This window comes from Amorphotheca resinae, assembly GCF_003019875.1.
Source record: "Amorphotheca resinae ATCC 22711 unplaced genomic scaffold M430scaffold_1, whole genome shotgun sequence".
Classification (NCBI taxonomy): Eukaryota; Fungi; Ascomycota; class Leotiomycetes; order Helotiales; family Amorphothecaceae; genus Amorphotheca; species Amorphotheca resinae.
Genome location: NW_020194471.1, coordinates 3,379,310 through 3,589,676, shown reverse-complemented (window position 1 = coordinate 3,589,676; position 210,367 = coordinate 3,379,310). Strand labels below are relative to the sequence as shown.

The following is a 210,367-nucleotide window of genomic DNA, read 5'->3' as shown; positions in this document are numbered from 1 at the left end:
AATACTAATACTATAGTATTTATGTTTACTTCTTAGAGTATTTAAAGACAATTAAAATTTCTTATATAATTATAATAGTTCTTTTAGTATAGTTTATAAAACTACTCTTTAAACTCTAATTACTAATCCTTTACTTTAAAATTAAGCTAATAATAGTTAGGATTAAAAGTCTTTAATTTTAACCTTAGGTTTAAGATTATACTTATTATATAAATACTACTAAGATCTATATATATCTTATTATAGTATTAGTTAAGTTTAGCCTTAGTAGCGTTAATACCTTAGATAAGAATACAAACCTATAGTTTTTAATTAACTTTTGCCTTTAGTTAATAGTAAGATTTAGTTAGGCGTTTAAACAACTTGTTATAGATCTATAGAGTATATAGTAAGGTAATGCTCTTTATCTTACTAATAGTAGTCGTAAAAAAATTAAATAAGTAAAAAAGATTAATTAAATATCTAATTTAATCTTACTTAATGCTTAAGATCTAAAACAAGTATACTACTATATAATCTTTATAAAATTTGTTAATAGCGTTTTAAAGTCTTATTACCTAAATTAATATTAAAATAGTAGAGTCTTATTAAGTAGCTACGTCTATAATTAATTAAAGAAGACGTGTTAGATTATTATAAGCTAGCCTATTTTAAATCTATTTAAAATATTCTTATCTTTACTTACTTAAGTTAACTAGTACTATAAGCTTTTAAATCTATATCTAATTAGTATAAAGATTAGTATAAAAATTATAACTAATCTATACCTTTACTAGTATATATAGTATGCCTTAGTTACTTACTTGTCGTATCCTTTTAAGCTCGTCTATCTCTTACTTATTCCTTTAATCCTAAATAAATATTTTATTTGTTAGTTATAGTCGAATTATGTCTAAAAGTACTTTTATAGTAAGCTAAAGAACATATAATAGATAAGGAATATATTAGATTTACTTATTAAGAAAACGACTGTTCTTTAGTACGTCTTTAAGATATAAATTAATTTTATCTACTATTATATAGTTATTACTAGTATTATTAGTTATAATTAATATTACTTAACTAGTTAGGTTAAGATTTGTTAGTAAATTATTAATAACTATTACTAGGGCCTGTCCTAAATAAACATTACGTAGGTTTTTAAACCTAATTAACTCTTCTTAAAGTACCTAGTCTTTATTAATGTAATATACTATAACGCCTATAAACAAAAGGCGCGTAAGACTTAACTAATAATTAAGAGATAAGGCTACCTTACTACCTAGTACTAAGTTTATAAGTATGTTCTCTTTAACTTAAGTAACGCGCTATGTTAGGTAGGTCTATATAGTTATTACTAATAGTAATTAAAAACAAGGATTTAATAGCTTTAATAGCTATTAGAGATTAGTGTTTTCTATAGCCTAGAAAGAGAGTTATAAAGAAACGATCGTTTTAAGGACCTAGTCCTAAAAAGCCTTAGTTATAAGAGTAGTAGACTATATATACTAGTTAGTTTATACTAATCTTTATACTAACTAGTTGTACTTATAGTTATAGATAATAAAACAGCCTTATAAAAGGAGAGTTGTCTTTATAAGCCTTAACTTTAACTTATAGATACGTTAACACATTATTTAGACGTTAGGTATTTTATAAGAGTAGTAGTACTAGTTGTAGGTACTCTTAAATTAAGATAAGTAAGTATTATAAAACACTTCTAGTATATAACTACTAGTTTACTAGTATACTAATTCGTAGCCTAGTAGAATTATTACTAGTATACTAATCTTTTAGTTATATCTTAACCTAGCTATTTTATTACGTTAACATTATTTAAACTTACTATTATAGCTACCTAATCTATCTATAGCTACTAGGTAAGGAATTAGTAATATTAGTCTTTAGTCTACTAGAAACATTAATTTCTTTAGCTAACAGTATTTAGTAAAGGTCTATTAGTAATAGTGTTATTACTAAATAAGTTTGTAGCTAAAGAGGAATTAGAAATAAACATAGTAGTAGATAATAAAGACATTATATAATATTATAATCGTAAAGAGTAGTTTTTAATAATATAAATGTTTAGAAGAGTAAGTTATGTTTAAAAAAAGAGGTAAGTTATATTTAAAAAAAGAGGAATTAAAGGGATTAGTATAAAGATTAGTATAAATATATAATGTAATACATTAAGTTATACTAAGTACGTCCTTATAGTAATAACGAATTCTTAAAGATCCTTTAAAGGCTTTAATTCTACTACTATATACTATTAGTAACTTAGCTATCTTTCTGTTTATTTATTTTAGGAATCGTAATCTCTACTATATATAGTACGCCTTTAATAATCCTTAATTTTAGATATCTTAATTTTTACTATATAAATTATAAGCTATACTATTATAGATAAGAGTATTATAACTAAATATAAGTTATACGTAAAAGAAAGAATAATTATTTTATATTTCTTTTTTATAAAAAATTAAATATAAAAAAACGCCTTTAGTATCTCTCTAGTCTTAATTAAATCCTTTATTATAAAGAGGTCTATACTAGACAAGAAGACGTAATTATACGTCTTATTAGAGGGCTCTTTATTAGTATAGATTAGTCTATACGCCTAGTAATACTTAAAGTACTAGTTAGAAAACGTAAACCTTATATTATTAATCTCTAGATCTTCTAGCTACTAATCTATAGGCCCTAGTAAATCTACTTATCTATTATTATCTTTATACTATATAGCTATATTCTTTTATATAGCTTTCTTACCTAATATAAAAAATTACTTAAGTAGTAAGAAGTCTTATAAGTCTTTATTATTTATAGTAGATTAGTATAAAGATTAGTATAACAATTACTAAGATACGTACTTATCTACTATTAGATAATATAGCTTATCCTTCTTTAGCTATTCTATTCTTCTTTTCTTAAGCTTTATTACTTTATAATAAAAGCTTCTCTTACTCTAGTACTATTTCTACTACTAGAGGCAAAACTCTTAGGCTATATTATCTTAGGCGTAGTTAGCGTTATACTAATCTTTATACTAATCTAATATAAAACTAGTATACCTAGATATAGCTCTACTATACCTTAACTCTCTTTTTATTAATATTATTACTAATTTTATTAACGCTTTTATTATTTAATTTTTTATCTTCTTATTATATCTCTTTATATTACGTAGTATTTTCTTCTTTAAAGTCGATATCTTCTTAAGTAAGATTTTTATTATCTTTAATAGTAAATTGTCTACTAATCTTACTATAGCCTAGCTCTTAAGCTAAGGTCTTCTAGTCCTTTCTTGTTTATAATCTAATATTAATTAGTATAAAGATTAGTATAAAATACCTTAGTATATAAAAGTTAAACATACCTTTATAGTAGAACTTAGTCTCTTATATCGTTAAGTATCTATTGTTTTTATACATTAGATATACTAATAAATTTAGATATCTCTTTTACTTTTTTTCTAACGTATATTACGGCCTTTTAGTTAGTAGCTTTTACTTTATTAATCTTTTTAACGACTTTATTATCTATATCTTAGCGCTTTTATACCTTAATTGTATTTAGGTTTATTAAGAGCTCTTTTATAGCCTTACGCTTTAAGTTTCTACTATTACTATTATCTATTATTACTATTATAGTTGTTAAAATTTAACTATGTTATTAATTAGTATAATAATTAGTATAGATTAATACGTAAACTTATACCTACTATATGCCTTTTTATATCTATATTAAAAGAAATCTTTAAAAGAAGGAAAGCTATAGATTAATTAAAAGAAATCTTTAAAAGGAGAAAAGCTATAGATTAATTAAAGGAATTCTTAGAAAAGAAGAAAGCTATAGATTAATTAAAAGAATTCTTTAAAAGGTAAGCTATAGATTAATTAAAAGAATTCTTTAAAAGAAGGAAGCTATAGATTAATTAAAAGAATTCTTTAAAAAGAGAGAGCTATAGATTAATTAAAAGAATTCTTTAAAAGGTAAGCCGTAGATTAGGTCGTTATTATTATTAATTAACTATATTAATAATTAGTATAATAATTAGTATAGATTAATACGTAAACTATACCTGTTATTATTGTTATTATTATTGTTATTATAGAGGTAAAGTAGTAGTAAAAGAGGTAGGGTAGTAAAAGTAAAAAATGTTTAGTAAAATTAATTTACTTTTAAACTCTTTATTTAATATTTAGGCTATAACTTTACTTTTAGACTCTTTGTTTAATATTTAGGCTAATTTAATAGACTCTTAGTTCTTTAGACTCTTTGTTCTATATTTAGACTATTAAATAGTATAGGTATAAAATAAAGATAAAAAAAGAAAGGAGAGAAGAAGGGTTTAAAAGTAAATTAGTAATAAGTTTAAATAATACTTTAAAATTTTTTATATAATGTTTTATAATACTCTTTTACGTAATTAGTAGAAATATTAGTATAATAATTAAAATAAACAATAGATAGACGTGTTTAACGCGTCTTACTATCCTTATTCTTATTATATTATATAGTACTATTGTTATAGTACTATAAGTAAAGTAGTTAGTTATAAAGTAAATTAATTTTACTAAAAATTTACTAAGCCTTTATTTTTATAATATATAAATAAACAACTCTTTACTACTTACCTACCTTTCTTTTATTAAGCTAACCTTAATTTAGTATATAGGCCCCTCTCTTACCTCCTTACCCTTTATACCTCTTACTATACTAACTTTATTAGTCTTCTTATCTACTATTCGTTAATTACGATTATAAAATAGCGTAAAGCCTAAAGCTAAAAGCTACTACTTATATAACTAAGTTATCTAACTATACTACTAAAAAGAGCTATAGTACGCTGTCCTTAATCTAGTAAAAGGCTCTTTAGATAGCCTAACTAACCTAACTAGCCTAACTAGCTAAATAGTTTAAACCCTTAGGCTAGAAGACAAAGATTTAAACTAAGTAGTAAGTTAATTAGTATAAAGATTAGTATAAAAACTTTACTAACAAATTTAATAGCTATAGCGCTAAGAGAAATAAGAAAGTACTAAAAGACTACTAAACTATTAATACTATAAGTACCTTTTATAAGGCTAGTAAAAGAGATTATACTTTAGCTACGCCTTAAATTCCGAGTCTAGAAAAGCGTAATAAAAGCCTTATAAGAATCTATAGAGGCTATATTAACTACTAAGTTTTCTTATAAGTATTTAATCTATTATACTAATCTTTATACTAATTAAATAATATATAGTAATAAATCTTACTATTATCTATACTAAACAAGTTATAATTTAGTAAAAGGATATAAAGCTCGTATAGTCTATACGTAATAGAATTCTTAGGTATACTATACTAAGAGGTAAAAGGCTATAAGGCTAAATTAAAAATAGAGTAGTAATAAGATTATAAGTTATAAGGTACGATTCTATTATATATTTTTTATAAATTCTTAAATGTAATCTATTAAATAACGCCTTATAAAGTAATTAGTATAAAGATTAGTATAAACTATAATTATTATACTATTACGTAATATTATTAAGGCTTAAATTACGTGTTAGGGTCTTAGTAACCTATAGGTTAGGTTATAGGTTAGGGCCTACCTACTAGTCTAAACCTACCCTATAGGTTAGATCCTTATAGGTTAGGTCTTACCTATAGAAACCTAACCTATAGGGACCTATTGCGTAGCCTATGCCTACCACCTGCCGTGACGGCATGGTGGGATCAGCCACAACAAACGCCGGCTCGGACAGTCACGAGTCTCGGGCCTTTGGCCTGTCCCGAATTATATACGACCGCAACTAGCACAATTATCAATTCCTTGAGTACCTTAATTGCTTGCTGCCCTTCGTAAGTCTCCACCTAGCGATTTGGTATTAAGAGTTCCACTAATAGCCTCGACAGCAACTATGCTTTCGAACACATAACGTCACCACTTGGACAGTGTTATTCACCTTTATCTTCTGGGCAACCTTTTACATACGCCAGCTACAATGCATCGCTCGCCACCTGGATGCCTGCTACAACGACAATCTCCGTATCGAGGACAAATGTTTAGGGTATTCCTGTCAACGGTTACATCTTTTCAACTGCGTCCGATAATGTTACTTCAAGCCCAACATCACTAATTACCTCAGGAATAGCAACGGCTACATCTTCTTCAACGACAACTCCAGCAGCTGCAGGTGTACAGAGTAGTGGTGGATTGACAGTTGGTGCAAAGCCCGGCATAGGGATTGGAGTTGTACTTGCTGTGGTCGGGGTGTGCTGTCTCATAGGTTCTATCTGCCTTCTTCGCCGTCGACACGCAAAGTCCAGAAGCATTGCAATGCAAATTCCAGATTCTAATTTCGGCAATACAATTTGTACTCCGCCCAAGGAGGTGCTAGAACCAGCATATTTTCATGAGCTTGGACCTGGAAAATAGCATAGTTACGAAATGAGTTCAGCGCCGGAGTAAAGGTATTTGTTTATTAATGCCGCAAATGTGCACTTCTGTCAGTCATGAGATGGGCTTGTCTCTGTATGCATAGCAGCATATGTCATATAGTATTGAGCGGAAAATAGTGATAAAGGAGGGGGGCGGGGGGTAAAGATTTCAAATGTATTAAACTTAAGTCTCGGGACTCGTCTCCTCCCAGTATCTGAAGGATCTCACTCTCATCTTTATCAAGTAACCACAATATTATAGCACTCTCTAAAAGTCTACCGCGAGTTTCCTTACTCTCCTAACATAGGCTTTTATTAAGGATTAGTAGTTCACAAACCTCGTCTCTACTTACGATCTACAAGCAGTAACTACTAAATATATCACTTGTAACTAATATACGTATAGGATCTAAAGATAAGTTGCTGGAGGGCGGCCAAGTCGTTAACACTCTCAAATACCCTTATCTCTAGGAGAGTGGTCTAAAGACCCACGGTTATATATTAACATCTTTACAATATTCTTTTCTCTACTGGTATTATAGAACTTTTTTAACCTCAGGAACATCTTTGTAGTAATAATATTTAGATATACATTGAATTAGCTATAGTCTGGAAGAAGCTAGTCAGAGGCATTGTGCATAGAGGCAAGGCTTAGGGTTTGGTTTAATTCTCTGGGGACAGTTTCAATTATTACTTATCTGTAGAATAGAGTTCTAAAACTTGACTTGATAATAATATCCCTCTCTAATTCCACTCTTCTAGGCCTAGTACTCAACCCCAGACTAAACATAGATACACAACCCAAATTTCCACCACATCCACCCCAGAAAACAGCACCTCGATCTCACCAATCTCCAAACCTCATCCTTCAGGCATCCACAGGCAGCCCCCCACATTAGCGAATCTACTAGCGCGAATTCCCCAAAGCCTCACCTAACCCCTATACTCTAGTATAAATAAAAACATTATATTCAAAGAGTCCTATCTGAGAGCATCAAAATGCACTCTTTAAAATTTTGGTAAGAGGCCGTGGGGTGGAGATATAGGTGGGTGGAAAGTTTTGTTGCACGTCGCACTTTTGGGAACTTTGATTTGGGGAGGGGGGAATTTTGGCGGTTGAGAAGGCTACAGCCTTGGGGCGAGGCTGGGGCCTTGGGGTGAGGAGGTCGTGAACCATAAGTCTTAATGTGGGATTTGAATAGGTGGGAATAGGATCCAGATTATGTTATGTCAGTTGTGTTTTATAATAACGGGAAGTTCTATCCTATGATAACAGTTTCAAAACCATATATATGTTTTTCCTTTCTAGCATATACCATATCGTTTACATCAATACCACTCTTTCAAAGTAAGTAGCTTGATGAACTTTCCCAACTTGATTATACGTAAGACCTTAATCTTAATGCAAATAAAGCTCTGCACGAAGCGAACTTCTGCATACAACGCAGCTCTATATCGAAGAGAGGCTTGCTTACACCACGTCTAACTTTTTGCTCACAAAACAGTCACAATCCCAGGAACTTATAGACATTGACAGCTATCTTCTCTACAGGAATGCCCTCGACCACTGCTTTTGATTGAACAATATATTGAAACGCGGAAGTTCTACAATTGCACCAGCCTCAGGTTGCCGTCAGGATTAACAACTTCTCTGCATCTAGCTCACTGAGATCCGAACAACATTTTCAACATTCGCGCCAACTTCACGGATTCATCATGGAAGCTGTGCCCATTCAGGATCAGCAAGGATTTCAATCTTATCCTTCGCTCCCGCTACGAGCTCTCTACGGAACCTGCGAAGAATGGGAATATAGAGGCTGGAGCTGCGACTCATAGGAGGTCGGACCAATTCAAGCTCATGTCATTCGTTTCCAAGGGGTAAAGGAGTCGAGGCGTTAGGTCCACTTGACAGTTGAGCAAAAACTCTTAAAAGAGAACCTCTGCAAGTCGTCGTTTCGCCTCCTCTGGATCCCAATCAACCAGAGTGTCCGCCTTGCCCTCCTCCATCTTCCACTCCACAAACGGTTCCATAGCATTCCTCTCTGCATCAGTAAGGAGACCTACCCTCGTCCTCCAAAGCCTACAGTCGTCCTCGTCTACCCCCCTATCACCAAAGAACCTCTTGTCAAGAAACCTCCAGTAAATAGCATCGAAGGCCCAGCTTCGCCTCGCTGCATAATTAAGCCAGAACCGCCCCGTTTCCCAGCTCTCACGCATATGTGTAGACAGTTTGATCGGCTTGTTTTTACTTCCACATGCACCTTGGTTCCCTTGACACTGTTCTTCCCTACCTAAATCCATATCCCCAGTGTTTTTGCTTATCTCTCCGACATCGACCGGTCGATCAGCCTTCTGCTCGCCGTCCTCCATTACCCGCAGCCAAGTCTGCAGGCGCTGATCGTAGACCTTCCTTCAGTCTTCCAGCCCCTTAGGCCAGTACTCAGGCGGAGACAGCAGCAGCCACCAGGGCGGATCGAGGGCGAACTGCGGCGGACCGACATATGCGAACTCCCAGTCGATAATTGCTGCTACTCGTAACTCCCTGTCGAGCAGGATATTGCCGCCGCGTAGATCATCACACCACAAGCGGAAGGGCCCCGCAGCATCTGGGGCTGGGGAAAGGGTTGGACGGGTGATTCGTGGCGTCGATATACCAGAGACAGGTGAGGAGCGCCAAGTAGCAGATTGGGCAGACCAGCTATCATCAGCGAAGCCAAAACTCGTGAGTCTTCCCTCTTTGGCCAGCCGTCTAAAGAGCTGGCGTGCAACATATTTATTACGGCAGTCGTCAGGTGAACGGGTGAGGTCATTACGTTGGAAGACGAGGTGTGCCATATGCATGTCCGCGAGAGCAAGATACCACTCATCGGCTGTCTGGTAGGTTTTATCCTTCGGAGGAAGGACAGCAGGTGGGATATTAGCGAGGAGTATTAGAGCATTCATATTCATTGTCAGAGGGCGTCCACCTACTACATAGGTATCTCGCCCATTGGACACTAGAGATCCAATCCGGGGAAACTCCAGCTTGGCAAGTTGTAAGACGTACTTAGCCATTTGGCCATATAGGCATTCCAGTTTTTCTTCAGTAACATCCGGGTCTAAGACGGGCTGTTCCGCCTTCTCTCGGAGTTCTGGATCTTTGAGAGTGCTGGAGAAGACTTCTTCATTCTCGACATAGTCCATAATGATGAATGGGCCGAGACCAGTAGGATTCTCGTCGGCCATACCGCAGTAATACACATGCGGGATTGGAATAGTGGTCTTCTGGGCAACGTAACGCATGACGGCTACTTCGTTCCGGACCTTCTCGTCTGGAAACTGAACAATGCCAGGGCGGGGAATCCTCAAGATAGCATGTTTGCCGCCTTCTTGGAAGCGCATCCGATACACAATATTAAAGGAACCTTTGGACAGATGGCCCCATTTTATAACGTGACCACCTCGGTATCTCTCAATCAGGAGTTTGAAGGCATGATACGTGTTCAGATCGTGAAAAGGTTCCTCCGCTGCTTTTTCGGACGTCTCGATCCTTTCGAGAGCAACATCGTCGTACAGCTGGCGATCCCACTGCATATAGAATGAGCGTTAGATCAGGACCGCTGGAATTATAGACAGGAGAGGAAATGGAAGAACCCTTAAGAAGAGGATTAAGAAGTCTTCTGCAATGAGGCGCGGTTGATTGCTTTGCAAGGACTTGAGCTTTATCGATAGGCAGGGGTCGAGCCCAGCCTGTATGTCACGGACAGGTCCACCCCCGCATTTCCACTATGCTGAGGTACATGCCATGATTAGCCAATTGCACAGCGGGCTAAGTACTTCGACATACCCACTCACCTAAGCAGCTTGCCGCAAACGACGAATGGCGGAACGACCTCACATCCTCTGCTTCGAATTTTCGTAGTAATTTTATTCGGGACGGAACAGTGGCCTTGATTAAATAGTTAAATGTAATAGGAGTGTAATCAATGCAAATCATATTATCTGGTTCTCTAACCGATCATACGCCTCCACTCAGGTATCTTCAGTCCCAGGGGTATTTAAACGAACGTGGGTATATCAAAAGCACAGACCATTACACATTATATAGATCATATCTCATCAGCATCACAAAGGCTCACCCCCAACACACCTCCACCGTGCTGCGTGCATATCATTCCAACCTAGACGGTCGCAGGTTCAACCACAGCAGCTGCTGGTGCTGCTGCTGGTTCTGCTGGCGCGACCTTCTCACGCTCTGGGAATGTCCCACCTTGAGAGACACGGCCGTACTGGGTGAAGTAGAGGTTCAGAGCGCCATAGTCCCACCGGGAGGCCAGGATCAAGATGACGAACGAGAGGACAGGAACAGTCAGAAGATCCAAGATACCGAAGAAGATGAAGCCCGCGGTGACCTTGATCTTGTTTCCTCCGTCATCCACACCGTACGCGATGGGGTAGAGCAGCCAGATGAAGACGAGCCAGCCGGCAATGAAGAAGTAGTGGTTGTTGATCCCGGTGCGCGAGGCGGTGATGCTTCCAGTATGTAGCAGGCTGGCCGACAGGAGGAAGTATGCCAACAGGCCAAAGGCGAAGAAACCCCACTTGTAATGTGTCGCCACCAGAGCGCCAGACAGCCATGTAGCCACCCATGCCCAGGAGAGGGCAACGTTGTAGACAATCGTAGACCAGCTCACACCGGAGATCAATCCAATGGCAGTTAAAAGGGGAGTCCATCCCACGAACCTATACTTGTAAGCCTTGGTTCTTAGACATCGATTGTGGGAACCTACCAGTTGATGTATCTAGCATAAAAGATCTCCCGAGTCCCACGGCGATTGCTAGATGTCTCAACTGGAGTCGATCCGAGGTCAGAGGCCATGGTGAAGTAGGATACAGCGCCTACGAAGAGAGAGATGGTGAAGAGGTAGTGGAAGATCTTCTCTCCGCTCTTGGCAAAGTAGGCAAGACCAATGACGATGAGGAGGGAGAGGGTGTAGATAGCCGTCACGGCCCACAGCCAGTCAGAGCCATGGACTGAGAGGGCAAAGTCATCACCGGTGGGTGGGTTGATCTTGAGCGCATCATTGGTTCGGGGGAGGAGAGTAGCCATTGTGAGTTTTATGTTTTGAAGAGCGAGACAAGAGGCGCGAGACACGAGATATTGGAGATGGGGTGGCAGTACATTGGAGGGGGGGACGGGGACTTGCGCTTTATATCCTCAAACTACGAGACGTGGGTGGCATGGGAACCGGCATCTTACAGATAGACAAGAGGCAGACCATTCTCAAAAGGATGACTCGCATGGAAGATCTTGCAACGCTTTGTGATTGATGACTGGAGCGTTGCCAGGGAGGACACTGGTTCGGCGGACATGAGCATGAGAGACAGCGAGGGAGCGGGATAGAGAGAGGACCAAGGGCGGATCTCCAAGGGGGAAAAAGTGTGACGGGCATGTGACGAGAGACTGTTACTCAGGAGAGGATAATGCCTGTTGTACGGCATCAATCGCAGAAAATCGCAGGAGACCATAGGCCGGCACCAGCGGCGACGTGGTGGTGTTGTGACCAGATGCCACCACTTTGCTGGCGATCGCAAGAAGTGAAAGTGACGGACGGAAAGACCGGAGAGCCACAGAGGAGAGACGCCCGACTCAAGAGCATGGCGCCATTGGATACCGCCCACGATGGCCAGCGGGGAAGCATGGACACTTCCAAGCATCACCCCTCGCGCAGTGCCGAGCTTACCGTGCGCGCCCCTTCTGCAACTCTGCATCTGGACGTCGCGCGGGGGATCGCGAGATCGATCGAGTGATTATTGAGGCCGTTGAACGTTGATGATTATTGAGGATGGACGTTCCTCATGCCACCGGCACCGCAGATTATTCAGCCGATGAAATCATAGCCGAGGCTGCTACTCAGCAGCAAACATGGGCTCCAGCCACTCATGTGCGCCACTGCGCGCCACGACTCTTATGCGCGCCGATCAATTGCCTGTTGGGCACACACCCCCAGGCGATCGCCAATATCACCTCGAGTATCAATTAGCTACTGGAATCTTCTCCGTCATTCACAACGCCCGGGGGGGCAGCAATAACAGCTGATTCTGGATGTGATTTGACTCATTCAAGGCTCTTCCTAGCAACGGAGCAATTTACTCTACAGGATGTGCAATGTGAAATGTGAAATGCCGTGACCACGCCCGACGATCCCCAAGACTGAGTGAGATCGAGACCAGCGATGAGAAATCCAGGCGGTGTGTGTCAATAATAGAAGAAAGGGACTGGCCATGGAGGAACATCGCCGATGACCACAATTCCGCTCCCCTTCCTCCTGCGAAGAACGAGAAGAACAACAAAGAAACCTTGCTTATGCAAGACGCAAGAAAAACAGACTCGCCATCCCATGCTATCTCATGACCCGCACCCAGTCCGCATGAGATATCAGTCACCAGCTACCAGATCAAAGTCAGTACTTGAGGCTCTAAAATATACGACGAAAGTTCACGTACCTCCTAGGTCAGGACAACCAAAGCGAGGAAACCAGCAAAGAATGCAAAGTTGACGTTCGTAGTGCCAGCACCGGATCCGTGTGGTGTGGTGGAGGCGGGGAACGGCGCGTGGGTGGTGCTGATATTGACACCTGAGGTATTGATACTTGCCGCGATAGCTGTGGCTGAAGTAACGGGTGTCTCCACAGTAGAGGTGGAAGCGAGGACAGTGCCGACCCGGCCAGTAGTTTCAAGCGCAGCCGAGCAAGAGCCTCCTTCTGTGACACCGACATCGATCTCATATCCAACTGGAACTGTGACGCCGATAAAGCCATACGAATGTCTCTGCAAACATGAAGTAGCGATGGAGACACTCGAAATAGCAGAGACACTCGAAGTAGAAGAGACGCTCGAAGCAGAGGAGACGCTCGAAGCAGAGGAGACATTCGAAGTAGAGGAGACATTCGAAGTAGAGTTGACATTCGAAGAAGAGGAGACACTCGAAGCAGAGGAGACACTGACGAGACTGCTCTCGATGGTTGTTGACTGGTAAACCGTGGCGGTCACGGTCACGGTCACGGTCACGGTACTCGCCCCGCTTACGCAGCCAGCGGCATAGTTATTGGGAGCCACTGATACCTTTGTATAGTCGGGATTCAGCGAAATCTGCTGCGTGGTGGTGCTCGTGGTGGATTTTGTGAAAGTGCTGCCGGGCAAAGTAATCGTCTCTGTAGGAAGGCCCTGAGTAGGGATGCTGACAGTGCTTGATGCGTCGGCAGGGATGGTTCCATCTGAAGCATCATGGAGTTGGGAGTGAATCGCTAGGGAGGATGCCTCGGGCTGAGATCCAGTAGTTCCTACATCAATCAACTTGAGAGTAGCCGGGGGGCTTGGGATAGTAATCTTTGAGGTCGATGCGCCCGAGATAGAGAGATTTCCCTTTACTGTAGTTCTGAGAGTTGTAGTATAAGAGAAGGTCGTATGGAACGTGCTTATAATCGCGACCGAACTCTGCGTACTGGCACTCAAGCTCGAACTGGACGGCTGAGACAGTGCAGAAGCACTACAGTGACTGTCAGCATTCTGCACGTTTATGCAGTCGTATACTTACCTAGATGTAGGCGTGGTCGACTGGAAGCTAGAAATAGCAGCCGAGGTATTAAGACCAAAGGAGAGGGCGGTAGAAGGGGGAATGTCAGAAGCAGCAGGACGAACACTACTAACCAATCAAGTTACTCAATGAACTAATCCACAAGCTAAAGGGGCAGGTCTAGACTTACGAGGTAGACAAAGAAGGCGCCGAGTCCATGATAGTGGTTGCGAAAGTCGATGTGACAGGAGTCAAGCTTACAGTTGACACGAAGACCATCGTGGAGCTGGATACCTCGTCCGTAGTGACTAAAGTGTTGACATCAATCGAGGTGCTTGGAACAGCGCTCATGGCCTCAAGAGAGACGATAGTGCTGTTGACATTGATGCTGCGGTAGGAAAGAGTGATGCCAGTTGTGACAGGTGAGGGGCCATCAAGTGCGACAGCGTCCCCAAGGACCGTAAACAGGACGAACAGGACGGAGAAGAACGAGAGAACCTGCGAGAGCTTCATCTCGGACTGTCTAGGATGCTGATGTCAAACTACTAACTAAAACGATCAGAGAGATCAAGATGATTAGAAAGACTCAGACAAACAGGAAGACTGAGACGATCAGAAGGCGTTAATGTCGGATAGTGATCTCAGATGAGGAGATGGGAGGATTCGAATGAATCAACGAACGAGATGTGAATAGGATGATGGATATCAAAAGAAAGTCGAAGGAGAAGTGGTGTCGAAAAGAAGGGTTGTTAGATGTTGTTGTACCGCGATATCGAAGTTCGCGTGTTTTGTTTACTACCAGGACGAGTCGAAACCACCAGTGAATTTTCGCTACAGCCCGCCCAGAAAATTAGACAGAGAGGTGTTTGATTCACTTGTAGCACTCATCTAAACTACTAGCCCATTGAATCATTTGATACTTAGTGATCAGAGATCCGTGATCAGACCGGCTGGACATATCATTATGGAGACAGACAAAAGGATGCCTTACCCAATCCTTTCATCTGATTCACATCCAAAATGCCACATCCACGTTGCTAACTTACCTTTATAAGCTGCACCGCATCACATTTCTGGAGCAGGGTGAGGATATATCAATCACGTGATCACATTTCTGGTTCATCTCTCCGATTTCTTCTTATTGCTTCTAAACATGAGCTTAAGTTGCAGAAATCCAAATAGCTGGAAATCTGCAGCATACAGAAAGCTGTAGAAGCTGTACATACGGCAGCCTATGCTTACGCCATGGCGTATTGGACCTACGCTGGAGCCACATAGACTGAGGTGATAACGCTCAAGAAAGACTGCCAAGAGAAGGAAGAGATAAACCCTTTTCGTAATTGTATATGACGGCCAGCTTGACCAGTCAAAGAGCATTGCTAAGGTAGTGGAGAGCTGGCATTATCATAAGACGCGCTTCACTACAATCAAGAACGATGACCAAAGGATAAGTCCTGCAGCAGAAAACACAATTGATGGATCCAAATCATACTTGTGACTTGCATCCGGGTTCACTTATACATATCAACTTCCACTATACAGAGGTTGAATTCTGATGGTGGCGATGAACCTCTTGAATGTGATGGAGTGAAGTTCAAGGTGCTCTCTCGTGTAGCGCGAAACGCGTCTTTCCCTGTACGACACGCGATTGGCGCTTACTCCTCTCCCAACTCCCTCGGCCTATTCCCAAGTATCCACGACGAACCCTCCACGGATCCTGATTAGGAAAATCTCGACTCGAAGACAAGTTCCTCTCGATATCTACACGTCTGCGACTGCGGCGGTCAGCTAAAGATGGCCCCGCGCCGTAGTGCGGAAGTCGTTCAGGAGCCCCAGCTGGGAGGACTGGCTTTCAACGAGCCATTGTCATGGCGTGCAGGAAAGCCCATTCCCACCGGGGAACTCCTGAGGAGGCTCGGCGCCCTTAGCAGCGAGCTGAGTGATATGGAACAGGAGGACACGGATAAGGATTCGCTGACGGATGTCGCAAAGCAACTCGCGGGGCAGAATCTGCTAGGACATAAGGACAAAGGGGTACGCGCATTTACAGCTTGCTGCTTGGTAGATGTGTTGAGGATTTGCGCTCCAGATGCCCCATTTACGGCGACAATGCTCAAGGTATGCGACAGACAGTGTATATCGGGAGGTTTGGAGCTGATTTGGTCATAGGATATCTTCACACTGTTTATTACATCGATCCTCCCAGCCCTATCCGACCCCTCCCATGCCTACAATACACAACACAAATACGTTCTAGTTTCTCTTGCAGAGGTCAAGAGTATCGTCCTTCTTACAGATATCCCCAACTCCGAAGCTCTTATGCATCATCTCTTCGTTTCTTTCTTCGACATAATATCTGGTTCCTCAAAGGCTTCGACTGGCGAACAGATAGCAAAGGATGTCGAGTATCATATGACCCAGATGATGGTGACGCTGGTAGATGAGTCGGCGAGCCTCCCTCCTGCGATTGTAGACGTTATCATTGCCCAATTCCTGCGCGCAGCTGCTCCAGGGGCAGGCAAGACACAGCTTGACGACAAGCAATCGACCCTCTTGATGAAAGAGCTTCCAGCAGCATACAATATGGCAAGAACGATATGTAACTCTTGCCCGGAGAAGATGGCCCGGTACGTCAGTATGTACTTCAACGAGGTGATCATGGAGGTTTCGGCCTCCAGTGGACCCTCCAAGCCGAACGGCCATCGGAGGACGAGTGACGCTGTCGAATCCGATGAAGAGGGGCCTACTGGACCAACAGAAGCAGATTTGAAAGAGCTTAACAAAGCACACCGGCTACTTCGAGAGTTGTGGCGGGCATCACCTCCGGTATTACAAAATGTCATTCCTCAGCTGGAGGCAGAGCTGTCTGCGGAGAATGTACAGCTGCGGTTGCTAGCTACGGAGACTCTGGGGGATATTATATCTGGGATTGGAGCAGCTGGGCCACCTCCACCTCCCGTCATGGACCCGGCTGCGTACCCACCTGCAAAACTAGACGACTATCAAGCCCCCGTCTCGGATAACATCCTCCTCACACCCGTCTCACCACAGTCCTTTTCGCAGACCTACCCATCTGTGTACCACAGTTTCTTAGGGAGGAAAAACGACAAGTCACTCACCATCCGTTCAGGATGGACAACAGCAATTGGTCGAATCCTCGTGACTTCAGCTGGGGGGATTGGGCTCAGCCGAGAAGATCAGAATTCGTTAGTTAAAGGACTTGCAGAAAAGTTGAACGACGCAGACGAGAGAGTAAGGTTGGCTGCGGTCAAAGCTGTAGCGGGCTTCACGTTTCAAGATGTCATGGCCAAGCTTGCTCTAAATGGAGGTGTTAATAAAGATGGTTCTGTTTTGTGTAGTCTGGCGGACCGGGCACGAGATCGCAAACACTCTGTTCGAGTAGAAGCCATGACCACCCTCTGTAGGATATGGGGCGTAGCTTCTGGCGAGATTGCGGAAGGGAATGAGGCTGTCATTTCGGCACTGGGAACTATTCCGTCCAAGGTCTTTAACGCGTACTACACCAATGATCTGGAGCTTAACGTTCTTCTAGACCACGTCATGTTTGAGCAGCTCATCCCACTCAACTACCCCCCGACTAAAACCAAGGGTTCGAAAGCTGCCAATGGTGATTCTCAAGCAAGCCAGACAAATGGAGCCGTGCCGTTTGACGCCGACAAGATCCGCACAGAGCGGATCCTGCTCGTCGTAAAGTCTCTTGATTCCAAGTCGAAGAAGGCTTTCTTTGCGTTGCAAGCTCGCCAATCGACGTATTCCAATGTCTTGTCAGCTTTCATCAAATGCTGCGAGGAATACAATGGAGGTGTCATGGATGAAGGTGCGAAGGAGATCAAGGCAAAGCTTGACGCTATAATCAAATGGCTCGCTGACCTTTTACCTGACCCTCTGAGGACGACTCATGAGCTGCACAAGTACGCAAAGCTTCACGATCGGAGGAGTTATCAACTTCTCAGATTTGCAATCGCTTCTGAGAGTGACTTCAAGACAGTCCATAATGGAATCAAAGAATTCACGAAGCGCATTAAGGATTCAAAGGAAGCGCCAGCTGGTCTTCTACAAACTCTCATGCCAATCATATACCGCTCTGCATCATTGGTCTACAATCGCAGCCATCTCCCCGCTATCCTACAGTATTCGAGAAGTGATGAGAACGGATTAGGCACGACGGCACACGAGGTCAACCGGGAGATCTCAGAGAAGATGCCACAAGTCTTCCGATCCAACGTCAAAGAACTATGCAAGTCTCTGGAGCAAGATGCTCCTTCCTCGACTAGATCGAATGACCTAGGGAGTGTGGAAACACTAAGGGCGTGTGCAGAGTTTGCAAAGAGTCGACCGGGAGACCTTCCTCGCGAACGCAAATTTATCCAAGCTCTGATCAGTTATGCGCTGTACGGAACCCCGGCAAAGGCTGCCAAATATGCCGTGAGAATCTTGATGGCTGCCACAGACCGGAAAGAGATGCACACGAAAGATCTGCTGGAGAAGACTGTGAACAACTGGGTCTATGGGGAAAAGCATTTCTTGACCAAGCTGGCGACCATCAGCCAATTGTCCCTGGAGGATCCGAAGATCACGGATGAATTCAATGACGAGATCCTCGATATCACTATCCAGAAAACTCTTCTCCAGGTTCAGACAGCCGCACAAGACACGGATCGAAGCTGGCAGCCTGATTCGGAGCTCGACGATGAGTGCCAAGCCAAATGTTGGGCCCTTAAGATTCTCGTGAACCGTTTGAAGACGGTCGAAGATCCAGAAACCGCCAAGACCCTCGCTGGCCCAGTATACAAGCTGCTGAACGCGCTGATTGCCAAGGAGGGAGAGCTGTCAAAGGAGGGCAATACGCCAAAACACCATAAGACTCGATTGCGCCTCCGTGCATCACAGTTGATGCTGAAGCTATGCAGGAGCAAGCTTTTCGACGATCTCTTGAAACCGACCGATTTTAACCGGCTCGCCCTCGTCGCACAGGATAAACACCCGAACGTTCGCCGCGGCTTTATCGAAAAACTCCAGAAGTATTTAGTAAAGGGCCAACTTCCCAACCGGTTCTACACGATTATATTCCTCACGGCTTTTGAGCCAGAGATTGATTTCAAGAATTCCATCATTACATGGGTCCGTTCCCGCGTGAAGGGGTTCCACGGGAAGAAGCTGTATGTCATGGAATCTACCTTGCCACGTCTTTTATCGCTTCTTGCCCATCATCCCGATTACAGTACAGTCCCTGAGGAGCTACTCGACCATGCACGTTATATCCTTTATTACCTGACCACGGTCGCTTCAGAAGAGTACCTGGCACTGATCTACAAATACGCCGAGCGGGTCAAGCAGGCTCGCGATGGCATCGAAGATAAGAATTCCGAGAATCTATACGTTCTCAGTGACCTTGCGCAGACCGTCATCAGGAAATGGGAGCAGAAGAAGGGGTGGAATATGCAGACTTGGCCTGCCAAGGTGGGATTGCCAGTCGGTATCTTCGCTGCACTGCCTAGCCACGAGGTGGCTCAGGAGATCGCCGAGAAGCAGTACTTACCAGATGACATGGATGACAGTCTTGATAAGTTAGTCAGACAAGTTGACAAGAAGAAGGTTTGTTCTACTACTTCATTCCGTTGCCTATGCTGACAGATCATCTTCACCAGAAACGGAGGACCGAAGACGAAGGCGACGATTCTCACCCTACCGCCAAGAAGCAGAAATCGGAATCCAAACCAAAAGCCGCAAGACCTTCGACAGCCAAGAAAGAGAGGCCCGCAGGGAAAACGCCTGCCAAGACTAGGAAGCGAAAAGAGAGTGATATCTTGAGCACACCTGCCCCGAGTTCTACGGATAGGAGGCGGAGTGGAAGAGCGGCGAGTGCGAGGAAGAATTATGCAGATCGTGATGATAGCGAAGATGATGAGGAGATGTGGGATGGGGTTGCAGAATGGGAGTACATCCAAGACGACGGAGGAGACGGAGATGCGGGGGAGGAGGAGGATGGGAACGAAGGATCTGACATTGCATCCGAAGACGAGAAAGCGGAACCTGAACCCACCGTCGAAGAAGTTGCATCCAAGCCAACTTCTCCTGAGCCAGAACCCGCTGTGGAAGAAGCTTCATCCAGGTTAACTACTCCCGGATCGACGTCAGAAGAGCAAGAAGAGCAAGAAGTTGAGCCGACACCATCACGATCAACCCGGAAGAAGGCGCCAAAACCAAAACCCAAACCAGGTAAAAAGGCTACGAGTGCAGCCAAACCCGAAGCAACAGCCAAAGTCACGAAGCAGAAAGCCAAGTCTCCAGTCGTATCAAAGGGCAAAGCAAAGGCCCCGGCGAAGCCAGCCACCAGAAGTAGTAGAAGGGCGGCGAGTCAGGCAAAGGATGTTTTCGACATGGATGATGGGTCGGAGTGAATAACTGATTTGAATGATGCATGCATGATTGATATTCCATTGTTGCTCCGGTCCCGTTCTTCAGCATAGCGTCGTCTCATTGTTGCTTGCTTTCACGTCTTGAGTAAAAGTGCATTATAATACCCGATTATTTTAAAGACGGTTCGTTCCAGGATAGGATGTATGGATATTTGAGGATACCGATTAGCATTCCGATGAGTGGCCATGTGGAAGTGTGTAAGAGTTTCCAGCGACAATGAGTATGAGATGGGTGTACTTAGCTGAATGATAACCACGAGCTTTACTGGCGCATTGAAATTTGTGCTTGCATGCGAAGGGATTGATTCATCGGCAGTAGTCATCAGTAGATACCGGACCTCCTCCCCCTACCACTGAGTTTAAAGTACACATTCACATCAAGCAGCAGCACCAAGGATCTCCCATCATCTGGGTTCATCTTATATCCCTATATCCCTAATTTACTACCTATGCAATCTCCCCTTCTATCCCCAATCTTCCTCGATCTCCTGAACCTCTCGATGAATCGGCAGAATACTATAGTATCCTAGTCACGTATGCGCCCTTTGTTTCAACGCCATAATATGCAGTTTTGTACGGCGCCCTGAATGCATGCTGGAGAGAAATAAAAAAAAATCAAAGCGCATGCTTATGCGGGTATTGCAAACAAGCACCTGTAGTCGGCAGGCTTAGTTTCAAGTCTGATTGGGATGACGGTATCATCTGGCCTCCATCTGGTGCATTTGCGAAGGGCAGTCATGTGCTCCAATGGAGTCACGTGTGTGAGCTGGCCGATTCCAGCGAATTGCAATTCGCGATTTGGTCGAAGGGAACATGCTCATCCGCATCTTTTCAACCGGACATCTCCACATCCTCACCGCCCGCATCCTGAGCCTTCACGCTCCCGTCCACCTCTGTCGTGCGCTCTTCAACGGCTGCCTCTGTTTTGGCAGGCTCTGTTGGCGCCTCATCGGAAATGGCAGCAAGCTTGATATCGATAAACGCTCTCAGCGCAAGCAGCGAATTTCGATCCTTCATCGACGAGACCTTGTCCTGTGCGATGTTGGTAGCATCACCCTGGGCAATCAGGGCGAGGACCGCCGGGGGCGCTTCGGCCTGCCAATCATAGTGTTAGCATCGTTCGTTTATCTCCGGAACGCCAGACTGCATCATAACACATGAACTCACCAATAGAGCATCAATCAAAATCTTCGGGTCACCGAGCTCCGGATTTGGAATGGTGAGTGATGCAAGGTTAAGCGCTGCTTGCTGCTCCAACAGCGTACGCTGGTCCCAGCCCACAGTAGCCGGTGCTGGTTTGACGTGCGAGATGCCAGCCGGAGCAAATCCTCCTCGGCCACCAGTCTTGCGGCGAACCCTATTTGCGCTGTTAGTAAATCTCGGGGGTCTTGAGATAGTATGGAGTCCGTACTGTGTAATAAAATCCAGCTTGATGCCCATCTCCGGAAGCTTGTAGACGTGGCCATACTCTCTCTGTTCGTAGAAACCAAGCTCTTCCTCATCATCCGTTGCATCGTTCTCGATCTCGATGTGACCGTTATTCTTGATGCCACGCCTGACTGCTGGCTTGATGGGGGAGGCGCCTTTGATCTTGCGAAAGCGGTGCGCTGGGGCCAGAGCAGCGGGGATCGTGGCCAGGAGGTCATCAATATGGGCTGGACATCTGAAAGGCCTTCCGGGTCCTGGTTCTTTGGCCAGGGGAGTGTCGAGACAGTCAAGATGCCAATAGAGCCCGCAGTAGGTACAGGGAATGATCGCACGATCAGGCGCTGATGCGGCAGCATGGCACTGATGGCAGATGATGGGTTTGCCTTTGCTATCCTTCAAGCGAAAGTAGTCTGGGGCCTCGTCGTATCCTCCACGGTTCCTAGAAGACAGTGAGCACATCCGTCTATATGTAGTATCAGTAGGGGATCTTACTTGGGTTTTGGGGGAACGCCCTCTTCATACTCCCCATCAGGACCGGTTTTGACGTCGACAAAGTATTCACGGATATCTTTTGGCAAATGGAAAGCACTAGGATTCTTCCTCTGGAGGAGGGCGAGAAGGCTGCCGAAGGGCCCCGTCTCTTCGTCCAGTCGTCGCGGGAGACGCGAGGTAAGACAGACGTTGCAAAACCATTCATCAGGGAGAGCATTTTCGTCCATAGGCGGATCCACGCACTTGAAGTGGAAGGAGCGAGTACAGCCGTCACAGCAGACTAAGTCTCCATTCCCGCCACACGACGAACAGTAGTCATCGTTATCCTCCTAGAGATGCCGAGTCAGCATGCAGATTCGAGCGGCAAAGGGAGAGAAATAGCGGGTGCCACGGTGCGTCGGTGGTCATGGCCAAGATTTCTCGGCAAAGAGTGAATGCAGAGCTTTTGACCGGGCGTTTGCACGCGAGGGAGGATAAGCTCAAACCCCTCAATAAGCCAAACCCAAAGCCCGCGGAGGAGGAACCGGGACGGCATTTACCACGATTGTATCATGGGAAGAGTGTGTCATGGGAAGACGAGGGTGAGTGAGAGGATAGTAAATGAGAAAATAGCATACCTGATTATGAGAGAACGCCCCGTTGCTGGTCGGGCTATTTCGTTCACCACTTGCTCTTGGGATTCCAGCAAGAGTACCGCCTTTCTTCTTCATTGGTCTGTAGAGGGGAATCATGTTAGTATGTCGCGAGAGCCAGGCAGTTCAAGAAGCGTCTCGATCAAGATCGCCGAAGGGATGGTTTCGGTCGCACTGTGCGACAAAACCCCACCGTGGGATCCTCCTAGGCAGCAAAACACAGGGTTCTGACGAAGCAAAATGCAAAGTCGTGTTCCCTCGACTAGAGGCACCCTCATGTAGATGAAATAATGAGTCTATACAAAGAAAATAGATAGATAACTTACGATGTCTTGACTCGTAGACCAGTGCCCGTCTTTGCCTTCCTGCTCGGTCGGCTGAGAGCACTCGGAGTTCCAGCACGAGAGACGGAGACTGAACCTGGTGCGAGATCTGGTTGGAATGAGAGTAGGGTTGGGGAGCTGAGGGTGTCGGAATCATAGTTGGCAGCCTGAGACTGCCGGGTTTTCTTATTGAGGAGTCGAATGTTTGTACGTCTCGGTGGAAGAGCAACGACATCGCCCCCATCTGATACAGACTCGACTTCGGGAGGAAGCACTTGATTCCGCTCGAAACTCTCGGGAACAGAGGCAATCTTATTGGTGTTCTCTCTGGCCTTCCTCTTCATGCGAAGAGTCCGCTCTGTCTGTTCACTGTCTTCACTCGGACGACTCGTGACCTTGTTAGACTCCTTCTTTCCCTTGGGCAGTTGCTGACCAGATGCTGATGAAGGAAGAAGGACAGCCGGAGCCATCGCATCGCCCTTGGATGCGGATGGCTGGCGGCGATGCGAGCTGGATTGGCGGGTGTTGATGATGTTATTAGTAGGAGAGGGAAGCGCGGCGGAAGCTGACGAAGGGGAGGTGGACACAGTTGAAAAGGTGTAGGTTTTGGGGCCAGGCTTGTGTGGTACGCTGATTGGTTGTGGCGGGTTTCGCACGCCAGGATGCGTCTCGGCGTTGGCGGAGCGAGACTGGGTATGCGCAGAGGCAGCACCAGAACCAGGCTCGCCGGCCGCCGCCTGAGACACTGCACTCGTGCCATAATCAGTGCTCAACATCTGCTCATCGATAGACGATAAGGCTGATGAGCTTGTGCTCGAGCCAGACCGTGCTCGGCCCACCGAATCTGAAATTCCGTTTTCTTGGGGCGCGGGGGGCTGCTCCGCCTTTACCTTTCCATCCGCACTTGCGTTCCCATTCACCTCCAAAGTCTGAGCCGGCTGGAAATTATTAGACTTGTGCCTCTTACTGAGATGCTCAGCATCTTTCTGAGGCGATGTTGACGCTGACACCGATGAGAGGTTCACTGATGGTCGCCTCCCTTGAGCTTCACTTAGAGATCTCGCGCCCGTAGCAGATCTCGCGGGGGGAGTACTGAATGGCGTTTGATAATTGACAGGTTGGAACTGGGTCGGCCTCGGTGGGGGATCGCTTCCGTCACCGTTGAAATAGTACTCCCCCGTCCTGTCTTTCTTGCCCTCCTTCTTCTTATGCCTCATCACCCCCTGAAACTCTTTCCGCTGCTGCTCATCCGCGCGACCATTATATATTGTATCGATAAGTCGGACCATGCGGGGATTCATCCGGTGGTCATCGTAGAGCGTCCGTAGAGCATACGCCGTAGGCCACCTCCGATTATCCAAAGCTTCCTGAACCGCACTCTCGACCACCCTGTCTGTAATGTCCAAGTCGATCTTGTATTCGCCATTAGGGCCGAACTGCGTCGGTGGCGGAAGGAATGAAGGTATGAACGGCCGCGGCGCGTTGGTAGGTAGAGGTGATTGCTGCAGAGCGAAGACTCCCTGACCCTGGTGTTGCGCAGCTGTACTTGGTCGTGGGACACTCTTGCGCGCACTCGCCGGCGGCAGCTGCGGTGTCTGTTGCTGTGGCGTCTGAGGAGTCGACTCCGCGTTTTCAGCTTTTGCCGATAAAGACCGTCGCCGTACTATGTTCACAGCGGGTTCTGGCGTTGTAATTGCCTCGCTAGGGGTAGAGGCAGAAGAAGCTGCGGATCTCCTCGTGGTGGCGCCACGCGCCGAGTCCATGAACTCACTCTTCGTCGAAGCCTTCAACACCCTCGCGCTCGGTCGCGTACCCAACGGTGCCATGTTCGCGACGACTCCGTGCCTCTCAATACCAGCCTCTGCGAACGAGGGTCGGGGGGGAGCAAGCTGCGGCTCGATCCTTTGCAAGGTCAGCATCTCGCCCGCCCAAAGGTTGCGGGAGACACCTACCACTTATCCAGCATCGTCTTTGGTCTCGCAGCAGAATCTGCCGCTACCTTGGAGGAGTTGGGGGTCCCATTGTGTGGCGCTGCAAAGGGGCTCGAGTACCGGGAACGTGAGGCTCGCTGGGTAGGTTCGCTCATCGTGTCGCCGAGCCGGTGACCGACCTCCTTTTTCTCGATCTGCGACCACGATCCAGCAAATCTGACGACGCGTTAGCTCAGGGGTCCAGTGTGCGGGAGGAGGATCGAGTACTTCTCTGCGGATCAGTCGCATACAATCGATCTACGCTCGTGGTTCTTTGTTCGGAAACGCGTCGGGGACTGGAGGAATGCGAAGGAGAGAGGAAGGTTCAAGGAGAAAGTCTCGCTTGGAGGTCGCTAGTCTCCCCCTTGCGAAGAGCCCACGAGGCTTCCGGTTACCAAGGTATTCGGGCTTGCGGCAACAAGGCAAAAGAAATCTCTGCTGTGGCCCGCACCGGGGCGGTGCTCTATCATGAGAGGAACAATAATAGTAATTAATATCCTGCGATGGTCGTGACGGCGATGGCTCTCCGCAGTCTTGCTCTGATGCCTCCGGGGGGTCAGGGAGGATATCAGGTGCGAGGCGAAGAAAGGGGGCGACGGATTACACGTTACGGGGGCTAGGGGTGTGCGAGTAATGCTTCCGTCACAGATTATTTAAGCTGGGAGACGTTCAACTCGCCCATATGAACATATCAATCGTTCATCAGAATAATGTCACTGGCACTTGGCTTCTCTTTTCATCTCTCTTACCTGGCGATGGCTTTCTTCTGGCGGGGGTCACGAGGTCACAAGAGAATGCTTCTCCTTTTGCATTGCGCGAGCCCCTTGAGGTACTCCATTCACAGGCACACGCCGCAACGGGACGCGACAAGTAGGAACATCACGGTTTTGCTGCAGATCTCTATATTTTGAGATGTTCTAATGCTCGATAATTCCATGCCATGTGCCCCTTCGACGTGTGGTGTCAGTGGAGAAAAGGCCCACGGCCGTTCTGCATTTTTCCCGCTTAACGAGAAGCATCAAATACAGCTCAAGCATCGAACGCACCCGCCCACAGCGGTGTTGCAGCACGAAATCAGTAATCAAATGAGAAGACAAGCATCACCTGCATCAGGCAATACCTTCTCGTCCATCCCAGAGGCCTTCTCGGCCCGCACATCACGTGCTTTACTCGTCGTCACTGCTGTCATCGTCGTCATCAGTCTTCGCCGCAGCCTTCTTGGCCGGCTTCTTCTTCTTCTTGTTCTTAGCCTTCGTCTCCTTAGCCAATGGCCGAGCCAAGATCTCGAGAACTTCCTCGTCCGTAATCTTCTTGTCCGTCTTGAATTTGGACAGATCTGGGCTGGGAGGCGCGGCCAGTCTCTGGAGACCGTTCTTCGTGATGGCTGTAATCACCGTTAGTCCCGAGTGCAAGAGATATAGCCAAGGACCTTACCAATTGTGGTCAGTAATCTCGCAACAGGCTCATGGTCCTTGTCCCCGACCACTTCATACTGCCTGAAAACATTGCCTCGGACGCACTCAACAACCCCAACCTTTGCATCTCTCTCGTCCTCCAGCTGCCGTAAACTAAAGGGGAAAGTACCAAACTTCTTGACCACCTCGTTCAGGATCTTCTTTGAGCTTGGTCTCTTGAGAGCATACGTAAGGGCGGTCCGGCGGTGTAGAGTTGCCCTGTTCTCGTAGTTCTTGATCTTTCCGGAACCAAGACTAACTCCCATCTCCACGCCCCAGACATCGCCAACCTCAGGGACACCCTCACCCTTGGTGCCATCACCCGGAGCAAGGATGATCTTCTTCTTGCCCTCGATCTCGTTGCGCTCAAACAGCCAGCTCGTGGTGTGCTCAACCAAGTTACAATCGTAGCTCTTGACGACCTTCTCTAGCAGACTGGTGATCTTGCTCTGCGACGGCGGCTTCACCTGGGCGGCCTTGGCTTTCTCTTCGTCTGTGCCGGTTGCGAGTAACCCGGGGGGAACCATCAACCGCAGTAAGAGTTCGTTTGCGTAATGAGTTGCCAGGAGAAGGTCAGCATCTCGGCCAGTGATCTCTCCGTTTGCGTTTTTGGCGGATGGGATAATGATCGTATCGCAGACTATCGTTCCAAGACCGTCAATCTGGGCACCCAACTGAATCTTGATTGCCTCTCCTTCCTTCAGCGTGACAGAGGCTTCAGCCTCGTCCGAGGTAAGCGGGGTGTATGGGGTGACGAAGGAGGATGGGGAGACGGTCGTGGGGTGGGCGATTCCTGGGCAGGTTGTCAGTGAAGCACAAGCGCCAACCATACACATGCAGACGCACCCTTTAAGATATTCTTTCCACGGTAGATCTTCGAAAGCTCCTCATCCAAAAGCTTGTCGCCCTTCTCGCAGATGGTCACGATTTTCTCGCCAGCAACGCACAAGTCGGTTACGGCCGCCAAGACCTTTTGGGAAATGGCAGCGGCATTCTTGTACTTGGTGAGGGTATCGGGGTTGTTCAAGGTGTAGTCTAACAGAAGACCTCGTCAGCGCGCGCTCTGGAGCATTGTCGAGCATGTTGTGGTGCTGGATTTGCTCCCTTCGCACAGAATAGCGGGGTCAAAACATCCCACCACGAGTTGAGGGGGGGCTCTCTTACCGATCTCCTCATTTTCCTTCTTGTCTGCCATGTCTGCGGTAGGGGCAAAGGAGTGTAGGAGAAGGTGACGAGTTCGTGAGAAGAAGAGGGGAAGTTTCTGGGGAATTTGTCCGTCGTTGACGTGTATTGTATTCGAGCAGCGTTCTCCAAGTCGATGATGTGTGCGGGCTTCTTCCCTCTTCGCTTGCACGATCCCTGCACGCGGCCCTCGGTGGTCGCTGTCGCTCGCCGTATTCGTCAACTCCACTCTGAGTGCCTGGTATGTCAGGCTTTCAGTTTTACTCTCTCCATGCCTGGTATGTCAGGCTGCCTCTTTTACTTGACCTACCTTAGTAGGTAGCCACTGGGGCCCTCAGTCAGGATCGCGTTGCGCAGATTCGCGACTCCACGACTCCCAACTCCACAGTCCAGAGGCATAGGATCAGATCAGTCCTTCACCCACGACCCCATCACCCTCGATCGACCAGCACCGTGCCTCTCGCCGCATTCTCCTCTTCCACAGCCGTCGCGAATGTGTCCGCGATGGCTCCCGACCAGCCGGCCTCTTCTGAAGCCGACGCCTCAGCCGCGACACCCTCTGTATTGACGCATCGCGAACGAACCAAATCCGACTTCAACAAGATCCTCCTCGAGCACTATGTCACTCGAGATCTGCTACACACATCTGCTATCCTGGATGACCAGGCCCGGAGGGAAGCAACGTATAACCGGATGAGAAGTGAGGCCGAGGATTACAGGAGGGTCCGGACTGAGTATCGCCAGTTCTTCCCTCCCAGTCGTTTATACGGGCAAGGTTACAGTGGCTATGGTAATGGGCACACGGACGGGCCGACGAAACTTGTATATCCTGGCGCGAAACCACGACTCGGGCACAGGAAGACGGCTCGCCTCCGCATCAAGCGCAAAGAGATGCTGCAACAGGCTGAGCAGATCGAAGAATTGGTCCCAGTACGGTTAGATGTCGACTGGGATAAGATCAAGCTTCGAGATACCTTCACCTGGAACCTTCATGACCGCACCGTCCCCCCGGATCTCTTTGCTGCGCAACTCGTGGAGGATCTAGGTTTGCCGCTCCCCATGGCAAATCCTGTACTCGAGCAGGTGCAGCAACAACTCCACGAACAGCTTAACGATTTTTACCCTCCAGTGTATATCGAGGAGACCGCATTAGACCCCGAGCTGCCCTACTCGGCGTACAAAAATGACGAGATGCGCATCATGATCAAACTTAATATCACAATCGGGCCACACACTTTAGAGGATAAGTTCGAATGGGAGATTAACAACCCCCTAAATTCACCAGAGGAGTTTGCCCAGAGCATGACGCGGGAGTTGTCATTATCAGGAGAGTTCACAACGGCTATTGCACATTGCATACGAGAGCAGAGTCAGCTCTTCATCAGGAGTTTGTATGTGGTTGGGCATCCATTCGATGGGAGACCTCTGGAGGATGCGGACTTGGTTTCTGCTTTCTTGCCGTCACCTTTACCATCCGTTTTCCGGCCGCAGCAGCAAGCCAGGGAATTTGCCCCATATTTGTACGAGATGAGCGAAGCCGACTTGGAGAGGAGCGAGGTCATATACTCGCGAGAGCAGCGCAGACAGAAACGCTCTGTAAATAGGAGAGGAGGGCCAACATTACCTGATCTTAAGGACCGGCAGCGAACGGTGCGAACCCTCATCGTGTCCTCTGTTCTCCCAGGAGCTGCGGAGACCATCGAAGAGAGTCGAATATACAAGCGTGTTGGGGGTGCATCTGGGAGAGGGAAGCGTGCCGGCCTTCGCGATGGAGACCTCTCCGAGTCTTCAGAGAGCGAAGACTCTTCCCCAGAATCTCCCGCCATGTCCAATATGGTATCTGGCACGGCAAGGACGAGGGGCATGCGTGGAGCAGCAACTGCGGCACAACAACGGATGGCCAACCTCGGAAGGTCAGAGACGCCGGAATCAACCATTATGCATCACCACGAGACGAGAACATCTGCGAGAAGGCTCGGCCGGGATGCCCGGGAAGAGAGCTTGGATAACCCAACCATGATCGTCAAGTTGAAGATTGGAAAGGAGAAGTTAAGGAAATTCCTTCGGGATCTCAAGTCCGGAAATCACCTACCTAGTTCACAGCAGACTCCATCATATAACCGCTCCCAGTCCGGTTTAGGAACGCCTGCGCCAGGATCTATGGGACCGCCTTCGACACCTAGCCTGCAGAATCAACCAGCTCCCTCGACGACGCCTGCTCCGCAAGGACAGATTGGTGGAATTGAGGCCCCAGCTCCCATTACTCCTGGGCAGCAAACGAATCCACCTGTAAGCTTCCCCAGCAACATTTTTTAACACGATGAATTCAGAAGTTCTTGGAAAGACCGGGATATCTCGCTGTAGTCTTCTAGAGCAGTGATATTGTCCGAGTTACCGAGAATTTTCAGGGCCGCTCCCACTCTGAGCGACGTCTGTGTCATTATATATGATCAAGTGAGACACAGTCAACTTTCCACTATGATCTTGTATTTTCATGCTTACTTCTAGACGTGACAAATTCCTCCTAAGCTAATTATGCCTCCAGCCACCACCACCGGCCTGGCTAACGGCCGGGCTTAACAAACTTCTAAACCATTACCCCAACGATCGCTTCGAAGGCATGATGAAATACTCTGCCGTGAATGCTGCAACAAACGCACCTTGTCAAGCCCCTCCCCCGGGCCAACCCACCCCAGAAGGCGTGAAGTGGATGTATCTGCCCCGGATACGGTGCCATGATTGTCCAGGGAAATTATATACGCCGGGACCTGAGACCACAGTTGGGAATTTTGAGGTGCATTTGAAGAATCGGCAGCATAGGGAGAGGGTTGATAATAGAGTAGCTGCAGCAAATCAGGCAGCGGCAAAGACGTATTGATAATTCTAAGGAGAAGAGGAGGAATCGGCGAAAAGGGGTGTGTATCCTAGATCATGGGCTGAACCAATCGCGATGATGGAGTTCGGATGCGGGAGTATAGGGTAGGGTGCCTGGCTGAATATATTATTTCAATCTGCCGCATGCCGTTGACATTTATCTTGGATTGCTTGATAGGCAGGTGGTGGAGTTGTCTCCTAATAAGTCGATAACGAGAGATCCTCGTAGAGTCATCAGGCTCCGCTACGAGGTAAAAACACTACGAGAACTCGCGACAGTTGCCTACCTGAGAATCCTTCCAAATAGGCATGAATAGCTCCATTCAGAGGCCGCCTTTTTCACATGTGCTAATGGATACGAGCTTGGAGCCAAGATCTTGTCTGAGGCTTTTAATCTCGCCTATGCCGATTTTATGTCAAGTCACATGATGCTGCCTAGGATTTTGCGGGGACTTGCAGAAAGCAGATCTTGGGATTCAAGGTATAAGTAGAGATGCTGAAGACCTCTGAGATCTACTCATTTCTCATCTAATCGAAGTTTTTATATCCTAAAGAAACCTAATCGACATCATACCTGGTTCATTCCCAAGGTATATGTGTCAAGTTCCCTCATTTATTTCACTCATTTATTTCACAATGCCTTTACTCAGACTCGCTCCCCTATTCTCTCTCGTCGTCTCTGCTCTCGCGGTCCCAAACGTGACCGTCGTCCCCCTTACAGGCGGCTGCTCCGACTACCCCAGCTACGACGCCTCGACCGGCCTCTCCACACAGTTCCTCCTTACCCTCAACAGCTGTGACAACAGCACTATTGAAGGCTATGGCGATACTTGTCAAGTCATCCGCCGCTCAGGGGACACTGGGATCCATGAAGGACGAGTATTTGCTCCCCCACCTCCCCACCCCCGCCTTCACACAACCCTATCCATGTAGCATCTCCTAACACAAGTCAGATCTCAATCGCCACCAACAACCAGATTGCAAAGACAGCATTCCGGTGCAACAGCGCCCTGGGCCCTGGGGTTCTTGAAGCATTGACCCCCACCGGAGTCTCAGGCTACGCGTACAACCAGGTGAACCTGACCTACTACCCGTATGATGCCGAGCTTGGGTGGGGGTTCGGGCAGTACAGCAATCCCGTCTCCGCGTTTGCTCACTTTGATGAGGATGGGAACCGGATCGACGGGGTGTTCTTAGGGCGGGATAATTATACGACCTGGGGCGTCAAGTGGTATCCGGCGGATAGTGGGAGTGTGGATGGAAACCCGTACTGGGGACTGCGGTTGTTGGGCGCGGATAGTGCAGTCCCGGGGACGAATGGGAGTGCATTGTATGAGGGAGAGTACCGGACGTTCTTGAAGGTTTCGGTTTAGATGGGTGCGGCGGGATGAGTGTCGAGGCAATGGATGGATGCGGGAGAGTGGCTGGTGTCTGACAGCTTGTTCATTCTATGATCAAAAGATGAAGTTTAAGTCCCTGCAAGCAATGGGTATATTTCGGGGTCCTTTGTGTCTCTAGAGAGGAATACATTCGACTCCAGACACCTGAACAACCAGAAGCTCGCCAGAGACCGGCAATTATGATAGTCGCACCAGAGATGAGGCGAGGATTTGTGAACCGGAGTAATGCAATAACAACAAGGACAAGCAAAAGTGGTTATACCGCCAACCCCATACTCCTAAGACGTGCGCTCAATATCGAACTGCTTATGGAGCAGTTCACGGAAGGAAACATCTATAGTGTAGAACTCGTCTGCTGGATCGCCTAGGTTCTCCAAGAAGGCCCAGTCATCGGCTGAAATCAGACTTTTCCCAGAGGCCTCGGCTTGATATGCCGCTTCTGTCTGAGACTGCCAGGAGGCTCCCGGCTCGCCATAGTTATAAGAGCGCGAATTTCGACTGTCGGCTTGGTGGTTTCCATTTCCTAGTGGCTGTCTGAGATCTGTGGAGGGGTCAGCAGAGGCATTTTTTAGGTCAGGCACGTGCTTACCCTTTGAGAGAGTCTCTTGGAAGATACCGGCATTTTTCCAGCTCTTCCCTAGTATCGCGAGCCATCGCACACAAAGCTGGATAAGTCTCCGTGCCTCGGGGTCTTCCCCGCCAGCATGCTCGACCGAGTACGACAGAGTACTTGCAGAAGTGAAGATCGGGAATATCATATCACACGACAACATGGGAAGGTTGTTCGAGTACCTTTCCAGGATTGAGCAAATGTTTTTAGCTGCCATAACACAGAGCTGGAGAGGACAGCTAGAAGCACCACTTTTCACCCAGTGCGGAATAAAGGGCCTGTGAAGCAAAATAGTAATGCACCACATCCACTGTGATGGTTAGCAAGATGTCATGCGGTCGATTTGACGTGGGGTACATACCACCATATTTGTAATAGTTACTGGTGGGGCTGGCGCGGTACTATTCATGTCCAGTTTCAACGGAGACGAATCCAGCATCAGATGATAATCTTTCAATTCCTGCCACAACCTCATCCTGGCTTCTTCTCCAGCTTTCAAGTTCTCACGAACTATAGCTCGACCAGCCACAGAGTATATCTCCCGTAAGACCTTCTCCATGATCTTCGTCAGTTGGACAGTGGTGTGGAATCCAGAGATTGTATGCGTCTTGACCGACACCGGTCCGCTTTGGCTAGATGTTGTCAGAGATAATAACTGATACTCATCAGATTCGGAAGCAGAAGGATACGACGTGTCCGTTTCCTCCGCCCTGAGGAGTACCGGACGGGCTAATTCACATGCCATCATCTTCTCTAGGACAAAGATATTCCACCACAGGCGGGAACGGACTTGGTTATCAATGGAAGCCGAGTCGGATTTTACTTCTCTGTGCAGACGCAATTCAATTGCCATCCCAGCTGCCAGGCTGCACAGGAGAGCTGCTGATTCGGACTCGGCTACCCCATGCTGCTGAAGCGCGAGTATGGTTAGCGCCTGACAGGCCTCGATCGATGGTTTGAGGAATTTCAGAGGGTGGAACCCATTCCCGGTATGATCATTGCCAAGGGCTAACAGTGCCGCCTGGAACAACAGCGACGGTGGGGGCAGGAGTCGATCAGGAACTCGTTTGTTGCTGAGATCATCCACGGGCTGGACGCAGGCAGCTATCGAATATATCGCATACAGCAGCTGTTGGGGTATCGTATCCAGTAGGCGTTGATGATCTAGCATATCATACACAGGTTTGTAAAGTAGAGGCCAGATGGGATGGATGGTATCGAAGTAGGCTTTGAAAAGCCGAGCCGAGATATCACGAGGGATCTCGGGAAGGGCAGTTGGTGCCGTTCTATTTGGTACAGTCCGGATTCCAATTGGAGCTGGGCTATAGTTGCCAAGATTATTACTATAAGTCTCGTGATTTTGTGATCTCGAGCTCATGGCTGCATTGTGGTTTTCCAAATCATGGTTGGGAGGTGTTGATCTTATACTCGGAGAACCCCGTTGTACAGGCCCAGATACGGTGTCCTGCAAGCTTGAAGTCGTTCTCCTTTCTCTGTCTGCGGATCAGCTCAATGAACTGGCCGATGGCTCTGACCCGGGAAGTCAGAACACTCACCTCTTGTTCCGCTTGGAAACTGAATATGTGCAGTCCTGGACGCCTCTCTGGCGGCACTGTCCACATGCCGGGAGACCTCCGTCACACTAAGAAACAATCAGTATACAGCGAGACGCAGGGATACGGAATAGTACCTTGGTCTTCCTCCGACTGCATGGCACGCAGGCCTGGGATACACGTTTACGCGGGCGAATGCTGGACATGTCGGAATCGTCCATCGCAGATCAGTGGGGGGTACGGTCAGGACTGGATATGAGATGGATATATCCGACCGGCTGATTCTCACGATTCGAAGAGGGTACGTCCAGCTTTCGGGGACGAGGGCGGGAGAGGTATATTTGCAGGTCAGCGGGCGTGGGCGGTTAAGTGTCACGCACATGCTGATAGCCGGGATAGCCGACAAATAGACGCTCGCCGCTTTACCGACCCGGCCCGAGGAAACAATATCGATTCCGGGAATCTGATTGGATACCCCGCTGCTCTCGTGTGTCGCCCAACGCCGGCAGCCTTTGTAACCCCGGTCTTTACTTAAGATAGATCCAATAGCCGGAAGCGACTCCGATCTCTACGGAGGGAGACGGTAGACCACTGCTTGCATTCCCGTATCAGACTATTTCGACTGCAAAACAATCACACTCTACCTACAAAGCTCCTATTATTTGGCCGATGTCTATAGTTGATGAAGTGAAAGATAGGATAGTTGTCCGCATAACCCAGAAGCAAACACCTAGAACCCGCGTTCTTCCAACCAGTCATGGACAGCCGAAAATCCCGTCCAAACATTCAAATGAAGCTGCCAGCAATGGCCTGCCTCTGGCACCGCCCACCATTTATAGTTTCCCGGGCAGGAAGTATTCGCTCTTTTGTCGCCCGGGGGGGGGGGGGGGGGCTGGAATTGCTTGGGCTAGAGCCTGGGGGATTGTGGGAGTGAGCAGGAGGGGCTCCTGGCACTGACAGGAGCACTTTATCCTGTCGTCGTCACCACTATTCCTAGTCTCTTGTACTCACTTGCTACTGAAGCCAGACTGAGAGTTATGAGGCCCGTTACTCCTTTCCGAATACTAGTGGTCCCACGGCGAGAATAATCATATGCTATGAACGCCGGCTCAGGATTCCCGAGGTATCAAAGGGCCTAAAGGCATAGCTAGTCCCAGACGGCGAGGACTCTTTCAGATACCCAAGTGGTAATCCTCCGAACTTATTTGGCTTTTTCAAATCAGCCCGTGGGGCGCCGAGGGAAGCCTTCGAACGTATGAGTCGGAGGAGCTCGTGGATTATAGCGACGTGCGCTGGGATCTGAACGAGGAGGATCCGGATGTGAAAAGGCACCAGATCCGAGATGGTCAATTGAGAAGGTCGGGTCACCAAGGGAAGAAGCATAAAAATCCAGCTATATCTGGAGCGTTGTAGTCTGTACCTGGTGACCGATCACCGAACCCTATCCCTATCAGCTAGGGGAACAGAGTAGGGAGTGAATTGAATCTGGGCGACATTATGAAGAAAGGAAAGGGTAGTTTTAGGCCCATACAATAAGTGCGGCCATAGGTGGCTCCGTGAGACAGAAACTGTAGAGTCTTCTTATGAGACGGGAATCGGGATAGAAACTTCGAGTTCACAGTATGTGCCCGCGATATTGTAAGTTCCACTGATAGGATGCGAAATCCAAGAGGGGTCCCTAGGATTGACTCGACGTTGAGCGATAATTCAGCCTTCAGGAGGGAGTAAAGCATTGTTGCCGGTTATTGTAACAAGGATGACTATATCAGTGCAATTTGGTCCACGAGGTCTAGACAAGCTGGTTGCAGGAAGATAGGTGGAAAGGACTAAGAAACCCAGGCTAATAATGCCGAACCTGTTGTCTCAGAAGATGTCTCGGGGTGCGGAAGAGGGTTCTCTTGGTGTTAGATACCTATCTGACTCTGTGCTAGTTCGTGATAGTTGTAAACCCAAGCTACAGTAGGCGCTATAAAGGAGCCTTCGAGTAACAAAAGACCACATGTCAAAGTTAGTGAGACCCCTGATTCTCATACAATGTAAACTGACAAGCTTCAAACCTCGAATCCAAAGGGTGTCAAAATGCTCCTTTAGTTCAAGGCCCTAAGGTCGGTGATGCATAAAGATCAGGGCTTTTGCATAGTCTCAATTCTGTACGTACCTGATTCGTAGCAGGACCTTGTTGCGCTTGTACTCAGATACCACAACCGGTGTCTAGAGTCTCCTTGCTTGTTCTTTGGACATATCGATAGTGGAAATTTTAGAGCCGTATTTATAAATGCGTATACTACCTAGGAAACGAGGGTTTAGTGCTCTAAGGCATCTGCTGTTGTGAGATAATTAAAGGTCAGGTATCGCGGGGCCATGCATGCCGCACTTGAAGGCGGTCGAGGTAAGGTCGCACCTGGGCGCTGTGCTTCGTACCACAAATATTCTCCCTTGCTTTTCTCATTTACAATTCGAAATTGCAAAATGCAAATGTGCGGTATACGATTCAAAAACGGATGAAGAGGGGTGGATCCTAGCGTCTTTCCCTTGATTTGGAGACGAACTGAAGTCAAAGAGAATATAGTAATTCAACAGAAAAGATTCGATGGGAGCACGTGTCACGGCTTTGGTCAAATAATAGATCGATAAAGGCGTTTGAAGATACGTAAAGATTTGATCGAAATTGAAAAGATAGCAGAATATGGTCTCTTTCACATCATTATTCGCAAGGATAAAGCCCTTTTGCGGGTTTCGTCTCAAAGAACGTGTCTGGTAACTCCCACTCGGGATTCTCTCGTAGCATTGCTTGTTTAGAATCCGTCACAACATCATATCCAAAATTATACTTGAAAAACTCCTCGGGAGTTTCTATCCCCGCACTATCAGTGACGTACATTTAGAATATATGGGCGGGGTAACTTACTCGGAATACTGTCTGCGGGTATGAACTTTCTTACTTCTGCGTACATCTTTTCTGGCTCGTCTTGCCCAGCATTGCTAAATATGGTTATGACGCTTGCTCTGTTCATTCTTATTTTTTCATAGAGCTGAATCCTTTGGTCGAAAACCTCAGGGGTGCAGTCCATCAAACTAATGCCCAAGGCCAGTGCGTCTTCGATTGCCTGGCAACCACCTTGGCCTTGGTCTTTTGGGATTAATATTCTGACAGTTGGGTTTGAAGAGGAAACCTTACGTGGAAGCATAGGGTGTGCAGCATCTCCAACTAGAACTAGCTTGCCTTTGCGCCATGAAGGAAGGGGTGCGCGGTAGAGGAGGGGCCATTGTTTGACATCTGTTGCTTTCCTGTTGTGGAAGTATCAGAATTTTTATCTTGTTTGTGAAACAGAGATCAAATTTACTTGAGTACTGCCAGAACGGAAGTATGAAAATCCGAGTAGCGCTCAAGGAGGGCGGATGGATCTACAGCAGTTTGCCAATCTACCGATAGAGTCAGCCATGTGCTTGCTCAAATTCGAAAAGGACTTGCCTTCATGATCCACCTGCTCGTCACTGTGGAAGATCCCCACAAAGTTATATATTTCATTGCTGACTTGGCTCAGCTCTTGTCTTTTCAATGCCTTGCATACTTACTTCCGACATGGATACCACACCAATCGTTTTCCGTCTCCCACAGCCATGGTTATTCGGCCGTCACCATCTTGAATAAATTGAGCAGTCTCCGGGTCATCCGCAATGTCTTTTGAGGGAATCAAGAAGCGATATGCGAAGTTATAATTCGTGGTTGGTAGAGCGGGGTTCGGAGCTCCAAGTATGGCTTCCACCGCACGGGAATGGACGCCATCTGCTGCAATAACCAAGTCTCCTGTAATAGACTTGCCATCTTTGAAGTAGATAGTACCGGTTTCGGGGTCCTTTCAGATGCATAAGTTCCTATATCAAGACCAAGCCTTGAACTGAAGCTGCTAAATTGCACATACATATTTCGTCACTTCAGACTTGAGATGAACCTCTGCAGGTCTTCCTTCTCCCCCCTTCTGAGTTGCTAGGCGCTTTAACTCTTCGTGCAAATCAACACGATGTGCCAGGTACCAAGGTGCTCCAAACTTGGAGGTTATGTACGACTCATCGGTCTCATGAAACTTTTCCAGAGTTGAGCCGTGGGCCCGGAATGTGCTGTTACATGTCACAAAGCGTGCCTTTACAGGATCCAGACCCCACGCCAGAAGTCCACGGGAAGCGTTGGGACATACGTGGATGGCGGCGCCGAGCTCGTTATTCAGCGATGATCGCTCGTAGATCTGGACAATGTGGCCAGCACGACGGCAGGAAATGGCAGCACTGAAACCAGCGATACCTGCTCCTACAATCAATACATTAAGAGGCGAGGGGCTGGCGGAAGGCATGCTTGAAGATTGGAGGAGAGAGGATCAAAGTCAGAAACTTCCGACTGCTTGCTCAGTGTAGCCGAACTTGGTGCTACTTGGTACTGCATCTGAGCGAGGTACACCGTCCCATGGTCTTTATATCAGCGTCTAGACCGCAGTGAGATTGATACACCGTTTCCCAGCCCCAGAGGCTTATGCGGGATCTAGTCCGTAGAGAGTGTCGGGACTCGGAAGACCCAGGGTCACTCCGCGAGTCGCGAGAAAGCAGATTCCCGATCACCGCGGTCTAGATCTCGGGCGGCTCGTTCAAGCGCGGGTATTAATAAGCGACCCCTATCCATCCACGAAATGTGTCTCGCGCTTCACTCGTGTCTCTTCTTGTGTCAGTATGTCAAGTATGAGAAGACCCTTTTTCTTCGCATGACTTACAACGATGCCCTTGACACCGTATAACCTCATCCTCGAAGACTGGCCTGCCAAGCACCGTTTCTGCCGGACGTCGGACGCCCCCACGTCTGTGTCCGCTGCAATGACCGGTAATCTTTCCTATATCGAGGACCCTTCATTGACATTGATTCAGTATGTCTGGGTCAATAAGCCATCCTCTCGAGCATGTGCATCGTCACGATTCTTGCAAAACTCAACCAATAATAACCCAACTATGTTTACGTCTCGAGCGCAGTGTTCGATGGAAGTTGGAACATGACTTCGTAGCACGTTGCTTCCGGGTCTTCCTCTGAGAAACCCCCTATTGTCCTACTCTTTCTTATATTCCTCTTTTATTCCCATGTTGTGCACCTATCTTTCACGCCGAGCTCGAGATAAACCCTGCTCGTCTCTTCTCCCTCGCACAGCTCTTTAGTCCACATCATGCAGAAAAGTCAAGCGACGGAGGTGATTGAGGAACAGAAGCCCGAAGTGGTAAGATCGGAGAAGGAGTTAGGGTCCCCGAACGCAGATAAAGTGTCCATCCGGGAAGACGAGGCGGAACCCGTCCCTCATCTACACGCGAAGACCTTCCTGACCCTCTTCGCTATCTGCCTAATCTGCTTTGCTGAAGTTATCAATGTCGTCGGTGCAGGTTCTGTGAGTAACACCTGGGTGTATGGATCGAGATACCTTCTAACTTGAACGATATAGCGCGCCCGAGACATCGCAATCGTTGTGGGCGGCTCATCTAACACTGTGTGGCTCACGTCTTCAGTCACTATCCTTACCGTTGTGCTCAGCCCACCTGTGTCACAAGCTTCGGATTATTGGGGCCGAAGATGGTTTCTGATTGTCTTGACTCTCTGTGGCTCTGTCGGCTCGGTAATCGTTGCTCGCGCAAAATCTATGAGAATGGCTATTGCGGGCGAGGTAGTGACAGGGTTGTCATACGGCGCGCAGCCACTGCTACACGCTATAAGCTCAGAAGTCCTACCACGAAAGTATAGACCATATGGACAAGCTCTTGATAACCTGGCTGGGGCGCTGAGTGGGTTGACAGCAATCTTGGTCGGAGGAGCCATGACACGGCATGGGAATCACGCAGGCTTTCGCAATTATTGGTACATGTCGACCGCTTTCTACACCATCGCAGCAGTCATCTGTTTCTTGCTCTACAACCCTCCTGTTAGGGAGTCGCAGATGGGGCTCACCAATTGGGAAAAGATACGCAAGCTCGATTGGATTGGTTATGCACTCCTTGCCACAGGCCTCGTCCTGTTCTGTATGGGACTAGTTTGGTCACAGAATCCGTACCCATGGACCAATGCCCATGTTTTGGCGCCCTTCCTGATCGGAGTTGTCCTGATTGCCTGCCTTGTACTATATGAGACGAGGTTCAAGAAGGATGGTATGTTCCACCACGGCCTATTCTCTCGGGGGTGGAACTTTGTCATCGCGCTCATATGTCTGTTTGCTGAAGGTTTAGCCTTCTTCGCCGCGAACAACTACTTCTCTTACGAACTGATTGTCCTTTACAACACGGATCCGCTGACGACCGGCGTCCGATATGGCATCAGTTCCATGGTGTACGCAGTAGTGACCTGTCTAGCAGGCGCCTTCTGCTCCATTACGAAGAGAATTCGTTACCCCACAGCCCTTGCCTTCAGCTTTACGACCACCTTCTTCATATGCATGGCTACAGCAACCCCCGGATCATCGACGGCAGTGTGGGCGTATCCAGTCTTCCTCGGTATGGGGCTTGGCATCTGTCTCTGCGCTCTTGTGACCGTCGCTCAGCTCAGCACCACCCCGGAACTCATTGCCATCGCAAGCGGTTTGACGATTTCCGTCCGATCATTTGGTGGCTCTGTGGGCCTAGCAGTCTGTAAGTGACGTCCCGTCTCTCTAGGAAGACAAGCTAATTCCTTTTCACAGTTAACGCAATCTACACATCCAAGTACGGCGGCAGCATAAGCCCCAAGATCGCCGCAGCTGCTCTGCCTCTTGGGCTGCCTTCCACTTCCCTACCGGCGTTGATAGAGGGCCTCACCTCTGCCAACTCCACTGCTATTGCAGCGGTTCCTGGAATCACACCTGAGATTATAAGCGCGGCTACCGGAGGTCTACTAGAAGCTCACGCTATAGGATTCAGATATGTTTGGGTCACGGCCGGATGTTTCTCAGCCACTGCAGCAATTTGTAGGGTCCCCCCCAATTAAACCTCTTTTTCCTAGCGTCGAAAGAAGGATCACAGGTGCTGTTTACATTTTCTCAAAAGCTTCAACTGACAAGTTTACCTCCCAGGCGCCCTCTTCTTAGTTGACCCAACCAAAGAGTTCAACATGCACATCGACGCTCCAGCAGAGAACGAGAAGGAATTATTCTCCTGAGCTGTGGATTCCATCCGCTTCCCTCCCGCCAGGGACATATATATATACACACCTGTCCTAGATCGTATCAGCATGCAGGACCATCAGCCATCTCTACACACCTGCTTTGAGCAACCACTTCTTCTGAATCCGGCAACAGCTCACGAATCAATCATGCACATTTAGAAGCAGTCTGTGAAGTCCAACGATGCATTCCAATATATACAAAGCAACGATCAACAGTGTCCCCTCCATCTTCTATTTACACTCCTGAGTAGCCCTCATCTAACATGCAACGCCGCCCGCCAAAGGACCAACCCCGATGAAACAAGTATGGGACTTGAAAATTTGAAGGATAGAAAAGTCCGGCGAGATTCAAGACTATTTGGCTTTTGCTTCTTTATGTGGGGAAAGTTGGGAGGGGCGGGATAGCTATGGGTTTGCTTTGCTTGATGTTAAGAAAAAAGGGGGAGATGCAGATGGAGATCGAGGTCGACATGGAAATGGAAATGTCGGGGAGGCGCAGAGTTCCACGGGCTGCTTACATCACGTACCTACCTAGCTTTCTAGCAGTACCAGCCAGGCAAATGTGAATTATGAAGTCGTTGAACCTAGGACGCGAGAACTGCATTGGTTCTGCGAATCGTGGTTTAAACGCTCGTCTCATGAAGGCACAACCGGTTTAAACTATTCGAATTTCGAAGATTCCGGGGTACCTACACTACAGCCTCACATCATAACCCCCTCCCCCTCCCCCCCTTCTTATACCCCAGATATCACATCACATCAACCAAACTATATCAAAAAGGCGCAATAGGGATCTGGAAATATAAATATGGTAAAAAAATAAAACAGGATCTGCCGTCTTTCGACGCGGTGTATCTGTCTATCTGAATCTATCCATCTATTCATACATCTCTTTCTTTTTTTCTTTCTCTTTCTTCTTTCTTTCTCTGTCCAAAAAAATCAATCAAATAAACAAACAAGCAAGCAAGCAACTCGCCTCTACCAATACGACGAGATCCCTCAACGCCTCCCCTGATGAATCCTCGCACGTGCACGTGCAGTACATCCGCATACGGTCTCCCACTCAAAAACGGGATTCCTTGACCGCGATACAACGCAAGTAAGGAAGCGGCTACGCCTCTGCCAGCAGAGGCAGGTTCGCGCGCAGCTGCGCAGATTGCGACAACCGCCTTGCGCCTGAGGACATGGCCGTAGCCCTGACACTCGGCGCCTTCTCCTCCGACTTCTCCTCCGCCTTCTCAGGAATCTTATCCACGAGGTTTCTCGGCTTCGCTTCGCCCTTGCGAGCGTACAGGTTGCGGAACATGAAGACGCCGCTGCCCTCGGCGCCCTCGGTCTCCTCGACGAACATGCAGGTGCGCTGGTTGCGCCAGAAGGCGGTCCAGAAGGGGGTCTTCGTGTCGGCCCTGTAGTGCGAGCCCATGACCTTCTTGATGTGAACGGAGGCTTCGGCAGCGTGGTAGAAGGGGATGGTGGAGACGAGGTGGTGGCAGACGTGCGTGCCGATGATGTCGTGGAAGAAGTGGGTGTCGAGGAAACCTAGGTCTCGGTCAATGGTTGCGGTTGCGCCGCGGGCGAACGTCCAGGTCTTGTTGTTGTAGTGCGGCATAGTAGCATCGGTGTGCTGGAGGAAGGTTATTGCAACTTTGCCATATCTGTCAGTACGTCTCCAAGCTGGCCGAGGTTAGGAACTCACCAATCCAGTTGTTAACCCACAACCACGGAATACCCCAGAGCACAATCACATTCAGACTTCCAAAGACCTGTCCTGCCCACACGAGTGCGGCGATCATAACCGCAACGCCGAGATCGCTCAGAGCGATTAACGGAAGCTCTCTCTTTTTATAGAACACACTGTCCTCGCCGAAGTAGAAATGAGTGATTCTCAACCCCTTCGCACCGTCATAATCCTGGCCCGTCAAGTTGAAGAGCAGGTATCCCGGCCAGCCAAAGAACTGATGTATGAAACAGAACCACAGCGTCGCAATCGGGGAATCCTCCGCCAGCTCAGCGAACTCGATCATGTTCTCACGGGCCTTCTCCCCGAAGTTGCGCTGAAGCCAGCTGTGTCTCGTATGGGGGACGAAAGCGGTATCCTTCTCAAGATTGCCTGTCCCTTTATGGTGCTGGGAGTGCGAGAGGCGCCACGAGTGGAAGGGGACGAGAAGGAAGGAGTGCATGATCAGGCCCATGGTCCAGTTCAGCTTCTTGGACTTGGAGAAGGCACCGTGGCCACACTCGTGCGCCAGGATCCAGATGCCGGTGAAAACAAAGCCTTGCACCGTTGTGTAGGCCACCCACGCAGCCGCGCGAAGGTATATGTTTGGTAGGAGAGGGATGTATGTGACTGCGAGGTAGATCAGGGTCGAGGCATAGAAGAAATCGCGGAAGACGTATGCCATGGACCTGAGGGTGGAGGGCTGGTAGCAGTGCTTCGGAATGGCAGCGTGGATGTCCTTCATGGTGTAGGTGGGCAATTCGAAGACATTTCCGTTCAAGTCGATGTGTTTGTACTGGGACTCGTGCTTCTCGCCATCAGCAGAGGCTGCCATCTTTGCAGTGGACTCTTCGATCGGGCTTCTGTTGGTACCGGATCTCATGTTGCTGATGGTAGTCCCAAGAGAGGGAAAAATAAACTGATCAAAAAAGAGCAAAGAGAAAAGAGGAAAGAGAAAAGAGAAAAGATGGAGAGAGAGAGAAAAAGAGGGAGAAAGGGGCCCCGGGGAGCTATAATCTATCTAGTTTTCTTCGCGTCCCGACCCATGCTCCATATTTTAAAATCCTCAACCAATCTGCCTGAGAAGGGCCGTGCGATCTGCCGCTTTCTGCGCGGCTTTGATCTCCTCCGCATTTTGTTTGTCTTTTGACATGTGCGGTGTCTTCTGTTGGAACTGCGAGGAGAGAGTGGAACGTTGTGCTGGGCGATGTCTGATTTGATGTCTGCGCGAGGGCGTGGTGATTAGTGCGCGTATGGCAAGTCGCGAATGGATCAATCAGCCTCTTCACGGTCGTCCTCAGTTCCGCATGGCAAAGGCGTGCTCTTGTCTGTGCCTGTTTCTTTTCTTTCTGTCAGCTTATTCCTGTGTTCATTGTGCTTATTATTGTCCAGGAGAGCAGGGTGCTGACAGCTGCACATGCAAAATCCTTCCACACGGCCGAGCAGTAATAAATTGGTAGGTCGATCGCAGCGTTCGCAGCTCACATAGCCTCATAGTCCAGACCAACTATGCATGAAGGGTCTTGGACCACCTTTTACCTGGATTGCTGAGCGATGGGATTGGTTCAGGGAGTTGTCGTTCGTTCGTTCGTTGGAACTTGAACTCCAACGACCACACCGCCGGACCCTGGACCAACGTTAGCGACGTACAGGGCTCCCCGGCCTAGAAGTTCTGGAACTGTGGCACAGTGGTAACAAGTCGTGTCGCGACTCAGGACGCGCGATTCAGGAGACGGGTGAAGGTTTAAGGGTGTGAAGGGTGAAGGGAAGAGGGAAAAGGGAAGAGAACAAGACTGGAAGAAGAGAAGAAAATAATGGGAAAGGAGGTTAATATTGGTAAATATTGTACACAATATGATTCAAGTCTATTTAAAATATTCTCAGGTAGCCATCCATAAGCCATCATCTATCGTCAAACACTGATTCAACAGTTCCTGTCCAAACTCGTTGAATCGCTCCAGATCGATTATGGGCTGGCCTCTCTCTGTAAACCCACTTTTTAACTTAAAACATGAGGAGGACCTCCCCAGATCTCGCAGCTGACTTCCCGGGTCTTCAGCTCTCAGCCAAAACCCGAGACCATACACATCCAAGAGCACCATAATAGACACCCCATCCATGCCCCGGAAACATATACATGAACGTTTGGATTCCCGCAGAGATCTGGAGATGGTGCCAGCCGTAAGAAACCCACCCCACAGATCATTCCATCGTGTCCCACGCCAAGATCGGCCCATAAATTTGTCCCGGCCTCAGAACTCCTTTTATTTGTGAATTTTTATTTAGTTTATCTCTGATTCAACGGCCAACAACCCACATTCATACACCTAACCGACCAAGGTAAATGCCGTCTGCAAAGTATGCGTCGACATGAACTTGGTTAGATCCAGCGGCCTCGGGGATTATCATCTCTGCAGATCGTTAGTGTCATATGATGCTACCGATCTTGATCAACGTACTCGTCCCCGGCGGCCATTTACCTGCTGCTCTTGTTGCATATAGCCATTGCCGAGGCTGATGCCCGGTATTTGCCCGGCACCCATTCCATTAATGCCGTACCCATAGCCAATGCCCATTCCGAGGTTTCCAAATCCCGGTGGGGCACCGAAGCCTTGTCCAAGAAGGGTTGCAGAACTCATCTGTTGCGGTGGCTGGATCGGACTCGAGTTCATGCCTTGGTTTCGGAAATGGTCCGCAGAAGGCGTAGCAAACCCGGATTGCATACTTGGGTAAAAGTTGTTCATAGGAGGCGCAGCGCGCGAGAGGAGCGACTGCTGATACTGCAACTGTTGGAGATTAATGGGTTGGATGGTACCCGGAGTAAACATAGGGTTTGCCAGCCCGTAAGCAGCATTCTGGGTGTAAGTTCCGAGATTAGAGTCGATACTATCGGTGCGTTGCATACCCAAACCCATATCAAAGCCCGGTTGCATCTGGCCATAGAACTGGTTCCCATATTGAGCAGGGATCTGAGCGTTGACCTGGCTGTGATTCGAGCCAGGCCGTGGACGCTCTTTGGAGTGTGAGTTCTCACGGTTTGGTCCAGTGCTGCCTTGGCGGGTCGAGAGTCCAACCTCATCCATGAGGCGCTTGTATCCTTGCGAGGGTTGCGCCTTGATTTGTTGAAGAACGAGGCGGACGTTTTCGACAACTGAGGGCCTGATACTCTCATCGAAGAAGGGGGTGGTAAGAACCTTAAAGATCAGCGTTGCACCACAAGCATGGTCGGACAGGATGGCTTCAAGGGTAGCGTGGTTAGGGGAGAAGAAGAGAGCTTGGAGGATGGTGTCGCGGGCCTCGGGCTCAAGCCTCTGGTTGATGACCTTAAGAACGGTAAGGTATGCCACCTTGTGCGTGCATAGGTGGACGAGGTGCGGAACAAGCTGAGGAGCAAGTACTGTACGACGTTGAGGGAAGGTGCAGGTATCAAGGAACCAGGTGAGGAGTAGAGCTCCATTTGCGTTGGTAGCCAGCTGGACACTGTGCAGAGCGATGGCTGCAGCAAGCATGCGTTGCTGGTCCTTTGTGGCGTGGTGGCTCTCGAGACAGGCTCGCATCGCTCTGGCTCCGTAGCGGCCTTGGGCAATCTCCCACATCTGGCTTAACATGGCCTCGAAGATAAAGTCGTTGAATGGTGAGCCAAACTTCAAGCAGCACTGCAAAACGTAGTTGCCGTACTGGTCAAGGAATAACGGGACCGTGTACGGCTGGAGATTCGCAACGATCATGCCCATCTGCTTCGGGGTCTTGCAGACGTCGATGATCTTCTGAGCGGCCCAGGTACCATTCTTGTGGACACCAATCTCCGCCATATGAGGGGCAATCTCGGTCAGCATGTTATCCCTCATATCGTCTGAGCAGTGTTCGAACAACTTCTGCACGACAGTGTTTCCGAGATAATCGGAAGAGAGTTCGGCAACCTCGCTCAACATATCAGCGGCGATGCCCTCAATCTCGGCAGCTGACCAGCTCTGGTTGTCGATTCGCTTCCTGATATCCCGGAGCTTGGGGGCGTCATGAATTCTGTTGTGGGCCGGCTCTGGAATTGGTGGGATCTCCGACTCGAATTGGTCGTAGGTGATGGCCTGTTGTAGACTGTGCGAGATCTTGATTTTGTCGTCCTTAGTAGCACCGAATTCTCCAACGATGTCGAGAATATCCGATTTCATGTCTGCAAGCGACGGGATCTTCAGCGCCGCAGTACCTGGTCGTGAGATAACTCCCGGGGAATTTCCATTTAGCCCCAGTCCATTCATCCCACTCTCCTGGCCCTTGGCGAATGGATCCGGACTTGGGGAAGGGAACGCCCCGTTGTCAGGACCCGGGGTGCCTGACGGGGAAGGAGGCTTGGCAAAGTTAATCCGGACGGGTCCGGCACCAGGGAAGATCTCCTTCCCGTTCATCATGGCTTTGGCAGAAATGGCGCTCTCCAACCGCTCAAAGTTCACAAAGCCGCAGTTCTTGTGGGTGAGAACACGAGCAGAGATGATAGGCCCATGGGACTTGAACATCTCTGTCAAAGTCGAGACAGTGGTAGACGATGGGATGCTGCCGAGCCACAGTGCTCGGGTGGGGCCCTCCAGATTATCATCTGGATTCAGCATACCATCGTTCCTGCTGTTGGATCGACCCAGGTTCATAGCGGCAACGGATTCTGGCAGGCCCTCGTACTCTGGTGACTCGCACAGATTCAAATCTGCAGCGGTGAGGCTATTGTCCAGTCGGGATGCAGTAGGGTAGTAATTACGAAGCAATCTAGTGCCAGGCGATTCCAGAACCCCAGCAGTTCTAGCTCTCGGTCTATTCGCCGACGCCTGGCTTGCGTACGCCTGAACTGCGAGATTATGCTGCTGGATTGCTGCATTTGTAGCTGCAAGCTGGATCTGGAGTTGTGCCTGCTGCGTCTCGTACGGCGTCATGTGGCCAGTTCCGTAATCATCCTCTTCCTCTTCCGCGTATTTCTCCTTTGCATTAACTGAGTATGATCGGAATCGGTTGGCTTGCCTCGTGAGGTCTGCGAGGTTAAGATTTGCCAAAAACGGGTTTGACACGGATGCTCGGGGAGTCGTGGGAGTATCGGCCAGACCAAGATAATCCAGTGTCCGCATCTGCATGTCGTTCTCTCCATTCTCCCTGGAGAAAGACGACTGGGCCGGGGAATCCGGGCCATTTGATCCTTGGCTTTGAATGCTCGCAAGGGTGGATGTGCGATCCCGTCCTGTAGCCCAGCTTGTTGCAAACACAGATTGTCCGAACGGCCCGCTAGTATTGGCATACTGGCTGCGTTGCGGCATCGAGCCAGCACGTAGCCGGGATAAGAGAGCAGCATTGCTCACTACGGTATGATCTCCAATCTCGCTCAGGTTTGGAGATGGGCTCTTGAAAGGACTCGGCGAGGGGGTGGGACGGGAAGACTTAGTGACGAGTGACGGGAGGGGTGCGAGTCCATCATTCAACCCTCCAGGAGAGAAACGAGAAGGGACGGTGCCTGCTCGTGCCCGTCGTGTCTGTGGCAGATTATCTGGAGCTGCCAGATGTGCAAAGTCCGGGAAGCCATCTGTTGGTGATTCAGGTATATTTTCGCGGAGGGGTGTGGAACCGCCGCTGGTTGGGGGACCCCAAACGTTGGGTAGTAGTCCCTCCTGTGCCTGGATCTCTCGAGCTCTGTCGTGTATATTTGTTAGCCAATGCTTTTGATTCGGATGCCGGATGGAGTGTACCTCTTGGAGAATAATCTGCTGGCACCGCCGAGCTCATGTGACGGAGAACCAGCCCCCGATCGTGTGTTTCCGGCCATCTTACCAGAATTCAGAGCTCCAAGAAAAGGGGATCTTAAGGCACTTCCGTTTGAACCTTCTGTGGGGGATGTATTAGCGGTCGAAGACCCTGAGCGTGGCATCCCCGCCGATGGCTGGGGTAGGTAGCCCAAAGTTGGGTGATCAGATCTCGAAGACGACATTATAGATTATCGTGCACCAAAATATCTCGGATGCTGGATGAGAGATGGCAGAGGCCGTTTTTAGACGGTCGTTACGTCAGCTTCTAGCCCGACGCCAACTGTCGAATGACAAAGATGTGTGCGGTGGGCCGGCTCACGGAGACGAATTCGTATCAATCGAGACCCGACAATGGAAATATCGAGGGTTACGATGCCGATATCGAGGTCCCTCCGAGGGCTTATGTGTAGAAGGATTGTGGTGGCCGGGGGTTTTCGAGAGAACTCGTTGCCGGTGACGAAATTCTAGTGGATTAAAAAAAAAGGCCGGAACTCTTCAACGGTCGAATGGATGACGACGCGCGAGCGCTCAATAAGCTGGTCCAAGTGTAGAAAGAGGGACGATAGACCGATTGGGATCGGGAGTCCGTGAAGCACGCTCGCGGCAGAGGTGATGCTCGAGGGGGGAGTGCGTTGAATTAGGGTCTTCGAGTCGCAGGAGGATAGTCGAAGAGAGAAGGCTGGATGTGCGGTTCCAATCCCCGAGCCGTCATTAATACAGTGCGAGGGGCAATGTGCGAGGGGATGAAGGAGAGGAGAGAGGAGAGGGTGATAGATGAAGAATAAATGGGAAGGGGGGGGAAGATAGAGGATGGAGGATGGGGAGGTGGGAGGAGGTTGAGGAGGGATGGGGAGTGTGGATGAGGACAGGAGTCGTGAGAAGTACTTTGGGTGTACGGGACAGCTTTAGACGTGTGGTGGCCTGGTTCTGGGTGTGCACTGGAGTCTGGCGGTGCCTCGTTAGCGCAGTGTTTCAAATGCGAGGCGATATCCCTGCCGGGCACAGCTCTCGTGGAATCATGGAATCATCATCATCCGCACCCCACCGCAGCAGATCTCCCCGAGCAGATTGGATTGGATTGGATTGGATTGGATTGGATTACTCGATTGCCCCAAAAGAGACGTCGCTGGTCTGTGGTCGCCCAGTTCGTCCTGCTTCATGTTGAGGCTCAACCACGAGATCCCATGCGTCGCTCCAATCGATCAATTGAGGATCCAAGCAATGCAATGCGACCAAGAACCCTCTCGATCCGGGGATGATCTGTCATCTGTGCGCCAAAACAAAAGGAGACGCGTTGAAGATCTCAAAGAAACTATTAATACCGTATCCTCTTCTACTCTGTATCGAGCAGACCCCCCCAATGCTGTCATGCTGTGATAATCCAAGTCTCTTGCTCAGGCGCCCGTTCTGGGCATTCTATTCTTGACTTCCCATGCCACTCCGCTCGGCACAGCGGGGTTCGACTCCTTCGACAAAGCCCCCAGGGCACAGTCAAGCCTTCAGGGGTTGTAGGAGGTGATAGGCGTGGTGAGAACATGGTGGACTATCTTACTTGGGACGACGCGGGGCAGACGTTGTGGATTGGCGTTCCAGCTAACGGTGCGGGAGACTCACGTACAGTATCAGACACAACATAGCCACTGCCGTTGATATCACCCAGGCGGTGCTGGCCTTCTTACCACACACATAGCATGCCAAAGGATTCGGGTTTATGGAGAGCGAGGGCTAGAACTACGGCGCAAGAGGGTTCACTGCCTCAGCATCATCGCGGCCTCTACATCACGCATTACCTTACAGAATCATCACGCATGGTTATTATACACGGTGTATACTACACACAGCGTCCTTGATACAGTGCTTTCCTCTTATTCTTCTCGCAATCTCTCGATGTGGTTCCAGGGAGTGCGACCTGCGCGGCATGACTCGTGTCTCTCTTGCGCATCTGCAACCCAAACAAGAGCGCTGGAGCAGAGGGGAGGCAAGACAAGACGCCCGATGCAGATGTCAATGTTGCTGTGAGAGCGGTAGAGGGTGAGATGCGGAAGAAGACGCCGTTTATTGGTGCGCCCGGCGAAAGCACAGGGCGATAGCACCAACAAACCCTCGCATCCTGAAACATTGGCCCATGTCTGCGCGTGCGGAACTTGGCAAGGCTTGCTTGTCTCGATGTGGCATCTTCCTTGACGGGACGGTACAGTAGAAAGCCAGAAGCCTCAAGCCTCACACTTTCAAGGAGAAATCTCCGTGTATCTTCAACCTTGTATATTCATTGCCCCGTATCATTCATAGAGACACACTGTACACAAGTATATGCTATTGTTGTTGATCATTGAGCACTTTTCTGCAGAGTAGGAAAGGTACGGGGCAACAGAACCACGGTTACGAGAATCTGGGTGAACCAAAGAACTCCGGGGCTGATATAATCCTTTTAGTCACGTGATGGGATCTGCTACGGAGCCCCGTACAGTCGCCTTTCCCGTTCGCCTATCGCGCCGCATCCCCAGTCGCCATCCACAACCTCGAATCTGCCGACTACAGTGTAGAATCCCCAGTTGTCGCCGCACAAGTGCTCTGCCCACCTCGAGGCTTAACTTCCACGCACTGCGCGTTCAAGGCGATTGTCTCAAACTGCCAGGATCAATATGGCCGACGACAAGGATGAGGACACCCCCATGCGGACAGAGGAGGGGTCCTCCGATTCAGATTCAGGGAGTGGCAGTGAGAGCGAGGAAGAGCAGATAGAATGGCTAGTCACCACCCGAGAGAAGCGTTCCACCGCCGGGAACCGACTCGCATCGATCCTCCAGCAAGAAGAACCAGATGATGAGCTGGAGCTGCTGTTCGCAGAAGCCGACGATGATGCCGGGTTCGAAGATGTCGACGAGGACTCCGATGTCCAGATGGACTCATCCGACGACGATGAAGACCAGGGACCGACTGCGGGCGCGGATGATCTCGAGGGCGAGAAGGAGCTGCGCAGAGCGGAGCGGCAGGCGAAGAAGCGGAAAGTGAATGATGGCATACCCAAAATATTCAAGAAGAAAGTCAAGATAGACCCGACTGCCTCGCAAGGACCTGCGCCCCGACCGAAGAAGAAATCTGAGCGCGCATCATGGATCCCCACGGCGGAGGATGCGCCAACGCGTGCATCGGCGCGGGGGACAACAAGGCAGAGCAAGGAACAACTACACGCACAGATGATAGACCGAGAGGTGAAGAGGCTGAAGCAGCTGGCAAATATGGAGAAGGCTGCCGCGGCAAAGGCCGCTGCTAAGAAACCGGCTATGACACAGGCAGACAGATTGGCAGAGGCAGCGCGGGTGGAGAAGAGTAATTCCAAGAGCTTGAGCAGGTGGGAGGAGGCGGAACAACAAAGAGAGGAGGAGCAGAGGGCCAAGTTGGCGGCTTTGAGTAATCGCCAACTAGAGGGACCGGTCATTACATGGTGGAGTGGTATGGGTGAGTGGGTCGGAGGGGTACTGAAACGAGTTGGCAAGACCCTTGAGTTGGAAGAACCAAAGGAGAAGCCGACAAAGAAAAGGAAAGCTGCCGAGATGGAGACCGAATCTGCGCCAACTCCTCTCGCCGCAGACCAGACCTTGAAAGACCCCTCAGCAGCTGCTACTGGTGACCCCCAGATCGTCAAAGATCCTCCAGCTGCTGCTCCTGGTGATCCACAGGTTGTCAAAGATCCTCCAGCAGCTGTGCCTGGAGATCCTGCCAACGCCCCGAACGAAAGCACGACCACGAGCTCTCCAGCGGTGGCACCTCCTGCTCAAACTACCAACATTCCAGAAACCAACCAACCTCCAAATAGCGCTTCACCACAACCACCACCTGAACCAACGGCCGTCGCCCCTCCACCAAACCCTCCCTCTCATCCGCCATTTATTCTGGCACCGCCATTAGGCCTCCAGTCACCACCCCTGCCGCCGCCAGTCTTGGACGGCTCAGCGCCTCTTCCCGGATTCGGCTATACCCCAAATAGCTTCCCACACTTCATGCCCCCACAAGGAGTTCCCTTATCATTCACACCACCAAACCAACAATCACCACCGCCTCCTCCTCCTCCAGCAGCTCCACCCGGACCACCTCCCATCGAGCACGCCGCACTGGACTATATCATCCTTTCAAACTTCGACGAAAACGCCATCAAGCACAAGGATGTCCAGACACAGGTCCTGTTCGGGAGGAAGTTCCCCAAAGCTACGAGTACGTCCTTTTCCTCTCCTCTGTGTTTCCTCTTCCCAAACAGCCACTGACTAATCTTCTCAAACAGAGCCCAAGAAAGAACCCACCCTCTGCGCCATAACCTCCTACCCCGCCAAATTCCGCGACCCCTCGACCGGCCTCCCTTACTGCAATTCCTACGCCTACCGGGAGATCCAGCGGCTGAAGCGGGGGGAATTCAAATGGAGCAAGCTCGTCGGCGCGTACGTCGGCCAGGGCACGTACGCAGCGCGCGGGGTGCCGAGCCGGTTTGTGAATCCGGGAGCGGGAGTGGAGGCAGGAAAGGGATGAGAGGTTTCTGATCGTCGTGTATGAGTAGGAGCTGTACGAGTAGGGATCCTGGCGTACGGAGAGATTGATACCTGGGAGCGCTTTGCTCTCCTGCCTATTGCTGTGTATAGATGATGGGATGAAGGAATGAAATCAATGAAATATAGTTAATCACATGAAACCTTCAGACACCAAGATGGACGAGGTAGGACGAGATGCCTTTGAAAGTATTATGTGTGTGCAGAGTAACACGAGCTGCGGGCCGGAGATTACCCGCCCGATCGATACCGATAAGCTCCGATAAGGTAGATGTCTCGATAAGCATAAATAGATGAGACTTCAAGACTTCAATTTAAGGCTTTGAATAAGGACATGTTTTGACTTTCAAGAAGTAGAACTTTGAGGATTGCTTTAATCCAAAAATACCTATCTACGGTTCGTCCCGCCACGCCAGCGCTACACCATCGGCGTCATACACAACCCGACGAGCCCTTCCATCGACGAAGGACAGACAGACAGATCTCTAGAGATGCGGGATCACATAGGAATCCCCAGTCCTCTCCGCTCTCCCCTCTAATCTCCCCTTCGACCACACATCATCATGAGCACCTCACACGATAGCAGTTCACCTTCACCAAAACCGCCCACGGGCATCCGCTGGCGCTCCAGCACGCTCTTCATCCTGTCCACCGTGGGGATGGGTCTCTTCACCGACCTTTTCCTCTACGGGCTCATCGTGCCCATCATGCCCTTCATCCTACGAGACCGCATCGGGGTGCCACACTCTCAGATCCAAAGCCATACATCGATCCTGCTTGCTTGTTACGCGGGGGCATCGATGCTCAGCTGTGTGCCGGCCGGTATCATCGCAGACCGGCTGGCTACGCGGCAGCTACCGTTCTTGGGCGGTCTTGTCGCGCTGCTTGCGTCGACTGTCCTGCTCTTCGCGGGTCGGTCTATCGGTCTCCTGATCCTGGCGCGGGTCTTTCAAGGGATTAGCGGGGCTGTCGTGTGGACGGTTGGGCTGGCTCTGGTTATGGATACGGTGGGTAGTGAGAGGTTGGGCGTCGCTATGGGGTCGATATTTAGCATTATCAGCGTTGGTCAGGTTGTCTCGCCTGTGCTGGGTGGCGTCGTGTATAAGAAGGCTGGATCGGGCGCTGTGTTCGCTATGGCATTCGGACTCCTCGTCGTGGATTTCCTCATGCGTCTCGCCGTCGTGGAGAAGAGCGCCTCGGCGGAATATGGGATCGTCGTCGACCCCTCCGCCCCCGCCGACGAGGCTGAGAACCAGAACAATGGCGAGGCGAACGAGGAATCACCACTGCTCAGAAAAAGCTCCGACGATGATAATGATATCGAACAGTGGAAGATCCCCCCCAACCAACCAACCTGGGTCCGCAGATTTCCCGTCATCTCCTGCCTTAAGCATCCACGACTCCTGACCGCCCAGGGGGTAGCCATAATGCAAGCCTTATTGCTCTCCATCTTCGACGCGAGTCTCCCCACCGAAGCACACGATCTTTTCGGTTTCGACTCCCTTCAAGCCGGAATCCTATTCGCGCCTCTCTTGCTCCCACTCTTGCTCCTCGGGCCACTCGCCGGAAAAGCAGTCGATATATACGGCGTCAAGCCCGCCTCTTTACTCGGATTCACCACCCTCTCTATCCCTCTCCTTCTCCTCCGCACACCTCATGCCTCCTCCGACAGCTTTTCCGAGATCCTAAAGCTCAGCGCACTCCTCTTGCTCTGCGGCTGCTCTCTCTCCCTCCTTTCCAGCCCCAGCATCGTCGAGTCCGGTCACGTCGTCGAATTATACTACCGCTATAACCGCGCGCATTTCGGATCCCGCAGCCCCTATGCCCAGCTCTATGCGGTCAATTCGGTAGCTTCGTATTTGGGACTTACGATTGGTCCGCTGATGGCTGCGGCGTTGAGGGAGAGCGTGGGGTATGGGAATATGAATGCGGTTGTTGCGGGCTTGTGTTTGGGGATGGGGGCCTTGTCGTGGGTGTATTTGGGGGGTAAGCCGAGGATGTTGTTGTGGAAGAGGGGCCGTGTGTAGAAAGCAAAAGTAAATATTCTAGATATTAACATATATATCACTCTAGCTATAGACTAGGTAGAATATCCTAAACCACAGTATATAGATAAATAAATGTGAGATCCTCTACCTTACCTTACCTATCTTACCTACCTCTTACATACCTAGAAAATAGAAAATAAAAAAAGATATTTAAGAGTTGGACACTTTCTTTTTATGTTGTTTTTCGTTTTGTACTAGGTAGGGTAAGATAAAGACAGGTTGGTGGAGCTCAAGAGGGGTGATGAATAAAATAGGAAAAGGGAGAAAAGGGGGATGATACCTTACTAAGCGAGAGATAAATACCTATCAAAAAAACCCAGCAGCATCAAGGCGAGATCATATCAGCCCAGAAAGTATGTATTTATATTTTTATTTATATTTTTAATTTTTCGAATCTAGAATCTTTTCCTTTTCCTCTTCTATATTTTATATTTCGGGAAAAGCGAATAATTACAACAAAAAGAACGAGAAAACAACAAAAAAACAACAATAAAAGCAGGGGATAGGTATCTTTCCCAAAAAAAAAAAGGATATGCTGGCCGAGGAGCTTTGGTTTATGGTCTATGTCTAAACGATGTATATGTATTATAATGTCTACCCTCTCCCCATCCGTTCTATTTGTTCGTTCTAAAGATTTCCAACAACGCCGATGCCAAGGTGAGTGAGAGAAAACGAGAGTTGTATAACCGTACATGGCGGACAATATGGAATGCGGGTTGGCGTTACGCGTCATGGGAGAGAAGGGGTGCGCTCCCACTTGAGAGAACACCTTGCGCTTCTTCCGCTAATTTTTGCATTCTAATTTTTCTTCTTTTCCTCTTCTCATCATCGTGATGATTCTTTGGACCACCTTACTCGGCAGCCTTACTCTTCTTCGTCCGCAGCTTCATCAGGATGTACACGAGAGAGTAACCACTGAAGACGAAGATCACGACGATCGCCGCGTCTCGCCAGCCGTAGTAGTAGTTCTTCAGGTTCAGCGTGTACAGGTAGTCGCTACCAACGCGGTACTCGCAGACCCGGCAGCCGCTGGTGGCCGAGGGGTTGATGAGGTTTGTACGCGCGCCCATACCCTGTTGGTAGTCACGGAGGTACTCGCCGCACGTGCTGTTGGCGGGCGGGTCGAAGATGGCAAACTCCTCCTCGGCGCAGCGGATCTCAGCGTCGAAGCTGGTGAAGGTCAAGAGCGCACCCATCAGGTAGTTGTACGGGTTGAGGTAGTAGATCCAGTACCGCCAGAAGACATTGATCTGTGCGTAGGGCACGAGGACACCACAGAAGGAGACGAGCGTTCCGATGACGACGGGGTTGGCGAGCGTAGCGAACACGGCATTGGGCGCATAGGCGGCGATGAACTGACCCATGCTCGTGTACACGAACTCGTACATGAGCATGACGAAGAAGGTAGCGCCCGACTTGTTGGAGTTGTGGGGGAAACCGACGGTGTAGTACCAGCAGGCGAAGTAGAGCACGGCGCAGACGCAGAGGTAGGGAATCTCCGAGATGATCAGACCAGTGACGAACGCAATCCAGGAGTACATCTTCGACTTCTTCTCCCGCGCTTCGTAGATATCACGACGCTCGATGAAGAGGGGTTGCAGTTGGGCAATGACACCGGGGGCGACGAAGATGAAGTTGAAGACCGTGAAGAGACGCAGTTGGAGATCGCGGATGGTGTGACCAATCTTCCAGAACGAGAACCCGTTGAACAGAGCCGAGCTGATGTGCAGGGCGAGCTTGTTGTTGACGTAGTCGGTGTTGCGGTAGATGGATACGTTCATGCGGTGCGTAACCAGCTTGATCTGATCCCAGAGGGGCATGGCGAACTCGAAGCCGTCGTCTGAAGTTCCCGGGGGCTTGGCGGCGGCGTCGGCGATGATGCGGTCCAGCTCTTCGACGGTGTGCTTGTGCTCCGGGGATTCGAGCCAGACCTGGTGCCAATCTTTACCTTGCGACAGAACGCCGGACACGACATCGATCATGTGCTCAGCGGGGTTGGATTCAGGTGGGCAGGGTGCATCGTAGCGGGCGAAGTATTCCTTGATGGTGCGGGCATCCTCTCCGATGTCACCAAAGTAGACCGTCTTCCCTCCACGGGCCAACAACAGGAGAGTATCGAACTGGGCAAACAACTGGGCAGAGGGCTGATGGATGGTGACCAGGACGGCCTGACCAACATCTGCTAGCTTTCTCAAGAACCGAACGATATTGTAAGCAGCCTGGCCATCGAGACCGGAAGTCGGCTCGTCCAAGAAGATCAGGATACTGGGTTTCGAAACAAGCTCAACTCCGATGGTCAACCGCTTCCTCTGCTCAACCGACAAACCCGCACCGGTGGTACCAATCAGGGTGTTCTCGATGTCGTGCATCTCCAGCAGATCAATGATGGTATCGACATACTTGAGCTTCTGTTCCCGCGGGATGGTTCGCGATTGACGGAGGAGCGCCGAGAATTCCAGCGCTTCCCGGACGGTGGAGAGCGGTTCGTGGATATCCAGTTGTTCACAGTAACCGGCAGATCGTTGGAAACTGACGGACAGGGGCCGGCCGTCGACGAGGATGGATCCATTGATAGTACCATCCGTCTTGCGCTGAGCGAGAACATCAAGCAGGGTCGTCTTACCAGCTCCTGAAGACCCCATGAGGGCGCCGAGCATGCCGGGTTTGACCCAGCCCTGGACATTGTCGAGCAGAACGCGGTCGCCCGATGGGGTCTTGACAGTGTACGTGAGGTTCTTCCAGGTAAAGACCGAGGTGTTGCGGACGAGTTGATCATCAACCTTGGTCTCGTTAGATGAGGATGCGCTGGATTCAAGACCCTTCTTCTCCGAGACCGCGACGGCGGGGTGCGATTGCGATTCTTCATCCTTGGTAGCGCGAGCAACCTTCTTCTGATTCTCGCGGGGGACGAGCAAGAAGCCACTCTTACCACCGTTTGATTTCCAGTTGCTCGTTGCGACGATGGTGACAAAAACAAAGAGGGCCCACCAGGCCCAGACGATACCAAAATTTCTCCAGATGTTTCCGGCCGAGTATGATAGTGATGCAAGGTACTCCTCACCCGTGACGCTCGTCGCGCCGGGCCGAGCTCCGCCAACGCCGGTACACGCTTGATGGGCCAAGTCGGTATAGCCAGGTCCATTGGGAATCAGATTCGCCCCAACACACGGGATGACGGCGCCCTTGAACTCGTTCGCCAGGATAGCGGAGAAACCATACGCCAGGGGATCAATCCAGTAGATCCTGTTGTCATTGTTAGCATCGTGTGTAGCTTGATGGATGACAATACATACCAGACAAACCAGGGGTGCATTTTGGGCTTCTGGATCATATAACCGGTGTACATGATCAGGCAAGAAATCATGAAACCAGACACCTTACTAGCCCCATCGAAAGTAGAGAAACTAGCACCGATGGCTCGGAAGAAGGCCGTCATGCACATGGTCGTGGCGAAAATCAAAACCCAGTAGGTGAAGAAGGCACCGGCATCCACCCTGAGCCCGACCATGAAGTACATGACGATGGAGAAGTGGGAGATCTGGACCAGGATGACGGGTATATCGGCGGCGATCTGTGCTATACAGAAGGCGGCCGGGTGATACAGGGCGAACGATTTGTGTTTGGCAAGGACGGGCCGACCCGAGAAGGAGTCGGTGACTTCGGACATGGCCAACAGACTGTTAAACAGCAAGGAGAAGAAGAGTGCACCAGACTTGATGAAGAGACCGGCGGACGTGCTGGGAGCGTTGTAGAAGAGGGAACCAGTGATCAAGGCCTGGGCCAGGGTGGAGAACTGCTTGATGATGAAAGTGGCCTTGTCACCCCAGATGATCTGGTACTGACGGGTCACGGCCGCCTTGACCTGGGTGTAGAAGCTGACGGTCAAGGGAGATTTCTTGGGGAGGGACTTGTCCTTCTCGTATTGGACACTCTCGCGGAAATCTTCTGTGCGCTCCTTGGCCAAGGCACTATTCGGATAGTCATACTCGGCGCTCATGGCGGCTTTGATCGGTGACTTGTCGTACGCCGCGCGGATGTCAGCCACTGTTCGGGGGTACCGGTCCTCAAAGCCCTCCCGAATCTTGCGCTCCGTCGGGACGGTGACACCGGTCAGGTAATCAGCGACGTTGGCTCCGTCGGGGCAGAAGAAACCCAGGCTCTCCATGAAGGGTCGAGCCTGCTTCATGGGACCGTAGTAGAGCTCCTGTCCCTCATCGAGGACCAAGACCTTGTCAAAGAGGTTGTAAATACCATTTCCGGCCTGGTACAGGGTGACGATGGACGCGAGGCCGAAGATGTCGGTCATGGCGCGGATGGCCTTGGTATACTCGAGCGCGGTACTGGCGTCCAGACCACGGGTACTGTTGTCCCAGCAGAACACGCTTCCCCGCGTGGCTAGGGTCTCGATGATACTGACACGCTTCCGCTCTCCACCGGACACACCTCGCACGAACTCGTTACCGACCTTGGTCTCGTGGGTGTGCGAGATGCCCATAGACTTCAACAGGAAGTCTCTCGTCTCTCGCTGGAACTCCTTGGGGTTGGTTTTATCGGATGGGAGGTGGTAGGGGATCTTCATGCGGGTCGCGAAGTCCATGGTCTGGCCGACGGTCAGGGTGGGGAAGAAGAGCTCCTCCTCGGTGTTCATGACAATTTGGCCCCGGTACTGCTTGGCCTCCTTGTGGTCGAGGGACCCGAACTTGACGTCGCCCTCGATGGATGCATACCCGTCTCGCATGTTGGCGAGGACCTTGAGGAGGGAAGTACAACCGGATCCGGGCCGGCCCAGCACCAGCAGCATCTCACCGGGCTTGACACAGCCGTGGGTGTTGTCGAGGATGGTCTTCAAGGGGGCGCCGCGTCGCATCTCGTTGATGATCTTGGGAAGGTTGGCCTGACTGATGACATTCTCGTTGATGGCAGCGTCGGCGCCAATGCCCTTGACGGTGAGGTTCTGCCAGGTGACACCGAGACGGCGGCCCTTGACAGCGTCCTTGTCGCCCTGGGCCTTGATGGCCTTGACCTCGGGCATCATCTTCCAGTCCTCAGCCAGACTAATGGGGCCGTCGCCCTTCTCATTGTCGGAGTCGTAGTTGCGGGAGCGGACGCGTTCAGCGAAGGCGGACGACTGCGACAGGGTGTGCACCAGAGCGCTCCCCATGCCCTGGTGGGCAGCGGGGGCGATGCCATCGGGTTCGGTGGTGGCCATTGGTTATGGGTAGTGTTCTGCCCGGAGGCAGAGCGGGAGGGAGATGTGGGGATTGAGCAAGTCCCAGGATACTGAAGCAAACCTCTGATGAAACCCAAGAGAAGAGGAGAGAGGAAGAAAGGGGGGAGAGGGGGAGGGGGGAGGGGGAAAGAGGAACGAAAGGAGGGCTGAAGGGAAAAGGAAGAAGAATGACGAAGATGAAGACGAAAGACGAAGATGAAGTTCAAAAGGAAGATCGCCCACCAGAGATTTGGGACGACGGAGGTAGATAAAGGAGCTGTCTCCCTCAGCGCGCCCCCGAAGCAGCCTTAGCCCGTATCCGCCGCCCTTGATCGTTGTCCGCAGACCGCAGACCCGTTCGACAGCGACCTGGGTATGGGACTATGGACTATGGGTAAACCTAACAGAGTCCTAGACCATCGCGTGTGTGAGGTTATCGCAAATGCTTGGCCTGTGCAGCCCTTACCTTACGCTGCTACAGTAGTAGTAGGTCGTTGACGGACGGCTTAACCTTAACACCGCTTAGCTCCCTTCGGAGCCTCTCTGATGCCGAGCAGCGACGAGCAGCCAGGGCCGTGGTAACAGAGCGCCACCCATGCAATTGATGCGATCCATGATGATGATGGCATGAACCCAGGGGCCCAGGGGGGGAGGGGGGAAGGGGGGAACAGCGAATCCTTGGAAAATCAGATAATAGAGAGATAGAACTCAGTTCGCCCCTCCGGCTCGATTCGCGCTCAAGAGTAATCCGTTCGCCGTCCCACTGGGGGCAATAGTGGTCGGTCCCAGCTTGGTCCACGCGCGCCGGTCTTTAGTACTCGACCCGTACCCCGAAGTGTCTGGCCCCGATGAGACGAGTCGACGACCCTCTGTTTCGCTGCCAGAAGGAGGAATATTCTCTGTAGAGTTGTAAACTTGTCCATTCTTATTTGCCGAGGATTAATTCTGCCCGTTCTACCACACGCGATCGGACATTCTTGGGACCCCGGAGTCCGACCCTCCCGCCCTCCTCATTGGCCCCGCTCCCCCCCACCGCCTTCGCTTGCCCCCAGCTGACGTAAGCCCGCTTCCGCCGCACCGACACCCCGGGCCGGCAGAAGTACGGCAGAAGTGCGGCAGAAGCTCGTCTCGCCCATATTGGTCATCTTGGTCAGCAGCGTAATAATCGCGATGTCTTCAAAAGGCACGTCCTCTGGCCCCGAATCGCCCCTCTCGCCCCCTCTCGGCCTCTCACAGTTGTTCGCGCGTCAAATTCTGTTGAGCCTTCTTCGTATCGTATATTCTCACTACGGTGTATCCTCATCTGAGGCCACGCCATCTGTATACACTGTTTCCATCCGCCCCCCCGGAATATGGAAATACCCACTCACACACTCAGGCACTACTCTCAAACTCAGTCAGACACGCAGAATTTGACAGAAAACTCAGAACTCCTGACAACTCTCTTAACCCCGGCCCGCTGTGTCCTGACAACAGTGTACTCAAGCCTCAACTTCTCCCAACTCCAGTGCCATCCCGTCATGTCACATTGTGTATGCACCGCCACACATTTTAGCTGTCGCAACGCCATATGCCGATTGCTCGCCCGTGACGGGCCCAAAAGTACTCCGTGCTCCCAATTCATTCAGACCCCCTTCCCTCTCTTCCGACGTGAATTCCCCGAAGGCACCATCCCCCTTCTAAGAAAGGCATCCTTCGAAAAGCCGATCCAGACTACTACCGGCAAAGAAAACCTATCTAGGTACGTCTCAGCCGTGGTGGCGGGTGGCTTGACGCCCATGTGATTTCTCTCCCTTCTTCCCTTTCGCCTCGCCCCGCGTCGGCCGCTCCTCCTCCACAGCCGGGGTCGCGGCCGCCGCCTTCTTCGCCGGCTTCCTCGTGCGCGGCTGCTCAGAATGTAAGTGGCCTAACTCTTCCACGGCCATGCTGTTGTGCCAGGCCAGGCATCGATGTGCCGTGTGATCGGCGTGCTGCTCCTTCCGGCGCGTCGACATCCGCTTTCCAGAATCGACCGACTTCTCCTCCGTCGGGTTCAGGTATTCCTTGCGCTTCTCCATATGCCGGGCGATCTTGTCGCGGAAGAGCTGCAGTTCCTTCTTCAGCTTCACCTCGTTGACTCCGCGAGTATCGAGCCATGCAATCAAGGCATCCAGCGATTCCGGGTCCTCGATGTAGCCCCACTGATGGGCGTTGAAGAGGCTCGTGGAACCTTCCTCGAGCTTCTTCCGCTCCGGGACCGTCATATTGAATTTCGCACGGTACTCATCCTGCCATTCGGGCTTCATGTCGATATACCCCTCGCGCTCCATATCGTCGGGGCCCTGCACCCAGATGCAACCATTGGCATAACCAGCCTCGGCAGTTGAGCTGTCGGGGAGACCTCCGTAAGGCATACCGTTCCGTTCAAACCAGTAGTAGCGATTCCAGAATCGGTCCTTTCCGAGAACACGCGTGCGAGGGCAATCCGCTTCGCGGAGATCGTTGTCCAGGACGGCGATCTCATCCTCGCATTCCTTGATCTGGTCTTGCTTCTTCTGAATTTCCTTCATGAGCTTCGTGAGTTGCTTCGATTGTTTAGGGGGTTTCGCTTCAGCCTTCTCTTTCTTCTCTTGTTCCGCATCGCGTTTCCGCTTCCTCTCGACGGCGCGATCGAGACCACGACGGAGGGACCGGCCTTGATGTGCGTCATCGTCGGTATCAATGGTTTCGTCAATAGAATCCTGAATCTCTTCTTCAACTACATCGGGCATTGGCACATCGCCGTTAGGTGCTTTATTGTCTGCAGCCGCGGATGCTGGTTCGGTGGGGGGAAGCAAGGCCTTCCGCTCTTCATTCAGTAGACGCAGTTCCTCGAGACTATTGTTATTAGCATCCCTAGTTTCGTAGAGGAAATCTGAACAACTCACTAATTTTTACGATCACGCTGGTACTGGATCTTCTCCTTCCTGAAATCCGTCATCTGATTACTGCATTCCTCCATGTAACCACGGATCGCCTTCGTCTCTGCCGTAAGCATGCAAACGATCTGCAGGGCCTGAATGCGAAGGTTGACATCCAGTCTGGCGTATTGTCGGCGTGCCGTCTCCTGCGTTGGTTCCATGTTCATCGGCGCTAGTTCTCTCAGCACAGCTTCGCACGATTCGAACTGTCGCGGGTTCTTGGAGAGTTGATTTAACAATCCGACCATGATGACCTGCCACCCTCCATTCTTAAAGTCGCGTTTCCTCAATTTCTCGATCCAGTCCATGCCCGCCTGCATCTCAGCTGCCCGGTGAGTGACCTTTGGTTCTGGCGTTGGCTCACGAACTGGTTCCGATTCGGCTTTCAGTGCCTCAGCCTCCGCCTTGGCTATACTGCTTCGCGTTGCTCGTCCTTGTGGCTTCGGCTCGGGTTCTGGAGTTGGTGTGGGAGCCGCACTCGCCTCTTCATCCGACTCCTCATCACTATCCTCCTCCATTTCCGGTAATCGAACCTGAATTTCACCACCATCTGCTTCTGATTGGACTAGGAGCTTCAGAGCTGCGCAATGAATTTCCACAAATAACTCGCACTCAACATCTTCTGAGGAAAATTGCATTGCCTCAACGAAGTCGTCAAAGGTAAAAGAATCGAGCTTGAATACCTCGCAGTAGACGTTGAGGGTGTCCCACGCCTCGAGTAGCGGGCCAACCGACTTCATGAGAATGCCATTTCCTTGTGTGGAGCCCTCACCATCTTGAGGTGTATCCTGCGAAAAGTACTTGAGCGCCGGTCGCTTCGGCCCATCCTGTCGGGGAGCCACTTGCAAATCCTCAATCGGGTATTTTATAGGAGGCGGTGGTGGAGGTGCTGGAGGCAGGGAAGCAAGTGGTGCGAAGGCGAATGTAGAATTATGGAAGTTTGCGTAGTGAGGGCCCACTTGTGGGGGCGGGCCATTGGTTTGAAAGGTGTGGGAGACAAAGGGTGCTGGAGGGTAGAATGTGGATTGACCTGGGTTCGTAGGAGCAGGATTCAAGAACGGCTGCTGTTTAGTCTTGCCCTGTTGGCCCTGCTGCTGCTTGCTCTTGTGGCTCTTGGGTGCGGGCTTCAATTCCGGAAGTCGCGCTGGGTTATTTCCTTGGAAGCTTCCTACCATCCCCTCATAATCTGGACCGGCCTTCTTCTGCTGCTGATTCTGTTTCCGCTCCGCTGCTTTGTTCTCGTACTGCAGATGTGGGGGCACGCGCGTGTCGATGTGGTAGATACGTGCCACATCGTGGTTCACCAACCAAGGTGCGCCTGTCCAAGCCTCGCGCGTTACAGTCTTCTTGATGAATGATCGTAGAACCTGTTTTGTAAAGATCTTGCGGTCCCGGGTAATGTGCGAGTCGTCCACCACTGCTTCTTCGTTGGGTCGGTTGTCTAGGCTGACGAAGTATCGCGAGAAAGGCGGGCTGAGGGTGCCGTCTGGTAAGAGCTTGCTTCCGAAGCGTGTCTTGTCGCGGACGACGCCCGTAAGTCGCTCACCCGTAACTACATTCACTGTCACAGCCTCTCCGGGGTAATAGTCTGATCGGTATTCGTCGTAGATAAGATCGACGAGTGTGTCGATTCGCGAAATGGTTTGAAATTGGACGCGTCTCAGGATTGGACCTTTAAGTGCTTCTGGGAAAGCTTGCTCAACTTCTTCTGCGCCTGCTAGCTTGAGGGGGGTCAGCGTCTGCTTGGAGAAGGCCTGTCCCATCCTTGGTTCGACTACGCGCATACCTCGCTCTTTAATGCATCAAAGAATGTTAATCCAGAATGACCAGTGATCTGACAGATAAATCGCCGCTATCAAGCATTAGTAAACTGCTATATAAGTCGCAGTGAAGTGTGCACTGACTTGCTTATAGAAATCCATTCTTGCGCTTGGTGTTAGCATTGACCCGGAAAGCAAGTGAAGGGTGCCCTACCGATTAAGATATTGTTCATAGTCTACAAAGACTTCGCCAGTTTGCGGGATGACCCAAACCTAGGTAGGCCACAAATCAGCCATCGGCCGTAGGTAAATGTAGCATCGCGTTGCTCCTACCTCAGTCTCGTCATTTTCAATCTCGGGCTGGGAGACGTATTGGACGGGTTTCCGCTTGAAGAGGACCTGGAAGGGTCAGCTCAGACCGGGTTCCACAGCTGGACTGCTAGAAGGACTGACCATCTTGCCGTTCGCGTTGTTGGAGAAAACCGTGGGCGGTGCCGGCGAACCTGGGGTAGAGAGTTGTTAGGCTCGGTGTGCCCCTCAATAGAAGAGAGCTCTCATGCGATGCAGATGTGTCGCATGGAATTTGAAGAGCGTTGGAGGTGAATTCCGGGATGTTGTGCGGCGGGCGGAGGACCAGCGAGGGTATCCGCGCGGGATTGGGTGGTCCCACCGGAGGAGGGAGGAGGAATTGGAGACTCACGGATAGGGTTCGCGAACGCGTCTAAATCATCCGAGAGGGGGGGAAGGCTGGCATGGAGGGGATGATCAAGATGGAACGGGGATGATGAGAAGGGATGTGGGTGGAGGGTTGAAGGGATGGTGGCGAGAAGGGGGGGGTGTGGGATAAAGATGGAGGAGGAAGAGTTTGAGGGAGGGAGAAGAAATGTGAAGGGAAGGGCTTCAAGTGCTGCGATGGTGGACTAGCGGGAGGTGCAAGGATGTGGCTAGTGTCGTCCCTCTTCACGCTTCGCCAGGGAACGAACGGAGGCTGCTTTCGCTGCGTCTCTCTCGTCTGCTCGTCTCTGCTCGCTCGCCCTCCCCCGACCCACCACCACCTCTCGCCCATCCGGATCACCCACCACCAGGCCAACGCTCCCGGCTTTCTTGGGCTCGATTTAAAGCGCTGCGCGCGCTGGCGAATTCGAGTACTCAATTGCCTGTCTTTTGCCGACCGCTGCGCCAGGGAAGGCCCGTTGACCGCATGCCGTCACAGCCCTGCGAAGACGTAGCCGCGTCTCCCAGGAACCGCCTCGATCATCGTCATCAGGGGGGGGGGGGAAACGGTGTTGGCCGTCCACGCGCGAGTCTCTTCTCTGCTCCCCAGGGTGATCTACCTCATCTACATGTCCCTCCCGTGCATCTGAGGTCTCACCAGCGAGCGCGACGAGACCTCTTCCCGTGCTGCACATGGCCCGTCGCGGCGGGCAGCCTCGTGGGCTGTGACGTCGGCGGGTCCCTTGATATTCAGGGGTTCGCAACGAAGAAAGACGTTGAACCAGAGACAGCAGTGCAAAGAGCGCGCATAGCTCTGGGTCGGTGGTCATCTCGGGGGCCGGAAAGGGGAATGTAAAAGCGTTGTCCCGTTTCCGGCATTTCTGTGCCCTCTCCGCAACGCTCTACTCTTCCCCCCCCCCTTCTGGCCCGGCCGCTGCCACTTCAACCGGCTCGCCCATCACCGACCCAGCTAGAAGGTCGCCCCCCCGCCCCGCTTCGGGCTTAGCGCTCCCGCAAGGCTGCTCACGTGATGCGCTAAAGGCAACTTCACCTCCCTGCCACCCTGTGTTTTCCGGCCCGCCTTTGCCCATCCGTGAAGTCCTGCTCCGTGGCTGTTGCTTCGTGCTTTCCTCCAACGCGCTCTCCATCTAGGGTCGAGGTAATGGTAGGCTAATCTTACAATGCGGCTAATCCGGCGAATTATTCAGGGGAAATCCTCCTGAGTGACTAAGCTTAAGCTCCTGGAAACCACTGCAGGTGTTCCTCGCGAAGAGTTGGCAAGTGACGAGAATTTTCCACGAGGCTCTATCTATAAAATTCAACAGATTTGGTCTCATAGTACCTGCGATCTATAAGCAGTTTCTCGTCCAATCTCTGTTAGACAAGAGATCCAGTATTACGATTGATTCCTCTCAACCAGAATAGAAACAAACGCAGCCTCCTACCCATCTTCTATGCCACGGCAAATATTGTACCTACCTAGATAATCACATCGTGCCACTTGTTTCATTCATTCATTCATTCATTTCATTCCATTTCACAAAACTACGACAATTCCTCCGACAGGATGGAAGCATTCTGGAAAGGGGTCACGAGCGAGGGATGCATAAGGCTATTTTATAATAAGGTAATGAATCACTAGCCTTCAGAGTATAACCTGCTATATTGCTACGCCCCCGTATACGAACGAGCGATAGGAAACGTTATTTTTGAGTGCTTTCATGCATGATTTTCTTGTTATTTTTGTCGGCTTTTTTGAGATGGAAACGAAAGAGGGGGGGGGGGGGGGGGGGGGGGGAAGGGGAAGAAAAAAGAGGGGGGTTCACGTGATACAGATCCAAATAAGAAGTCTTCGAGGCTTTAAAGCTGCACTGGATCTCGATACACAGAATACTAACTTTCAACTTAGGCAACAATCTAATCTAATCTCGGGGTATCAATTGACCATCTAACTCGTAAAATACACCACCAAGAAGCCGACCCAGCTGCCCACGACCCCGACCGCCGAGTAGGAGCTCATAAACATCAGGGGCAGGAACTCGAGCTTGTCGCCAAACACCACGCCATGCACCAACGAGCAATACAGGATGAGCGGGATGCTCACGGCGATATACAGGAGGCTGAACCTATCGAGTAAGAAGATCCGGGGACGCTTGCTGGCCGGCGCGAGCCGGTCGAAGGCCATGAGGAAGAACACGAGCCAGAATATCGTGTAGACGGTCTTGATGGGGAATTCGGCCGCCGTGAAGAGGAGGGGGAAGAGGGAAACATGGCCTGCGACGGCGAGGGGCCGGAAAGCGCCTAGGTAGCGGCGGTCTTTGAGCGCGAGGAGAGAGAAGGGGATGATCACCAGGAGAATGGCCTTTTCGTGGACGTGCCAGCCGAACAGGAAGGAGGCGTAGCCGCAGAGTGTTACAGCTCCAACGAAGGTGTCCCAGGTGGGGTCGAAGAAGAGCTTTATCAGGGGGAGGATCTGGAAGAAGAGAGTTAGGATGAACGTCGTCCTTGGTGTAATCTCGGGCAAGACAGCAAAGGACGTGTCTCCGACGAGTCCTCGAGTCACGCTGTTGATGGCGTTTTGATTGACTGCTAGACCAAGCCGCGGGGCAACTGAACTCGTTAGTTTGACACTCCCTAACCTGGGGGTTACGAACCATAGATCAAAATACGATCAGTGAAAGAGTACATTGCCCAAATATTGGGAGCCCAATAAGCGTGGCATAAACCCCGTGAAAAGGGGAACAATCTACTCAGCAACTGAGGTATCTGTTCCCAATACACGAATGGCCCAAACGCAGCTCCGAATACAGCAATAATCCCTGTGCCTAGCTTCAAACAATTGCCGAATTTGATATGGAAGATTGACTTTGGACCAAGGCAATACGCTCGAAGCAGGTATACGAAGTACGCTGGCGCTAGATAGAGGTATATATGCTTGCAGCAGAGGAGAGCCGCGAAAAGGAGGCCGCTTGCTAGAGTCGTTGACTTCTTCCTCGCCAACACCAGCGACAAAATCAAGATGCCATACAGGAAGCCATTATACTGAAAATGGATATGGTCAATGATCAAAAGACCCGGCGAGAGAAGGATTGAGAGAGCCGCGGCATGGGACGGACGTTTGAGTGCAGGTGGGGCGCTTTGAACGAAGCTTCAAAATGTCAGCCTCTTCCTCAACCTCCGCGTAAGTAACTCACAGGTGAAGCGCGTATAACAGTACAAGCTCCGTGATAATAACCGTCGCACGCTGAAAGTACACCGTCTGCCAACTATCATATTGTAGGTTGTACACCCTCAACATCTCCGGATCCACCAGCTTGGCGAATTGGGAGAGGATCCATTCGAAGTATGCGAAGAACGGAGGATAATCGAGAGTCCATTCCGAAGTCTTCTCGTAGTACCAATCTCGCACTGGCAAGCTGTTCGTGATCGCCAACCAATTCCTATGGACCTCGAAATCCGTCGACTTGCTGCGCGATGGTGAGCTTCGACGCATGCGCGTGAGTGGAAAAACTTACTATGCAGGGAAGAGTAGCACTTTGAAGGCGGTAGCTACCACCGCACATTGGGCTAACGAAGGATGCAGGTCGTCTGCCATCTCCCCATTGCCAACAGGGCTGAGTGGTTGCGAAGAGATTCCTCAGGAATTGTGGAGGAGGCAATTGGCCGTTGGAGGTTGCCGTTGTGAACGAAGGTTAAGGTAAATAACCGGCGCGGACGCCACAGTACCGTGTAGAATGTACAATGTAAAAGGAAATAAGAAATCAAAAGAACCGGAGTAAAAATTAACCAAACTCACTTCAGCCCAGTTCAATCGTAGATATGTACCTGGAAATAAGTTATACTTTACTACATCTACACAATTAAATGAAAATCCGAAGAAATCAAGATCTAAAGGATACTTCGTATAGAAGAAAAGGCAACAGAAAAGTCACGACTATAAATAAATGCAGGGGTAAATCTCCCGCAGCACCGACGTCGAACCTTCATATATCTCAGATATAAAGGAATGGACGCAGCATTCATGCCCACCGAGCTTGCAGTGGCCCATACCCATAAGATCACACTTGAACTCGGCCCCTCGATTACAGCCCTCGGAAAGCCAATTCGAAACTTGCTGATCGGTGCTGCGGTGATATACTGCATGACAGGTCTGGTTCGCAGCACCTTGCAAACTGTCCTCAAGAGCCGCGACACACAATAGGTACTCCGTTCTTACTTAAATCCTCTCAACTTTCTTGCCCACCCCTGGGTTAGCGGTCCGAGACGGAACGGCAGCGGGAAGAGGTACAAGAGCTGGATAAAGCTATTTGAAGCTTGCAAGAGTGACAATGGTCTCCCTCAGAGCACCTCTGTCCGCCTTTGCCTCGGCAGCCCTATGGGCGTATGCGCAAGCTGCCTATCTCAACGGTGAATTGAGCTTTGGCTTGAATGATAAGTAAGGAGCCTCTGCTCTGTCATGCAAGTTCAATTTACTGACCTGCAAAGGATTTCACCAAACCTGCGAGACGTACCAAACTTCCATCTTATTGGAAACCCAGATCCACCAGAGATTTTATCGAACAAAATTGTCCTTACTACACCAGTTTTTGGGAACCAGAGAGGGGCGGTATGGGCCGACAAGCCATTACTACATTCTTGGTGGACAGCAGATATCGATTTTCGGGCAACCGGTCCTGAGAGGGGAGGGGGAAATCTGCAAATATGGTACGCGGCACGAGGGAGAGAAGAGGTTGGGTCATCAAGCATATACACAGTAGGAAAGTTCGACGGACTGGCACTGGTGATTGATCAACATTCAGGATCCGTATGTCCCTCCCTTTCTAGTTCCGTGTCTTATAGCTGATTGTCCATGAAGGCCGGATTCATAAGAGGCTTTCTCAACGATGGATCCACCGACTACAAGTCCCACCACAATATCGACAGCCTGGCATTTGGCCACTGCGAATATGCATACCGCAACCTAGGCCGGCCCTCTCGAATCTCTATTCAACAATCAAATGAGAAGTTCCGCGTGGAAGTCGACGGCCAGCTCTGCTTCGAGAGCCCCAAGATCCGCCTCCCCACGGGATACAATTTCGGTATCACGGCTGCCTCCGCAGAGAACCCGGACTCGTTCGAAGTCTTCAAGTTCATCGTCACCACCGAATCCCCCACTCCCGACGCGGAGGATCCAAACCCGAGCAACCAGCAGGAATCTGCTGCAGCGAGGGCCCAGAGACAAGCACCCATATCTCCCAACGCCAACCAAGGCTTCTCTTCTGACCCAGCGTCCTCGTCCGAAGCCCAGTTTGCCCATCTGCACAACAGGCTACAAGCGATGATGCAGCAAGTGTCGGCGCTGAACCGCGACATAACCCAATCGCAGAGCACTGCGGCCGCGCGCGCCAGCACTCTCGAAGCGCAGATGAGCCGCCTCGAGAGGTCCGCCGAGAAACTCGATTCTCTTGCCGCCATCGATAGGAAGCTGAATGAGATCCAGGCGGATGTGCGGCAGACGAAGGCGGAGCTGCACAGGGCCTTCGAGCAGCAGGTGTCGGGCCTGAAGACCGTGGTCAGGGATACGCATCATTCCATGGTTGGCAGTCTGGCCGAGAGCGCACCGGGAATCATGGGGTATTTCTTGGTGGCGATTGGGAGTCAGGCGTTGACGGTCGTTGCGTTTTTGCTATACAAGAGGAGAAAGGCGAATGGGCCGAAGAAATACCTGTGAAAAAGGGGCTGGAAATTGTATTATAGAGTGCTACAGGATTTGCGCTTCACGAGTTCGGACTGATGAATACGTAAATGAAATGAGTATTTCCATGTCATTGTCACATGCCCTCCTCTTTTTGAGTAATGACTTTCAGGTCAAAATGATGCCTCCCTGGGCAGACCCGATAATTATATATACAGTATCACAATGCTAGATGTAACTAACCTTGACGCCCATGCCCGCCGTTTGAAGAACCTTTGTCCAACCCTGATTCGCAGCCCTTCTGATACGTTCTCTCACATCTCTCCTCCCAAACAGCACCAGGAACGCCACCATAAAACAAAGCGTCCGTAGCAACAGCATCGGGTTTGTGCTGAGCGCCCCTGCCATACTCTCCAGCACCTTCTTTAGATTCGCAAGAATGTTTGCAGCCCTTGTTCCTAACGTCGGTTCGACTTTCCCTTTCCGGACCGGCTTTTGCGGTTTCGATGATCTTGTGGTAGGTGGTGGCGATTGCGGTCTATTTCTTGAGCCCTTTGCAGACCCCCCTTTAACACTCCTAGCTTTGGCAGACCCGGAACTAGGATACGAATCCTCAACGCCGTAATCAACCTCTGAGCCCTTCCTACTATCCCTTTTCTCTTCCTGTAACTTTCTTTCCCTCTCTTCTTGCTCTCGTTTCCTTCTCTGCTCTTCGATCTCGCGCTTCAGCATCTCTTCCTGATACCTTCGTTCTTCCCTTTGCCTTCTCTCAGCATCAAGCTGCTCATCCTGCAGACTCTGGAGTGCCTGTAAGAATGCCTCCCTGCGCTCTTCATCTAGAACCTCGCTCATAGTGATAAACTCCCGCGAGTAGTCCCATTCGTTGTTTCGGAGAAGAACATGCAGTGTGTAGAGTTCTAAGATCTTGACCCGTGCGTTGAGGTCCCGGGGTGTGTCGGTCCCAGATTTCATGGGGCTACGGCGGCCTTTTGGAACAGCTTGAAGGCGTTCAGCAATATTAAGATTCGGGGAGGTCGAGGCTGCTAGGTAGTTTTCCAGTCGCGTTTGGTTCGTCTTTTGCGTGTTCGCGTGAGCTAATAACAATGTTGCTCTGCGTTACTCAACGGTCAGTAGCTGATACGATGGTAAGACGAATAGGAACGGAAGGGCATACAAGTTTATCACAACGTCAGCGTCAACATCCCCTTCTACACCGCCATATCCATTCCTCACAACATCTTCCCATACCTCGCCCTCCCGCACCTTGTTAACCAGTGCCCTGAATTCGGAGGTCCCAAACGCGGCCTTGCCCTCGTCGGGAGCGAGTTCTAATACTGCATTTAAAATCGTAAGGTATAAACTCCAGACCTTGATCCGCGTTGTGCGTGACGCTTTCGCTATAGGTGCTCCTTCCCCGCTCCCCTCGGCATTATCTTCTGCGGGGGGTGGGGTGATGACTGGTAGGATTGTTGAAAGAGATTCGGGTAATCGACGCGTTAAAAAGAGAGTAGAGGCCTGTCGGTATATCTTGGAGATCTGCGACGAGGCTTGTCGGGAGCTGGTTGAACTTGAAAGAGAGGACATGGATGAGGACAGCAATTGAGACGAAGAAAGAGTTTCTGGAGTTGGAGAGAGCGTCATGGCGACAGAGCCTTCTAGAGGCATGGATAGTCTTCAACTTCTTGTCGCACAATAGAGTTGGGGGAGTCGAGGAGTTGAGGGTTCAACAGTTAAGAAAGGGGGCGAAGGAGGAGGAGGAGGAGGAGCGTGTCTGGTATACAGCTACGTGACGTTCGGTCATTGCATCTGAAAATTGATGGGGCCGGCCGAAGCCTCGGTCCAGCACAGAAGACGCTGATTGGTGGGCATGACTAGTGTAAGCACTTTTGTGCAGGGGACATTACTTTTATGCAGATGTCACAAATAACTCCATGCGGGGAAACACGAGGCTGAGCCGGAGCGTTTGTTTACATGAGCTTTGATTGAGGGGCTTTGTTAATCGTGTGCTTGCTTACCTATGATTGTGAGTTGAAAACACACCAAAGAAAGCAGATACCGACAGATGCCATCTCTGCTTGGACAATTATAAAAGCCTCTACAGTATTTTATTCTCTCATCCCCAACCCCCTACTAAGTAAGTGCCCAAAACCTGAACGTTATATATAAAATCCACTTGTTATGAATTGCAAAAACGATACTTTACTTGCTCACTCTCACGGAACTGAATAGTACTTTACATATCTATTGTTCCTACCTACGAATCAATGAATTACCAAAACCTACCTACGCAGTAATTAGGTAATTTGGCCTTTTTGTACGCCTCCACAAACTCCCCCCCTTTGGCATTCAAAATCCCACTCGCTAATTCTCGCTACCCCCTAAGGCAAGACCGAGGTTTACTTCCCTACTACACATGATTGACGAAAAAGACAACACCGTAAAGGACACAACGACCACAAATGCGAAAGCCCTCGACACAACTTCAATTCCAATCTACCACCAGACATCGAAGCATCATCCATCGTCCGCAGCATTCTCGCCATCCAGCCCTCCTTCGAGGCTCCACTCAGTGGCACTCACCCTCCTCTCCCACCACTTCGAAGCCTGCAAATATAAGGCTGAGGCCGATCTGCCTCTTACACCTAGAGCCACTGCTCATTTTCGTCGTCCTACCTAGTTAACGAATAACCATCCGACCTTCACAAACCTTGACCCCACAACGCAACCAAGCGCAAGCCACATCCAGCCAAAGACACAAGCTACCGCGATTCATGATATCTGCCCGGGTTCTAAAGAGGAAATTTGTGGCAAACACCTCGTCCCAGGACGCTGATCTCCGTATGTCTCCAGAAATTGTTTCAAGTTTCTCAAGAGTCTTGGATTTCTTTAACTAATATGTCTCCAGATACCGGTGCTTGTAGCATCGAATATTAGTGGTAGGATATGCTGTTTTAACATACCCTGCACTGGCATCTGATAGTTTAACGTACCCTACGCACCGCTGTTGTAATTCAACTAATAAGAGCGTCAGGATTTAGGGGCTTTAGCCAGTGCCTATAGGTACTGTCTATAGCGCACACTCTCACTATTAATGTCGCTGTCGCTGTCCAGGAGCGATCCAGGGTCTTGGAAGTTATTGTCCGCCTTCTGGTCCCCTCAGCAAATTCAACTTTGGCAGTCGAAAATTTTCTGCGATCCCCATGATCCCTCTAAACCAACAGATGCCTGTTTCAATCTTTTATGCCTCTCCGTGCTGGGCCAACTACAAGTAAGGTGCATTGGACTCCAGAAAGCTGTAACGAAGTTATTAATCTGTTGTACTTTTATAGTTGGCCCAGGTTGCCCCCAGCCCCCGACGCAGACTCTGCATCTTCATCTTCGTCCCTCGCTATTGCACACGGTTTAGCCAAGCATCCTGTCGGTACTCATCTCCCAAGATTTGAGCTTTACCATGTTAACCATGGCTGATGCCTCTTTCATCTTGATCTGAGCGAAATGGGTCAAGGAAACCATGAAGGAGTACAACGAAGTCAAGGCTACTCTAATGGCGAGCGACGACAAAGTTATCAGAGCGTATGGCTGGCACTTACACCAGCAGACGCAGGATCCAGACCTTACGGAAGCAATAGGCGCGTTCATAAAACGGTCCCCGAGCCGTTTTCGCGTCTCAGATCACATTCCGGCTCGCCCTCAGCAGTCCAGTTTCAACGTTCCCCAACAGTCCGACTTCAGCGTCCCTCAGCAGTCCGGCTTCAACGTTCCTCAGCAGTCCGGTTTCAGCGTCCCTCAGCAGTTCGGAGGACTCGGCGGCCCCCCCGGCGGTCTAGATGAACAGTATCAAGAGCCTACTGTGCAACAATCGATGTACAGCATTGCGAACCTTGTCCGTGAATAGCTCCAAATCACGCAAGCAATCGGATGAAATGATTTGGATCAGAGAACAACAACCCTGCCCTCCAGCAATTGTATGAGGGACAAAAAACCGCAGCCAATAAGTACCAAATCCTCCAGTTTGGTAGGCCAGCAATGCAGCTGGCTTAACTGGGGCCATTGCGGCCTGTATGTTTACAGTATCATTTATCGTCCCACATCTGGACGATAAGTTTGAAACAGTCCCAGAGACCGTGAGAGCCCTCCTTGGGCTCTCCGTCACCCTCTCTGCTCTCTCCGTTATCCTTCCAGCTAGCCGCAAGAGCTCTTAAATCATAAACATTCGAAGGTATGTCGGCTTCCCTCAGCATCCCTCAGCATCCCTCGCTCAGACAGACAACACGATGCTGAATCTCGCAGTTCCCATCACACCACCCAAACCAGGCTCTCAAGCCGCGCAGATGTCGCCCGCACAGTTTCTTGTCTCTTCCCCTACTCGAGCCTCGGTAAAGAGGAAGGCGTCGCTCCCAAAGGTCACAGAGATGCAGGCGAAGCGATTCTGTCTCGAACCACCACCAAACTCCGACGATACTACAATGCCAGTTCTTGAAGAAGGTCCGGAAGGTAAGTCATTCCTTGTGCTGTCTCCTGTCTGAAAGACTGCTTTCAGATATATCTGACCTTGACTTCATTTAAAGGCTCACATGAAAATCAGGGTGCTGGACTCATTCCTGATCTACTTTAGGTACCTATGCTTTAGTTAATGATTTTAGCAATGTTTAATCACTAATTTGTATCGTGTATAACAGAGAGGTAGCTGGAACTACCCTGAGGTTCTCGGGGATGGTGAAATAGGACCTGAAAACTCGGACCTGTTTCTTTTACGATACAAGGAGCTCGGGTTTTATGGCGGTTTATACCGGCCAAGGAACCACAGGGGAGAATGAGGTGAAGTTGATCAAATTGGTTGAATCTTGCAGTAAGAAATATACCTTGTCTTGCCCGGCACTACAACTGCAACATCGATCCCTTACCTCAGCGAGTAGGGAATACCGTTGAGCATCCACAGAGTACAGTATCGGACCAGCAGCTTGAAAATAATTTTAAGACCGAACTTTCTTTAATCTACGGGACCATACAGTGCTCGTTACTAGATTTCCGCCCCAGATATTCGAGATAGAGTCCATAGACTCCGACAACCCGGTTATTCCAGGTAGAAAGGCGTTATATTTCCCAGAATCCCAGGTCCTCATCTTCACAATGCCAGGACCTCCTCACGAAATTGTCAGTCGAGAAATAGAATTTCTCTTGGGTTCCGATTTTTATATTTGTACAAAGGGCAAGGAAACAAGGAAGCAATAAAGAAACTTTTGGTCCTTTGGATTCTGGCCACCTCACAACCATCATCTTTTAGCATTCAGGTATTATTTGTTGCCTTAACGCAGCCTGATCCAAATTTCGACCAGGCTGACATCAATTGGTGACTACAGTGCTTCCTCCTCTGCCATGGAATTCACCGCGGAGTTTGACGAAAGGAAGTTCGGCGATGTTGTTAGTGGAAGCTGGGATGAAGACACTGCTGCCTTTGTCGACGGCTTAAGGCAAAGATCCCAAGACATGTACAGAGAGCTGCTTAGTGCTATTAGCATGGTCCCTTTTATTTTGTCCACAAAGAACAACTTTGCAATCCCATCGTCTATGCCAGCTGAGGTGCTTGCTACTATCCAAGAAGTCGATCACTAGGGCACCTAGCACCGCGACGACATCATAGAAATCCTTAAGGCACATGCACCACTCTTTCGTAAAGGGCTAGGGTCTTTCAACGATGGAATCCAGATGCCTATTCCGTTTAAAGTCAATGCGGACCTAAGCACCCTGAAGCAGCAACCATACTCCCTCTCTGAACGGGACCTTGCCACCATTGACGATATACTGAACCCTCTTCGCGTAGCGGGAGTCGTCGAGGAGGTCCCCCTAGGCCAGCCGTCCATCGTAGCGTCGCCCGCCTTCGTAGTGTGAAAGGACAACAAGCCGCGACTGGTAGTGGATCTGCGGCGGGTCAACTCGAAAATGAATCCAGACGCATACCCCCTACCTAAGCAGGACGACATACTCGGTGCTATGGGAGGAGCTCAGGTCTTCTCGATCCTAGACATGGCCAAGTCCTTTTATCAGCAGAAAATTGTGCCGGAGGACCGTAATTGGATTGTCTACAGTAATTCTGATTTTGTGGGTAATACATCAAGGTTAGCCATCCCATGCTAATTAAACAAAAGCGTGATCAAAACCGTCGAACTCCAAATTCTCCAAATTTACCCCAATCATGCTAAATCCCACAATTAAAACATGGCCAATAACCCGAGGATCACCGCTCCGGCACTGAACAAGTTCCCAGACAGGTCAGTTGCAACACCAGCACTAGATTGTGTTGCAGAGCTGCTGGAGGCGGTACTCGAACCGCTGCTAGATCCACCAGTAGGGGCAGCTACAACAGAGCTCTCAGTGGTGAATATGGTGGTGGATGCGACAGTCGTAGTAAAGGTGGAGCTGGCGCTAGTGTATGTAGAAACAGAATAGGAGGTGGACTCTGCAGAGGTAGTGACAAATGTAGATATAGAAGTTATAGTCGAGTTGCTGTTTGTCTTGAGAATGCCGCCTACCGGGCCAGTGGGTGGGGAGGTACTAGTGCTCGCGTTCTTGGCAAGAAGAACGAAGGCATCGAAGGTATTACCCGTGGTGGGAGCATTGATGGCACCGACCATACCTGCTTGGCAATGGTTCCCGACCGTTTGCCCGCAGTAGAACCAGATGGGCTTTGTGTCGTTGACAGTGATAGTGAAGGTAGTATCGGAAGGAGAGTCTTTAGTTGGAACGAAGCTGGAGAAGAACCCGCCAGAAGAGAGAGGATGGCACGGGTTGCCAAAACTTGACTGAGTGACGGTATGATTCTGCACGTATAGTCAGTCATCATGCACTTCTAATTATTCGTCGAATGGCATGCCTTTGGGAAGAAGCTAAACTCTATCTGAGTACCGACAGGAGCGACAATGTTATTTGGGCTGTATGCAAGCTTTCCATCGGCACCGACGGTGACTTGAATAGTCTGTCCGGTCTGAGCGTTGACAGTAGCAGCGGAAATCGCAAGGAGGCCGAGAAAGGCGTTTGAGCAATGCATTATGACTTGGATTGGCAATTAGAACCAACAATCTTGGGGTAATGGTTTTGGGTACTAGGATGAAATGGATTGAAATGGCTGATTAGAAGGCTAGAGCGATGCGGAAAGAGAGAATTTGAGAGTTCCTCGACTTCCTTTATACTACTTCATATGCGGTTACCAACGAGGAACACAATGCGAAAGTACAAAGTATCTGCTAAGCCCTACAAAACAAAATGGGTGCTGCATGTTTGCACTGGCGGGGAAAGCCACTGCCTTCCAACTAGGCTGAGAGCCTCTGCGGAGTAATAAATATCACACGGCATGGGCAGTAAGCTGACTCCATAGGCCAACACCTCTCTGCAGTCTGTACGGCCGCGTGGCATCTTCAAACCACGAAGTATCTGAACTGTAGCAAAATCTAAAAATATGGGGTTTGTCAGCTACGAGGCGCACTTTGGCGACTCCACTAAGCCTCCGGACGGACAGACAATTCGGGCCAAGCAGATGGAAACAAATAAAATAAACCATCCATAAAGGCTGTGAGGTCATAAATAGAATTAAACCATTTTTCTGTTTTGAAACGGGGACGTGTCGCGCGCTTACGGGACAGAAGTTTGCAAAGGTCGTACAAACGATCAGCTGATATATTGAGTTGATTTGGGATGAAAGTACCAAGGGTTTGCGTAGCGATTAAACACTTCCTTGAATTATAATTGACGACATCCAAATCAAATGGAAATCTGTACTGTAGCGAAGACTGCCTTGAATAACGGCTTTATATCAGCAAGACCAACATCCCTAGCAGCACGTAGATCAAAGCTGCCCCTATTCTCTTCTATTCCCGGCAAAGAACAGCCACCCTCACTGTCTCTTGCCCCGAGGCATCGTCGTCAAACCCCCTTCCGCTAAGACTGAGTGTCAGGCGTAGTGAAACAACTCAGTTGGACAAAATTTCAGCTTCGACTCGTGGAAGAACTCGTAAGCCTAGACCAGGATGGCCTTTCAGCCCCGGATCGGAATTTTCCAATAATGCAGGACGTCCAGGATGGATTCCGATACCACGTAAGCCCAGACTCAATGCTGACGGTAAGAAATTCGAGATGTTATACAAGGATGCTCGGAACGCCGAGAAAACAAGCTTTGGATTTGCCCGCCCTTGGCATGGCATGCAAGCCCCAGGAGACTTCAGGAAGTGACATGCAACAAAGTATCTCAAGTAACTCTGCTATGGTTGGATCACGGCGTGAACCGATTTCCTGGAGAGTATGGAATGTCCAAACCCACACATACCCAAATCACCTATTCAAGAGTTCAACAACCGTGACAAGTACTCCGACTTCCGAATGACCGTGAATTCAGGACTCTAAACTTAGAGCCATCATTCGCTCTTTGCAGAATCGGGATTGTTGTCGACGACTTGCCCAGGGGGGTCCAAGCCGGTCCTCGACGGCGGTCTGCCCAAGGGTCTGAACCGTCTGATACTTGGCGGAATATCCACATCAATCCTTTCCAGCCAGACTTCTTGCTTAAATCCAGATCAAGGGATGCAGATATAGGTAAATACCTAGGGAAAGATCCTTCGACGAGAGGGCAGATCGTCGTGTTTTTAGGCTTTTTCTGATCGGCGAACAATGCTGCAATCTGGGACAAGCGAGCCGACGATTAGTGGGGAAAATCAGGGGCAGACACCGTTTACACACATCTTTCTCGAGGAAATCTTGAGTAATTTTCCTCAGGGAGTCAAGCACCAGCGACATATGGAAATGTAGAATTATGTTTCGTGAATTGAAACTGTATACAAAGAGATGCTTAGACTGAAAATCTTCTAAGACTCAAATACACACACAGCATTACCAACGACTGTATGGATCTGGATAACTAATTATTTGGTCCACCACCTCATATCCTACTCAGAATCCGACACTTGACAACCAGATATGAGTCTGATTGAATCCATCCTGCGCAGCATAGTGGAGCTGCCAGCAATGACCCGAGTCCGGAATACCAGACCAGCCATAAACACTAGCAGCTGGATATATGGTCTTGGTTTTTGCCAAAATGCTGCTCGATCCGTAGCCGCAATCAGCAGAGGTGAGGGGGGGAAGGACATTGCAGAAAATCTCGTCGTACTGTCCATTAATTACGTAGACTGGATGGTTGTATTCCGAAGCCGTGCCAATAGAAATGACACCCGTAACAGCCTCTCCGCATGACAAAGTCCCTCTCACCGTCCAGTCGTAGTCTGTAAGTGCGATATCGTAGCCTCCTGGGTAAAAGAAGACTTTGGTGACATCTGCCTTTATAACGGTTTGCAAATAGCATGGATTGAGGTCCCCATATTTTGCTGGGTTTGCAATCGAGGCAGGCAGTATACCGACGCCTGCGAAGGTGGAAGCGAATGATGTGATGAGGTTTTCACTAAACCCGGTGAGAACGGTTGCATCGACATCATTTGGATACTTGACATTCAGACCATTACCGATCATGGATCCAAAGCTGTGGCCGACATAAATCACCTTGCTGAAGGCACGAGGGAACGGTGCGGTGCCAGTTCTAGCCAATTGTACGATCGCATGGGAGACCTCGACTTGCGCCGGCACCTGTGCGACAAGAAGTGGATCCGGATGATCAGAAAGACCATTCCCAAGACGGTCAATAGCGAGTGTCGGGTAGCCTTGTTTGGAGGCATAAGCAACCCAGCTGTATTTGTCCCCATCGTAGCCAAATCCAGGAGCACCATCACCGGACCACTGGATAATAATCAGCTCAAGCTTCTAAGTATGCCACTTTGGAACTTCTGAATAGCAATGGCAGATATAGAAAGGGAACACTTACATAGTTGCGTGTATAAGTCGCCCCATGCACAAGAAGTTGCAATGTGTCGACCCGGGATGGAATATGCACTTCGGGCTCACAGTAAGAAGCCGAGATGTGGAAGGTACCCTGGACTGGAATATCAAACACCAAAGTAGAAACCAAGCTGAGGAGACTCTCGATGGTCTCGGCGTTGAGAGTAAAGTCTGAGGGCAAAGAGACGACGTCGGCCGCGATGGTAACAGGTATAGTCATATTCTGGCAGCTTGGTCCCCGCGAGACCAAGGGAGAGCTGGCAACCAAATTAACAATGGAGAATACGTTCAAGACCAGAGCCCCTGGAAGATTGGTTGGAGTCCGCATTTCGGGACACTAGGGCTTGCCTCTTGAGGGGCTGCTCCTAGGCGTGTCAAAGGTGCTTTGTGAAAGGCAAGAATTGAGGCCAGAGGTAGCATGGAAGATTTAACATCGGTAGAGCTGTTTCCGCACTGCCTTATACTGGAGTGCAGACCCGTCTCTACGAAGGGTTATCCATTGCCCGAAGGTCATTCACCACCTCTTTTGGGAGACATTTGAAAACCTGCGTTTCCTGTTGGCAATAATAGGAAGGAATGTGGGAATCGGAAAAGGACGCTGGGGAATATTCATAGGAGGAGGATTATGATACTAGGATGACTAGTTGCTGTTTTCCTTTTGAGAAAATCAGTATAGTGGTTGGAATACAACAATCCCTGGCGGCTATTGCGATACTCGTATAATTCGATATCCACAAACACACCAAGTACCCCTCTGGGGCCATATGACAATATTATGCGCGAGAAGCTAAGAAGTTGCCGGGGGACACACCGCAAGACGTACGTGCTGCACAAGGACGATATGCAAAACCCCTTACATCGTGGTTTGCTAGACTGCAATTCGGTCCTAACCTCCCGTAGCGAGGCTGAATGCACATCGCGACCCAGGAATCCGGTTCAGTCGCCCGTATTCGAGATTTTCCATACTTCGCCGTGCATTATCGACAAATTCACACCGCCCTTGACACAGATCCTGCACGCTGCGGCCCATCCCCGCCGTTCAACCGTCTGCTTGGGAGATTTTCGTCCTAATAAGGACCTTTACTCAGGTCATTCTCAGCTGATCTACCCACATGTTACAACATAAGAAAACGAAATCTGATGCATGCGCAACACGCTTACTACATCTAGACTTGTCCTAGGAAGATCAAGGTTGATTTCGAGCGCGTAGAGGGGTTGCACACAAACGGCCATACTTAGCACAACATATTCCTCAACTCTGTGAAAGGGAACTAAGTCACTCTCCAAGCCGCAAAAGAAATAATGACGGGAATATTTAGTATTTGGCAGAGAAAGAAAGACTATAAAATGTTCCCCTACCACGGGAAGATAAAATATCTTATACTTAAATATGGGATGTCTATTTGGCGATTTCAAGAACAGGAAGAAGAAGCTTGGAGATATTCTGCTGTCTCTAGATCACCCCAAAATCTATTGTGTATATTTTGATATAGCAGAGTACTACTGAGAAGGACATGCAAGGTGCATAGTCAGCATGCTTCACATACGCAGGACTTGACTCTTGGGTCACCTCACTACTTCCGAGTCATTGACTATGATCAGAGTGGCGACTCCTGGTCAATACACAATTAAATTTTAAATAAGGAAGACGTGGAGAAAGAGGAGACGGAAGGATATTGTAATCCTCATATTTGATAGGAGATAACCCAGAATTTCATAGTAAATAGGATAATTATGATCAAGCATGTGGCCCATAACTTCTTGGGAAACTTTGGTCAATTAAAGGTGACGAGAGATTGAGAGAGGAGTAGGTATACAATGAGAGAGGATATCCGCAAAGGCTGGGAAAATCCAATGAGTCTCAAATAATGTTAAAATACTGTTGCGAAGACGTAGACAATCCAAACTCCTATGAAGCCAAACTATAGAAACAAAATAAAATCTGCAGCTTGCAGCAACGGAGGAAGATGGTAAATGAGACCATTTGGGATAGAATTTCAAGATATACGTGGTTGCAACGAATGTGCGCCACAGATTCTTCAATGCTAAACCTGGTCCTTAATCAGACATTCTTATAAGCACCGGGTACATCGGCGCTAATCTTCATAAAATTTCCTCTCGAGCTTGAAACCAGCCGTCTCAAGGCGATCAATGAACTTCTGCCCGAGACACGCAGGTGTGTAGATGCCACCAGAGAGCTTATGATCATCGCGAAGAACCGTCATCGCGGCCGCGGCCACGGAGATTCCGCTGACTGCTTTCCATTAGCTTCGTCTGTGGTCATGATCGAGATGACTTACAAGCATACAAAGATCCATCAAAAAAGGCACGACAAAATGCTCTACCAGGATTTGGTGTCTGAACATCAGGTCTCGCGATGCCTCGATATTCAAGCCTATCATTTTTCACCTGGTCTTTGGTTGGTCCCTCGCCTGGCTGATAGACGTATTTCCGCGCAATCGTTCGGACTAGGGGAATAGCGAGAAGTAACGATCCTATCAAGAGACCCCAGTGCACGGCTATACCTATGAGGTAGTTTCTGACTTTCATGTATTCTGCAAAGTGAAAGTTGGGACCATACCCCAGTATTCCCCAGCTTCGTTGCACAATGGGTGTGTCCACGATGCCTCCCAAGGAAGTTGAGAGGATCCCAAGGTCTGGGACTGAGCGGATTCCAAAAAGCTTGGTAACTAAAGACGTGCCACTGCTAGTCTTCGGACCTGGGATAGGAGAAATTGCATATGGTAAGTTGGCCGCTGCAATTTCCTTGAGACTGTAGACATCCATGATTGTGAAAACTGAGGCCAAGGTTCCACCGGAGGGCATAGCGCTAGAAATTCATGAGGATGGTTCTAAAAGTAATTCCAAGGGACAAAGGGAGTTAGCCTCACCTTATGTCATGGAGTGATACTACAACTTCAGCAGTAGGTGCTGAGAACCTCTCTCGAATCATGTCGACCAGAGACCACGTGACCAAGTCTGCTGGTGCTGAGTCGACGGCAATCTGAGGGATCATGATGCTGCCACTAGCTTTGGCTACTTTCTCATACTTCTTGATCATGTCGGCTACGAAGGCAACCTCTCCCGTAATATCAAGATAGTGGGTGCCATTCTCAGCGCAAGCTTTGAAGGCAGGTTCTCCGTACAGTGCATAAGGACCGATTGTGGCGATGAGAACAGTGGTCTTTTTGGCTAGAGCAGTTAAATCCTCATCGCTCAGACTGCAGACTTCAATAGCTGTACCATGTCAGCTCAGAGGTTCTTTGCTGCTGCGAAAACGAGCCGATGGAGTGCTATCAGACGGATCGCTTGATCTTAGATGATGAATCTTGAACGTCTTTGAGAAAGTTCCATGTGCACGTGTCACCCCATCGATTAAAGCAAGCTCAATGATAGATCGCATAGGCTCAGGGATAAATCCTCATTCGCGGACCAAGGTTCACGTGACTCAAGGACTGAAGAAGAAGGTAAGGTAGCTGCTTTCTTACCCGGTTGGATTCTATCGGGATTCAAGGATTTGCATTCTGCTGCAACTCTCTCCAGCTTTTGTCGCGAGCGTCCGGCCAGAGCCCATCGAAGATCAGTTGGAAGGCTTGTGGCTATATGCTCGGCCGTGAACTTTCCCGTGTAGCCCGTAGCACCGAGGACTACAACATCGTATTGGCGTGCCGACATTTATCGTATCTTAAAGATTCAAGCTCTGGATAAATTGGGTTTGAATGGACAAGTAATGAAGTTTACCCTTTGAATGATGCGATATCAATTCCTCATGAGAAGAACAAGGTACCCAGGTACCTAGGTAGGCTCTTCGCGCCCATCACATGCCGTCACGACTCGTGGAGACGGCCCGGGGAATTTCAGGTCCTGCGCATTCGGCAATAAAATCACGTGAAGTAAAGTGCCTCAGGCATTAATACCTCGCACGTTCTCTTAGGGCACAGTCTTAGCGAGCCACAAAAGAATTTGGACATGTAAAATCAACCTCGACAAGCCTCTCCAACTTTCAACACCGTTCATCACAGCAACATCCGCCAAGATGACGAAGAGAACCAAGAAGGTCGGCGTGACCGGTAAATACGGTACCAGGTACGTGAGAAAACCATTTATGGAATACAACTGCTTTGGCGAAAGCCTTCCGAATTCCCAAACCAGAAATCATTATCCTTAACCGCACAACAATTTCACAACGATGAGCTCTCAATTCCTGGTTCTACTCCCAGCCCGAGATCAGAGTGCTGATTTATAAATGATTCTAGATACGGTGCCTCCCTCCGAAAGCAGGTCAAGAAGATGGAAATCACCCAACACGCCAGATACGTCTGCACCTTCTGCGGAAAGACCACCGTCAAGAGACACTCTGTTGGTATCTGGGACTGCAAGTCGTGCCACAAGACCGTCGCTGGAGGAGCCTACACCGTGTCGTACGTTTATACCAAGTCTCCCGAGGTCATCATGACGGAGGGCAATGAAACAATTGACAGAGTGGAGACTGACATTGCCTGGATAGAACACCCGCAGCTGCTGCCATGCGATCAACGCTTCGACGATTGAGGGAAATTGCTGAGGTTTAAATGGGACACGGATGGTGATGAGGTTTCTACTGGCTGGAGCATAGGGTCGGTCGCTCTCATAGAGCACGAGCTTCGACGTCGCTTCGATACGGCTCAATAAAGCACTTCAAACCCACGTCGCGTCCCCTTCCTTTCGTGTCTAATTTGCGATCGCTCGATACCTGGAAACAATTCGTGAAACATGCTATATGGTATTGGTGAATGGACATTGAGAATCCTGATTGAAACTTGTAGGCAACGGCGGTTATCATTCTACGAGTGATGTGCTTCGAATTCCTCCCCCCCTTTGTGCGCTTGAAAAACGATAATGCTTGGTAAGGTAGGAAGATGGGTGTGAGACAGCAGCCGGTTTCAATCGGAAAATGAGTTTATGTGCTTGCATGATGAACCGCTGGGACAAAGGGCGACAACAAAATCGTGAAGCTATCGAAAGCGATACCGAGACTGGGAATCATTAACCAAGTCCGTTCTTTGCTCGCCGTTACATGGGACGGGTATATCTATGGCTGCCTTGCTTCATGGGACGGCTTAAGGGAGTTTGATTCTCTGTTTCATCCTTAGTTTCTCTTTTCTCGTGACGCACTGTTGTCTTGGTCAGGTACCTACCTACCTCCTACGTTATCTGATTGCTCCAAGCTGGGATGCTCGAGAAAATCACATGATCGAGTCATCACCCGTTAGCTGCGCATACAAAGCAGTGAATGCCTGAATGCCCCTGATGTATGAAATTTTTGCAATTTCCGCAATGCAGTTTGTGTCCGCTACAGAATGGAGTAAGCTCCCATGACTCCGTCATTCATCTGACCTATTGGATGCAGGCAACTCGGCCTATTGTTCTTTTTCATCACATCATCAGCCGAAGGCCACGGCGCACAGATCACGGGCACACATCATTCGACCTCGAGCGAATCCGGGTCACGGGACTACCACATTATTCCACGGGCTTTGGCGACAGACGTTCCGGGAGGGGGCTACAATAAGACAAAGCTCATTACCAACGATACAGACGCCAGCTCCGCAGCGATAGGAGGAGACCAGATTGTATCATACTTCGTCCTGACCGCTTTCTCGTTGATATCCGGCACAATAGGTAGCAAATCCACCGGCGGCCTATCGATTGGCTCGCTTAGCTGATGCGCTACAATCATTAGCGTGCCGACGTCCCTTTCTCGAGCCAGCCTGCTCTCCATCTTCGCTTTCTATCAACCTCGCCGCTTATTTCACGATTCTACGACTCCTCAGCTTTCCAACTTGCACCCTGTTGCAATACAAAACATAAAACAAAACCCCCCTCAAGAATCACGGACCGTCTTTCATGACTTCTTTCCCCCCTACTCACAAACAAATTCACCAATCATTCTGTCGGCATGGCTGACCAGTGCATCATCTGTCTTGAGGAGTTGGAGGAGACGGTTCCTGCCGCTAGTATTCACGATGATCTTCAACATGCGAGAGAAGTGACGGAGCCGCTTTCAGACCTTACCCTCGCAACACCACATCCCGAACCCCCCAGTGTTCAACAACATATCGCCGTTATCAAGCCATGCAATCATATCTTACATGATGCATGTTTGAGGGAATGGTCTCAGAAGGCTAATAGCTGCCCGATTTGTCGCCATGCCTTTAACTCTGTGTACGTACTGGACAAAGTCGGAGGTGAGTTCCCGCTCTTTTTCTTATGTCTTGTTCTATTCCTACTGGGAGATCTGGCATCCGAGTCAGTGGAGTTCCTCTGCGACTAAACAGGCCCATTTCTTCAACTGAAACTTTTGGTTACCTCGCAACTCATAGTTGTTCAATTGCTGATTATTGTTTTTCGCCAGGCAACCAAATTTCAGAATACGAAGTCAAGGATAAGAAGCAAGTCGCCGAGTTCGACCCCAGTGTGTGGGCTGCGGAGAACTCTGAGGATATTCTAGAGGATACTTCAGAGGAAGATAGTACTCCATGTCCGCTGTGCGGACAGTCTGACCAAGAAGATGTCTTACTCCTCTGCGACATATGCGATGCTCCATACCACACATACTGCATCGGCCTTGATCGGGTCCCAAGCGGCAACTGGTACTGTATGGAATGCGCGGATCACGCACCAGTCGCGGAACCGTGGCAGGCGCCCGCACGAGGAGGCTCATTGTCTCAACGACCTTTCCCGAGAACCCAAGCCAGTGTTCGCCGTCATCGTCGCCGCGTGAGAGCCGGTCAGTGGTTTGGAGCTTGGAGTAGTATCAGCAACACTGTCCATGCCGCTGTGGGTCTGGATCTCGACTTCTCAGATGACGACCAGTCCATGGCCAGCTATAGACAACATCAGCGTCGTACCTCCAACGAAAGAAGAGAATTTGAACGATGGCAACGGCGCCTGGATATTGCAGGTCGTCAAGGCGCTCGAGAAGTATTTCGAAATGCAGCTCCTGTGCTTCGCGCTCGAACGCCCCAGGCATCCCCTGAGGAGGCCAGAGCTTGGGGTGATCTCGAAAGGGCGAAGGAGATGGACACTACTAGCCCTAGGAGTAGAAAAAGAAAATCGAAGTCAGCGAGCGCCTCGCCTGAGCCATCTGAGCCCCCCAAGGAACCGGAACGGAAGTTGAAGCGACCACGGACCCGAAGAGTTCTAGATAGTGCGAGCTCATCGTCCGCATTGCCGTCGCACTCAGGCCGAGAAGCCAGCAATCATGGAAGTCCCTCCCGCCCACTCATCGACACAAATAGCGAACCTTCATTCTTGACATCACTCCTGAGAGAAGTTGAAAACGCTACGTCGGACGACGGATCCGCTTGGAGCTCGTCGACAGCTTTTCCAGCCCGAGTTACCAGCCCACCCATTGATTACTCCTCGCCTGCCGCATCGCCCTCACCATCCTCATCGACATATCACACCCCACGGGCCATGTCTATCACCCCACCACCACACATTTCGAAACAATCTGGCTCTCCCCTTCCTCTTACCTCCCGGATCGAGCCAATATTTCCTCCTGCGGACTATTCCCCGAATCGCTCTGCTCCTTCTGACACCACGCAAAGACACAATCATGAGTCGGCTTCTTCTACAACCGAAATCAGACACCCAAGACCTAGAAGACAGGAACCCGTCAGACTCCCTCGTTCCAATGGAACATCACCTGCAAGAGCAGCTATGTCGATGGAAGCCAAAGAGAGCATCAACAAGATTGTCAAATCGGCACTTGCACCACACTGGAAATCCGCTGGGATCACCAAAGAACAATACGCCGATATCAATCGCGACGTATCGAGAAAGCTGTATGAGATCGTTGCAGAGAACTACTCTAATGATGAGAAGGACCGCTGTGCGTGGCAGGAGATAGCTACTCATGAAGTGGCGAGTGCTGTAAGATCATTAACGGCGTGATGACATACTGAAACGATAACGCACTTACGACATTGGGCGGGGAACTGGTCTGGAGAACATAGGCGCAATACTTTGAGATACCCGGTACGGATTGGCACATTGGGCGGTCACATGGTATTTTGCATTTAAAAGGTCCTTGTACTTGGGGTATCATCAGTCTTTAGACCGGGCGTCTAACGATGGACCCCGTGGCGTTTCATAACACTGCTTGCTTTGAATGACTTGCGGAGTACGTTGCAGATACTGCAATGTTCTGTACATAAATAAATTCAGAAGAGCCTACTACCTACATTCTGACTATGCCTAAAGACTAATACATCGTGAGACATTCAAGTTTCTGAATTGAGTATGTAAGGAACCAGAACGAGACACAGATCGCATAACACAAATGCGAGGCCGAAGCCATTTGGGAAATGGGTTACTCGGCGCAGAGCTGTCCATTGTAGAGCTGTCTTGCCTAGAATCCAGCTCCGCCTGGACAACAGCGGTGCAACGAGGTGGAGAGCCTTCTATCTCAAGTCTTTTTTCTTGTTATGCCACACTTCCTCTCTGCAGCCGGATAACCCTCTGGCCTCTATTGATCCTCGATTTGAAATGTCAACAGTCGCTATCTAACAGTTCCCGTGGGTAAGACGTAGGTACCGCTAGCGAAAAAAGCCTGTGATAACTTCACTCTCGACACCAGTAAATGATCAGGACGTTCTAGGAGGAAACAGGTCTTGATGATAAGGATTCGGTGTCTTGTTTTGTGGAAGGCCAAAACTTTGCGTGCGGGTTTTTAAGGTCGTTTTCCGAGGGCGCGCTAAGGAGCGGATTATGTAAGCGAGAAAAGTTAGGAGCTGGAAAGTTGAACGAGACTGGAAACAGAGGACTATTCAGGGAGCAGGGAAGGGAATTGATTGCGAGCAAACATGACCGCGAGCAGTAGAGGAAGCCAGGCTGCGGCCTCTTTGATACGTATGTCTCGCATTTCCCTTCCAGGAATTGAGCTGATCAAACGGATGTAGGATCCTCGAGACACCCCCGGGTCTGCTCCGACTGCATCAACCACATCTCTCGACCAACCCAAAGATCCTATGCTACTGAGGCGGCGTCCCTCAAACCTCTTGATGGACCTCAAGTTACCCGCCCAAGCAACCTCCCGCCCGTAACTTCGCACCCCGGACCCGCCGAATACATAACCAAGTCCGGAATTCTCCTTTCGCGCCCTCCCCTCCTTACCAGGCCCCCTACCTCTTTCGAGAAGGCCTTCTTCTTCTACCAGAAGCGTCTCAATGAGCGACTTGTCATGCCTTTCTCCCGTTATTTTTACTTCAAGAAAGACACGCCTGCGGACACAGACTGGAAGATCAAGGCCCGGGAACGCAACTGGCAACCTGCACGCGAGCTTGGGGGGTATAGTCCTTACGGCCCCGAGGCTTGGAATGATGAGTTGCTGGTCGGGGATAAACTCAGTGAGACGAGCACCATCATGGAAGCTCTGGTGAAGGATGGGCAGGTACGGGCAGTCGAAGGAAAAGATGGGAAAGCGCAGGAGGCTAGGGAGGAGGAGAAGGGGAAGGTAGAGAAGCCGTTGGGTAGAATCACAGAGGCGGATAAGACGAACGACCAAAAGAGACTGGATCGGAAGTTGAACAGGACATTGTACTTGTGTGTCAAAAGAGAGAATGGGGGTTGGGGTCTCCCATCTGGTGCGCTTGAGGGGAGGGAGAACTTGCATCAGGTTTGTCCTTACTCCCATAAAATTCCTTTCTTCCTATGTCTTGGGACGCCAAGAATGCTAATGGCTAGAAAATAGGCAGCAGAGCGTGTCCTCGTTCAAACAGCTGGCGTCAACATGAACACCTGGATCGTCGGACACGTACCTGTGGGACACCATATTCTACAACCCTACTATGTGGATGGTAAGCTGGAGAGGCCAGGCGAGAGGACATTCTTCATGAAAGGGAGGATTATGGCTGGTCAAGCGAATCTGAAGGGGAACCTGTTCGGTTTGAGCGATTTCAAGTGGTTGACGAAACAGGAGCTTGAAGACCATGTCAGGCCTAAATACTTTAGCGCCATCAGGAATATGTTGGCTGAGCGATGAGAGGAATATGATACCTTGAAAGGTAGGAGGGAGTCGTGTAGCATAGACTGCAAGCCTGTATGATAGAATTGTATTCTTAATATCGGAACGGTTACAATAGCCGGCTGGGATCCACGGCCGATGTCGCGTATCTATATCTGTCGACGGCGGGTTGATATAATCACGCCCTTGGGATCTGGAACGCCGACGACTTTTTGACAAGCAGGTATCTGGCAAATAGGTATATCTCCATCTTGTGATGGCTTGCCAGGATCCCAGAACAATAGGTCACCCGCTTCCGAACCTCTCAGCTCTCTCAGCTCTCTACGCACCTTGGCTGTGCAACCATCCCGGCACAGCCTTGTATATAAAGTTTCCACTCCTCACTCCTCCAGCTCTCATCGCTCCTTCAACTCTCATATCACTCACTCAGCACTCATCAAACCTCCTAAGATACCATTGAGACTCAACATGGAAGCCAAACCCAAGCAAATCATCATCCTTGGAGCCGGCGTCACTGGCCTCCAAACCGCCCTCTCACTCCTCACCTCCCCCCACCAGACCTCAGCCTCGCCCTACAAAATAACTCTTATCGCCAGCCATGTGCCCGGCGACGTCTCAATTCAATACACTTCTCCCTGGGCTGGCGGGCACTGGCGTTCTCACGCCACTCTGTCCGCTTCTGACTCCGAGTCTCGAGAGTGGGATGGTAGGACCTATTCGTACTGGATGCAGTTGCTGAAAAATGGAGACGGGAAAGAAGGGGAAAGCTATGAGGAGAGAGTGCAGAGAATTGGATTGGCCATCAAGGAGAGTAGGAATTACTGGGGTAAGGCAAGTGAGGAGACGGCCGCTGGGGGGGTCGGGCTGTGGTGGCGCGATGTTGTAGAGGGATTTGAGGTGCTTGATCTACAAGGTGGGCATTGGGAGCAAAAAGGAGAAAAACCTCCCAATGGCTCGGTGTTCGCCATTAACTACCAGTCCATAGCCATCAACGTCCCGCAATACCTCTCCTACTTAGAAGAAAGGGCTACGCAGCTCGGAGCTCGCATCATCAAGTCCTCTGTCGACGTCTCAAATGGACTTGAGGGTGTAGTGCGGGACGCCAAACGTATCCTCCTCTCCTCGGATCCATCCCTCAGTGAAAACTCCATCTTCGCATTGGTCAACGCCACGGGATTGTCAGCCCGCCACTTCGTCGGTCCTGAAGAAGCGGCAAAGCTCTATCCGGCTCGAGGACAAACCATCCTCGTCAAGGGAGAAGCCCAGATGTGTCGCACATACGTCGATGATCCCTCGGCCAAAGACGATGAGATCACGTATGTGATCCCACGCCCCGGCTCCGGGACTACGATCCTCGGGGGCTGTAAACAGGCTGGCTCTTGGGAGGAAAATGTAGATGAGGACCTCCATGCGAGGATCTTAGAGAGGGTGGAAAAGCATGGCATGGCGGAGGAGCTTAGGACTGGGCAAGGGCGCAGCTTCGAGGTTCTGGCACGTCAGGTGGGGTTCAGACCGGGGCGGAAGGGAGGGCCGAGAGTCGAGCTTGAGGAACGAGGAGGAGGGAATATAGATGGGATTTGGGTCGTGCATTCGTATGGCCATGCGGGTGCGGGGTATCAGAACAGTATTGGTAGCGCGGAGAAGGTCGTTGGCCTGATTGAGGCATTGTGATCCCGCTTTGGCAGTTTCTACACTCTGGGGAGAAACCAACGCCTTGGGGCGTTTAATGATTCTCGTTGATTGGATTTTGATTTGAGAGCCCCAGTAGTCTGAGAGCCTGATTATCTGTTTATAAGCTTTGTCACAGAACTCCATTTGATGATTATAGAGATCACAAATTGTGTGAAAAAGCCATCCGTCCAAAGCCATTGCAAACCCGTACGCGCGAAAAGCAATTCAGCACATATATCAGCTGACCAAACCAGACCTCCCCACCATTCGTCACGAAATAGCCAGACAATTCTAGGATGTCGTTAGAAAAGGAATTAAATATTCGTGAAAGATCACTCACTTACTACTGTAAGACCAAAGGCGAAGATTCCTCATATTGAGATTCGATGGCAGCCTCACGTGTCTTGACAGGGGAGGGACCGGTCGATGTCGTGCTGAAAGAAATGTCATGCTCGCTTCCGGACCCATCTGTAGGAGACGATGGGGCAGAAGGTGAGCCTGGAGGAGGCGCGGAAGCTGGGTGGGGTGCGAAACTCGGCTGAGGAACGGAGGACTCAATCCATCTTTTGAGATCACCGTCATCATCATCCTCGCTAAATTCTTCCTCGTCGTCTTTTTCTCCGGCAGCCGCCATGGCCACAATTCGATTCAAATTCCACTGGAGATCTAGCAATTCCTTGCTGGGTAGAGGAAGGCGTTCGGGATCCTCTGTCCTCAAGACAAACTTCTGGCCCGATTTATAACTGGCGCCGTCTCGGGGGGTGTGTTCGTAACGGATGCCATCGGCGACAACGAAGTCGAGATCACGTGAAGACAGAGGAATTTTGGTGAGGGGCACGAGGTCGGCGGGCTTATGATCCTGGTGGGGCTGCCAATAGAATTCCACTTCAAGTTCGGTCATGTCTGCGTTATAATCCAGGGGACGAAGAGCAAATAATCCTTTTCCCCACATTTTATGCAATGTCGACAAGAGGGTTATGAGATTGAAACAGGCATCTAGTGGTTTGGAGGGATCAACGGGATCGCGGAAAATCTTCGACTGCCAAGCTTCAATTTTCTCAGGGGGCCAGAATGCGGACAACAACCTCCAAAACCCTGGATCGCTCCTGGACGTCACGGAGGGATGTATCAAACAGTTCGGGTAAATGTGCGCGACCTCGCTCGGCCCAAGTCCGGTAAGAACACACGACCCATGATCGCGTTCACGAGCGAGGTTCTTCGGAGCGCTTTCACGAACACGGCGTCGCTTGGAAGGAGTTCCTTGGTCGTCGGAGGCTCTGGAGGGAGATGACGTAGTAGTAGAAGCAGCCTCCCGCCGGTCCCACTCAGGGCGCTGCACCCATGCCCGTATCATCGAATGGCAAGTGTAGCTGAAGCAAGAAACGAACAAAGGTGAATCTTTGGCATTGCGAACGATGTATTCGAGCCTCTCGATGTCACATACTTGCAGACAGGCCCAGAAAGAGAGCGGGACCTCGTTCGTGCCCAGAGCTCGCCCGAGTTCAACCAGAAGGTCTCGGCGCCTCTGGGAAGGGATGTTCAGGTGTTCCTCGTCTGGCGCGACGGGGGGTTCTGCCAGGGGGATCAGAGTTCCAGTACGGCCTCGGCGACTACCACTAGAAGCTTCATGGTCTGCCATGATCTGTATCGCGACGGGACACGAGGGCCAATGATAAGAGAGCAGACGCGTCCTTGTGGTAGCGTTAGAGATGTCGCTGTTGATGCTGTAGCCTGTGGCGGTAGTGGAGTGGATGGTGCGTGTAGCGGGTAGAGTAGCGGAGAGGTGGTTGATCAGATCGGGATGGGATGGGCTGGATGCGCCGTGTGGGGGTGGGTTGGTGTGGGCGGGTAGAAACAAAGTTGAAAAGTAATTGGGTAAGAAGAGTCGTGTGGAGAGGTTTAAAGTGAAATCGCGGTCGGTGCGACGCTAGCTCGTTAGTCTAAAATGGTAAGCGAGTATTACTATCCAAGACAGGATTAGTACCCTAGTAGCCCCGAGGGCCTGAGCCCTTCATTCAATAGAATCAATAGGTACATGTGAAGGCTAAGGTATGAACTGGAATATCTTTGCTTTATCTGTATTAAAAAGGGTCCTTATACGTTGTATTCTGCCTTCTGTAGGCGCTTTTATTCTAAAATGAGTGAAAACAGTGTACGTACGACCACAGACTGAGGAGAATTGGGCATCCCGTCCGCCAAGCCTTAGATCGGCAGATTAGTAGTTGGCTGGGTGACCACCAGCGAATACCTGCTGTTGTATGTTTTTTTTTTCCTTTTTTTGTTTCCATATTTTTTCTTTGGAGTTTCGCTCGGCGCAGTCTGATAGATTCACCTGCACTATCCGAGTCACGTGGTTTATTTCCTTAGCGTAGCCCGTCATCGTCGGCCTCGCTTAAGTGCTCCGAAGGTGGACTAACGAAAACCTGGGCTGACATTATCAAGAAAAAAAAGAGATCGAGAACCTCAGAAAACGAGCCCCCCCATCCTTTTACTTCTCTATCATCAATAAATCAATTTGTGCGAGCGTCTGATATTAATATTTCAAAATGCATTCCCCCCCCATAGTTGGCCTCCTCGGGGGTGGGCAGCTGGGTAGGATGCTCATGGAATCTGCAAACCGACTCAATATCCGAATGAACGTGCTCGATACCGAGAATGCCCCGGCGAAGCAAATCAGCGCACATGATGGTCACGTTACTGGATCTTTCAAGGACCGGGCATCTTTACGAAAACTTGCAGAGACGTGTGATATTCTCACAGCTGAAATTGAGCATGTCGATACCTATGGCCTCGAGGAGGTCTCGTCGAAGGTCAAGGTCGAGCCGAGCTGGAAGGCCATCCGGATCATCCAAGACAAGTTCCACCAGAAGGAGTACTTGTCAAAATTCAATATCCCAATGGCTGAGTATCGTGAGCTCCATAAGAACAGTGCGGAAGAACTCAAGGCGATCGGAGAGGAGCTTGGTTTCCCCCTGATGCTCAAATCCAAGACCCAGGCATATGACGGTCGAGGTAAGTGAGAAATCTTACTCCCATATATATCCTCCTGCCAGTGAGTTCATGGCTAAGATCTACTATAGGAAATTACAGTGTCAAGTCCCAGGCAGACATACCAGCAGCGCTGGAAGCCCTGAATGGGAGACCACTGTATGCAGAAAAATGGGCACATTTCAAGATGGTAAGTTGAGAATTGCTTCAGGAAGTCAGGAAACTTCTTCTCACGCCAGTGTCTAGGAACTGGCTGTTATGGTTGTGAAAACCAAGGATGGGGTTCTGTCCTATCCCACTGTTGAGACCGTCCAAGAAAATTCCATATGCAAACTGGTCTACGCGCCAGCACGGAATATCTCGGATACAATCAACAGGAAGGCCCAGGAGCTTGCAAGAAATGCGGTAGCGGCCTTTGAAGGAAAGGGTGTCTTTGGGGTCGAGATGTTTCTTTTGGAAGATGACAGCCTCCTCTTATGTGAGCTGGCAAGCCGAATTCACAATTCGGGACATTACACCATCGAAGCCTGCGCTCTCTCCCAATTCGATACTCACTTGCGAGCAATTCTCGACCTCCCCATCCCTCCCCAGAGCCTTGAAATCCGGGAACCAGCAATCATGCTCAACATCTTAGGCGGCTCCGCACCCGATTCCCATCTCAAAATAGCAGAACGTGCTCTCTCGATACCAAACGCTAGTATCCACCTCTACAGCAAAGGCGACGCGCGACCCGGCCGGAAAATGGGACACGTCACCGTTACCGCGTCCACAATCCAGGAAGCCGAAGCCATCATCCAGCCGCTCATCGACTTCGTAGACGGGACGCAACGTGCTAACACCCAGACATCCAAACCTCGGCCTAATATCGGGGTTGTGATGGGCTCCGACAGTGACCTCAAGACCCTGGTTCCCGGACTCAAGCTTCTCAAAGATTACTTCGGCATCGACCCTGAGGTTGAGATCACCTCCGCCCACCGCACACCTACCTACATGGCTGAGTATGCGTCCAGCGCTGCGTCCCGCGGCATCAAAGTCATCATCGCCGCGGCTGGCGGCGCCGCACATCTGCCCGGAATGGCGGCCGCTCACACCTCACTTCCCGTCATCGGGGTCCCAGTTAAGGGGAGCTCGCTGGATGGCGTCGATAGTTTATACAGCATTGTTCAGATGCCACGAGGTTTGCACCCAAACCCGATATCTCTGAATGAACGACTCGCTGACACTCAAACAGGCGTACCAGTCGCAACAGTAGGCATCAACAACAGTATCAACGCGGCATTACTCGCAGCGAGGATCCTGGGTGCTTTTGACGCACGCGTGCAACGAAAGGTAGAGGAATACGCGCAGAGCGCTAAAGAAGAGAACCTAGACATCAAGGGCGTCAAGCTGAGAGAGATTGGGTGGGAAGCGTACCATGAGGAGATGCAGAAGCGGTGATTTGATGGGAATTCCTAAAAGCGTATCCGGCTGATGTATTCGGGTCTAGATAGAGCGTGGGTTCTAGGGGACGCAGCGCGTGCCCTTTGCTTTGTCTATTTATTTACTCACGCAGGATAGTGGAAAATGGGATATTGCAAGAGAGGCATTTCTCACCATCACATACTACTGCTTGGCTGAATGTTCTTCTTTCTATCCGTGCTCCTCCTCTTTTCTTCTTTTTCTCCAAGTAAAGCTAGCGCAGGCAGGTCATATCCCAACGTAGTTCCTGCCCCGCATGTCTTGCTGAATTATGAAATACCGATTCCTCCCATTCTGACAAGCCTCAAGGTACAGACAGGGTCGTAGTAATAGTTGGAGATGTTGAAATATTCATGATCCATAGAATTTGACTGCCAGGTGCAATGTGTATATCTATCTAGACGGGGAGCGGAATAAAAAAGGGAAATGGGGTTTGACGTAAAGAATCAGGGGAATACAATAAGTTTCGTCCATGACTTAGAAATCCAGCAACTGTGCCGTGGGATTTCTTTATATAGGGAGGAAAGTATATATAGATATTTCAGTTAATTTCAATCTTTGCTTTCTAAAATGGGATTCTCTATAGAGCGATTGACGAAAGAATGCATACATCCCGTTGTTCAAAGAATCGTAAACACCATTTTACTTCGTTAATCATGGCCGAGCCTCTCATCAACACTTGTAACTGCTCAATAACTCAAAGCCTCGTCATCATCATCGTCATCATCATCATCACACTCACAGCTCATCCTTCACCCCCTTCCCATCCCTCCCCGGCACCTCTGCGACCTTGCCCATATCCACTAACCCCCTCTTGACCATACTCGTCAAGATCTCATACACGACCTGCGCGCCCGCCAACGCCGTCTGCTCACCAACCCCATCATACGCCGGCGCGACCTCGACAATATCCGCACCCACGACATTCAGACCCTCGATCCCCCTCAGGATGCGGATCAGCTCGCGGGAGGTCCAGCCACCGGGTTCCGGGGTGCCGGTGCCGGGCGCCAAGCCCGGGTCCAGCACGTCGATGTCGATGGAGAGGTAGACGGGAGTCTCGGTGCCGATGCGGTCGAGGATCTTGTTGATGACGCCCTTGGGCCCGCCGATGTCATCGATGTCGTCGGCGCTGATGCGGAGGAAGCCTTGGCGCTCGTCGTCCTCGTAGTCTTCCCATGCGTCGCCGCTGAGGCGGGTGCGCAGGCCTGCGTGCACGGAGGAGCCGTTCAGGATCAGGCCCTCGTTGCTGGCGATCCAGAACATGCTGCCGTGGTTGAAGTGCGATTGCTCGCTGGCCCATGGGTCGGGGTACTTGGAAGGGTGCCAGGTGTCGAGGTGGGCGTCGAAATGGAGGACAGCGACGGGGCCGTGGACCTTGTGCAGGCCGCGGAGGGCGGCGAGGGCGATGGAGTGATCGCCGCCGAGAGAGATGATCTTGGGATGCTTAAGAGTGGAGGAGGACGGTGAGCGATGTCCTAGTTCGAGATAGGCGCCGGTCATTTGCGTCAATGCCATGGCGTTGTCCATAGGGGTGACAGGGATGTCGCCGCAGTCAATTATGGTGGCCCAGGAGGTGTAGGGGTTTATGCCGGCGCGGGGGTTGAAGCCACGGAAGGAGGTTTGACGCGCAGAGGCAGCGCGGATGGCGCGTGGGCCAAAACGAGCGCCTGCAGTTTGTTAGAGCTGTAGTCAAGAAGAAGCAGAGATCTGGTTGATAGATTTGCTGGGGAGTTCGTATTTTGAGGAAATGACATGTTGTACTCGGGGAGACGACTCACCGGGTCTATAACTGACAGCCGTATCGAACGGAACACCAAGGATTCCAATATCAAACAAGGCATCAGGTGTTGTCAAGCACTTGACATGCTTTTGGTGCCCGTATGTTGAGACGCCTGAGAATCCCCACTATGAAATGAAGCAAGTCAGCCTTGTGCGAAAAAGGAAGCAAATTCAAAGCCTCCACAGCTCTATCCCCCATCAATTGATACATAGACCCTCATGGAGACTTCAAAAATTGCACTGATATGTAACAGAAAGTACAAAGACCATAGGTAGATGATAGACCAACAGAACCATGCATCTTCAGGGGATAAATCACGTGATATCATCCACTTCGAGGCCGTGCTCCCTTCCTGGAGGAGGACTTTTATAGAACGAACAACTGACCTCAAACCCCCATTTCTTCTCCAATTCCTCAGGAGTATCCTGCACAAATTCCTGTTCATGCAAAGGGACTTCCCCTACAGGCTCTTGTCCATGACTTCCATGGCCAACCACCGCCCCGCAAAACAGCGCCAGCAACGACAGCTGCGAAACTCGCATATCTTGATTCTTGCTCCTGAGCGCTTTTTTAGAATATGGCAAGAAAGAGAGTCTATTATTGCATGCTTGGAGATGAGGCTTATATCTTGGGGGAAGATAAAAGAGCTCGACCGTCCTACAACTATGTGGAGCGGCGATAACGTAATAAAGGCCGTGAAGCTTATCGAGATCTAACCCATTTCGACCATTTGGAACGTATTCAGCCCGGAGCAGGCGAAATCAAAGTAATAACGACATCAGATAATTATCAAGCCCGAATCCTAATCTGAATGAAATCTGCTTATGTTCAGAAAGAGCAGAGCTGGTTTCCAACCTTTTTGGACCCCTTAGTTGCAGTACAAATGCTATCAGACTAAATTTAGAAAACGTTCAAAGTTTATCCCCAGAGCCCATTCTGACAGCGGAAAGTCTGATTGATATACCCTGCAGTACGACGTAGTATCATATACCTCAGGTAGTTTAACGTACCTCCGAATCCACGCGCTCCTATTGGCCGAATTACACAGCGTACGTAAAACTATATAGATACCACAGCATGTGTCGAGAGATTGGAGAGAGATAGAAAAGATAGAAAAGATAACATAATATCTTCCAAGGCGGGAGATAATAGAGTGTTGAGGTATATTGAAACAAAGGCACGATAACCTGGATCTTTTGCTCTTGTAAGGGAAGCTCAGAGAAGGCACGACACGACAGGACTTCGGACGATTTGTACTTTGGTACGCAACGCTCTTTGTGAAGTCTAATGCAAGCTCGGTTTGGGACACCAGAATATCGAGGTTTTTGAACCGCGTCACTACCATAAATCCCTGATGCTCCGTGTTGATATCCATCTTAAGAACAAGCCAATCCAGCTATCTTGGCCTTGATTCCTTCACTCTTTACCTTTGAAATATCTCTCTGCCGCTTGTTCGTCCATACCAAAGGCAATTCGATCCTGCTTCGTTAGTAGCTATTTACCTCACGGGTTCTCTAGCTCACGGGAACTACCATTAAGTTATGTAGACATAGATCCTGATCCACAAGTGTCCAGGCTAACTGGCACGTATCCAGAGTATCACGGGTCTAAATGCGAGAACAGAGATGTGTGAATTATAGAGGTAGGCGTAGTGAGTGTCCAATGAATGATCTATTTTCTCAACCCAAGCACCCCTAAAAAAGAACATCCTAAATCTGTGATCATAGTCGAGAGACAAACTATTTCCATCAATGAGTTAACCTTTAGCATGTATCGAGACACTTGCGAATCGCGAGCTTTCATGCAGGCCGGGTTCGAGCTGATATCCACCTATATCTCTATGGCGCAGGAATACTTGCCTACACCATATACTAGGTCAACCTCTATACCTTCCGTAGCAATCAAATGATTCTGATATAGTTGGGAGAGAAGCTATTTAGATTATTCAGGACCTCTTGATCCTTCTTGTCAGAGCTGGATGCTTTTGATAATGACAGCGATAGCCCAATATCCTAGTATTATAAGGATGAGAGAGGTGGTGGTAGAGGTGAGTACCTAAGGGGCGAAGAATCACGTGCGTTGTGACTTGATGCACACAGCAAAGGTGGTGAGAATTCGGGGCTCATAACAGGTAAAGAAGAGTGTGATCTGAGGTAGGACTCATAGCGGGTAGCTATGAAATGATAATAAGAATAGTGAAATATCGATGCTAAAGAGAGGTCCTAAGATCTTAATGCTGTCAGTATTATTACCACAGTAACGTAATTCTGGATGGTGGTTTACAGGTATAGGTACTCTGTAAACAAGACAGGTAGTAAGACAGGTAATAAGACATGAATGACATCTCGGCATCGAAAATCTCCGAGTCTTCTTCTAGAAGCCCTGCTCAGTGTGCATGCATATGTAGGAAGAAAATGTATAGTTAGTGGAAGAGGGCAGAAGTTAAATGTCTTTGTATTGCATTTACACCCCAATCGCCGTGAAAAGTAACCAATCGCCGGGAGTTAAAGTCAATCCCGTCCGCATTAAAGGAAGAAGTAACTTCAGAAGTATGATGATGAACCCGCTTAGCGCCAGAACTTGATTGAGAGAACTCGATGATCGAATATGAGAAGGCCCTTGTGATTCTCACGGTGGATCAATTCCTTCCCTTCCCTCCCTCTGCGCACCGCTCACCACTCACTGCGTTCACACGCTGTGGAACCAGTCCTTCTTTCCTTCCTGCCTGTCTCCTTTGCTGTCTCCCGAGTAGTAGGGGCGGTGCGGATGTGTAAGACGAGGTCGGCGCTCTAAATAAGGAAAGGGGAGCGATGTGTACGCTAAAGAATTAAACAGTGTCGTTTTGGCTTTTTGGTCGCCGGGGGTTCGAGAGCTGCTACGATTGCCTGTTCCCGCTATCAGTTCCTGCTGCTACTATTTCGTATTGTCTTGAATAGAACTCACCTCATCAAAGACATCCTTCAACTTGTATTGCGTCAACGCACTACACTCAACGTACTTGACGGCGCCCAACTCCCTCGCCATCTTCTCGCCGTCCTCCTTCCTGACCGGACTCATCTTCTGCTTTCCCAGCTTTTCCCTTACACTCGGGTCATCTCTTAAATCGGTCTGGGTGCCGACGATCAGGCAGGGCACGCCAGGGCAGTGGTGGTGTACTTCAGGAAACCACTTCTCCCGGACGTTCTCAAAGGAGGCGGGTGACGTGACGGAGAAGCAAACGAGGAAGACGTCAGTTTGTGGGTAGGAGAGTGGGCGGAGTCGGTCATAATCTTCTTGTCCAGCGGTATCGAAGAGACCGAGTGTATACGGCTCATCACCGATCCTGTTGAGTCTGGCATTAATATTGTCGGGCCTTGGGTCGTAATAAGGAGATTATGAATAGGGTCCATGAACTGTAACGTGTCATAGACTTATGCCTCATTTCCCATTGTCCGCCTGGGAACACGATAGTAGTTATGCTAGGAAGTAGAGAGGACTCACATGACAGTAACGGCATAATTATCGAAGACAGTGGGAACATATTCGGAAGGGAACTTGTTTGTGGTGTAGCTGATGAGCAGACATGTCTTGCCGACAGCACCGTCACCGACGACCACACATCTATTGATTGAGTCTGGTCAGCCATTGTCACCGCAGACCGTATATCGAGCCTCCTCTATCTAAAGCCGCGGAGAGATCGGGGGAGAGGCACTGACTTGATTGTTGCGACGACCATCTTGACCGATCTTCACCCTCTGACGACCGAGCTGCGGCAACCTGCACGCGACCAAGGAATCAACCGGAGATCTCTCTCTCGGCTACCTTCAATGTCGGAGTCGGCGCGGACTCTCGACACAGGACTCGAAGTCGTGATGACGGGATGGAGTTGCGAATTGGGTGTTCTGGCGGTGTCGACTCGCGCTTCGTGTTCTTGATACGACGCTTGATCGATAAAGCTGGGGGGGGGGACCGGGATCTTTTTTCTCGCTTCGAGGGGCGACAACCAACAATCTTAACCGCAGATTCCTGGGAACGTATAATGGGAGATGTCGATTCTGATGAGGCAGGATAGGAGTATGGGGGGATGGGGGGATGGTGTTGTTGAGGAGAGGGAGAGGGAGAGGGAGGAAGAGGGAGAGAAGAGTGGAAGAGCGCGGGAGACAGACGAAGGGTCGTGATGTCGCAAGGGTAAGGTAGGTTTGGTCTGGGGGAATTGTCCGAATAATTGCCAATTGCTGGCTGTCTGAGCCGTTCGCTTGCTGATCAGACACTGGACGGGCCGTTGATGAAACAACTCCTCCAGGAGCGCGTTCTGTTCTTCCTGTCAAAGGGCCTTGATATGGTCTGACGCTGTGCCCTGTCGTCGATCTGAATATGCGCAGGACTCGGCAGCTGCACGTGAAGCGGACGGTGGCCTGCACAGTTGGGCAATTTGGTAGCAAAGCCAGCGGGAGAAAAGAAGAAGAAACTCATTACAGGACACAACAAGACTCTACTATATGACCATTACTCCTCCATCATGATGCTCTGTCCCTAGTGGAGAATTGAAAATCGGGCACTACGCTGTGCGCCCACTATTCACCAGACAAGGATGTCTGAAGACCCACGCATTCCAGCCCAAGTTCTACGAGTCCAACCAGCATTAGAGAACGACGCGTCGCGTGGAATTGATATTGACATCGCAAGGAGATAGGCCACAGGTTCACAATAGCCTTTGGTGGCTGCTTCTGCTCCTTTCTGCTTCCCTTGCCCTGCTTGTCTTGGCCGCAATTCTGGACTTGGCAAAGCAGCTAGCTATCACGATCAATACTCAATCTCGACCCTCAACCATCAACCATCAACCACTCTACCAGAATCTGCCTATCTTTCTTTCCACCATACAACATGGCCACCCAGAAACTCTCCTCAGACATCGACCGGATGTTAGAGCAGTATCTACAGCTCCTGGATACCTACACCTCCCTCCGATCCCAGCTCTCCGTTCTGCAATCCTCAGTACGTCTTCCCTTCCCTCCAACCTCCCAATCCCCCACTGCCCAGAAAAAGTTCACCTGCTAATTCTTCCTCCAAACAGATTCACCAGAACATAGCACGCGCCAACTTCTCCGCCGACCGCGGCATCCGCTACGGCGAACAGCTGTACGATGCGCGAATGCAAGCCTTGCGCATATGCCGTATCGCCGTTGACACTGCAGGCGTCCCTGAAGATGCAGAGCCTGCGCCTACAGCTGGAGGTGAAAGGATGAGCATCACGATCCTTCCTCGATCCGACTCATCCCCGGACTCCTCTCCCACCACTTCCCCAACCCAAACCACAAACGAGAACACCACCGACACTCAAAAAAGCCCCAGCAAAGAAAAACAAGCCTCGCCTACCTCAGAAACAGAATCAGAAAAACCCAGGCCCAGAGACCCGCTCCGCATGTTCGGGATCCTGGTCCCGCAGGCGCTGCGCACAGCGCAGACGGAAGCTGTCAAGATGGTGGGGGATGTGGTGCCGAAGCTGGTGCAGCTGGATCTACAGATGCGGGAGCTGGAGATAGAGATTAGGAGGGGGAGGAAGAGGAAGGCTAAGGCTGAGGCGCTGGAGGTGAGGATGAGGGATGAGGGATCGGTGAGGGGTGGGGCGGCGGGAGAGGAGCCGGGTGGGATGGTGGAGGGTTTGAAGGTTTAGGGGGTTGGGGATGCTTGACCGAAGGAACGGATGCGAGGTATGTCTGGAGATACTGGATGATAAGCTAGTGCCGGTGGCTTTCAGAAGACGATGAGCTGGATGTTTACCTATCTAGGAATTAACTCGTATATGCGCATGGCTGCTACGATCCATATCATCAAGTATCAAGTTGTGTTTTATGTCGTAACCTGATAAGTTCAAGCACAATCTTACATTTTTACATCCCGGCAAGAGTACAACTACCCGCAGACCATATGCACCGTCCCACAAAGCCTCAGAACGCCTTCCTTGCTAAACCCTAAGCAGTATCCCTATAGGTAGGTACCCCCTAATGCTTTATGGAACCCCAATTCAGTACTCGAAATCATCATCCACCGCGGGGCCTTTACTCTTTGCCACGCTCTCCTGCTTCCTATACATCTCCGCCACCTGCCTTGAGCTCGTCGCCATATCGGGTTTCTTGTCATCCCTCACCTTGATAAATCTTGGAAACCGCAGACTTATCCCCTTCTCGCCACTCGGATCAACTCCCTCGTGGCAGCCAGCCTTGTATCTGGGACTCAGGGTCAGGTCCGCCGTCTTCACTTCCCAGACGTATTTCGGCTCGAACCACACATCGGGCTGATGTTGGTTACCGGAGGAGTGGGAATAGAAGGGTTTGGGGCGGTCGATGACAATTTCTTTGAGCTGGGAATGGAGTTCCTCGAGTACAGCTTCGGAGAACCCGGTCCCGATGTTGCAGACGGTTTCGTAGGTGTCGGTGTTGCTGTTGTAGCAGGCCAACAGGAACGCACCGTATACCGATGTACGCTTGCCTCTGCCATAGTATGCACCTAGGACCACAAGATCGAGAGAATCGCCAATGCCGGAGAGGTAGTCTTTCTTGATCTTTGGAAGATTGTCAGCAATGCATGTTGAGGAATCTGGCGATAGAACGTACCTTGAGCCAATTTCGACTTCGTTTACTGGGCTCATAACCGCTCTCCTGCCCATCCAACATCTTGACCATGAGACCTTCGCAAGAGGCCTTGACACTCTCATCGAGGAATTGTTGGATTTCGTCGATTTCTTGGCCGTTCATACTCGTAGCAAACTGGAACTCACCCTCAACGGGGGTAAATGCACTATGGAGGAGCTCGCGACGTTCCCGGAGAGACTTCTCTACCACTGCTTCGCCATTCAGGAATAGAAGGTCAAATGCGAAGACGCAAACTTTGATCTTTACATCTTCAATCTTGACATCCTTCTTCTTTCGAGTCATAAGTTGTTGGAAAGGTAAAACTTTCTTCTCCACCAGATCCCAAGCTACAGTCTCGCAATCAAGGACGAAGCTTTTAGTGTCGGTGTTGACCCAAGTATTCAGTTTAGACAAGATATCAGGGTATTTCTTTGACAGATCTTCCGAGTTGCGGGAGAATATTGCCGCAATTCCGCCGGTAGGAGTCTTCGCAGCGGCTGGTTCAGCACCACGATACTGTTGAGGAGAGTCCTTGGCCACGTAGTGGATCTGTGCCCTCTCTCCATCATATTTATATTCGCAGGTAAATGTCTGACCCTCAAATCGATCGAGTACTTCCGTAATGGCCTTCGTCGGCTTGGCTAACATGGGCTTGAGTGGAACGCCAGGCTGGAGTTTACATTTATCGCGTAGATTGAAGATGCCATGTTCTAACATTGCCGGAATGATGACTTCGTAGCTGGGAAGTGAACTATAGAATGTGAGCACTGGATCAGCTTCAATACTGTGCCATCTTACCTGTATACTGCCTTGAGGATTGATTCGCCTTCGGCCAATTTCTCAGTGCTCGGTACCTTTCCAGATCCCTTTGACTCAATCTCGTGGCAGACCATTGCTTGTGCGAGTGATACCAACACAGTCTTCTCAGCTAATCCAAGACGAAGCTTGCCCTCAAGAAATCGTACAATGTACTTCGCCTCACTAGGACCGCCCTTGTCCTTCGTAATATCGACCTTTCCAGAGCTGTGCCCATCAGCTGCTGAGAGTAGCTTTTTGATACCATCGACCTTGCGTTGCTGGGCCCCGTTGCCTGTGATAGTAGCAATATCTATCAGACCCTTATGAACGCCCCTGATAGTCAATGGTTTCGGCTTGAACATTGTAGGTTGGTTTGCCCTGCTCTTAACAGCTACAAGGCCAAGATCACCAATTTCTTTCTGATCTTGCTTGATGACTCCCAAGCTTCGACCAGTTGTCTCACCAATTGCTTTCATGATTAAAGATTCACCAATACCAAGCTCAATGCCAGCGTAGTCCGCAGCAAGCTTGTTTATCATGAGGAGGACGGTGGGAAGAAGATCATTAGGTGTTAAGCGAAGAACCTGCCGGAGAAATAGGGAGCAATGAGACGTCATAATGAGTCTCTTCGAGGTCATCTCGATCAAGGAGAATGTTGTGCAGAGAGCTGCGTACGGGACGGGCTCTCCGGGTTTCCAATCCGGGTATGGATCTTTGTCCTTCGACTTCAGTGTTGTCTGCATCTTCTCACGAGCCTTGGCAGCAACTTCTGGTTTTTCCTCCTCGTCTTCCTCTTCATCAATGTCTTCTTCTGCTTCTGACACAGAGGAGGACGCATTGGAGTCCCTTCTCTTTAGAGGCGCTTTTGACGAACTGATCTCTTCAATTTCCTGTTCATTATCCTTCGCAGGTTTCGTGGGTGAAGGCATGCGCCTGGATTCCTTAGATTCCGGTCGAGCTTTAATATTGGGCTCGGTCTTTAAAAGCTTGGTGTCTTCTTTATCTGCTTTGCCATTACGGCGAACTCGCTTGACCACAGGTTCATCATCATCGTCCTCCTCTTCCGACTTGACTTTCTGGTCCGCATTTGGCATCTCTGATTTTAGAAGAGCTTTTGGTGAAGGAGATCTTGTTCGCTTCCTCGTCTCTATTCAAGAAGTATCAGTATCAGTATTAAGCGCAACAATGTATACCCACTGTGGGAATTTAACATACCCTTCCCAGGCTTCACATTCTCCTTCATATCGACGTCCTCCTCCTTCTCAGCTTTGGGTTTGATCTCTGTATCGGAGCCGCCTTCATCGTGCATCTCTATATCTTCGTTCTGTTTGGTTGAACTTGAGCTAGGGGGCTCATCCTTTGCGCTGGGTTTGGACGAGAACGAAAGTTTTGACTGTTTAGTCGGGGCTTTTGTGCTACTAGGTCGACCAAAGAATTTCCTGCCGGACAATATGCATATTAGCCTCTTATTTTACAATCCGCACTTGAGGCCAAGGGACCGCACCCTAAGGTGGTTTGAGGATCTTTAACATACCCCAGCGTTGCCTGTTTCGGAGGCATCTTGCAGAACGATGTAACAGGTGAGGCCTTGTAGGAGAATACCAGGAGCGAGGTCCGTGTTAAACCAGCTACGGCGCTGATAAGTCTGCGAGAAGCCACGGTTGAGGTCAAGGAGCAGTGATAGGCGCGGTCGAGTGAGCTGTGGAAGAGGCGGGGAGGGAATCGTCACCCTTCCTAGCTGGAAAGGAAGGATGGGCAAATATCAAAACCAAGCAAATCCAATTGTACACCCAGAGAAAAAGGTTAGACCGCGCAGGAAGGAAAAAGTCGAATCCTGCAGTATCAGATCCAAATCTTCGAGAAAGTCGCGTCTTCTAGATGATGTCGCGTTGCGCGTATATGGATAGCTAAAGGCACTCCCATAACTCGATATTCGGCACCCAAAGACTCACCGCTTTGAGTCAGAGAAAACCCCCACCAAGGAGCGATATTTCGAAAAACGTACGAATCTCAATTGAGTCGAATATCACGCGAACACATGGCGGCAGTACAGGACCTCGCAGAACGAGTCAAGATGGCAACGATTTACATCGACACAGATACTGGCATCGACGACGAGTCCGCCACGGGCTCTGAAAGCAAGCCCTACAAGTCTCTAGCATATGCCTACATTCAACACGGTGGGGCTGAGGGCAAAACATATCTCTCGCGTTCTTCAACAACTGGACCTGTCAGCGCAGATGGAGACCCATCAGAGAGACTCATCTGGAAAGAGCCTGCGAAGAGTGCAATCAAGAAGGCACAAGGTGCATTGGACGCCCACAAGAAGAAGCTCCTGAAGCAGCAACAAGTGGCCGCACAGGAAGAGGAGAAGGAGAAGGCTCGTCTGAAGCACCTTGAGGAAGCAAAGAAGATCGTTCTCAAGGAAGATCCCTCCCTTCCAAAGGCTGTCAAGATTAGAATCTGCGACAAGGACTTGGAATTGGGAGAGGGTGATGTTAAGGGCACAAGAGTCAAGATTTCGGGACGCATCCACCGACTACGACAACAGAAGCAAGCTACCTTTATTACGTTGATCGATGGATACGGGCATTTGCAATGTGTTCTCACTGGCGACCTTACGAAAACCTATGATGCTCTGACCTTTGCGCAGGGTACCTCTCTCACTCTTTATGGTGAGATGCGCAAGGTCCCTGCAGGTCAATCCGCACCAGACAACCGTGAACTACACGTCGATTATTACAAAGTCATCGGTCGATCCCCCGCTGATGCGGATGCAATTACCAACAGGGTCTCCGCTCAGCAGGACCAGTGGGAGGCTTCGATGTTGGACAACCGTCACCTTGTTTTGCGAGGAGATACTGCATCTTCAGTCATGAAGGTCCGCTCTGCAGTTGAATGGGCATTTGCAAAGGCATATAAGGACATGAAGTTCACCAAGATCAGCCCTCCTGCTTTTGTTCAGACTCAAGTTGAAGGTGGTTCTACACTGTTTGAACTTGATTACTATGGCGAGAAGACCTACCTGACCCAGTCTTCCCAACTCTACCTCGAAACCGGCATTCCCAGCCTTGGCAATGTCTATTGTATCGAAAAGTCCTTCCGTGCTGAGAAGTCTCTGACACGTCGCCACCTCTCTGAATATACCCATGTTGAGGCCGAATTGGATTTCATTGATTTCGATGACCTGTTGGACCACCTGGAAGAGATCATCAGCAGGGTCATTAACACAATTATGGAGGACAAGGAGATTGCTGGGTACATCAAGGAGCTCAACCCCGACTTCAAGCCACCCACAAGACCCTTCAAGCGCATGCGATACTCGGATGCGATTGATTGGCTCAACGCCCAGGATCCCCCAATTCTCAACGAAGAGGGCAAGCCTCACGTGTTCGGTGACGATATTGCTGAGGCTGCCGAGCGAAGAATGACCGATATTATCAACTTGCCAATCCTGCTGACTCACTTCCCAGTTGAGATCAAGGCTTTCTACATGAAGAAGGATGAATCGGATCGCCGTGTTACGGAGAGTGTCGATGTCCTGATGCCTGGCGTTGGTGAGATTGTCGGGGGTTCGATGAGAATGGATGATTATGACGAGTTAATGGAGGCATATAAGCGTGAGGGCATATCACCAAAGGAGTACTACTGGTACACCGAGCAGCGGAAGTAAGTTCGCCCCTTTTCTCCTCTCAAACCAAATACTAACCCACCACCAGGTATGGCACATCACCCCATGGCGGATATGGATTGGGACTTGAGCGATTCATCGCATGGATCTGCAAGCAACACTCTGTTCGCACATGTTGCCTGTACCCCCGATTCATGGGACGCTGCAAGCCTTGATCGGGCTTTTACTTTCTCTGATTTGGTGGAAATTACTTGCGCGCGATACACCAGAGTTGTGTGAAGCGTTATGATATCACGTTGCGAACCCCCCCTGGGATGACGAAACGTTATAGAAGCTAGACCTGCTGCTTCATGAAGACTTTTGCTAGGATGATGACAAGAATTGATGGGATTTCGATCGTAGGTAGAAGACTCGGTCAATTCAATTTTAGAACAGCTCTTGTGACAAGTACCGAAAACGTTGAAGCTGGTTGATCAGTGGCACATGATATCAATTGAATAATACGGACACGTTATTCCCTCCTTCGCCTCTCTCCTCCTCTGGACCTCCTTTTATTTTGCCTCCTTTTATTTTGTGGGTTACCCCCTGGCTGCTTAATAATATGATTATGATTTCCGGGGTATAGAAGTAGAAGGGATCCTCCTTCAAAGCGGGTCGAGACAGTTCTCTATATACATGTATGTAGAAGACAGATGGAGATTGGAATCCTAAGAGTATGTGATCTGAGTGGATCTGGCCTGGTCTGATCTTACACTGCATAATGGTGGTGATGGGATTTGTTTTATGAGAAAGCAAGGGGCTGACGTGACCGCGACACTGTCTCAAATCACTACGGATGCTGCCGAGAAGAGCGGACAAGCTAAGGCGACAGAGATGTTATTTACCCAGGGGGACCAGAAGTCTGTACATGTCAACCAAGACCTTTTACTTTCCCTGAGTAATCCCTCTGGGTCTGGAGTCTGGACACTGGACAGTAAGATATGAGCCTCTTCATTGGTGTTGTCCTATTTTAACCCGCGCAAGTCCCTGGGGCCCTCCCTAGGCCACATCGCGTTAGGCCGCTGCAGTGAAATTACGGCCACCGTTTTGGGACTCTCCTGCCCGCGACTAATCCGTCCTGTCCTCTCCTCCTCCTCGACCTCCATCCATCTTTTCTATTTTATCATCTCTTCATATCTTCATCCCTCTTTCTTGGTTCTTCCCTCCTCTCTCCCCCCCCCGAAAACCATCCTGCCGCTCATTATTCATACCCTTGCTTTCTTTCTCTCTTTCTTCTCCTTTATTCTGGACACCCACGCTCGTTCACCCAATCTTGTCCACCACTTTTTTCCCCCCCTACCTATTCTTTGTTCCAGCTATCGTTTCCACCTCCCTTGACAACCAAGCCAAAAATACCATTGTGCACCGAGCAGACCCTTCGAAACAATCGGGACATACATTCATTGCTCTCAAATCCATCCGAATCTGTCGGTCCCTCGCAGATAATATTGCCCGGCTTCGATTTTGCCTCGGATACTTGTTTGCATACGCTTAGCTTAATTTATACGAGAACTTTGTCCATATCAAACATTTATTCTCACTTTCGAAACACTCGAGGTCTACTCGCTGCGAGCTAGTATTCACTACGTCGCTCAATTGCTTGCCTTCGACCCGACTGTCGCGCGCCCTGCCTTTCGATCTCTCCCTGCAACTTTTGTGCCTCCTTTGGCACTTTTAATCCTTCACCACGGCTGTATTATCATCTCTTGTGCGGGACAGCTTTGTCCTGCCACCTCATCTTCTCGGGATGCAGGAGAATCAAGCAAATACTCAGAATGGGCCGGGTGCGGCGACAGCGAGCAGATTCCCTGGTCACGCGTCAAAGCCTTCCAACAGCGAAACTGGCTTCTCTCACGGCGCCTACAGCTCAAACCACCACCCCATGGGCGGATATGGAGATAGACACCCGCGTCGAGCGAACGTTCCTTCAATAAACACACAGGGGATGTCTCAGCCACAGCAAGGCCAGAATGAGCTGCAGACTCCCGGCACTGGCTTTGACATGCAATTCACTCCACTGCTGCCATCCCAGTTGCTTCTGGGCAGTCCTTTTCAGCCTGGAACGCCCGCCAACTTTGCTAATACGCAATATCAGAACTACGGATACCAACAGCCACAACAGCAGCAGCATGGTAATCAGCAGCAACAACAAAACGTAGGCAGTCCCGTTCAGCCATTGTCCCCGCAGCTCTACCAGACACTCGTTTCTCCTTCAGCTTACGGCGCTCCTCAATTTTTCAACCCACAATCGCCCACGGGCCAGTTTGCCGGCCTAGCAAACCAAATGCAGCAGCTGCAGATCCAACCGTCGTCTCCTGTCCACATGTCTCCAGGCTTAGTATCAGGTACGAGCAGGACAGTGTATCTAGGGAACATCCCCCCGGAGACGTCCGCTGAGGAAATCTTGGGCCACGTGCGCAGTGGTCAGATCGAATCCGTCAGACTTTTGCCAGACAAGAACTGTGCCTTCATTTCTTTCTTGGATGGCAGCTCTGCTACACACTTTCATTCTGATGCCATCTTGAAGAAACTATCGATCCGCGGTCAGGACATCAAGGTCGGCTGGGGAAAACCATCTCAAGTACCAACGTCTGTTGCTCTGGCCGTCCAACAGTCAGGTGCTTCTAGGAACGTATACTTGGGAAATCTTCCCGAGGATGTTACAGAGGACGAGCTTCGCGAGGATCTCAGCAAGTTCGGCCCGATTGACACCGTGAAGATTGTCCGCGAAAAAGCAATTGGTTTCGTTCATTTCTTGTCAATTGGCAACGCGATCAAGGCGGTTTCCCAACTCCCCCAAGAACCAAAGTGGCAGTCTCCCCGACGGGTCTACTATGGGAAAGATCGATGTGCATACGTCTCGAAGACGCAGCAACAGAATGCGGCGCAGTACCTTGGTATTGCACCTGGCTATTCACACGTGCTCAACGGAGCGGATCGCGACCTTATCTCGAATGCCCTTGCGCAACAGTCTGTGGCCGCTGCTGCCGTGGCTACAACGGCTGGAGGGATTAACAACCTTGGCAACCGAACTGTTTACTTGGGAAACATTCATCCAGAAACTACTATTGAAGAAATTTGTAATGTTGTCAGAGGTGGACTTTTACACCACATTCGATATATACCCGACAAGCATATCTGCTTTGTCACCTTTATTGATCCTACTTCGGCAGCTTCTTTCTACGCTTTGAGCAATATTCAAGGCCTAATGATTCACAACCGGAGATTGAAGATTGGGTGGGGCAAGCATTCCGGTGCACTGCCAGCTGCGATTGCCCTAGCTGTTAGCGGTGGAGCTTCCCGAAACGTCTACATTGGAAACTTGGACGAGTCCTGGAGCGAGGAGAGGCTGAGACAGGACTTCTCCGAATATGGTGAGATTGAGCTTGTCAATACTCTCCGAGAGAAGAGCTGCGCATTCGTCAATTTCACCAACATCGCAAACGCTATCAAGGCCATCGAAGCTGTTCGGGGTAAGGAGGATTACCGCCGATTCAAGGTCAACTTTGGCAAGGATCGTTGCGGCAACCCTCCTCGTCAAGTCGCGCAATCCCAACAATCCCCCAGGAACGATGGTGTTAATTCCCCTCCTCCAAACAGCGGCGGTCTCCAATCGAGCCAGAACGGTTCCTCCCCAACTGGATCCGTAGCTCATGGGCCGACCAGCGGCAATAACCAGAACTTCCAACCTGCTCCTACGCCATCGACCATCTTGAATGCCGGCAGCAACAACCCCCTAACCATGTACCTGAACCAAGTTTCCCAGCAGGCTCAGGCTGCTCAGCAACAGCTAGACCCTTACTCTGTCGCTCAACTGCAGCAGCAGCAACAGCAGGTTCTCGCCGCGCAACAAGCCGCTCTCTACGGAAACGGTTCCGGCGATGGTCTCGACATTCCTCGACAGTCCCCTGGACTGGGCCACCAGCAGTCAGCTTCTACCTCTGGTATGAACGGCTTCCAGAACGGCACCTCCGGTGCACAGACCATTGGGGGTCTCCTTGCTCCTTCGAGAAGCCATAACCGTGCAGCTTCGCTCCCAGCATTCGGACCGCAGGTGAACGTATTCCCAGACCAGAATGGGGGCAGTGCAAATGGTAATGAGCAACGGGGAAGGGGCCATCGGTACCAGGCGAGCTTCTCAGGAGGCCTGAACATGGGGAATGGCAACCAGTACGTGAATGGTGGAGCGAATGGGTACGGACTGGGACAGGATGGAGGGATGTTGAATGGTTGGACAGAGGAAGAGGTCAGAAACTGATCTCGCAGGGAAGAAGTGGAAGGAGAGTAGAGGAAGGAAATTTGGTGCTCGGATAGCTAGCATGGATAATGTGTTGTAATACTCTCGCCCTCTCCCAAGGGAGGGTTCCTTTTTAATTTTCCGCTTTCGGGGGGCCTTTCCTTTGCGTAATCTAATGAAGATCGTTGAACAAGTCACGCACTGCATTGATCGAGTCTGGCGCGAAACGAAAATTGAAAATAGCCTGCCTCCATACATATCCACCCTACGCCAGATATCATTATGTCATACTCTTATCCCATATCCATACTCCGATCCAGTTCCCATCCTCCTACCATGAAACCGCCTTCCCAGCATCTTTGTCTAATCTAGCCCAGCTCAGCTCACCACCCCTCCACAGGCCTAATCCTCAACCTCATGCCATTCCCCGGCTTACTCGTAACGGCGCCCGCGGGCAGCGGCACCTCGGACTTATCGGCCATCTCGAACTCGAACCTCGCGACCCAGAGGGCAATCAGGCACTTCAGCTCGGCGCGAGCGAACTTCTCGCCGATGCAGCTCCTAGGGCCGTGGAGGAAGGTCATGGACGCGTAATTGCTGTCGACGCCGCCGCTGGTGGGTTTCTGGGTGACGGGATCGAGAAAGCGGTCCGGGAGGAAGAGGTGGGCGGTGGGGCCCCAGAAGGCCGGGGAGCGGTTGATGGCCCAGGGGGAGATGTAGAGCGGGGTTTGGGCGGGGATGGGGGTGTTGAGGATGGTGGTGGGGCGGATGGAGACGCGGACGGTGACGGGGACCGTGGGGTAGAGGCGGAGGATCTCGGAGACGGTGGCGTGGAGGTAGGGGAGGCTGTCGAGGGTTGTGGCGAGGTCGGGGGGAGGGGCGGAGGGGGAGGGGATGGCGGCGCGGATTTCGGCGCGGAGACGGGATTGCGCGGCGGGGTGGAGGGAGAGGAGGTACGTACCCCAGGTGAAGGCTGAGGAGGTGGTTTCGTGTCTGAGGATGAGGGTTAGTATGGGGAGTTAGGGAGTGATTGGGGAGAGGGCGGAAAGGGGGAAAGGATGTACCCTGCGGCGAGGAAGGTCAGGAGTTGTTCAGCAATCATGTCGTCTGCGAAATTGTTGGATTTGATCAAGACGGACATGATATCGACGTGCTCGTCGCCTTGCACTTTGATGAGCTCTTTCTTTTCTCGCACCAACTGCTGCGACATGGACTTCAAGGCGCTGGTCATGTCCTTCAGCTTCTGGTTGAGTTTCCACGGCAGCTTGGCGATCACCCAACGCGTGAGGAACATATGCGCGGCGAAGAACATGGCCTTCTCGGTCGTCGGCTCGAGGATCTCCTCATAGGTCTTGATCAGCTGGTCGTCTGAATTGTGCAGCGTGTTGAAGTTACGCCCCAGGCCCGCCAGGCCGATGATGTCCATGGTGACCTTGTTGGCCCAGTGATTTACCTCGACGACACTGTCGTGCTGCAGCTCCGCGGCCACGCAGTCTATCAGTTCGATGGCCTTGGACCAGAAGATTGGGTAAAGGTCGCGGATGTGGCGGAAGCTGAAGGCGGGCGAGACGTGCTTGCGCTGGAACTTGTGCTCGTCGCCCTCGACGACGACGAGGCCGTCACCGAGAACGGCGCGGAGGATCTGACGGACTCCCGCCACCTTCTCGAAGTCATAACACTTGTGCACCAGCACGTCTGCGAGCGCTTTGGGATCGGTCAAGAGAAGCCAGTCCGAGTTAAAGAAAGAGGGAACGCGGATGATGCCTTCATTGGGGACCTCATTCATGAATTTGAGAAACGTAGCACCGGCCGGTCTCTGGAAGGCCACAAGGCCGTGGTTGATGAGAGGGAAGCCACTCTAATTACTTCAGATGCTAATATGACCAGCTTTACATGGCGTATCTTACCTTGGGTTTCGGGAGATGTCTAAATGGGCTAAACCAGGCGGGGTATATGAAGACTTTCCAAACTGCCCAGAGGCCAGAAGTGATGCTCATATAAATAAGGAAGAGTCTCGTGAACGGGATCTCTGGGAAGGCCTGTGGAAATAGCGGCCGTTGAAGCATACAAAAAGCTGTAGAGACCAGGACCAACAAAATCGGGGTCGGAATTTCAAAAGCCATGTTGAAGAGCAAGGGGTTTTGAATGAATGCAATGGGCTCATGAAACAGCGATTATGTGTTTGAAAAGGAAAGTTCAAAGCCAGAGGCAGCAAGCCTGTCTTGAAGATATATAGGATTATACCTCGGTCTCACGTTCACGACACCTGGTCCTTGAAGAACATGGATCGTAGAGGTAGGCAACCCCGCATGCACGGGATAGACTGACGAATATAGAAATGATCGTAGAATAGCGGCAGAACATGAGCAAAGCATTACGAAAACAAGAAGGAGTGATCAGAACTAGACAAATGCCTTGGAGAAACAGCAGCAAGATTCAAAAGGTACACGAAAGACAGACTTGATGGGGAAAATTCAAGGTTTCATCATTAGAACACGGCACTAACCGACAGGGGGCTGTATGGGCTAAGCGAGATCTATGGCAGTTCGACGTACGTCTTGCCCAAGGTAGTCGAGTTCAACAACAGACAACCATTCAAAATGTAACATTCATCGCCTCTGCGCTCTCACACTCTCACACCCAGGTTCCAATCTCCCTCACTATGGGCACATACGCAGATTCCAATATCCCTCACTATGGGCAAGTCAATCTCACCAACCTCCGCCGCCTCCTCAACCCCATATATAGCCTGGACCAACGGCTACAACGACACCCACCTTAATCGCTGGAAAACCCTTTTTCAAATCGCCATTTCTAGACATATGCCTTCCCGCAGACACCCCAACTCCTAATCATATATCTCTCCACAACTACGCTTGTGAAATACGGCCGCACAGCGCACCTCTCCGAAGCCTCAGCTCTGCTCTTCCTAGCTTCCTTCGCGCCCAACATTCCCGTCCCGAAAGTGCATTGCGCGTTCCGAGATGACAAAAATGGGTTGACTTATATCATTATGGAAAGGATTGACGGGCAACCTTTGAGTGATTCCTGGAGCGAGAGATCGGGAAAAGAGAAGGATGCGTTGTTGACACAGTTGAAGGGCATTTTTGGGGAGTTGAGGGCGCTCAAGAAACCTCCTGGAAAGGGGATCGCGGATGGGGCTGTGTGTGCCGCTGATGGGGGGAAATTGCATGATCATCGGATATGGAACGCCGCTGGGGAGAAAGGACTGGGTCCTTTCTCGAATGAGGCGGAATTCGACCTTTTCCTTCGTAACGGGATCTCGAATACGGACTCTATCACAGACCTGGAGAAGAAGACAGAGATCCAATGAGATCCAAAAATTGATAGAGATCCACAGAGAATCTGAGGGAAGGAACTCGCATACCGTATTTACGCATGGGGATGTTAGCCCGAGTAATATTCTGGTGACGGCGGGGAGGGTAGTGGGAATTGTGGATTGGGAGATGGCTGGCTGGTATTAACAGTATTGGGAGTACACGACAGCGATCAATACGCATTATATCAAAGGGTGGAGGGAGGAGATTGGGAAGTTTCTGGATGAGTGGCCGCGAGAGAAGGAGATGGATGATTTGTGGAGAAGGCTTTATTGTAATGGGCCTTGAGGATGTGTAACTGGGTGCAAGCAGAGAGATTCAGAGTACGGTAAAGGTGCCTTCAAGACTGAATTGATCATGAGGAAATGGTATAGCTGAGCTAGTGCCTCAGAAGGTTCTCCAAAACAAGCACCCGCGCTTCTGTCGTCTCTTATTATACACTCTGTCTCCTCGCAATACCCTACACATCTTTCTCTCCAACACTTCACCGCTCTCTGTCCCAGGCCTATACTCCTGACTAGTCCCCTTCTACGCAGGTATAAGATTCTGTATCGGTTCTAGGTAGATTTTACTTAGAATTTAATACAGAGATTTTACCTTACTACTTTGCTACCTTACTTGATTAACCCTCTTATTGCCGTAGGTAGATAATAAGTAGGGATCTATTACTGTAGATCTGTCACACTAATTTGCTACTTTGCCTGTATATAATAAGCCTCCTTTTTACTCTATTTTAAGGAGTTAGTTCAAGTTGATCTAATTCACTTTGACCTACTTGAATTCGCCCCTATATTCGTCCTAACTCGCTCTATTAAGGGGCCTCGGTCGCCAAAAGCTTAGGATTCGGAGAATGTGTACGGGCTCAGGATTCGGCATATTGCGAACATCCGCCATTCGGCTTATTAGTAGTAGCCTGGCCCGCATGCGCCGGTACCGGGGCTATGGAAGTACCTAAGTGCGTGGCTAAGGTAGGTAAATGGAGGAACCGCTGTGGGCTTTTACACGCTGCTGGAAACGTGTCGGAGAAGCACTTTTTCATCATGTCATCAAGTATGCAGGCGAGCCTTGTCTTTGAATGTGCTTATCGATTGATAAAGCCAACGTGAGGTACTAACTTGATGAATTGACTATAGAACCCAAGTTATCGTACCGCGTGCAAGAGTTAATAGGTAAGGTAAGGTACCTTAGTAGGTCCTTGCAACAGTCAGTCATATATAAGTTGAGATCGAAATCTCTCCAAGTGAAGAGGGATCAAAGGTGGTCTGTTTGCAGATGAGAATAAGAGAAGTGGTCGCTTTCCGTTTCAAGTCTTGATTGTCACGTGGTTGGAGAGAAACATTGCATTCCATTTTGTTTCTCTCAAGAGGGGGGAGCGCTGGTATATACGACGGGGACTTTGGGCGACTTGACGGCGGGGCGAATTAAAAGGTTTCATCAGTAGAACACGGCACTAGGTACCCGTCACCAGGGGCTGCATGGGGCTAAGCGAGATCTACTGCAGTTCAACGAACGTCTTACTCTTACCTATGGAGACCGACTCAAAAACCTCGTGTATAGGCGGATGTGACTGTGAATACAACGAGATGTCGCTTTCAACAACAGCGAGGTGCGAAGCTTATCTCCGAGACCGATTCGATATGGAAGTATATAATGATGATGATTGCCCCAAGGCAAATACATCTTCAACTCTCATATCAGATTTCATTTCCCGAAGGAAACTGCATCTTCAACTTCCTATCAAAATCTCGTTTTACCCATAAATCGGGAAGTCAACAAAAGCTATACTCGCCATGCCCGCAATGGAGAATCAACTTTACGACGTTATCATTGTCGGTCGAGGACCCGTTGGGCTATTCTTGGCTTGCGAACTCCTCCTTCAAGATGTCTCTGTTCTAGTAGTTGAGCGCCGTTTGGCGATGGGACTAGGAGACCTTCCGGAGACTCGAGCTTGTATCGTTCACGCTCGCACGCAGGAGATACTGGCCGCTCGTGGACTTCTTCCGACTTTCAACAAAGTCAGCAGCAAGACAAACTGGTGGCATTACGGAATTCTGGAGACTCGTCTTCAGTTTGGAGCACTTGACGACGAAACATTGGAAAACCATGTAATGTTCACCCCACAGTCGCAAACGGAGGAGATCTTGCTTCGCCGCGCTCTTGAACTCGGAGTTGTTGTTCAGTTGGGGGCAAAAGTAAAGTCTTTGGACCAGTCGGCTGATGAGGTTACTCTTCGTGGAAGTTTGATCAAGGACACGAATGGTGACTCCATTGAAGAGGACTTCACCGTAAGAGGAAAATATGTCGTTGGATGTGACGGATGGCGAAGTTCTGTAAGAGAATTGGCAAAGTTCAACTGGGAACAGAGAGATGCAACTCATGTTATGTGGTCGGCGGAAGCTACGCCAGGTGTCGATATGGGGCCTTTCAACATCACCAAAAATGATGCAGGAATTCTGATTATGTGCAAGATGGATGTCCCTAGTGGTCGGTCCCGTATTGCTTGTTGGACTCCTTCTAGAAACGATCTGGATGCGACCGAACCATTCACGCTTGAAGAGTTTAATCAAGCACTCACGGAGATCACTGGCAGAGACAACAGACTCGGTAACCCTAAAGGCCTCGCCCGTTTCACTAACATGTCTGGCTATGTTACTGAATATCGCAAGGGCCGAGTTTTCCTTGGAGGCGATGCAGCACATAGACATTTACCAGCTGGCGGGCAAGGAATGAATCTCGGCATTCAAGAAGTCAACAATCTTGCGTGGAAGCTTGGGGCGGTGATCCGTGGCGAAGCCCCAGACACACTATTGGACACTTACGGATCCGAAAGGCTCAGCATCGCTCAAGGGGTCGTTACCAATACCACTGCACAGTCCCTTCTCTTCTTCGCGCATACCCGACCCGAGACAGCTATTCGAGAGTCGCTGAACAAGATCCTGGAAGTTCCGGAAGCGAATCGCAAGCTTGCTCTAGAGATTTCCGGTCTTTCGCATGCATATCCAGCGCCACTTGAGATGATCCGTCCAGAAGGATGGGATGCACTCCCGAAGGAACTGTCTGGTAAGCGAGCTCCCGATGTCAAGGTGCGGACTACGGACGGTGATGAGAAATATTTGCATGATTTCTTGAAGGGAGGAAAGTGGGTGCAGTTTGTCTTTAGCGATAGACACTCGACAGGAAATGTTGGTGTACCAGCATTCGTGGGACGCACGGAGGTTGTGTCTGTTGCAGAGATTTTGGGCAACTGGGGGGGCATGTACAAGGGACCTCACAGCCAGATTCTTATTCGGCCGGATGGCCATTTTGGCTTTGGAAAACTTTGATCTGGTTCAGAAACTGGGTTGGGCTCACGGTGGAACTAAATCCCCCCCCCTCCCCCCGGTTTTTGCTTTCAGTATACGGGGCTGCTGCCACCTACACACAGAACATCTTGTTAGAATCTGAACCAGTTACTATATCTTATAGTATTTGTAGTTTAGGTTATCTACTCCTTAGTTTAAACAAGTTAGAATTTTTAACATATGTTCCCTAAACAACTCCAAGATCTCTACCACGTAATCACGTAAGGTATTCCTCGCCGAGTAGTCACGTATTTACCTAGGTATATACCTATTGAAGTTGAGATCCTGACAGTATATCTTTGCTAGAGGCTCTGTAAGCCAAAGGCTCTTCTTATTTCCTCTTCGCTTTTTCTCCTGTATAATACCTTTTTCAACTTAGTCTCAACCCGAATACAATCTGTTGGCGTGGTTATCTGAGTTCGAGTCGTGGCGTTAGAAAAAGCTAACCTCAGTCATGATCTAGAGAAAGGAAAGGAAAGAAAAGGAAAGTCAAGGATCACCTGCTTATACTTAAACCTCTGCTCTGGTCGTACTCTAGAGGAAATTAAGCAGTCAAGAAACATCATCTATCCATGGAATTCTCGTTACAGATCCTTCAGAAGATCTTTCGGTTTTTATTAAAATTCTATAACGGATAACAATAATATCTAAGATGCCAACGCCTTGAATATGATAATGCTTTGTGAGACGAAAAACTCCTTTCTCTTGACCCTAGGTACATATTCTAAGTACCATCTATTCCCTTTCTCAAAACAGACCCTCATGCACTAACTCAGCTGCTCCCTTACTCCACGCTTGCTTGCTTGCTTGTTTGCTATACACCAATGAGACACAGACCAGACCAAAACCCACACCCACACCCAATTTCTAGATAAGTATATAAGCCACGAAAAGAGAGATCGATCTAGAACGCCAGTTTTGTGCCCTTTTTTGTGCCCTTTTTATCGTGCGAAACGAGGTCTTGATCCTTACCACGTAGGCGTTCAGAAATCAACTCTGAAGCGGAGACGTGATGCCTGTAACAAAATCGAGATCTATGTTCTTTTTCTGTCCTTTTTCTGTCCTTTTCCTTTTTGTTTTTCGTCGATTCTCATGATGAGTCGAGAGGGGGGATCACGTCTAGGGTGTCCCAGTTGCCGCCGCCGTCCTCGCCCCACTTGCCTTCCTTGAGAACGAGGAGGCGCCGGATACCGCAGAAGCCGCCGCGCCCAGCCGTCCGCGAGTAGTTTACATAGTGGCCTTTGCTCGCCCAGTATTCGGGTCCCTTGAGCATCCCGATTGTTGCTCGTCTGCCTAGCAGGCCTCTGTTCTCCAAGAGGCTTGAACCCGCTTGCTCGGTGTCGTTCTCTCCCGGCTTCTTGATACTCGACGGGACCCATAGCCGGTCCTGGACTATCTGGCCCGCAACCTCAGTCCTCCGTGGGTCAAACCACGGCATGTGTACGAAGTGGTTGATGAGGCCTTGAGGGAGGACGAGGAGGCGCTCGACACGTTTCATCATCCAGAGCAGCGAGTAGGTGTTGGCGTCGTAGGCGACGCGGACGTAGGGGTTCATGTAGATTCCGGCACCCCATTGCTCCTTGTTGGCTGGGGCGTGTTGCATGAAACCGGAGTGAGGAGGAAGGGTGGCTGGGGTAGTGGGAGAGGGAGCAGCCATGAGATCTGCGTGGATAAGACAGCATTCGCTGGCGTCCCAGAACGGCTCGGGACTTGCCCTGAACCGTAAGGGGAGCGTTGGCTGGAGGACGTTCTCATCTGCCCTCTTCTCTTGGCCAGCGTCAACATGCCGTGGAGGATCCAAATTCGTGTGCTCTTCTGGCGGCGTGGTGCCAATCTTTCCGACCTCTGGATCACGCTGGAAGTACCGCGCGTCAAAAGCCACTATTCCGCCCCAACAGCTCTTCACCCTAACCGCACTCTTCCCATGCAGAACATCCCTCCTACTCTCTGCCTCTCCCGCGTTGGCAAACCAGGGAAATATGGGTACGCCCATACTATACCCCTCATTATCTCTAGTGGCGAAGGTATCGTAGAACTTCCAGAACTTGATGAAATCCGCCCCACACGCCGCTTTGTACTCCGTCTTCCCCGTCTCCTCATTTACATTGGTTCCCCACAGTAGCCTCGTGGCGTCCTGGGGCTTGAAGATAACATCATTGATGAAGAGCAGCTTGTCGTATCTCTGCGACAGTGTATCGAGTGGTTTCAACGCCCGGTTCCGCACCTCAGCCAGGTATGCAATGCGCTTGATCCTACTCTCACCCGTCGGCAACTTGGTGCGTGTGAAGCCATCCAAATCAATCGGGTCCTCTTCCTCTGACACGATGCTCTTCCCGCACTCCAACTTCGCCTCCAACTCCTTCAGGGCAACGGTTGGCCCGCCGTATATCGACACGTATACTCGATCCTTCCCAATCAGGTCCACCAAATCCAATATTGACTTGCCCCATACACCATTTATGAGAGGACCGTCGATGATGTTGGCCGCTATGAACACGGTTTCATTGGGCTGGATATCAAACGCTGGCGGGGAGGCGTAGGAGGCGTTGAATGCGATCTGGAGGAGGAAGAGGAGGACGATGAAGATGGAGATGTGGAGAGGTCTGCAGTAACGGCGCCCTGTGCGGACGACAGTGGTGAAGGAATTGAGAGAGTTGAAGGTGGTAAAGGAGTTGAAGGAGGCGAGATAGGGGAAGGATCGCACATGAGGGCGCCGGTCCTTGAGCTCATCGTCAAGGTCTAACGATGAACGAGGAATAGCGCGATAGTCGGCAGCCATGATCGTGAAGAACAAGCTGTGCTATCGAGGTGAAGTGATTGAGAGGAAAAGCACAAGTTCGCAGAATTGGGCGGCCATCTTGTTCTGATGTTGTCCATTGCCGCGCCCCTGGGCGAGCAGGGAGGGATGTAAGCAGCCGTGCGCAGAAGGCTGTGTCCTCGGTTGTCGCCCGTTTAGCCCTGCAAGGTACGTAAAGGGACTCGTACGTCTCTCTGCACGTATTGGATTGGATTGGACTGGACTGGACGACTGGACTGGACCCCTTTCCCATGGACTCATTCTCCGTAATATTCCCCACGCGGGGCGACCGTTGGCTCGACAGCTGCCACGTTAGCTACATTTTAGATCAGCGCTATCCTGCGCCGTCAACAGTTAGAGTCCTTGGGGGTCCTTGAGAAGTTGAGAAAGCGTTTAGTCTAAGACCAGTCAGCGAGCGGCCCCATAGCGATCCATATATATATAAGGTATGGCTTAGAGAACGGCTCCATCCAAAGCACTTCCGGGGAGGCGAGGCTTGCGTACTCCGTATAAATATAATAAACCAATCAAATTATTCAAATTACCCCCCCACTGCGCATCACGTTTCAACCACTCTCAGTACGCAATTGGATTTACTAGACGGGCTACATAAGAGCTCATATCATACATTGTCTGCTATTCCACCTGATGTTCCTCCGGAGGGTATGTATTCCCATTCTGTGCTATCTTGTTTTCGCCGCATGGGGAATGTGGTATTGGGGAGCCAGGTTTGAGTTGATCAGGTAGTAGAGATACACAGCAGGGGGAACAGTGACGAGGACGAGTGCTGTCATGGCCAGCAGCCTGTACGTGAAGACGCTTATCAGCAGTGCTCAAGTGGGGGTTGGGCTCTTGAAAGTCCCCAGATCGAAAGGGAGAGGGGAAGAAGAGGGAGAAAGCAAAGGGGTCGCAGTAAGTAGCTGCGTTGCCTTACGCATGACGGTCACCACCACATATTCTTGTGATCAGGCCTCCAATCCAGTCTATAAAGATGAGGCTCAGGAAGCTCCTCAGAAAGCCCTTGGGTTTCGCATCCTGGCCGGTCGGGCGCATCGATGATGGAGTCGCTGGTCGTTCCGCCGCGGGCGACGGTGCTTTGCGCTTCGTAAGCTGCGTCTGGTCGCCCCCCTCTTCGCTTCTGCTTGCTGCCGCTGTATTCTCGACCGACTGTTCAAAAGGCTTATCACTGGATTGAGCCTTCAAGCTCGCGCCCGGGGTGGCTGATTCGACGGTATCAGTGGGACCCTCCATGGGAGATACGATCTCCCTGGGGCTAACCTCATGGCCATCAATACTTGGACCCGGCCCTTCATTGTCCAACTCATCACTAGTAGCAGCTTCTTCTCGATTGCTGTCTTCCGGAATAGAGTCAAGAGAGCCTCCGCTAGTTTCCAGGTGCGGCGATGGAGAAGGGGCTCCAAGACGCTCAACATAGGGTTCAGGCCCAATAACCGGGGATGAAGAGGTTTCGATTGCTGTCTCATCCTCGTTCAGACGGCTAGCTGATGTTCTGACGCTCTCCAGGATCAAACGACGCTCACTTGGAAAGGCTTCAATCGTGGGGTCATTGGGATCGATGTTAGTTTCTACCTGTCCAAGGGCCGCTCCTGGTGTCTCAGGTGCACCTGGCTCTTTATCCTCGGTTTCTGGACGCTGGACACACTCATGTGCAAAGAGAGGAGCTCGGTCTTCCCATGGAGTCACTGTACCTGATTCGGTCATCTCGTCGCCAGGAACCATGGCATATATCGGAGGCATTTGAAGCTCCCAGGTGTCAGCAAAACAGGAAGAAGCTAGAATTTTGCGACTGAGAAACTTACTCTTTGCTCATCCTCATCTGGCTCATCTTCATCATCTATAATCGCCGCACTCTCGGCGACCTCTGCTGCTGTGGCCGCGACATCGGGAATAGGAGTCAGAGACATACGTCTAAAGCCAATCCGACCAGCTTCTTCGTCGGGAATAGGGGGCGTGGGTGGTTCTTTATCGAGAATCGTAGCTGCATCCGCAACCTCTGCTGCAACATTCGCCAGCTCGGGGGTACTTGTTTGGTCTCTTGTCAGGGCATTGTCTGGCTCGACGTGATTTTGCCTAGCTACAACGCTTGCGTAAGTGGGTTTCTTGTCGTCTTTCATTGACGCCTTTGCTCCAGTGTCGCCCTTGGTTTCAAGTTCAGGATCCATCTTGTCGAGTGTCGCTGATGGAGCAGAAACCTTTGATGATTGCTGCGACTGCCCGGTTTCGGTAGATTCCTGGTGGATGGAGACGGCAAGTATGTTGTTTCGATTACCTGCATCATCCGTTGCTGTAGAAGAAATGCATCAGCTATCAAGATGCTCCTACCAAGTGATAGAGGCAGGTGAACTGCTTGTCGATCTGCAAAGACGTGATCAGCAATGGAACTTACCAGTCGGCGAATCCTCATCCAACATCCACCAGTCCCCATTCCCAATGCGAAACTTGTACTGATACTCCTTTCCTTCCTCTACTTCAACCTCTTTGTGATACCGGTGCTGGTTCTGGTCGTCGACCGTAAAGCGCATTTCTTGGGGCTGCCAGGCTGGATCCGAGAAAGAACCCGCGAGATAGACAGGCGGCTGAACCCCAGGCTTAGAGAATTCAATCGGAACGACTGTTCTTCGGGATGTCATGATGGGCTGGATTGTCTGAGAGCTGTGGCATCCGTCGCCGAGGGCTTGATTGTGGTTGCTGGTTGGATTCTCAAGATAGAGGGAGGGAGAGTTGGGGAGATTGACTCGTGGTGTTACGTATACCCGGTGAGGCAGGAGCAAATCTTTAATCGAAGTCAGCCAACGCGCAGAGACTTCCTCGACACATAGTGAATGGTGAATTGACGACTAAGTGAGCCTTGCGAAGGCCTCGCAGTGCAAAGAGACGATGAAGTGAAATCATACGATATTGTTGGGCTTCGTGCAAACTTTCGTGCAGAAAGCCGGAAACCCTACCTGCTATCTTCTCAAGACGGCCAGTTTCAATACGGGGAAAGTATCTTCACCACCGACAAGTCTGAACGTGTATCTAGGTCATCATATGACGACGGCATTGAGATACTGTTGTGGGACAGCGACAGCGACGTCAAAGAAGCCGCGCAGGCGTCTGTTCTTGGTCATATGCTGAATTGGTAGAACACGGCTGATGACAAGGCTGCCAGTGCTGAGGTCATTAAAACAAGACAGCAGCAGGAAACGTGCGTCAACGCCAACACATTTGCCCCTCGCGATTCACAAAGACGGAGACAGCTGTGTGATGAATTCCGACAGTCTTTGATAATGATACAAAATTCATGAACAAGAGCAGAGGAAGAGGGGTAGAGAGGGGAAGAAGCAGCTGGATTAACGGATGTTCAATTCAGCCTCTGTGTTCATCGTACCATGCCATCCATACCTCTACTGCCCAGCTTCCCCGCCACAAGTTCCCCGCCTCGGATTCCGGATGGCGTCAGAACATTGTTCAGTACACCGCACATGTTGCCGACTTCCACTCCAATCATCGCTTTGCAAGAACCTGTGCCACAACAGGCCCGTCGAGCCTTTGAGCCGTTGTTGTGTCCAGAGTAACCCGCCACAGTTGCCACGGTAGGGTCCTTGGTTGTGGCTTTGAAGGGTATAGGCGGAGATAATAGCTAGTTTAACTTTAAATAGATAGTTGCATCACAGTGACGGGTATATGTCGATGACCTAAGGACGAGAGACCCTGAAGAAAGTTCTCCTTGAAGCAAAGGATGCTTGAAGAACAGATGCCTTGGCTCTTATAGTTTCAACTTTACATGTTTCCGGGTTAAGGCTTTTGACAAGTATTTTGTTGTTTCAAGCCTTGAGTTTTTTATTGCCGATCCTCCCCTCCCTACAATGTAGATCTCAAAGGGCCCATGCAAAGATTGCAACAACGGGATGGGGCTATCAAGATTCCGATTTCAAATACGACAAAGAGAAGAGAGGAGCCAAATTGTCAAGAAGCATAGGTAGGTAGGTATCTACCTGATTATTCAAGATAAATAATCGATACTGGAGTGAGGTACCTGGTACCTGAGGTTTGAACTCGCTACCTAGTCCCAAGTGCATGTGAATTTTAACCTCAGGCCAACATCTGTCCAAGACAACATGTAGACTCCACCACATGTGTCGCCTTCTCAGTCTTTGGACACCTTAGCATCTACAGAATCATAGCATAGTGGACAATAGAGCTTGATGCTCGTCTCACCAAGCCACACTCTATCTTGAGCTCCATCTTCTCGCACGGCCCACGCTCTCTTCTCAAAATGTCTCTCCCGCCATCGACTATCCACATCAAGAGGAAGGCCACGGACGACCCAGTTGAATTTCTCCGTAAGGACGAATCTTCCCGCGGTAGAGATCCCAGCTGATCACATACAGGTGTGCATGAACTTAGTGGGAAACGACAGCGCCGCGCTACAGAATTCGTATTTACACGACAGCAGCCTACCGGTGATGACTCGGCACCTACCTACGATGCGTCTAACACAACACAAAAAGCTCTTCAAGGCCGGCAGATCAAGCCATTACCCGGTGCTTCCAGCTCTGCATCTCTGAGTGCTCAGCAGAAATCACAAGCAAGCCAACTGGGGAGCGGACTAGAACATGGAGCTGGCGAGGTTGGGCCAGATGCTCCTCCCTCTACAAACAGCCAGAGCGCTCAGCAACCCCCCAACGACGATGGCACCCCCACGGCTCTTGAAATCGCCCGGCACCGCCGCTTCCACATATCACGAAGCTCGATCAGTTCCAGGACCCAGAGCCCAGTCCTAGGCGGGAAGATCCAGAAGCGTACCCCCACCGTCTTCGTCGAACGACGAGCCCGCCGACGACCCTCTCGAGATGGAACAACAACACCTCCCACGCAGCAACCCACGACGCCCACAACCCCCTTGCCCGAGCCCGCCCGACCGCAAAAGAAACCTGGCCTCGCCGCACGCGTACCAGCCAAGAAGAACTCTCAGAGCAGTCTAGCTCCGGCAGCCACTCCCAGCACGCCCGCTCGAAACGTCAGCTTGCCTTCGGGTCTCGTGATGCCATGGGACGTAACCTCGGAGCAACTGGCCAAGGAGATGCAAGCCTACACGCTGCAAGAGATTGGGCGCAGCATCGCGGCCTCCGAAGCACCAACGCACCCTCCACCACCCCCATCTCGGGCCACCCCGCGAAAGAGCACACCCTCTCGATTCAAGCCCCGCAAGCCCGCCCTCCGCTATCAAGAACGGCACCCTGATGAAGTCGTCCCTACGACCCATTCCGGTATGGATATGGACACCGACGTCTCAGAAGCAGAAGAAGAGGAAGATGAAGAAGAAGAAGAAGAAGAAGGCGAGTACGTAATCGACACGTACATCCGGATCCCCACGACCTCCCTCCCACCCTCCATCACAGCCAACGACCCAGAATCATCATTCGGGCTTCTCGTTCTCGACTCCCAGCCCGACATCGACGCCTTCTACCACTCCTCCTCGGACACCAACTCAGACCTCGACGACGAGGAGGAGGAGGACGAGAATGCCGAGAATCACTACTCGGCCGACTATCCCGACGACGAGGTCGATTCCGATGATGAGTTTGATAGGAATGTGTATCGCTACCATCATATGCAGGAGCCGGAGGACGAGGAGGGCTTTGATGATGCTACGTTTAGTGATGATGAGGATCTGCATAAGGGGGATGATGCGACGAGGTTTCCGTGGGGGAGGGGGAGGGGCTGGATGGTAGGACGTGCGGATCGAGATGTGGAGGAGTTTTGAGATTTGAGGGGTTTGAGCGGGAGCGGGAGCGGGAGCGGGAGTGGAGAGTAGGTGTGGGGTGCGATATGGAGATGATGTGGGGGTGGCATTCCGAGGTCAGTGCACGCACGATGATCAGCTGGAGATCTACCTAATACCTCACCTCACCTCCTGTACGATACGCACCACGATGTAGAGTCAAATATATGCCCGACGTTTCGTACATACATACATGCATACATACATGCCTTTTGTGCATGGATGAATGCACACACACCTATCTCTCCCCATCTCATCTCATCCCACTCCCTCATTTAACGTATTCCATTCCCAATTTCCAATTTCCTCTCCCTCCCTCCCTTCTTGATTGACTTATTGACATGAACAGAACAGAAACAGAAACAGAAACAGTGCAGAACAGACCAGATTACCACCCCCCCGCCTCGACGCCCAACAAAACAAAAAAAACAAAAAAAAAACACGACTGCCTGCCACCACCGGATTCCGGATACATTACATAATACGCGATTGGGATGGGATATTTATTAACCTTCCAGATAGATAGAGCCTGAAGATGGAAAAGAAAGAGGGAAAAAAAGGGGGGGAAGAGGATTTAGGGATAGGTCCCTAGGTAGGTAGGTAGCAGAGGGAGGTAAGGTAGGTAGGTTTATGGCTCGCGGTGTTCTTCGACCATGCGGAGGACTTTGCGCCACATTGCTTTTGCTATCGCCCATGATGGTTAGCGGGAGGGTGAAGAAAAGGGGGGGGATTGGGAGTACTCACTTCCTGCTGGGTCCGTCGGGTCATTACCCTGCAAGATCCTCCGCGCGAGCTCCTTATGCTCCTCACTAACCCAGGGATACTCCACGGCCCGCCACGGATACTTGTCGACGAGGGTAAACGGGACGCCCTTGACACGGCCCTCGATGGTCGCCCGGCCCCTCACCTTGGCGTCGTCCAGCAGCAGCTTCCCATTCTCGTCGAACATTGGCCGCCGCTGTGCGTCGAGCCGCGGGATCTTATTGTCACGATACAGCCGCGCCGAGAAGCACTGCGCCGTCTTCCGCTCCGCCGGCCACAGCTTGTCGAATTCCGCACACATGGCGTTGTAGCAGACGTGGCAGTCTTCTTTCATGTACCGGATCCAGTCGACCTGTTCGCGGAGGTACGCTTTGTTGCAGTAGGGCCCTTTGGGTGCGCCCGGCGAGGATGGGGAGGCAGAGTAGAGGGTGAGTGCTGTAGGGGAGCGCGAGTCGGCAGCAGACTTGTGATTCGGACTGCGGCGCATCGACGAGTGTGGTGCGGAGCCGCGCCGCTGCTGTTTATTCCTGCGCTGGTGCCGGATGTCGCACAGCTGGATGCTCCCCCGGCGCAGGTCGCGATCCGGCTCGGAGGTCGAATACGCCTCGGGCGGATCGAGATCCATCTCTTCGGCAGTCTCTTGAGTAGGCCGCCGTCTCGCGCCCCAGTACTCGACGTCTGCGCCAGCGCAGTGCTCGCGAGGACCACCCACCCGAGGGAGGTTGTGGGGGGTGCGGTTTGCCGCCTCGCCGCCCGTGCCCTCCCTTCGAGGCGACGGCGCGTATCCCCATCTCTCGACGGGACTCAGGGGGGCGCCATACCTATGCTGTTGCTGTGAGCGCGCCTCGGGATCCCGCATCATCTCGATGCTGCCCACGCCCTGGCAGATGTCGTAGTACGACAGCGGCGGCGTGAGCGGTCCGGCGCGCATGGGCGGCAGTTTGTGAGGGGGCGCGGGCTGCCACGACGCCGTCAGCGTCGTCGGCTCCATGATCATGAGTGCATCCCCAGCGTCTGGGGCGGGAGACGGGTTCAGGATCATGGAGAGGTTCATCTTGCCCGCGGGGTTCATGGACTGGGCGGGCAAAGAGCTGGGATGCATGGATGGCGAGTGGCCGGGCGTGGGCAGGAGCATTCTCTCTCCTGCCGGAGAGGAGAGGAAGGGATCAGGTAGGATGGGGGTGTCAGCTCGCGTCTGATGATATATATGCAGCTATGGCGGTGATATCATCAACGGTCTGCTCGTCGGTGCTTGGTTCGCGGTGATCGATATGCGATGGTCCCGGAAGAAGAAGGTGTATCGATAAGAAGGGATATAGATATATGAATCTCGAAGGGGTCACGAAGGGATCAATGAAGAGATCTAGATGCGAGGTAAGAGAGAAAGGGAGGAATGAAGAATATGCAGCAGCATCGTTTATCCAACGGGCGAACGGCCTCCCTATATATAAATGCAGAAACGGGCAGTTCAGCCACCACCCCCTTCGCTCCTCCAACAACGGCTCCGTGTCACCAGCACCGGCATCGCGTTGGAGAAAAAAAGACGGACGGAGAGGGAAAAAAAGGGAAAGAAAGAGCGGAGCGAGGGGAACGCGGCCCAGACCTTGGGGTCGGTCCTGCATAGCCGTTCATCAACCACGAAATATACAACACAGACAGACAGACAAGACAAGACACTTAGCTACCTGCCTACCTGGCCTTACCATCGACCAACGCCGAATGCAAAGAAATAAAAATAAATAATCAGAAATAAAAGAGATAACTAGACCAAAAAAAAGAAACTAAGGTACCTTACCCATATCATCCATCGGGCAATCAATCAATCCTCCCCATGTTCACAAACCACCTCCCTCCCCCCTCTCACCCTCACCCTCACCCTCACCCACCCACAAACCCATACCATACCATACCATACCATACCATACCATACCATACCATACCTAACCTTACCTTTCCCACTTGCAAGGGGCCAGCCAGCACTGCACAACGCCCTCGAATCTTCAGCAGCGGGCGCATCTCTCTGTCGTCGAATCCGCGCGAGTGCCGAGTTGGAGGCGCCATCGCTGGTCGCGGATTGGGTACCGAGGGAGAGGGAAACCGGGGGGGGAGGGGGGGGGCTTGTTGCATCTGATATTATAAATTGGATCTGCTTTTATGATATTATGTTATTATAGAAAAGCTGGTATATTAGATTGATTATCTTATACAGAGGTACGTACCTTAGGTACCTAAAGTGGAGGGGATTGGGGGGGAACAAGGGGGGAGAGAGAAGGGGATCTGTACTTCTTGGGTATCTCGCAGGTGGGTTTTGCCTATCTTGATTTCCTTTCCCTTTCCTTTTTCCTGTTTTTTTGACTCCTCTCTCTGCTTCTTTGGGTCTTGTTGTTGGTTCTTTTTTCTTTTCCCATGCTAATACTTTGACTTGGATCATGTTTCTGGGTCTGTCATGGGAAGAGAGCCCTTTGTACGTACCTAGCCCGACCTCCTCTTGCTGCTATTTCTTGAGTCTTGCCACGACCCGGCACTTGGAGTGGGGATGGAGAAAAGAAAGTGCCCCCCTTACCTGCTCTTAGGAGTTAGACCCTTCCTTATTGTTGCACAGATGATGCGTCGAGATGAATGTGGGGAGCCGTTGGGCCGTTGGCTATAGTTACTCTCTGAGGGTGCTATTCCGGGGGTTCGTCGACGTTGTATAATCCTACATCCCGTCTGGTGATAGGTAATACGGTAATGCCTGACCTTCCAAGTTTGACGTTCCCTTTACCTTGGTCATACCTTGGTCTACCGCAGCAGATACCGTAGCAAACATTCCTCCGCGCTTACCTGACCCTCCCTCCTTCACCAAAGCCGCCGTGCACCTCTTACCTACCTCGCACCTCACCAACCCCATCCCCCATCCCCCCATCCCTCTCTTCTCCAGCCTGGGCGGCTACAGTCGCCCGGCCCCTTGCCGCAAACATGCTAGCCCCCTCGTTCATCGAGCCACACACAGCTCCCGGCCCCGGTCCCCCAACCCGGCATCACCTCCACTGCCCTAGCCACAGATCCCCGATCCACGATGGGCACACAGATCAGTGATCAATCAATGGTCACACAGATCACGCCGGCCGCCCCCGTTTGTCAGCACGCGATCGGCCGCGTCGCTTGCCGCATCCGGCTGGTCTTGCGTCCGCCGTGCAGACGCCGCGCCATCCTTGCGGGGGATCGCCGAGGTTCCAGAATCACCCCGTCCGAAGAGGTTTAGCGCGTGGTCTGCCCTCCCGGCATCAGACATGATGACCTACCTAGATAGGCAATTCTGGGCCATTCCCTGATGAAATGGGCGCACTGGCCTGCTGCCCTCGCATATTTCGCATTCGCTACCACGTCCCCGGGTCCGCGATGTGCTCAACCCGCATGAGACGCGGGTCCCGTGACTTGCGGCGGGCAAAGCACGGGGCGTGATGTTGTGTGATGGGCGGCAAAGAATCAAGAGGAGTTGCAGAATGATGCGTGCCCCTTTACACACGTGCATTTCTCTCCAAGAGCCGGTGCACGGTGATTTGCGGAGGGAGGCTTCTGACATGAACCACGGACCACGACATGTATCACGATGTTACGATCTCGCGATCAATGCCGTTATGCCAGGCAGGGTCCAGTCGGGAATCAAGATTCAGGCCAGTTCTCTCTCCTCTCCCTCCTCTCCCCTCTCTTCCCTCCTAATCTCCCGCTGGCCGCGGCCTGGGAATTGGCAGCCCCTGCAAGTCAAGTCAAGCGCAATAAACAGGCGCAGCACGCCGGAACCGTGAAGCCATCCAGAGGCCATGAATCATGATTCCCATCACAAATGCGCAGGGTCACTGGGGGGGCGGGCGGCAAACCCAGATGCCAGGGATGGGTGATGGGAGGAGCGATGAGTCGTGCCACGCATCTGCGCTCTGCGCTCTGCGCTCTGCAGCTCTGCGTCTCTGTGCCCTCTCTCTTCTCTCCCTTCGAGACGCGCCAACAGATCTCCTGGCCCCTCTGATCCATCCGCATCCGTCACAGTAATGCAGACCCGACAGTTCGGAGCGCATCATTCAATAGTACTGCGAGTGTGTGACTGTGTGTCAAGAGCAAAACGGTCACTTGAGATATGCCCCTGCTGGCCGAGAGGCGCGCCACGCGCCAAAATGATTATCGAGCTGTGACTGGATTACCGGATTACCGCCGTGTTACCGTATTCTCGGCGGTGATTACAGGCCGGGGATGGCCCGGGACAACTCGATGTTGTCGGGCAGGGAACGGGTCTGAATATCAAGATGAAGGTCCCGTCACGACCAAAGCACTAATACCACAGCCGGAGTTAAGAAAGAGTGGCACTGGCATGTGCCAGCGGCTAGACCGTGGCAGCCAGCCAGATCCACAGCCTCGAAGATTCATCGCAAATTGCTGTTCTGTGTATGGCGGGGATACGAGATTTCCCGCCGCTGAGCCCAGGGATGGATCTCTCCCCGTGAGCCAAAACTTGCTAGAGAAGAGAAGTGCCAGACGGGAGCGTCGTTCCGTCTCCTCGCCCTCCTCTCCACTGCCGACGCGCCCCCCATCCGCCGTTGCCGCCAGTTCTCCTTCTCGGCATTCCGATGCGATGCTATTGCTCCTAGGAGATAAGGCTGAGTTGTCTCTTCCTTCTTTAGGCGCGGCCCATGTGTGGACTAGATCCCTTCGAGTTGAAGAAATCTCTCTCGCCCCGTCTAGCCCTTTTCCCCGCCTTTGCTTGTTTCTTCCTTTTTTCCTTTCCTAGCACGTCCCGAATCAGGTAGGGCGTTGTAGTTCATGCGCGGTCCTTTCTCTCCCACCTCCCCCTTCCCACTTTCCCTGCGCCCATCAATCTCAATCTCAATCGCCATCTCCATCTCTATCTCGGTCTCTCCATCTCCATCGCATCGCATCGGATCGCATCACAAGCATCCAGATAAGAGCGCAGCAAGGGATAAACATAACATGCACACGTCCCCCCGTCGGAATCTCCGCCGGCCCCGGCTCTCTTTGATACTGTATTGTACAGCGCACGCGCCCTCTCTGACGCCGACCCGGACCCGGCCCACCCTCCTCCCGTCCTCTCGGGTCGGCTTAGAAAGAAAGAAAGCTGCTGAATAATAATAATCCTGATTGATGAAATGCAGACTCGACTCTCGCGGGGGGCAGCGGCTTCGGTTCCGCTGCAGGGGTGGCCACGGCATTATTATGTTGCCTTAGTAAGGCTTACTGAGAGATGAGATGAGCAACGTTGTACTGTGTGCGTGTCAGGTGGTCGCAGCTCCTCATCTCTTTTCATCTTCTCTTCATCTCAGCTGTTTGTTCAGCGCTGGGAATGAAAGCCTTATCGTGTCATATTCTCGATTTCACGGGTTCAAAATATAAAGAAATAAATGATCTAAACAGACATGAAAAGATATATCATAACCAACATTCGTAGGTACCTAGGTAGATAGACACTCGAGAATCCACCTACCTACCTACCTTCTCTAAACGTATCGTAACAGTAACACTCCTTAGCTAATCAATCAATCAAAATCCCCCGTTCTCGCCCAGTAGTGCACACCGGCACACACCGGCACACCATCGGCCCGCATCGGCACGTCCCTACCTACCTATCGATCATCAGCACCGGTCGGCTCAGCTCTCCATCCATCCCTCAATTTCAATACCGAGCACGACGCCGATCGATAAGATAGATAGATAGATAGGTAGATAGATAGATATTCTGGGGATATACCCATCCATCCCCTTGTCTTTGTCGATCCCTCCGTGTTAAAAGAGACCGAGCCCACTCATCCCTTCTTCTTGCCTATTATAGGGTACATCGTTCTAAATGGAGTAATATATCAGCCCGAAGAAGTAACTCGCAGAGATGCAAGGTTTAAAGAAAGGGGAATGATCATCATCCCTGGTATTCAGGCTCTGAGCATTCGATACCACGCGCCCAACGGTCCACAAGCGCTCACGCGCGAACCACTCAATGGCCCCGCCTCGAAAACATGGGCTTTTACACCTCGCAACGGGGGCTTCTTTGGGGAAGGGAGGGAGGGGCCTGCCATGCATCCCAGATTTCCGGATGTGTCTCTTTCCCTTTTTGTTTTCTTTTTGAATCCGTGGGTATTTTGGATTGTATTGTGATAGGGATGTGGATGTGGATGGGGATGGGAATGATATGATGATATAGAGATATCTAGATAGATAAAGTACCTTACCTTAGGGAAGTAGGTTCTAGCATCTATTATGCTCTAGGGAATTTTTATATTTTTGGTTATTTTCTTTTCTTTAAAAAAGAAAATCTCTGACAAGTACCGGGTTTGGAAAATTGAACGGATGAGTGAGTGACCTCTCGTCACACAAACTCCAAACCACAAACTCCAAAATGACAACTTACAAGTTGAAGTCGGCGTCTTCTTCGGCTTTACTCATCCTTCTTATCCCCGATTCTTCCCATCCCATCCCATCCTATATCATCTCCTATTCTCCTTCTTCTTCTTCTTCTTCTTCTTGATTATAGATTTATAGTCGAGGATCGAGATCTTCTTTTCATCTAAGGTTATCTAGGAAGGGAATCATAAGAGATGAATAGTGACTGTTGGGTGCTGGGTGCTGAATATAATGTAATGTAATGTAGGTACCTTAGGTAATTCTGGATCTTGATAACCTTACTACTAGGTACCTCCCGATCCGATCTCTTTCCTTCTATCGCTTCTTGATTCTTTCTAGTCTCTTATTCCTTCCTCTCCTGAGTCCTTCTTCCCTCTATATACCGGGTCTGATATAAGGTACCTAGGTAGGCCTTAAAGCTGGTGTTAAGTAGGTACTTACCTATTAACTGTACAGTCCGTGCTTCTATGGGTAAAGATGGTGGAGAAGGGGAGAAGGGGTATGGACGTTGTGATTATACCGTGAAGATTTAACATTGATCATCTCGTCACTAAAAGACCCCCTACTTCACCACCCTCTATCACACAATGCTCATTTTACCTTGTATATATCACAGTCCAAGAAATCAAGCTTGATATCACACCTTCTTTCTTTCTCCCTCCTCGAATACTCATCTATCTAATCTAATATCATCAAAGAAGGTAAAAAGGCCGCGAGCCGACGACTACGCCTTGGCACTATGAGCGGCCCATTCCACTTCCCTGAGTCACGGACCTTCTGATACTTTTTTGGTACAAAAGGACAGTTAGTGCCCAATGTCAAGTTTAAGGATGTCCGCTTCGTATTCATTACGGCTACAGGACTTATTAGTAAACCTAATCCCTTTAAGCAGCAAGACGATAATATCCTAGAAGGACAAGTGGTCACCAGATCAACTATGAGCTATACCAGCTATTGGAAAAGAGCCTTGAGCAGAAGGTAGAACCAACCGTTCCACCAACAACGCCCCAACCCCCCCCCACTACTACAGTATTGAATGATGGATTGTCGTTGTGAATATAAATGAATAAGAGTCGAGATTCACAATAAAAAAAGGTATAAATCGGTGGATTATCGTTGTGAGTGAGTTTTGTAATCCATCCTCTCCTATCACCTCCCTTACTGCTGGTCCTCAGGGGCGCTGTAGTACTGAAGTGGGTGGTGCGAGTTCTTCATGGACTGCTGATGATCTGGTGGTGTCTTGATCGGTGTTGATAATGGTGAAGTTGTCGTGATGCCGATTGAAAGCTTTGAATGTTTCCTTGATCAGTAGATCAATCTCTTGCTCTCTTGCTCTGCCCTGCTATCCTCGGATGCGTCCATAATGCTGGTTAATATTCTAGTTCCCTTTAGTAGTAGAGATCTAGAAAAAAGTCGTACTCGGTTTGAAGGGGTCTGACATAGGTAAAAACAGAGAAAAAGTGATGGAAAATGGAAAGATGATGGGAGACTATTGATGACCGGTGATCTGATATTACCGTGATGACAGGAACCTCTAGCGGCTCAGCTGGTCGTATTGCGCGAAGCTCGACCTCTTCTTGTGTTACAATACATCGATTGTCTCGCAAACGTACAGCATTACAACCTGCCCTGCTGAACAGGAAAAGCTGGTGCGAAGAAGGTCGGTTGCTGGGCTGGCAAGAATGGCTGTTGGAACTTGGGATGCCGATGCCGGTTATGATATTGCGACAGAACGGTGTCTATCTGTACTGCTTTCATCTCTCAAAGAGGTCGAAGTCATTATCTAGGTAGTAATGAATAACAAATTAAGCTTCAGGGAAAGGAGTCGTCGCTGCTCGACATGGTCTTTAGTGGGGTAGTCTCAGGTGGCGGGGTAAGGTAGGAAAGATGTTTTTTTGGGGGGCACATTTCTCAGAGAAAGATCTAAATAGACCAAGAACTCAGGACACAGTCTCCCCGATCACCACGCCCGAGAGCAACGCTCTCATCGCCAGGCATCACGTCGACTTTAGAAAATAGGTGGGTAGGTAGATAGGGAGAAATGAAATTGAATTGGATTGTCGTTGTGAAGATAAGTGAATAAATATGAATAGAGATTCATAATGGAAGGAGTAATAATCGATGGATTGTCGTCGTGAGCGAGGTTGATATTAGCGGTAGAGAGTTACCTAGAAGCTGTACACAGGTAGTAATAAATCGCAAAAAATCCCCACGTATCAAGGTAGATTGAAACTCCAAGTGCTGCACGAAGATATCCAGCGTCGCATAGGCTAACTGTGAGATGGTTTGGAGCTTTATATACCTTACTTGGGATTACCTCGTCCAGTTTCGCTTGTTGAACAGAGTGGATTTAGTAGGTATATATGAACGACGAACAGAATCAAAGATTAGCTTTCGTCGGCCCAACCTTCTGCGTCAAAAACTCCTTAATACATTGATTGACCTCCGCCGGTTTCTCCCACAGTGCCCAATGACTCGTATCCACCTCCGCCCTCGTCAGATCCCCAAACCACATATCCATCCCCTCACTAACCGACGGCGGCAGCGCCGCATCCCTCGAGCCCGCGATAAACAAGACCGGGATCTCGAACTTCCAATCCTCATTCTTCTCCAGCTCCGCCGCGAGCTCTTTCTCCTCCTCGAAATTCAGCGGGCCTGTGCGGTACCAGTTCAGCGGGCCGCGCATGCCATGGATCGCGTAACGGTTGGCGTAGAAGTCCAGCTCTGCGGCGGATACCAGTCTGCTAGGGAGGCATTTGGGCAGCTTCTCGAAATAGCAGCCGTGGTCGACGGAGAAGGCGAGTTCGCCATTGGGACACTGACCACCGAACAAAGCGTTCAGAAACTGGCGGATCTTTGCCTCCCCCACGATCTGGGCTTCGACGTCAGGCCCGCGGAGCTGCAGCTGGTATTGGAAGTTCGGGAGGGTGGTCAGGTCAAAGTACTCGGTGGTGGGGGGACCGAAGGGCGTGCAGATGCTGATGAGCGCGCTGATAAGGTGGGGGTGGTGCATGGCGAGGCGGTAGACTACGGCTCCTCCCCAGTCGTGACCGGCGACGATGATGGATGAGAGGCCGAGCTGGTGCGCGAGGGCGGCCATGTCATCGGCGGCGCGTTTGAAGGTGTAGAAAGAGAGGGAAGAGGGGGCGTCAGTCCCGCCGTAGCCCATCATGTCTGGGGCGATAACACGGAGACCAAGAGAGGTCAGGAAGGGGATTTGGTAGCGCCATCCTAGAGAGAGGTCGGGCCAGCCGTGGATGAGGAAGATGGTATTTGTAGGCTTGCCGCTTGGCTCGGCGAGGATGTAGGAATAGTTTATGCCATTGAGATCGGCGGTTTTGTACTGGACTCGTGGGTCGTGGGGAGAGATCTTGTCGACCATCGTGGTTTATATTGAGAGAACAACGATGGTGATAGTTGGAGGTTGACGAGGCTGAGGTTGGCTTGGGAGGTGAGCTTATTTATTTATACGAGGCTGACAGACCCCACTTCAGAATTAGCCTCGGCTGACCATGCGTACTGTGAGGTCTGTGACAGACATGCACGGGAAAGTAGGTTGAACCTTCCCCACCTCCCTCATGAACCTTATTGAATTGAAGTCGCCTCGAGCTTGAATCTAAGCGCGGAAATTCGGATGACAATCAATACCCCTCGTCGCTTGTGGAGAGAATTTAGTTCGATGTATCAAGAGTGCATGTGAAGTTGTCCAAGATTATACCTCCGAGGAGAGGCGTCGAATTGACCCAAACAAGACTGAGATGTGTCTACGTATTTCGTACAAGAACGCGGGGTATCAATAGCCTGCCACCCGACGAACCCCATAGAGAAACTTGTTCATACAAATAGGAAAACAAATGCTAGTCCTGTCGGATCAGTAGATGACTGTATCTTCCTCCGCCTCCACAATAACTTCACCATTGTGCTCCTCCAAAGAGTGTTTCTCAGTCGTGATCTGATCCGACTGAGGTGCTTGAACAGGAGGATTAGTAGTATCAACATTAGAAATAGAGGGAGACTCGGTATGAGGCTCACCCAGCGTCTCCTTGGACATGTTATTAGTTTTATCTCCATCCTCTGACGTTTCTTGGCCTCGTTCTTCTTGATACAATCTGTCGAATTCTTCGCGTTCGCGTTCTATGAGGGCTTCGACCTCTGCGATTTGTGTCTTGATGCAGTCCTCCTCTTCCGGCCGTAATTCCCATGGCTTATAGTACTATAAATCGTCAGCACATGCCTTGCCCGTCGAAGAATCGGCGCATACCAGCTTCGGTTCTGTTTTTGTACACAGGAAATTTGCCATGGCCAGCATGTTCGAATGTCGTATTCGCATCTGATCCCAAGTATCAGTATCAATCCGGACTTGCTGCTTGTGAATAGAATACTGACTGATTCCCCATTGAACTTTATCTGCTCTACTTTCCGAATGGCCTTCAATTTCGCAAGTTTCTCTGCCCTTTGCGCCTCATCATCAACCTGTTGCTGTCTAACCTTTTCCGCCTGCCGCTTCTCAATCTCTAGCCGTCTCTTATGCTGACCATTTGGCGTGCTCTGGCTCAATGTGCTGAGGAGTCCACCAAATAATCGCCGACCTCGTTTCTTTTCCTCTTGAGCGCTGCTGCTATTCCTTCTCTTTGAAACCTCATCCTTCTCTTTCTCAACTTGGGGTATTATCGGTGGTTCGGGAGTAGGTTCGGTAGCTTGCGGAGATGCGCGAAGAGTAGATGGAGAGTCGCCGTGTTCATCATGCGATAGTCTGGGACGTTTGGAGACCGTGTCGGATGTGGAAGATTGTCTTCGTTTCGAAGTCGGGGATTTCTGTACTTCGGCCTCTGGGACTACGACTGCTGAAGAGATCGGTCTGTAACAAGACTTAGAGAGGGGCTTTATGATGGCCCAGAGAACTTACCCAATACTTTCCGACATCTTGCCCGCGCACAAGCATCATACCATGATGTTCTTGCAGTCGCTGTAGAGTTGTGAGTGCTCGACTCGGCTCGAGGATGGTTACCCGATACGGTATTAGCGCCTGGTCCGTGCATTTGTAATCAACTTTCTAGACGGTGGCGGACGCTTCTCTGATATCGAAAGCTTCACCTTTGCGACAACTCCATTCCCTGTCAACTCCCGGAAATCTACATCAACAGATTGATATTAACTGAATCATTGGTTTTACAAAGAATCAGAGCTTCTTGGGATCTTATAAACCTTCGCTATGTCTCGCCATCATCCGTAAGTAGCTTCTCCTACCCCTCCAAGCTCACATTCTAACATCTCCTAGCGATCTCGTAATGTGCCGCAAGCAGGCCGGAATTGCAATCGGTCGACTTTGTGATAAATGCGATGGCAAATGCCCCGTCTGCGATTCCTACGTTCGACCTACAACCCTCGTTCGAATCTGCGACGAATGCAGCTTCGGCAACTATCAAAACAAATGTGTAGTATGTGGCGGAGAGGTATGTCTTCCTCCTGTTTTATTGAGCAAGGATAGAGACTGACAGTTTGGTAGGGAATATCGGATGCCTTCTATTGCTTTGAGTGCACGAGGTTAGAGAAAGACAGAGATGGCTGCCCGAAGATTATAAATTTGGGTTCCTCGCGCACGGATCTATTTTACCGTATGTCTTCCCCAATCTTCAGCATCGTCCCAGTGCTAACAGCCTTGCAGAAATGAAGAATTTTCGAAATCATTAGCAGCATTCAGGTCGTGGCAAGGGCGTTGTTTGGTTGCATGGCACCGGAGTTTAGATGATTACCCCAGGGTTAGTTTTGGCGTTGGTCAGGGAAAATAGGGAAGAGAGCACTGCATAGCTCATGAATTGGAGAAATCGAATTAGAGAAATTGGTATTCATCATTCGTGTATCAAAGGTTTGATGTATTGTTTGTTCGCTGCTCAATACTAAGCCAATGCTTACGCCAATACTTCAATCGAACGAAGGCAGCAAAGTTACACATCGAAAAAGGCACAAGGATCCCTTTTTTATGTTCTTAATCCTTCAAATCCATTCCTTCACCGAATCCATTTTCAAGTCATCCACCCGAGTACCGTCTCACTCACCGCCTATACCCTGACCTGAAAACATCACCGCATAATTACGCACAGCTCTTTGCGGTGTCATGCATGCGACCTGCAAAGCGATCTATTAGTGTTGAAAGGAGAGACCGTGCTTTGAACAGGCCTTAAGAGTAACCAGCTAAGTGCCCACGAGTGCTTGTCTGAGGCTAAGCGGATGGTTACGAGATTGAAAACCAATTCGAAAGAAACGAGGATAATGAGAGAATGGAGGTCATAGTTTGGGTGACGTTGGAGAGAGAAGAGCACCAGAAGAGGGCCAGGCATGCCTCTGTAGTGGGGCAATTGATATGTTTAAAAAGATAAGGGAAGATGATGGACTTGGATGTTGAGATAGGGGACTGTGACGAAGGAGTGGTACAACTTATCTTTGTTACAATATTCAATTTTGATAACGTCTCAACAATTGCACTTTGTTATTTGTATGTGTACCTACCTAGGTAGGTACCTAGGCATCGTAAAGGTATATACATGTCGCTCGCACGTGATCTGGGGCTTACTAATAACTAATAACCTTTATCGGGGAGCATTTCTGGAAATTTCACAACCCCAACCGATTTCAGTCGTTATCTAGCACGGACTTGATCAATACGTTACAGTAGCCTAATTGAATAGTATGTGATCCAGGTTTCTGACCTCCCTTGGATTGCTTTTTCTAACCTACATGCCTTCATAGCTGTCGTTCTGAAGGAACGCCAAATACAGCTGGCTCGTCACAATGGCGACGCCTTTGCCTCAAGAAACGGTCTCAGAGACCCAGCATGTCGGTAATGACATGCTCTCATTGCTTCCTTTGGAACTGAAGCACCAAATCCTCGACAGTTTAAGTGCCAGAGATGTGATTAACCTCAGACTGGTGTCCCGCGTCTGGGCAGTCCTGGGAGAAGAGCTTTTTTTCAAGGATGGATTTACCGTCCGGCCTCACCTTAATGATATGGCCCGACTCGAGATGGCCTCAAAACATCCTGGAATTGCTAAGAGTATTACCAGTCTCACTTTCTATATGGGCGACATGAGTTTCGAGCAATTCGCTGACGCCGTTAAGCGAAAGTCGTGGAAAGGAGATCTAAAGAAAGTATGGGAAATTATCGATCGTATGTACAGTGCACCGATGTTTAATCGGCACTGCAACGAGAGAATATTATCTGAGGTTCTCCCACGGTTGCCAAACCTTACATCACTGACGGCCACTTCAATAAAATATCCCTTTATGGGATGCGGTGTTGACCTTTTGCGCGCTTGGAAGTCCATGATGGATTACTCGCAGGACTTTGAAGAGTACGATGAAGTCTCGTTTCATGATACTTCTTTATCGACAAGAAGATATACCAGCGTCCTGTCTGCTGCTCAACACCTCAAATCACCAATTACGAAATTGGTCTTGGACCCATTGCCTGCTGATTTCTTCGTCACATACGACGAAATGTCAGTTGATGAAGACGATGGGCAACACGAAATCGATAAATTCCTGGACCCTTCTAAACAAACTATCTTCGAGAAGCTGGTGTCGCATGTTCAAGATCTCCAGATGGGAATGATGGGATTTTCTTTTCGATATAATGATAGTGCCTTGGCTGCGGCATTAGGCGATGTATTTGGTACCATGAAACAATTGCGCTATTTGGATCTTACGTGGGATTTAGCAGATGCACAGGTACTTCGTTTTGCTAAAGTCTGGCAATCACGGTTTTTGCGTGCTACTTGGCCTCATCTCGAGAGACTACGGCTGCGAAAGACTGAATTCGATGACGTTGCGATACTACCATTCCTTCGAAAGCATTCATCCACCCTTAAATACCTGGAGCTTACCGAGGACGCGGTCCAGGTCGATATAGAGCAAACACGAACCTTTAGAGACCTACTTACTGGCTTCAGAGAACACCTAAAGTTAGAGAAATTCCAGTTTTTGGTTACGGAGGGAGATCAACCGATATATGATCGGAACTGGGATCGTGTTGACAGTATAGAGAATTTGACCTGGCGTGAGATGGCAGAGATGCATTATCGCCATAATCGCGTCAAAGATGCACAGCTGCTGGAATGGTTCGTGCTTGGGAAGATCTCCTGGCCGATGAAGAACGACCATCCTGACTTTGACGCGGTGTATCATCCTTGGAAGCGGTTGTCTGCCGAACAGATACGCCAGGGAATGGAGGATTCACTCATCGACATCGATAGCTTGATAGAGGACGAATGGGAGTCAGACGTGTCAGAAGAATACGTGGATGAGGATGAGGATGAAGTTGAAGTTGAGTTTGAGGATGAGGATGAGAATGGGGATGAGGAAGATGACGATGATGAGGGATATTCAGATCTAGATGCCGAGGAACAGGACACCCAGTTCGGCCAGTTGGGTCACTTTGGCCAGTTGAGCCACTTGCTCACCCTTGGATACCTTTAATAATTCCGAAGGCCGGAAAGAAAAGGGAATAACAAAATGATAGGCCAACGTTACACAGGCCGGTCACGTTTAGGAGGCTGGCATGGCTCTTATCTTGCAGACCCAGCAATATACTGGAACATGTCTCATACGTGATTTGTTGTTTCATGCCATTCGCTTGGAACGACTGATGGAGTTATCAGCATTTGGAAATGTACATCATAGGGTCGAAGATTATAGTGGTAGAACCCCAAGATTTTCTGAACTGTCCTCCTCAGCTTTTACTTACGAGACAGAGGCTTACCAACCGAAATCTCTAGACTCATATGTTACGGAGACTCGAAAAGAGAGAGCGGCCATGTCTGGTCACGTGACCCTTTGATTACCTAAGATACCTACCTAGTATAAAGAAGCCTGATGACGGAGGCATCAACCCAGGATCTCCTCCGATGTACTAACGTAACAGTTGTCTCGTTTCTCGTAACATTTCCCGCGGTAAGATTGGTCGACGCGTCTGACGGGTGCTTGCAGACCGCAGAGCAAGGACCTGAATTGAATCTTTTCCTTGCCTCGTTCTACATCAATGGCATCACCTTGCCTCGGTCCAGATTCTGATGGCGGGGTTGGGGCGATTCCTGGGTTTTAGGCTTCGGAATACCTTCAAAAAGAAACCAATTCCGGAGTGGCAGGCGCGCTGACACGTTCCTCACGCGGTTGTTTATTCCGTACCTTAGACAAGTGTCAGATCCACTACCGGATCATGCCGGACGATTGGCGCCCCCAGTAGGGTGGTTCTTAAGTTTACTTCGATTCCTCCTAAGGATTAGAGCCAGGAGGTTAACATTTTGGCGGGGTCTGGACTCTGCAGCTTAGTAGCGGCAGCTCCCCCCTTTTAGAATATGTTGGTTGATCCTCCAACCACCACCCTATAGGGCCAAGATCCGCGAGTCAAGAGCATCAAGTTATACTACCAAGTATCGCTGTACTGTAGCTGTTGCTCAGGATACTCTGCAGACGTACGTTGAGGTTAGCTCACAACGTCGTAGTGATTTTCCGGAATGGTCTCCCCATCCTCTCTACGGTAAAGTTTTGGCTTTACCGCTGAATTTCGGCGCGTTTCTTGTCAGTCTCGCGTCTTGACTCTTACCTCTCTACGTCCAACAGTCTATAAGGCACAAGTAGCGCGGAACAGGAATTCTCCTGTCTCCGCAGTCCATTCGTAGAATACCTTTCATGTCCACTCCGCCTTCTGCTCGTCGAACATCTTCGGCGTATTTCCACCAGATCAAACAGATCCGTCGGGCCATAGGGCAACCGTCCTATCTTCTTTCCTTGGCCCTTTTCTCGAATGCACAGCCATGAAGTCCCAAATCCTTGCTATTTGCATTGCAGCCCTCGCGAGCCATGTTTCCGGCTCTACGTTCAGCCCCGCCAGACCACCAGCGATCCCTCTCGCAGGTAAATTCTCCTCCCCCGTTGTTAGGTGGACGCGGTTAACATTCACCAGTCAAGTCTCCATATATGAATACATGGCTCGAAGTTGGAGGTGATGGGGGAAGCGGAGGGGTTCTGCCCGGGCATTGGCCGTCAGTGTAACCATATTCCCCATTGTTGATACAACTGCTAACATATGCGTAGGAGATTCTGGGCGTGAGTAATACCAGTTTTGGGGGACATTTCGCTATGACAAAACCTAGAACAATAAGCTAATAACTGAATAGAGGTCCCCAGCCGGGGTCTGTTGCTGGAACAAGTGGTTCAGTCACAGGTTGGACAGGCTTAATCAAGGTTGATGGTACTTCCTATACTTGGATGGGCGAGCCAAACGTAAATGGTGTCTCTCCTCAGAGTGTTACCCAGGAAAGTTTTGAATACACCTCCTCCAGGTCTACATTTATTATGAATGTCAACGGGAAGGTGTCAATGAATGTCACGTTTGTGTCACCAGTCACTCCAGATGACCTGCGGCGTCAGTCAGTCATTGGTACCTACCTTTCCGTGTCTGTAGCCGCAACTGATGGTAGAACACATTCTGTACAGCTTTATGCTGATACATCGGCTGGTAAGTGATTTTTCATCAACCAATTGCTTTTACAAACCTATGTCCATTCTCCCGGTTCTATGAGACAGAGCGACGGAATTTGAAGAAATTTTGTCAAGATGGATGACTGTTTCTGAATCAATGCCTGATATCTTCTCCAGAATGGACTTCAATACATAACTCAGATGTCGCACAGTGGAGGTAAGAATCTACACCAATCATCAACAAAACCTCAGCCCTAATAAGCGTCTAGTTATAAGGTCAATAATGGAGTTGCCTCCCATCAGAGCTGGAGGCAAAACCAGAGCGAATTCAATGCAGACTACCCTGACGATGCCGCACATTGGGGTCATTGGTACTGGTCAACTGCTGCGACATCTTCCATGACATACCAGTCAGGCCAAGATACGACTGTTCGACAAAACTTTCTCAGTAATGGAGCTCTGCCAAACTCTCAGGATTCTAATTATAGAGCGATCAGTGAAGACTGGCCAGTGTTTGCATTCGGTGAGTGGCTAGTAACGCGGCCGTTGATAACCAGCTGACGTCTGCAGCAAATTCTCTGGGCAATGTTGGACAGACACCAGTAACCACACTTTACACTATTGTTCATGCCCAACAAAATACAGTTTACTTCAACGGGGCTTCTGGAAATGTTCCAGTTCCATCTCTCTGGACGAGCTACTGGAGTAGCGAGCTTGCGATGGTATGTAAATATGGACTGCGAATCTTGCCATTTCTGACCTTTCACTAGGTTAATTTCTTTTACAACGACTGGCATAACACCCTGGGGAACTGGGATTATAAGTATGCCACTGAATCGCTCGCCGCTGGTGGGCAGGATTATCTGACAATCACCACTCTCTCGGCACGCCAAGCTTTTGGGGCTGTTCAACTTTGTGGGACGGCTGAGAAGCCGTACCTTTTCCTCAAGGAAATCAGCTCTGATGGCAACGTCCAAACAGTTGATGTTATGTTCCCCGCAATGCCAATTTTCCTATACTCTAACCCGATCCTTGTCAAGTATCTACTTGATCCTCTTTTCGAGAACCAAGAAGCGGGTCAATTTCCACAAAAATATGCAATGCATGATCTAGGATCAAGTTACCCGCGTGCAATTGGGCATCCCACAGGTGATGGAGGTACGTCTCTTGACACTCCCTTCCCGGTCACGTGCTGACATTTTCACAGAATACATGCCCCTTGAGGAATGCGGAAACATGATCATAATGACGTTGGCCTACGCTCAGCGTGCTAATGATAATAACTACCTAAGCCAACACTATGACATTTTGAGCCAGTGGACTGGCTATTTGGTGGATGAAGCACTCATTCCCGCGAATCAACTATCAACGGATGATTTCCAAGGCCAGCTTGCGAATCAGACGAATTTGGCCCTGAAGGGTATCATAGCTATTGAGGCAATGGCCGTTATTGCGGAACTTACTGGCAACTCCGCCGATGCCTCAAACTACCACAATATCGCCACTAGCTACATCTCCAAATGGCAAGGGCTTGCTGTGGTTTCTAGTGCTTCACCCCCGCATACTAGCTTGGCTTATAACGATGATTCTTCCCATGGGCTCCTGTATAATCTCTATGCTGACAAGCTTCTGGGCCTGAATCTCGTTCCTCAGTCTATCTACGATATGCAGAGCAAGTTCTACGCCACCGTGTCCCAAACCTACGGCGTCCCTCTGGATACGCGTGACATGTGTACCAAATGTACGTGTCATCTATACTACCAGCCTCTCATTTCTCATTTCATCTCTCAACTAACTTATTCCAGCCGACTGGGAGATGTGGTGCGCATCCATTGCCTCCTCATCAACGCAACAAATGTTTATCTCCAAGCTCGCAACCTGGATCAACGAGACTTCGACAAATCGCGCATTCACCGATCTATATGACACACAAACTGGAGGGTATGATTATCCCTTTATTTTCCCCAAACAAAATGAGAGTTAGAATTGGAATTGATGGTTTTGGTGTAGTTTTGTGGATGGACCGTTTATTTCGAGACCGGTTGTCGGAGGTCACTTTGCACTGCTTGCTTTAAATGACGCGCCCGCGAATGCGGTTGGGAAGAGGACAAACGTTGTGGAGAAGAATTTCGAAGCATGAGTTCATGGTTGCTGAATTCGGGAGGTAATGATATGATGTGAAGTTAATGTATAGAATGACTCAATGAGCCAAGTGGCTACACAATGTCTGTGGGCCTTCCTTTGTTCTTTTAGAATAATACCCATAGCTCGAATTGGATGCTTGATGCTTATCTTTTATATCTTATTTTGTTGTTCCAATTTCATACCATTTTGGATACTCGAAAGTCGGTATCCTGTTAAGGTATGCATAATGTCTTGAAAAAGTTTAGGTAGTCAGGAAAATGGAGGCATGAATTCATTGAAACCCTTTTATATCACACCTATGCTGAAGTTGATGACAGAACCAAAGGGGCTTGATCGTTCAAGTGGCTCAAGGATGCATTAGTATCAGCGATGGCTTGTATTGAGAAGGGAATAGGACAAATGACTGCAGAATTAGCAAGCTGATACGTCCAACTCCAGAACTCCCCACAGACGTTAGCTGTGAAAACCGAGTCTTTCCTATTTCGCAAGGCTGCCATCATATCCTTCCCAACAGCTTAGGCAAGTGACTGCCCAGGACAGCCAGAGGGCCCCTGCGGTATTCCGAGGAAATCACTTCCATATCGCCTTTACCACAAATCACCGAACAATCATCCATTAACGCCTTTCCTTCCTAGCTCGCCCTGTTGATCCCGAATGTCGTCCATCAGCACCGTTCAATCCACAACTCCGTCCACAGCTTCTCGCCAAAATTCCTCTGCCACCATATCCTCCCGGGCAACTTCACACTCCTCCAAAGAACCCTCGTCTGCTCGCCATCACTCGTGCGCCAATAGAAGCCGACCTTGCGCTTCCACCGCGGCACCTCCACGATCTGCATGCGGCCATCGACGAGCAGGGGCGGCATGTCATATGGTAGCTCGACTAGCGGTGAAGATGAGACATCCTGTTTGACCAGGCTGGAGCGCGGCGCTTGTCGGAAGGTGTCGTGCCGGATGTTGTAGATCAGGGCGAGGGGCTCGGGGGGCGCGGGGGGCGCATCTGCGTCTGCGTCTGCGTCTGTAGAGAGGGAGGAGCTGAGTGAGGGGAGAGAGGAGGTGGATCCGTGAATGGCTATGGAGAGCTGGTGCCGGCGGCGTTGCTCGACTTCTTGTTTGATTCTGGAGATGGGAATCCGTGGCATTGTCGCGTGTGGTTGGAGGATAGATCTCCTGTGGTGAAGATCGTGACGCACGAGGTGATTGGAGTGGTGCAAGTATGTACATGCGAGTCTTTGAGGAGACGGATGGGGTAGATCGTGTTGATTATCGCGTCTTAACGGCAACACTAAGGTGAAAGCAAGGGTCTTAAAGTCAGATAGCATGACCAAAGAGATTGAATGGAAATAAAGGACACAAGGGAGAAAGAGATCTTGACGGATGAATGCACGTGATGATTGTATGAACCTACATTCTTTGTACATACTCGGGAAATCGACTACTTCCTTCTCGCAGGTCCCCAACTCCAGATATTCAACCCAACTTTCGTCCCCGATAGCACCGGCAGTCCAGCATGCCAAGTCTCCTCATACCCATTCCCATCCGGTCCTAGATTTTCCCAGAAGATCGCATTCCCTGTAATCGGCCTGAATGTGACACCCATTTTCTCCTCTCCTTCCTCTCCTTCCTCATCATCCTTACACTCCAGGAACTCGCACCATCTCCCCCTCCCCGTCTCCGGCATGCTAATCCTGGGGAACTGCGTCCCACCACCCTCGCAGTCCCCAAGCACATAGACATTAAACGTACTGACGCGGTTCTGAGTGCGCCCGGAGCCTCCACTCCAATCGTAATGATGCGTATAGTAGCCTCCGGTACCATATCTCTGCGTTCTCAACCGCTCAATATGCAGATTAGGACGCCAGCCCTGAAAGTCTCGGGCCCGGTGCTCGATACACCGCACCACATCGTCGCGGTCGAGCATTGCTACTTCAGAGAGCCGGATATCCTTCCTGATAGAGACATCCTCTTCCGTGCCAGAGGTCACGGTCGAGGGCTCGAATTTATCTTCGCTGGGAGAAGTGTTAGTCACGTGTTTATCTTTTCACATGGCCGGATTCGTCGGGAGGGGAGAAGAAGGGCGGATACCTGATTTCAAGAAGATGCTTGGATTCGGCGGCACTGAGAAAGCCTTCAATGTAAATGATTAGGGGTTCGTGGGAGAGTATGAAGGTGTTGTAGCTGTGGGCGGGACAAGATAGGGGTTCGTCGCTCGCGATCAGAGAGCTGTTATACGTAACGACATTTTGGTTCGAGAGGTCTTCGGGAGACCCAAAGAACATGTGCCGGAGAGGGAGATATACAAGTATATACAAGGGAAGCAGAGCAAAGAAGTAGCCGATCATCGTGGGTGAGGGCCCTCTTGGGCGTTGGTGATGAGTGGACGTCGCCCTAGGATTTTCCAACCGAGTTTGTTTTGCTCAGTCACGTGATTACATAGATACCTTACCTTACCTATCACCTCCCCGGTTTCTAAGTCTCCAAAATCCGAATAAATATGACTGTAGAGACCTCTTGGCTACAAATGATGGCAAAAAGGCGTCCGAGGTGAGCGGGATACCCAATGCTCCGTGACAGTATCGGGAAAAGGGGGGCTTGCCGAGTTCTAGCTCAGGGGTATTTACTTCCCGTCCCTACCGATACTTCGTACTTTGAAACATACGATTCATCGCTCCTACGGTACGTCGGCGTACGATATAAAAAGAAACCGCTATGCAAAGCAATACATAGGGCTGGACCGTTTTCTTCCTCCGTAGGACCGTAGGGCAATTCCACGCGCATCTCCTCTCGTGATACTCAGACTCCGATAATTGCCGTGCGGGTACAGTAATTCGGTGGCAAAATAGCAGTGCTGCGCCTGGGAAAGAAGCGTCGAGAAATCCGGAGCTGTGCGAGCACATCCGCGTGAATCATCAACAATATCTACTTTTTCTGAACAAAAGAGTATTCTTCCGGCCATTCATCATTCATTCACTCGCTCGATAAGGAATTTCCCACCCACGGAAAAAAACGCCTACTAAAATTCTCCGAACCGCCAAACACCGCACCTCATTCTCTAAGCAACAAAACATGGACCAACTCAACAAGGGAGACTACGCGAACGGCGATCCTATCGAGGTAGTCTACAACACCAGCAGCCGGACCTTCAGGTACGAAGCGCGCTCTGCGCTTGTCAATGAGGATCTTAGTGAAACCAGTATGTCCCCAGTGATTCCATCTCCCAGTCATTTTTCAAGACGAACATGTAAAGCAAAAGTCAAAAATGAAAACAATTGAGTCACGCAAATAAAACACAGTATTAATGATTTTATAGTTGGTGGGCGAAAGGTGCTCCCAATCCCGAAACTGAAACGGAAGATGATGGTCAAAGTCAGGGCTGACGAATGGCCTTGGGGAGATGTGGAGCACGAGATAGAGCTCCCGAAAAGGGTTTGGGCGGGACGGAACTCGGGGGTGATGTTCAGAGTTATTTTCCTAGAAGGCGGAGAGGTCAGCTCTGGTGGGTTTCCTGAACATGGATTCCAATGAAATGCCAGTGGTGGCAACTGATGTGGGGAAGGAGAGGATGGAAAGGGACTTGGGAGATGTTGCACGAATTGTCCCACATGGATTTGAGGTCTTGAATAAAATACCCATAGGTTACAGCGTCCTTTCTGCTCAGACGGAGAGAGAGAATGTTACTTTTTACAGCCTTCAGTAAGATTCGCCAGTATAATACTCACTCTCAGAAACGTTAGCATTTGCCTAAAGTACAGGCCACGATCTCCTCTATTAACCTAATTTTGTTTTCCAAAGCCGGTTCCCTAGTTCACCCAATATTTGCTATTTGTTGGAACCCGTTAATGAAGAAGTTGCGCCCCGGAAGGAAGGACATGGTAATGCTCTTGATCCTGGATCTCAAACGCAGGATCAAGAGAGTTACTCACGGGAGCGATATGAGGGAGAGGCGAAGAAAGCCTGCCAGGACAAAATGCAGAAATGACTGGCATGACTGTGAAATATTCATGTTGACTTGCAGATAACTCGGCCCATTCCAGAAACCCCAAAACCATTCATCCAGTGCCTTGAAATTGAACAAACAATTAGAGGCTTCCCTGACTACGTCGAATTCAATCTTCCTGCAAATCGCAACCGTGATGGTATGGCTAAGCGCCATGGCATAGAAAAAGACAACCGACACGATAATCGTACATAAAGACTCCAAGACCAGAATGCACGAGCCGCAGAATCAAGAGTGTTGAAGAAGCTATGGGGGGGATTGCGGAAACTGGGGGAACCCATCTACTTGTTAGGGGAGCTTGGGTCTCCCAAAACGCTTATTTCGAGGAGATACATTTGCAAAATAAACGGGGGAAAAATCCATAAGCTCCACTGTATATATACCTTCATGGAACGCTTCTCTAGAGACTCACGAAGATCTGGTATATATCCTTAGACAAGTGATGGCGACAGAGTTCTTGATTTGAAGGAGGATACTGTAATCAAGGAAGTATTTGATGCACTCATGATGGCAAGATAAGGCAATGAATAATCCTGTCTTGGAGAGCAGATTGTATTTATTTATCGCAAGATTTTTGATAGATATAGCAATCGATGAACTTACTTTCCTTATCTACCAAGATCTGTTTCCCTTCACATCCTTTGTCCTTGATACCGTAGATAGACAAAACAGTTTGCCCTAGCTAATCACAGAGGGTGATTGGTCGATGATGCGTGCAGAAAATGAGAATATAATTGCCTATATTTAACTGTTCCTCAGCAGTTTATCCACAAAACTATTGAATGGAATCTGCAAGCCACCCAAACGCCCAAGATTTATCATGTCTCATTATAGAGCGCCTATCCGCCCATCATGTACCCTGAACGCCAAACCTTATGCACCCCACACTATGATATCCGTTTTCGAATCTTTACTTTAACGTGAACTTCTGACCGGTAACCACTGGCGCAGCTGCGGTTGATTTCGTATTCGCCTTACCGCACATCGCACAAGCTAGAATACTGTCAGTTATCATGCTCAAACACATCAGAATGTAATCATACCATTTGCTTTGTATGCACACTTCTGGCAGTACGTGCGCCCCTGGTCAATCTTGGTCTTGCATGTAGTACAGGAGCTGGAATATGCTGCGTATGGATTTTTGGCGGCCTTGGATAGTAATTTACTCTATTTGAAGAAAGTTAGCATACCATCCTAGCTTGCACGCAGAACACTCGTGACAACTAACCTTCCCTATCCCGTTCTGTCCAAGGGTTGCTGAGGTCTTTGTCTTGTCGCCACTCTTGGATATAGACCCAGCTGGTGACCCGTAATACATCTCAGTTTTCTTCTTGACCCCTGGTGTAGCCAAGGCTGTCGACTTGGACAGTTTCTGACACTTTGCACATACCATTTTGTCGTCGATAGTGGTTGTGGATTAAGTTGCAACAATCAGAAAGGCTGCAACCGCGGGATGATGAGGCTGAGGTCACAGCCGGCGTGTAAATACGTATTTAGCCGTTCGGGGACTAGCGCCAAACTCCATGCGAACAGGGATCACCAGCTGGACGTTTGATTGACTCCGTACAGACATGAGAATGGATTGCTCCGGAGTCAAGAATAGAGCCTGCAACAATTCAGGGTCTCTTCAATGGCCCTGATCCAAGCTCTGAACAGACCTAAAACCTCTTCAAATACGCCAACTTCACAGTCTATGACAAGATACGCGGCTGCCTTTGAAGCCTCGTAAACACCACCATCTTAAGGAGGCTGTGCTAGGATTGCTGATTCTTCAAACACCACATCACCATTTTGAACTTTACGACCAACCTTACAACCGTCTCCAGGAGAAGCAATCAACAAAACGGAATTGGATGACTACAAGTGTGTCGAGACCGTCCAAAGTGCGACGACCAGAAGCTGTCTTCCAGCATGGCTGGACAGCCCTCGAGCAGTCGAAACGACCTCCTTCTCGACCTAGACGATGATCAGCCCATATACCATACGGGGCAACGGCCTCCGATGAATGACGATGACCTTCTGCGCATATACTCACAGGACCACGATGAATCGAGTCACCGCCCCTCAGTCTCCTACGACGATTTCGTCGGGGCTGGCGGCGCATCGCACCCCTCAACAAGACAGTTGCCGGGCGGGCCTGGGACTGTCCCAGCAGATCGAGGGGGTCCATATGTGCCAGGGGCTGCTGGCAGAAGGTTCAGTCAAACCTCTGGCTTGAATAACTACCAGCCCTACGCTGATGAATTGGACGATTTCCCGGACGATGGCCAATCGATGTATTATAATTCTGGGGGTGCGATACCTGGCGGCCGAAGCATGGGAGGGACAGGACGGACTCGAAACAGTATACTAAGTTTGGGAGGTGGGCTAATGGGCAAGGCGAAGAATATGTTGGGCATGGCTCCAGAATATTCGGAAATGGACTTACCTTTGACGGAGGCTGGTGCAAGAGCGCAAGCAGAGACTGCGGAGCCAAGCACACAAGCAAAGCCAGAGAGCAGGTTTGATATGGGAAACTTCAAATTTGGCTTTGGAAGAGGAAAGGTGGACCCTTCGACACTGGGCCCTAGGATTATCCATCTTAACAACCCTCCTGCGAACCGCGCCAACAAATACATCGACAACCAAATATCTACGGCAAAATACAATATTGCAACTTTTCTGCCCAAATTCCTTTTCGAGCAGTTCTCAAAATTTGCCAACCTGTTCTTCTTATTTACTGCAGCGTTGCAACAAATCCCAGGCCTTTCTCCGACGAACCAATATACTACTATTGGGCCATTGGTCGTCGTTCTGATTATTTCGGCAGGCAAAGAGTTAATCGAGGACCATAGGAGAAAAACTTCGGACAGAACACTGAACAGTTCCAAGGCGCGTGTTTTAAGGGGATCTTCATTCGTGGATACAAAATGGGTGAATGTTGCGGTTGGTGATATTGTGAGAGTGGAGTCAGAAGAGCCCTTGCCAGCAGATGTCATCCTACTTGCAAGTTCGGAGCCAGAAGGTCTCTGCTATATTGAAACTGCCAATCTAGATGGGGAAACCAACCTCAAGATCAAGCAGGCTATCCCTGAAACCTGTGTCCTAGTCAGCCCGAGCGAATTGAGCCGCCTAGGAGGAAAGGTTCGTTCAGAGCAGCCGAACAGTAGCTTGTATACGTTCGAAGCTACATTGACTGTCTCAGCTGGCGGAGGTGAGAAGGAGTTGCCCCTTTCACCTGATCAACTTCTACTCAGAGGAGCTACTTTGAGGAACACTCCCTGGGTCCATGGCGTGGTCGTATTCACGGGCCACGAGACCAAGCTCATGAGGAACGCAACGGCAACACCAATCAAGAGGACTGCAGTGGAAAAGCAACTGAATATGTTGGTTCTCATGTTAATTGGTATTCTGCTCGCCCTGAGTGTCGTAAGTTCCATTGGAGACCTCGTCATTCGCACATGGCATGCAGACGAGTTATCATATGTTGGTTACTCAGACTCATCAACAGTTGGTCAGAAGGTGAAACAATTCTGGTCTGATATGGCAACATATTGGGTCCTCTTCTCGGCTCTGGTTCCCATATCTCTGTTCGTCACCGTCGAGGTCGTGAAGTACTGGCACGCGATCCTTATCAACGACGACCTTGACATGTACTATGATAAGACTGATACACCGGCGGTGTGTCGTACATCAAGTTTAGTCGAGGAACTTGGAATGGTGGAGTATATCTTCTCGGACAAGACTGGCACTTTGACATGCAACCAAATGGAGTTCAAACAGTGCTCTATTGCGGGCATTCAGTACGCTGACGAGATCCCCGAAGACCGTCGAGCAATGGTTCAAGATGGGATGGAGCTTGGAATTCATGACTTCAATCGCTTAAAGGAAAATCTTAAGACGCACGAGACAAGGGATGCCATACATCACTTCTTGGCTCTTCTAGCAACCTGCCACACAGTCATTCCGGAAAGGAGCGAAGAGAAAGGCGGGGCCATCAAATATCAAGCAGCATCACCAGATGAAGGCGCGCTGGTCGAGGGTGCAGTAATGATGGGTTACCAGTTCACGGCTCGCAAACCTCGTTCCGTGATAATTACTGTTGAGGGACAAGAACTCCAGTATGAACTATTAGCAGTTTGCGAATTCAACTCAACCAGAAAACGAATGTCTGCCATATTCCGATGTCCAGATGGGAAGATAAGATGCTATTGCAAGGGCGCCGATACCGTTATCCTCGAGCGTCTAAGTCCCGACAACCATCATGTTGAGATAACCCTACAGCATTTGGAGGAGTACGCATCCGAGGGCCTCCGGACACTTTGTCTCGCAATGCGTGAGATCCCAGAACAGGAGTTCCAGCAGTGGTACCAAATCTTTGACAAGGCGCAAACCACGGTCAGCGGGAACCGTGCGGAAGAGCTTGATAAAGCAGCCGAGCTCTTAGAAAAGGATTTTTACCTCCTTGGTGCGACTGCTATCGAGGATCGACTTCAAGATGGTGTTCCGGAGACGATCCACACCCTTCAGGACGCGGGTATCAAAATCTGGGTCCTGACTGGGGATCGTCAAGAGACTGCCATTAATATCGGGATGAGTTGCAAGTTGATTAGCGAAGATATGACACTGTTGATTGTCAATGAGGAATCAGCAGAGATGACAAGAGATAACATCCAGAAGAAGTTGCATGCGATACGGACACAGGGTGATGGAACTATTGCCATGGATACCCTTGCGTTGATTATCGATGGACAGTCCCTGACTTATGCCCTTGAAAGGGATCTGGAAAAGGACTTCTTGGATCTTGCTGTTATGTGCAAGGCGGTCATCTGCTGTCGAGTGTCACCTCTGCAGAAAGCTCTGGTTGTAAAGCTTGTCAAACGTCATCTCAAGGCCATCCTTCTGGCGATCGGTGATGGCGCTAACGATGTCTCGATGATCCAAGCTGCTCATATTGGTGTTGGCATTAGCGGTATGGAGGGGCTTCAGGCAGCGCGGAGTGCGGATGTTGCTATTGGTCAATTCCGATACCTTCGAAAATTGCTGCTCGTGCATGGTGCCTGGAGTTACCATCGAGTCAGCAAGGTTATTCTCTATTCTTTCTACAAGAACATTACTTTGTACATGACGCAATTCTGGGTAGGTTGAAAATTCCGATGGGCGAGTAGTGCTGACGAGTCCAGTATGTGTTCCAAAATGCCTTCTCTGGGGAAGTCATCTATGAATCTTGGACCCTTTCATTCTACAACATCTTCTTCACGGTCCTGCCTCCCCTGGTGATGGGCATCTTCGACCAATTCATCTCCGCACGCCTTTTAGACAGATACCCACAGCTATACCAACTGGGACAGAAGAATACGTTCTTCAAGATGCATTCGTTCTTTTCCTGGGTCGCTAATGCCTTCTACCATTCCTTGATCCTCTACTTCTTTTCCGAGGCTATCTTCTGGCTTGATCTTCCTCAGGGAGATGGCAAGATCGCAGGTCATTGGGTCTGGGGTACAGCTCTATATACCGCCGTCCTAGCTACTGTCCTAGGGAAGGCGGGATTGGTGACAAACATATGGACTAAATATCATGTGATTGCCATCCCTGGAAGTATGCTGTTCTGGATAGGTTTTATTGCTGTATATGCAACGGTCGCCCCGAAGATTGGTTTCTCAACGGAATACGACGGTGTCATCCCGAGACTATACGGGAGTCCTGTGTTCTGGCTTATGGCCCTTGTCTTACCGTTTCTCTGTCTATCGAGGGATTTCGCATGGAAATAGTATGTCCTTTCCCCCGTGAAATGTAGAATTTGTTAAATTGGTACTGACAACGAGAATTAGCGCGAAACGAATGTATCGGCCACAAACCTACCACCACATCCAAGAAATCCAAAAATACAACATCCAGGATTACAGACCTCGGTACGTTCCCCTCTCTATTCCTCATTTTGGCGTCTACCCCATACCCACCCCGTTCCACAAAACCGCTCGCTAACAGACAGTCAACCAGCATGGAACAATTCCAAAAAGCAATTCGCAAGGTCCGCCAGGTGCAGCGCATGCGCAAACAGCGTGGCTATGCCTTCTCTCAAGCCGACGAGTCGCAGACCCGCGTTCTCCAGGCTTACGACACAACGCGGGAGCGTGGCCGCTACGGTGAGATGGCGAGTTCGAGACCGAGCGGTCGGTAGTCAAGTGTGCTATTTAAGGGTTCTGGCGTGTGTGCTCGGTGGGAAACTCACAGATGGGAATTGAACCCACTGGACGGACATAAATGAGGCGTGGCGGGAGGAAGTGCTAAAGATCTTGAAATGGAGAAAGGAGGGCAAGGTGTCCAAAAGACATGTATTGTACTGTATTATGCGTAAATGGGCGAGCGATGACATGAAATTTTTTAGCCGCATGTATGCCTGTGTTGGTTCACTACTGTATACTTGTATTCTCTTGTGATGTGGTTTGTGACATTTCCTTATTCCCTCTCCTTTCCAACCCTTCCTCTTCTGTGATTATGCCTATTATCTCCTCTAACAACCGACCATCTCTACTTCAACTCCAGTTTTCACTTCCACTTTCCAATTCAAAACTCCAAATCCAGATTCAGATTTTACAGATCCGCCAGCTTCCCTGCCTAAAGTAGCATCCTCCAAAAGGATGCTTGCTAGTTTTTCATATTCTCGAAATTGTATAAATAAACTCTAGTTCCTCTATATCTCTCCTATCTAATATCAAGTATTAAAGTTAACCACTCCGCAGAATCTACCGACCTACCTATGTATAAGAAAGCGAATTCTAAGATGTTATTTATTCATCTATCTTGCCTATAAAAATACAACGACAGAGCAACAGCGGATTTCATGTTTGCTGTTGATAATATATAGGAGTAATCAAGATTAAGAGGCTTGTTGTTGTGGTCTGTGTGAGATGCGATAATGCGAGGGCTTTTTGAAATAGTTAGGCTGTTGTAGCTAGGACTGACGGGATGGATGGGGACGGGCCCTGCAACTTTAACTTTGACATCAGTTGTTCATTACATGGGTTCGTATCATGCATTGCTCTAAGGTAACGTACGTACGTGTCTAGTGATATATAGGTATATACCGAATTCACTTACTGTATTCATCCATCCCTATCAATACACATTTAACTAATCCATAAAAAGAATGAATAATTCACTACTGAATTTTAAAAGAAAAGAGAGAGAGATTATATATTCAGCTTCCTTTCTGGTTCCGGAACACGGAAGTTAATTGACACTGTTATCAAAGAGGGAAAATTTGGAATTCTTCAAGTACTTTATATGGGATATAGCTTAGGTATGTGTAAGGTAGGTAGATATCTAGATTATTTCGACTTATTTGAAGGTCACATAAGGATAGTAGGTAGGTAGGTAGGTATATTCATTTATATCAAACTAACTACACTTGAGAGTTATATGCGCTACCCTTACTAACAAATCTTCATGAAAAATAAGGTAACTACTTACCTCTCCCTGATATTGTGCAGTTTCGGAGTAGTGGTAAGTGAACTTACGGCCCCAGGGCTGGTAGGATGGTTAGGAGTATATTTTCTTGTGGGTTCGGTTTCTAGATGGTCTTGGTTGGTTTAGTTATTTCTGTCTGCTTTTTACCTACTTAAATGGGGCATCATGGGGAAGGCAATTGTGAGGCTGTTTATTAAATAGCGGATTAGAAAGGATTATTGGAAATGCAAGCGCGGATTACAAGGAGAGGTTATAGACACACTGTTTAACTGGCGAACATACATGGGGATTTCCGACTATCCAGATATATCATATTCTACGCGGCACCACAGCTCACAGAAGCAAAGGGAATTGCAAAACATCACGAGGAATTTCTTTATTATTATATATGTATATAAATAATTCCACCGATCTCTCGTAACTTACTATAAAGTATATTGATTAACTCCTAGCCATTCCCATCACCGGAGAAGAGAAGTCCTGGAACTCCGCCTGTCCTAACCTATCCGATCCGATCCCAACCTGCCGTGTCCTGTCCGTCCATGTCATTTATCGCACAAGAAACAAAGCCTTCTAATATGCCCGCGGGGAAATTCCATCTAGATATGCAGTAGTCGTCCAATATCGAACCTGAGCGGGTGATTGTTTCGGATGTTGAGAGGTGGGGAAAAGAGGTGGTGTGTGGCAATATCCGGTTTTTTTTTTTTTTTTTCTTCTTTTAGAAGAAAGATTTATCGCCGGAGATAAGGGTTGGGTTATTAAGTACGTAGTAGAAGTACGTAGTAGTTCGTAAATATGGCGGAGAGGTAGGAGATTCGTTAGGACTTTCGATCGCTCGATAAAGGATGCGTATATGTGGAGAGCGTTCGTGGAACCGCATCAATGTCCCACCGCAAACGGTGTCACCAAGTCAATGCTCTTCGGCCTATGTCCATAACCTCCAGGCCCGCTTCTCGGTGGTAGCGGTCGGTCCATGCCCATGCCCCCTGTAGTCCCATATCCTCCTATCGTCCCGCCATATGCCACACTGTGACTCCTCCCTGCGCCAGCGTAATGACTGTCCTCCTTCTCTTTGCTGTATCCGCTCAACGCCGCATGTCCTCCAAAAGAATGCGAAGCCGTGTAGGTATGAGAGCCAGAGTAAGAGTTCCCCGGTGTGGCGCTCGGGGTCGGCGTCGCGGTCTTGGAATGTGAGGATGCGGACGTAAAGGGGATGTAGTTCCAAACGCCGGAGCCGGTCCGGGTGATGCTGCTAGAGGATTTCGGCGGGGAGTCGGGATCGCGGGAGGGGACCTTGGGGAGGACGGTTGCCAGCTCACGAAGGGAGGCGAGGGCGGTGGAGGAACGGGAGTGCATGGAGGCTTTGGGTGGGGAGGAGGAGATGTGGGATGCTTGATAGGTCGCTGGGTAGGGCTCAGAGTTGAAGTAGGAGCGTGGTCGCGATTGGGTCGGTGAGAAGCGGGGGATTATGTCGGGGCCATCATCGAGAGAGTTTCGCGTGAAAGGTGAAGCTGGTGGGGAGTATGAAGGTAGTGCTGAGTATGATTGCGAGCGGGTGTAGGTTGGGGCCTGGTCGTGGAGTCGACAGCTAGAACCAAGGATCAGTCATTATTCAACGTAAGATTTGATATCCCGGTGTGAAGATCTGCCAGCTGGTTTCCCCTCTCCTGCGCGACTGGGAAAGAAGACATGGGGGCTCACCTCTCAGAACAGTAGAGGATGGTGTTATTTGCAGGCACGAATTGCTTCTCGCAGCTCATACTGTGGTATCATTTGTCAGTCAGGACCTCAAAATCCGGTATTTGCAACCCCCACTCGCCCTCTCCCGTTCGCAATGTTGGTTGGGTCGGGGAAGCGATGTTCCTGAAGCACCCCACGATGCTTGTACGTACACCCCCCACGATATCAACAAGAAGCGGGGAGAAAGCGAGCGGCAGACACAAGACGGAGATCTACATACCAGAACTGGGGGAAGCTCTCGCCGCTATCTCTCACCCCGGCGTCGTCCTCACGCTCCCTCTCGCGGTCGCGCGCTGCTCGAGCTCCGGTGCCCAAGGTCTTGACATACTGCGGGGTCGTCCTCCGACTCAGCGTTGCGGGCCTCTTCTTCTCGTCTCTAGAATTCCCGCTCTTGCGGCGGACGTGATGGGATCTCTTCTCGTGCTGGGGTTTCTCGCAGAGCGTGCGCGGAGAGAGGGGCGGCGACGCCGCGGCGTGGGAGCGCGTGGGTGGGGGGCGTGATTGAGCCAGCTTGGCGGTGTTTCGTCTCAACGGAGACGTTCGGATGGAAGAGGATGCGAAGAGAGGGCGGGAGTGGTGAAGTAGAAAGGAAGGTTGAGGGTTGAGGGTTGAGGATTGGAGATTGGAGATTGAAGATTGGAGATTGGAATTGGGACGGTGATTATAGTTTTCAGCTGTGTGCGAGGGCTGCGAGCGAGATCGGGGGTCTTGTGACGGTGCGGGCTGGTGACGATGATGATTCCGGCTGTCGTCGCTGGCGATAGCACACAATCGAAGGGCTGTGGAGCGCCACGGGGATTGATGCGATAACGGAAGTGGCTACACAGCACCTGGGGAAGTGATACGTCCACGCCGGATCCCCTCCTTCACGATCGGGGTCTGTGTGGTGATGTCTGGAGTCGCTTGGGTGATGTGGATAGATGTAGACCTAGGATCTCTACGGATAGATGCGAGGATGTATCCACCATATACCTTAGGTAAGGACAACGACAACGACAGGTGCCCTGTGTTGAGGACGGGCGGCTTTGTGGTAAAATAGAAGAGAGAGAGAGAGAGAGAGAGAAATCAAGTGAGGCAAAGGCGGGTGCGGCGGAGCCCGTTATCTAGTCTCGGAGAGACTCGTCGGTCGATAGCACAATTCTCCAGTTACTGTCCCATTGTGCAATTTTTTTCTTCCTTGTCTTTCTGACTTTGACTAGCAGCTCCTCCTAGCAGGACTTGCCGCGGTGTCCTGCGCAGGAATGAGTGAGATGGCCTGTGTACTGTGGCCTGTGTGCAGCGCAGCGTGTGCGGTGGATCGGTCTGATTGACTGATGGGATGGATGATGGACTTCGGCGAGCTCAACCTCAGCGATTTCAGCCGGCGGTCGAAGAGTCTCGAAGGGTCGGAAGGGGGAGAGGGGAGAACAGACAATGAAGAAGAGATTCCCGTGCAGGCGCGATTGGAAGGGAGCAGCAAGAGCCAAGGGGAGGGCGCCAGAGGGGCAGCCGGGTCTTTATGATCTACGGGGTCCTCAGGTTCAGGTCTGCGGATGATGATTCTTCCCCAATTATTGGCCTCCCGTGCGGCCAGTTAGCCGCCTCCAGCAGCGGTGATTGATTGATTGATGCCTCTTGCGTGCGCCCTAGGCCCAGCACGTTCTCAGTCCTGTCGTCTTGCGTGCCTCTTGCGAGCTCCTCTGCCTGGGCCGACTCGCCGCGCGGGGCCCTGACGAGTCGCCCTGATCCACTGCGGCGCCGTCGTGGCCGCAAATGTACGCATCGTGTCCTGGCTCAGAGCGCTGTTTGCTGGAACTGCCCACTGGGCCGAGACCAGGACCCCCACTTCGTGTGGTGTGTGGTGTAGTGTGTGGTGTGTGGTGTTTGGCGTCTGGTGTGCGGTCTCTGGCTGGCTCCACCCCACCCGGTCGCCCCCAGAGAGCGCTGAGCGGCCATGACTGCCGGCTGTACCTCTCTTGTGCTGACCGGACTCTGGACTCTGGACTCTGGACTCAGGACGTCTGGTCTGGCCGGATGACTATTGCATCGATGGACCGTTGTCCAGAGCAAAGGGCGAAGGCCTACGACGTGTATCCTGCGGCCCCGTCTTTTGTCAGAGGGATACCTCTCAGGGTGCAATAAGGGTATGTGTTCTCTCTGTAACGGCCATCAGGGTAGACATGTCTGATAATCATAGGTCATGCCCGAAAAATAGAGAGAAACCGAATCAATAAATCCAACCAACCTATCAAATAATACAACGAATAATACCACAACAATATTCAGAACAGAAAAGCGCTCAGCAAAAGCCCCATTCTCTGCAAAGAATAATGCAACAGAAAATACCAGAATAATACACAAATACCAAAATAACCACAATCGTCACCACTCCCGCTCCGCCCCTCCTCCAGTCATGACAAAACCGGATCCCCACGGGTCCCGCTCCAGCTCCGCCCGGTTCTCCCTCTTTGCCGTTGCCGAGTCGAGATTGGCCATCGCCGTCCCGTCCAGACCGATGCGATCATCCATGATGCCATATTACCAGAGCCATTTCTATAAATACAAATAACCGACTATACCGCGTCTCCATCATGGTATCATCATTCATTCATCACCATTCACTCAAAAAACTCCTCCAAAATCTCAACACTCTCTCCGGCCCCTCCCTTGCCCTGCCCTGCCCTGCCCTGCTCATCCCCCCACGAATTCAGGGCTTCCGGGAATCCATCAGATATCAATCCAGGCACACGCAGGATGCCGAAGGTGGGAAGCTTTTTTTGACCCGAGAAACGGACGCTTTCTGGCGGCATTATTGGGCAACGCTTTGCGCAGGGTGTGTGCTGTGTGCTCAGTGCTCAGTGCGCGAGATCTCCATCGTTACATCGTATCTACATACTACGGAGCTTCTTCCTGATTCAAGGATCACGGAAATTTCTCTCTTTTTTTTTTCTCTTTAACGGTTAACCCTATGAATTTTTTTTCCTTGATTTTTTTCATCGCTTTTGTCCATCGATTTTTCGCAGGAGAAAAAAAGACAGGGAAGGAGAATCAATAGCGCGCGCTGATCAAGGAGGAGAACATTCCTTCGCATCGCATCTCCTCCATTGTTTTCCTCGCCAGACTCCAGAGAGACCGATGTATCTCCGTGCTCCTCCTGCTCCTCCATGTGTCAACTCTCGCGATAGACTTAACCTCCACCTGTTTGCCCAACCCGAGAAGACCGCATCTGCATTCATGCCCAGTCTCTCCCTGCTTCCCTCCCTTACAGCGGCCTGGGCCGTCGCGATAAGCAATCCTCGCTTATCGCTCCCCTCCTTCTTTCTCCCACGCCCGGCACAACCCCTCGGGATGTCCTGTAGGTACCCGTGGGGTGACCCTCATGATGCTTATCTCGAAACAGGCCCGGCCAGATTGAGACGGGGGTTCTTGTGGTTGTATTCAGCCGGCTGCATGAAAGGCTGCTGATGAGTTTATGCGGTTGATAAGTAGATGGTCACGATACCGAGGGGACAAGACATCACGCGCGAAAGTGTGTACCCGAGGTGGGGTGAGTTTTTATATTATATACAGATAGATATAGAGTATGCACAACGGGATAAGAGAATCGGAAGGTCATGAAGATAGGTGCTTTGATAGGGTTGGTGATATCGACAAGTGTATGTTTCTCTTACCCTATCTCTCTTATCCTACTCATCGCGGTCCAGCGGATGTCTCTGTTCAATTCTCCTCTAGGCTGCTACATCACCATTCGTCAAGATTCACGGTTTTTCGCGAGAGTCCCGAGTCTCGACTCTGAACCATTTATCTCGAGGCGAAAAGCGTGCATGTATAGTCAGTCCTGCACGTACCATTATGTCCTCTAATTTTAGAAGCGAGCGGCGGAGCGGATTTTCACATATGCAGGTATCGCGAGACCTTCCTGTTCAGTTCGGGTCGGGTGCTGTGAGTTGTTTTGATGCGAACTGAACTGTGTGAGTATGAGCTGTTTGGTAGGTAGTAATGCGAACTATTGGTTTTTGATATTTGATATATTCTCCTGGTTGTACGGTTCGTTGGTAGGTGGTTTACCCCACTTCACTTCTGTCTTATATTACTGTCGCGGGTCAGACCGTACCTTAGACACAATCAATCGTCCCCTCTTTCTGTTTCACCCCCTGAAACCTAGGGCTTCAAAGTTCATAACCCCGCTGTAAGAAGATTACTCTCACATTCTTCTTCTTCTTTGTCGTCTGCTCATCCGTTCTGGTAGGAGAAGCGCGCACGTTAGAAAATCAACCGCTTCTATCGCTAGGAAATAAATACATGTTTCCCCCCTCCCTTCCTTGCTTGCTATCAGCGCGCCAAGTTCAAAATAAACTCTTTACTTACTGCTCTACCCTACGCGTAAAATCAAGATGATTTAATCCCCGGCGAACAAGCTAGTTAGCTGTGATACTACAAGCAAATAAATATTGATATCAGAGATATATGATGATGGCATTTCTGTAAAGTAATTCTTTGATTACATACAAGTATAACCCAGTCTCCCTCAAAAGAGAGGATATTCTTACTATATAACTATCTATGAACATCCTCTGTATATATGGGTATCAGACATCCAACGATATACCGATCTTGTTATTCATCTTCCAATCCATCTTCTACTATTAATTCAACCTGGTACGTCAGATAGCAGCGTAAACCTCGCGCACCCCTTACTTAGTAATAATCTACCTAGGTATCTACAGTGTACACCTTCTGTCCTTGACCGTTTTCGATGGTCGGAATTTTTTTCTTCATCTAGCTTTCTAGACGCATCTAACATATCAAGTTCGTATCGACTACTTCGATGATTGAGTCTAGAGAAGGAGAAGGAGAAGTATGTATGTAATGAATCTTGTGCTGCTGGCTGGCTTGGTTAGCACGTACTAAATTCAAGGCTTGGTACTTGTTGCAAGGCTGTATATAACTCGTGGAGTGGGTATGTATGTAAAGAGGCTATATATATTATTGTTGAAAATACTATTCGTGAAGTGGTACAATTGTCGGGATAGCAGTATGACTTTTTTTTTTTAGAGAAGAATTGACGGACGAGAGGTTGTAAACTTGTTGTCAAACGACGAGTCTTGTCTGGTCCTGGAGGTTGAGAAAAGCGGATCATTAAGTACAGCCTTACGCCTCCAGAAATATTTATTTCACTTGACTATATCGTCAGGATTCCGGCTATTCACATCATCACATCATCATCTTTTCTCGGCAGCCACATCGTTTCGTAAGAACCGGAAGGTGCAATGGTTTTTAGTTCGAAAAAAAAATACTACCTCCTCTTAATTATAAATATTCAACAGGACTCAACATAAAAAAAATAAAAATAAAAGAATCAGAGAAATCAAAAGGAAAAAAGAGAAGAAATGCAACCGCCGTGAATCGAACACGAACCTCCACCTTGGAAGGGTGGAATCCTAACCATTGGACCACGGAAGCAGATTTTTTATTGGTTAACTTGCGTAGAGCGTAGAAAAAGTTACCTCGGCACCTCGCGAGTAGATAAGATAAATAACTTTTCCTTACTGCCTGCCTCTATCCACCACCACACCACCTCACAACCCGATAAAAGCGCAAGGAGATGACATTTGCGACTGAGAAAGAGACCAGGAAGCTGTCTTATTCCCGTTGTGCTCATCCCCGTTTTTTAAACGATGATCTTCACCATCTGATATTTTCTTCGCGCGCCTCACGTCGCAGCCTTGCGCTCTTTCTATGACTAGGTACACATCTGATGATCAGATCTACTGGTTGAATTTCCCAGGTGAGGTGTTATGGGCGGTTTATGTGGTGATTGATAGACAGATTGAGTCTGTACCCTTGTACCATCATACTACCTAATACCAGGATCCCCGCGACTCCACGAGATAACCCCCGGCAGAACAGTTCTCGTGCACATGGCCTTGTAGCCTCCAAATGTCAATTTTGAGCCTCCTAGATTCTTTCCGGGACGTGTGGTGTGGATTTCTGCTTGCTCGAATGATTCGGGATGAATATAGTAAGCTCATGCGACGACGAAAGACCTTTTCATCACAGGTTTTCCTTGATACATGAAGGAAGGGAGTTGACGTTGATTTTGAATTGTTGGGAGGGATGGATTGAAACTACTTGATAAGTCAACGATTCTTGCGAGTATAGAGAAGCTTGATCAAGAGACTGAGATGTATGTATAGCAATAGGAGATAGTTCTTCCTGATGGCTTGCTATGTTTAAATTCATGTAGTATGGTTGTCTAGGCTGTGGAAAAATATTACTTTTGTACAGCCTTGTCGTATTAGGATTTGCTGGATTTGACCTCTAGCTAGGTGCGTTGGTAGGTCAGGATGCGGCTTTTACTGTGACCCTGTTCTAGGGGCGGCAACACAGCACGTTTTGCCCCTCTCACACTTTCGTGGGTCATCATACCTTAAACATGTCTTCGGGACTTGCTTGTTTCCCCGAGTCATTTATTTCCTAGGCAAATACACCTCCGCGCTCTTGTTTTGAATGAGGCAATCGTCGTTGTTGGAAACCCTTTGAGGGTGTCTAGGGTTTTGAAAAGATTCTTGAACTAGTATCAGCCACTCCTGTTACTTCTCAGTATGTAAGAGGAATCAACATGCCGGATGAAAAAGAGAGGAGAGCGAGAGCCCTCGATGATCTTTCATTTCTTCCACCAACGGAAAGTTCCTGGCGTACGGGCTACAGCGAGCGCTGCACAATCTTTGGATGCCAGCTGTATTACCTGCCGGGTGAGACATCTCGTAGGTAAGGCCTGGACCATGTACCTCTTTCCTTTTGGCCGTACTTCACACTCTGAAGAGGCTCCAGAAGTATTCGGTGAGCCTACCAGACTCCGCCCCCACCCACGGTCCATGGACATATCGCAGTCTTGACCAGGGGCACAGTCAGCAGTCATACATCGGCATTTCATCTCATGTTCGCCAAGAGAAGGTAGGGCAGGAGGCTCAAAATTAATATTACAAGAACAGAGGGGGCGTAGCTAGTCCCTTTGACCCTTTGATGAGCCGACGAGGTGTGGGTATTTCCAGAGGTAAAAGGGCTCACTATCCCCTCAAAAGGGCTCGCTATCCTCTCAAAATGGCTTGAATCAATTCATCCTATAATTGGACTTCACTGTCTCTCTAATAATAATTCTCCCAGGAACGGTAATTACCGATAACTATCATGAGACTATCCACGATGTATTGGCTCAGCCACTGGCAGATCCCAACCAGCCCAAGCAAATGTCGGAATATCAATCAGACAGTCACCTGCAACTTTGCGCTCTATGGCAACGCAACCAATCTCAGTCCGGACCAGAAGATTTTGCCAAATAATGATATTACAGATAAGACGGTACCATATACGGTATATCAATTTCACTTGTTGATTTATGACAGTTGAGTGTTGACAATATCTATAGATCATGAGAGCTTTCATCACGAATGCTATCATTGCGTTGATTCTCTCATTCGCGCTCTTGATGGATACACCAAAAGTCCACATCCATGACAGAAAACGACATAACAAAGAATCAAAGATAAAGAAATCAACGAAGAAGAAGCAGCACAGGAAAAAGAAGAGACGAAAAGAAGGAAGTTCTACTACAAACTAGTACATACCATCGAAACCCTTCTCCATACAACAAGCGATCATCAACTTGTCGCTGGCATTGTCCTCCTTCTCAGCCTGAACCGTCAAGCTTGCGAGATCTTGGCTTTTCACTATAACCTTGTCTGCGTCATGCTTGTCATGTCAACTCGTTGGTTAGCATCTCCGATATGCTATATAAAGTGATGCTCGAGGGCTATTACAGGATCGTAGGCATCCTCGCCCAAATAGCCTTATCAGGAATCGTCTTCTCATCGAGAGTCTCCCAGAACTTCCCAGCTAAGGCTAGCTCATTAGCCATCCTGCCAGCCGCTTGCTTTGAGAACATGGCCGCTGCTAGTAATCTGGGTCTCAGCAATATCATCAATTCCATAGAGAGGCAATCACAAACAATGGAACCGCCAACTTGACGCAATTCAGCCACGATCTGGCTGATGCCTCTTCGCTTACCGGTGGAATCTGGGAGTATGGTGTTCTCCTAGTGTTCCTGGCCTTGGTGATCCTGGTGCTCGGCTGAGTCTACATCGAGATGATATATCGGCCGCGAAGGGGAAAGCGATGGACAGTACTCAATTCACCGTACGCTGGGCATGCATTGCTTTTTCTGGAGTGAGTATAATAATTAGCGTCGTGGTGGATGTTGCTGTGTCGCGCTATCAATGCTGAGAGATGGGTGGAGATCCCGGGATGGTACGATAGCAGTAAGGAGGATGCCAGGACACTCTCGCAGCTGCTGGTTATTCTGTTGGCTGGTAGCGAATCAATAACTGTGTCGAGGCATTGACTGGTAAGGAATTTGCGCGCCCTTATTGATACGCTGGTCTGTTCATATACTGACTGTAGGTGTAGATTTTCTGGGTCTTGAAGGCCCTCGTCATGTTGCGTCGATTTCACTGCTTCGGTAGGAATGATTAATCAGGTAAGCAAGAGGAGTGATGGGTTGGAGTTGCCTTGGCTACCCTCCTCTGCTGGAGCTTTAAGTACAGGGCTTCTGTCCACCGTGCAAGAGACTTTCCAGAAGGTGGGGATGGAACACTGGTTCAATGTTAACGATGATCAACCATGAAGGTCATGGCGGTCGCTCAACCAACGCAGCAGCTCTCAGATCTGTTCAAGGAAATCGAGCAGGAGGGCTATGAAGCTGCCATCTCTTCGGCCAAACAGTCTTCCGACGCAGCCGGAATTCCTGGCGCAAAGATCATGATCCATCTCGATGGCAGCTCCGACAAGGCCGGCAACGCCGCTATCCCGGTCCCACGCAACGACAAAGCCTCGCAGGTCGCCCCACACATTGCCGCCCCACGTGGCAAACTCCTTGATCAGATTCTAAAGCCGCTGTGTAAATATGGGGTCTGTGTTACAGACGTGAATGCCTTCCGGTGTCGTAATCTCCGCCACGTCCGTAGGCCTTGAGATGCCGATCGTCGGCAGGTAGTCCTTGAACTCCAGGTCCTGTGTCTCCGCGGCTCCGCCTGTCCCCACGTGCTCGGCGTCTTCTTGAGACTCTTTGTGTATGCAGACACCATCTCCTCGTGGGGTGTTTTAAGCTCGTCTGCCATAAAAGCTGCCATAAACGCTGCCATATCCGCGAGACCCTGCGAGAAGTAGCAGCCTTCCTCCTCGAACTCGTTCAAGGTACCGAGGCGAAACTTCCTTGGAAGCATCATTTCCTTTGCCGCAATGACCGATTGGCGTTAGGGGACTACGCGATCCGGCTCATGTTGCAGCCATATTCGGCAGCAGACAAGAAGAAGGTCAGGGAGGCAGGCATCGACATAGACCAACCGCTAACACAACTCCCTACTATGCAGACGGCTCCATGGCTGGTTCCACCGCCCCCTGTCGTATCATGGAACACGGCTATTTGCTCTGCTCTCACCGATAACTTCACCTTCAGAGATTTACGCGTGTACAACCTTCGGCCATGCGTCTTGATACTCTCATAGCCCGACCTAGGCGCGAGAGATTACCAGGAGGAAGCAGAGGTCTCAGGTCTATATCTTGTACATACAGAGACAGTGGCTTGACCAACCCTGATGATAAAGGGTTTTAGTGATCCGATAGAGCAGCAATGTGGACAACATATGATGGCTAGGGCTTGTAGACTTGTAGACCTGTACACAGGCTTATTCCTGTACTTCTGTAATCATGGGCCCTCCCTTTTCTCGTGGAAGAGACGCTTGGGATTGAATAGATTGCATTAGTCCTCTGCGAGACACAGACTACTCGTAGAAAGGAGGAATGAATCGGAAAGTAAATTAGATATCAAGTCCTGCACCATCTTCTTGATCGATTATGTGAGGAATCGGCCATTTGAAGATCATACAACCTACGTATCTAAATGCGACGTGGGGATTCAGGTTCAGGAAACCTGCCACTAGGATATGAAATACTTTGATATCAAAAATCAGATGGATGCCCATCTTTCCAAATAAACCAATACCAATTAGACTTCGACAGACTAGAAAACACCGAGAGGTTCGAAAGACGCCGAGGAACAGAGGTGAGAGTCTGGGTAGCCAAAAGAACAACGTTGCATCTATTTTATTCCGTGAAGAAGGGTCGTGGAAGAAGAGCCTTAACAACGGCAAAAATCCGAAGTCCTTGACTACAGACATATGTAGGAGCAGTCATGCGACTACGCAGAGCTGCTATGAAGGAAGATGTGTGGCGTTGTTCCTATCTCACCGAGTCTCCCGGCGCAGCCCATTTACGTACATGGTGCAACCATTGCTCTGGTTCGGGAAGAAAAAGTGCCATTCCCGCGCATTACGCAACCATCAAGGATGTAACAAGCCGAGAAGGGACGAGGCGTTTGCGTGGATTGTGAGAAGGCGTACGCCCTTGCAGCTCTTGATGTGCTTGGGAAGTTGGGATGCAGAAATCTTGCTGCATGGATTAGATACCGTGGAAAAAGATTGTTTGAAGAATACTTGGATCGGAGTACTGATGATGGGGAATAAAATGCAGAGGAATGGTAATAAAAGACTTGGTCAAGGTGGTTGAAATGGAAGCTGGATAATTGTAGTAGTTTGTGAGAGAAGAGATGCGCTCTTTGTAGAGAAAACCTTGTTTACTGATCGGCCGGTACTAGATTGAAGAAATTTAGCGAGCGAGTATCACTGTAGGTAGCTCTCCTTCCAATACTCCGCAAACAGATCACACTCGTGGCGACTCGCAGTCCCGCATAACCTGTCAACAGGAAACTTGCGAACAGACCTTTCTCTGATCCAGGAGACCAATAGAATTATCGGGAGGTATCGCCGTGCCCCGCACCAGCATCCTCGGATCACAGTCCGTTATGGGTGCGAGATCCGAATCGTCGACAGAGTTGTCTGCGATGCCCTCAAAACCACAAGTACTATTGAAAACTCTCAGAGCCCGGAACAGGCTCTTCGGTTAGATGCCACCTTCTGCTTGAAGACTAGTGTCTTTGTTAAACTTTGACGCCTCATCGGCTTTGACGACATATTGACAGGACTGTGCCGCCCCATGGGCCGTGGTTCGAGGCGTCGAGGAAGTCTTCGAGATAGGGTCAAGGGACACTGGATGCCCGGCCCAGCTTTTCTCCTTATAATACCCCCGCTACCCCGCGACCAGGGAGATCATACTACCATGCATAAGCTCAGCGTTTGTTCTTTCAGTGTGATATCGGGGATTACTCGGCGCTATGTGAGATCTTAAACACTGTGCTGGTGTCTGTGACCCTTGGGAATCTAGATCAGGCGGTCGAGAGAGCGGATGAACTATCCGAAGTCTGTGGTCCGTGGCCCACGAGTCTGTACGTACCCAAGGACAAGTGCCTACATGGGATCGCCTGACTAATGCCAGTTTCTTCTCAAGCCGACATCTGATTTTATCTAATCAGTTTTGACATAATGCATTAGTCAAAGATGATCTTCTTCTTGGCCATGCGAAAGAACTACGATGTCCTGTTGGGGAGATTGAGGCTCAAACAAGTCCAATGAGGGGAAGTACCATGCTATGGTTTGCATACCACACGAGTCGCGATAGGTCACGGACCGACCCAGACCGAACCCTGACATTCCTGGGGTTTCGAAAGGATGACCAAGCTCCGAATGTTCACATTTGACTGGCCGAACGTCTTATTAATGAGATTTTAACCGGCCGGCATTAATTGCCATATAGGCGAGGCTTTCCGCAGCCTTTCGGTGCCCCTTGCAAGCCACGTTCCTGCATAATGGCGCATATGCAGGACATGCTTTGTCCACTTTGGAATCTTGGGTCCTTAATCGTCCTGTCTGATCTCATGTTCTGGTCATCGAGGAGAAGTTCTATGCCGAGTCTAGAACGCCCCGCAGACAAGGTCTCTCGGTTCCAGACTCACACAGCTCAGAGCTGAGCAGGAGTTCATGTGATTGACTGAAACAATACTACTGTAACTCTTGTATTGGCTGTCAGCTTGCTTTACCTTCGACCCTGAGATGTAACAAAGGTACCGTACCACGTTACTATTGGCATGAGCACTCAGTGGTTCTCCCTTGTAAGGCCGAGAGAAACGGATCCAGCGGTCTGTTGCCAACGGAAGAGCAGGGTATTACAACGTTATCTCCGCATGGGACTTGCCCATGTGTGCTTCACTGATCACGGATGTGCTCTCCTCGGTGTATATCCTCTTATGTCTATGCTTTGGGAGAGAGTTTGTGGTACCAAGGTGGTTATCTATATATACAAGTTTTCCTCCTCCCTCCTTGAAGAGTAACCTTCTCCTGGCCACCCAACACTCCTTTCAAATTCGATTCCTGTATATATTGCGAGCACCTGTACAGACATTAGTAAATTGTCTACGCTCATATATCGACGTTCCTTTCATCTATCCTCCAGAAGACTACCACAGCATGTCTCTGAAATCTTTGGTGCTGGCTGCTGCCAGTGCCCTCATATACCTGCCTACTAGCACTGGTCTAGCAACTGGAATGCAGGCTGCTACGTATCTTGAATACGCCGACGCAGCCTACTCTCTTGTCGATTCCTACACCGCCTCCAACTTCTTCTCCGAATTTAGCCTCTTTTCAGGTGGTGATCCCACCAACGGCTTCGTGAACTACCAGGGCTCCCTATCTGCAGCTCAGTCTGCTGGTCTCGTCAACACCAACAACAACCAGATTTATATGGGCGTAGATCACACCACCGTCAATCCCTCATCACCTGGCCGTGCCTCCGTCCGGTTGACCTCTAATAAAGCCTACACACATGGCCTATTTATCGCTGATATTGCGCACATGCCTGGCTCAATCTGCGGGTATTTTCTTGCCCCTTCAATGTTTCAAAGGTCATACTGAAGAAAACAACAGCGTTTGGCCAGCATTTTGGCTCTTCGGCCCCAACTGGCCCAACTCCGGCGAAATTGACATTATCGAAGGCGTCAACCAAGCCAGCACCGACCAGATAACGCTGCACACGGCCGCAGGGTGCACCATCAACACCGCGGGGTCGCAGTCCGGGATCACGCTCACAAACTCCAACTGCAACGCGGGCAACGCTGGCGATGGATGCGGCGTCACGACGTCGATGCCCAATGCTTACGGCGACTCGTTTAACAACAATGGCGGCGGGACGTACGCCATGCAATGGGAGAGCTCGGGTATCTACGTCTGGTTCTGGCCTGCTGGCTCGGTGCCCTCGGATGTGACGTCGGGCCAACCAGTTACAGGGAACTGGGGCCTGCCGGTGGTGGCGTTCAATGGAGGCAGTGGATGCACAATTGATAACTTCTTCTCGGATCAGTCAATCGTGTTCGACACGACCTTCTGCGGAAGCTGGGCTGGAGCTGTCTGGTCTTCGGGGTCTTGTTCGAGCTATGCGGATACTTGCGCTGATTATGTTAGTGGGAACCCAGGAGCTTTTACGAACGCATACTGGCTCGTTAACTCAGTCAAGGTCTATCAACAGTGAGGAGAGCACAGTGGTGATGGAAGGAAAGCGTTTGGCGTTTCTTGATTGCGAGAGTCTATTGGGAATTTGGGAATGTGGGGGATTAGGTCAAGCTATCTGCTATGAGGCGTTAGGCGGGTAGTCACCAGGACACTCATTCATCCTTATCATATACTTCCAACGAAACAAGTAACGAGTTATTCATACTGCGGCTGATTATTGTGACCTCTGATGCCGGTTGACCCTGTCTTGAAAACTAGTACATCCCCCCTTTTCAACGCCATACCTACCTACCTGATATGGCCCGTGCCCGTCATGAACATCGCTTACCATATCCATGAATAAGGGGGTGTTTTACAATGGACGCCCTGCTTCAAGAATAGGACACTGATTAGCCAGATGAACGGCAGCGTTAAATTGGAGATTTCCCAAAGGACGTATAAAGCTTCCCAACCTCTGATATATCTTTTGATTTCTTCCCGGTTTTACCTTGTGATAGGTTAGGTGGTACGGGATAATGCCTTTTTAAGTAGTGTGTCATATAAGACGAATCACCTTAAGTAAAGAAGAGGGAGCAATTTCTTAGTTGATTAAGATATAAATAATTGCTATTTATAGGTAGAACGGATCGAGTGTCCTCGAAGAGTCTTGTAATTAGAGGGTTGGATTCAATGCACTGCAGTTTTAACCGAAGACCCCCCCCCAAAAGAAAAGGGGTACAAATGTTCAGGGACCTGTTACAATTATATACCTATCAACGATGGATGTGCTATTCTTACTGGTTTGCTAAACACCGAAAGGATTCCATTAACATAAAATATCATCATGTACATATTGGTAGCTATAAGATTATCTTTTGGCTCATGTACTCGCTTATAAGACTATGAGCATCGCTATATCAAGGAGTAGAAATCTTTGGTTAAGATTAAAACAAGGTATACTCTAGGAATTAAACTTGCCTTATATAATCTGCTAGAGCTTGGAAAAGCGGAGAAGTGCAGTAATTAAATAGAATACTCCGGGGCATGTCATTTCCCTACCCTCAAGCCCCTCCATCCATCCCAGCGCAGCCCAACCCTCCCCCGCCTTTTACACAAGGCCAACCAAGACATCCATCCATGCACCCCAGCAAGCTCCAACTCTCAGCAGTTCTCAAACAAAACTTTTGTTGCACATCGCACTTTGGAGCTGCGCCAATGAAAGAAAGGCGCAAGTGTTTAATTCCTCGATCTGGGAATTCTCCATGGTGGTTGACTGAGACACGGAGGAGATGCGATGTGGTGTGCTGACGAGGTCAGCTGCTGCTGCGGCGTGGAGGGATGACGACCAATGGCGGGCAGGAGGTCAGGGATAAGATGACGGGAAGCGGTTTTGTTGCACATCGCACTTTGATGCGCGTAATTGATTTAGGTAGGGTATGTGCATAGGTAGTAGGTACAATATGTGGTGGTCAGGGGGGGATATTGGAGGGTTATTGCAGTAGGGCGTTAGTGCCCCCTTTCCCCCCTATCGCTTACGGAGTATGAAAAGGGGCGAAGGAACGGCATTTGCATTTGCATATTTTTGTTGCACGTCGCAATTCGACGGAGCGGCTCGCGGCCGTCGTCGCCGACGTTTCAAAAGCGGTTGGGGCCGAATCGGTGGCTCTCGACTCCTCCTTCAACCTTCCTAAAGAAAAGATCTACATCAAGATTTTGTTGCACATCGCAATTCGCCCCCAGCGCCTCACAATCGTTTTCGCGGGCATCTAGAAATGAATAGGCGACTCCTTTTCTCATCGCCCTCAAGACATATATGGAGAAGAATATATTTGTTAAAATTTTGTCGCACGTCGTACTCGCCGGGCGCAATCTTGGAACGAATTATTTTTGTTTTACAATTGTTTACCTACGATACAGATCATAAGGTAGGTGTGGAAAGATTATCCAAGGCGTGCTGATGGGTAACAGGCTACCTAGGTAGCCAGGCAGCCTCCTACAGAGTAGAGCAGAAGCATAGCTTATACATACCGCCTGCCTCTTGACATATAAAAAGGAAACGCAGATCAAAGTTTTGTTGCACATCGATGGAGTGATCTAGAACAGACCTATTTAATTAGAATCCGAATTGGAATCATCTAGTCCTTCCAAGTATGCCAAGTCGCACAAAAACACCCCTTTCCGCCCTGTGCCGCGGTAAAACAAATGATCGGAAGAGTCTAGAAGCCCTTCGATTATCTGGTTGGGCACCGATGTGACATCTGCATGGTCCAACCACTCAAAGAGCTCCCATCTGGCCTCGGAATGGGACGTCCAAGAGGTTTTCTAGAGCGACTCAGTCATGAATGAAGTACGAACAGGCGCAGCGGGGCACTGGGCGATAGGAAGGTCAGCCAGCTAACAATTCTCTAATGTAGGTAGGTAGTACTGTGCATTTTGGAGGCATCGGATAAGAGATATAATAGCTAATTAGATGTACTGAGGTTTCTGTAGAACTTTATTATGCGCTGTAGACCAGAATGTGTTTTTGGGGGAGGGGGGTAAAAGGGGCGTGGGGGTTTCAGTCGCGCATCATGATTTGAGAAGCCAATACCACATCTCTCTTCAATCAGTATATTTCAATATATTATGGAATTTAAATTTGCAAATTCTAACTTCTAGGTAGGTATGGCTAAAGCATTTAGCTTTGCGTCGTGAGAAATAATTATATTCACAGCCGGCGATTCAGGATGTGGGGAGAACAGGGAATTGATTGTAGGTGCCTTTAAAGATGACCTTATGGACCTACCCCGCAAAACCTCGCTCCCATCCCCGAATCTCACTTAACTCGACTCCATGCTCCAACATGTCCACAACAATAGCCTCACATGTTATAATAATCAACATCAAGTGAAGCAGCCCCTTTCACGATGTCAATTACCCCTTTTCTCATTTTCGCTTAGCTTATCGTTATCGTGCTTAGTCATGCAGAGAAGTCTCTGTCTGAGCAGATTGCTATGGTGCGAACAAGTGCGATAAAGCTTCACAGTGATGCTTTCTCTTACCTCCACCCTCAAACGCACACAACCTCTGAGGAACATCATCACCATTGCGATGTCAGATTCCAAGAGGAATCCCGCCAGAAGGCACCCATATCGTGGCAAGAAGCAGATGACCACCAATGCTGCTCCTCGCCGCGATCCAGCACCACCACCGCGTGTAGCAACGCCTCCCCTTACGGCTCCTATTCCTCTCGATACCCCACGATTCGCAGATCTTGCAAAGGAGAACATCATCCACCCCATCATGCTCCAGACCATCACGGAAGATCTTAAATTCGACCATATGATGCCCGTTCAGGCCGCAACTCTGCACGACCTCCTAGCTCTCCGCATTGACTGCCTGGCTCAAGCAAAGACCGGAACCGGCAAGACGATTGCCTTCCTGCTCCCCGCGATCCAGACTCTCATCAACAAGAACCGCAGGCCAGGCTCTGGCATTTCGCTCCTAGTCATCTCGCCCACGCGCGAGTTGGCGATGCAGATTGCGAAGGAAGCTACGGCCCTGTTGCAGCGACTTCCTCAATATAAGATCTGCTTTGCGATTGGAGGCACGAACAAGAGTAGCGAGGAGAAGAATATCCTTAACGGATGTGAGATCTTGATTGCAACTCCTGGCCGATTGTTGGATCACCTTGGCAATGAGCAAATCAGGGATTCCTTCAGCACCCTCGACACCTTGGTTCTGGATGAGGCTGATAGATTACTTGATATGGGATTTATGAACGCATTGAAAGAGATCATTGGGTGCCTGCCTGACAAGAAAGCTACCAATCGACAAGGGATGCTCTTCTCCGCGACCATCGCGCCGCATGTCGAGAAAGTCGCTCACTTGGTCCTCTCCCCGAACTACAAGTTTATCTCCACGATCCCAGAAGGGGAATTGAATACCCACGAACGAGTACCTCAGCAACTCATCGTCGCCCCCACGTTCTCTGACATCCCCGCCGCAATGGTAGGAGCCGTTCACTCCGAGCTCTCCCTCGTCTCCGCTCCCCTTTTCAAAGCCATCATCTTCGCTCCCACAGCCGCGCTAGCCGACTTCTACGGTGAAATCCTCGCCTCTCTCCCTGGCCTACCCCAGGTCTCCATTCTGCATTCACGCGTCAGCCAGACGAAGCGTACGAAGGTGACAAATGCCTTCCGCGACGCCGCGAACGGAATCCTAGTCGCTACCGACGTTGTCGCCCGCGGTCTGGACTTCCCGCTCGTGACCAACGTCTTCCAAGTCGGCGTTCCGGCCGACAAGGAATCGTACGTCCACCGACTCGGGCGAACGGCGCGCGCTGGCGCGGAAGGCCGAGGCACCTTCATCATCACGCAGAACGAGACTTTCTTCTCCAAGTGGACGCTCAAAGAGATCACCTTCCAGCCCGCGGATGCGGACCTCAGCGCCAAAGAGCAGATCCGCAGCATCGCCTCGCGCATGGACGAGTCGATGCACGCGAAGACCTACCAGGCGTGGTTAGGCTACTATAAGAACCACTTGCGCGGCATGGGATGGGATAACGAGCGTCTCGTCAGCGAGGGCAACCGTTTTGCTTTCGAGGGCTTGGGAGCCCCGGAGGTACCGCCGCTGCAGAAGAGCACGGTGGGCAAGATGGGCCTCAGGGGAGTCAAAGGCCTGGTCGTGGTTCCAGATGCGCCGCGAGTACATCGCGGCGGTGGTGGGGGTGGAGAGGGCAGGAATGCGGGGGCTGGTGGAAGAGGGGGGCGCGGGGGTGCACGTGGTGGCCGGGGCGGGAGGTAGATGCTTGTATGAATGAAACTTGGCAGGGTCTTGGTCTTTCTTCTATAGAGAGAGAGGATAAAGACATGACATGGCATGGCATGGCAAAATTCCCGGCGTCTGCGAATTCAGGAGAAAGAAAAAAGAACAAGAAAATTCCCTTTTGGCTTGCTTGGATAGAGATACCCATAGCGTAGGCGCTCATAGAGGTTGGGTCGTTCTGGTCAATAAAATAGAGATAGATAGATAGATAAGCTGTAACAATAAATACATTCCATCATCACATAAGGCTTCGTTTCTTTTTCCATATTTCATTTTCTCTTTCCATCTATGTCTTGTCTTGTCTAATTTATCGACTTTATCTATAGTATGTACCTTATTCATCTATGTACATATATATGTATATATGTCTGATTGCGTGTATCCGTCCATCCTCCGCCCTGCTCCACTCATCTCATCTCTCACATTTATTCGTCACTTCTCTTCTCTTCACTTCATTTCTCTGCTGAATGAATGATTGTGGAGAGCCGAGGTACACGACGCGTGGTTTAGAGAGAATAACGAAATGTGATGTGGTGTGATAGGGACATGATTGATAGATAAGATAGGTAACACATGCACTTCATATGTACATACGCATATCTAATCGTTTTCCCAATCACACCCGTAGAGAAAGAATATCGGTAGATATTCAATATTGCCAAGTCTCCTCAAATTCTCTTATCAATACAACACATACACGCGCGCGCGTGTGCAAAGGACCGAGGCTGAATTTCGCAACAGCCGTGTTTAGCCGCTTAGCCGCTTAACCAATGAACTTTTTCGCGCTCGGCTCCGAGCTTAATAGTCTTTTTTCCTAAGAGCCGATGGAAGGAATAGGCGCGCTGTGGTGGTTGTTGAGGAGAAGAAGAGAAAAAATCTTGCAGCTTGCGATGAATAATCTGTGGATAGTTTGGTGGGCACGGCAGTTGGCCTGTGATGGGACTCTGCGTCACGGTGTCGTCTTCGGCGCTCGGGGGTTCAGTAGGAGCCGAGCGCGAGAGGGGCGCGATGTTGCCACTTCGGGCGCGAGGTTCAGTCGGATACGGGACTTGGCCCAAAGGGTTCCCACTATAACTCGTTTCGTGCACGGGTAATTCCGGTGACTAGACCTCGGAAGTTGGTGGTTGGACGGAAGTGTGCTTTGGACCTTGATGGTCATTGTGTATGGATGCACTCCGTATGGATATGGATGTACTCCGTGTGTACTCCGTATTGTACAGTTGTACTCCGTATGTAATCCGTGTATGCTTTCTCGGAGAGAGCACAGCATGGCGAACCGCTGCTGAGGCATTAATAAGTTATCAAGCATAAAGTCCTGGCACAAGTCCTGGCACCTGAAGCATAAGTCGTGCGGAGCTTCGGAGGTCAGGTTGTGCCAGCTCGATGCAGGATGCTGTTTTCCCTAGAAGGGACGCGCTCTCTCAAGTGTCGGGATAAAGGTCCATTCAGAGCTGGGATCCACGGGGGTTGAGTCAATAGTCTCCTGTGGAAACATAACGAAATCACTGGGTCCGTGGCCTTGCCGATAAGGAAACTGCATTGGCCGCGGATTGGAGGGCTTGGTCGAAGGCGTGCTGGCCGAGTTGAAGGAATTTTGGTGTATATCGACATAGGAGGACATGTTATTAACCTCATCCGCTGACATATCCAGAGGGTTTGGCGAAGCGTAGTTGTCGTACGTGGTTGGCGAAGCGTAGTTCTCGTAAGTAGTTGACGAAGGGTTACGTGGGGTTCGGGTGTGTTCATGGGCTCTTGTCTGGGACGGGAATCCTGCGCCGAAGTTCGACATAGCAGCAGCACATGGGCTGTCGTGAGGGCTAGCTGTTCGACTTCCAGCCGGTAGAATTCCAGGAAGTAGTGGAGTTAGTGGCTCCTGCATATCGAACTCGGGCTTGTCTTTGTTCGGCATATATGCATAGAAACCATGGTGAATGCCCATCGGTACATTATCTCGTTCAATCGGAATACCATTGATCGGTGTGTTTGGCATATCCTTGTGACTCGAAGACCCGGTGTTACGTATTCCGCTATTTTCGATATCGAGTTCAACCTGAGTCGTGAAGTGAATGGTGATGGAATGTCGGTTACCAATGGCTTTCATTGCCGCAAGTAGAAACTCTAGATTGGACATGCTGGTTGAGCTCCTGGATTCACTTCTTTGATCCTGGATGAAAACACCGGCGGCTATATAGAGGCAAAAGCCCATCCATGAGTTCATCTAAAATGTGGTTAGCTTCATATGCATACCAAACAACCAAGACTCACATCTGCAACGTCAAGATGGCTCACGAGCCTCATTATGTTGACAATTTCCTCCGCTGACATGAGACTTCGAGCTCGACTCTGTCTTATAAAAGCAGGATCCAGCTTGTTTCGTTCGGCTGTAAAAATCGCAGCTTGATGGAGACAAATAGTCGAGGCATGTATATTCATGTGAAGGAAAACGATATTCATATCCCGAAGGCCAGCGGGCATCCGTAAATGTTCAGGTAGAAACATGAATGTGTTAGATAAAATGTTGTCCATCGTGCGGTGTCTTTTCCAGAACTCTCCATTGGCCAGATCCTCTGGGTGATCATCCGGCCCGCCTTGGTGAAGGTGGATGAAATTGTGACCGAAAAGACAAGCGGATAGTACAACTCCGCCGAATGGAGAGATCTTGGATGCTCCCTCGGGCGTCAATGCTTCCTGCAGAGTGATGCCCTGTTCCGCAATACCCTGCTCGAAAGCTTCTTCGGAAGAAGGTAGATTCGTCATGATCTAGAGCTGTCAGCATAGAGTCTCCATCGAGGAAAACTATACAGACCTCTTTTTCCTGGATGATCATTGCCCAGCCAGTGCCAGAGCTGGCCCAGCGATCACCATAGAAAGCAGCCCAGAAAGTTCGGCGACGTTCTTCCAGCTCGGTGACATCTCTCGCCGGAGGTAAGATTTGTTTGACCTCTGATGCTACACCATCGAGGCGATGCAAGCCTAGCATTTGCACGAGGCGAACCATTCTCCCAGTACTCATCCACGCGCGTGTGAAGTAGGTCTTTTTAGCTTCGTAAGTTGCAATCAATACCCATGTTTGGGCATGTTGAATCGTGACAAAACTCTCGCCATGGCCCTATGCACCTCAGCATGCGTACGTAGACCTAGCTGGATATGTGGACGAACCTTCATCTCAGCGGCCTCTGCGTATCGGCGCGCTCGTTCATATAAAAGATCTTCATATTGGGAATATTTGTCGGAAAAGGTCGCAGCAAGTGCCCACATTGCATATCGTAGGCAGACAGGAGGTCGCATATGTGCTGGGAGTTTCAGAGCCGCCAGATATCGCTGTTTGTGCATCATCGGCATGGTAAAGTGATACTTCTCGAAGTACAATCGGTGCCTGCCCCCGTTAGCACCACGATATTAGTTTGAGGAATGGCCAGCCTACAAGTCGTTCACCATCTCGTCGGGCGGTAATGGCTCCTGCAGGCCGAGGCTGATAACTTCTTGCGTAGAGAAATCCGAGCTTGGCATTCCAGACTCTAAGCTATATACACTGTTCGGTATACCAAATGACTGATCCATGAAGGTCTCGTCCTGAAAATCGACATGCATATCCAGAGGGAAGCTGTTCCAGCCAGTTTCCGCATCTTGTGCCAACGGAGTACGGTTCGAGGCTCTCGATTTCGCAGTTTCGGAGACGAGCTGTGTCTCTACCTGGGCTTCAGAGCTTATAAGCTGGGTATACTCCAATGGAGAGTGCCAAAAGGGTAAATACGTACCCAGTCTTGCCTCCAACTCCTTCATGTTCCGCCGCTTTGAACCGGGATTCCGTCGTCGTTCGGGATATTCACAGTCATGCCGCAACCTCGTGCATGTCCCGCATTTTGGCTTGACACGATCGCATTTCAATTTTCGTTTTCGACACGATACGCAGGATATGGTTTTCTCTGTTGTTGTCGCGGGGGGTTTCTCGTCAGCGGCGGGTGGTGGTGGCGGATTCTGCTGGGCTGCTGCTCCATGATTGCTGGGCCCAGAGGGGGAAGCAATGGCTCGACCTGCCAAGCAAGCCTCTGGTGAGCCGGACATCAGCGTGAGGGAGGACGCGAGGGTGTTGTGTTGACAGTCGGGTGTGAGTAAGGTACAAGATACAAGGGAACGGAGCCTGGTGGAAGGAGATAAACCTCGATGCGCAAACAGGGGATGGGCTCGGGTTTGGTGAACCTTGCTGCAGTTATTTGCAGGCGGAGCGTTCCCACGGTTTCCTCAGGATCCCATCAAAATTCATGATCCGAGAAGCTCTTGCAAGGTGAGAGGTGCCAGAGGATATTCCGGGGCAGAAATATTTGGGATTATTTTTGATTCGTTTTTTCCCAGATATTATTATTAATTGGGACAGTTTAAGACCGGTGTAGCCGCGGGGGAAAGTGTCAGCCTTACAGCCTCGGGCCCCAGTCAGAAACGCGTGTATTTGCCGTCGAGCAGAAGCGCTGTATATAATATATAATATATAATACTGATAAAATAAAACAATAAGCTGTATACCTTACCTATTTTACTGTATTATTAATTATTACCATTCTCTGTTCGCTTGATGAGTCTATCCATTGTCAGCGACGCAAGAGAGAAGCGTTTATAGGGCCTCTCCCTCGTCGCCTTGATTTGTAGTGGATTACTCGCCACGTGCATTGGCCAATGACTACCGTACCCCCTTGCCTTGCACCGATCGCCAACGACGGGGACTATCGAGCTTCGAGAGGGTCTACTCCGTCGAGTCCAGACTCCCGCCTTGAGACAAGGCCTGCCGCAACGCTGGGTGCGGATAAAGAGGCACCAGCTGCTCATCTCCAAGTCGGGGCTCGTGGAAGTTTGACGACTCTAATATCGAGCGAGGTCATAAGAAATCCGGAGTCTCCGGATTCAGCATTTTACCATCCGACTTCGAAAGACCGCAATGCGGGGCCGAATTTATCTCGTCTCTACAGAGTACGGAGTAAGCATATTTGAGCCGTAACACGCTCTGGTCATGGCATGTCTTCACTATCCTGAGCTCTGCATGCGAGGGCATCTGTTGCGGCAATGACTATGCAAACGAACCTACGCAACCACATATACCTCATCGCGAGGAGCGTCAGGGTCATCAAAGTAGTTCTGCGATGGTTATTTCAAAGAGATGATAAATTCAAAGCTTAAACTGACATATCGATTAGTAACTAGTCTGGTGGAGGCCGCCCTCTTTGAATCTAAGAACCGAAGTCCTGGTCGAGATCAGCCTCGATGGCACCGACGACGTGAGTAAGTCATCCATCGCTTCTGTGCAGCATCAAGAGTAGTACGGAAGTGTTTCGAACAACTCGGCCCCATGCAGATTATTTCACGGTGGGAAGAGACAGATTTAGTTCCCTATTGGGCAACCTCGGATGCTTGTGCAGCAGTGTTTCGCTGTCGTTAAACCTCGACTTGGTGGGATGTGATACACCAGCAAAGTCATGAGCTTCACGAGTGTGTGGCTATCATGGGTATTATCCCGACTTGTACAAGCCGGCGGCTGCTAATGTCAGTCCCAATGGGCCTGTTGTAGCACTGGGGAAATACCCTAAATGCTTGTCAAGTCCCTTCCCGAAATCCTGACACCCGTTGACTCCTGATGAAAAGCGTCCCCGACTATTACTTATCGAGCTGTGAGCGACTATTTCTCGACCATTTCCACGGAGCTTCAACATACAATAGGTTATGCTGGGAAATCCAAAGCGAAAGCGAAATTACAACGGATTCGAACCAAACTATCAGATATGGGTTGTTCCAAAAAGGGCTGTTGCGATAATACGTCTACTGGGATTGAAAAGGAATTTCATGGAAAGTACATTCCAGAAATCGATTCTTGTTCGGAGGGGTGTTGTAGTGCTAGTTCCGAACGGAAGAGGCTCCCCGGGAACGCTGGGCAACATGGGCCAGCAATTTACATCGAAACCAATCCGAATCGCCACGAGGAAAAGAAATGCGGCACTGGTGTACGAGTTCTACCTACAGCCCACCATAATACTAGAAATCAAACAAGGGAAGACTACTGCCACCCAAAAGACATCTTGAACTACTCTGTCACAGAGGGGAAGTCAGTCACAGTCACATCAGACAGTATTCAGGTCATTAATATAGAGTCAACCAACCCGAAAATCGACAAGGTCGATGCCGAGAAGGCTTTGTATGGGGTGAAGCATATATGGGTTCACGTCCAAGGGATGGATTGCACCAGCTGTGAGAAAAAGCTGTACAGATCGCTTACTTCTCTTGTCGAATTATCTAATGTTAAGACGAGTCTCCTCCTCGCTCAGGCCGAGTTTGACCTTCGTTCATCAAACCGCATTGATGATAGCAACATTGCCAGCACCATAGAGAAGATGACTGGATTTACCTGCACGAAGATTTCGCATGCAGGGGCAGAGCTGATATTATTTTTCAGCAAAAATACACAAGACCTCACCGATAGTTGGCCCTCTGGGGTTCTGGACTTAACAATCATCAGCAAGAACAGTGTTCGGGTCACATATCATCCCAAGCTTATCGGCGCGAGAGAGCTACTGTTGGATCCTTTCTTCCGATACGCACAACTAGCTCCGCCTTCGGCTTCTCCTCTAATCGCGTCAGGGAGAGCACACCTCCTCAACACTTGTTGGATGACACTGCTTTCTTCTCTACTGACTATACCAGTTCTTGTTTTCACGTGGGCTAATCTACCGAGGCGCAAAGTACTATATGGGGCAATCTCTCTAGTTTTGGCGACCGTCATCCAAACAGTCGTCGCGGGTCCGTTTTATATTCGAGCCCTTAACGCCCTCATATTCTCCCGAATGATAGATATGGATCTACTTATTGTCTTAAGTTCCAGCACGGCATATATCTATTCAGTTGTCGCATACGCTTTCGTGGCTGTAGGGAAGCCGCTGCAAACGGATGAAATATTTCAAACGTCTACTCTACTCGTTACACTGATCATGGTTGGGCGGATGGTGACTGCTTTTGCACGTCAAAGAGCGGTCGAGTCGATCGCAATCGAGTCATTGCAAACCCCAACGGCAATTCTGGTCGATCCACAATCTCTGGAAGAAACCGAGATCGATGCACGGCTTCTTCAATATAATGATACCTTCAAGGTTCTACCCGAAACGTCTGTAGTTACTGATGGTGTGGTACTTGCTGGGGAAAGTGAAGTTGATGAGTCCATGATCACTGGAGAGGCTACACTGATAGCCAAGGAACCCGGAATGTCCGTTGTGGCTGGGTCCATAAACCATTCAGGGGGACTCGTAGTTCGAGTCAGTCGCCTTCCGTATGAGAATACTATCAAGACGATTGGGTGCATGGTTGAACATGCCAAATCGTCTAAACCAAAAGTCCAGGAATTGGCAGACAGAGTTGCAAGTTGCTTCGTTCCTGCCATACTTGCGATATCACTGGCCGTGTTTGTGATCTGGGTGGGCGTTGGCATGGCTGTACGGCACCGACGAGCCACTGTTGCCTGCATCAATGCCATGACGTTTTCCATCTCGGTCCTTATTGTCTCTTGTCCATGTGCAATTGGTTTGGCAGTACCAATGGTTTTTCTCATCGCGGGAGGTGTGGGCGCAAGGAATGGTTTAGTTTTCAAAACCGCAGAGACTATTGACGTTGCTCGAAAAGTTTCCCATGTCGTCTTCGACAAGACCGGCACCCTGACGCAAGGCAACCTCTACGTCGTCGCTGAAGAGTATCAAGATGGCAATCGCAATTCATTGTGTTCTATGATATTAGGATTGACTGCAAGTAGCAAGCATCCAGTATCAAAAGCTATTGCAGCGCATTTGAGCTCTTCAGGCACACAAGCTTCAACTGTGGACCATGTTGTATCTGTTCCTGGCAATGGCATTAAAGCATCGTGGAACGGCTTCACAGTATGTGCTGGCAGTCCTCACTGGTTGGACGTACAAGATGCCCCTGAAGTTCGCAAGGTCCTTCCTCTTGGCCTGACCATGTTCTGCGTCACCCTAAACAACGAACTAGTCGCCATTCTCGGGCTCAAAGATTCCCTCCGTCCAGATGCTTTCGAAACAATCACCGAGCTCAAGAAACGCCGCATCGATATTTCAATCATAAGCGGTGATCACGAAGCAGCTGTCCATAGCATTGCCGCCCAACTCAGCATCCCCGAATCCAGTGTCCGCGCCCGCTGCTCCCCCGAACAAAAACAAGCTTACATCAAGTCTCTCCTCGGACCTACACCCAACCATGAATATACGCACTCCACGAGTGCCCATACTCATCAGCAGCCCCGCCACAAGACACCAATAATCCTCTTCTGCGGCGACGGGACCAACGACGCCCCCGCTCTCGCCCAAGCCTCCATCGGCCTACACCTCAACACCAGCAGCAGCGACGTAGCCTCTTCAGCCGCCGACGCCATCCTCATGCGACCCTCGCTCCACGGCGTCCTGACTCTCATCGACCTCTCAAAGGCATTCCATCGGAGAGTCATGTTCAACTTTGCGTGGAGCGCAGTGTATAACCTAGTTGCTGTCCTGCTGGCGGCAGGTGCGCTGCCCGGAGCAAGGATCCCGCCGGCGTATGCGGGTTTAGGGGAGGTGGTGTCGGTCGTTCCGGTTGTGTGTGTAGCGGTGGGATTGAGGTTTTGGAGGGAGTAGTTGGGAGGGAAGTAATGAAGTGGAAGGGGGGATTGGATGAGTAGGGGTTTAATTTGGTAGGTCTGAGGTATGGAATGAAAATGCCCATGTCTTGTATCAGTCTCTGTCATCTAGCCACTGCTATTTCAATTGTCTTGAAACTGATGACCGCGCCGAGTGGAATTACTGGAAAGAAATAAAACACTTGCTCTTGCATATCGAGAAACCTAAACCCTTCCACGACTACACTTCACTCTATGCTACCTAGGTAGGTACTTTAACCACCCAAAGCTACCTAAGGTAGGTAGGTATCTGACTATACTCTATACTATATCCCACTATCTCACTCGCTCCCTATTCGCCCTCTATTCACCTACTAACCAACCCCCTCCCTCACCCTAACCGGTTCTAAAAAAGAGCCGAAACCTTCCGGCCAACTGCGACGTACAACAAAAGCTTCCACTCTTGAATCCGCAACCCATCCGCAACCCATCCGCAAACCACCCGTAACTCACCCGTAATAGCATACCCGTAAGGATGTGTGCGATGTGCAACAAAACTTTCTTAGCTCTAGTAGTTGCCCACATACCTTAACCCATCTATCCGCAACACCCCCGTAACTCATCCGGACGTTGAAACATACGGACGGCCCGTAAGAATACGATGTGCAACAAATCTCTTTTATCTATAACAAAAAGAAAAAAATACTCTTCCCTAAAGGTACCTTAGGTACCATCTATATCCGTAACCTCGTCCGTACCCCCCCTCCGGAGTAACATACGGACGTAGCATACGGACGTAAGAATGCGATATGCAACAAAACTTACACCTGTCAGTCTTCCTGGTCTCTTATATTCGTAGGTAGTCTACCTATCCGCGACAGATCCGTAAAGCCTCCGTAACACCTCCGTAACAACCCTAGGTACTTACGGGCGGCCTGCGATGTGCAACAAAACTTCCTTGTATCTGTAACCCATCCTCTCTCTCACACCTATAACCAATCTCCTTTCCTACTTTCCCCCTCCCACGAGAACCCCTCCGCAGTCCCCTGTAGCATTTATCTTAATCGAACTGTGCGATGTGCAACAAAAGCCATCTCTCCTTCCGGTTTAAGTAGAATATCACAATATTCAATAAAGTTAAACAAAAGAAGTCTTTTGTATTGACTGTTCTACAACAGTTGACAAAACGCCCACTAACTCCTTACACCCTAACAAATGACCTCCTAGCAAATGACCTTCTAACAAATGACTTCCAAACAAATGACCTGTAACCTCAAAACATGTCCAACATTTCCCATAAAGATCATCTTAGCCGTTTCTGATAATTGCGCACCAGCCAAGGCACACATTGCAGCCTCCAGGGTAAAACGCGCAGTCATCATCATCGTCGCACTGAGCATTCTCACACATTGCCCTCTGCTCCAGAACATTACGCGTGACTCTGCTCTGGCGAATGTCTCTGCTGCCCTTCTTTGGCTTCGGCATCTGTGCCTTAGCTTTATCAGCCAGGACTTTGAACTCCCCGGTCATACATTTCGGTGCTTTGCATGAGCTCCCCTTTCCTTTCTTGTCCTTCGTCAAGACACATGCGAAGCCGAGTTTGTCTTTTCCAGTAGGCTTCTCTCCAGGACACAGCCGGCCTGGTTTGCCGAACTTGCTTATGTCTGTAGCGCTGCCAGCGGGATTGCGAGCCTGAAGGTCCTGATGCTGGAAATCTTGTTAGTATTGCTTTATCACAAATAACGATTATATACTGTAGGACTTGAAGAGGCTTACATCGGATTCGGATATGACTGCGCCGTCTGCGCGTTCGTTGAGACCGTTCTGATAGGCATGGATAACAGAGACCGAGAATAGAAGAACGAGGAGACGGATAAAGGAGAAATGCATAGCGAGAAGTATGCTTTCAGATAGATGTAAAAAAAGTAAGAAAGTCTTGGAATTCTCTTTTGCTTTGGAGAGGGGATGAATGAAGTGATGAAATGATGAAGTGATGAAGTGATGATTTGGATAGATGGAAGGAGACTTTCCCACCTTTTTATCTTTGAAATGCTCTAAGCAGTAGCTAGGAATAATCTGCCATAATGTATTTTTAAAAAGATATTGAAAGGTATTGCTTCCTTCCTCAGGACTTGCCGCTTCCTACTACAACGTTGTAGAGAGGCTTATGCGGCGGTTAAGCGAAGGCCCCGACTTCCGCGACTACTGCGATCCGATCCGGGGAAAAGGGGCTGAAACAGATTCTGTGCCGCACGCGCTAGTACTAAATTATGCGCATACGCCGCAACCTTAATTTTATGTCAATGTTCATCGCCATAACATTTGACGTACAGTTGAGGATGCTCTCCCATTTTTATGCTTCATTACTAAAATTAAATCTAGGGAAAAAGGGATTTGTACGTATGGAGACACAGCCGCGTTTAGCTCCCGAAACTGACACTCCAGGTCCCCAGCGAGCACCGACGAAGTCTATAGAAAGCAACAGCGTCAATGATCTACCCTGAGAACTAATATTAGCATTTTTTCTTCTCTACACAGGATTAACTTGCTTGCTAGATAGGCCGTCCTGGAAATCCTGACAACCGTCGTGTTGGCTGTACCCGGGCGTAGAGGTTCTATCTTGAGAAATTGAGAGAGGAAGGAAATGTTCAACTGTGATCCTTATCGTAAAGGTAGGTAGATGAGAAAAAGAGAAAGAAAGTCTATATAAAGAGATGATAGAACTGCTCTTGGTTTCTTCTTCATCATCATTCAATCAGACACCATCTTCACGAAGCCTTTTCCTTGTTAACCTCCCAATCAAATTTCATACATCTATCAACATGCGTTTCTCTACATCAATTCTCCTTGCCATCTTCTCTATCGCCAGCCTCGCGGCTGCAGACCCCCAGAACCTCAACAATGGCCTCGCCGAGCGCGATTCCGGCTTCGCTGATGCCATCGAAGCACGGGAGCCCATGGAAGAGGTAAGCAGCCCCCGTCCTACCTATCCAGAATCTATCTCTACACCCGCTAACACGCGTATCATCACAGGTCTCCGATCTCATGACTCGAAACTTGGGCAAACCCGGCCGTCTCTGCCCTGGAGAGAAAGCCACGGGAACGGATGAACACGGCTTCGCGTGCGTTCTCGGACCACACAAGACATGCAAATCAGCCAGCCAGAAATGTGCAAGCGGCGCGTTCAAAGCCATGGCTGAAAAAGCCTTAGCTGCGGTGAAGAAAGGGGCGCCAGCGCCAAAGAAGGCACCAAATCATAGCAGAGATTTTTCAAACCCTCTGTTGAAGAGGGACATGTGTACGCTCTATGCGTGCGAAGAACAATGGGAATGCCCCCGGGGATGTACCGACTGCTTCGGAGATCGATGCCTTAACATCAATGCACCTTAATATAGATGCATCGATGTTATCTGAGATGGCGTGTAAAGGTAGCTAAAGGTGTTTGTATGGAAGATATTGTACAGGTTTTGTTTTTGTAAAGGGTGCAAGGCGTTGGTGGAGCTATTGGCGTTGGGAACAGGTCGTCTGTTATTGATCTTCGAGTTCATCTCTGTCCAATCCAGTCACATGAAACCTCTGCTCCTGTTTGCTGTTGTGAACTTGTGCCTTGAGATACATAGAATCTCCTGCTCTTGAATCTTGCCTCTCCCGTACTAGATCCTGTCTCTCATCCTCTCCTGTAATCTTACCTGGCAATCTCTTTCCGTGACACTTTTGACCTTCCGCTCAAGGGAATTGATGAGAGTCTTCCCGCAGAGAGCCTACCTACCTCGGTAGGGGGCAAGCAGATAGAGTCACACAATTCAAAATCTTTTGTTGCATCTCGTAATTTACAGGAATGAACTTTGCAGATGTATCCGTTTCGGAAGTGGTTACGGATCGGAAGGGGGATGAGTTGGGGGATGGGGATGGGTATAGACCTACTTATCTATATCTCGATCAATAATCACTAGATGAGTTGCGAAATTTAGAAAGCCATCGAGTATTCTGCTAATAAAGTCACGCTTCTGATCACATATCCATGCCTACCTAAGGTAACCATATGTCCACCTCACCTACTAGGTACCTATCTATCCTCAAAAGCCCAACATCAAAACTCACCACTCATTCAACTAACGTGGACCCAACACTCGACGTCGAAATGCAGTGGGACCCCCCGTGTCCCCTTGAGAATGAAGCTGTCCGAATATCCGATCCGAGGGATTATCCGGGGGTGCTCTGGACATATACGGCGGCGGCGGGCGTCTCGAGAGCGGACCTCCGCGTTGAACTCGGCTTTGAAGCCCGCCTAGAAGCGCGCCTCCAAGCACGCCAGGACCGCCACCCGCCTGGGCCAGAGCATTTTGCACATTGTATACCCAATCACCGATGGACTCTGGAGCGCCCTGCGGGAGCGGCATTGTGCCTCCGTATCTAAAGACTTTAGGCATGTTGGGGTCTGGATAATAGGGCCCAAAACACCCCGTGAGGGACAATCTGTTCGGTAATAAGAAGAGGCCGCCTTGGCCTTCTGCTAGTAGCTCGTCAGAGATGTGATGATGGCCGCCTGCGCACACGTAGCCGCCGTCGACACGCATCCATGCAAACTCCTGTGGGCAGCTGGATGTGCGCGTGATCATAGTCTGTGCCCATTGTTCCTGGCGCTGTCGCTCGGCCGGTGCCATAGTCTCGATGTGTGTTTGTCGGCTAGCCATCTTGATGTCCGCGGGGGAAGTAAAGATCGAGTGTGTGGGCACCGTGCGGTTGGGTCCGGATGCGGCGGGGGTGGCTTGAGAAGAGCTGGATTCGGCTTGTGAGGATAGGGGTGACATTCCTTCGAGGTAGGTGCGTGTGTTGTCGCCAAGTGGATATCTCGAGGTTCGGACGCGGCCCCTGATTTCAGGTGGGTGGCTGGAGGAGGGATATGGGTCTTTGGATGGTGGCATTGGACGTCCAGGGTCGTGCAAGGAAGACGTAGCAGCAACCTTATTTTCAGTCTTACGCAAAATGCCTTTCTTTTTGATTGCTGGGGAAGTGGTTGCCATACCGCTTTTGAGTTCTAATGGTGACCAGATTTCACTGACATCGTGAGGAGCAGTGTGTCTTCGGGACAGCGAGGAGATCAATGGCTGTTCTGAAGGGTTTTGTGCCTGAGAGGACGAAGATAATGGATAGTATGATATTTCTTGCTCACGAGGGGAAAAGGTAGATGGGCCAGACTGTTCAGGAGCTTTAGACGAAGAAGGTTGACTGGCGGACTCGCGATGTCGGGACGATGATGGCATCACCGTCTTAGCAGGAGGACGTATTGTCATATCACCAAATTCCTTCTCCAGCTGGGCACTGGTTGTAACTGCCGGAGGTGGCACAGTGTTGGACTGGAACGGCGACTTGATGTTTCGAGACATGATAGTGGTGGACGAACTTACTTACTCTGGTTACTTCGTAAGGGGTGGGACAGAAGTATCTTAAAAAAATTGCGTGTGATGTAGAAAGTACGAGGAAGAAGAAATAGGTAAGATATAAATAAGGTTTGAGGTTTGGATTGTTTGCAGGATACTTTGAATGTTTGATCAAACGAGGACTGTGAATAACAAACTTCATGATATGGAATGAGAAATAGTATTCACCAAGGAGACTGAATCAAGAGGGAATGATAGGCATCCGACCTCCGTGAATCCCACTAGAGACTCAAAATTACGGAGCACATCTCGACCCCACGACGAACTGTGGCAATGGAAGGTTCAGAACTCAGGGTCATTTAACAGGTGATTTCACGCAGGTACCTTAGGTATTTTCGATTAATTTTCTCCTTTTTTTCTGCTTTCCATACAGTTAGTAAGCTTGCCGCTCTTGCTCAGGCGCAAATCACCCTCGGCTCTGTCAACTCACCTGAGCTACAACACTGTCGGCAGAGGACAATGGGTTAGACAAGGAATTAGAAAGGGAAAGCGGCTCGGACGAAGAAGATGTTATAATTGAAGAATGTGGACACCGCCTCAAGAAAATCAAATTCGGCCAATCACGACAAAAGATAGCGACGACGAACTACCTAACAACGAGAATCAATAAACATAGTACCCCGAAGCAAAGCTCGGGAGAGAATTCGAGGACGAGTCGCCCATAGTACTAGACAACCTTATGATCAACAAGTACAAAAGAGACAGAAGCAGAAAAAAAGAGGATCACTAGAAGCTGGACAATAGTAGAAGCCAAACGCTCTTATTCTTACAGGATATCTACAGCTTTACCGTCGACCAATCGCTCGTCATATGGAGACTCAGATAAGCAATTCAACAGCAAATCAGCGAAACAACTATTGGGAGGATTGGGGGATATAAGAAGCCAACAATTCCAGGACAAACTAGTAGTTAAAATATGCTATCTGCCACATCTGGAGAAGCAATTGGGGCAAACAAGGAAGTAATATGTCCGTTAAAGGAGAGCATAGCACTAGCGAGGAAATGGTTGAGGCATCTACCGTCATTGTCGACACACGGCTTCCCGATGCGTACAGAGCTCCGGCATTTTTGGCTCCACGTCGAGCTGTTCTTGGGATTTAACAGCAAGAAATCTACAAGTGAGCAAGAAAAGGTCATGTGGGTTATCACCTTGTTCGAAGGACGGTGGACCTGCGCTTAGTTGGATCGAGGGATTTCTACAAGACTATCTCACCCTTATACACATAGAGGACGGGGAGAGGCGTATAAGAAGAGAAATGAAGGAAGAGGGAATTAAATATTCTTCTATTCATTTACAAATTCAGGGAGACAGATTGCAAAAGTGAGAAAAGGTTTTGAGAGATTTGAAAGTCACAATATTTCGGTTCCCTTTAATGACTTACATTTTAGTTCCCCTTTAGGCTGCGCAATAGGTCCCTAAGGGTTGGCTTATTATGTATAAGAGACAACCCATAAGGATCCATCCAACCCATGGGTTAAGTCCTATCCACCCTAACCCACCCCATGGGGCGGGGACCCATGGGTTTCTGCGCAGTCTACCAATGAGGGAGGATCCCCTTAATGGTTGATGACGTCTATGTTCCCGAGAAGGATATATAAGAGAAAACACTTTCTCTCCTACTCCAAAATCATTTGAAATTTTTCTCTCTTAATAAAAACGTTCCGCAGAACCAACCGAATAATGGCAGACTTAGACTCTCTGTGTTTGGGTTGTACCCAGGTGAGGAGGAATCCGAGGAAGAGGCTCCCAAGTTCCAAGTATAAAGCATACACTTACGAGTTATTTCATAGGAAACCAAGGAAATCACAGAATCAACTACATTGATTCCTCGACGACAGCCACAATCACTGTTATGGTGGCGGCGGCAGTCCCGCTGGTGGAAGGAGCAGCTTCAACCTGCCCTAATCGCACGGTGGCAGTAAGCAAACACCTTCGCTCCTACCTTTCTTCTATGACTTCCCCTGCTCCTTCCCTCTATGGCAACTTCCCTTACTCTCTCCTTCTTTGTCTTTCACTCAACCGAGAGGGTATAACTACCTGCCCTCCCCTCTCGTTTCTATTTTCTTTTCTCTTTTCCCTTTGAAACCACCTCTACCACCACCATCACCTCCACCTCCACCATCGCCATCACCATCACCAACACCAACATCACCATCAACACCGATCATGAATTCGACGGTGACAAGGACAAAGGGTCTTTCAGACCATTGCCTGACCCTGTCGGGGTGGGCAATGACGATTGCCGCCCTCGGGATTGCCACCCTAGGGCCTTTATGGTCCTGGTGCATTCTCGGGGTGGTCCGATGCGTGAAGAGAGTCTGCGGGTCATTGCTTGTTAATCCGTTTGTTTACTGTTACTAATCCTTTACTTTTATAGTCTCGCGACCCAGACAGAAATAGAGAGGGAGAGGGGGGAGTGGAAGAAGGAGAGGGAGAGGGAGAGGGGGGAGTGGGGGCAGGAGAGGGAGAGGTGGGAGAGGGAGAGGGGGGAGTGGAGGGAGGAGAGGGAGAGGTGGGAGACGGAGAGGAAGGAGTGGAAGACGGAGAGGGAGAAGTGGGAGAAGGAGAGGGAGGGGTGGAAGACAGAGAGAGAGAAGGAGAGGGAGGGGTGGAAGACAGAGAGAGAGAAGTTGGAGAAGGAGAGGAGGAAGGAGAGGAGGGAGGAGAGGGAGGAGAGGGAGAAGGTGAGGGAGGAGAGGGAGAAGGTGAGGGAGGAGAGGGAGAAGGAGAGGGAGGAGAGAGAGAAGGAGAGGAGGGAGGAGAGGGAGGAGAGGACGATGATGATAATGTTGATGACGATAGTAATGGGCGACCGAGAGAGCTCTTGAGGGGCATAAGGTAGAGGAGCACACTTGGTCACAAATCTCTAACCTGCAAATGCCACAATTTTTCCAGTGTTCTTCGGAGTCAAAATTGATTATGTGAAGGCCTACTCCTTATTCCAAAATCCTGTGCCGATGCTGTGCCGATACTGTGCCGATGCCTCGCCCCCTTTTTAGAAATTTGAGATCGTGAATCTGAGCAGGGCCCTCGTCTGGCTAGGAATCATGTGAAACCTTGCGTGTTGTGCCAGAAATAAGCGGGAGTACCTCATGCATATATGTTTGTGTGAGAGTGTGTATGTACGCAAGACCTTAATAATAGAAGAGATAAAGAAGGGAAAATCAAATAGAGGTCTCTCTAATAGACTATGCTCGCCTATGTCAAAAGTATTCTCACCATAGGAGACTTCATCTGTTGGGATTCATTCCTCTGGGTGAAATTGTAAAGCTGAGCGAGCTACGAGTCACCGGAGGGGGGGGGGGGGGGGGGGGAGGGATCATTCCGGCAGAAACTCTGCGAGGGTGCAAAAAGGGATTCCCGGGCAGAATTCGGTAAGCAAACTGAAGCTGGGGCACAGAGGAGGCTCAAATGGGTTCCGCATTACGCAGCGCAGGCTGAACTCAGGCTCTGCTCAGGCTCTGGTCCGGATGCGCACCCTCGGCTCATGTATGCTCAGTCTCAGCTCAGATTAAAGTAGCAGTTGCTCAAGTTGGCAGACCGAAACGGAGAATCAATCCCGAGTCTAAGGGTATCTGGTTCTCTATTTCATCATTTATATGATCCTATAAAGGTCACTAAACCAAAACCAACACAGGCTGCAACTCAGGACCACTTCTTGGGAAAGGCTGCTCAAAACTAGACATCATCAGTCAATCGCCACATGGAGATAGAACTTTTATATGCATACAGAAACTCTTTGACGCAGATCATACAGCCCACCCACGGATAACTGGGGGATCTGCTGGTAATGCTGGGCCAGGAGCTGTCGTGTGTTTTGGAGGACCTAGCAAACTGTTAGCAGAGAGGCCATGCGAAGAATATTCAAAGCTTACCTCGACGTAGCTTTGGTTTGGATTTTCTCTCATTGTCTTGATAAATCCATACGACATGGCGCCTGCTGAGTTTAGTATTGTCAGCGTAATATTTGAGCATTGAACGAACCTGTTGCAGCTCCAGCAATACTCGTGTCGGCCGACGTCTGGTTATCAGCACAGCCGCTGAACATCCAAACATCTTTTCCCTCATTCTTCCAATCCTCAACAAAGGTTTCCTCCCCTAGTCCATTCTCATTGGTAGGCCCGTCGGGTCGGTGATGCAGGGAGGCAAAGAAGCTTTGCGCTCCTCCAATCAGCGCCCTAGCCTCTTGAATCTTGGAAGCCGAAAATCCTCCGTGGAGAAGGTTCATAGCTGAGCTGGCAAGCTTGATGCCTTGCTTCACATTGTCGATAAGGTTAACCTGTCCTGCTGAATTTGGGCGGTAAACATATGGAAGCTCGATTGCGGAACCGCTGTGACAGCAGTCAAAGAGAACCGTCAACCGAGCGGAGGGTATCATTGGTGATACAAGGACTTTATGCAGCTGACTCGTGTTAACTTCGCTCAGTATCGCATCTCACCTCTGGAACGTACCGTGTCACTATCTATCTGCCCATGGCTTTCAAAGTCCAGAGGGCAGATGGTGTCATCAAATCTGTGGTGTGGTCAGTATAAGGTAGTTACCTGTACATATCTTCTAGATTACTTACCCAGATTCTCGATCACCATCTGGATCCTTGACTTGAGCTATCAAGTTGTCAGAATAACGGATTCTCGCCCAGGTCGTTCAAAGATTTTGTTCACCTCCATGGCCAGAGTAGGACAGAAAGACGGAATCTCCAGGATTATTGCCAGAGACAAGCCATCGGAAAGCCTACGGAGAAGATTCAATCAGCCTTCAGATGGGGATCACAGACAAGGCAGCCCACCGCCATCATATTGGCACCGGTAGGCTCGAATGGCGTGCCCCTGTTCTCGGGAGCATCGGTCATAACAACCATATCATGACGCCCTGGCGAAAATCCACGGTCCCGGACCAGGTATTCACGTATGTTCATGGCATCGTTGATACACCCGTTGAGTTGGTATTTGGTACCGTAGTAGTTGATACCGATCAACAAGGCCTTCCTACGAGGCATGGTGATGCAGTAAGGTTAGAGAGCGCGCGAATAATCTTAGAAGATAGAAAAGATAGGTGCAAAAGACGAGGTGGAGGCTGGCAACGGTGGGAAAGGAATGTGGGTTAAGTCAATGCCGGAGTAGTGAATGGATATTTGGTGGTATCTCCATCCAGGAGCCCGAAAGAGTGAGGCTGAAGCCATCCCCATCGTCGTCGTCGTCGTCGTCGTGTTTTGTCGCTGCCGCTGCCGCCGTCGGTCCGCTTTCAATCAGGAAGCGCCGGTGACATGCCAGCACGTGATCGGGATATGCTCAAATATCTCGTTACCTGGCATCTCAGGCACGAGGAAATTGTATATTCGGAGGAGGCTCTCTTGTGGGGAACAATAGATATGCTTCCCTTCCCCGCATTGTCATAAATAGTAGCAACATATTTTCTGGAGATATCCCGTGAGGGGATGCTATATACCACGTGACTCTTCTGCTTACCTAAACAGGTCTGTAGTGCTCCTGTCCAGGGAGATCTCTTCCGTCTCTTCGGATGCCACCACCAATAAGCTAGAGATCCATATGCAATAATCTGCCACCTTATACACAAAGCCAGGGTCTGATCCGGCACGTACGGTCGAGAATGGGTAGCGGTACTGTATGTAACAGTAGCCAATATACCTAGATACACCAGAAACCGCGTTTCCTAGCGTTGCCCTTCCCAGTGAGCAATGTCGACGCCTGACAGTCTGGCCGCCGTGAGCGAAAGGAAAGGAGAGGAGCGCAGAGGCTCGGGAGGCGCTTGGTTAGGTCTTATAAATGCATGCTTTCGGACGTAGACTTCCTGAACAAGTGTCTTTGCCGAGGGCTTCGTGGAAGCCACAGAGCCAACAGCTTAAGAGATAGAGAATTTCCTGGGTTCCCCTCAATTTGGTCGTGCGGGGCCGCAATGTGTTCTGCAGAAGGATTCTGCTGCAGCCTGTGTTGGTATAAGGTCGCCAGCTCTGTGTCCCACTGCCCCTTGACCTCCCTTTCATCCATGATATCTGTTGTATCATTGTCCGGTCTCTGTAATAACGCGGTCCTGGCCCATCGACCTGCCATCAGTCCTCGCCCCCGGGGACGATGGTTGGAGAGGAGCGAACGTCTCGAAGACGGGAGCTTCCGGCTTCTCCACCTCACGTGACGTCCGAGGGATCCCGACTTAGTCAGCGAGAGGCGGGATGCCGATCTTAAAAACCGTCCAAGAAACTTCGGAGAGTTACCGACTCTTCCCCGAAACAACGCCTCACTCCCCTTCGAGTAGTTCGACTGGTATCCTCTCCACCATGAGCGACGGCCAGCGAGAACCAATTGAGTCGTCTCTTACCCCAGAAGAGGCCAGTCGCATCATCCACGCGCATCGCAAGGTGCGCTACGGTATGTCGCCCCTCCCCTCTGCGTGCCCTCTTCCCCGGAATCGTCTGGCCTCTCATGCGTATCTATCTGCTTGCTGCGAATCCCGTCGGGGCTCAGGGGCTGAGTATCATATCTAGGCACTGCGTGCTGGCCATGTAGACAGCGCAAGGTGAAGTGCGACAACAAACAGCCATGTGAGAACTGCGTAAAGAGAGACCACGCCACTCTCTGCTCCTACAACCCCAAGCAGCACGCGTCCAAGGAAGCTCCCGCGCCCGTCAGCGGCGTCAAGAGGCCTCGGTCGCCCGGAAGTGAGGCCTCCTCGAAACGGGAGGATGAGCGGTGGCCGCGGACAGCAGGTATGCATACATCCCCCGCATTTATGAGACCGATTCAACGGGCCAAGGTCATGATACTTGATGGCTGCAACGCCTTATCACCAGTTGCATCCACACGTGATATGCCCCGTTCTCAGACTTGCCGAGTGTCCCCGAAAGTGGCAACGCTGACCAGTAGGTAGAAGATGAGGACTCTACCAGCGAATCCCGCTACCTGGGTCAAAACAGCATCGCCGCCTTCTTGACCGAGGAGGCCAGAGCTGGTGAACCCTCATCGGTGGCCGGTGACCAGGATGTTATTCGAAAAGACATCATGCCTATCCTAGGGCTACAAATATCAACCGCGCCGTATCCTTTCCTGTCTCAGGATCATATGGACAGGATGCAGCATGAAATTGCTGGGGCTCTACCGTCAAATAGAGAAGTTCTCAAGTAAGTAGCTCATCTCTACGCGGGATTTGTTTCCTTTCCAATGGACACTGTTCTAATGGATATTGAACTCAGGACCTTTCAAATATATAAACAGATAGTGCAGCCTTTTTGGGGTCTCCTCGTCGACATAGAAGACTTTGAGTCCAAATTATGCACATATCTCGAGGATCGGGTCTCGACGGCCAACCAAGCAGGGCCAAGTAAGGGCGTATCCTCAGCCTGGTTGGGCATGCTGTTCGCTGTGCTTGCCGTTTCGACCAATTACTCTGAATTATCATACCACAAACGAGTTGCGACATCACAAGCATTTGGTAAGCAGTATAACGTCTATTACGGGTCTAGCTAATACCTCAATTCAGTGCAAACATCGTTCCATTGTCTGAGGTTATCAAACTTCTTCCTTCGACCATCCCTCGATTCTCTTCAGGCCCTCCTCATTCTTGGTTTTGTATTAGCCAATGACATGAAGGCAGAGGCTTCTTGGGCCTTACTAGGTCTCACGTGTAGACTGGCACAGGCTTTAGGGTTACATAGAGGCCCCAATGAAAGTGCTCGTTTCCCTACGACTCCATCGAATGACTTCCCCAGGAGAAAGCTTTGGTATGATTTCCCCTATCAGACAGCTCTCCGGTATCTAACACCCTCCAGGTGGAGCATCCTCTGGCAAGACAGCTTGCTGTCCCTGTCATTCGATCGAGCTCCAATAGCTGTCACAACTCGATGTGATATACCACTCGGGCCTCATGCTTTAACAGAAGGTCTCTCCTACACCGAAGCGATGTATCATCTCTGTCAAAAGATCCTTGAATCAGTCAACAATGACAGTACTTCTCAACCAGATTACAATCAAATTATTTCTCACTCTATCGAGGTCGAAAACCTTCGACATCGAGTCTTACCTTGTTTCCGAACAAAAGAGGCATGTAAAACGGTGTCTGACCGGTTGCATTATTACGCTGTTCGGCTTCACACGGCGTTCGTCGTTTCAGTGTTATGTCGACCGTCACTCCGACAAGGGAACAGTAGTGGCATGGATCGTACGCAAAAGGCAGCTCTCTTTGAGAAATGCAAAGAGAGTCTAACGGAAACCGTACGCATGTATCTTAAAATGCATTCTCTGAGTGTTATTCCCACCCGTTCCTGGGCTTTCACATACCACGGTCTCTCATCCGCCGTATTGCTCGGAATTTTGGGGGAGACGAAAACAGACCCTGAAGTTAGGCAACTGCAGGGCGATTTGATCACGGCTCTCTCTGCTACTGCTGCCAAAGAACAGACTTCAGACATTACAAAATCAGATAAGGATATCGAATTGAGTGGACCGCTGTCGAGAGCGTTGGTAGCCTTGAAGAACATCTATGATCATGGTTGGGTAGTGGAACAGAAGCCCTCCAATGGGAATGTGCCCGAGTCGCAGTTCGTGCAGGATCAAGACCAGAGTCAGTTTGAACAGCAGCAAAATGCTGCAATTGCCATGGCGTCAATGCAGAACGGGATGATACCTCCGTAAGTATTTCGGATCTCGGGATAGAACTACGCTAATGCCTGATGTAGATTGGATTATCAACCAACAGCACAAGCACAGATGCCGGTTGACCTATTCGGTATGCAATCGGTTGAACAAACGATGAATATGTCGCCCATGGATTTGTTCGATTCGATATTCTGGGGTAGGTTCTGTCTCCCTTCTCATCATATTAATACTGACAACACCAGATCCGTATCCCGGAAACGGATTAGATCCCAATGGTTTTGATTACACACAGCTGTACCCCAGTTTTTAGCAGGCTAAAACCGTTACTCATGCTGGCATAATTATAATGAACACTCTTTTGATCAGAGAAATCTCGAGTCTCAAGTGCCTATCTATATGCAAGAGCTTTCATTTATTCTCTTATTTCGCAGCGCATACCATCTTCATCTCATCCACTTGTGGCCCTTTTTCTGCGGCACCTTGTTTGCGGGGATCAAGGCTTCCCGCTTAAGAACCGGCATTTGAAAAAGCCCCCACCCACCACTTACTACGAAAGCCGGGGATGCAATCTCCGCAATTTTTTTCCTTCTAGCATTTCCGGGGATGTATAGGGTCACGAGTGTGAAGTGACGACTCGGAGGTTCGGAGTTCTACCTATGCCAATTTTTCAGTCATCCCGGATGCTCGGATATCCGATTTTCAATATCTGGCAAGCTATGCAACCTCACAAACCTCCCAAAATTCGTTTTCAAATGACAGGTGTCGGCGGAGTTCCCAGGAAACCCCATTTCAAAAGTCTCGCAAGAAACTTTAAGGTAGGTCTTTTTCAGACTCATCGTTCTTAAGAATGCTTGTTGGAGCAATCACATTATGTTTTCGTCCTCAAATTCATACTTTGTCTCGGCAACTTTTATGCTTGAAATGAAGCAGGGGAAATTCAGTCGCTGGAGAAGCTCGGACGATCTGGAAGCTCCCTCTTCTCAACATGAGGTTCTCAGGGAATCAGACAATGACAGCAAAGGCCCAGACGACAGAAGAGGTACATACATCCAGCAGAAAGATCCTTACCCAACGAGAACGTCGATTTCATTAAGGTCGAGACACGGTTTCTCACCTAGAAAGGTGTCCTTTCCCTCCAAATCTCTTCGTCCCGTATGGTTGAAAAATCTTCAGTCTGCAATTGAGAGAGCCGCTCTCGCTGCAATCCTCCGCGGAGAAAGCTTAACCCGGCACCCAGATATCAGTCGTTCTACCAGCAAGATCCTTGACAAGCCTCAAACTTATATCAATTCGTATAATTTTGACATCCACTAGCCATGACGTCGTCTTGCGGCTCTCGCCTTCGGGGCGCGGCTCTCGCCGCCAGGGCCAAGCTCCTACGGCGCGCGACAGGAACTCAGATAGCAACGCGCGGGGCAGAAACCCCCACCTTGGCAATCACCACGACTTTATATAACATTTCACGACGCCCTCTCTCCCTCTCTCCCGCTGAGGCGTGAAGCTCTCCAGCTTCCGCCATGCGCTCCCTCTCCTTCCCTCCGCCTCAATGGGTTGACAAGGTCTCGTCCCGTCTTCCGCCCCAACTGCGTCTCCTCCCTTTCCCCGCGATCCGCATCATCGTCGTCCTAATCCTCGTCAACGTCGCCGTCTGGGTCGCTGTAGCCATCGTCCTGCGCTCCCATCCCCTCCTCTCGTCCCCGGCCCTCTTATCCTACACGTTCGGTCTCCGCCATGCCCTGGATGCTGACCACATCTCCGCCATCGATCTAATGACACGGCGGCTCGTCGCGACAGGATCCAAACCAGTGACTGTGGGGACATGGTTCAGCTTGGGCCACTCGACCATCGTCGTTATAACGTGTATTGTGGTGGCAGCGACCAGCGGCGCGCTGGAGAAGCGATTCAACGGCTTTCAGAATATCGGCGGCGTTATAGGGACGTCTGTCAGCGCCGGGGTTCTGATCCTACTGGGAATTGGGAATGCGTGGATCCTGTGGAAGCTCGTCCAGCGGATGAAGGTCGTGCTTCGGGAAGAGGATGCTAGTGATCGCGCGAGGGCCGAGGAGGGCGCGGTTGCGGGGCTAGATTTAGAGGGCGGAGGCATATTGGTTCGTGTCTTCAAGAAGGTGTTCAAGTTTATTGATAGACCGTGGAAGATGTACCCGCTTGGCGTTCTGTTTGGGTTGGGCTTCGATACAAGTAGTGAGGTTGCGCTGCTGGGTATTGCGAGTGTGCAGGGTGCACAAGGGATGAGTATGTGGCTGATTCTGATCTTCCCTCTGTTGTTCACTTGTGAGTGCTTCTTGTCCTTCTACCCTTGTGTTTCGGTGGTTAGCTGATTGAAGCTTTTCCCTCTAGCCGGAATGTGTCTCTTGGATACAACAGATGGTGCCCTGATGATGACGCTCTACACATCCACCTCCCTAGCCCGCGACACCATCTCGATTCTCTACTACTCTATCGTACTCTCTGCCATCACAGTCCTAGTCGCGCTCGTCATCGGTATTATCCAACTCCTCTCGATCGCCGCAAATTTCTCTACGGGAAAGTTTTGGGACGGTGTTAATGTTGTGGGAGACCACTTTGATATCATTGGAGGCTGTATCTGTGCATCTTTCGTGGTGTTTGGGGTCCTGAGTGTCCTGGTCCACGGCCGTTGGAGGAGATGGGCTACAAAGGATCGAAGAGGAAGGGTGGAGATGACGGATGGAATGGAGTTAGACAGTGTAGAGAAGGGAGAAAAGGAAAAGATAGCTGAAGGGGGGGAACCAAGTATCGTCGGCGAGAGTGAGACTCAAGAATTGAAATGATTCTATTGTCAGCAAGTAGAAAATATCTAGAGCCCCGTCTGGGATTACATACCTACTCTACGGAATATATATATTCTACTGTTCCCAGGCCCAGAGACCGGAATTTCCACTCTAATCCCGGACTCGTCATTTGACAGAAATAAGAAAAATACAGCAATGCCATTCAATCTCAGTAAAGGAGCATTCATCATGATTTCTGCAAAGCCATGATATCTGTAAATCGGTCGCATATAGAAGGTCTTACAAACGCGGCTCCACGAGGAAACCTTCAAACCCCCCATCCCCTCCTTTCCCCTCTTACCTATGCAACATATATCGCAGTCTAATGCATTCAATGAGATAGGCTGACTACGATCCCTAGATTCTCGTCTACCTATACTATTCGACATTTGACTAATGAGTCATGACGACAGAAAGGACAAACCCTTCATCAACTCATCAGGGACAAGACTCGGAGACTTCTTTATCCTCTGGGACGGCGTATGCAGGAACTGCAAGTGAAGTGGCGAGACTGTGGCCCGAGTAGCTCGTTACGAGAAAGTGAGTGGGAAGAATTAACTCCTCCAACTAACTTCCTTGCAAGAAATCAGATGAATCTCGGGGATGATAAAATGGTGAGGATATAAATGACAACGATCGATAGAATGACAATGAATAATACATAAATGACAGTGAGTATATAAGCCACGACTACGCAAATGATTAACTTACAGCACGCCATAAGCGTCCAGCAAACCTTCAGCCCTCTTTGCGAACTCTTCGAGAGAGTTCTGAATATCCGCATTCGAGAATAAGGGTTGATGGTTATAGATTATGTTGTAGAGCGTATAAATAGTCCCTACCAACCATCGGTATGAGTGGCTTCTGATGGTTATTCACCTTGTAGAGAAAGGAAGTTTGTACGTCTTTGCTCTTGGATATCAACTCCACCAACTCCCCTTGCATCTACGTGCAAAAAATCCAGAAATGAGAATAATATTTTAGGGATAATGAATAAGTGATGGTGAGTACATAAATGACAGTGAGGACTTTTCTTTACCTACCATTCCTTTCTTATTTCCATTTACAGTGGCTGATAATGAATAGACACATGTCAGACAGGTCGGAGAACTAGATACGGAAGGACCAGAGTCTCTTGCGAGCTTTGTCGATAAAGGAGATGACAGCTATATCACGAATTACTGCGCGGCACAATTATTGGCTGATGATTCCCTGGCTATCTTCTATTTTGTGGCAGACATTCTCGACTTTGATGAATTTACTAAAACAGGAAAATAGTTTATAAAGGAATTCTACTTAAACTTGTGCGTGAGAGTGCACCTGTGGCAGGATTGGGAAATAGAGAAAGTCCGCCACTACCTAGAAAACTCTCGTGATGAACTGACTCCTCGATTTTGTTAGTGTCATTGGGGACGCCTAGGCTCCTGTCTGTAGCATCCTTAATCTTTAAGAATAAGAAACCTATTAACTCGGATGCCCACCTGAACTCAACGCAACCCCTAAGAGTCTCATTCTTCTATCACTCGCGTTCGGCCGGGTATCCGGATACCCTCAAATTCATTTTACATCGTCTAACCAGGTAGAATGACAGCAATTATATAAAAATGGCGGCGATAACTAGAAGAACAGTGAATATGCAGAATGACAGTAAGGGTACAATGACAACGACTATACAAATGACAACAGAGGATTCTGGTAGCCCCATCTCAAAAACAAAACTCGGGGCTGTAGATCATGTCGTAGAGCTTGACGGTTCCAACCAACCTCCAACTTTGCAGGTATATTGTGCCGAATTGACACAGGAGACCAATCATGTTACTGGGAAAGAAGTTTGTATCTCGGTTCTTACCTGTGTTTATATACCTCGAACTTTGTATGCCTTTAACTTAGATTCGAGGTTGAGAGAAAAAATGCAAGAGTTTTCATTTGCCTTCAAATTGAATAATGCGGGAGTTGAGAGTAAATCACAGCTCGCTTGAGTTGTTGATATGCTTTCTTTCTTTGTTATGTTGCGATTGATGCAGGAGGAATCATCTCGCATACTCCAAATATTTTCATCCTTTGCTCCGAAGAATAATATTACCACAATGAAATCTACCTATTTTTTGAATCTCGCGTTTGGATTTCTTGTTGTCAACATTTTGTCGTGTTGTTTACTTTCCTCACGGTCATGATAACCTCGCGCGTCGAAACCCCCTCGGGCTCCTTACCAAGCCTGCCTTGCTTTACTCAACCACCATCCCAGGAGATATTTGAAAATCTTATGGAAGAGTCTGAGCAGCAGCTTCTCCACGAGTTTAGACACGCAACGGCACATTCTCTAATCGAAATGCCATCCGAGTCCTTGGACGCTACCAACCTCCGCTCCAAGTCTCCTTCATCAATCTCATCTAGTCAGTTCACGTCTTCGATCCAGCACAACCACCAGCCTCAAAACCCAATGGAAGCTCTTCAATTGTGAGTACCTCCTTTCTTGATGCCTTCTTATCAGCAAGCATTTCTTGAAACAAGATGCTAATATTTCATAGCTCTCTTGCCTCTGGCAAATTCTCCGACCTTACCATTATCCATGGAGATACGCGGTGGAAGGCACACAAGGTTGTCGTCTGTTCTCAATCCTCTGTTCTTGAGAGCATGATCAAAGATACGAATGTCAGCTCTTTTTTGATTTCTCCCAAATAGCTCGCAACTTCGCAAGTTCCTTCCCCGCGTCCCGTTCTCATCCTCGGACCTCGATCCACATCGGACCGCAGCACCCAGCTCTTTCCCATCCTCTGAACAGAAGCTGACCTGAAAACCAGGATGGTTCAATTCTGGATCTCACATCCTACGATAACCAAACCATCACCCTAATGATGGAATACCTCTACACCTCAACCTACACACACCATCCCCACCCCCCCACATTCAGTCTCCCCCTCCACACCCAACTCTACATCCTATCCAGCAAGTTCCAAATCCACGGTCTCCAAACCCTATCCTGCACCCTCTTCACCCACCATCTCAACAACCACGTCTCCAATCTCGAAGTGTATTTCACCAGCGTCCGCTCCATCTACGCCCACACGAGCCCCGAGAACCCCGGCCTCCGCATCGCCGTCGTCGAAGCCGCCGTGTCAGAGATGCGCAAACTGCTCGGAGATGACGATGTCCGTAACCGCTTCTTTGAAGTCATGACTGATACGCCGGATTTCATGACCGATGTGATGACCCTGTTGGTTGAGCATCCCGAGAGGCCGGTGCTGATGCAGGAGCTTTGCGAGGAGTGTGGACCGAGAGGTGAGGGGGAGGGGTATGAAGTCACGGTTTCTTGTAAGACGTGTGGTAAGGATAGGACGGTGGAATTTTGTTGATCTTCTTGCTTGTTGTTTTTTTTTTTTTTTTTTTTTTTTTTTTTTTTTTTTTTTTTTTTTTTTTTGGGGGGGGTT

At 49.8% G+C, this 210,367-nt stretch overlaps 75 protein-coding genes across 75 annotated transcripts; 38 read left to right on the top strand and 37 right to left on the bottom strand.

The window, feature by feature from the left end:
* Nucleotides 1-8,037: 8,037 nt before the first annotated feature.
* Nucleotides 8,038-9,984, bottom strand: M430DRAFT_38937 (hypothetical protein; the record flags this gene model as incomplete). The annotated part of the gene is made up of 2 exons (XM_024867285.1): nt 8,038-8,821; nt 8,876-9,984. The coding sequence occupies 2 exons, from the start codon at nt 9,982-9,984 to the stop codon at nt 8,338-8,340; spliced, it is 1,593 nt and encodes a 530-aa protein (XP_024725798.1). The 3' UTR covers nt 8,038-8,337.
* Nucleotides 9,985-10,571: 587 nt separating this feature from the next.
* M430DRAFT_24619 (hypothetical protein) lies at nt 10,572-11,500 on the bottom strand (the record flags this gene model as incomplete). Its single annotated transcript, XM_024865105.1, has 2 exons — nt 10,572-11,133; nt 11,181-11,500. 2 exons carry the CDS (start codon nt 11,498-11,500, stop codon nt 10,572-10,574), a joined length of 882 nt encoding a protein of 293 aa, XP_024725797.1.
* Nucleotides 11,450-12,105, bottom strand: M430DRAFT_32709 (hypothetical protein). The gene has a single exon (XM_024866218.1). The coding sequence runs from the start codon at nt 12,048-12,050 to the stop codon at nt 11,892-11,894; it is 159 nt and encodes a 52-aa protein (XP_024725796.1). The 5' UTR covers nt 12,051-12,105; the 3' UTR covers nt 11,450-11,891.
* A 795-nt stretch (nt 12,106-12,900) lies between these two features.
* M430DRAFT_269668 (hypothetical protein) lies at nt 12,901-14,505 on the bottom strand (the record flags this gene model as incomplete). Its single annotated transcript, XM_024865484.1, has 3 exons — nt 14,157-14,505; nt 13,988-14,092; nt 12,901-13,939 (listed from the first exon to the last, which is right to left on the bottom strand). Exons 1-3 carry the CDS (start codon nt 14,477-14,479, stop codon nt 12,901-12,903), a joined length of 1,467 nt encoding a protein of 488 aa, XP_024725795.1. The 5' UTR covers nt 14,480-14,505.
* Nucleotides 14,506-15,760: 1,255 nt separating this feature from the next.
* M430DRAFT_93929 (hypothetical protein) lies at nt 15,761-20,388 on the top strand (the record flags this gene model as incomplete). Its single annotated transcript, XM_024869800.1, has 3 exons — nt 15,761-16,084; nt 16,136-19,582; nt 19,636-20,388. 3 exons carry the CDS (start codon nt 15,761-15,763, stop codon nt 20,386-20,388), a joined length of 4,524 nt encoding a protein of 1,507 aa, XP_024725794.1.
* Nucleotides 20,389-21,237: 849 nt separating this feature from the next.
* M430DRAFT_47293 (hypothetical protein) lies at nt 21,238-25,367 on the bottom strand (the record flags this gene model as incomplete). The annotated part of the gene is made up of 7 exons (XM_024867913.1): nt 21,238-21,501; nt 21,574-21,763; nt 21,818-22,273; nt 22,327-22,655; nt 22,944-23,040; nt 23,285-25,183; nt 25,234-25,367. The coding sequence occupies 7 exons, from the start codon at nt 25,365-25,367 to the stop codon at nt 21,238-21,240; spliced, it is 3,369 nt and encodes a 1,122-aa protein (XP_024725793.1).
* A 1,050-nt stretch (nt 25,368-26,417) lies between these two features.
* Nucleotides 26,418-27,980, bottom strand: M430DRAFT_132593 (hypothetical protein; the record flags this gene model as incomplete). Its single annotated transcript, XM_024862259.1, has 4 exons — nt 27,870-27,980; nt 27,552-27,740; nt 26,686-27,498; nt 26,418-26,635 (listed from the first exon to the last, which is right to left on the bottom strand). The coding sequence occupies exons 1-4, from the start codon at nt 27,898-27,900 to the stop codon at nt 26,418-26,420; spliced, it is 1,251 nt and encodes a 416-aa protein (XP_024725792.1). The 5' UTR covers nt 27,901-27,980.
* A 265-nt stretch (nt 27,981-28,245) lies between these two features.
* M430DRAFT_32704 (hypothetical protein) lies at nt 28,246-30,970 on the top strand. Its single transcript, XM_024866217.1, has 2 exons — nt 28,246-30,176; nt 30,433-30,970. The coding sequence occupies exons 1-2, from the start codon at nt 28,392-28,394 to the stop codon at nt 30,763-30,765; spliced, it is 2,118 nt and encodes a 705-aa protein (XP_024725791.1). The 5' UTR covers nt 28,246-28,391; the 3' UTR covers nt 30,766-30,970.
* Nucleotides 30,971-31,397: 427 nt separating this feature from the next.
* Nucleotides 31,398-32,134, top strand: M430DRAFT_93841 (hypothetical protein; the record flags this gene model as incomplete). Its single annotated transcript, XM_024869792.1, has 2 exons — nt 31,398-31,640; nt 31,715-32,134. 2 exons carry the CDS (start codon nt 31,398-31,400, stop codon nt 32,132-32,134), a joined length of 663 nt encoding a protein of 220 aa, XP_024725790.1.
* Nucleotides 32,135-32,439: 305 nt separating this feature from the next.
* Nucleotides 32,440-34,545, bottom strand: M430DRAFT_15488 (hypothetical protein; the record flags this gene model as incomplete). Its single annotated transcript, XM_024863262.1, has 5 exons — nt 32,440-32,702; nt 32,751-33,081; nt 33,133-34,264; nt 34,328-34,413; nt 34,462-34,545. The coding sequence occupies 5 exons, from the start codon at nt 34,543-34,545 to the stop codon at nt 32,440-32,442; spliced, it is 1,896 nt and encodes a 631-aa protein (XP_024725789.1).
* Nucleotides 34,546-37,028: 2,483 nt separating this feature from the next.
* On the bottom strand, nt 37,029-38,835 carry M430DRAFT_132587 (hypothetical protein; the record flags this gene model as incomplete). The annotated part of the gene is made up of 7 exons (XM_024862258.1): nt 38,248-38,835; nt 37,901-38,181; nt 37,797-37,855; nt 37,669-37,747; nt 37,503-37,612; nt 37,233-37,454; nt 37,029-37,177 (listed from the first exon to the last, which is right to left on the bottom strand). Exons 1-7 carry the CDS (start codon nt 38,671-38,673, stop codon nt 37,029-37,031), a joined length of 1,326 nt encoding a protein of 441 aa, XP_024725788.1. The 5' UTR covers nt 38,674-38,835.
* Nucleotides 38,836-39,307: 472 nt separating this feature from the next.
* Nucleotides 39,308-41,474, top strand: M430DRAFT_132584 (hypothetical protein; the record flags this gene model as incomplete). Its single annotated transcript, XM_024862257.1, has 4 exons — nt 39,308-39,741; nt 39,796-40,969; nt 41,020-41,283; nt 41,389-41,474. The coding sequence occupies exons 1-4, from the start codon at nt 39,526-39,528 to the stop codon at nt 41,472-41,474; spliced, it is 1,740 nt and encodes a 579-aa protein (XP_024725787.1). The 5' UTR covers nt 39,308-39,525.
* Nucleotides 41,475-42,591: 1,117 nt separating this feature from the next.
* On the bottom strand, nt 42,592-44,032 carry M430DRAFT_24609 (hypothetical protein; the record flags this gene model as incomplete). The annotated part of the gene is made up of 2 exons (XM_024865103.1): nt 42,592-43,124; nt 43,177-44,032. 2 exons carry the CDS (start codon nt 44,030-44,032, stop codon nt 42,592-42,594), a joined length of 1,389 nt encoding a protein of 462 aa, XP_024725786.1.
* Nucleotides 44,033-45,007: 975 nt separating this feature from the next.
* On the bottom strand, nt 45,008-45,541 carry M430DRAFT_164897 (hypothetical protein). Its single transcript, XM_024863472.1, has one exon. The coding sequence runs from the start codon at nt 45,432-45,434 to the stop codon at nt 45,078-45,080; it is 357 nt and encodes a 118-aa protein (XP_024725785.1). The 5' UTR covers nt 45,435-45,541; the 3' UTR covers nt 45,008-45,077.
* A 106-nt stretch (nt 45,542-45,647) lies between these two features.
* M430DRAFT_91943 (hypothetical protein) lies at nt 45,648-49,156 on the bottom strand (the record flags this gene model as incomplete). The annotated part of the gene is made up of 2 exons (XM_024869687.1): nt 45,648-48,861; nt 48,918-49,156. The coding sequence occupies 2 exons, from the start codon at nt 49,154-49,156 to the stop codon at nt 45,648-45,650; spliced, it is 3,453 nt and encodes a 1,150-aa protein (XP_024725784.1).
* A 2,343-nt stretch (nt 49,157-51,499) lies between these two features.
* Nucleotides 51,500-53,649, top strand: M430DRAFT_63408 (hypothetical protein). Its single transcript, XM_024869054.1, has 2 exons — nt 51,500-53,186; nt 53,254-53,649. The coding sequence occupies exons 1-2, from the start codon at nt 51,617-51,619 to the stop codon at nt 53,493-53,495; spliced, it is 1,812 nt and encodes a 603-aa protein (XP_024725783.1). The 5' UTR covers nt 51,500-51,616; the 3' UTR covers nt 53,496-53,649.
* Nucleotides 53,650-53,845: 196 nt separating this feature from the next.
* On the top strand, nt 53,846-55,646 carry M430DRAFT_32699 (hypothetical protein). Its single transcript, XM_024866216.1, has one exon. The coding sequence runs from the start codon at nt 54,076-54,078 to the stop codon at nt 55,537-55,539; it is 1,464 nt and encodes a 487-aa protein (XP_024725782.1). The 5' UTR covers nt 53,846-54,075; the 3' UTR covers nt 55,540-55,646.
* A 765-nt stretch (nt 55,647-56,411) lies between these two features.
* Nucleotides 56,412-60,721, bottom strand: M430DRAFT_92554 (hypothetical protein; the record flags this gene model as incomplete). Its single annotated transcript, XM_024869720.1, has 2 exons — nt 56,412-58,803; nt 58,854-60,721. 2 exons carry the CDS (start codon nt 60,719-60,721, stop codon nt 56,412-56,414), a joined length of 4,260 nt encoding a protein of 1,419 aa, XP_024725781.1.
* Nucleotides 60,722-62,302: 1,581 nt separating this feature from the next.
* Nucleotides 62,303-66,424, bottom strand: M430DRAFT_164860 (hypothetical protein). Its single transcript, XM_024863470.1, has 8 exons — nt 66,169-66,424; nt 65,922-65,971; nt 65,802-65,867; nt 65,683-65,741; nt 65,613-65,631; nt 65,495-65,560; nt 63,676-65,429; nt 62,303-63,625 (listed from the first exon to the last, which is right to left on the bottom strand). Exons 2-8 carry the CDS (start codon nt 65,922-65,924, stop codon nt 62,518-62,520), a joined length of 3,075 nt encoding a protein of 1,024 aa, XP_024725780.1. The 5' UTR covers nt 65,925-65,971; nt 66,169-66,424; the 3' UTR covers nt 62,303-62,517.
* Nucleotides 66,425-66,583: 159 nt separating this feature from the next.
* M430DRAFT_269648 (hypothetical protein) lies at nt 66,584-67,061 on the bottom strand (the record flags this gene model as incomplete). Its single annotated transcript, XM_024865482.1, has 1 exon — nt 66,584-67,061. The coding sequence occupies exon 1, from the start codon at nt 67,010-67,012 to the stop codon at nt 66,584-66,586; it is 429 nt and encodes a 142-aa protein (XP_024725779.1). The 5' UTR covers nt 67,013-67,061.
* Nucleotides 67,062-68,130: 1,069 nt separating this feature from the next.
* Nucleotides 68,131-69,777, bottom strand: M430DRAFT_15478 (glycosyltransferase family 57 protein; the record flags this gene model as incomplete). Its single annotated transcript, XM_024863261.1, has 4 exons — nt 68,131-68,792; nt 68,837-69,330; nt 69,377-69,649; nt 69,698-69,777. 4 exons carry the CDS (start codon nt 69,775-69,777, stop codon nt 68,131-68,133), a joined length of 1,509 nt encoding a protein of 502 aa, XP_024725778.1.
* A 385-nt stretch (nt 69,778-70,162) lies between these two features.
* Nucleotides 70,163-71,942, top strand: M430DRAFT_113814 (hypothetical protein). The gene is made up of 3 exons (XM_024861530.1): nt 70,163-70,617; nt 70,668-70,986; nt 71,038-71,942. The coding sequence occupies exons 1-3, from the start codon at nt 70,511-70,513 to the stop codon at nt 71,890-71,892; spliced, it is 1,281 nt and encodes a 426-aa protein (XP_024725777.1). The 5' UTR covers nt 70,163-70,510; the 3' UTR covers nt 71,893-71,942.
* Nucleotides 71,943-72,084: 142 nt separating this feature from the next.
* On the bottom strand, nt 72,085-73,497 carry M430DRAFT_94254 (hypothetical protein; the record flags this gene model as incomplete). Its single annotated transcript, XM_024869828.1, has 2 exons — nt 72,085-72,967; nt 73,031-73,497. The coding sequence occupies 2 exons, from the start codon at nt 73,495-73,497 to the stop codon at nt 72,085-72,087; spliced, it is 1,350 nt and encodes a 449-aa protein (XP_024725776.1).
* Nucleotides 73,498-75,297: 1,800 nt separating this feature from the next.
* M430DRAFT_164782 (hypothetical protein) lies at nt 75,298-76,011 on the top strand. Its single transcript, XM_024863469.1, has one exon. The coding sequence runs from the start codon at nt 75,368-75,370 to the stop codon at nt 75,749-75,751; it is 384 nt and encodes a 127-aa protein (XP_024725775.1). The 5' UTR covers nt 75,298-75,367; the 3' UTR covers nt 75,752-76,011.
* A 119-nt stretch (nt 76,012-76,130) lies between these two features.
* On the top strand, nt 76,131-76,471 carry M430DRAFT_15474 (hypothetical protein; the record flags this gene model as incomplete). The annotated part of the gene is made up of 2 exons (XM_024863257.1): nt 76,131-76,350; nt 76,425-76,471. The coding sequence occupies 2 exons, from the start codon at nt 76,131-76,133 to the stop codon at nt 76,469-76,471; spliced, it is 267 nt and encodes an 88-aa protein (XP_024725774.1).
* A 694-nt stretch (nt 76,472-77,165) lies between these two features.
* Nucleotides 77,166-77,745, top strand: M430DRAFT_38915 (hypothetical protein; the record flags this gene model as incomplete). Its single annotated transcript, XM_024867284.1, has 2 exons — nt 77,166-77,436; nt 77,563-77,745. The coding sequence occupies exons 1-2, from the start codon at nt 77,233-77,235 to the stop codon at nt 77,743-77,745; spliced, it is 387 nt and encodes a 128-aa protein (XP_024725773.1). The 5' UTR covers nt 77,166-77,232.
* Nucleotides 77,746-77,912: 167 nt separating this feature from the next.
* On the bottom strand, nt 77,913-78,973 carry M430DRAFT_113809 (hypothetical protein). The gene is made up of 2 exons (XM_024861529.1): nt 78,728-78,973; nt 77,913-78,674 (listed from the first exon to the last, which is right to left on the bottom strand). Exons 1-2 carry the CDS (start codon nt 78,899-78,901, stop codon nt 78,066-78,068), a joined length of 783 nt encoding a protein of 260 aa, XP_024725772.1. The 5' UTR covers nt 78,902-78,973; the 3' UTR covers nt 77,913-78,065.
* Nucleotides 78,974-80,793: 1,820 nt separating this feature from the next.
* M430DRAFT_91608 (hypothetical protein) lies at nt 80,794-81,952 on the bottom strand (the record flags this gene model as incomplete). Its single annotated transcript, XM_024869670.1, has 2 exons — nt 80,794-81,633; nt 81,719-81,952. 2 exons carry the CDS (start codon nt 81,950-81,952, stop codon nt 80,794-80,796), a joined length of 1,074 nt encoding a protein of 357 aa, XP_024725771.1.
* Nucleotides 81,953-83,676: 1,724 nt separating this feature from the next.
* M430DRAFT_113805 (hypothetical protein) lies at nt 83,677-85,543 on the bottom strand. Its single transcript, XM_024861528.1, has 4 exons — nt 85,221-85,543; nt 84,624-84,969; nt 84,033-84,562; nt 83,677-83,986 (listed from the first exon to the last, which is right to left on the bottom strand). The coding sequence occupies exons 1-4, from the start codon at nt 85,405-85,407 to the stop codon at nt 83,829-83,831; spliced, it is 1,221 nt and encodes a 406-aa protein (XP_024725770.1). The 5' UTR covers nt 85,408-85,543; the 3' UTR covers nt 83,677-83,828.
* Nucleotides 85,544-85,768: 225 nt separating this feature from the next.
* On the top strand, nt 85,769-86,322 carry M430DRAFT_132550 (hypothetical protein; the record flags this gene model as incomplete). The annotated part of the gene is made up of 3 exons (XM_024862256.1): nt 85,769-85,818; nt 85,989-86,153; nt 86,240-86,322. 3 exons carry the CDS (start codon nt 85,769-85,771, stop codon nt 86,301-86,303), a joined length of 279 nt encoding a protein of 92 aa, XP_024725769.1. The 3' UTR covers nt 86,304-86,322.
* A 726-nt stretch (nt 86,323-87,048) lies between these two features.
* M430DRAFT_15468 (hypothetical protein) lies at nt 87,049-87,437 on the top strand (the record flags this gene model as incomplete). The annotated part of the gene is made up of 2 exons (XM_024863255.1): nt 87,049-87,059; nt 87,122-87,437. 2 exons carry the CDS (start codon nt 87,049-87,051, stop codon nt 87,435-87,437), a joined length of 327 nt encoding a protein of 108 aa, XP_024725768.1.
* An 86-nt stretch (nt 87,438-87,523) lies between these two features.
* Nucleotides 87,524-89,864, top strand: M430DRAFT_63398 (hypothetical protein). The gene is made up of 2 exons (XM_024869053.1): nt 87,524-87,959; nt 88,127-89,864. Exons 1-2 carry the CDS (start codon nt 87,671-87,673, stop codon nt 89,668-89,670), a joined length of 1,833 nt encoding a protein of 610 aa, XP_024725767.1. The 5' UTR covers nt 87,524-87,670; the 3' UTR covers nt 89,671-89,864.
* Nucleotides 89,865-90,581: 717 nt separating this feature from the next.
* M430DRAFT_91557 (hypothetical protein) lies at nt 90,582-91,759 on the top strand (the record flags this gene model as incomplete). The annotated part of the gene is made up of 3 exons (XM_024869667.1): nt 90,582-90,631; nt 90,688-91,393; nt 91,469-91,759. The coding sequence occupies 3 exons, from the start codon at nt 90,582-90,584 to the stop codon at nt 91,757-91,759; spliced, it is 1,047 nt and encodes a 348-aa protein (XP_024725766.1).
* On the top strand, nt 91,746-93,643 carry M430DRAFT_32691 (hypothetical protein). The gene has a single exon (XM_024866215.1). The coding sequence runs from the start codon at nt 92,210-92,212 to the stop codon at nt 93,410-93,412; it is 1,203 nt and encodes a 400-aa protein (XP_024725765.1). The 5' UTR covers nt 91,746-92,209; the 3' UTR covers nt 93,413-93,643.
* On the bottom strand, nt 93,635-95,255 carry M430DRAFT_55613 (hypothetical protein). The gene is made up of 2 exons (XM_024868550.1): nt 93,757-95,255; nt 93,635-93,703 (listed from the first exon to the last, which is right to left on the bottom strand). Coding segments are annotated over exons 1-2 (1,296 nt in total). The 5' UTR covers nt 95,052-95,255; the 3' UTR covers nt 93,635-93,702.
* Nucleotides 95,256-95,958: 703 nt separating this feature from the next.
* On the top strand, nt 95,959-97,837 carry M430DRAFT_93166 (hypothetical protein; the record flags this gene model as incomplete). Its single annotated transcript, XM_024869763.1, has 4 exons — nt 95,959-96,424; nt 96,493-96,590; nt 96,647-97,577; nt 97,632-97,837. 4 exons carry the CDS (start codon nt 95,959-95,961, stop codon nt 97,835-97,837), a joined length of 1,701 nt encoding a protein of 566 aa, XP_024725763.1.
* A 713-nt stretch (nt 97,838-98,550) lies between these two features.
* Nucleotides 98,551-100,180, bottom strand: M430DRAFT_132536 (hypothetical protein; the record flags this gene model as incomplete). The annotated part of the gene is made up of 3 exons (XM_024862255.1): nt 98,551-99,525; nt 99,637-99,763; nt 100,025-100,180. The coding sequence occupies 3 exons, from the start codon at nt 100,178-100,180 to the stop codon at nt 98,597-98,599; spliced, it is 1,212 nt and encodes a 403-aa protein (XP_024725762.1). The 3' UTR covers nt 98,551-98,596.
* Nucleotides 100,181-102,457: 2,277 nt separating this feature from the next.
* M430DRAFT_47267 (hypothetical protein) lies at nt 102,458-103,353 on the bottom strand (the record flags this gene model as incomplete). The annotated part of the gene is made up of 4 exons (XM_024867912.1): nt 102,458-102,523; nt 102,582-102,960; nt 103,119-103,238; nt 103,334-103,353. 4 exons carry the CDS (start codon nt 103,351-103,353, stop codon nt 102,458-102,460), a joined length of 585 nt encoding a protein of 194 aa, XP_024725761.1.
* A 980-nt stretch (nt 103,354-104,333) lies between these two features.
* On the top strand, nt 104,334-105,597 carry M430DRAFT_63391 (hypothetical protein). The gene is made up of 2 exons (XM_024869052.1): nt 104,334-104,612; nt 104,692-105,597. Exons 1-2 carry the CDS (start codon nt 104,502-104,504, stop codon nt 105,289-105,291), a joined length of 711 nt encoding a protein of 236 aa, XP_024725760.1. The 5' UTR covers nt 104,334-104,501; the 3' UTR covers nt 105,292-105,597.
* M430DRAFT_113782 (hypothetical protein) lies at nt 105,568-108,885 on the bottom strand. Its single transcript, XM_024861527.1, has 5 exons — nt 108,582-108,885; nt 108,263-108,486; nt 107,048-108,194; nt 106,232-107,000; nt 105,568-106,179 (listed from the first exon to the last, which is right to left on the bottom strand). Exons 1-5 carry the CDS (start codon nt 108,605-108,607, stop codon nt 105,643-105,645), a joined length of 2,703 nt encoding a protein of 900 aa, XP_024725759.1. The 5' UTR covers nt 108,608-108,885; the 3' UTR covers nt 105,568-105,642.
* A 200-nt stretch (nt 108,886-109,085) lies between these two features.
* M430DRAFT_91577 (hypothetical protein) lies at nt 109,086-110,893 on the top strand (the record flags this gene model as incomplete). Its single annotated transcript, XM_024869669.1, has 2 exons — nt 109,086-110,716; nt 110,767-110,893. The coding sequence occupies 2 exons, from the start codon at nt 109,086-109,088 to the stop codon at nt 110,891-110,893; spliced, it is 1,758 nt and encodes a 585-aa protein (XP_024725758.1).
* Nucleotides 110,894-112,662: 1,769 nt separating this feature from the next.
* M430DRAFT_94252 (hypothetical protein) lies at nt 112,663-114,975 on the top strand (the record flags this gene model as incomplete). Its single annotated transcript, XM_024869827.1, has 1 exon — nt 112,663-114,975. One exon carries the CDS (start codon nt 112,663-112,665, stop codon nt 114,973-114,975), a length of 2,313 nt encoding a protein of 770 aa, XP_024725757.1.
* Nucleotides 114,976-115,066: 91 nt separating this feature from the next.
* On the bottom strand, nt 115,067-117,020 carry M430DRAFT_132520 (hypothetical protein; the record flags this gene model as incomplete). Its single annotated transcript, XM_024862254.1, has 3 exons — nt 115,067-115,947; nt 116,019-116,812; nt 116,862-117,020. 3 exons carry the CDS (start codon nt 117,018-117,020, stop codon nt 115,338-115,340), a joined length of 1,563 nt encoding a protein of 520 aa, XP_024725756.1. The 3' UTR covers nt 115,067-115,337.
* Nucleotides 117,021-117,616: 596 nt separating this feature from the next.
* M430DRAFT_15455 (hypothetical protein) lies at nt 117,617-118,288 on the top strand (the record flags this gene model as incomplete). The annotated part of the gene is made up of 2 exons (XM_024863252.1): nt 117,617-117,658; nt 117,773-118,288. The coding sequence occupies 2 exons, from the start codon at nt 117,617-117,619 to the stop codon at nt 118,286-118,288; spliced, it is 558 nt and encodes a 185-aa protein (XP_024725755.1).
* A 1,794-nt stretch (nt 118,289-120,082) lies between these two features.
* Nucleotides 120,083-121,615, top strand: M430DRAFT_15454 (hypothetical protein; the record flags this gene model as incomplete). Its single annotated transcript, XM_024863251.1, has 1 exon — nt 120,083-121,615. The coding sequence occupies one exon, from the start codon at nt 120,083-120,085 to the stop codon at nt 121,613-121,615; it is 1,533 nt and encodes a 510-aa protein (XP_024725754.1).
* A 1,132-nt stretch (nt 121,616-122,747) lies between these two features.
* On the bottom strand, nt 122,748-124,139 carry M430DRAFT_71652 (glycosyltransferase family 69 protein; the record flags this gene model as incomplete). The annotated part of the gene is made up of 2 exons (XM_024869515.1): nt 122,748-122,872; nt 122,999-124,139. Coding segments are annotated over 2 exons (1,266 nt in total), but the record flags the coding sequence as incomplete, so codon positions are not given.
* Nucleotides 124,140-125,078: 939 nt separating this feature from the next.
* On the bottom strand, nt 125,079-127,468 carry M430DRAFT_164582 (hypothetical protein). The gene is made up of 5 exons (XM_024863466.1): nt 127,346-127,468; nt 126,838-127,224; nt 126,251-126,735; nt 125,365-126,194; nt 125,079-125,234 (listed from the first exon to the last, which is right to left on the bottom strand). The coding sequence occupies exons 2-5, from the start codon at nt 127,079-127,081 to the stop codon at nt 125,114-125,116; spliced, it is 1,680 nt and encodes a 559-aa protein (XP_024725752.1). The 5' UTR covers nt 127,082-127,224; nt 127,346-127,468; the 3' UTR covers nt 125,079-125,113.
* Nucleotides 127,469-128,512: 1,044 nt separating this feature from the next.
* M430DRAFT_63382 (hypothetical protein) lies at nt 128,513-130,409 on the top strand. Its single transcript, XM_024869051.1, has 2 exons — nt 128,513-128,776; nt 128,825-130,409. The coding sequence occupies exons 1-2, from the start codon at nt 128,710-128,712 to the stop codon at nt 130,198-130,200; spliced, it is 1,443 nt and encodes a 480-aa protein (XP_024725751.1). The 5' UTR covers nt 128,513-128,709; the 3' UTR covers nt 130,201-130,409.
* Nucleotides 130,410-130,792: 383 nt separating this feature from the next.
* Nucleotides 130,793-132,115, bottom strand: M430DRAFT_24578 (hypothetical protein; the record flags this gene model as incomplete). Its single annotated transcript, XM_024865096.1, has 2 exons — nt 130,793-130,806; nt 130,963-132,115. 2 exons carry the CDS (start codon nt 132,113-132,115, stop codon nt 130,793-130,795), a joined length of 1,167 nt encoding a protein of 388 aa, XP_024725750.1.
* Nucleotides 132,116-132,209: 94 nt separating this feature from the next.
* M430DRAFT_164539 (hypothetical protein) lies at nt 132,210-132,852 on the top strand. Its single transcript, XM_024863463.1, has one exon. It carries the CDS (start codon nt 132,304-132,306, stop codon nt 132,721-132,723), a length of 420 nt encoding a protein of 139 aa, XP_024725749.1. The 5' UTR covers nt 132,210-132,303; the 3' UTR covers nt 132,724-132,852.
* A 6,892-nt stretch (nt 132,853-139,744) lies between these two features.
* M430DRAFT_94199 (hypothetical protein) lies at nt 139,745-140,746 on the bottom strand (the record flags this gene model as incomplete). Its single annotated transcript, XM_024869822.1, has 1 exon — nt 139,745-140,746. The coding sequence occupies one exon, from the start codon at nt 140,744-140,746 to the stop codon at nt 139,745-139,747; it is 1,002 nt and encodes a 333-aa protein (XP_024725748.1).
* Nucleotides 140,747-140,930: 184 nt separating this feature from the next.
* On the bottom strand, nt 140,931-142,331 carry M430DRAFT_113761 (hypothetical protein). Its single transcript, XM_024861526.1, has 4 exons — nt 142,271-142,331; nt 141,751-142,222; nt 141,626-141,694; nt 140,931-141,577 (listed from the first exon to the last, which is right to left on the bottom strand). The coding sequence occupies exons 1-4, from the start codon at nt 142,285-142,287 to the stop codon at nt 141,236-141,238; spliced, it is 900 nt and encodes a 299-aa protein (XP_024725747.1). The 5' UTR covers nt 142,288-142,331; the 3' UTR covers nt 140,931-141,235.
* Nucleotides 142,332-142,458: 127 nt separating this feature from the next.
* M430DRAFT_132507 (hypothetical protein) lies at nt 142,459-143,499 on the top strand. Its single transcript, XM_024862253.1, has 4 exons — nt 142,459-142,593; nt 142,643-142,817; nt 142,871-142,979; nt 143,030-143,499. The coding sequence occupies exons 1-4, from the start codon at nt 142,577-142,579 to the stop codon at nt 143,053-143,055; spliced, it is 327 nt and encodes a 108-aa protein (XP_024725746.1). The 5' UTR covers nt 142,459-142,576; the 3' UTR covers nt 143,056-143,499.
* Nucleotides 143,500-143,997: 498 nt separating this feature from the next.
* M430DRAFT_38889 (hypothetical protein) lies at nt 143,998-146,070 on the top strand. Its single transcript, XM_024867283.1, has 2 exons — nt 143,998-144,049; nt 144,112-146,070. The coding sequence occupies exon 2, from the start codon at nt 144,154-144,156 to the stop codon at nt 145,834-145,836; it is 1,683 nt and encodes a 560-aa protein (XP_024725745.1). The 5' UTR covers nt 143,998-144,049; nt 144,112-144,153; the 3' UTR covers nt 145,837-146,070.
* Nucleotides 146,071-147,173: 1,103 nt separating this feature from the next.
* On the top strand, nt 147,174-149,980 carry M430DRAFT_47252 (hypothetical protein; the record flags this gene model as incomplete). The annotated part of the gene is made up of 10 exons (XM_024867911.1): nt 147,174-147,273; nt 147,323-147,401; nt 147,537-147,877; nt 148,018-148,057; nt 148,110-148,363; nt 148,411-148,562; nt 148,611-148,998; nt 149,048-149,581; nt 149,646-149,781; nt 149,851-149,980. The coding sequence occupies 10 exons, from the start codon at nt 147,174-147,176 to the stop codon at nt 149,978-149,980; spliced, it is 2,154 nt and encodes a 717-aa protein (XP_024725744.1).
* A 386-nt stretch (nt 149,981-150,366) lies between these two features.
* Nucleotides 150,367-151,348, bottom strand: M430DRAFT_32676 (hypothetical protein). The gene has a single exon (XM_024866214.1). It carries the CDS (start codon nt 151,124-151,126, stop codon nt 150,650-150,652), a length of 477 nt encoding a protein of 158 aa, XP_024725743.1. The 5' UTR covers nt 151,127-151,348; the 3' UTR covers nt 150,367-150,649.
* An 8-nt stretch (nt 151,349-151,356) lies between these two features.
* Nucleotides 151,357-152,351, bottom strand: M430DRAFT_32671 (hypothetical protein). Its single transcript, XM_024866213.1, has 2 exons — nt 152,070-152,351; nt 151,357-151,993 (listed from the first exon to the last, which is right to left on the bottom strand). The coding sequence occupies exons 1-2, from the start codon at nt 152,324-152,326 to the stop codon at nt 151,420-151,422; spliced, it is 831 nt and encodes a 276-aa protein (XP_024725742.1). The 5' UTR covers nt 152,327-152,351; the 3' UTR covers nt 151,357-151,419.
* A 2,540-nt stretch (nt 152,352-154,891) lies between these two features.
* M430DRAFT_132499 (hypothetical protein) lies at nt 154,892-155,407 on the bottom strand (the record flags this gene model as incomplete). The annotated part of the gene is made up of 3 exons (XM_024862252.1): nt 155,210-155,407; nt 155,025-155,148; nt 154,892-154,974 (listed from the first exon to the last, which is right to left on the bottom strand). Exons 1-3 carry the CDS (start codon nt 155,372-155,374, stop codon nt 154,892-154,894), a joined length of 372 nt encoding a protein of 123 aa, XP_024725741.1. The 5' UTR covers nt 155,375-155,407.
* A 168-nt stretch (nt 155,408-155,575) lies between these two features.
* Nucleotides 155,576-160,364, top strand: M430DRAFT_55590 (hypothetical protein). Its single transcript, XM_024868549.1, has 4 exons — nt 155,576-159,099; nt 159,144-159,730; nt 159,792-159,872; nt 159,961-160,364. The coding sequence occupies exons 1-4, from the start codon at nt 155,893-155,895 to the stop codon at nt 160,139-160,141; spliced, it is 4,056 nt and encodes a 1,351-aa protein (XP_024725740.1). The 5' UTR covers nt 155,576-155,892; the 3' UTR covers nt 160,142-160,364.
* Nucleotides 160,365-162,309: 1,945 nt separating this feature from the next.
* Nucleotides 162,310-163,190, bottom strand: M430DRAFT_24568 (hypothetical protein; the record flags this gene model as incomplete). Its single annotated transcript, XM_024865094.1, has 2 exons — nt 162,310-163,018; nt 163,132-163,190. 2 exons carry the CDS (start codon nt 163,188-163,190, stop codon nt 162,310-162,312), a joined length of 768 nt encoding a protein of 255 aa, XP_024725739.1.
* A 1,607-nt stretch (nt 163,191-164,797) lies between these two features.
* M430DRAFT_164351 (hypothetical protein) lies at nt 164,798-165,542 on the top strand. The gene is made up of 2 exons (XM_024863461.1): nt 164,798-165,293; nt 165,347-165,542. Exon 1 carries the CDS (start codon nt 164,923-164,925, stop codon nt 165,289-165,291), a length of 369 nt encoding a protein of 122 aa, XP_024725738.1. The 5' UTR covers nt 164,798-164,922; the 3' UTR covers nt 165,292-165,293; nt 165,347-165,542.
* Nucleotides 165,543-170,355: 4,813 nt separating this feature from the next.
* On the top strand, nt 170,356-170,770 carry M430DRAFT_24567 (hypothetical protein; the record flags this gene model as incomplete). The annotated part of the gene is made up of 2 exons (XM_024865093.1): nt 170,356-170,523; nt 170,579-170,770. 2 exons carry the CDS (start codon nt 170,356-170,358, stop codon nt 170,768-170,770), a joined length of 360 nt encoding a protein of 119 aa, XP_024725737.1.
* A 1,058-nt stretch (nt 170,771-171,828) lies between these two features.
* On the top strand, nt 171,829-172,712 carry M430DRAFT_15438 (hypothetical protein; the record flags this gene model as incomplete). The annotated part of the gene is made up of 3 exons (XM_024863248.1): nt 171,829-172,131; nt 172,198-172,277; nt 172,331-172,712. The coding sequence occupies 3 exons, from the start codon at nt 171,829-171,831 to the stop codon at nt 172,710-172,712; spliced, it is 765 nt and encodes a 254-aa protein (XP_024725736.1).
* Nucleotides 172,713-175,498: 2,786 nt separating this feature from the next.
* M430DRAFT_55588 (glycoside hydrolase family 16 protein) lies at nt 175,499-176,858 on the top strand. Its single transcript, XM_024868548.1, has 2 exons — nt 175,499-176,029; nt 176,082-176,858. Exons 1-2 carry the CDS (start codon nt 175,626-175,628, stop codon nt 176,680-176,682), a joined length of 1,005 nt encoding a protein of 334 aa, XP_024725735.1. The 5' UTR covers nt 175,499-175,625; the 3' UTR covers nt 176,683-176,858.
* Nucleotides 176,859-179,586: 2,728 nt separating this feature from the next.
* Nucleotides 179,587-181,686, top strand: M430DRAFT_32666 (hypothetical protein). Its single transcript, XM_024866212.1, has one exon. It carries the CDS (start codon nt 179,733-179,735, stop codon nt 181,425-181,427), a length of 1,695 nt encoding a protein of 564 aa, XP_024725734.1. The 5' UTR covers nt 179,587-179,732; the 3' UTR covers nt 181,428-181,686.
* A 1,164-nt stretch (nt 181,687-182,850) lies between these two features.
* M430DRAFT_24563 (hypothetical protein) lies at nt 182,851-185,513 on the bottom strand (the record flags this gene model as incomplete). Its single annotated transcript, XM_024865092.1, has 6 exons — nt 182,851-183,666; nt 183,714-184,208; nt 184,255-184,557; nt 184,608-184,824; nt 184,873-185,146; nt 185,207-185,513. 6 exons carry the CDS (start codon nt 185,511-185,513, stop codon nt 182,851-182,853), a joined length of 2,412 nt encoding a protein of 803 aa, XP_024725733.1.
* A 606-nt stretch (nt 185,514-186,119) lies between these two features.
* Nucleotides 186,120-190,099, top strand: M430DRAFT_24562 (hypothetical protein; the record flags this gene model as incomplete). The annotated part of the gene is made up of 3 exons (XM_024865091.1): nt 186,120-186,417; nt 186,642-186,719; nt 187,155-190,099. 3 exons carry the CDS (start codon nt 186,120-186,122, stop codon nt 190,097-190,099), a joined length of 3,321 nt encoding a protein of 1,106 aa, XP_024725732.1.
* Nucleotides 190,100-191,299: 1,200 nt separating this feature from the next.
* On the bottom strand, nt 191,300-192,068 carry M430DRAFT_269612 (hypothetical protein; the record flags this gene model as incomplete). Its single annotated transcript, XM_024865481.1, has 2 exons — nt 191,300-191,787; nt 191,857-192,068. Coding segments are annotated over 2 exons (611 nt in total), but the record flags the coding sequence as incomplete, so codon positions are not given.
* A 443-nt stretch (nt 192,069-192,511) lies between these two features.
* M430DRAFT_164265 (hypothetical protein) lies at nt 192,512-193,644 on the top strand. The gene is made up of 2 exons (XM_024863458.1): nt 192,512-193,046; nt 193,114-193,644. The coding sequence occupies exons 1-2, from the start codon at nt 192,795-192,797 to the stop codon at nt 193,468-193,470; spliced, it is 609 nt and encodes a 202-aa protein (XP_024725730.1). The 5' UTR covers nt 192,512-192,794; the 3' UTR covers nt 193,471-193,644.
* Nucleotides 193,645-194,054: 410 nt separating this feature from the next.
* M430DRAFT_269608 (hypothetical protein) lies at nt 194,055-195,467 on the bottom strand (the record flags this gene model as incomplete). Its single annotated transcript, XM_024865480.1, has 1 exon — nt 194,055-195,467. The coding sequence occupies one exon, from the start codon at nt 195,465-195,467 to the stop codon at nt 194,193-194,195; it is 1,275 nt and encodes a 424-aa protein (XP_024725729.1). The 3' UTR covers nt 194,055-194,192.
* Nucleotides 195,468-197,202: 1,735 nt separating this feature from the next.
* Nucleotides 197,203-198,403, top strand: M430DRAFT_269606 (hypothetical protein; the record flags this gene model as incomplete). Its single annotated transcript, XM_024865479.1, has 3 exons — nt 197,203-197,241; nt 197,313-197,440; nt 197,900-198,403. Coding segments are annotated over 3 exons (632 nt in total), but the record flags the coding sequence as incomplete, so codon positions are not given.
* Nucleotides 198,404-199,016: 613 nt separating this feature from the next.
* On the bottom strand, nt 199,017-200,698 carry M430DRAFT_132480 (hypothetical protein). The gene is made up of 8 exons (XM_024862251.1): nt 200,310-200,698; nt 200,185-200,254; nt 200,091-200,127; nt 199,975-200,035; nt 199,507-199,924; nt 199,398-199,459; nt 199,253-199,348; nt 199,017-199,200 (listed from the first exon to the last, which is right to left on the bottom strand). Exons 1-8 carry the CDS (start codon nt 200,517-200,519, stop codon nt 199,195-199,197), a joined length of 960 nt encoding a protein of 319 aa, XP_024725727.1. The 5' UTR covers nt 200,520-200,698; the 3' UTR covers nt 199,017-199,194.
* A 1,012-nt stretch (nt 200,699-201,710) lies between these two features.
* M430DRAFT_24556 (hypothetical protein) lies at nt 201,711-204,439 on the top strand (the record flags this gene model as incomplete). The annotated part of the gene is made up of 8 exons (XM_024865088.1): nt 201,711-201,906; nt 202,023-202,244; nt 202,406-202,655; nt 202,728-202,966; nt 203,015-203,255; nt 203,304-204,161; nt 204,210-204,325; nt 204,372-204,439. 8 exons carry the CDS (start codon nt 201,711-201,713, stop codon nt 204,437-204,439), a joined length of 2,190 nt encoding a protein of 729 aa, XP_024725726.1.
* A 1,459-nt stretch (nt 204,440-205,898) lies between these two features.
* M430DRAFT_91654 (hypothetical protein) lies at nt 205,899-206,939 on the top strand (the record flags this gene model as incomplete). Its single annotated transcript, XM_024869674.1, has 2 exons — nt 205,899-206,421; nt 206,488-206,939. 2 exons carry the CDS (start codon nt 205,899-205,901, stop codon nt 206,937-206,939), a joined length of 975 nt encoding a protein of 324 aa, XP_024725725.1.
* A 2,170-nt stretch (nt 206,940-209,109) lies between these two features.
* On the top strand, nt 209,110-210,292 carry M430DRAFT_15427 (hypothetical protein; the record flags this gene model as incomplete). Its single annotated transcript, XM_024863245.1, has 3 exons — nt 209,110-209,396; nt 209,468-209,591; nt 209,741-210,292. The coding sequence occupies 3 exons, from the start codon at nt 209,110-209,112 to the stop codon at nt 210,290-210,292; spliced, it is 963 nt and encodes a 320-aa protein (XP_024725724.1).
* Between the last annotated feature and the right edge of the window lie 75 nt (nt 210,293-210,367).

Bases quoted from the DNA above. Each gene is read 5' to 3' on its own strand.
- M430DRAFT_55590 (XM_024868549.1), top strand. From the start codon at position 155,893: ATGGCTGGACAGCCCTCGAGCAGTCGAAACGACCTCCTTCTCGACCTA. The intron at 159,100-159,143 runs GTAGGTTGAAAA...TGACGAGTCCAG, and splicing joins TGTACATGACGCAATTCTGG to TATGTGTTCCAAAATGCCTT. The intron at 159,731-159,791 runs GTATGTCCTTTC...AACGAGAATTAG, and splicing joins AGGGATTTCGCATGGAAATA to CGCGAAACGAATGTATCGGC.
- M430DRAFT_164860 (XM_024863470.1), bottom strand. The intron at 65,742-65,801 runs GTAGGAGCAACG...TGGCCTACCTAG, and splicing joins TTGAAAATGACGAGACTGAG to GTTTGGGTCATCCCGCAAAC. The intron at 63,626-63,675 runs GTGAGTTGTTCA...TAATAACAATAG, and splicing joins CAGCGTGATCGTAAAAATTA to TCTCGAGGAACTGCGTCTAC.
- M430DRAFT_113809 (XM_024861529.1), bottom strand. From the start codon at position 78,901: ATGCATTGCTCAAACGCCTTTCTCGGCCTCCTTGCGATTTCCGCTGCT. The intron at 78,675-78,727 runs GCATGCCATTCG...CTATACGTGCAG, and splicing joins AGTTTAGCTTCTTCCCAAAG to AATCATACCGTCACTCAGTC.
- M430DRAFT_55588 (XM_024868548.1), top strand. From the start codon at position 175,626: ATGTCTCTGAAATCTTTGGTGCTGGCTGCTGCCAGTGCCCTCATATAC. The intron at 176,030-176,081 runs GTATTTTCTTGC...AGAAAACAACAG, and splicing joins ATGCCTGGCTCAATCTGCGG to CGTTTGGCCAGCATTTTGGC.
- M430DRAFT_32666 (XM_024866212.1), top strand. From the start codon at position 179,733: ATGTCAGATTCCAAGAGGAATCCCGCCAGAAGGCACCCATATCGTGGC.
- M430DRAFT_32691 (XM_024866215.1), top strand. From the start codon at position 92,210: ATGGAAGCCAAACCCAAGCAAATCATCATCCTTGGAGCCGGCGTCACT.
- M430DRAFT_164782 (XM_024863469.1), top strand. From the start codon at position 75,368: ATGAAGGAGTACAACGAAGTCAAGGCTACTCTAATGGCGAGCGACGAC.
- M430DRAFT_63398 (XM_024869053.1), top strand. From the start codon at position 87,671: ATGGCTGACCAGTGCATCATCTGTCTTGAGGAGTTGGAGGAGACGGTT. The intron at 87,960-88,126 runs GTGAGTTCCCGC...GTTTTTCGCCAG, and splicing joins CGTACTGGACAAAGTCGGAG to GCAACCAAATTTCAGAATAC.
- M430DRAFT_164582 (XM_024863466.1), bottom strand. From the start codon at position 127,081: ATGACATCCCGAAGAACAGTCGTTCCGATTGAATTCTCTAAGCCTGGG. The intron at 126,195-126,250 runs GTAAGTTTCTCA...GACACCTGGGAG, and splicing joins CAGATGAGGATGAGCAAAGA to CTTCAAATGCCTCCGATATA. The intron at 125,235-125,364 runs GTAAGGCAACGC...CTTCACGTACAG, and splicing joins TGTGGTGGTGACCGTCATGC to GCTGCTGGCCATGACAGCAC.
- M430DRAFT_38889 (XM_024867283.1), top strand. From the start codon at position 144,154: ATGGCGACGCCTTTGCCTCAAGAAACGGTCTCAGAGACCCAGCATGTC.
- M430DRAFT_55613 (XM_024868550.1), bottom strand. From the start codon at position 95,051: ATGGCAGACCATGAAGCTTCTAGTGGTAGTCGCCGAGGCCGTACTGGA.
- M430DRAFT_164351 (XM_024863461.1), top strand. From the start codon at position 164,923: ATGTACGCATCGTGTCCTGGCTCAGAGCGCTGTTTGCTGGAACTGCCC.
- M430DRAFT_32699 (XM_024866216.1), top strand. From the start codon at position 54,076: ATGAGCACCTCACACGATAGCAGTTCACCTTCACCAAAACCGCCCACG.
- M430DRAFT_113814 (XM_024861530.1), top strand. From the start codon at position 70,511: ATGGTCTCCCTCAGAGCACCTCTGTCCGCCTTTGCCTCGGCAGCCCTA. The intron at 70,618-70,667 runs GTAAGGAGCCTC...TGACCTGCAAAG, and splicing joins AGCTTTGGCTTGAATGATAA to GATTTCACCAAACCTGCGAG. The intron at 70,987-71,037 runs GTATGTCCCTCC...TTGTCCATGAAG, and splicing joins TTGATCAACATTCAGGATCC to GCCGGATTCATAAGAGGCTT.
- M430DRAFT_132480 (XM_024862251.1), bottom strand. From the start codon at position 200,519: ATGCCTCGTAGGAAGGCCTTGTTGATCGGTATCAACTACTACGGTACC. The intron at 200,128-200,184 runs GTGAACAAAATC...ACAACTTGATAG, and splicing joins GTCCTACTCTGGCCATGGAG to CTCAAGTCAAGGATCCAGAT. The intron at 199,460-199,506 runs GTTCGTTCAATG...TAAACTCAGCAG, and splicing joins TATTGCTGGAGCTGCAACAG to GCGCCATGTCGTATGGATTT.
- M430DRAFT_113805 (XM_024861528.1), bottom strand. From the start codon at position 85,407: ATGTCGGCACGCCAATACGATGTTGTAGTCCTCGGTGCTACGGGCTAC. The intron at 84,970-85,220 runs GTAAGAAAGCAG...GACATGGTACAG, and splicing joins TCCCGATAGAATCCAACCGG to CTATTGAAGTCTGCAGTCTG. The intron at 83,987-84,032 runs GTAAGTCATCTC...AATGGAAAGCAG, and splicing joins TGATGGATCTTTGTATGCTT to TCAGCGGAATCTCCGTGGCC.
- M430DRAFT_32671 (XM_024866213.1), bottom strand. From the start codon at position 152,326: ATGATCGGCTACTTCTTTGCTCTGCTTCCCTTGTATATACTTGTATAT. The intron at 151,994-152,069 runs GTATCCGCCCTT...CACTTCTCCCAG, and splicing joins AAGCATCTTCTTGAAATCAG to CGAAGATAAATTCGAGCCCT.
- M430DRAFT_32704 (XM_024866217.1), top strand. From the start codon at position 28,392: ATGGCTCCCGACCAGCCGGCCTCTTCTGAAGCCGACGCCTCAGCCGCG. The intron at 30,177-30,432 runs GTAAGCTTCCCC...TTATGCCTCCAG, and splicing joins GGCAGCAAACGAATCCACCT to CCACCACCACCGGCCTGGCT.
- M430DRAFT_63382 (XM_024869051.1), top strand. From the start codon at position 128,710: ATGTCTCTCCCGCCATCGACTATCCACATCAAGAGGAAGGCCACGGAC. The intron at 128,777-128,824 runs GTAAGGACGAAT...GATCACATACAG, and splicing joins CGACCCAGTTGAATTTCTCC to GTGTGCATGAACTTAGTGGG.
- M430DRAFT_113761 (XM_024861526.1), bottom strand. The intron at 141,695-141,750 runs GTCAGTATTCTA...ACTTGGGATCAG, and splicing joins TAAAGTTCAATGGGGAATCA to ATGCGAATACGACATTCGAA. The intron at 141,578-141,625 runs GTATGCGCCGAT...GACGATTTATAG, and splicing joins CAAAAACAGAACCGAAGCTG to TACTATAAGCCATGGGAATT.
- M430DRAFT_132507 (XM_024862253.1), top strand. The intron at 142,818-142,870 runs GTATGTCTTCCT...ACAGTTTGGTAG, and splicing joins GTGTAGTATGTGGCGGAGAG to GGAATATCGGATGCCTTCTA. The intron at 142,980-143,029 runs GTATGTCTTCCC...ACAGCCTTGCAG, and splicing joins GCGCACGGATCTATTTTACC to AAATGAAGAATTTTCGAAAT.
- M430DRAFT_164265 (XM_024863458.1), top strand. From the start codon at position 192,795: ATGATAGAACTGCTCTTGGTTTCTTCTTCATCATCATTCAATCAGACA. The intron at 193,047-193,113 runs GTAAGCAGCCCC...GTATCATCACAG, and splicing joins CACGGGAGCCCATGGAAGAG to GTCTCCGATCTCATGACTCG.
- M430DRAFT_32709 (XM_024866218.1), bottom strand. From the start codon at position 12,050: ATGCTCTTGAGTCGGGCGTCTCTCCTCTGTGGCTCTCCGGTCTTTCCG.
- M430DRAFT_164897 (XM_024863472.1), bottom strand. From the start codon at position 45,434: ATGGGCCGATCTTGGCGTGGGACACGATGGAATGATCTGTGGGGTGGG.
- M430DRAFT_32676 (XM_024866214.1), bottom strand. From the start codon at position 151,126: ATGCCACGGATTCCCATCTCCAGAATCAAACAAGAAGTCGAGCAACGC.
- M430DRAFT_63408 (XM_024869054.1), top strand. From the start codon at position 51,617: ATGGCCGACGACAAGGATGAGGACACCCCCATGCGGACAGAGGAGGGG. The intron at 53,187-53,253 runs GTACGTCCTTTT...CTTCTCAAACAG, and splicing joins GAAGTTCCCCAAAGCTACGA to AGCCCAAGAAAGAACCCACC.
- M430DRAFT_164539 (XM_024863463.1), top strand. From the start codon at position 132,304: ATGAATCTCGAAGGGGTCACGAAGGGATCAATGAAGAGATCTAGATGC.
- M430DRAFT_63391 (XM_024869052.1), top strand. From the start codon at position 104,502: ATGGCCACCCAGAAACTCTCCTCAGACATCGACCGGATGTTAGAGCAG. The intron at 104,613-104,691 runs GTACGTCTTCCC...TCCTCCAAACAG, and splicing joins TCTCCGTTCTGCAATCCTCA to ATTCACCAGAACATAGCACG.
- M430DRAFT_113782 (XM_024861527.1), bottom strand. From the start codon at position 108,607: ATGCCTCCGAAACAGGCAACGCTGGG. The intron at 108,487-108,581 runs GTATGTTAAAGA...ATTGTCCGGCAG, and splicing joins CCGAAACAGGCAACGCTGGG to GAAATTCTTTGGTCGACCTA. The intron at 106,180-106,231 runs GTACGTTCTATC...AATCTTCCAAAG, and splicing joins GAAGTCGAAATTGGCTCAAG to ATCAAGAAAGACTACCTCTC.